We start from the raw sequence: 270,613 nt of genomic DNA, 5'->3' as shown, positions 1-270,613 counted from the left end.
TTTTCACTTGTCCCAGGTGCACAGATTAGTAAATTGTTTTCACCTGCAACTCTAAAAATGGTATGTGGAAATACGAATACATTATTTAAATTGTAAACAGTTTTTTTTTTTCCCATAGGGATCACCACAGCAGATTGCCAATTCATATTTAATTTGGCACAGGTTTTACATCAGATGCCCTCTCTGACACAACCCCCTCCTTCTTCTGCACCAAATTCATCCAGGCTTGTGCAACCCCCACAACTGGCTGGGCTTGGCTTGCCAAATATTAGCCACTAGTCCAAAAAGGAATGAGTTATAGTATAAATGTGTAATATGTTCTGAATACATACATATACTGTATACAGATACTAATAGGAGGCAGACAATTGCTGCTCAATTTCTTTTAGAATGCTTGGCTTGCCAAAAAGCTAAGGCATCTAGAAGTGTGAATCCAGAAAGTAGTCCCACAGGGAACAATTTTACGAGCATGAGGTTTTTAGTTTTATGTGGGCACGAGCAAGTTCGCAGATGTAAAGCTCAAAAAAAAAAAAGCGTAGGAACGACCTGGGCCAAGTTGCAGTGGTTTAAATTAGACTACTATTTTGTTTATATTTTTAGAAGAAAACCATCTAAATTCAAAAATATCATGGGCATGTAGACACAAAAATAATTACCCGGTCAGCTGGACTTTTCTTTTTCAATGTTTTCCAATGGTATATTCAAAAATTACAAAATTTGGCATTAGGTAATTAAGGAAAAACAGCAACACTCAGTTGTTATTTCAGGACATCAAGATCGGCGGTTCTGGAACAGTTCTTGCAAAAACAGTATTGTGCCAAGTGCATTTGCAAAACCCATCAAGCACCATGATGAAACTGGCTCTCATAAAGACCTTCTCAGGAAAACACTGCTGTTCATTTAGAGTTACCAGCCTCAGAAATCACCAATTAACAAACTGCACCTCAAGTTAGAGCCGTTATGAAGGCTTTACAAAGCATTAGCAAGCTTTAGCCGACACATCTTAAAGGAGATTACTGCGTATTTGCGAAACACCATGGAATTACAAGGTGTGTAAACTTGTAAAAGGTGTGTTTTGACTGGTAATATCCATCCATTTATCAACCTAAGAACCTCTGTAGTCCAACTAGGGACCGTGGAGACCAGTGGTGATTACCGTTGTATTTATTCCCATTTTACAACCATAATAGAATCTCCTATCAACATTCACACACACATTTACACACTATGGGCAATTTTTGGAACACCAATCAGTCTACGTTTTACACCCCTGGTGTTCCTCAAAGATCTCTCCACAATTGACCTCCAATCAACCTGATGGCCCACTAATAAACACTTGCAAAACACTGGCTTCAAAAACACACCAACCTTTTATTTTACATTCCCCTCACTCTGAAAATTATCTCCTCACATTGTTGAATATTTTGCACCAGACTCATGTCAGTACTGAATGTGTGTAAATAAACCGTGAACGTGTCCTCTTACACACACTGAAAAAGATAATAACACACTGGTGAAACATTATTGGAACCCTTTGAGAACTTCTTTTAAACATGTCTACTGGTTTAAAGGTCACGTTTGCCCTTTAATTCACTTCGCTGAGCGCGGTACAGTTTTCAGATGGCAGATCAGCATCTCAGAGAGCATTCCTTCTTTTGTGGTCATAGGGCAACGTACAAGCCAGGCCAGAATAGGAGAACTCAACATCCAAAACAAACAGTCACGGAAGGAGGCTTGCTATTTGTTCTTGGTTGTACTTAAAAGGCCTGGCCATGGCCTCAGGGAAAGTGTACTCTAGTGACTGAGGTTAGAGGCCAGATGATTGGATAACTGTCTGACCTCAAGGTTACAAAAATGGCTCAACTGTATTTCATATGGTACAGGGAGTGTACTTCTGTCCCCTTGAGGAACGTGGTCTGCGTCAGCTATTAGCACCAGGGTCATGACCTCTAACCTTGATAATATGGGACTTGGCTAGCTCCAATCTAAGTGGTTGGTTCCTCTTTTGGGGAAGAAGTGAAGCTTGGGAAGTAAGCCGTGGGAAAATGTTCCCATCTCCAGTGGCCAAATGGAATGCTTTATTTTGACCCTTAAGCTCTAAGGAGGAATGAGGAACGAGGAACATCCTTTTCCTGCTTTCATTCCACAAGGTTTTTAGATCAGAGCTGTTGTTTCTATTATGTATGTGTATGATATTATCAACACCACATAGTTAACATTACACATCACACAAAAATAAAATGACGTTCATCAAAAAACTCTTTAATACACTGCTTTTGGGTGCAATGTGGAGGCTTTCTAGTTTCGCAACCAAGTTACACGTTTCTGTACTGTAGGTTACTGAATTCATTCTGCTGCTACCATTATAAGTTACAACCTCAACAGACATTAGTGAGTTTGGTCTAGAAGCAGATGTTTTGGATCATAAGCAGATCCTTTACTTCTTCACAGTTTTTCATCACTTTGGTAAAGATTGATCTTGCTTCCAGAAGTTGTGCAGCCCATCTATGTACTGTATTTCTTTCTAAATTCCAATCTAGCCTAAGAGCAAGTCATATTGCTGTTGAGTAGTTAAAATTTTGTGGTAAGGCCTCTAAAATTTTTAAAACAATCAATCCAAACAGGGCACATCTGGGCAACAAGTAGAACCTGTTAGTCACATGCTCCAATATTAATAATTATAAGTAAATGTGTCAGTTAAAATACAGTGTAGCTTGTTCTAAGTTGTTGAACACAACTGCATGTTAATATCAGAAATTAAAGACAAAACATTCCGATCTGTCGTCTCATATTCATCTTTTGGTTTCAAACCCAAAAGGCTTCAGTGTTTGGTGAAAACAATAGATGTGGCCTTGCCGTTCCAATACGTTCGAAGGTAAGTGTACTGTACTGTATAAACCAGCTCTGATAATACTTTTCAGCAAGGATGCCAGTTTCATTTCACTCCCTTGTACTCTTGAATTTTACATTTCACAGTCACGCCGTTGAAATATTTCCCGATAAAGTTCAACATTCGCCCCTAGACTTTGATTATAAATGAATTATAAGGGACAGGTTCTGCGTACATGGAAATTAGGGAGAAATTTTGGATGAAAAATGTTAAAATGAGCCTCATATATTACAGTAATGTTCACTTCTGAGATAAAAGGAGTATTTTAAGACGACCCAATCTCCTTTGACCTTCCAACTACAGAGCAAACAAAGCTTCTTCCAATCTTCCCCAGAAACCCCATCATTGCCAAGGTGTAAGGTGTTATTGTTCAGATGAAAGGAACATGTGGAATGTTTTGATCCCTTAGAGACGGTTAGATGAGTGACTGGGAGAACAAGAAAGAGGTAGGGAGTAGAGGTATGTATGTGGCTGCCACACCTGTAGCTCAGGTATGGAAGGGGGACTCCTGAGGCTTTTAACCTGAAATGATGACACACCATGTGTGAGAGATTCTGTTTCGAGGGAGTGGTAGCAATCATCATGGCAAATCAGACAGGAATTATCACTGGTATTTAATCTCTCTCGCTCTCTGTTTTCCCATCTCTTTTTACATTATATACACGCACAAATATTCATTTGCATCTAGACAGTGTCCCCTCTTTAGATGCATTCCTATAGACCAGCTCTTGCATGCTTCTACCTGTTTATGTCACAGGCTCCTTCCTGTTTCACTCCTCTGATGTGTGGATGTTTTTCACACAGCTATACAATGTACAATCTATGCAAAAAATGCAGAGAAGTTGCCCTCATGAGCTTCCTGCATAAACAGTAATACACACTACATGTGTCCCGAGACACACACATATGGGGCAATATACAGTATCTGTAAAGAGTTTCTCAGTCATATACAGTAGGTGAGGTTATCTGGAATGTCATATGCAATTCTTTCTTGTTATGCATACGTTCCACTACTTATCCAAGTAGCTTTTTCAGTCTGAGGGAAGTTGGTAAGTTCCTCATATTTAAACCCTCCAAGGTCAAAGTATCCTAGCTAGGTGGTCCAGCTAATTTTCCCCAGTTACAGCAAGTCAAGTGTTGTGTTCCTTTTATATTGTATCACCCAGATTTCACAACAATGACACAACTCTAACATAACAATAAATGAGTCATCAATTAAACACCATTGGGGTGGACAATATAATACACATCGTACATTATATCGTAGTCCCATCTTAGACCCGTTCGGCACATCAGCAACGGATACTCCTCAACTTGGAGCTATGTTTGTTGTTTCTGTGGCAGTTACTTACACGGTCGGGTTGCCAGCTTGATGCCCGATTGTATCTGAGCACTTGGGGGTGAAGGACCTTGATCAAGAGTCCAACAATGGCAACCTGGTGGCATTGGGGCTCGAACCAGGGACCCAGATTAGTAGTCCAACACCTTAACCACTATCCCTATCCCTGTGCAATATTATAACTTATTTTGAATTTGCATGTTAATAATACCCATGGAGACAAATCTTTATGAAAAGAAAAATATGTCACAGCATTCCATAAATGCCATGTCCATTTTGGGAATTGTATGTGTATGTGTGTATGGAGGTGTGAGTGTGTTAGTGTGTTAGTTTGGAATTGCTGGCATAGCTGTAACCCACCTGTGGCATGTAACTCATACCTCTCCAGTTGAACATTACAACCTGAGAGGATTAGCTCTTACATGTCTACTTTGTATTAGGCTTAATGAAGTCTGGGTGTTTTGCATTGCTGAAATGCATGGCATAAGCTGTAAAAGCTCTCTGCAACCAAAACTGAAAATGTCACCAGGCCTCATTCTGATCATTCTGCATAAGGCCATCGTGGAATCTTTCCTGTAAACCCTGTGTGATTTTAGGAAATGGTCTGGAAATGTATTTTAAAATATATTTAAAACTGCACTGGTTTTACGTCAGATCATAAGTAACAACAGCATATTCAGTTTTCCTGAACATGCTGTTGTTATTCTTGGCTAAGGTAAGAGGCAAGTTTTACAGGTTTTTATTTTTCAGAGGTCTGCATGGTTTGTGGCAAAACAAATGAATTCTTTCCATCTTGATTTGGTGCTGCCACTACCATGCTTCACGCTGGGCATGATGTCCTTTATGTGTATTATATAATGTATCTTCTTGTACATAATTATTTCCAAAATGTTCTACCCTGGTATCCTCAGACCTTGGACAAATGTTTGCCACATGGTTCAGAGTAATTCAGGGGCTGAGATGTTTTGTTTGCGTTTGAGAGAGAAAGTGGTTTCAATGCTGGATGCTGCTACACTAATGCACTTGTGCTTGCATACTATCAAGGTAGAAATTTTTCTCACTATGCTGGAGCCATGATCTGACTGCCTGTTTCCTGTCTGAAACGCTGGCCTCCCAAGAACTCATTTAATGACTTAAACATGTGTAAATGGCTTAAAGCAAGGTCAGGACAGTACAGAGATGTGTCAATAACTCCCAGCAAGTTCGAGTTATGTGCAAATGGTGTTGGTGAATGATTGTGTATACAGTTCCTGCAGAAAGATACTCTTCTGCAAGTTGATAAGAAGTGATTACATTATGTACTGTAAGTACAATTATCGATTTTTTTCACTTCTTTTAATTCTATGTATCCATACACATTTCCTGTGTAAGCTGTTACAAAAATGTAATCCATTATTCAGACAATTTATGTAATCCGTGAGCCAGACAGCGGTCATCCCCAACCCGTTATTGCCTGTGTGTGAAAGTCGTCCTACAGGCCCCGCCCCCGATAATCTGCCCCCCCTCTGTTATACCCCTATCTCACCTATGCAGTTTGACTATGTGAGACCGACACACGGAACGATGAAAACCTAATCACAGCACCAAAACAGCGTAGGTGAAACAGGGGTATTAGTAGTTAACAGATTATGGGCCAAACTCCGCTGAGTGATGATGATAGAATAATTATAAAGGTCTTGACTAAAATCAACATGCATGAGGAATCACAAAGGATTCATAATTTTCTGCAATGGAAAAGTACTCAAACTAGTTACTTTCATCAGAAAGTAACGCTGTAATGTAACTGATTACTTTTTAAAGACAGTAATTTTGTAATGCAATTAGTTACCTCAAAAAGTAACGTTCCCCAACACTGGTGATGAGCACATTAAAATAAAAGTGTAATTTAAAAAACTACTTTCAAGGCACTTAATCATCACCTTTTGACCAATTAGAACAGAATATTCAACACTCAACATGTGCCATCATACCTATTAGGAAAATCTGGTAAGACGATAAACAACGTCTGACTCATTCTGACTAATTTCAAAGAACATGGGATCATTGCCAAATTCAATGATCCCATGTTTATTAATTCAATGTTTATTCCATATTGAAAAGAAAAAAAATCTTGATATTCAATTATTTATTAACTTGACGATAAAACGTTTTGTCCACAATGAATGTCCACATTGCATAAAAAGAAATAAGAAAAAGAAACCCATAAAGGTCATATTTTTGCAATGAACCACCTCCCACTGTGCCCTCACTCTGCCATGAGCTACATGAGAAAAGCAAGATTGGATCTGAAATAGAATTTGAAACAAGGCCCAATGTCTCATTTTAAGTCAGGCAAAAGGATCTTAAAGCTCCAATCTGGCACTGCTGAAGCAGGCAATATACTGAACAGGATACAGCAAAAACTGCGATAACTGCCTGAATTAGCGATCAGTTACCCAAAAGAAATCCCCACGCAGTTCAAATGTATTTTTTTATCCTTATTAAAACGGATACAGACAGCTCAGACAGCAGAAATCTTTTGGCACAGAATCCAAAACCTCATGAAAATCTAAACCCACTATGAGCGACCTCAAAGGCTTAGAGTCGCCCCTGAATGACAGCTGTAACTGAGACAGTGGAAAAAAAAAAACACTAGTGGAAAAAAACTAAAGGCCAGGCAGTTCAACGTGACCTCCCGAGATCTTCACAGTGATGTCTAAAGGATCTAATGAATCCTGTATCAAAATTATAATTAGAGATAGAAAGTAGTAGAGTACAGTGGGTTTTCTTAAGAATTTGTAGTTTTACTTTTGACCTTACAATTTATAAAAACCTCTTTACCTTTTACTCAATACATAATCATAAGAATTTCATAAAAGTGACTTTTTAGCATTAAGGAGCTGATCTAATTTTTCACAAACAGATATGACAATACGATTAGTCCCTACTATCTGTGTTGGGGAAACCTCCACTTCTGTAAGCTAGCTACAGCCAACCTACCCTTGCCATAAACTACCTATCTACGAGGGGGGTATCAAAAACTTTGAGATTCTAACACCACAAATCAACAATGGCAGCAAAGTTGTGGATTGGTCTCCGACATTTATCATGCACAAGTTGCCAAACAGTTTCAGATTTTTCAGGGGTTGAGCTTTCTCTTTGTAGCATTGGCGTGAACTTGCCGAATCATGACAAAAGTCTCTGTGGCAAATTTGCCTAGTTTCATGCAGTATTTTATGTTTGCTCTTTGTAATAACTTGCTTTCCATGATAAAATAGCAAACGTTAAACGCACGTGGTCAAAATAGTACCAGTTGCACAGCTCCTGACGTACACGGGACAATGTCTTTTGGCACACTGACTTTGTGCATGCAGCCATCTACAATATTGGCTTGTTACAAAACTATTTTCGAAACTTTATGATACCATCTTTTATGGTATAAGCTACTAAAAACATAGCTAACAACACTGGAGCTTCTTAATCAAACTAAGGAAGAAATATAACATATTTTCAGTTTTAAGAACAAGATACAGGCTAACTACAGCCAAACTACTCTTTGCAAAAAAAAGTAGCTAGCTACACCACAAGCTGGTAACACAATGCTAAAGCTAGCAATGCTGAAGCTACATTATCTGGGCGATGGGAAAAAAAACAACTTATGGTATTGTTGCTACTACAAAAAACAATCAAAAGCAGGTAAGACTGCAGGTAAAAGCAGGTAAGTTGTTGTCATTATTTAACTGTAAAATCTGTATTTTTTTGATAGACATCTGTAGCATCTGTAATTTAGTTTTTAACTTGCAAACTTATTTTTTTATAATAAAAATAGCTAGTAACCAGGTAGATAGTTATTAAGAGTCAAATTAACCATTTCAATTAAAAACTTTTCTACAATGTCTTTAAAAAGTCATATACATATACATATACACACCATTAAATGCTTATAATTTAACTAGCAATGTTGCTTGTAGCTAGCTTCTCTTCAGTTTTGTTTATTACTGTAAATTATATGTTGATACATAGCCTACATACTGTATATACAGTATGTTGATAAATAACATCTTATTTATCATATGGCTGGTCACATTGCTAAAGCTAGTTAATAGGATCCAGCATCAGAGCTGTTATCATGCTAGCTAACATTTGGGAGAAAACGCTATTTTTTTTTTTTTAGCCTCTGCTTAGGTGCATGGCTTTTTGGTGAACGAGGCATTACTTTTCCATACTTTTTTTGCCTTTAGATTTTGGATATATATTTTAGGCAACACCTAATTATTACTTTTACTACCCATACTTATTACATTCTGGACACATGGACTGAAGCCAACATCAGTATTTCACAGAGAGAGAAAAATCATCATATCTTTTAAGCTCATCATTTTCTTTGTGCTTCAGAAACAATCAAGGAATGTATTACAAAAAAACCCATGTTTTCTCTCTCTCTCTCTCTCTCTCTCTCTTTAAAAAAAAAAAGCTAGCTAAATATCAGCCTCCATCTGCTTGTCTTCAGTAAAGGCACATAGCGAACACTTTATATCAAGGACAGACGTGCCTTACAGCGCACGTCCCCAAAATGGGACAAATTCCTCACTAAAGAGCTCTGGGTTTCCGACCTCTCGGAACAGCTCTCCTCTTACTGCGCTGGGTCGCTAATCTATCTTTTTAAGTGTAATTGCATAATAATTCACTTTGCTGACCGCAGCCGTTTATCATATTAAGGGAGCAATTTGACCTAGTCATTCAGTAACATGGGTAATAGTTAGGGAATGCAAATAGGCATCTTTCACATTTAATAATGGGTAATAACAATAATAATAATATCAACTGATGGAAATTACCATTTGTTAATCTGTAGCAAACTGATGTCAAAGCTGATCTCAGAAGGAGAGAAAGATTCAGTTGAGAAAAGAAAATAAAGTAAGAGATCACTACTTGCTTTATGGGGTCATGGATTAGTCACACAGTTCAGGAGTTTCATGTAGCTGTCATGGTCTGGGTCTTTATTGTGGGGATTTACATTCTCTTTATGTGATATCATTTTTTATGACAGTGTTTAGTTCCAGATGGGCCATGGTGTAGCACAGTAGCTCGACAGTAGCTCCAGAGATTCTGGTTTGATCCTGAGCTTAGGTTACTGCTTGTGTGAAATTCTTTGATTGCTCTTTGTCCACATGGGTTTCCTATAGGGCCTCTGATTCGCATGTCAGTAGGTGAATTGGCTACCCTTTCTGTGAATGCCTTTGTGTGAATCACTGTATGGTGCTCTACAATTGACTGATTTATTATTATTTAATTTGTCTGATGGTCTTATGCTGAGAGACTTACATTTATCTCATTATTTAAGGGGTGTCCAAGTCCAACCGGAACTTGAGATAAAATTTCTTATAAATGAAGGCAGTAAAATCATGGATAGTAAAACATTCAAATAGTGCAAATATTTTAAAGAAGGATTATGCTTGTGAATAACTATACTGGCTGAGGTGTTCACAGCAGGTGTTTCTGTGAACATTCCGCAAGTGAAACGCCTAATCCATTGAAATTCAGTTGATAACTTGTTGATAACTTGCAGAAGAAACACATCTGTCTGGGACAACAGTACAGACAATCATTCACCAATTACAGGAACTCAGCGGAGAGTTACTGCCACATCCTATGCAGTCCTGACCTCACTCCAATCTATTTCCACATTTAAAGAGTTCCTGGGAGGCCAGTGTTTTAAACGTAAAGTTTGATCAATGCTCTAGTATACTGGAAAACCTTCTACCTTGATGGTATTCAAGCACTAGTGAAACACTGTGATGGATAAATAAAGGCATTTTTTACACTCATTACTCTGTTCTGTCATTTTGCACAGTCAAAAAATCCTGGTTCGACTTGAACCCACTGTGTACAACTACAGTAACAGTGTCAGCACGGTGGTGCTGCGGTATGCCTGTGTTCACAGTATAGGTTCTGGATTACCCATGATGCTGGTTAGAATAAATCACTTAATGAGAAATTTCTTTTTACAGTTTTTTTAAACAAAGGGCAAAGCAGTATAAACAATGACAATATTAGCCTGGTAAGGTGTGATTATAGGCCTGCATTTGCATATTTACAGTAGGTATTTGTGTTTATGATGCAATAACACTAACTGGCCACTAATTCAGATCGTTCAATGAGATTTACTGCTCCAGTTTTTTTAAATATGATATTGTCGTAAAAACATTGCAGTGACATATTTCATTATTTTAACTTATATTTAATATATGTGCTTCATTCTTATATCTTTGGTTAACTTAAGGGCAATAGGTTATATAAGATGTTTTCTTTTATTCTGCTTCTGCATCTTTGACTCTGTGACAATGTACGTGTGTGTGTTTCTCTTCATATGCCTGTTTACATGTGTTATGTGTATGTGTGTGTCTTTGTCTATACCACACCATCACATTTTAACATTTAACTGACACAAAATACCTAGACATTTCTCACTGTCTCACTGTCTGTTCTGGGACCAGGTTTAGTCTGTGTCTCACAGTGCTTGTAATATTGCTTTAGAGCAGAAGGCTGGTCTTAGATCTGTAGGAAGAACCTGCTTACATGCAAATACTCTTCAGGTCAGATGCTATTAGCAGCTTTTGTCAGAGGTTACATTCTTCTTGATGTCACCGCGTCTCTGTGTCAACTGCCGAATAATAAAAGACATTGTAGAAGGCTGTGCAGCTTAGAGGAGAAACAGAGATAGAGGGAGGGATGGAGAAAGAGAAAGTCATGTAATGTTAGAGGAAGGGGAAAAAAAACTTAATGGGTTGAACAGAGACAATAAGTAACAATTGTCTGAACATGACTGATTCTGAGCATGCACATTATTCAGTCGATCATTCTCGGAACCGTTTCAGAAAAGCTGAGTAAAATATGAATGTCTGCAGTATTGCGTGGGTGGGAAATTCTGAAAGCGTTTTTCTTTTTTTATTCTGTGAAGGGTAAAATAAAAACAGCTGAGTGTCCACACACATACGCACACAAGCAGACTATGCTGAGGCTGCAGGAAAGTGTGCTGCAAGGATGTGTAACCGTAATCATACTGTAGGTATGAGTCAAAAAAAAAAAAAATTCTAAGATTCATATCAAGTGACATTAATAATCTCAGTGGGAAAGTTTTACACAAAAGTTTGTGTTTGTGTAAGGGATAGAGAAACAAATGAAGCCCTCTTGGGACCTATTTAGGGCTGGAGGAATGTTCTGTCCAAAACTTCATGGGGATTTGAGACAAGACGTCATTCGTACTTATATACACAAAAGGCTGAGTGGGATTTTTTATGATTTTTTTTGGTTTGCTTTTCAAACATCTGTATTTCTATGAGAGGAAAAAAAAAACTAAGCTTGGCAATTTGCCAGTAAGCTTACTCGGATGCCGTCCTCAACCAACGCTGCGGTGTGGTTGCAGGCTATATAAACACATCAGAGCTTTTAACGAGGAAATAGTGTCTCATATAAGCTTCCAAGGCTCCAAATAATTAGCTAATTCAATCCAGAATGAAAAACAAATGAAATGTGATATAACATAGGTGAGAGCTGGCAGTATAAAGGAGACTCAGGAGAACACAGGATTTCCTGGAAATTCCTAACCGAAATACGGAAATCCGTCCGCTGTTCCATAGTGGGATCGTTTCTCTTTCGAATCGCCACGTTCCAACATAAATACACGGCAGAGTTGAACCAAGCCACCACCAAATGGAATTATGTCAGTTAGTATTTATGAAAAAAAAAAACATATTTGTGGTATTATCCCTAGCCAAATAATGATACACATCTAAATACTGCTTTCTCATGAAATGGGTCAGTGAACATGTAAGTCTTAGGGATTTGAATGCAACTTTGTGGTTTCTACAAGAGCCTGTGCTTCAGAAACTTGAATTTTTTCAGCATTTCGTCGCACATTTTCCATTCCAGTTTGCTTCTTTTTTTTTTTTTTTTGCAATTTCATCTTCAAACCACCAGCCTCTCCCATTCAAATGATGGCGTTCCCAGGCACACGCTCCTCTCTCCGACTGCTGGTCTTCCTGGAGCTGAGGTCTAACACTCAAAAATTACACTTAATTTTGCCATATTATGGGAAAGGAAATTTGTTATCTTTGTGTTTCTTTTTTTTGAGTTCACATGACCGACAAAAAGTTCACACATGCTTACACAGGTTTGTTTTACTTTTGGAAGAACCTTTTCTTGACATAACTCTATTACCGCAGCTAATTACACCAGACCTAACTCTAACCTTAACCTCAGTAATCAAACAATAAAAAAACGTATTCACACGCACACACACACACACACACACTGATAAGCCATACTTAAATGAATTCAACACATGTTCCTGTCTATCATGCTTATGCAATCATCACTATTATGAGCTTCAACGCACACCTGGAGACCGAAGGACAACGACCATGACTTCATACCTAGATGTCTCCATGGTAACCAAATAAACCAAACCTCTGACTAGAAACACACACTATCATTATGTTTGTTTGAATATTAATTATCTAGGTAAAAGTGAACGCTGCAAGGCAAAAAAGGAGCTATGTCGTTTTCATTTTTATAACAGCCTCCTTGCACAGAAGAACACACACAGCCGCACACACACACACACACACACACACACACATACACAAAATCAGACCCAATGTGCGTGTGTAAGTGGTTGACTGCCTTTGCAAATGAGCTCAGGATGCAGGATGTGGGCAAACCCAAGCTCACAGTGCTACCTGTAAGACGTTTTTCATCTTCTTGTTTTCTTTTTGCTCTCAACCGCTCTGTTCTCTTTTCTTCTACTGATGTTCTGTTCATCCTCCCACTCAGTGCACAAGCACAAACTGCTGAGACTTCAGAGGAAATTTAGCATCTTATATCAGTAAATGACTCAGATCTGATTAAATCACTTAACAAATATACGGGATTTTACATTTTGCATAATATAGAAACATTAATTGATCAATAGCATGTCATTAAGGTCTTATTGTGTTATTATAATATAACTGTGATGAAATATGTAACATATAGTATATTACATTCACATACATTTTAGTAGTGTTTTAAAGTCAAAGAAAGTCTGGTAGTCTAGTTAGTATGGTTAGTCTAAATGAGTAGACGTTCAGTGCAAAAATAAATGCACACCCCCAGAGGAGGCAAGAACAACTAGACATTAGGTTTTAACATGATCTTTCTTTACTATCACAAGTCCTATGTTAATTAAGTAGGAAGTAGAACATTATGTGCCATTATTTTTCAGTTTCATTCCATGCGTACACTTTTACAGCTTTACGCTGTTAGTTCCTGTTATTACTGTTATTACGATTATAAAGGAACAATAATTCCTCTCAGCCTTCTTTAAATAAGCATTTCATGTTAATGAGATATCACTTCCTTCCTTTCACACATGTTAAATATACTGATCATCTATGACATCAATACTACTGCCAGGTGAACTAAACAATAATGATCAGCAGTAAACTGGTGGCAGGATCTTGGGCACCCAAGGCTCACCCATGCCCATGAGGACCAAAGACCAGCCCATCTAATCCAATTCTACAGAATAGCCAATGCAGCATAAATCACCCGAAAAGTGAATGCTGGCCATGATAGAAAGGCATTTTTTTTAAATATTATATTAACCTTTATATTAACAATGTAAAAACAATAATTTAGGATTACCTCACCATTTCAATTATAAAGCTTTAAAAGGGTCCAGAACATGTGGTGTGCATTGGCATTGTTAAGTGATGATGTGAACTAGAGTGTGTGTTTGCGTTGACTCCCTTCAGTTTTCACCTCTGTGTAATTACTGAAGGGTTTAGGGTCTATTTCACAACCATGTGATTGTTTTGTGGGCATGTGTGTAGAAAAGTGTACATATTAAACATCACATAAGCCATCACATTAAAAAGCAGAACATGAAGCCCAATATTGTGTAGGTGCCCCCGGTGCAGCTTAGGCCATGACTCCACAATACCTCTGTGTTGTAGGCAGTGGAACGTTCGAGGCGGATCATCTGTGTGGGGATCCTAGCCATTGCTTCCCATAAGCATAGATGACCCTTGGGTGCCCATGATCCTGTTTACTGGCATGTACGTACAGTGCAGTAGTTAGTGTTGTGGCTGATCAGTGTAAGGAGCGCCTGAATACAATAGCCTTTCTTCAGAATGGAGATGCTGCCTGGAAAAACAGGAGCAGTCAGTAACAGCAAATCAGTAATAACAAACACACCGTTTCTCAAGAGGGAATCTCTAACGGGAAACTACTAAGTTTTTTTTACCTGGCTAGGGATGGGCACTTTCTAAATAAACACCATTCCCATTCCCAGAAAAAAAACAAATCTACGTGCCTATCCCTAGCCAGGTAAGTCTAAAAAGTTCAAATGCCATTTTTATCACATCTAATTCACATTGTTTGTGTTTAATTTGATTTGATTAAATTACTCATGAGTAATCCACTATGTGATTAATCTGTCACTCGATCCTGTGTCTTGTGCTAATGACTTCATTCTGTTCTAGTTCTCTGCTTCGGGTTTCTCCAGGCCTTTGTTTTGCCTGCTAAAAGGATTAAGAAGAACATGTGAGAATGTTTGGGAATAACTTACATGCCTTTAACAATGCAAAAATGTCGGGCTACGGTCCCATAACCCTCTCTCTCTCTCACGCACGGAAGCTGCTCGTGCAGCTCGGAGAGTGCAAATGTGTTTCGCTGTGTGGCCTTTACCCTTCACACAGTAACACAGACAAACACAAATACTTCTCAGGTTTCACAGCCTACAGGAGAACAGGTTCTTTTAGTAAAGAATGAGATGTAATTCCTAGAAGAAAAAAAAAAAAATTATGTTTGCTTTTTGTGATTTTTAAACACCACACACATACTGCACACGTACACACATAGCGTCAAACTGGTAGAGGGCATTAAAAAGGTGTGAAATGAGCACACCATTACATCAGTCTTCCACCAACACAGTAGAACCCACGCCACAAGTGTTACTAGATGACAGTGCGAAAAAAAATGTCTACCTGAATGTAGTGTACATACAACACACGGTGGGAAAGCCCTGATCGAGCTTGTGTAGTGGTTTGAGCCGAAACAAAGTATCGACCTATTTATGGTACTGCACTTTAAAGTTAAAAGCTCTGTGGTTTTCCTACACTAATATTTGTTACAGGAATATTTTTAAACATGATATTTTGTTTGTTTGTGTCAATAATATTGCTGCATATGTTTTTTCCCCTAATTGCATCATCTCCACCCCCCCCCCCCCCCATCCCAAAACAGTTCTCGTCCATCGATCAATAGCTATCAACCAGGGAGGACAAAGGTTAACACACATGTTCTCCAAGACACTTAAATCCAACTTCTGTGACACACTTGGGAAAAAGCGCTATCCGTCCTCTTCTGCATTAAATAAGCTCGCAGGTGCCTATGATTGGCTAATCTCACTGTGACTCACAGAAGACACCAGCCAAAGCAAGCATGACCAGTTTCCTTCTCGTGTCTCCTGACCATGGATGGTTGTGGTTTTGTCAAGATTGAACAATTCCTTCCTGTACCACCCAGACCATTGTTGTGCAATATGTTTTATTATTTAATATGTTTTATTTGGACTTAATTAATCAGACTCTGTGATCTATGATTTATGATCCAATTCATACCTGAGATTCTATAACTCAGACTTTGACTCAGACATCGTCAATTGGACAAAATGATCTATGAATTGGAATCCAATTCAATTAAAAAAAAAAATTCAAGTTATCCAATAACTCAGCTTTTAAGAGTCAGACTTTGACTCAGACATCTTCAGTTGGACTCAGTGGTCTGTGATAGAAGATCCGATTCTGAGTCCAAGTTAGATTCTAACATTCTAACTTGGACTCAAACACTGTCAATTGTAAATAATGATCTATGACTTTGGATCTGTTTCAGACTTGAGTCCTAAGTCCTGACTTTGGCTCAAACATCATCATTGAGAATTTAGTCCAACTTTGACTTGTATGTTGGACACAATGGTCTTTAACCTGGGACCCAATTCAGACTTTAGCATCTGAGATTCAATCAATTGATAAATCAATTGGACTCAATGATCCATCAATATCTTGGGATCCAATTCAGACTTAAGCAGGAAATGCAGGATCATTGGGTCCAAAATGATTGGCAAAGGACCAAAAAAAGTGCATGACATGAAAATGATGCTTTCCACCCAAACAAACATCTTAACTTCGTGCCTTTGCTCTACAACTCCACTTCTTTCAAACATATTATGCAATACAACTTGACGTCTTACCTTTTTCACTACACCATCATTACTTATCACTCCATAAACTATACTGCTACTGATAAGTATAGACTGGACTTGTATTCTACATGGACCAGTGATGATCAGTTTTGTCCTTTTCATAATAATAGCATAGCACAACACAAAATAACAGCATGCATAAGCCCCAGACATTATATGCTCAACGTTATGAAGCAGACACATAATCATGCTTTGCTTTAATTCTCCCTTTGAGTGTTGTCTAATATGTAGGTACACTTCCTCTTTTGCATAAACACCTGTGTGAATGAGAGGCTACACATCTAAAGCAGGATTCAGAACTCTGACTTGACCTAAACTCTGAGCTTAGGGAACATTATTTGCACATTCTACCCAAAACAGACAGACACAGTGATGCCAACCCCGGCATCACATGCTTTTGGGTTTAATCAGGGCCATCTGGAAAATGTGTTTTTAGATGCGCACGAAGACCACATGCAAAGTAATCAGAAATAAAAAAGGCATTTTTTGGGTTTATTTTATGTTTATTTGTCCCGAACTCTTGTTAAAGCTTGGGTAAAAATAGTTTGATATAGTTAGCTGTCAGAAATGAGCCTGGTATGATATGATACATTTGTTATGTGGTCATAACACACTTTGGTGCTTTCCTTACACCTTTTTAAAATTTAAATTAGAGATGACCTGGTGAATTTAATCAATGATCTTTGAGAACAGAAATTCTCAAACTGAGCTGAACTTAAACCCCCTAATAGGCCATTACTTAGAGTTCATATTGTCAAATGAGTGTTCATGAGGTGCTAAATGAGCAGTTGTGCTGTGCTTATGTTGTAAAGATGTTAACACAGTCATCACTTTTTTTCACATACATTCGTTTATTCCTATTGAAAAGTATAATTTTAGCAGATTAAATCTTTGGCTTTGCCATTTGGGTCCTCTCTTGTTCTTGCTCTGTCTCGTTTGCAGAGGCAGGTCATGACCCTTTCTGACTCCCGCCCCGGTTATATGTCTGTCAGCTGGCTACCATCAACTCGCAGACAGACACACACTCACACACACACATTCCTGGGCATCTGATGATGAGGTGAAAGATTTTTTTATGCTGAACAGTAGTTGGTGTGACTAGCTTCACCAGGCTGTAAATATTTTGTGTTTTACAAACACTCATCACCTATTCTCTGTGTTTTTCCTTGGCTCTTATACACACTTATAAACATGTAGATAAGTGGCTACAAGCATATCCTTGTTTTAGCACTTCCTTCTGCCTAACTACACTTACCTCCACTTCCTAAAATTTTGTATTGAACAAAATTTCCAACTAAAGAACTAAAGCTAGAAAGAGAAATGAGATATATATTAAGGTTTATGTACATTTTCAATGTCCAAGAATTTGTATTACAGTCTGTCTTAGAGGGTACAGCTATATTTCGGACACTGGATAAAACCCTGCAATTAGAAATGCCTCTGTATTATGTTCGTCTACCATGTACCTATTATCACCGGTGCACTTTGTACACAATCACAATAAGCTCACTTCTTGCTATGTTTGTCATCAACCATCTATACCTTATCCATCAGTGGAAGGGGCCACAGCTGAGCATATTTCATTTGTCTGGAGGATCATTCTTAGCAAAACTTACAATGACATGATAGTAGTGTTTTTGCAATGCTGGTACAAATGCATCATGTGCACAAACTGCATCGGTTCAATGGTAGACAAAGCTAATCATTTTCCAAATACAGTCCGAGTTAATTATTCTCTAACTTTTAACTGTGTTGGTTTCCAACCACAAGACCAGTGGTAGCTGTTTATTTTGGGCTGGAGGACAGTTTCTCAGTAAAGGTAGTGACATGCATAAAAATCCCACCACTCGGTGCACTCGTATCAATGGCATACATTCAAACATGTCAGTGCCACTGCTGTGCTCAAAATGATCATGTATGCCATACAGACGTATACACATAACATTGGGTCAGTGTAATGATATGGCTGTTCTTATGAATAGATGGATGGGATAGAAGTGAGCTGACAAATAGTGCATAGCAACAGCCTATATTAATCTCATTGTGGTATGAGTACAGGTTTAAAAAAGGGAACGCATATAGATACTAAAAATATTATTGAATAATCTGGACTTCTATTTTTTAGAAGTAGCAAGAGCAGCTCTTTCTGTGAAAAATGAATGTATCTCTAAGCGGGGTCTCTCCAGGGATGCATGAATTATAACTCAGTTTGCAATTTTCTAATTTTGCTATGGTGGTGGAAATGAAAGTTACTGTGAATATAAATAACATTGCCTGGATTGCATTGACAGCATTATAATGAAGATGTGTTTTTTGATAGATAGATAGATAGATAGATAGATAGATAGATAGATAGATAGATAGATAGATAGATAGATAGAAGGTGTGTTCAAGTCAAACTGGGATCAGTGATTAAATTTCTTATCTCTTATTCCTGATCTTCATTCGTAGACATACAGTACAGCATTTTTCAAACATTTTTAAGAAGGCTATATGTCCATGAGTGACGACCCCAGTTAAGGGAGCTTGGAGCCCAGTGCAGTCATTCTTGTGAACATTCACAGAGTGAAACACCTGATCCTTGAAAATTGATAGACATCTTGTCACAAATCTGCAGGAGAAACGCAGCTGTCTATGGGAACTGTACACACAACCACTCACAAATACCCTTTGCACATAAGGAAGTCACCTGCGAGTTATTGTCACATCCCTGTATAGTCCTGATCCTTACTCCAAGCCATTTCCACAGGTTTGGGCCATTAAAGGAGTTCCTGGGAGGCCAGCGTTTTAGATGTGAAATAAGCAGTCCGATTATGGCTCTGCTGTACTGAAAACTTTTTAACTTGATGGTATCCAAGCACTATTGTGCATTAGTGTAGCAGGGGATTATATAGAGAAATAAAGGTACAGAGGTTTTACTTTCATAACTGCGTTCTGTTATTCACAATCAAGTCTGACTTGAACTTCTAGATATATAAATTTAAAGCAAAAACAAATTTAAGATTAGGATTTAACATACATTTTTAACATATATTTGTTAAAGAATAATATTTATTTTATTTTATGCAGCACATTGCACTGCATTCTTGTCCTCTCAGTGTTGAAAACTAAGTTGAACGTGAACCTCAAGAACCACGCGGTTAGGAACTTAACCCCGCCCCCCTTACAGCGATTGGCTGGTGAGGTACGTTGCCGCGTAGGGGGCGGGGTTATTGAAGTATTGTTCAGAGTGTTTGTGCTCGTGCTTAGATCTCGAGACTCATTAAAGCACTCAGAGCGCAGCTGGAGGTTTTATACCGCTGAGTCTTTAATTCAAAACAACAACTCAAAGAAAAATAGGAGAAAGGACAGGATTTTGGTTTGTCTCTGCTGACTTGAGTGTGAGCTTTTATGTAAACGGGTTTGGACTCTTAATTAATCCGGAACAGCTGCAGTGTATTTGGTGCAGGACGGTCTGCTCCTGATGGACTAAAGTCGTTCCCGATTTCAGTGATTAAACCGTGTTTGATTGTTTTGGTTTAAGTTGCCATTCTCGACGCAGCGATGTTGGACTCCGCCACCGTGAATAAGAACGGAATGGTGACCAAGATCCACACGCGGATCCGCACAGAGCAGTTTAAGACCAACTACGACCTGGTCGGTAAAGAGCTCGGCAGGTAAACCCCTATACTGCACTCTCTCGCGCTCTCACGCGCTTAATGATAAGGTCACAGTAAAGAGCGCGCGTGCTCACTGGGTCTAAGGAGATCAACGGAAATCGCGCGAGCGCTTGATGATTTTCATTTTAAACTTCTACAGAGTCTGCATGCTTTTTAAATGAATAAAATCCATACAGGTGGGGTAACTTTTCCTTTTTGGGTTAGGTTCTGTTAAATTATTTCATGTTAGGTTTAAGACATTTGTTCTTGTAGGTTTAGTAGTAATCTTAGATACCAATTTTAAAAGGTTAGATACCAATTTTAAAATATCAGTGTCACCTGGGAAAAAGGTGACCTAGATCACCTATGCTGCAAAAAAAAAAAATGAATAAATATAAACCTTAACTAGCCGTTTTTCTACTGAATGTGGTGTCACTGAGCTTTCCAATGATCCCAATATCACCCAACTGAGACTAACACTGGCTAAGTTACAGGTTCAAGATCACCAGGAAGTGGTGTGACATTTTTGGTGTGAAAACATGTCTGTGTAAACCTTTCCTGAAAGTCTAGAGAAAAGTGGTGCTAATTTTAATAATTTTTGGTCATATTTATGGCTTAGCGTTTAGTTCTCAGGTCAAAAAAAAAGGAAAAGAAAAAAGATTTATGTTCCATGTTGTGGACACTATTCCCTGTGGTGCAGCAATAAAAAGAAGAAAAGAACCAAGACAGCGAAAGCGAGAGTTGTATGCACTGGATGTTAATAATATATCTGAGATCCCGCATTCGCTATGGTTTTAGCATTTTCAGATAAGCACTATGTTAGGAAAATTCCAACTCTGGGTGTTAACGTATCAAGCATTTAATCAGACAGTAGTGTTTAAACTCCAGCAGGGCATTTCTCTGATGGATATCTACCAACAGATGGGTTTCAATTTATGGTCTAAAAAAGATGGTGATAAAATCTGTTTGCTTTCATAAATTCTTGGAATGCTTTTTCCCCCCCCCCACCGAATAAAAAACATTCATGACCCCACATGCATGTGTCACGGGTGCATAGTTCCTTATGTAATGCGTGTTATCTGATCTTCAGTTGAAAGAGAAGTCCCGATCTAAAGGGGAGATCGAGCTTCGTGATTGCAGACAGTCAAAATATCATGCCTTCCTGCACCCAAACACCACCTGCTTACTTGCATGTGACAAACACACATGCACTCATAGACTAGCCGTAAGGCTTCAGGCTGAGAGGACACCTCAGGTTACTTGTGTTTTGCACATTCTAAGCAGTCATTACTTTGATGTCTGCAGGAGAGTTCAGCAGTATGCTCATTTGCAGTTCGCTTTGAATAAATGGAAAGAGCGCATGGTTTCTTTTTTCGTCTGACAAAGAAATCTCTCGCTCTCTTCCTTATGTATTCTGAACTGTCCAGGCAATCAGATATCACTGGACAAAAAGAGACGGATTCCTCTGCAAGGATGGGCAATTCTTGCTTCATTTTTTCTAAATGATGTTATATATAAGTCATTGCAAGTGTCCTACTTTTGAGCACCGCATAGGATGCTGACCTAATTTGAGCTCTGACTTTTTTTTTTTTTTGGTTGAGTGTCATTTTAGGAATTTCCCTGAAGGGTTCTATGAAGGAGCTGATCCTGGCCTTGTTTTAACTTACTGATCAGGTACGGGAGTACGTCCAGGTTTTTAGAGAGAGGGTGATTGTTAAGAAGACAAAGTGCATGCATTTGTAGGATTTTATTTGTTAAGTGAGTATTTGGATGACAAATAGGAATAAGTGATGACAGTCCAGTTAGAGATGTGAGTTAAGGTAGCTATAGTTGTAGTCATTGCTGTAGTCTTGAAGGGGTTATTTCCCAGCCTATTATAATGGACATTAAGTTGTCTGTTGGTGTATGCTTCGCCATGGCCATCTGACTGTCCATTGATTTATAATGACATGGCCATTCAACTGCTCTATCTGTTGTTTTGGCCGCTGAGCTGGCCATTGCTGTGGCTGTCGGTTTGTTCATTGCCATGGCCATTGCTTTACCCTTGTAGTGTCCAATGCCATGGCCTTTCCATTCTTGTATCCATTGCCATAGCTGTATATACTGCCATAGCCATTTTGTTGGCCATTGCTATATCTATTTCTGTGGCCATTGGCCTGGCCATCGCTGTGTCAACTGTGCTTTCAATTGCCAGAGGCATTGGGGTAGTCATTGGAGTGGTTATTACTACTGTATGCCATGTCCCCTGGGTTGTTCATTGCTGTAGGCATGTCTATTGTTTTTACCACTGCCGTTTGGGTTGCTACTCTCATTTCAATTATGAAGGTTTATTTTAAAGGTGGCAAGTTGTTTAGGTGATGAATTTAACAGTGTTTGCTAAGAGTAAGGAGAGGCATGCATGATTGCATTTATATTTTTTCAGTCTTCTGTTTCAGCACACACACACACACCCGCAGACAAGCATGTTAAAGAAGAAGAAAAAAAATAGAGGACAAGTGTCAGTGTCGGTTTAGTTTCGTGCAGGATTTATAACCACTGCTGCATCTGGGTCGTGAAACCACAAAGTGTGTTTCCTGTCTGCATAGTGAATGAAAACATCCTTTTAAACCTTTTAAGGTGGCAGATCAGTGATACTACAGGGCAAATGAGGACACTAAAAATATATACACAATTTTTCTATAACTGTAAAAAAAAAAAATGCACAACTACAACAGATGGTGAATTAGTAAAGAATGCACCCTGTGATGCTTTCGCATGGTGATTATGGTGACTTATGATGGTCAGGGTTGTTCCCTTCGACCTTTTTCGTCACAACACAGCATTCTTCTTTTGTGTTAAAGCCTACATGATGGGATGCACCAAGAAATGGGTGCACTATTAATCAGTAGCGTGTACTGGGTGGTCTGTTGTGTCACCTACCACCCACATGCACACACTGTGCACCATACACACTATAGTGCATCTTATTGTGAGGCTTCCTAAAAAGGTGGAGTTACAAGCAAATTGTCCTTTTTTTTTTTTCTTCTTTTTTTTTTGGCTGCTGGACAAACTAGTGGCCCGGACATTGTGTGTTTAGTGTATGTGTGTGGGGGAAGCCATGAGCTGACTCTCTTGAAAGTAATCGCTGAAGTGTGGGCTGGAGAGCTGATGTAGGGAATGACCCTGAGAGAGAGAGACCCAGAATGGCTCAAGTGCCTTAAATGATAAGAGGCTGGTAATGTCTGACTCTCTTCTGATTATCAACTTTCTGAAACCGTGAGAGCAATTTCAAGGTTAGTGATGGCACTGAGAATTTTTCTTTGTACACATCACAAGAAGGAAATGCCTGGTCAGCTTGTGACATCAGAGGCGTGCAGATTTTCTTTAGCGCTTATTCATGAAGACGACCTAAGCGACAGGCGTGAGTCATCGTGGTCAGCCGGAGCCGCTTATTGCCTGTCGTGTGGGGAAACGTCTTCTGCTGGGGCAGCTCTGATGAGACGCTTTCCCAAACACACAAAATGTCAACCTTTTATAGGCCAATACAAGAGAACTTTGAAACGTAAATCGCCAGGAAATTGCTCGGAAATTCAGAAATTCAGATTCCCACAGCATGTAGCAAAAATGTTTTAGGTACACTATTGTGTTATAGAAGATTACATCAATCCTGCATACAAGTGTGCCTTACCTCTAATAACCTGATTCAGTATTTGCATACTGACATGTGATTGGCTCGGATATTTTATGATGCAATAACTTAAGCTTCTTCTAATCTCAGTTCTTTCTTACAACAAAGAAACTCTTGCCATGTTTTCATTTTAATTATTATTCATATACTTTATCATATGAAAGATATTATGATTTTTTAAATACATATTTTAAAGTAATATACAAACAAAAGGTAACTAGAGGTTACTAGACTATGATCACTAATCCGCTTTCTCTCTTTCTTTCTCTCTCTCTTTTTTCCCAGAGGGAAGTTCGCTGTGGTAAAGAAGTGTGTGGAAAAGGCCACAGGGAACGAATACGCCGCCAAGTTCCTGCGCAAACGGCGGAAGGGTGAGGACTGCCGCGCTGACATCCTGAACGAGATCGCCGTGCTGGAGGCAGCCAAGGCCAACCCGTACATAGTGGGGCTGCACGAGGTGTACGAGACCAGCTCCGAGATCATCCTGGTGCTCGAGTGGTAAGTTCCTCATACACACATTTTGGTAAAATGATGCTTAGTGCACTGTATATCACAGTACGTTATAGGCCACAAACGTTTGATTGTAATTCGACCTGTAATTTAGCAACACCTACACCATCAGCTCTAAAGGAGGGCTAATGGAATGGTTTTCACCCTAGGAACCATTTCTGGTGGTTTATGAATTACATTTATTATACGTGTGTATTTGTGTGTGTTGAAACTCTGATGAGACGAGTTGTTGTTTCAACTAAACCAACATCAGGATTAAGTGAATTGCTAACCTTAAAATCACCTCTCGCTTATGAGAATGTTGTGTTCTTGCATTTTTTCCCCCCATCTTAAGTTTGTTCAGGTAACAACTACACACACACACACACACACAAAAAAAAGAATTGGGTCATAAGTGAGAGAAAGCAAGAGACACTGTGAAAGAAAGCGAGAAACACTGACCGAGCGTGAGAGAGAGAGAGAGACTAAGACTTGGGGAGAGAAACGGAGAGGCAGAGGGAGATGCGCGTAGACAGGAGTGAGAGAGATCGCCAGAGTCCTTTTCATTCGCCATTTCTTCTCTATTCCTCCTCTGTGAAGGGAGAACTTGCAGAACATAACCTCGAGTTCAGACTCTAAATGGCGTCAGACTGCAGATCTGATGCCTATCTATAAACGAGACTCTAATTAACCCTGAGAAACATTTCCCGAAATGCCTCCTCCTGCCCGTTTCTCTCTCTCCCGAGCATCTTCTTTGTTCGAATCCTCTTTATTGTAATTTTACATCAGGGTTTTTTTTCTTTGTGGCTTGTCGTGTCCCTGATTGTCAACGCTGCAACACTTTCACAAACTGACGCACGCAAGAACAACGGATGCTGGTCAGGGGTTTTAAGAAACGCTCGATTGCATCTGCGCCTGAGTCTCGGCAGCACTTCCTGTGCACAGTTCATGAGCTTCTGCTGCAAATCAGCTGTACTTCAGTTAACCAGCCTGACGTAGGCGTCACACACCATGACATGTCATTGCCTTATTAGGAAATTCTTCTGGTTAATCATTCATTTTGACTCAAGGTTTATCTGGGCTTCATCATCCTAACCGCTCTTACACGTCATCATTTGCTCTATTTTTCCTGTTCTGTATTATCTTGTCTTTCTCATTTCTTTTCTTTCTTTTTTTTTAAGCCCTAAGGCACATATACAACCTGCCAGTTCGGTGATATTTTAGTTTATAATGAAGCTTCCGTCTTTCTGTTTAGTCTTGCATGCTGGGACAAAGCCATTTTTCCTCTTCTTTAACACTTTTACTTATTTTTATTTTTTTTTTTGGCTCCATCTGCTTCTTTTCTATGACAAAGGAATGAGAAAGAAAAGAGCAGGAGATGCAAAGAAACTTTTTTTTTTTTTTTCCATTTCCTGTGGCTTTTCTAGCTAGTCTTTAACCAGGGCTCTAAAAACAGAGCAGAAAGCACATACACACATATCTACACACATATATATACACACACACACAAGCCTGCAGCCACAACCACATCCTCAGTACTGAGTACTAAGCGCAAACCCAAGTGATGTGACACCGTCAGTATTGCACACTTTTTACCGTTTAAACTGAGAGCAGAGGCGAAGATTTACAAGAAACGACCAAAATGTCATCAGTTATGTCATGAAAACCATAGCTGCTGCTTTAATTTTTCATTTCTTCTTTTCCATCTTAGATCACCCCTTTTTTTTTTTTTTTTAGCTAACTTTTAACAAACACAAATATAACAGTGCAGTATAGACAGTCGATTCTATTCGATTTTCATTGTGATTTTTAATAATGATCAGGTTAATAACATTAAATTTTTCTGATTTGCCATGGCACTCAAACAGTTATATTTCTTACATGTTTTAAAGTATTAAAAAAACTACTAAAAGTACTTTAATAAACATTAAAATGTTGTTTAACATGTGTTACTGATTGTATGAGACCTGACATTTAAACAAAGCAATTTTTTAAAAAACACTCCAGTCCACTAGGTGGCAATATTGCACCAATCACCCATAAACTCGAAAAGAAGAGGAATACTTTCTTAAAATTCGAGTATTTGCGAAAGATAAAAGCTATTTCATAAAGAATCGGTTGGGAATCTAAAACTGATTCAACGATTCAGTTAAATCTCGCTGCTCTAGTACATAAGTACGAACATATTTCACAGAGTAATGAGAGAAATATTCTCTTGTTAAAAATAAAGATGGCCTGGTGTAAACTTTGGACGTACACAAAGCATAAAAAACACATTGTAGAATTGTTTGCTTTTTGTTTATTTAATTACGAATAAAAGGGAACACGAGAACTGACAATATATTTAATAAACTGCAGTAGTAATGTTTAGTTTACACACGTACAAGATGTTGTGCTTTCAGGTTTTCCTTGGCTTAAAACCTAAAGTCTAGCCATTTTGGATTGATGAGAATATTAAACAGCTCTGTTACGACAATCCCTCTTTATTGTCCAAGCACAGGGTCCGCTCACAGCTCGTTTCACCTTCTGTTCTCCGGTGTGTTTGTCCACCTGAGAACCTGCGAGTCAAACGGCACCAGGTCAAAAATGCACCTTGAAAGAGTTGTGTTCGTGTGCCCGGTTTCCGCTTCTCCTGCTCACGCGCTCATTATGTTTGTTCGGAATCGAACACCAACATTGTCGCGCATTGTCTAGTTTCCCCATTTGTCAAGCTTTTCCCAGTGCACTGCCTGCGGGCTGTTGAAAGTGCGTGCAAGACTGAGACCGAGATCTAATTAACTCTGAGCTGATGGTCGCTCTGATAAGCCACACTCAGTTCCCCAATTATTTACACAGCTGGCTTTCAGAGTTGTGTAACAAATTAAGTGTACAATGTATACACACACGCGTGCGCACACACATACAAACCCAGGGAAACACACGAAAATCTGAAAATCCCACGCACTTCGCTGAGCTGTGAATAGTTGAGACTTGACAAGCAAGTTTAATAATGGTGCTTATTTTTCCCCTCTGTTTTTCTTCCCAATTTGGTTTTGGCATTTCCTGTGAACTGACAGACAGACAGGGTGAAGCTAAATACGTGCTCCCTCCAGGATACATTTTTACACCGTGGCTAATGCTACATCTTGTTTTATATACCCAAGGTAGTGGATGAGCCAGAGAGAGGAGGTACAACATCCCTCTTAACAACCTTGGTAACAGCTGATGGGGCTCGGACACGTTTCTGTGCTATGAAGCCGCTCTCTTTCTGTCCCGTCTTAAAGACGCAACTGCATTTATTCAGATTTAAAGCTACAGCCCTATCAGTAGTCAAGCCCAAGTGGTTTTACATGTCTCCTTGCCTGGGTTTGAGATTTACATCGGTTTGATCACAGTCTTGACTCGACTCAGTTGTCATGTGTGGTCCGAAATGCACTTCTGCGTATTAAAGTCCACAAATCCGCTATAAATCTGTCTTATTTGGAGCTGAGAGCTCGTGATTTATGGATGCGATGTCTGCAGGATTGGCCTTCGTGTCTGGTTCCGTATTATTTCCCTGCCAAGGGTATCCGGAGATGTTATGCAATTCGAAACGTGTGCAAGTGTGTTTGAGTGCGTATGGGGTGATGTTCTGCTGCCAGAAAAGCCACAGCGTTCTAATGTTCTTGACACTCAGTCCTGGTGGGTTTGCACATTTATTGAAAGAATTTGTGAATCTGTGAATGAAGTAAACGGTGAGTCAGTATGAATGATGAGTGCAGAGGATGTTAGTCATGCACTGACAGTATTTCTTAAATATTTCTCAAATGTATTTCCGAGTATTCTGTATGTTCCTTAAATTACAAACCACTACCTGAGACATCGTTCTTTAGTAGGGATTAAAGTATGGAAAAAAACTTGTGGAAACAGTTGGCTGATAAATTGTGATTAATTTAAACTAAAAAGATTTGTTTTAAGATCGATTCGGCTATAAATTCCAATAATGGCATTAATTCTCTATTGTCTCTTCCGTGTGTTTCAGTGCTGCCGGAGGAGAAATCTTCAATCAGTGCGTGGCCGATAAGGATGAGGCCTTCACGGAGAACGATGTCATCCGGCTGGCCCGGCAGATTCTAACAGGCGTAGCTTACCTTCATCGCAACAACGTCGTTCACTTGGACCTGAAGGTGGGTAAAATCACTTTGTGGTACAGACCAGTATTTTGTGTATAAAGATTTAAAGGTCCCATATGTTGCTGTTTTTTTGAAAAGTTAACACACGTCTCTCAAAGTGTGTGCGTTAATGCTCCAGCTGAAATATCCCTCGGATGATGCATTTTTCATATTTCGCTTCTCCCCCGAATGAGATGTTTTAGTGATGTTTAGCTCCTGTTCCACGCCCATACGGCGCTGATCAACAAGTCGGGGAAAGCGATCTTCTTATATGAGGTCACAATATGTGGGACGATCTAATTGGAGACACCTCTAAAAGTGGTCACCTCTGATTTTTGCATAATAAGTGCCCTTTAAGTTACATAACACACTGAGGCAGCAATTTAAGATGAAGCAGATCCAGGGTCTCGTAAAAATTTTTATTTTATTTTTATTTTTTTTTACTGCTGGCTTTTATGCAGCAAGTCCATTTATTTTTCTTTTAAAAGCTAAGAGGTTGTACTCCATGCCATTAAAGTCTGGTACAAAAAAGCAAAGCAATAAACCTGCCCGATTTGCGGCAGGTATTGATTTATTGTAAAAGATTGGGCTTATCAGATGTCCAAAAGTGTTCCATGACACGTTTTAGGCAGCAGAGTTTAAGAAAGGGTCACGTACCGAAAGGCTTATACAGAGGAAAAAGTTGCATCTCATCCTTAAGTAATTTATCAGCTGTATTTAGTCGGAGCGGCCAAAACCACAGGTCACTGGTAAATAGATGAGTAAAAGTAAAAGCGCACGCTAAAATAGGCCAGGGAATTTATAAAGCTAGGCTGATTTATTAGCTGGTGCAGATGTTTCGGAAAAATCCCTTTCACAAGACCCTTTGTTCTCAGGAAGTGTTTTAGTTCGTTGTACCAGTCGATCATTTTTGCTTAAAAGCATTTTTCTTTCCAAATAATTCCATAACAAACTGAGGAATTTAAAACCCTGTCTGTCTGAAGTACCAGAAATTGATTGCTTATTGTTCCATGTGGACATTAGTATTTACACCTCGTGTTTGTTTTTTTCTGTTCCAGCCTCAGAACATTCTGCTAACCAACTCTCAGCCCCTCGGTGACATCAGGATCGTTGATTTCGGTCTGTCTCGGCGTGTGGACAACACATCAGAAGTGCGTGAGATCTTGGGAACTCCAGAGTATGTAGGTGAGTCAGTCGGGTTTTATCAGCTTTGCGTTATCTGCAGCGCGAATGAAGGTCATGAGGAAGTACAGATCAGAAATAAAAGTCTGATTTCCCTTTTTCACCCGCAGCCCCTGAGATCCTGAGCTACGAACCGATCACGACAGCAACAGACATGTGGTAAGTAAGAACTGTGTGTGTGCGTGCGTGCGTGTTTGTGTGTACATTAAGTGCTTTATGATGTCAGTTCAACTGATAAGGCTTGTAGCGTGCAATGCATTTCAATAAATATTTCAAAATCTATTGCTGCTTATCATTAAACCAGGTTTGTGTAACACAGTTCCCACAGCTGCCAGGATACATGACGAAGTAAAATGTTCAGCACAGACACGTATGACTGAGCATAACGCACCTATTTTTTCCATGTCGTATAGGAGCATCGGTGTGCTGACGTACGTGATGTTGACTGGCGAGTCTCCTTTCCTGGGTGAGGACAAGCAGGAGACGTACCTGAACATCTCCCAGGTCAACGTCGACTACTCACAAGACGTCTTCCACGGGATCTCGAGCCTCGCCGTGAACTTCATCCAGACGCTGCTCCACAAAAACCCTAGGTATGCCGAGAAAAAGCACGTTTAAAGATCTCTGCTTATTTTCAGGACACGCATCAGTTAAATCAGCAAGTAGTAACGGGACTTGGTAGACTGTCTCTGTCCTCATTGCATAAATGTTGCCAAATGGGTAAATCTGGATTTAAGGGTAACAGCCAGCTAACTTACTGGCCCTGCCACGTTCCCATGTTTGTCTGGTGCCTGTCTGACGCACAGCACCGGCCATGCTGGCTCTGGCGCAAGTGACTGATGGCAGCCCAGATCTGTCACCATGCTGGCTCCATGAGGAATGATGCAGCCCATGCCTCAGCACTCACTAAAACTTTAGAGCCACAGATCATCAGTGATATGAGAGGAAAATGAGAGGCTAAATAAAAGCTGGGTGGAAAAATTCCTTCATGTGCAAGTAATCCCAAAGAGAAGGAAAATCCTCTGGAGAGGGAGGAAAGGAGGGCTAGGTTTTTGTCCAACTGCTGGAAAATGGCTTGTGAAAAATCTAAATTGACAATTTGACAAAAATAATCATCATGAAGAATGATTGTTCAAGTCAAACCAGGACTTGAGCTGGAATTTCTTAAGCACAGTACAGTTATGAGACTAGGCCACAGTAAAACATTTTAAAAACGTCCGAACGAATTACGATCTTGGCCGAGGTGCGTAACCCCCAATTCTTAAAAATTGACATGACTTGTCAGCGATTTGTCTGCAGCAACTGTACACACAATCATTCACAAACGCTACAGGAACTGGGAGCTCATGTCACATTCCAGTACATTACAGTACTTACCTCGTTCCAAGCCATTTCCACCAGTTTGGACACATGGAAAGGAGTTAATGGGAGGCTGGTGATTCAGACATGAAGCAGGCAGTCCCATCATGTCTCCTGTCTACCTTGATGGTATCCAAGCACTAGTGAAACGCAGGGATAAATGCATTAGTGTAGTAGGGGATTATATAGGGAGATAAAGGGTTTTCACTTTCATAACTGTGTTCTGTTATTCTGCACAATCAAAAATCCTGGTTTCACCCGAATGCCTCTTTTAATAAAAAAAATAAATAAATAATAAAGCACATTTCATAACGTACAGTAATGCATTGAAAATGGAGAAAATAATTTTTACAATTTGAAGATGAATACTTTCTAATGATTTCATATGAACCTTATTCCCTTTGTTTAGAGAGCGATCCACAGCAGACGAGTGCCTACATCACCCCTGGTTAAACACCGACCCTCACGCCACCACAACCTCCTCTTCCTCTCCCACCACCACCACAACCACAACAACACTGGACGAGCAGGAAACCAGCCAATCAGAATCCGAGCCTGAGAGTCCTGACTCATCTCCCGAGCTCCCTGACATCCCGTTGTATTCCACGTGTCCCGGACAAGGGGACCTGAAAACCGGCCGGGACACTTTTATTTTCACCGAGCCGTTCCCTACTCGCCCCGAAATGCAGCAGGAGTTGATCTGTTAAAGTGACAGCCATGTTGTCTAATCACAAAGGAGCTCAGTTTGGGGCGGCAGGTTAAGAAAAGACACTGGTGTGAGCTGGCCCATTCAGGTGTTTTTGGCTCTGGTGGTGTGTGTTTGTGTGTGATATTTAGATATGCACTTGAGAAGTGCCGTTTAACAAGACCTCACAGTAACTGCAAATTGATTATAATTTTATTATTATTATTATTGTAAAAGGTTAGTTTCTGGCTGCACGCACTCCACGCACACACACACGCGCATCAGTGTAAATAGATGCTTTTGTGGTTACTGAGTGTATCTTGGTCTGCTGGTCGGAATTGAATTGTGGGTCCTGGAAATCCATATCCAGAGAGCTGAACTCGCAACACCAATGAGATCAAAGACGACAGGTAGACATTTGATAAGACGGCCATCTACCTGCTTCAAGACGGATACTGAGGTGTAAGCTCGGACCCTTCACCGACAGAACGTTTGATTGAGTAATTCTCTTGGGACACTTCCAAGTTGGGAATTGTAGCTTCTTATTCTTTCTTACAGCACTTTTTAAAAAAAGAAATGGCAAATTTGCCAAAGACTTTGGTTCAGATGAGCACAGTTTAAAATTTAGTGTCCCCACATGTACGTGTCCACACTCCATCACTGTAACCTCTGCGTGTATCACCGTCTCACGTGCCACAAACACCCACTTCTTCTGTTCCAGATTTAAGGAGGTTTTGCTGTGGTTGCACAAGTTTAATTGTATAGTACTTATGTTTTACATGCCTTTTTTTTCCTTCTATTCTTTCTGTCTTTTTTTTTATGTAATATTTTCATGCTCTCTAGAGAGAAAATTGGCATTCTCACAAGATATGGTTACATTGTCTTGGTCTGTAAAATGTCTCTGTGTCTCTGAATGTCAGGGTTGGAAAGAATTTGAATTAGATTTTTAAGCGACTCAACGATCATCGCCAATTTTCTGAAAAATCCATATGGGGTTTGTGGGAGACGAATACATTTTGAGGAGTGTATATATGAAAAAGAATTTTGTTTTAAGATGGACTATTGTGTAAAATAAGTATTTTTCTATTTTTTTTCTGTTGTATTTGATAATATTGAATATGTAAGAAAATATAAAGATTATCTTAATTTAGAATTTTATGTTTCCTATTTGCTTGTGACAGGTTTGCACTTGTGTTCACTGGACCATCACTTGATGATGGGGTCCGATATTATTGGCATTGCTGGCAAAGTATTGAATAATAATAAATGTGCATTTTTGTATTAAAACTGTGTTTTTTGTTTCTTCCTTCTGATTTGTGTCCAGGTTCTGGAACTTTATCTCTGTTAAAGAGAACATGAATACATTATTCAGGTTAAAGATGTATCTTTGTAAAACATACATATACAGTAGGTCTCCTGCTAGAGATGTGCATTAGACTTGGAAATCCTTACATTTAAAAATAATAATAATAATAATAATAATTTTTTATTCATTAAGGCATAGGTTCTGCCAGTGTTTCTCAGCTTGTGATGCCCGGCCCTGTATATAGTGTTTTCTTTGCTCTATTACACCCACTTTAAGTCAGAAAAGACTGTTAATTGGCTAATTAGAATTAAAAGTGCTGTTAAAATGTGGAGGCCAGGGGGTCCTCCAGGACCAGAGTTAAGCCATACCCACTATAAATCCAAATTTGAATACAGATCAAGAGAATATATTGTTACAATAATGTATCCAATGTATTTTTAAAGATCCCTAAGGGGTGAGCTAGGGTTACGGTTTGTAGCAAGGAAAAACTCCCTGGGCCAACATGATGGATTCCCTCTAAAGAGGTCTTGCTTTGCTGGGTGACAACAGATAATTTTAAATAGTTATCATATAAATAAATCTACTGAACACACTATACAAATCAGTTATAAGGTTGCATAAATGGGGAATTTGGAGGCTGGGTTGGTGGTCTTGGGCTCTTTGATAGCTGGGCCCCGTGTGCAGCGAGCTGTGGTGCACTGGGTGTTCTGGTGCCTTTTTATCATGGCAAGCATTACATTTTTCTGGCATAAGCATTTCAGTGTAAATTACAGTATACTGTATATGGTTGTGTACGTGACAAATAAAATTAGAATTCGATTTTGAGATCACACCAAATGGGCTAGCATTTGGTCCCTGTGAGCATGGGTAAGTGTGGGGTGATCCTGTCAACAGTTGCTGGTGATAAATTAAGTTCTTTGTTCTATAAAACCTGCCGAGTCCGTCTGGGCATAGAGTCGAAATGATGCAAGCATGTCTTAATACTTTTGGCCACCACTGTATATATACAAAATGTACATCCCATTCCAGATGGTTGTTCCTCCACTTGTTTGGAAAGGCTGTTGGGTTTTGTGTTCATTCAGTTATTAGGACATTAGGGAAGCACAGGGATGCAGTTCATCCCAAAGTAATGGTCAGATGTCCTCTGATACTTTTGGTGATATAGTGTGTGTACTGTATTTTTGGTATGAAACTTGATATAAGGATAAGCCCATTTGCCCACAAGAGCCAGTTATGGGAATTGTCCTGTATACCTCTAGGGCAATGAGTTTTTAATCTTGCGAACAAATTACTGATTAATCTGGAAATCTATCTACAGCCTGATTAGCCAAAGTTAACCAGAAAGCTACAGGAAATTCCATCCTGTAAGAACACAAATAGTCACAGCACTGACATGATCTGTGCCTGTCTGTTTATTCGCACTCTCGTGGAGGCTTCACACACTCATACAGACAAAGTCAAACAATAGTAAAGCCTGCAATCAATTTCTGCTTTAATGCGCTTTTCCTGCAAACTTCGGCTCTTCTCCAATGTCTAAACACACGGGTCTCAGGAGTTTCCTTTTCCCAGAAGAAAAGAAGGAACGTCCTGCTGTTTTGCAGTCTGGAATGTGAACATTGTGATGCTTTCTCTCTCTCTCTCTCTCTCTCTCTCTCGCCATTTCCACTTTCATGCTCTATTTTAATATCCTTGTTTTAAAGGACTGAAAATAAACTGAAAATGGTTTAAGTCTTAAACGTAGTTTCTTTCATTTTCTTTTGTTGGTTAATTCTGCCTCATGTAGTCATGGAAAATTTTCCAATGACAGATCTTTAGAAAGCTGAAAGCTGTAACCAAAGTTGGTTTCTTTTACATAACAGGAAAAAAAAAAAGAAAGAAAAGATTTCAGCTTCAGAATGAAAGCCTATTTAGCTTAGCTAGCACCATTTCTCCACAGAAACATATTTTAGAATGCTCTGTAAATAAATATAAATGCATTTACAAGCAAATAAAATAAAATAAAAAAATAATTTTATAAAATAAAATATTATAATCTTATCAAACTATGGTTATATGAATAAAAAAATAATAAAAAAGCTGACAGTTGGAAAGCTAGTTAAATAGCTAGCAAACCCGAGTGATTAGCTAAGGCTAAGGCTAATCACTCAGGTTTGCTAGCTATCTAACTAGCTATCTCACTATGTAGTGTTAGCTTTTCTTTTTTTTTTTCAGCAGTGATGGTTATCTGTTCTATGTTAATATTGGGCAGATTTTGTTGTGTTTGCCTTGAAATATATTAAGTATACAATATTAATATATATTAAGTATACAATATTAATATATATTAAGTATACAATATTAATTAATACAGTCTTTAGTGGAGTCTATAAATAGTGTCTTATTAAGTACAGTATACAGTATGTATGGTAACTACAGTATATACAGTACCAGGGCGGGCATAGTGGCTTAATAACTTGCACTGTGGCATTGCGCCTCCAGGGTCCAGGTTCGATTCCCGCTACTGGGTCTGTGCACATGGAATTTGCATGTTCTCCCCATGCTTGTTCGGTTTCCTCTGGGTACTCTGGTTTCCCTCCACAGTCTAAAGACATGCAGATTAAGCTAATTCCCAAATATTCCCGAAAGGTTCCCAAATAGCCCGTATTGTGTCAATGACAACCGGTCGTCGAGCTGGCAACTCGAACTCCCTAAAGTAACTGCCACATAAACGAAAGATATATCTCTAGAGGTGTCAAGTAACGAAGTACAAATACTTTGTTACCTTACTTAAGTAGAAATTTTGGGTATCTATACTTTACTGGAGTAATTATTTTTCAGCCGACTTTTTACTTCTACTTCTTACATTTTTATGCAATTATCTGTACTTTCTCCTCGTTACATTTTAAAAATAGCCTCGTTACTCATATTTTATTTCAGCTTGTCATTCAAGAAAAAAAACAAAAAACAAAAAAAACATCCGGATAAACCGCGCCATCCGGATGGAGCAAATTTGATTGTGGTTTGATGAGAAGTATAAACATACCATTCCGACACCCTATTGGTTGGTACGCGATCCATCGCATCTGCACATGACGTCACGTCACTATTTTATTCAAGGGCGTTTAAATAAAATAGCATTTTCGGTTGATAAGGTTCAGGTGATACAGTAAGTAGACGAAGATGTCCGTAATAGAGACTCAAGATTCGAGTGAAATGTCACAACCAAGCACCAGTGAGGAAGGTAACAGCACCAGGAAAGTAACAGGAATGATAAATATATTTTTTTTTCTGGATTAATCATTCATTCTGACAGCACTAATGTTTATTGTAGAGAACCATACTAGGGTAATTGTAACTAAGCCTGCCCTGGGTACACTAATTTTCTTGTATGTTTCCCTCACAGATTCCTGCAGCTAAGCTTGGATATACATTTACATTCCAATAAAGGTTATCGATGACATGCCTCTGAAGTCTGACTTTTTGCACCATTAAAATATTTATAGGCAACTAGTTATCATATCTTCTTCTCCATAAAACATGTTAATGCTCAGTAGTACACATATATGGTTCTTTAATGTATTTGCATTGTACTAAAATGCATTCTTTTTAATTGCCATATACAGTATCCCAAATCACTATTAAAGCAGTATATTAAAAAATACAACAAAAAAACAACAACACATTTTTCTTTTTTTTAATGAGGTGTTAGTGCAGTATATGGGCCCGTGGCACAGCCCAAGCTTTTATCCTTAATGCTTTTTCCCCCCTTACGTTACTTTTACTTTTATACTTTAAGTAGTTTTGAAATCAGTACTTTTACACTTTTACTTGAGTAAAAAGCTTGAGTTTATACTTCAACTTCTAAAAAAGTCTTTTTAAACCCTAGTATCTATACTTCTACTCAAGTAATGAATGTGAATACTTTTGACACCACTGTACTGTATATCTCCTGGGTGGGAAGTATCTGTCGCCCAATGTTTTGTTTTCTACATTCTAGAACATGTTTTTTTTTTTTTTTTACTGTGCAACTATAAAATAACACATATGGAATTATGTAATTGAGTGACAACAACACTGAGTATTTTAATACATGAAGGTCAGTATTTCCAGAATAGTTCTTGCAAGAACAGTATGGTCAAGTGCATTTGCAAAACCCATCAAGCACCATGATGAAACTGGCTCTCATGAAGACCATCGCAGGAAAGAAAGACCAAGTAGCAGACAACTGTTTAAAGGAGATTATTGCATGTTTTGGACTCCTTCAGCATTTTTTGACTTTGTAGAGAAAAATACAAATCAGAAAAAAACATGTAATTATAAGATGTGAAAAGTTTTGACTGGTAGTGTAAGTTAATGTAAGTTAACTATTAGTTTAAACTGTTTTTCATTAAGATGTTGGTCTTCTTTGGTTATCGACAATACCACTAAACACCTTACCAATAATTGCACCAAACTAATACTTATCTAAAACATATTAACTTCCAAACCTTTAAATGACACGCTGATATGGTCATTAATGTCATCAGGAATTGGTGGCTCAGAGCTATGCATCTCATCAGCCATTAAGAAGTCCCGGGACTTCTGGCATAAAACCTGGGCAAACATCAAAGCATGTGGATCAGATCTAATGGGCGTAGCCAAAAGAAGAACAACAGCAATCCTTAAATCATTCGCACTTGTAGATCACTAGCTGAGCTTTGACTTTACTGTAAACACATGATGTAGCTGCAGTGCATTATAGAACTATAAGTTTAAGGTGGAGTTTTCATGAAGAATATATACTACAAAGGGTGTTCAAGTCAAACTGAGACTTTTGACTGTGCAAGAACAACAGGACACAGTCCGGAAATACCTTTATTTCTTTATTTCTATATTTATAATCCCTTCCTACATTAATGCACTAAACCCAACATGTCACTAGTGCTTGAATACAACCAAGATAAAAAGTTTTTTCAGTACGCTGGCAACATTATACGATAGCCAGCTTCATGTCTGAAACACTGGCCTCCTTGGAACTCTTTGGCCCAAACGTTGAAAATCTCTTGGAGTGATGTCAGGACTGTAAATGGGATGTGGCAATTCCCAGCTGAAATCCTGTAATGTGCAAGTGGTGTTTGTAAATGAATTATCAACAATTTTCAGGAATCAGGCGCTATTCAAATGTCTTACTGTAGTTACTGTAAGAGTCTCATCATCATACTGTGCTTGAAGTCTTCTGTAAATGTCAGTCAGTTTCACGCCTTCAAATTTAATCAGTCCTGATTTGACACGAACACCCCTCACTGCACCCCCTCTGAAACTGAGCCCTAGCCTGTAAAGTATCTGTTACACATATTTTTGTTGTTATTCCTCAACCTCCATGAAGGTTATCCCAAAACTGACACGTCAAGTCTTGTGAATTAACCTTTGTACATATTAACCTTATGCAAGTGCACACTGCATGTGTTTTTAGCAAACCTCTGCGTTTGATCCGTCCTTTCCAAAGCCTTTCTTAACCCGGGTGTTTCATGTGGTCTGAATATTTGAGCACAGTGGAACCACATGGTGTTTAATGGTAAACTATAGGTGTTATTTTGCAGTGGTGATATATCACCACTGTGGTGTATCACCCCCCAAGAGCCACAATAATATGGACGCTTCCAAGAAAAAAGGATTCGGGATTTGGGAAAACATCCTGAAATAGAAAGGAATCCCAGGAGATCAGTGTGATCAAGAGAACGTTGCATAACCGAAAGACAACAACATGGAAAGAGGAGAATTCTGTAGTGTGGAAGTACGTTAAATAAAAGTGTTTTGGTTCAAGAAAATGTGTCTCTACAGACTAATAAAGTCAAATTAGAAGTAGATTTGTTTTTTCCATAATAAAATGCTATTGTTGAATTTGGTGAAATAACGCTTTACTCAGAAAGTGTAGGAGGTGAGTTTTCAGAAAAGATGCAAAGTCTAACCATTTTAGAAAGCTAGAACAGATAACCATCATGAGAATACTTTCTGTTTCTTATGTGTAGGAGTGACAGGATATAAACAACTGTATACGATCAAAAGTAAGTAAGGGATAAGACATGACATGGCATGTTGCAATAGAAAAATAATTAATTAATCAGAGTAGTGTTATACAGTTTGAGGTGAACACATTTACCACCCTGAAGCACATCCTGAAAATTTTTATTCCTCCTATACCACAAACATTCAAATAAAGATAAAAAAAATATATATTTATTGATATATTTCTAAATCAGTGTATAGCTACTATTACGTACTGTAGCTATGTTGTGGAACATGCGGCTTCACAAGTCCCATGATGAACCAATACAACTCCAGTGTCCCAGGATTTAAGTCAATGTTTCTCATTTTAATGTTTATCTCTTAATGTTTATCTCTATTTGCTTAGAAATGCTGATTAGTTAGATCAGTTGGTCCCATCAGGGAAAAAGCAAACTCTACAAACAGTTGTCCACCAGAAACAGTTTGAAAACAACCGCTTTGGGCAAATTGGACCACAATATGAATCTCCTTATTTACCAGTACGACCAGAAGCTTTTAATTAGAATGATTAAACGATCAAAAGTGGATACCTGACCATCACATCCACATGTGCCTATTCTAAAACCATAAGCATGGAATCTGTCCTCCGTTTGCTCTTATAACTTCCACTCTTCTAGGAAAGCTTTTGGAAATTTTGGAGCATGTCTGTAAGAATTTTTTTCTTCATTTACACAAAAGTGCATTAGTGGTTTTAGGCATAGTTGTCACATGGCAAGACCTAGTATGCAGTTAGAGTTCCAGTTCATCCCAAAAGGTCTTCAGGTCAGGACTCACTAAAGTTCTTCTACATCAACATGTCTTTATGGAGCTTGCTTCATCTCACAATCATGAGGAAACAGAATTGGGCCCCTGAGTTCCAGTTAAGGGTATTTTTAAAGCCACATCATATAAAGTTATCATATACGGATCAGCCGGTCCGCTGTGGCGAACCCTTGCTTGGAGAAGCCGAAAGTCCAACAACGCTGATCAATACGTTTGCCTTAAGAATGTTGGTCCACAATGTCCGTGTTCTGTCTTAAACTAATAAACCTGAGTTTGTTACCATTGGATGCCACCGAACTGGACGCCATATTTAAGGCATACAGAGAGAGTTTTGTCTTTTTTATTAAATGTGCTGACACAGAACGCACAACAAAACCTGAAATCAATTTTGTTATTATAATGATTAGCCAAGGACTACATGTAGAAGAGTCTGCATTGCAAAAATCTACAAAACAGCCAGAGCGTTCTTTATATAGCCATGTGTACGGAACCTAGTGTTACATTAACATTGAACTTCACCTTTATATTAGATGGTAAACCAAATACTGTATAAATATTGAATTGAATGCTGTTTTTGGGGCATTTAATTGCTCCAAAATGTATTTGGGATAAAATGAATTTCCAGAGCAGCAGTTTTTCATAGGCGTGTCACATCAATATCCTCCAAAGCATAAGTGATAAAGAGCATCCAATGTAAAGCCAAAAACAATATCCGATGATGTTTTCATATAGATCAAACACTCTTTGTCAAATCTTAGATAATATTGATTAGGTCAAAGTTCTCCAGACGAGATCCAAGTTTTTTCTGTGTGACCTAGGCTTGAGTGTAAACAGACAAAATCTTCAATACACCTCATTGTCCAGCGGTCATCCCTAAGCCACATGATCTCAGTTCTTCATGTTGTGCTTTTTTTCTCTCTCTCTTTCACTCTCCCACCTTAATAAGCCAATAATAAGGAGCAGAGCCGTGAAGGAATGTCTTGGTTATACAACACGTCAGATCAACTCCAGAGAAAAGTGACAGAATGACTAAAAGGTCAGGAAGGGAAGCACTGAGAAAAGTGGGAGTCAAGCTGAGAGACAGATGGAGAGGAAGTAAAGTGAAAAAAGAGAGAAAAACATGACAGGGAGGAATGAAAGCCAGAACAAAAGAGAGGCAGAACCGAAAAGAAGGGAACACTTAAGAAGCCAATGGCTAATCACTTGCCACCGGAGTTGGAACCATATGAAATATTCGTGGTTCGAGGATTCGAGGATTCTTTAAATAATTATTAAGGAATAAGACATGACATGGCCTGTTGCGATAGAAAAATAATTACCATCAGAGTAATGTTATACATGTTTGAGGTGAGCACATTTACTGTTATCACCCTGAAGCACATCCTGAAGGTTTTTATTCCTCCTATACAGTACCACAAACATTTCATTGAAGATCAGAAATTTTTATTTATTGATATATTTCTAAATCAGTGTATAGCTACCATTACGTAGTTATGTTGAGGAACATGCAGCTTCACAAGTTTTATGATGGACCAGTACAGCTCCAGTGTCCCAGGATTTAAGTCAATGTTTCTCATTTTAATGTTTATCTCCTAATGTTTATCTCTATTTGCTTAGAAATGCTGATTAGTTAGATCAGTTGGTCCGATCAGGAAAACAACAAACTCTGCAAACAGTTGTCCACCAGAACCAGTTTGAGAACAAATGCTTTGGGCAAATTGGACCACAATATGAATCTCCTCATTTACCAGTACGACCAGAAGCTTTTAATTAGAATGATGCTTTTCCGGTTCAATTCAAATTTATTTGTATAGCATTTTAACAATGTACAATGTCGCGAAGCAGCTTTGCAGAAATTAACATTCTAGATAAATTATAATAATAATAATTAAAAAAAAACCTAGCTCTGCTTATCTGTCCCTAATGAGCTGGGCAGAGGTGACAGTGTGAAGGAAAAACTTTAAGAGATTGCATAAGAAAGGAAATAGTACACAAGTTTTACCCATTATAAACATTACGTCAGTATAGCTTCTAATGAAAATAGGATAGCAGACTGAAAGGAAAACAAAACAAAGCTTTGTGAGTCATTTATTGGTTTTCAATGATTGTCTGATTTAACTCCACATCTTGTAGATGTCTGGATATAAGGTCTGGAACAAAATGCACAATATTATTAGCAATCACTGATGCATAGTTAAAACAATACAAAGATATAAAATAAAAACATTATTGTGGCACTGTGCAAAAGTTTGGGCACCAAACAGCGTAACGCTTCCTCTATAAAAGGCACTAGAATTCCATTGTTGAACCCAACTCTCCAATGCTCTTTGTAAATCCCCTTTGTCGCAGTTGAATGTACAGAATGTTTAGAATGTTCATGGAGATATCACTATGTTTTGAAGAGCAAACTGCTTAGAGGAATGAAGAAGTTTAAACAAGGGAAAACTAGCATTGAAGACAAACCACACAACTGATTTAGAGTTACTCTACAGTACGGTCATTTGCAATTTGAACCATCTGTGATAATTAATAAAAAGTTTTGCCTACTTTTGCATTCGTTATTGGTATAGCCCTTATATGATGTACAGTATAAACTGTCATTTTTGTCCACACTGCAATATACAGTCTTATGCAAAAGTTTAGGCACCCCTCGATAAATAAAAGATTTTGGTGATTTTTTTTTTATTGAACACAGTATCTCTTGGAAATGGAAAAAATGCACAATAATTTCAGCAAACATTGATGCAAAGTTACTTCTTATTCCATAAATTGAAATTTTTTAAAATAAAAAATAAACACATTATTATGGCACTGTGCAAAGGTTTGGCCACCCTAAGAGTTTCAGAGGCTCAGATTCTTTTTACAAGGTTTCAGACCTTAATTAGCTTGTTAGATGTGATGCATGGTAACATCTGTCATTAGTAGATGCCGATTTTAAAACTTTACAAATACTTTGACTCTTCAAACCTTGTGCACACACTTGTGGATGTTCGACAACCATAGGTTCCTCTAAGCAGCTGTGTAAGACTCTGAAATCTACAGGAGTAGGCTACAAGAAGATAGCAAAGCGTTGTCAGCTTGCAGTTTCCACAGTGAGAAATTTAATTAAGAGATGGAAGTTCAGGGGATGTTTTCATTATTTTCAGTAACGCCCCTTATATATTGCAGTTTGTAGATGTAGACATTATACAGTATATCACAGTGTGGACATCACACGTTAGTATGGACATCTTACACTTTAGTATGGACATGTTATACTATATTATTTTTACTATACTATAGCATCTACAAAACAGCAGGTCTTCTGCGGATGTCTTCTGAGATGCAGTCTTTAGAGCTAAGCAAAAATATTCCAAGGAAGGACAACCAGTGAACTAGTGACATGAGCATCCAAGGTTCATTAATTCATATGGGAAGCAAAAACCAATCTGTTTGGGCCAATCCCACAGAAGAGCTACTAGAGCACAATAAAGTTATTTCTGGCTATGATAGGAAGGTGTCAGAACCCACAATGCATCGCAGTTTTCTGTGTGTGGGGCTGCGTAACCACAGACCGGTCAGACCGAGTCCCCATGCTCACCCCTGTTCACTGCTGGAATCTCCTACTATGTGCATGTGATTTTCAGGACAGGATCATGGTGCAGTGGAAAAAGATGGCCTGGTTTGATGGTTCATGTTTTCTGCTTTACTTACCGGCGCTTTGGGATGCACAATGGGAAGAAGGCATGCTGGCTAAGACACAATGTGATGCTCTGAGCCATGTTCTGTTGGAGTCCAAACCCTGGGGCATGGCATTCATGTGGATATTACATTGACATGTAACATATACCAAAAATTGTTGGAGACCAAGTATACCTGGATGGCAGTTGCCTCTTTGAGCAGAATCATTTAGGAATGGTTTGAGGAACAGGACAAAGAGTGTACAGTGTTGACTTGGCCACTAAATTCCACAGATCTCAATCTGATTCAGCATCAGTTGGATGTGCTGGACAAACAATCCAGATGCGTAAAGGCTGACCTCAGGACTTATAGGACTTAAAGGATCTGCTGTTGCCAGATACCACTGCATACTTTCACAATACAGACCTACACAAGTTAGGCAGGTGATTTTATTGTTAAGCTTAGTAGTATATATATATATATATATATATATATATATATATATCTCCAGTACATTATTGGCTGACTAAAGACTTTATTTTTACTGTTTATACCATTGCGTTGTAGATTTGTGTTTATTAACTTTTTTTACAATCTGAAATACTGCACTCCACTACATTTAGTAAATACTGTAATAGTCAATAAATCAGTTGGACGTCCTCTGAGCTTCTGTACCAAGTCTCTCTCTCTCAGCCAAGTTCACTAGGAGGCAAACACTAAAAGCGAAAGAACAGAAAAGTTCACGAAAACAGGTCAATGAGTCTGTCAAGCCATAATGTGTTCCTGATGTGGCTAAAGTACATTCTTTACGTCTCCAAAACATACACATCTCCTTGCTGTGTGTGTGAGAGAGCTCTCCTTGGGGCATGACTGCATTCTTCCAAATAACACACAAATGCTTTTGGATTTTGCAAATGGCTATTTTCTTCTGTGGCAAGAAACAAAAGTTAAAGTGGGTAAAGCACACACACGCACACACACACACATGCACGCACACACAAGAAAAGGCTAAAAAAAAAGATTTTAATGTTGTTGTTTTTTTTACTTCTTTTTCTGAAAGAAGTTAAAAAAACTTCTTTGTTTGAAATTATAGCTGTTATTTATAAAAGAATATTGGGAAGTTGACAAAGCGCTGGACTTGTCGGAGTTTATTCTGTCAGAGAGAGAGAGAGAGAGAGAGAGAGAGAGTAAATGGAATTTTTACGCATATCTACTTGTTTGTGCCAGTGCCACTATCAGGGTGGGGTAAAGATACTAATGATCATGAAGGCACTCAGTCCTTTTCCTGTTAATGATTTGTCAGCATTCAGGAATGAAACATTGCCTCTTCTTCTTCTTCTTTATCATCCCTTTTTTAAAATGTTCCTTGTGTTAGTGTTAATGTTGTCAGCTTAGTGTTAATGTTATTTTCAGTTTCAGCTTTTTAAGTCTTCGTCTTAGTCCCAGGATAAATGTCCCTGTTGGTTTTTTTTATCACATTTAGTCAATCTTCTCCTATTTTTGTTTAGTCAAGTTTTAGTCGACTAAAAGTCTGGACATTTTACTCTAGTTTAAGTCAATGAAATAAGCAATAAGCTTATTATTAATTAACACTACAGTCAATCTAGTCTAGCCAAATCCATATTTTTTTTTACGTTTTTTTCACAAAATAATTATCTTAACATTTAAAATCTTTTTATCTGATGTTTTCAGCTGATTATATTTATTTTTAACCAACACAGCAACTGCGGCACGTCTATATTTTTTACACTATAAAACTACAGGAGCAGTACGAACAATACAGTGTTTTAAAGATTTTTTTTTATTTTTATGAATTTACACACTTAGATTGTTGTAGGGACACTGTAGCTCCTATGGGTCACAATCATTTGCTAGCCTATTAGCTTAATGTGTTAGGCAACGGTTTACCTTTAAAATAAAATAAAATACATTACAACAAAATGATGTTATTATTTGGTAACATAATTACCACAAAGAGACTGTAAAATTGGGTGATTATTATGGTATGCATTTATGAGTCACTTCAGGTTTGTGGTATTTTGCCCCCAGCGATTGTGTGCCCCCACTGTTTCCCCTCCAATATTACTACACATCGTCTTTTTTTTCTCTGTTCAATATGAAGAAAATGGGCCCAAATATCGGCTCTTCTCACATTTTAGTCTTGTCTTTTTCATCAGCAATATCACATGCTAAATTTTGTCACTGTTTACTGAAAAAAAATCGAAAAAGTTGATCAGATAAAAATTTAGTTTTTTATAAGTTCATATTTTCAGCGCTGTTATTTCAGTGGTGAAAATATTAACTAACCCTGGTAAAAAATATTATTTTTGTATTTATTTCTTTTCTGATTAATATCTATTAGTGTAGGTGTTTGTTTTAAGTGAGCAAGTAGCTATTACCAGTGGATTATTAAATCAGGCACATACAGTATTTGTTCATGGCATTGCTTTTACTCAACATTTTGATTGCACTTACTGTATGGTGCTGGTATTTAACTGCAGGCAAATACCTGAGTACTGCCAAAGTTTCGTTAAATTCTGTCAAGCCAGTTTTGCGTGATACTGTGACCAATTCTGGCTGGACAGACATACAGACATACAGACAATTTTTTGTAGACTGGTTTGGGGTCCTCCAGTGTATGAAACGTGAAAATATCATTAAAAGAGCGATTTTTGACCAATGTACAGACAAAGGCTTTCTTTTATTTATATGGATTTTAAAAAAATGTATATGGTAAATGTTATATAATGTTAATTTTATATTGTTCAATTATCTTAAATCCTGTAGATTCAGCTACTGTAAACCACAACAAAAGATACAAGAAACAGTGAAAGCATGACAAGAGAGTAACCTCTCCATCTCCTAGAGTCATGTGATACAGATTCGCCTAGAGCTTCCCGGAATACATCTCGTGCCAAGCTCATTGATGAGTCTTATGGTGTGGTATGGTTATCAGTCAAGACACGTTTTAATTTGCACGCTTGGGATTGGCATGTTTACACATCCTCAGCACTGTCTAGTCTACACTTGCCATCAACAGACGTAGGCGCACACTCACAAAAAGCGAAATAAAGGAGAAAAAAAAAAGGTGCGGTAATTGTGTACAGAACATATAAGCCCCAAATGATGGCTCATTTACATCCAGCTTTCTTCTTCACATGCATATTTACACACCCGTATCCAAATCACAGTGTGTTCCAGACAGAACAACCCCTCATCAGGGTCACACTCCAACACTGCTAGGCTGAAGGAAACGATTAAAAAGTCCAACTCACACTCGAAGGTTTCATCAGGAAGCCAAGAATATCACGGGTCAAGAGTTTAAGCAAGTTTTAGCATAATAAAACATCAAGGCAATCACTCATGTTTCTCTTTCTTTTCCACCGAACAAGCCAGTTATCGTTGCAGTCAGTCATTCTTCTGGTTTTGTGTATGCGTGTATGTGCTTTAGTGAAAAATATGTTCTCCGCTTTCTAGAATGGTTTGTAATTTTCCATATTCTTGTCACAATTGGCCTGACATGAGTAAGGTTGCAAGCCCAGACTAAACTTCTCCTTCACTGGTATTAAATCACTACCAGGTTAGGATCAGTGGAATTCCAAGCCTCCGAGTCAGGAATGTGTAGAAGGAAACAACACATTATCTCAGGCCATTTCTCTCTCTTTCTTTCCTTGTCTGCCTGCTCCTCGGAGATGAGGAAGTAAAAGCAATGCCTTTCAGCCAAACTAAATGAGTTTAGTACTGCTGGAATGCAATAAGCCTGAAAAAAATAAATAAATTGGAACTCCGTGTACTGAAACGTTCATTCCAGTGGGACACAGAGGGCACCAGTGCACTGACACATGAGGAAAAACAACTGTAATCTAACAGTGACTCACTGAGAATACAGGATATGGGGAGTTATGACAAGAGGGTAATTATTATTTAAAAGTCGATATACAGGGGGCAGTCAAGTCAAACCGGACTAACTTTTGATAGTCGGAATACCATAACACAGTTATGAGAGTAAAAACTCTACCTTTATTTCTCTATATAAAGACTTACGGTAGCACTTAGCCCAGCGTTTTTATTAGTGCTTGGGGTAGAACGTTTTCTCAGTATGCCAGAGCCATGATACTTACCTGGCATGGGAGATACCATGATCAAGATGGTGGTTCGCCCAAGGCGAGGCTCAGCCATTGCACTCCCATGCGAATTTCCCAAATGTGACTGCATTTTGTAGTTTCTGATAGTCGGGAACTGCGTTCACTTAAGTTCTTTGAATTTTGAATCTTGACAGCATGCTTCACGTCTGTAACACTGGCCTCCCAGGAACTCCTTTAAAGCCCCCAAACTTGTAGAAATGGCTTGACGTGAGGTCAGGACTGTACAAGGGCATGTGGCAATACTTCCCAGCTGAGTTCCTTTAATGTGCAAGTGTTGTTGGTGAATGATTGTGTGTACAGTTCTTACAGACAGATGCCTTTCTCCTTCATTCTGTGAGGATTCCAAAGTGTTCCACTCACTGAATTTTAAAGGAAAGCCTGCAGTGGGCTCTAAGCGACCTCAGCTCACCTTAATTGTCATTCATGGATGCACGGCCTTCTTTAAAAAAGAGTCTCATCACTGTACCATGCTTGAAGTTTTCTGTAAATGTTAATCAGTTTTATGGCTTTTCCAAACATTTCCGAATTCAAATAATATATGGGTTGACAACTGCTGGGTTATATCTCTATATAGTTCCAAAAATGCAAGGTAGGTGCTCGATATGAAATGCTCTTATGGTTTAAAAGTCAGGAATGCACAAGGCCCAAAGGTGTGGTTGCAGTGTTTATCCTTATAGGCCATATTCTAGGAAACCCAATTATGTTTCTAGTTTCTAACGAGTATAATATTTATTAACAGTAAAGGATTTAGTTTTAGTTTCTGTATGCGACTTGGCTTATGATTCACGCTCGGAAAAGGCTAATCAAAGTGCATGCCAATCTATTGTTGATTATTATAATGGCCAATAACAATGGACTTCCTTCTCTTTGGTTCTATCGCTGATTCAGGAAACACAAAGTGTAAAAGCCTTGCTGTCAAAATGACCAAAACGTTTACTGTCCTGGTGTCTTAAACGAGAAAGAAAATGCAGAGGAATTCAGAGGCGGCAGCACAGGGTGTTGTTTTGGTGTACTGTATCATTTATCTCGAAAATGACGTCTGTTTTGTTTACGGTAGAAGAGCTGTTGGACTACTTTTATAAATAGCTTAAAAACGTTGCAAGATTCTTTGTAAGGATATAGTCTAATAATGGATAATTCATAGGATGGTGCATGAACAAATACTTGAGAAGGGCTTGGATTTAGTGGACCTAGTTTGGATTTTAATCGCATTTCCAAGTAAAGTCAGCGAAATGGTGTTATAGGTCTTTTTTTGTTTCAGTTTCGAATTACAGTAACTCAAGTTTTGGATACGGCTAATCGTCAGCTCCGCAATGGCAATGCACAACTGTACTGACCATTCCTCCTGTATAGTAGGAACGCCTACTGTATATCGCTGGTTATTTATGTAATTATTGAATCAGCCTTTTATAGCACAATGCCAAACTTATGCGAATGTAGGTCTGATCTTTTTCCAGTCTTCAGCAGCCCAGTTTCAGTAATCCTGCTCCTCAAGTTCTTACCTAACAGGGGTGGGAACCCAATGGGATTTTCTGCTCTTATAGCCCAAGTTATTAAAGTTTAATGGGTTGTGAGTTCTGGGATGCTTTTCTGCTCACCATGGTTGTGAAGAAAACGTATACAGTATGAATTACCATGAGTTCCTCCATAATTTATTTCTTATTGATAATCTTGGTTTTTAGGGTCACGGGCGGTCGTATTAGCACACACTGTTTGACTGTGTAAAAGACAAATAAAATTTTAATTTTAATTTAAATTCGAGTTGCCTTTTTGCATGCTCAAACCAGGCTGGTTTCTGCTTCTCTTTCTCTTTCTCCTTCTCGTCTGAGCTTTCTCAGATTTTGCCCAGAAAAATTGCTGTCCATAAGATTTTTCTTTTCTTTTCACATTATTCTGTGTAAACGTCTCAGACTTTTGTGTATAAAATTCAGCATCTGGTTTCTAAAAATACTGGAATCATCTCAACTTCAGTCAAAGTCAAAATCACAGCTTACATAATGGTTTTTATCATTTTGATGTTTGATGTGAACATTAGCTGAATCTCTTGATCTGTTGCTCCATGGTTTTAAACACTGCACTGCTGGGATGTGAACATCCTGAGACATCTTGCTTTGATGCTTTAATGCTTTGATCTGGCAATTCAAACAATATAACTCCATTTTTCTCAGAGATGCTGTAAATGCAATCCAAATCAGTGGTGAAGGAATCAGTGGTGATGATGATTATTTTAGTTAACAGCATTCCAACCCTGACTCTGGAGCAACACATTTCTTGTACATATTAGTGTTTCACTGCTCTACAACATGATTCAACTAATCAGCTGAGGACCAACCCTTCCTTAGTTGAACTAGGCGTGTTAGAGAGATATGCACAGAACAGGGGTTACTTCAGGACCAGGACTGTAAACCTTTTTTGGTTTGGTGTTTATGGTTAACACTAATAAAAGTTCCTGTCCTCGCAATAAACGTTTCCTAATTTACCGGACACCCTGACGCGCTCATTCTCTATTGTAGCCGAGAAATGTTAACGGCCTTATACTAGACCCCAGAAGTGGCCTCCTGACAGGTCTGAACTTCCAACCTTCCAGTCACTAGCACAGATCCTTAACCGCTGCCCACTGAACCAAAACAAATTTTTCGAAGTGCCTCTGAGGGCCCATGTGGTCGTAATGTGTAAGCATGAATGATGTGTTCTGTTCTCACCACCGTGAGTCACCAGAATAACAAGAGTGCATGAGTGATATGTATCCGATCAACAGTCATTTTGTTGCATTATGGTCATTAGTTTCATCTGCAGCTCTGGACTGGGTTGCATATGCTGTCCAGTTTCTATTGGGTATGATTATAAACATTATCTGCAGGATTGTACACGGTGTAAGAAATAAAACACATCCTGTTGTATACATCAACAATTTCCCCCTTTTTTTTGTTGTGGTGCGTCATATATAAATATTCGCTAATACAAACCTCATTCAACCATGGCATACTGTACATTCCTTTAATCCTTCCTTTAATTATCCTCTTAATGTTGTTTTTTGTGTTATGTGTGAGTGCTTGACGTACTTCCACGAAAGGCCTTTCCAAGAAATCCATCACTCAAGTTTCCTGAGACTGGCCTAAAAAAAAGGTCCAGGTGTGAAACTAGGTTTGTTCTCATCAAGAACATGATCACATCAACACCTCCACTCTCACACACACACACACACATGAGCACATGACCACAGTAATTGTTTTGGCTTATAGAGTACATACATTCCAACAGGCTTCAAGGAGCTTTTTTCGAGAAAACTCCTGTTTGATCACAGAGTTCATCTTGTGACAGCGCTTATGTAAATTCTGTAATGTTATAGATTATTTACCAGCTAACGCAATGTTAACAAGTCGCTACCATTTGTGTTTCTTTAAATCAAATTTATAAGATGAATGAATGCAGCGTGTCAATATTTACCCCCAGAGACCCAAGGTACATCTGTTTATTCATTTATTGGGGGTCCAAGCATTAAAGGTGATTATTATTATTACACATGCAATGTAATGACAGGACAAATGTTTATACTTTTCATGATATTTGGAATGGTTATTCCTAACAATCTAAAGAAAAACTTGATGATTGGGTATGGTGTATAAACCATCTAAAGCCACTTACAGGCCAAATCGTTACAGACATTTCTGTTCATAACTTAAAATAATTGTGGCCCATCGTATCAAGTCAAGTGGCATAGGTTAGTTTCGCGGTACAGCCAGTAAGGTGCAGCTGATGAAATGGATCAAATATTTAATTATTTAAAAAATTGGTTGATAAATACCTTTTTTTTTTACTGCAGTTGAAATGGTTTTTATCCTAATAATTGTTTTAAAGCACTTTAATGAACACTATTTAAGCTGGTCATATATAACATGCATTTTTGCTATAAAACCACACAGCTGGTAAAGATAACTGGGAAAATAATAAATAAAAACTAATATTTAAAAAATTAAATAATACCTAAAGGTACCTGGGAAATCCTGGTGTCGAGATGAGGCTAAGGACTTTCTTACGATGTCACAAAATCCTCATTTTATTAATTCTAAAAATAGGATTTCAATGTTTTTTTTGAAAAAAAAAAACGTTGCAACCGGATACAACACAGTTATAAATATGGTATCAAAATGGAGCTTAATGAACCAGGCATCTGAAAATATGAATAACTCAAATCACCTAAAATCCAACTTAATACCTGATTTGATATGACAGATCACAGTTACAGTAAAACATCTCAGATTATTTAGATAACATGTTCCTTCGAGAGTGTTCAGCTGAGGATAAACTGCTGAATAAACTATGAACTGCTAGCGGTTGAGAATTAGCGAAGGACTATATTGTTTTTTTTTATTGGGTCACTGGATATGATTTTTTTTAAGGTCTGCCATCTTGTAACAAAAACTAAAGAAATTTGTCCAATCACAGTCCAACTTGAACCAAAAAGTTGCTAATGTATTTTCAATATTTACACTTGTTTACCAGTAATGCATTAACAAATCTGGCAAAGATAACAATGTTTTAGTATGTTGGCCCCAGATTTGGTTGGTTGATGTATATTTAGGTTCTAAGAGTCCCGTGTGTCACTGCACAACTATGTGGTGTTATATTTAAAATATGAACTGTTATGTGCATTGTGGTTCATATACTGTAAGTCCACTATAACCAAGTAATCTGATTGGACAATATGCACTCCAGAAGTGCCAATAATAGAGTGTAACAGCACTCAGATGTTTAACTACACGTATCACTCTGCATCACTGGAGTTCTAAGAATTATTAATTAAACTAACTGTTGGTCCCAGCGTGGGTGAACCAGTAGGACAGTACGGGCTGCAGTACTGGAAAGAGTGACTGCTTGCCAAAACCCACAAAACCAGATAAGCACTTTCTGCAAGAAACCACATCTGATAATGTCTTCCTAGTAACTGCTTCTAAGTCATTAAAAATTTCAATAGTTGTTTTGTCTTTTTGTCTGTGTTGTTTTATGACCTTATCATACTGTAGCTTTGCTGATATTTAGTACAACAGCACTTCATCCCATGTGATAATGTTTAAATAAGAGCTCTAATGACTTAATATTGTCTTTATGTTGTTAAGTCTTGTTCCATGTTGTTTTGTTCAAGCCCTAATGTGAGATACAAAGCTAACTAGCTTGTAACACAAGGCTGAATCCCACACAACAGTGAAAAGCACAACAGCACTAACTCTCGAGTGATATGGCTTAAGTGCAATATATCTGACTTAAGTCAGTTGATCCTAAGGTTGAGCCTCTTACCAAAGTACTTTTAATTATCATAAGCATTTGCCAAGGATACCTTAAGGAATTTTAGAAATTTCTCTTATAATAACATAAAACTTGCTGGATGTCAAGCCACAACTAGTGAGTGCTTGGACCCATAAATTCCAATTAACGTACATTGTAGCTTTACTTGTGTTATATTAGTGCAAAAAAATGTCTGGTTTATTAAGTGGTAGCTCAGAGGGCTAAGGTACTGAGTTGCTGATCGGAAGATCGGCGGTTTGATCCCCAGCTCCACCAAGTTGCCACTGTTGGGCCCTTGAGCAAGGCCCTTAACCCTAACTACTCCAGGGGCGTCGTATCATGGCTGACCCTGCGCTCTGACCCCAGTTACGCTGGGATATGCAAAGAAGGAATTTCACTGTGCTGTAATGTACAGTATATGGGACAAATAAAAGGCTTAAATTACTTGTCCCCATGCTGTTTTTACCAATAGAGGTGAATATTTTTAATGAGAGAAAACAACACCAAACAACACAGGAAGATATTTAGGGTGATTGAAATGAAATACCTCGCCAGGATTCATTATTCACTTACAAATTGACCATTATGATAACACAATGAGGGACGGAGTTCAGGCTCAAGTAGATTTATTTAACCCCAAATACTCACCACTTCAATTGTTTCGATTCATTTTTTTTGTTGCCACCCACATTCCCCTCTCATGTTTCCCTTTCTCTTTACAAAAGCCTGCTAATCGAGATCATTGTTTGGCAGCATATTTATGAAGAATGAAGTCACACCAGCAGAGTTAGGTTGGGGAAAAAAACACGTGAAGGTACATAGCCGTTATGCAAACTTGTTATGAGATGTCTAGCAGATGACAGAAGAATGTTCCTAAAGCATGTGTACCTGGGAGAGCCCTTGGTCTTTTTGTGTGTGTTTGTCAGTGTGGCGTGTGTGTGATATGACAATGTTCATAGGTGATGTTATCAAAAATGTTACTTTTTTTTCCAAAGTGCACTTACGAAAATATTACGTCACTCTAACCTTTGATTTCCAGTTGCTGATTAATATCAGTCCTCAAGGGAAATTCTGCATGAAGAATGGAACATAACTGTCCCAGTAAGGTTATGAATAGCTCTTTTGGTTGGACTCTATTCAAATCCACTCCACAGAATAAAAGGAAGTGTTATCCAACCATATTTCACACGCAAGACCAACCCAAGTATCGGTTTAAAGTAAATTAGATTGAGTTTCAGCGATTACTAGATCAGTCACAAGTAAAACACTAAGTGCAGAGAAATGAAAAAAAAATGCAAATATTAGGTATGAGGTATTTAAATAATAAATAAGTTAAACACTGCTAAATAAAACAAAATAGCAATGAATAATAACTAATTATTGGGGGGTGGGGACTCTAACCCTAACTTTAAAGGGACCAAAAGCCTTTGATGTACACATTGTATAGCCTACATCAAAGTGCAAAAAAAAAAGTAAACGTAATGAGCAGTGAATGAGGATGAGGAGTCATGCAGATATGTAGACCAACTTTACAATTTAACTCATGCTTATTTTAAAGATCCGCTTAATTTGTTTAAATATAAAATCATTCTTAGTCATTAATTAATCTTCCTGACGTCACTGGTTCTAACAAGTGTTAATTAATCTCCCTGGACAACAATCAGATCACTCCTTTAGTCCCTGCCCACAATCTTGGAGTAACTCTGGACAGTCAACTGTCATTTTCCCCCACACATTGCCAACCTTATTTACTCTAGCCGTTTTTTTCAAAGCAACTTCAACTTCAAAGCACTTTTGTAAGTCATTCTGGCTAAGAGCGTCTGCCAAATCCCTAAATGTAAATGAAACTTGGTAAACTGTCAATTGCAGCATGGCAGACGGGAGAGTAGCTGCCTGCCCAAAACCCACATTCAAAACCAGTCACGGAAGCACTTTCAGCGAGAAAACTGGTGTGTGGAACACGGGATTATATAGACTAGTGCACCAGCTTTTATTTAACTCTATTTGGGATTCAACTCCAGAACCTGGAAGTTAACTGATATTCCAAAGTAAAATATGTGGAAATATAAAATAAATCTTTAGGACTGTTCACGACCTCTATGATTTATTCTCCTCATCTATTGAAAGGATATTTGTTGGTTGACCAAAATAACTGTTTAAATACAGAAACAAATTTATACTCTGGTGATAAGTGTTGTATGTGATATTAAGCACAACAGCACTCTCTCTCTCGAGTGATACAGTATGGCTTAAATATTGTCTTCATGTTTATTTTGTTAAGTGTTAATAAAGGCATGAAAAAAGTGGTCATTTTGTTGTTTAAAGAGAAGCTATTGTGACTAAATGGACATCAGGAAAAGAAACCCGCACAAAACCTAAAACAGAAAATATTGATTTTTTAATTGACCTGGGGAAGAAGAGTATATACTGTAGTGATATCATTATGTATGAAATCACAATACTACAATGGCTTTACTGTAGTATCTAAGGGCAACTATGGATACCCTTTAGTATGTTATAATAAGTAATATAATAAGTAATAGTTTATAATAAGTAATATAATAAGTAATAGCTTTATATGGAATTCATTTGATATCAAGATAGAAAGACCCCCAGATAGACGGGTCAAGGGTAACTCATTTTTGTGAAACTGCCATCAAGGACAATAACGGGAAACTTATTTCATCATAATGGAACGGTTTTAGACTGTGTGATGAGCTGGGGCAGCATCTAACATCTAATAGAAATTCTTATCAAAGTCTTTTTTAAGACAGTATATTACAAAGGAAGGAAGGCAAAGGAGTTTTTTTGCACATTTCTACAGTTCTATACTCTGACTTGGAAGAAGTAAACATGTGACTGATCAGCCATGTCCCTTTTTTTTTTTTATAAGCCAGAGTGGGTTGGTATAATCATTGGGAGGGTGGTTGCTGTCCCAGGTTCAAATTCCAGCACTACCAAGTGGCCACTGTTGAGCCCTTGAGCAAAGTCCTCAACTGCTCTGATGTATAATGAGATAAAATTAAATGTAGTTTGCTCTGGATAAGGGAAAACGCTGCTAAAGACTGTAAATGAAAGAACTCACTTATTGTGCTATTTAAAAAATGGAAAAAAACATTTAATCACTTATTCATCTTAAGTAAGGAATTCATTCTGGGTAAGGTTGAGATGGATCCAGAGACTATCTCAGGAACACTGTAGAAGACCAGCAAACCCATCAGACATTCATTGGAGACAGAAATGGGAACCCGCGTTGTGCCCAGAACAGGATGCTGTAAAACTGGCAAAGCAAGGAGCAAAGAAAAGAGGATCTAAACAAGATCTAGAGCAGTGTTGATTACAAAATAATAATAATAATAATACATAAATAATAATAACTAAATAAAAAACGGCAAAGTAATGATAACACATTAGAACAATATCATTAAGGCATATTCAATCACACCAGTACTTACAAGATCAAAACCTTACCCAATCAATATTTCTCATACCAAACATTCTGCAACTCCTGTTTTCAGTTGTGTTTATTTAAGGGATAGCATAGCAACCATTGTACTAATCAAAAACAGCAACCACCCTCCCAACGATTATACCAACCCACTCTGGCTCAAACTATATGGCATAGCTGATTAGTCACGTGTTTAATTCTTTCAAGTCAGAGTATAGGAAATAGAAATGTGCAACAACAAAAAAAAGGTTCCTTTGCATGATCCTTCCGTCTTTTGTAATACCCTGTATTAAAATGAATTTGATAAGAATTTCTAATAGATGTTAATAATTATGAAGACGTTCAGGAAGGCTGCCCCAAGTCTAAAAGCGTTCCGTTATGATGAAATAAATTTCCCATTATTATCCTCGATGGCAGTTTCACAAAAATGATAGCGAAACACCCTTTGCACTATCCTTTGTTTTCTTGTTGTGTGTATATGATTCTCTAGGTGTGTCCCCTACAGCGCTGTTGTCACCATGTGATTGATAGACTCTCACTGGCTACACGTACTGTACTGTATGCTTCAGGTTAGTCTTCTTTCGCCTCATAATTTATATTATTCATGTGATTGATTCATGATTAGTGTTTGCTCGTGTTTACTCCACCCTGTGTTTATTAGCAACCTGGTTCTCAATACTTCCCATCTCGTGCTTGTTTCTGATCGATCACAATCAATTCAATAACACTGCACAACAAATTTTTTTTTAACAATACAATTTTTTTAACATCGACTTAACACTGATGAATCGATAAAGTGATGTCACCCTTCGGGGTCATGGTCACAACCTTCGATGTTAAGTTAGTTATATCATCTTGGCAGCTTCATCGCAAATACCATTCCTGCAATCTCGAATTCAGCAATTCAGCTTTTGCTTTTGATAAACCGAAATCTCTTGGCGCCCATTCCTTGTCTTGATCGCCAATCAGCCAAAGTACAGTTGATATGCTTTCTTTATAAGAGCAGTCATTGAGCCTCTCTGAACCGTAAGTGTATACTCTCTGCAAATGTAGCAGAATGTATCGCTGCTGTTGCCATAACGACGAAACATACCGACCAAAGTTCTGTAAAAAGTCTACAGCCTCCAGCTTACTTGCTGCATAACTACTGAGACAGTGCTATATTTTAAAACGATATGTGCACACTATTACGCCCACATTATCACAAGGCCAGACATGACCAGACTGCAAGCTACCAGTGAACTACAAGACAACCTGCCCTCATTCTGCACCTGAGCATGCCTAGGGTACAAATAACATTGTTGATAGGGTTATTACAGAAACAACATTGATTAACATAAATAGAAGGAAAAATATGACAATACAGATCAATTCATTAAAGCAAAAAAAAAGGTACGATAGGAAATTTGGATGTGATTTTCAAGGACTATATGGGAACACCAAAAAGTGTTCTAGATGCAAAATCTTTGTTGTGCAGTGTTATCTACAATTTTTTTTGTCCTTTTAACAACACTTTATAATAATTATAAAAAAATATATAACTTTAAAATTATATAGGTTATAGCAATTTTTAATAAATGAAAGAATCTTAAAGAACATTAAAGAACATTAACCCTTTCTAAATGAGCACCCCTTCCTGACTGGGCCTGAGACTTAGGCTAATCTAGTGAAGCCTGCGTCTTGGTTCTTCTACTGTATGTGTAATGCATTTGCTTAGCCACACTGTAGTGCAAATGAGCCGTGTGCTGGCAGATTTGATGTTGTTCTTGACTCCGCTCTGGCACAAAACAGGTCATGTGCGCCACAGTGTGGTAAAAAGGGCACAGCGCACTAGGAAGGGTTGAGATTTCAACCAGCAATACAAACATGAATGTGCTGAATGCCAAACATCTGGACGTATTCATTTAGTGAAAAGTTAATGCATAGTAAATTATTAAATAATTTTTGTTAATATATGATTATTAGTCCTTTATTAATTCAAAATTAATTGTAAGTAATCTTACAATTAAGTATCTTTAGTATATATCCTAAAAGTTTAAATAAAAGATAATGGGTTTAAGAAGCAGAGAAGCACTACTTTTTTATAAATGGTAAAAAGGTGGGAAAAGTCATCATGGTTTATAACATTTATATTATAAGAAGTCCTCGAAAACACGCACTCACTGATTGTCTATAACGCTTTATCCTGTATACAGGGTTATGGAGCCCATCCCAGGAGACTTTGGCACAAAGAGGGGTGCCAATCCATCACAGGGCACACACACACATACACTAACACTGTCTTTTACACACCACTGGCAATTTGGGAATGCCAATCAATCTAATCTGCGGTGCAGGAAAACCAGAGAACCCAGAGGAAACGCACCAAGCACAGGAGTCCATGCAAACTGAGATGGCTGAGGTTCGCTGTCTCTCCAAATCTTTTAAGACTTCCAAATTTTATGGGGGGGATTCCATCAAAACTACAGTATACTGAAGGAGAAGTCAACCTTCTTAAAAACGGTTACCACAACTAGGCCTGTCAGTACAAACTGCAAGCCATCAGAGGTAAATCCAGAGCCATTTCCAGTCGTTGCTTGGAATAGAGTTAAATATGGTGGTTCAACTCATTATCAGTCTGGCTGAATCTTCTGGATACAGAAGTACACATAGCATGCTTTCATTCCTCAAGGAATGGGAAGGATGACTGGTCATAGGACTATAAGAAGGCCTCTGTTGAAGGATATAAAGATAGTACAGTACATGGTATGACCAGGGCAAACCACAGAAACACATATAGTGGAATGGAGAGAAACCCAACTCCTGCACAAGTCCTGACTCGACATAATGTTGCAGGATCGTTAGTATACACTGCTTGTTATAGCTAGGAGAACACTCAACTGTGCAGCATTCAGTAAAAGTCTCACTGGTCAGCTAGACACTACCAAGGAATACCAATAGAACCACCACAGTGAAATTCCTTCTTCGCATATCCCAGCATAACTGGGATCAGAGCACAGGGTCAGCCATGATACAGCGCCCCTTGAGACCCAGTGGATAGGGTTAAGGGACCACCCACTATCCACTATCCCTTGCTTAAGGGCCCAACAGTTGCAACCTGGTGGAGCTGGGGGTTGAACCGCCGATCATCTGGTTGGTAACATAGTGCCTTAGCCCTCTGTGCCACCACTGCCCCTACATAACTACAGTAGCATGGTGATGGGTGCTAATATGGCAATGCTAAACTGCCATCGCGAAACTAGAGGTCGCTACAGAGAGCCATACTGCATCACATTTGATGTATAAATAATACATTTAACAGAGTTGCTTCACAAGATACTGTGCTCCCAGCTCGCTATCGCAAATATGTGGTCTGACCAGTGTGTACGAATTGAGGAGAGGAAAGGGAAAGATGGCTGTTTAACAGCAGCAAACATAGCATCATTTATCACTTAGAAGTGAGTGGTCTTGGCATGTGCAGAGAAAGGTACCGGGTGATTCTTACCAACCCTGGAGGTTATATGGGGTAAAATAGAGCTGTACCATCACAATCTATTTCTGCACAATGACCTATTACCCAGTGTCCTTCAGGATGCCAACAGATGGCTGTGTCACTAACCTTGCTTGCCTCACCCACGCATCTGCTCAGATTACATGTTGGACAGCACCATGGTTACAGTCTACTGTAATCATATACAGTTTGAAATACTGAGTGTCTGAGTTACGGTAAGACGATGACCTAAGTAATCGTTCCATGGGGCTGCTTTTATATAAACCACAGTTGATTGATAACATTAAGCACCGACTTAGCTTTATAACAGATGTGATTGGTTTTAGATTCAGAGTCCGTAAACTGAAGGGGGAAAGATAAGACATCGGGGAGATTTCTTTACCGTTACACATTATTTTAACAGGGAAACAAAAGACACACACACAAAAAAAACGAACTTTTGAACTTTAAACATGCTCCCGTCGTCTCCCTTTGCCTGTGACCTGCTGACCATCTTTCTTATTAAACGCACAGTGACAGATTCTTCACTCTGTGAACTTCTAGCCTTCACACACTGGTAACAAATTGATTTGTAAACTCGGTCCTATTAGAGCTGGAGCTCTGTTTCTTCGTCACATTTTCATTCACTATTGGTTTTGGTTGTAAATTCAGTAGTATAACAAGCCGAAAGGGCCTTAGTTCAGTATGAGTTTTTATTTATAGCAATACTGTATATACCATTACTACGATAGGTCTGTATATAACAATACTGTGAATTTAAGGATATTAACGCATATGTTTTTTTTTTATTTATTTTAAAAAATTTTATCTACTATTCATTTATTTACTTATTTATAAGTAAGTAGGTAAGTAAGTAAAGTAAGTGGCTTTATGGAATAAGTGAAATACAGTATTTTTTAATAAATATTTAAAAGTATTATTTAAGTAAGTGGCTTCATGGAATATGTGGGAAAAATTTTTTTTTTTTTACCTGGAAATCAAATTTTCTGCAACTATTTATTTGGTAGAAAATATACATTTATTTATTTATTAAATTATCAAGTATTTATTTATTTATAAGTCAGTAAGTACGTGGCTTCATGAAATAAGTGAAATACAGTATTTTTAAAAAATTGTTACAAAAAAACTATAGAAACAATATTCAGATTAATTATATATATATATATATATATATATATATATATATATATATATATATATATATTTATATATTATTTTTTTTTTTAGCATAATATATAACTCTATAGTGCAATACATATATAACCCTATAAGTCGAATGTACAATGTGTGCAATACAGTCTCTAAAAATGTGCAATACACTATGCATAGTGTATGTCTAAAATCCTCCATAATATATCTCTGACTACTCTTATTTATATTCACGTATATACATATATACAGCCTCATATTTATATTACTATGCTATCTTTGTGGCTTAAACGGGACCTGGGTCCTAATTTCGTACCAGAACTTGGAATTGTGCTGGTATGACAATAAAGCATCCTTGAATCCTTGAAAATATTTTGTAATATTATATATTTGTACCCTCCATTTAAATTGGTTTCAATTATACATAACATATGCATTACTTACAAAGCACTTTTTGTTTAAAGAATTTATAAGAAACAACACCTTATCTCTTATTCATACATATTCAAGCGAAAAATGTATAATAATAATAATTAAAATAAAGAATTTAAACCATCAATAATAATAATGTATTAAACACAACAAAATAGACTGTTAAATATGACAACTGCATGCACGGTTTAATACTTATAATATAGTATTTAATTATTAGAGGAAATTTTTGGTCATAATTAAAAATATAATTCTGCCATTTATGTTTATTTAATATTCATAATATTTATGTTATTTTTCAGCTTGTCTAAAATTTTGTGGACTCAAAAACAGTGTGTGTGTGTGTGTGTGTGTGTGGGTGGGTGTGTGCGCGCGCATGTGTTTTATTTCACTGACCTGGAAAAAGTAGTTTGATGTGGGTAGCTAAGGAAGCAGTGAGGCCAAATCAAACCCAAACACTAACCACTGCACTGTCAGTGGGGACAGAGGGGAATGAGACAATGGGGAATGAGGTCTCTGCAATATGACGTTATACAGTACATATCATATATCTTAGAAATGTATTTAAGTATCATGAGATGATATTTTACCGTTAGTGCTGTTTAATTCTAGAATGCGATTAGTCCACATATGTGGACAACTTTTTCCATCAGTTCTGACAGCTGTAATTCAAATGTCAGGTTTATATTAATATCCTCTTTCTAATATATTTTATTTGTACACTGGCCAAAAATAAAACACGACTTCAGAGTCAAACTGCTGGCTTTTATCAAGCAAAGAAAACAACTAGGGTGATTTGAAATTAGTATTACATTAGCAAAGCCTTTGTTCAAGCAGCCTTTACACACACACAATAGGACGGGAGCTCACAGGCTTGGGACGAAACAGCTGTGTGGCCATGAGAAAACCACTTGTAAGTGAGACTAATCAGGAAAAAAAGGCTTCTGTTAGGTAGGAAGTATAAAGATTGGATTTTGGAGCCTCCGAAGGCATTAGATGTACATTTGATATTTGTGAAAGACATTTCCAGTTAGAACTGTCCTTGAAGTGTTCGAAAATGTGCGCTTAAGACCAGCTACAACTACTGTAGCATAACTGGCTAGAATAAGACTTAACAACTGGAATCAGCCTAATCAAATGTGCTAGTGAATCAGACCATCTAGAATCAGCCTGTAGGTGTCATTCCATCCAGTGTAAACATCTAAAAGCAGTGTGACCAGCTAGAACCAGCTTGTGAGTCTCAATCTGACAAGCATGACAAGAATCAGCCTGCATAATCAGCCATGTCGCTCTGACTCACTAGATCCAGCATGACGATCTAGAACTATCAATCCTGACCAGCTACAGTAGAATCAGCCTGATCAAACCTGATCATTTTCGTCAGCTGAGGCTCACGACCAGCCAATTCCAACTGGCTACCCAAGCAGGGGCTTCGTGCTTTCTAAATTCTTAGTGATAACATGACAAGTTATGTTCTTTGTCTTATTAACTGTAAGAGAGAGAGAGAGAGAGAGAGAGAGAGAGAGAGAGATACCTACTTTGTAGACTTACAGTATGCTGTAGTTTGACTACATAATTTCTCTGTGTTTAATCACTGTATAATTTTATCGGCTTAGGTTTTGGAAGTTAAACAGAAAAACATTTATGTTCAAATGTTTAATCACAACTTATTACCATTGTTATGACAAGTATAATTTGTTCCTTCATTTCAGATTGGAATATTCATAACTTTATTCATGCAAAAAAATGAAAATGTTAAAGAAATGTTTAGTTTTCAAAGAGGCTGAGGGTGGACTGACCTAAAAAATAGGTAGGAATTATGAAATGTGTCTTTCTAGTGATATCAAAAATATAGATTAATTTACAAAAAGGGTACAACATCAGCAGCGTCTAGACTTAGTCGACTTGGGCTTTCTAAAAGATGTCTTTGTGCTGCTTGGACCTGTTGACATTAATCCTCTCATTTAATGAATAGCGAGCCGTTTTATTAACTTACTCACTCATTGTTTATACCACTTTATCCTGTGTACACAGTCGCGGCGGGCCTGGAGCCTATCCCAGGAGACTTAGGGCACGAGGTGGGGTATACCCTGGATGGGGTGCCGGTCCATCACAGGGCACATCAACATGCACACACTCACATACACACATGCTTAGTTACACACTACGTGTATAAATCGGGCATGCATATTAGCCTAATCTGCCATCACAATTTGGCCTTTGCCAAAGTTATTCAAATCTTTATGCTTGCCTAATTTTTTTCTGCTTCCAACAACATCGACTTCAGGAAAAAAGGTCTTATAATTACAGCTGCCATTGTAACAAGATAGTGATATTTGATAATGTAGCTACTGTGAGAAGGGACAAATTGTGATGGCTAAACAACTGGGTCAGAGCAACTCCAAAACGGCAGCTCTTATGGGATGTTCCCGGTCTGCAGTGGTCAAGTCCTACCAAAAGTAATCCAAGGAAGAAAAACAATGAACTGGCGATTGGATCATGGTTGGTCAGGGATCACTGATGCACATGGGGAGCAAAGGCTGGCCCGTGTTGTCTGATTCAATAGAAGTGCTTACTATAGTTTAAATTGAAGAAAAGGTTAATGCTGGTTGAGATAGAAAGGTGTCGGAACACACAGCATCACTGGTTTGGTGGCAAAAAATGAGGGACCTACTCAATATTAAACATAAACAGGTGGTCATAATATAGTTTATTTGTATATAAAGTGAATTGGAGTGAATATTTCAGCTGTGAAGTAATTCCCAGGCCACTAAATCATATTCAGGCTCTCCTAAAAACGCACACCCATGGGTTTGAATCCTTTTATTACTATTTTTTAAAGAAGCAGGTTAACCTGTTCTTCAGGAATCTGAATCAGCAATTTGTTCAGGAATGGCGGCGCTCACTTTGGTCACGTGCTCTGCGCGTCATTCCGTGACGTCACGCGTGTTGATCAGCTGATCACACGGAGGAGAGCAGCCACGGGATAGACGCTCACAGGGACGCTTTAAAACGCCTTAAATTACTATATTGTGAGTAAAACAAACTATTTCTTTTAATATGTGTTTATTTTTTGGAATTAGTAGTTGTGGTTATAAAATTTTAAAAGTGACGTTTGATATGTTTAACTCGTCGCTCGCGCATTCTCGCAGCAGCAGCAACAACCTGCCCGGGGCGGGACGGGAGAGGTGTTAGCATTGTTAGCTAACCGAGTGATGTTTATGACGCGAGCAGGTTTATTCACAGCTTTAATTAACTTTAAAGTACTTTGTATTGTGTAAATATAAATTATTTAGCTTTAAAACCACTAAATAATACAAATACCGGTCTGACAGCAACCTGTTGCCATGACAGCTGAGAGAAGCTAATTGAATTTGCTAGCTTGTTAGCCAGCTAATTAAATTTCACCCTGTGTAATAGTGTAGAGTTCATTTCTCTCATTTTTCTTCTCCATGCCTGGTTTAATGCATCTCTGTGAAAGTTAAACAGAAGATGAGGTGACACAGAGGGGAAGCAAAGCAATAAATTATGCAACAAGTCTTTTAGACACTGAGTGTAATAAAATATGCATTAGTTGGATATTTTAATCCTAAGAGACAGGTTTTTTCCGTAGATCATGTGACTCAGATTAATCTGTGACTGTAATTCTGCTCTTTGCACTCTCCAAGCTGAATAGCAGCTTAATAAAACGAAACAACAGAGCTGTACATCATGGGTTTTCAAACCAGAGCCTCCTTTAGCTGTAGCATAAATTTAACACACACACAGACATTTAACATATTCAGACATTTAAGCTTGTTATTCAAAAGTGTACGGCGATATTCGGGATGTTTGGACTAGAGATTGTGGGGCGAAAAATTAAAACGAGTTTTAAACGGGGTTTAAACGAGTTTGTGCACGCATCACGAATTTAAATGGGGTTTTACCAATATATGTATTTGGCCGAGCTTGTCGCAGTTGGCCCACAGGAAGAGAAGATATGCTAATTTGACATTAAGATGGAAAACACTCTTATCGTAAAAATAAATAAATAAATAAATCAACCTTAAAAAAGTTATAACCTTTCTTTGTGCTTTTGTCTCTATTGCTGCTGGATATCTGGAATTTTTTTCGGGATCAGTTAAATATCTATCTACCTATTTAATCTATCACAATAAAAAAAATACTATGAAGTCCTTTAATTTTTAAGTCATCCTAATTATTAATAACCCTTTAGCCAGATAGATGAAAATTAATTAGTGACATCACCTGTTTTGTGCACATCGACACCTTTAATGCATAGTGTACAGTATGGTGTGTTAATACTTTCCGCCACTACTGTAGGTCTAAATTTTACACTGATATTTTTGTTTGTTTGTTTGTATGTTTTGTTTAGTTTTGTTTTTTGGCTGCATGGTCTCTTTATACCTGTTCAGATCAACCAACCAGTCAAACTCCAGAAATGGCCATATTGTTATCCAGCCCAGGCTGTTTTTTTTTTTATTTTTATTTTTTTTATGTGGCACATTTAAGAGAGTCAAAAAAGCCATGGTGCTCATCTTGTATCATGTACACAAAAGAAATAAAAGACAGATCAATTGGAAAAATGAAGGACAAATCAAAATGTTAGAAGACTGTTAGAAGAAATCTTTTTTTTTTAAGTTAAAAATATCTATGTAGCGAGGTGTGTTCATGAAAAATCGGCAAGACGACGCCTGCTCATCTTGAAGTTAAAATTAGCAACAGTAATAAGATGAACTCCATAATGTCTTAAACATCTATTACACAGTTAGGTGCCAAGACTTTTGCACAGTACACATAGATCTTTAACCTATATCTCGTAATATTTCAAGACAGCTTCATAATGGGCAAAATATAACATCGAGCAAGACAGCAGTCTGGGCATATTAGAAAACAAGTGTCATTTTTATTTTCACTTTTTAAAAGCTTGTAAATTATTAATGAGGATTTCCTGTATTTTCACTGTGAGTTATTGTGAAGCCCAGCTTCCTTTTCTGAGCTGTTTGTTCAGGATGTGTAGTTGTGACCGATTCTGTCTGAATAGGAGCTGTTTCTCTCGCAGCCATGCGTCCTGTCACATGCTACAAGATTAGTGCTAGCTTAGTTGTAGTGTGTGGGTGTGTATGTGTGTATACATACAATTCTTTTTTTATTATTTTTTTTAGATTTAACTAAAACCTGACTACTTGTCCTCTATTGAAAGTGAAGCAAAGAATATTTATAACAGTTAGTCATTAGTGCATAACAGGAAGTTCAAATGGATAAAACATTTATGTAACTTAACTATTGGCAAATTGCAGCGGTGCTAGAGGAATAACCACTTCATGATCATATGGTACAAGGAAATATTCAACCCAGGAGGAAACCTTACTGCTATGTAGTTAATAATAGCATGCCCTGCCATGTCTTAATGTCCTTGTGAGTTTATGTACGTATATATAAACATAAACCCAAAACATGATCCCATCCATTATAATAACATTCAAAAATGATGTAAGGATTTGCCCAAGAATTATCATTGCTTTTGCTACCTAATCTCATAAGAAAAAAAAGTATATAGGGAACTAATAATTCTGCCACTGCATCAGCTAACAACCAGGGAGGGCACAGGTTAACACATTTTTATCCGTACATCTTTATATGAGCGTCGAAAAAAGCGCCCCTTTTAATTTGTGTGAGCATTGTCACGAGTCACTACGACTGGTGCCGGGGTGTAAGCATGCCGCTTCTCTCTCTAAGAGGAGATACCCTTGCCTACGTATGACGGTAGCATCACCTGGGAATCAACCTCGCCGTCTCCGCTCATGAGCACACTAACATTAAACTAACATATAAAAAGTATTCTTCACTTCTGTTCTTAGACTTCTAACATAAACTGCTACATATTTACAAATATCTTATTTCATGATTTTAGTATTTGTCATGTCCGTAAACCATAAATCATCATCTGTGTTTTTATTTTTAGCACCCTTGTTCTGTCTCTGAAAGGTCACATGACCTAATGTGCGCGCTCTGTCACCGATGCTAAGCTTGTGCATGCACCGAGCCACTTTACAAGTCAATACGAGCTCGGATGTCGCATCCCTGTTGCAGGATTTCTTCTGCGTCATGCTCTTATGGGACTCATGTTGTTGCTCATAGATAACAAAGCCATCAGGAGTTTTTTTTTTTCTCTGAGGAGCACTGAAAATAAGCGCAGCCACACCTTTTGCTCGGCTAAATGCTTTGTCTGAGATGAGATCTTGCAATTACCAGAGGTAGCAATTAAGTTTAATGGAAGCACAATGTACCAGAAAGAAAAATGCTGGTGTGTGTGTGTGTGTTTATGTGTGGGAAAAATGTCTAAAAGGCACAATGAGGGTTGAGAACAAGTGCATATAAAGTGAATGTTGTATTTTATGTTTGTACAGAAGCTGTAAGTGGTGAAAGTGTTATTGTGGTTTTTTTTTCTTCACTTTGTTCTGTGGTGTCAGGCCTTCACTCACTCACTTGCTCGCTCCCTCCCTTCCTGTCTTCCTTCCCTTCTGTGAAGCCACACAGCTCGGCGTCGATAATGCACACTTCACTCTGTTCATTTATACACAGTTTAGATCTCTGCCTTTTTAGGTGTGCCGTTGGTCGCTGTTCTGTTGCCACTTTTCGTCACTTTCGGACTTGTTTGACTTTAACTGTTACCTTCCCCTCCCCCTCCCCTCAGGTGATCTCCGGTCGTGGTGTTGGTGTGAGCGCTAGAAAAGGATCATGGGGGAGCTGTTCCGCAGCGAGGAGATGACTCTGGCCCAGCTCTTCCTGCAGTCCGAGTCGGCCTACTGCTGCGTCAGCGAGCTGGGGGAGATCGGCATGGTGCAGTTCAGAGACGTGAGTACACGCACTAAAACTATGATGCAGATGTCTGCACGGGATGTGTACAGGAAATGTAAACACTTTTTGAGGGGGCTTTGTTTCAGACTGTTTTTGTGTCTTCAATGTTTAAGCGTTTATGTAAAAACTGTTCGAAGTATTAATAAACTCTTTGCGATACTAAAGATCCGCGGTCCTTTAATGACAACTGTTATAGGTTTATAGGCTAGTAAACAAGAATCGTGTCATCTGCTCACCACCACGAGCAACCAGAGTACTAAAAACTCGAATGAAGTGTGACAGCAGTGCATAATTCCATGCATCAAGCAGGCAAAAAATGTGTAAAGAATAAAAATGGTATTATAATGAGTTTATATTTTACTATAACTGTGCATTCTGAAGTGTTTTATTTCCTTTATACTACACCATTCTGACTGCAGTCTCATTTTTATTAGCTTTTTATTTTATTAGATCATACTTTTTAGCAATGTATGCTTATAGTTAATGTTGTAGAACGTCATAAAGACAGGTTAGTTCTTGTTGTCGCTCATGTTACAGCAGCTGTAAACAGTCAATCTTTCACTAGAGCTTGCATTTTTTTTACTTCCATAAATAATAAATATACCTAAACTATCAAGGATTACTCATTCATCTGAATTAGCAACAGTGCAGTTTTAACGAACGTACACACTAATATAACCTGCTGTGGTGCCGTACAGTGGATTGTTTGTTTTCAAGTCAGAACTATTACCTGATCTTTATTTAAACCCCCTCTGACTAGTCATTGCTCTGGAATTAGGCACAAAGTTACTTTTTTCTATGCTGCTTTTTGCATGCAGTTGTTTTTCTTTTGCTTTACTGTAAAATCTTATATTATGGTGACAACCTGGTGCAAAAACCCTCTTGTACCTCGTACTGCACCACAGCAGGTCCAGGCTAAATAATTAACCACAGACCTGCATTCTGCTGCTAAACATAATACTGCACTAAAGTTAAATGTTATACTAGATATGCTGAATGCCAAGATCAGTAAATAGTTGTATCACATGTTGTGTTGTTGAGATGAAGTAAAGGAAAGGTAAGAGATTTCAGAGGGACAGAACAGAAGCTTATGTAATATACCTCAGAGTTCTTCGTCACAGTAGTTCACCACAGTGATGTGATACACTTTAAAGGTAAAACCGTACCAGCCCTTCTTATGCCAATTTGGATGTCTGTTGATTTGCCTCATATGTTACAAATGGTTTAGAATGCACAGTGGGTATCACAAGGTGCTTTGCAGATTGATGCATTTTATTCTTTATTTTAATTTTTTTTCTTTTCCTTTTACATCTGTGTGTGTGAACCACAGCTGAACCCTGACGTGAACGTCTTCCAGAGGAAGTTTGTGAATGAAGTGCGCCGTTGTGAAGAAATGGACCGCAAATTGCGTGAGTTACAGCCATGTATTAATATGAGTCTAGAATTAACTAATTTATTATCTTTAAAAGCAGTGTTTCTGTTTAGAGAGAGTGTGTGTGTGTCTGTGAAGACGAAAGTAGGAGGAGTCTATGGGTGTGGCACAGTGTCCGATAATGTGCGGGCACACAGACACAAAAAGCAGGCTGAGTCTTGAGCAGAGAGAGAAAATGGATCTTTAACCTCTCTTATGAGACTTGCTTTTGCTTTACACGCGCGCTGTACACACACGCTACAAACACAAAATAAATGTATTTTTATGAAATAAAAAATTTTGTTAAAAAATATTTGTAGATATTATAATTATTATATTATAATTTTTAAATTATAATAAAAAAAATTAAAGCTATTTATTTATTTCTTGCTTCTTTTTCCATTTCTCTCTTATTTCTTGTCAATTGTTTTTAAAAATTTTAAGGTCTCAGGCGGTTGTATGTATAAGCATTTCACTACATATCGTACTGTGTATGACTGTGTATGTGACAAATAAAATTTGAATTTAAAATATGTTTTACGCGCACACACGTGGTCACAGTGTTATTGTAAACAGTACACACGTGCACGAATGTTGATTATACCAGTAAGAGCTGAGCACTAAGACCCAGCAAGGAAGACGATTTAACCACAATTCCGCGGCGCAAGAGAGAGAAAAACCGGGGCCTCCGAGTGGCGCAGTGGTAAAGTGCTCTCCCTATCATCTGGAGATTGCTGGTACGATTCCCTGGGTGATGCTGTCTTCGGCCCTCCTGGCTAAATAGTAGTAGTAGTAGCCTTAATGTGAGAGCCCTCTAGTGACGGGGAGGAATTGGCCACGACTAAATTAGGGAGAAAATTGGGGGAAAAAAATCCCCCAAAAAATTAAAAAGAGAGAGAAAAACCGTTGGCTCACATGACGCTCGGTGTCAAAACAAGAAGTGCATGCGTGATACATGATACTCGGTACTCATAAACCAAGACTTGTTAGTTTTCCAAGTAAAAATTTATAAAAAAAAAAAAATCTTTGCTCGTCTTGCGGAACACTCGCAAACCGCGTTACTTGCAGTCTGAGGTTTTACAGTATTTCTAATGCTATATACTGTATATACAAACATACATAGATACATACTGTACATAATACGTACATAAATCTAAATGCCGGCTACCACCGCAAGTATATTTCAGACCTTTAAGAAACACACACATAGTCAGCTAAATAAATTTATACACACTACAGGAAAAAAAACTAAGTGTATAAATATATAAGTATTTGTATAGTTTATTATAGTTATAGTCAGAATTATAGTTTAAATATTTTCTTAGTATCGTTGTTCATCCTTACTCTCTTTCCCCCCTACAGGGTTTGTTGAGAAGGAGATAAAGAAGGCAAATATACCCATTGTCGACACAGGAGAGAACCCTGATGTCCCTTTCCCACGAGATATGATTGACTTAGAGGTAATGAATGGATTAGAAGTATTGTATTTTAAGTTTTTGTTTTTTTTAGTGGGAATACTCAAACATTTCTCAAGCATCATCACTGTTGGAGGGTAAAATGCATAGGGCATTCTGTGAACTCTACTATTAGCTTTTTAAAGGAAACATCACACAACATTGGTAAATACCTCAACAAGCTCAGAAGAGAATTGCATGACTCAACATTTTAGTGCAAATAAAAGAGTCACATTTTAGCAGTTTTGCCCTTATTTATTCTTTTTTTTATTTTAATTAAACCAAATAACAGCCTACCAAAAAAAGCATCATTCTGACAGCCACATTCAATAGAAAAGAATTTAACTGTCTTGAACCTGTTCATGCACTTTTTGTTTTGTTCTGATCTCCTTTTCATGACATAATGATAAAGGATTTATTTACAACAACCCATGGTTTAGGAATTTCTCTAGGGCTGTCACCGTTTTAATATTCATTAATAACTAAAAGGTATAGACTAATTGCTGAACTATATTATGCTTAAGAAAATTCGATGCCATTTATCCTGGTGCCAACTTGACCATGGAGTCTAATCAACTTTCAAAGCTAGAAGTAGGGTTTGTGCTCATCCATGTTTAAGATGTAAAACAATCTTTCTGCAGGCCACGTTTGAGAAGCTGGAGATCGAGTTGAAGGAGATCAACACTAACCAGGAAGCCCTGAAGAAGAACTTTCTGGAACTGACCGAGCTCAAACACATCCTCAGACGCACACAGCAGTTCTTTGATGAGGTATTCAAAATGCTTTACAAACAGCTTGTCCTATTTTGTTGTAATATTATTTAACTTATTATTCCAAAGAAAGTGTGATTTATGCAAAATAACATTTTCATGATCTTGTGGTGCAATAATCAAGTGAAGTCATGTGTTAAAATGCTTTATACTATTCAGTGGTATTAAATTCTCAAATCTGATTGTACACTTGTTACAAAATTTTAACAATAGTTTTTTCAGTGTTCTAAGTTGTAGTTTCTATAGTAAGAGTTACACAAAGGGATTCGTATAAACGGATTCAAACTCGGTTCAGTACAATTATTCACACAGTGAGATTTTTTAGTGGCACGATCAGAGGTAAAGCCGTGAATATGTTTGCAGGAGTCTTCAGCAGGGCTTTGTCGTTTCTGGCATCATCTCGGCCACTTTGTCATATGTAACCTTTTCTGTCATGTTAATGTCAACAAGAGAATAAATAAATAAGGGAGCCTGATGAGGGAACTACGGTTTACATCTGTTCCACATCTTCACATCTATTTCGTTGACATTCTATAGCATCGTATGTACAAAATTAGATTTGCCTCAAAAAATATAATATATAAAATCCACACAGTTTTTGTATTTAAATTTTTTTTTTTTTTTTTTTTTTTTTTAAAAGCTGTGTCCTTATGATCAGCTGCTTTTGGGACAGTGTTATAAGGCTGTTATAAGGCGCTGATGTTACAAGGCTGTGTCATCATTGGCCAGCTGCTTTTCCGCTGGTGTTACAGGTCTATGTCCTCACTGGCCATCTGCTTTTGACCCCGTGTTACAGGACTATGTCCTCATTGGCCAGATGCTTTTGTCCCCGTGTTACAGGACTATGTCCTCATTGGCCAGATGCTTTTGGGGTGGTGTAACTGTGATGCATTGTCATTGGCCAGTTTACTTTAAGATGGTTCTAGATATGTTTTTCTTTTATAAAATGTGCTATAACATTTGTTTATTTATTTATTTTTCAACGTATTAATTTTGTGCAAAAATGTTCAATAATTTTTGAGCCAAATCCGATTCTATATAAACTAGTGTCGCGGGGATGGCATAAAATGCTGTAGGTTATGCTGTTATTGGAAAATAATAAGGTAACAGTAATCAGGCAGTAAGAGTAACTTCACTTTGCCTAAGGCTGCTTGATTATCTTCCTGTAATACCACAGCTGTAAAAGCATAAGAGTTTTATTTCTTACTTGTGTAAATAACTAGCATTATGAACTATAGTAAGAAAACATATAGAAGCAAAAGAGTTGATAGCAGTGTGTACTGCCAAATACAAGTTTTTCAGTTCATTTAATTGAGTTTTGATTTGTTAAGTTTAAGTTTCACTTCCATGCAGATCTTTGACCCAGAAGCACTTTTTGTTTCTTTCTGTTCTGGTGAACTTTGATGTTATTGTTTTCGACAAGTCTGTTAATTAAACACCTTGTAATAGTTCACTTCTATAAACACTAAAACTTATGGCCAGGGTTTTATACGTTTTGCAGTGAAAAAATTACATGAGGAATGCCAGTGCTGAAACTGTTGAAATAGTGAAATTATTAATAGTGTAAGCCTGCCATCATTTAAGACATCAGAGTGCCTGCTTGTCTTTCAGTCTGTCTAACTGTGCATCCCTGTCTCTGTAGCTGGAGGACCCTGCCCTGCTGGAGGAATCGTCCATTCTGCTGGACCCGACCGAGGTCGTCCGAGCTCCCCTCAGGCTTGGGTGAGTTATCTGATTTTCTGGTATATATGGAATGATCTGGTCTGGACCCTTTTTTTAAAAATCTCTTAAGCATTACATCATAGTTATGAAAATCAATTTGATAGATTAATGAAGGAAAAAATAATGTATAGAGTGTTGCAGTGTAATTAGTCTTACTTTTAAAGTATGCGTATGACCCTATAAATGTGCAGTAATAGTTTACAAGCTGTGCGCTACAGGTATAAAAATAGTTTATGAACATATTTGAAACTCTTCATGTGTAATGTTAGCCTGTGTGAAATGGTAATGAAGTGGCAGCACTTTTTTTTTGTCGAGTGCACTGTCAGATATCATGTCTTTTAAATCTAAAGTGTTTCCAGTATTAACAGAAAACTGATAACAAGACCAGTTCATTTTACCTACACTAAGAGAAAAATACCGTAAATAGTCAGGGATGAGGATGTATGTACAGGCAGTTCTTTATTTACAGTCATATTAGGAAATCCAAAATGAGAAGAGATATAAAATGTAGTCTAACTTCTGTAGACAATGGAAGATGAATAAAAAATCGATTCCCTCCACACTGACTCCAAAATCCAATTTTTAAAAATATATTTTATATATGCCCTAATGTGAAAAAGTTGTCATTCCTCTATACAGCTGCAAGTCATGCACTCTAAACTATTTACACAACCCAACATCGTGTGAATCCTATGAGTAAATTATTTGTCGAAATTTGTTTAGAACTGTGACAAAATCTGGAAAAAAATATTTTTATTTTTATTATTATTATTATTATTATTATTATTTTTATATATATATATATATATATATATATATATATATATATATATATATATACGGATTGGGAAGTTTATAAAATTGTGATGCTTAAATTGTAAGGCTAAGCCACAAAACTAAAACCCCACAGAGCTTAAATAGAAAACTAATCAAGAACTCAACAAAATCCCCTGAATGTGATAGGATTCAGAAAACAAGCTGAAAAACAGAAGATATGAGTTGAAACATCAGATATATAGTAGGAGTCAGGAGAGTGCAGATCATCCAGGGAGACCAATCACGTTCCACCATTTCATACCCAAGTGTCATTTTATAATCATACCTTTACCGAAGTGGGCTTATGCAGTAACTGTTACGTTCCTCACAACTCGAAGCACAACTCTAATCCCCGCTCTCAGCTTCGTGGCGGGCGTGATTGGTCGAGAGAGGATTCCCACCTTTGAGAGGATGCTGTGGAGAGTCTGTCGAGGCAACGTGTTCCTGCGCCAAGCAGACATCGAGGACCCCCTAGAGGACCCCACTACAGTCAGTGCCATCCCCGTGCACAAATATAGACACCTTCATTAACACTTATTCTGAATGACAAGCACACAGTTTGGTATTTGGGCAATAAAAATAGCACTGACTGCTGCCTCTGTTTGTTTTGTGTGTGTGTGCTGTGCGTTCACAGGGTGACCAGGTGCACAAGTCGGTGTTTATTATCTTTTTCCAGGGAGATCAGCTGAAGAATAGGGTGAAGAAGATCTGTGAAGGGTAACAGCTCTCTCTCTCTCTCTCTCTCTCTCTGTCCTTTTTACAATAAGTGATGGACTGTTGGATGAAATCATAAAACAATCTATTATTTTTGTTCTATATAAGCCAGACCTAGCTTAATCATAATCTGGTAAATAATGTTTTTTTTTTTTGTTTTTTTTTGTCAGCTTTTCTGTTTGCGCAGGAATCCTCTCGAATCCTTGTGTGATTCCATGGCCATGATTTTGTTTTCTTCATTTAAACATTTCTTTCATAAAAATTAACATTGTTTTTCTTAAATGATGCGTACATTATTTAAAAAGTGACCTATTATGCAAAGGTCACTTTTTAGTACTTTTGACAGACATACTTTTGTGCACAAACACAGAACATGACGGGGAAAACATTTCTTGCTTTTTTTTTTTTTTTTTCCTATTTCCACTTTTGTATTTGCCCAGGCTTTGATTTCCCTCCAGCATGACCACATAAAAAACAAACCCCTCCCCCATTTCTTTGCTCAGCTTTGTGGGACATGGCTCAGCAGTAGCGCATTTACATAGACATTGGAGCACCACGTTTTATGTCGAGGAGCATCTGTACTCACTTGCAGTTTTTGAACTTGAGGTCTTACGATTGCATAAATTATAATTAAAATAGCTCTCCTAGTGTGTTTGTTACTCATGGATACTGTTCTGTCTTGAACAGAATAAAAGTTTTCCTAATCCAAAAACCCTATAAGATAATAGCAACAAGATTAAATTATAAATATAAATTTCCTATGTAATTCAGCTTTCAGTAGTTCACTGAACACACAATTTTTATAAACAGTAAGCGGTGTTTACTGCTTTCTGTCCAGTTTCTGTCCACACAATATAATCATTCTAACTAAAAAATAAAATCTCTGAAAACATAGTGATGTCTTATACAGTTACAGTCGACCCCAAAAATTTGCATGGGTTACGTTTCTAGAGCACCCACGAATTCTATAAAAAAAAATACTTTAAATATAATTTTATTGTTTAAACTCTAAATGTGCTTCCAAAACACTTTAGCCTCATTACAAACTCAGCTTAATACATTACCCGTAAAAAAAAAAGATTTCAAAGTTAAACCTGTATACTGTATACTGTATACAGTACTGTACTGCTGTGTCTCCCGCAGTGTTAGAATGTAAAATACCAATGTCACCCCTACTGTTTATGTACTGTAATTCATGCAATCGCATTTTCTTTGGTATGCACCGTTGTTTTCTTTGGTATCAGTACTGTAGGGTAAATATGGTAATAACAATTCACCTTCCCAAGCTCTACAGCTGCTTTTCTGTTCTTCTGTTTGTGTAAATTTAGCTGTTTTTTCATTATTTTTAATATTTTGGCATTAAAAACGCATTAAAAATTATATATATATATATATATATATATATATAAAACATAAAAAAGATTGTGGAGGATATTTGTCTTTTCCACGAACAATTACAAAACGACTGAGGGAGTGAACTCTCAACCTGCAATTTCGACTAGTACTTCAGCTTAACTTCTATCTTGAGTCATGAAGTACTCTAATGTGCCTTCATTCCAGTAGACAATGACTGTTGTCAGTTGCCTGTACAGTAACTGATAAGTGTTGATGTTGTTATCTACAGATTTCGGGCTACACTATACCCCTGTCCCGAGACTCCACAAGAGAGAAAAGAAATGGCAGCAGGAGTCAATACTCGTATAGAAGATCTCCAAATGGTGAGAGAGAAATACATGCATACACATGCTGAAAAAAAGGAAAAAGAAGAGTCCTTTGCCAGAGTTTAAGAGTTTTTAAAGAGTACCTACATAACGTGGCCTAACCGGTAAACATAGTACTGAAGAGCCAAAAAGCAAAATGATGCAATTTCCTGCCCAATAAAAAAGGGTTTTTACTGTTAATTATAATGATCTGATACTGTGTTTAACATGATATGGCTTTTTCAGTCAGCACAATATTGTGTGTTCTCGAGCAGTCACAATCCCTAAAATCTGATATTCAGGATCAGGTCCCTCTAGTCCAGGGTCCGGCAACCCGTGGCTCTGGAACCGCATGTGGCTCTTTCATCACTGTGGAAATTAATTTACATTTATTTTATTTTAGTTCATTAGTTTTTTAAATGTTGAAAATTTTGGTTGCTTAAAATATGCGTAGACAACCGGCACACACGATGGCAGAGGTGATATTGAACAAAAAAGCTCCAGTTCTGCACGTGATAAAAGGATGACTGGACACACAGAAGCAGACAGTGTTTTTGATTTGCTATAGGTCCATAATTTAAGTTTGGGTTTTTTATTTTTAATGTTCATGCAGAAATAAAATTTTGTTTTCTTTGTAGCAGCTCATTGATTTCATAAATGCAACACACTGTAGTTTTTTTTTTTTAATACATAGCATTAAGTTAAAATTACCTTCATTTCAGATGTCAAAATGGTTTTATGACTCCCGGTGTTTTCTTTTTTTTTTTATGTGGGATACAGGTCCAAATGGCTCTTTGAGAGTTTATGGTTCCCCTGTTCTAGTCTGTGGTTCAAGGTTAATGAAAATAATGAATGCGCATGCTTGGCATGGTTGTCCGAAAAAAACAGAAGCTAGTTGGAGTCACATAATGCAGCCAGAAAGGACTTTCAGCTTTCACAGCTCTCATAGTTGGGACGTCAATCTGCCTAGTGGTTGTTTAAAGAATACTTATTTTTCTCTGTATGAGCGATGTCATTTGTACCTGTGTGTGTACAGTATATGTGTGTGTGTGCTTGTGCAAACTCGGCTCCCTTTCTCCGCTTGTTGTCTCAACGTGTGGGTGCAGAGCGTTGATGTACACAGCTGCCTGCCCTTTTTATGTCAGTTTACATTAGCCTTACTGAATGAAAGAGCTTCCCCGTACATGGTCATAAACCGATGCGCATCAGCTTGCAGTACATTTAATCCAAACCACAAAGTGTCCCGACTAATAAGGTGCAAACGGCGGGACCGGTTACTGAGACAAAAAAAAAAACGTGGGACGAAATCAATATGATCGATCAGACACGTCAGAGCTCATGAGGGGTTGATGCATCCATCCAGTCGCTGCGATCCTATAATTAGCCAGATTTAATTTTGCGAGTGAAATCATGGGCCTAGAATGTTAACGAGACCAGATTAAATTGCATAAAACACGCATGCACATGCTACAATAAACATCCCCCAGCGTGACAGCTGCAGTGAGCCCTTTATACAAACCTTTCCGTGTTTGCTCAGGCATTAGGTGACTGACAAGTATCAAAAACAGCACAACAACTGAAGGAGGAATGTGTATATTAATATGAACCTGGTATTTTAATTACCACTTTTCAGCTTAATCGATTACTTCTGACCAATCAGAATTGAGAATTTTGCAGATCTGTGAGTTATTTCATTGCACCTAGAAACCTTGTTTATTGGTGCAATATGAACAGTTGTCTTTAAAAGTTGTCTTTAAATGTGTTTTTTTAAATAAATAAATAGAGACATTACGAATTAGGCCTCTGCAGTAAAATAATCAAACAAAAATAGACATCATCATGATGAAACTATCATGTTAGTCTGTCTGAGATTCTGCGCCTGACCCATATTGGGAAATCGAGGGCTTAATGTCACTGGGTGTGTGCAGTCTGCTGCCATCCACACACATAGCGACCATTGCTCCAGACACCCACTCACTCTCGCACTGTCCTGCATAAACACACTCGCTCAGAGGGTGTCGCCCTCACACCTGCTCGAATTCATATACGCCCACAGAGAGAGGGAGTCATTCGCCAGACGGCATGTTGGATCAGAACCAGCAGCGAGACTGCCACCAACACACACACATGCACACATATCTCCAAATGACTAAGTACTCTGGAGCGTCGATGGTCCTCTGGTGTCAGATTTAAGATTTATAAAATAGTTGTAAGTCTGAAGAGTCAAATTATCGATCGAGAAAACAACCGAGGAGATTTGAAATGACCAGGACTGGGTGAAGAATTATTCAACACATTTTCAAAACCTGGAAGGAGAGTTCTGAAATGTTAACTTTGTGAAATAAATGTGGTTGGGGGGTAAAAAAATATATGAATGGAATCACTTAAACACTCTGTGAAGTTGCATGGTTTAAAAAAAAAAAAATCAACAGTTTAAAAGCTAGGTTTAATAGTAAAAGTAAGAGCATTTCCATGCAGTGATGAGAACTCACAGCTGTGTAGCCATAAGGAAACCACTTGTTGGTGAGACTAATCAGAGAAAAGGCTTCAGTTTGTTAGTGGCCGTAAAGATTTGACTTGGGAACAATGGAAAACGGTCATGTGATCTGATAAATCTAGAGTGACCCTATTCCAGAGTGATGGGCGTGTGATGAAGCGATGCACTCATCATGCATAGTGCCCACTGTACAAGTCTCTGGAGGCAGGGTTATGATCTGGGGTTGCTTCGGTTGCTCAATAAAATGAAGTCAGCTGACGATTTGAATGTACTGAATGACCTGGTTATCACATTTGTGAAGTTTTTCTTCCACATTAGGCACCATGGTTAAAGAACCATGGCTCTCACGAAGACCCTCCCAGGAAAGTTCATTTAGAGTAACCAGCACCTCAGATTAGAGCCCTTGTGTGAAGGCTTTACAGAGCATAAGTAGCAGACTCATCTCAATATTAACTGTCCAAAGGAGATTATTGCATATTATGGACAAATAAAAATCAGGAAAAGACAATGGATTTGAAAGGTGCGTCCAAATTTTTTATTGGTACCGAAGATTCTCTGGGAGACTCCTGGTATCTCATCAGTAGGTGTGTTTGAACCTAATCATTTAAATAAAAGTGCATCATGGTACACAATTCAGGCAAAATAAGTACAGTATATGGAATAAATATATGATTTCCCCCACGTAGGGGTAACATTATTCGACTTAATGTTTTCAGGAAGGAATTTTGTTTCCATGAGAACAGCTCTCTCCCAGTATTTAGAGAAAACTTCACCCCTTGAAGCACTACACGCATTTTGAACAAAAGTTTAGTCATGGCTAACTGTAGCTAAACACACACACACACACACACACCTCTACTGATTGCGGAGTGACTCACACCAGACTCCTAACAGCATTGTTAACTCGTATATGAATCATGGATTTGGGAGTGAAATTAAATGAACCTAGAAACGAATGAGGATCCTCCCTGTCGCTGTGTGTGCGTGTGTATGATAGCAGGGCACCACTGAAGGCATGCACACCATTCAGTAGAGAGCTGAGTGTATTGGGTGTGTGTGTCTGTCTAGCAAGGTACAGAGGAATTAAGAGCTGTCTGGTATGTGCTGCACAATCTCTCCCTAACTTTCTCACATTCTCCTCCTCGCTCCCATATACACCAGCCCAGGTCTATAGGTAGAACATGTTTTCCTGAAATAGACTCTGCATGCACAGTGCTGTTTATTGAGATGCCTGATGAGAAAACCAGAGGGGCACTTATAACCGTACATGGCCCCTGAGCAGCTGGAGGCAAGTGTGCCTTGTTCCAGAGGATCATGGGAAAGAAGGATAGCGTAGCACCTGTTGAAATGTTGGTTAACATAAATTAGAGGTGGAATCTTTTTTTGTCATTACGCTGATGATTAGGCATAATTTCTTCGCCCGGTCATTTATTCATTCACGGTTCTATGTGGATTTAAGACGTGTTCGTCTAATATGACATTTTATAATCTCTCGTCTCATTTAACAGTTTTGTATAAGATGATGCAGTGTTCTGCAAGCGAATTCCCTCATACTTTACTTGCTCGTATTTTACCAGGTGCTGAATCAGACAGAGGATCACAGACAGCGCGTCCTGCAAGCCGCTGCCAAGACGCTACGAGTGTGGTTCATCAAAGTGAGAAAGATGAAGGCTATCTACCACACCCTCAATCTCTGCAACATTGACGTGACCCAGAAGTGTCTGATCGCTGAAATCTGGTGTCCCTTGTCTGATTTGGACTCCATTCAGCTCGCTCTGAGGAGAGGCACGGTAAGAAAATGTCTTGCGCGCGCACAAACACACACACGCACACACACACAAACACACACACAAGCGTGCGCAAATTTTTATTGTCTTGTTTGTAAACCTAGTTTTGCAGCAGTAATAGAGAATTTGTAAGAAATGCAGTTATTTTTTTTTCATGTTGAAAATAATGCAAAGGGGTGTTCAAGTCAAACCGGGACTCGTGATTAAATTTCACGAGAATGAAGGTCGATAAAACCGATTGATGTTCACAGAAGACTTCTGACACGGTACAAACACTTTGAACGTCTGATCAAAGGACAACTTGTCACAAACTTTTAGAAGAGACGCATCTCTCCGATCCTGGCTCTTGTATACTTAAAGAACTTTTTTTTTTTTTTTTTTTACCTAAATCGTATCCAAAGCACCGGTGAATGCTGGAATGAGTGCATTAGTGTAGAAGGGGTTTATATAGTAATATAGAAATAAAGTCAGTTTTTAGTGTTCTGTTATTCTGCACAGTAGTAAGTCCAGGTTTGACTTCGAACGCCACTTATGTCTTTTAAAAAAAATATATGTGTGTGTATGTGTGTGCATGAACACACATATTTAGCACATTATCACATACAGTGACTCATGCCCAGTGGGGTAGGAAGGAATGCCCACATGCTCGGAGTGTGACTCATGAGTGCACCAAGATCAATCTTTATTCCCCATTTCCCAGTGGGAAGAGTGTCTGGAACATAATCGCTCTATATATGTGTGTGTGTGTCACGGTGTTAAACAAATGATTGTGCACAACTGGCGCACAGATCTGGTCAGGAGCGAGGAATTCAAAAGGACAACTGCAAGGCTTTCAGCCTTAAGGCCGAACAAGATGGGTAGCGGAAAGTACTTAAAGCTTAGGAATGATAAATATCCATTTAAACTTGGGTTTACATGACTAGTTTTGCCAGGCTTTACGAGAGGAGCTTTAAATCTGTTTCATTCTCCAAAAATGCTGTAACTAAGGAAATCACACTTCCCCTTTTTTTTGTATGCAAGCATTTCTCTTTGTGACTTTTACTTTCAGTATGTAAGCTCTAGTGTTTGAGTATAATTAGGCTGATGCTAAAAGCAGGCCGGTGTGTTGAATGGGATGGTTGCAGGATTGAGGCACTATTAGATCTGGAGCCGGGCTTAAGCTTGTAGATATTTAAATAGGTTAACATTTAGAAATAGCATTTGGCTTGAAATGATCTGCCTTTCTGGTCGTCCTCTCACTTTATGCCTGTGTGTGTATATTAGAGTGCCTGTGTGTGCCTGAATTGAGATTCTCACACTTTCCTGTCAGCACGATAGGGAAAATACTACGCCCTGGAATTCCCTCCCACACACGGATTAGCAGATCACACGCTAGGCTGCTCTGTCGTTCTGCTTCTTTCACGCACACACCCTCTTCAGCTGAACAACCTGAAGAATCTTGCACATGGCTAATTTATGTCATCACTTTACAGTCATTTTTTATTTTTTTTTAACCCAGTAATTTCTTGTTTTTCAAGCCTACGCGGTCCAAAATTTTCTCACTTGCCTCTTTATTTTTTTCCCTTTAGGAGAAAAGTGGTTCCACCGTTCCCTCCATCCTGAACAGGATGCAGACCAAACAGACCCCGCCCACCTATAACAAAACCAACAAGTTTACGTCAGGCTTCCAGAACATCGTGGACGCATATGGTATCGGCAACTACCGAGAAATGAACCCAGGTAACGCACCACCCACATGGCGGTATACATTTTGTTTGCTCTGCAAATCTCACGTGAGCCTATTTGTGTTCAGCACCCTACACTATCATCACCTTCCCCTTCCTGTTCGCCGTCATGTTCGGGGATCTGGGCCACGGCATACTCATGACCTGCGCCGCCCTTTATCTGGTCCTGCGAGAGAGGCGGCTCAGCGCCCAGAAAAATGACAACGAGGTAACGCACACCCACACCCGTCTATCCAACCGTCCTCGTCCTCGTCAGTGTTATTTTGTTGTACCACGAGAAATTATTAGACAGCTGAAAAAGTCAGTGTTGATACTTTTCCCGTGATAAACCGTCCCAGAGTGCAACTTAAAAATGTTTTTCTGGTCTTTTTGGTTTTTTGGATTTTTGGTAAATGGTCTTAGATTAGATGTGTATCCAATATGAAGTTATAAGACTTGAATAAGAACAGGCAGATCGAAATTCATGTGACTTGTTGACAATCACTGATGTCATCTTTCAGCACCAGATTTCAGTGCTTAAAGCTTTACAGCTGTTTAAGCTTTTAGCTTTCTTTCTTTCTTCTAGCCCGCAACAAATACAGCCGAGTAACTGCTTGTTGTCCTCCAGACAAAATCCCAAACATATTTTTTGCCAAAATTACATCCACTGTTTTTTAAAATGAGCAAAAATGTAACAAGTTCACATGCTTGCCATTTCAGAGGACAGACTTGTGCACATTAGAGTCAGATAAAAGTCACTTGAAATTACAAATGCAAACCATAATGACATGTACAGTAAATCCGATCCGACCAAAATAATCAGGATTGAACAATTTAGCTTGTTCTCACCAATTCATCTCAGGTAGGTTTAAATAAACATTAAAGCCGTGCTTTCTCTGTCTTTTCTCCCTGCCAGATGTTCAGCATGGTGTTTTCAGGACGTTACATTATTCTACTGATGGGACTATTCTCCATGTACACCGGGATCATCTATAATGACTGCTTCTCCAAATCGCTCAACGTGTTTGGCTCCGGCTGGAGCGTGCGGCACATGTTCAAGGACGGCAACTGGACGTAAGTCCTTCACACAGACTCAGAAATGCATTACTGAAAAAAAAAAAGCTTAATACAGTTCAAACAACACAGAGAGTAAATGCTTGATAATGATTGGTCAGGAGCTTACAAGGCAAATCCCAGGATTTAATACATTTTTTTGTTTCTTTAGCAACAGTTCATTTACTGGTACCCGAGTAGTGGATAGGAAAGAAAACTGTTGTAGAAAGGAGTCTCAGTTTCACAGCTCTTGAAACAGAGTTTTTCATTCTTCTATATGTTTGGGTTTCTCAGGAATATGATAGTTGTTTTTGGTAGGTCTTATTACATTCAAGAGATAAAAACAGAAAGGCAGGTGAAAAAAAATATGATCGTTGACTTTAATTGCTTAAAAGGTTTGATGCGTCCTTTAGTAATAAAATATTGGATTATCAAATTATTCCCTAAATTATGTAATGATGTCATGTAAGACAAATAGCACACTTTGTGATGTTTTTTTTTTTTTTGCCTTTAACTCATTGTTTATTTTCTTGCGTATAAATCTCCACACATATTTTTGGATTTTAAAGTGTTTGCCAAAGGGATACAAAGGATCAAGTGGCTCTATTAGAGGAAATCATAAGTATGATGAATGCAGGATGATCACATGTAGTCACCAGTACTTAATCCAGTACTATCTCCTTCTTACTCTGCAGGATGGAGGATCTGAATGAGCACAGACTGTTGCAGATGGACCCCGCCGTGCCAGGAGTGTTTGGGGGACCCTACCCCATCGGCATCGACCCGGTATCCATCATCGTCATTATCATCACCACCAGATATTTCTTTTTGTTTTGTTTTTTCAGTTGAACGCTGAAGGCTTCTCTTTCATTCTTTTTATAGATCTGGAACATAGCCGCGAACAAGCTGACGTTCCTGAACTCCTATAAGATGAAGATGTCTATAATCTTAGGAGTTACTCACATGCTCTTCGGAGTCACTCTCAGCCTCTTTAACCACATGTATGTTCACGTTTTTTTTCTTTTTACCATGTTCTAGATGGGAATCAAACACATTCACATCACTTATCCACATTTTACCCAAAATGTAGTCTTTAGGCTTTAAAAGCTGTGTCTTAGCAGCCAAGATCTGCTTGATGTACAGGGTTTCACTGAGATTAGGTAGCTCTAACGGTGGTTATAAGGGCATATAGTCAAGTTTTTCCACACCAAACTTGCTCATCCATGACTTTATGGACCTTGCTTTGTGCACTGGTGCGAAGTCAGGTTGGAACAGGAAGTGGGCTTGAATTTCAGACATTGGTCTCGGCCCCTTACTTCAAGTGAAAGGAACTGTTAATGCTTCAGCATACCAAGACTTTTGGACATGTGACTGCACACCAGTGCACAAAGTAAGGTCCATAAAGACATGGATGGGCGCAGTGGTAAAGTGCTCGCCCTATCATCTGGAGATCGCGAATTAGATTCCCGGGTGATGGTGTAACTTCTCGCAGCCGGATGTCGGATGTCACTCAAGTTCATAAGCATGCGAAGGCAGACGAGCGAATACTTTTGGCAATATAATGTATATTTAAAAAAAGGTACTTCGGTTTTGGAGTCAGTGTATCGCCACAACAAAAAAAAAATCATTACACCTAACCGAAATTTTTCTTTTTTTTTTCTTTTCTTTTTTTTTGTTGTTCCCACCCACCCCTCACCCGGTTGAACCTAAACGTGTGTAGCTACTTTAAGAAACCTCTAAACATCTCGCTGGGCTTCATCCCTGAGATCATCTTCATGAGCAGCCTGTTCGGTTACCTGGTGCTGCTGGTGTTCTACAAGTGGACCGCCTACGACGCTAAAACCTCTAAGGAAGCTCCCAGCCTCCTCATCACCTTCATCAACATGTGCCTCTTCAATTATAACGACCCTACGATCAAACCGCTCTATAGAGGACAGGTAACACACTGCATGCACACTTTTTTCTTTTATTTGCATTCAATATTATTCTCTCTAGCTCTCTCATATTGTCTCTGACAGACAGAAACAAACATGCCCCTTTCTCTCTCTCTCTCTCTCTCTCTCTCTCTCTCTTTCTTTCTAGATGGTGATCCAGTGCCTGTTGGTGGTGATCGCTCTTTTGTGCGTGCCCTGTATGCTCATAGTGAAGACGCTGGTTCTGCGCAGACAGTACCTCTGGAGGAAGCACCTGGTAAGACCTTATTCCCAAGAACACACATGAATAGCTGTTGATCCTGCAGCTCCATGTGCACACACACACACACACACACACATATACACACACACACACACACAGCACCGAGTAGCCCCTGCTGTCCTCTGTCCTCAGGGCACGCAGAACTTCGGGGGAATCCGGGTGGGCAACGGCCCTACAGACGACGAGGCCGAGATCATCCAGCATGATCAGCTCTCACAGAACCTGGAGGAAGAGCCAGAGGTGAGAGACTTCACACACACACACACACACACACACACACACACACACACACACACGCATGTGGGCGTGCACACACACACAAACACACACAAGTCTTGATATCTGTTTATCTTTCTCTCTAGGTCTCACGATTTCTCTCTTTCTGTCCCTTAGTCTCATTTAATCTGTTTCATTCTCTCTCTCTCTCTCTCTCTCTCTTTTCTTCCTCTATCTCTTTTTCTTATCTTTGTCTCTCCGTTTCTTATTTTATTTCTCGGCATCTCACCGTTCCTCTCTCTCTTTCTCTCTCGGGTCTGTCTTATTCTTCTGATCTCTGTCTCCTGTTTCTCTTTCTATCTCCCTGTTACCTTCTCAAATGCTCTCTTTCTCTCTCTAACCGTCTGTCTCATCCCTATCTCTCTCCTTGTTTCTTTCTCTCTTTCTTTCTCTCTTATTCCATCGGTCTCTTTCTAAATCTATCCCTCTCTCTATCTTTTTCCCTGTTCATTTAAGTCCCTCAATTTCTGTCTTTTACATGCTTTCTTTTTTCTTTCATGAAACAAAGTAAGATTTCGTTTATAATACAGAGTTCACTTATTATTTTCTAACCATAAGCTTCAGGTCCATGTGTAAATCTGCACAATGAAATAAAGGATGTTTTATTAAAAGCATTTTTCCTGTGTGTGTGTGTGTGTGAGAGAGAGAGAGAGAGTGATTGGTAATAACACTCAGTGCCATTTGTTACATTGCAGCAGTATTCAGTGTCAGTGCTTTTTCTGTCTTCATTACACTTTATAAGTATTTTTGTACTTTGTTAAGCAACTGCTTGTTTACTAGGCAGCGAACCCGCCACTCCGCCTTTTCTGTCACGTCCGATATCAGATATATCAGATCTAAACGCTCATTTCCAGTAAAGGTTGCCGCTATCGGAATGCTGAGTTAATGCCGCTGTAGTCAGCAGTGTGTCGGCAGGCGTGCGTCCCCGTCACTGAGACGGTCTCGTCCCGCATTCCAGCGCTGCGCTTAAAGCGGGCTAGCCCACTAGCTCCTGCATCTCCAGGCAACCAGGCTCGCAAACAAAACAGCCTCCCAGCCAGCAGGGTTACACAAGCAGATATTTACGATTGCGATTACTCACTCATCTAAAAACAGCTGCCTTTTAATAAGTTTCTGATTATTTTTTTTTTATTTCTTCTTCTGAGGTTCACTTCCACCATACACCATCTTGTCACATTCTCCTGCGTTTACTTTCGTCCTTTTTGTTTTAACTCACTCGCATGCATCGAGTTAGAGTGTTCCTCATTTCTCCTTATTACTTTCCTGGCACTGTTAATACAAACCTTATTCTAATCCTGTGTGTGTATATGTGTGTGTGTCCGATCTCCTTCAAGCAGACAGAAGAGGAAGTGGTAAGAGCCGAATTTTGCGTACACCATCAATTTTCTCAAACCCATTCCCAGTGTGTGTGTGTTGGTGTTGGGTGGTGCCTCTCCGGTGGCCTTGTTTATCTTAGTAGATATGAAATCTCTGTAGAAGTCTCTGTGATTTTTTTTTTATTAATTAATTTAATTGCATAATTTTTTTATTCATCTGGGTTGAAATGAAACCAATCAGTGAGCTGCTCCACACCCCGGTGATTGGCCGTGTCCCGTATGATGATGTGGTGAATGAATTCGAACCAATCAGAATACTGCTGTACATGTCACAGCTCACCTCCTGATTCAATAAACTGCTCTGATCTTTCTGTGTAACTCGCTGTCTTTTTGCTCTCTGCTGTCTTTACTTTTTGTCTTTCTCTATATACGTTCTTCTTTCTACTTTCCTTCCTTCCTTTCTTCATCCTCTTCTTCCTATGCTTTTTTCTTTACTACCTTCTTTCCTCCTTCTCTCCAACGTTTTCCTTTCTTCCATATTTCCCTTGTCCCTTCCTTCTTTTCCTGCTTTTCCGTTTCCTGCCCTTCCTTCATCCGTACACTTTTTCCTCGTTACGTTCTTCCTTTTCACGTTTGTCCTTTTTCGCTATTATTTCCTTCCTTTTCCCTTCTTTCTTCTTTATATTTGTTACCTTCCTTCATCTCTACACTTTTCCTTTCCTTTATTATTTTTTCCCTGAACTTCCCATTCTTTTCTTCCTTTCTCTGCACTATTTCTTCCTACCTTCCTTTTTTCCCCTCGCATGCTCCACACACTTTTCCTTTTCCTTTCTTTTTCTTTCTCTTATTTTTTCCTTGCCTGCTCTTCCTTCCTTTCTTTCTTTGCACTTTCTATCCTTCTTCTCTTCCCTTCTATCTTTTCCCTTTCCTTTCCATGTCCTTCCCCACTGCTTATTGCTTACCACCTTCCTCCCTTTTTTCCTCCCTACACTTTTTTTCAACCCTTTCTCCCCTTTTTGATTTTTCGTTCTTCGTCAATCATATTCCTTCCTTCTTGCTTCGGCTTCTTTTCTTAACTTCTTCATTCATTTATTCTTTCTCTCTCTCTCTCTCTCTAGTTCAATTTTTCAGATGTAGCAGTGAATCAGGCCATTCACACCATAGAGTACTGCCTAGGCTGCATCTCTAACACAGCCTCCTACTTGCGCCTGTGGGCCCTGAGCCTAGCCCATGCACGTGAGTACCCCACTCACACACATTTTCTCTCCCTTTCGTACGATTTATAAGTGTATACACTCTGAAATTGTTCTCGCATTCACTTTTTGAATTTTACACACTGATTAGCATTTCTAGAACCCTTTCAAACATATAAACACTCTGCTGTAAATTTTGTTTCCTAGAGCTGTCAGAGGTCTTGTGGTCCATGGTGATGCACATCGGATTCTCAGTTGGAAATTTCGCCGGCTTCTTTGTCCTGGTTTTTATATTTGCCGTCTTCGCCACACTGACGGTGTTCATCTTACTTATAATGGAAGGTCTGTCTGCTTTCCTGCACGCCCTCCGACTGCACTGGTAAGTCAAATCATTGTTTTTAAAGGTAATTTTTATTTCCCAAATGATCTCTGGCAAAATGAGACAGAGACAGTGTGTTTTTAGCAAAACTGTAATGAAAGAAAAAAAATAAATAAATTTAGCAGTCTACAGTTTATACAAGAGAATGACTCACTGTCTCCTCCTGTTGGTGAAAACAAGAATGAGTTTTCTCTAGTTTTCTCACAGACAGAAAAGAACATCACTATCTCTCTCTCTTTGTCTAGGGTGGAGTTTCAAAATAAGTTCTACTCAGGTCAGGGCTTCAAGTTCATGCCCTTTACCTTCGACTGCATCCTGGAAGGAAAGTTTGATGAGTGAACATCCTCCGCTTTCTCAGCCTTCCTCCACCATGACACACAGAACCCCATCACTAAAAGCGCCAGCCAGAGTTACAGTGATAAGTCAAAGAGATATGAGCTCCATCAGTCATGCATAGCTCAGGCGAAAAACAATTACGAGCGCTACAAATCCGTGCATTATGCTAATTCCGCTTTCTAATTTAAATTCCATAATTTATGTTATTGTGTTTTTTTTTTTTTGTTAAGATGTGAAATGCCTTCATGAATAAGCTAGAACGCTTGTTGAGGAATATTTAAATAATGTCGTTGTGTTTGTCTTATAATCAGTACGTCGTGCCGACTGTTCCGTGTGGATTTCTGGCCTCAGTCTGATTTCACTACCATGTTTCTCTCTGTTATCATCGTTGTGCTTATTTGTGTACTTCCCTATCTGTTTGGGTTGCAACAGACATTTCTCAACCTCTCACGCCTCCTCCTTTTCCTCTTCCTGTCTTTTTGTGACAGGGACTGGATGCTAAATTTCATGACCTTTAAAATGACCTTTTATTATTATAATTTTTTTTTCAAATGTTTACATCTATTTATGTTTTACATGGTGAACTTGTACTTTTCTTTATTATTTGTAAATATATACAACATATCTGAAATTATAAATCCATGTATATTTCATGAAGTTGGTTCCACGGGCTATTAGTGATTTGGTTGTATATTAGGAAACTTTATTAAAAAAAATAAATTAGGTTATAATTCTGACCCATGTTTTTTCTTTCTAGTTGTATACTGTACTTTGTTTCTGAACATCCGCAGTAATCTACAGAAGTCAGTTTTAATAAGTTAAAAAGATAAATCAGTCTCATTGTGTGTCATTTTGTTGTCGACCGAATCTCGTAGCTCTTGCAGGCAGAGCGAAACTCAGCAGGAATTTGCAATGTCATATTTGGCAAAGGTAATTGATTTAGATGTTGTGTATGTTTGTCAATAAAAGGCGAGGCTGGGAAATTCTGTTCTAGTTTGTGTGAACTTTTTTTTTTTCCCATTGTTCATTCATGTGATTTCCTGTAACAGCAAAATAATCAGCAACAGCTTGGTGTGAAACTGATTGTTTTCCTTAAAAATAAATTATATATATATATAATAAGCTATATATATATATAGTTTTAACATTTCCAATTACAAAAGAATATATATATATTTTTTTATCTGTTTATAGTTAGTTATTGCACTGTGCAAAAGTTAATCCACGCTCATTTCTTCATATTACATTAAATAATGTTGATTAAATTACAGAGATAAAAAAATATATTTTACTGTGTCAGGCTGCAAACATAGTGATAAAGATAGAATTTAGAAATTTGTTGTTTATGTAACAACTTCAACAGTGACCTAATTTCCCCTCTCGTCTGATCACTCAGCATTCAGCATCACCGGTATACTAATCACCAGACTAATCATCTGCACCTGTTTCTCGCTGGTTTATGCCTTATGTTGGATGTTTTTAATGTTTAAATGATTCATAAGTCACTGTGTGGCTTAACAAATAAAAAACATTACTTGTAACTTGTCAGCTACTGGGACTGGACTAAAAACTGGAGTCAAAAAAGTTCTACATGAAGCTTGAAGAACTATTAATCAATACTACCTACCATAAACCAATGCACAAAACGCTGTTTTTTTTTTTGTTTGTTTTTGTTTTTTTTTTGGAAGAAAAATGTAAAGAAATTATGGATGACTTGTATAAGTTTTTGTAAAGGTCATGCAATGTATAAAGGAATGTTTTTATTTGTTAAGTCATGAATCATTTAATCATAAAAAAACAGTAAGTAAAAAAACAGGTGCATTAGTATACATATTTTATAACCGCCATCTTTTCATAAGTATAAGTAGAAACAGTAGTTCAATACCTTACCCACTGTGCTACCACTGCCCTTTTTTGAAAATACAAAAAATGTAGATTGGTGCTTAAAAAATTGTCTTCCCTGTGTTAGAAAAACTCTGGGACTGGAGACTCCTTCCAAAAAAAAAAAAACAGTACATCAACAACTAAATGTTTTTTTCCTAGGCTTTGTATTGTCCACACAGGTCTCTGTGTTAATTTCCTGTTACTATAGGAACACTACTCTATTTTGAGCAGTGCTTTAAAGGCCACATGTTAGGCATGTACAAATAAGAAACGTACGAGTGGGGGGTGGAAATCATTCCCTGCTCTTTAGCCCTTTTTTCCTTTATAGTATTGGCCAGGGTATAAACAACCAATTAGATTTTCCCCCTAATTTGATCTCATACTTGAAGCTTGTTGCTCAGCTTTCCTGTTATCTGGAGGGGTTCGGCTTGGTAGCTCATTTACATAGACACTAAAATGGTGTGTTAGGCGGAGTGAAACAGCTGGAGTTTGGGAGGATAAAAATGTGTATCCAATGGGGATTTCAGCTGCAGCTGGGTTAAAACCTTTAGTGAAATAATATGGTAAAATATGGGACTTTAAATTTTATAAAGCTGTGATTTTTCCAGTCCAGTAGAGTGGGTCTACTGTCAGATCTGCTGTTATAGTAAAATGAATGAATGAACACTTTCTGACCAATCAGATTGGAGAATTCAACAGTGCTGTGGTGTAAGAGTGTTTTTTTTTTTGCTTGTTTGTTTGTTTGTTTTTACAATCTGATACAATGTATTAATACGTGTCCAACAGGCTTTCTGAAATCTATGTTAGAAGTGTATGTTAAGTATTTGAGTATGTGTGTTTGGTTCTCTCTCAGTGCCTCTCTGAGGCTCCGGAAGTTCAGGGTCTATCTGGAGATGGTCAGTGTGGGTGTGGCCTTACAGTAAATGACAGTGTAGGAGGAGGGGTCGTAGGAGACAAGGGGAGTGCTTGACAGGAGCGCTCCACAACAACCCGTGGCATTTGAGCTCGGTGCTGAAGCAGTCTGCACCCACTGGCTGGCCAACGTCCTGGCACAGACTCGCCTAGAAAGAGTAGGGGGGAGGAAATAAGTGAGGGATTGTCTGAAAGGTAGAACGTTCTATATTAATGTGTAGAAGAAAGACAGGGCTTGTTGGGGGAAAAGCCAGGAGTCGTCTGTAGTAAAGTGCAAGTTGCAAGGATTCACTCTGCTTCCTAAGTATCTGCTGTCATCCGGCTTTTTTTAGGGCTTTATTTTTACCACCAGGTCTAAGTTCCTACAGCTCGGCCCAGAGCCTCGAGTCTGATAGTACGCTGGTGTGTTAAGTCTTTTTTTTTTCTTTTTTTTTTGAGGTTTATTTGGTGGTGCCATGGCCGAGACAAACCTCAAACTGGATCGCGTGGCCCTTAGCGAGATCTCCGATGACGACGACGACGAGGTGGTTTTGGTCACAGCGGCGGCCAAACCCTCGGTAACTACACCGGCCTCCAACCGTAAACATGCGGAGGACGAAGATGAGGACGAAGATGACGAACCAGCCAAAGAAGTGGATCTGAAGCTGGGACTGGAAAATAGCGACTCCCAGAAAGCAGAAGCTCAAGCTACGGGCATGATGGTCCTGGCTCTCTTGGACAAGATCATCGGGGTTGTGGATCAGATCCAGCAGACGCAGAATGGCCTGGAATCCCGACAGGAGAGCATGGAGAAGAACATGGCGAGCATCCAGAGCGAGATGACCAAGCTTGCCAATAGCCAGGGTGGCACAGCCGGCACGGTCACCAAGCTTCTGGAGAAGGTGCGCAAAGTCAACGTCAATGTGAAGAGCGTACGGGCCGACCTGGAGAAGCAGGCGGGTCAGATTAAGAAGCTGGAAAACAACGAGCATGAGCTGCTCAAGAGGAAGAATTTCAAAGTGCTCATCTTCCAGGTAAGCAGATAAAAAGGTTGAGATTGACTTGTAATGTTTGGTGTTGTGACCATTGGTGCATCTTTAATTGTAGGAGAAGATCCTCGTCCCGTTAGACAGAAAGTTTTTTTTTTTTTAAAGGTCGTCATAAGCAGGATGCCAAGTGTCTGCTGAGTATGTTTGGTAATTAGGACATGACATAATATATGTGAGGGAGTGTGTGTGATCTTTCCAAACTCCCTTTAAAAAGCACACAGGGATTCCTGTGCAGGGTTTGGCCTTGCATTCCACATTCGGCATCAGAAAGTCTCAGCACTCTGCCAAAATTGAGAACAACCGTTTGAACTGGCTCGTGTGTATGACCACTCTGCAGGTTTCCCTGAAAATTATTCGCATTTAGCCGTGAACAGAAGCATAGTGTAGATTCCACATGCATACTCAATTCATTCTTTTGCAAGTCTCATGCACTCAGTTCCTGCTGACTGATGTTTGAACTTGGAGAAGAAACACTTCATACAGGACTAAACACATGTTTCTTAATATTCTCATCAGCTTTTTGGAATGGTTATGATTTTATCCAGTGGACCATAAAACACCAAATCTCCGCTTTGGTTCAGGGAGGTTCTTCGCCAATCAGTGTATCTGCAATCAATTTTTTAGGATCGCATTTTTAGATTTCTCAAGATTTAATTAAAACCTTTTTTATAAACGCACTGCAAGGAAAACCCTAGCAAAGCTTGCTTTTTTAAAAGGGTATACTTCATAAGGATCTTTACCTGCAGCTCTATGCTTAGAATAGATTTTGCTCTTTTTTTTTTTTTTTGGTTTCAAACTAACCATTTTTTCCCTTTATAGATTCTTTTTCTGAATGTTTAAGAATAACACTTGTTAATGAACTGAAGAGAAAAACTGCCATGTGTCTTAATATAACTTGTAACATACAGGGTGGCTCACATGTCTGGATCTATAGACAAAGGCGTATTTAAAAATATACATTAAAGCAAATGCTCAGCATGACAGCCTCTGGCTTTGTGGCACTTGTGCATAAACGAAATACAAACACGCTGAACAATTTTTAATGTATCAGAACTGATGGTGTTACATGCCGTGGTGGTGATCTCTGCCTTCAGTGCAGCGATTGTTCTCTGCCGAAATCTGGTTCTCGGTCTTCTGACTTCAGTCAAGTGTCATTAGGTCTGGTTCGGTTCAATCTTCTATTGTTAGTTTTGCGTCTGGAAAAAAAAAAAAAAGGAATCAAATCAAATTGAATCAAATGTGAATCGAATCAAAGTCAAATTTTGTCACATACGCAAGCGTACCAACCATACACAATACGACATGCAGTGAAATGCTGACACACAAGCAGTGACCAGAAAAATTTAAATAGAGTGTAGTAGTTTAATCAAATCCACACTCAAATTAGATTGAAGATGCAAAAAAAAAGCATAAAATGTACATAAAATAAGAATAAAATGTGCATGAAATAAAATGTGCGAATTTTGCATTTAAGTAACTAATTTAAAGTTTAAATCTAATTTAAAATGAACTATTAGTCACCACCCAAGAAACGAAAACTAAATATTATACTAATAATAAATGACACCTCATACAGATTATATATATATATATATATATAGATTATTATATAGAGATTTTTTTTCACAAACTGTTTTTGGAATCAGTGGATAACTTCACAAATTTTCCACATCTCTAATTATTACTATTAATACTACTAAATATTAAATATTTCCACATAGTGGTCTTTTAAGTAATTTAGTATTAAAGAGTTTTTTATAGTTTTTGATAGTCTTAGTATTCCAAACTATTTTTGTAAGAATATTTTAACACATGTAAATATTTTTCTATATTATAATACTTCAGGGTTTTTAAAATATTTTAACAAAATTGTTTACTCCAGTTCATTATTATATTATTTGCATAAGAAAATACAGTGCAGATGCTTCTTAAATAATAAGCTGTATATCGTCATACATATTTTGATATACAGACGCACACACACACACACACATTATATATATATATATATATATATATAAATAACAAAATATGTAAAATATACATATAAATATACATATATATATATATATATATATATATATATATATATATATATATATATTATTTATCATGAAAAATGTTTTGTTATTAAGACTTCTAGTGTTTTTTAAAACCCATCCAGAGAGCAAGTTCATTCATTAAAAAAAAAAAAACAAAGACCTTAGACTTTTGTTTCTGTGATGTTTGAATTACGTACACAACAAAGTCGTCAAGCCTTTCCACACTTGTCCATAGTAATGTCAGTTTTCTTTCAATCGTTGCTTGCTACAGCTTTAGCACGCGGCGGTACGCAGACGTGTCCGAGTGCTCTGTCTGGCAGATAGTTGGCTCGGGTAGGATGGTGTAGGATGAAGACGGTTCTATTTTATCCGCCATATATCGTGTTGGAAAGACATAATCCTGAAGCCTTAAGAATTTAGATTTGCTGATTATAGCATGCGAGTGTAACCATAACCACAGCGTGTATAAATCACCACTGGAAACCTTTTCACATCATATGGGTTATAAATGTGGTGTGTTTTGATGCGAGCTTGGAATGTCCTAATATATTTATTTTCCCTGGATACGTCTTCACCAGCATTTTAACGTTGAACAAATCACTTATCAAGACTTTTTAGACTTTTATACACACAAATTCAGTGTACTTCACTTGTCTTTAGGGATGTGTCCAGAAGCCTGGTGGGGGAAAATGTCTTTTTCATTTGGAGCAGAGGTTTGCATGATTCACAGATTTAAAACGTACTGAGAGCACATGGTTATACAGTATGAACACATTCTTGACTTGAAAAAAAACCCTGTGAAATCTTGTCCTTGTCCTATGAAGACCGAAAGTCCGACAGCTTCAACGGCAAACCTGAATTGTACATTATACAGTCACACGACCAGGTTATAATGTTTTATAACACCCGAGGCAATAGAAAATGATCAGTTTACCTTAACTTTGGAGCCATGTCTACCATCTGGTTTCACTATGCACCTCATACCTCAAGTACATTTAAATTCTTGTTCAGACAGATTATTTATTCAAACTTAATTTTTGGGGAGAATTTAAAACTTTATATATTTTATTGATTTAATTTATTTTTAGAATATGTAGTTTTGTCCATAAGTTTGTTTGTTTTTTTTAGTTTTATTCAGGCAAAACTGCACAGTTGTTTTTTTACATTGTTTATGGATAAGTAAAAAGGAGACATTATGATTAAAATTTTCAAATTTAAAATATTTGAAAAAAAAATTAAAGCTAGTATTCTGACTATTTTTGTTACAGCCCTATAATTTCCTTAATTTAACACCCACAGTTATTATGGCTGCATTTTATTTTAGTTAAATACGTTATCATTTCTGTTGCAACAACTTCATGATAAACATGTTGCATTAGCAGCATAAAAAAAAAAAAAAAAAAAGTAAAATTGTTGATATGAAGATATTTTCTATAAGGAGTCCCCAGTGGATTTAAGTGCTTGTGTACAGACTTAAAAAGAAATTTTTCGGCATGAAAACAGGACATGGCTTGATAGCATGACAGTCTGCATTTTTGTCTTTTTAACTTTAAAAAAAAAAAAAAAGAAGAAGAAAAAGCCGGTGGGGAAATGACAGTTTGAGGCCATTACCCGAAGGTGTTCGAGTCAAACTGGGACTGTAACGTTTCTCATGAGTGAAAGCATAACACCATTTGCAGTTTACATGAACTCGACTGGGAGTTGTTGCGACACCTCCCCTTATACGGTCCTGACTTCACTCCAAAACCATTTCCACATTTCCTGGAGTTCCTGGGAGGCCAGCATTATATTCCTGGGAGGCCAGCATCTGTTATTCTGCACAAGTAAAAGTCCCGGTTTGCCTCCCGTCCTTAATTATTTTCCCATAGCTGCACACTTTGTCATGTTTTCCTCACTACTTATTGCTTCTCAAAGAACCAAAAATCTTTAAAAGTTATTCATTCTGAATCATTACCTCTAACTGTTGCTCTTCCCACGTCTTCACAGAGAAGCGCACTGTTTTTTTTTCTTTTTTTTATTCTTTTTTTTTAGCATGAACGGCCCAGCATTTGGGTGAATAGTTGTCTCTTCAATACAGGAGCCAGTGGACATCGGTTCTTTTGGAGTGAGATGAATTAATCTGCGTTTCTCTGACGTGTACTAGTACCGAGTGTTATACGAGCGTGTCGGATTGCAGGTGTTTGGAAAGCGAACTGAAATGGTGTAGAATAAAGTGGCGGGTGGCGTCCGGACTCAAAGTGTCACCCAGAAACGCCCCTCCCTCCACTTTTCTCCACTCATGGACAGGTTAAATATAGCTCAGAATGCGGTAATGTCTGCTGGTACCAGAGAGAGAGAGAGAGTGAAAGAGACTTAGTCCTAGTAAGGCCTAAGTAGGGCGTCTTTAAACAGAGATCTGAACATTCCTACTGTATAAACTTTTTAATAATTTTTACTTTTTTAAAGCTTTAGAGATGGAAAAAAATGGTTGCAATAACCAGGTTTAAATACATACACACTGTGCACGAAGCAGAAAGAGTTGACTCACATGGGTGTTTTTTTTTTTTTTTTGGTAGACAGTAAAATATTTTGTTCAGAGCAGCATGTTCTATTACGCAGCTGCTGTTTACTCAGGACTTGCAAAGCTCTTTTTTTTTTTCTCCCTAAATTAGTCCTGTTCAATTCCTCCCCATCACTAGGGGGCTCCACATTAAGGCCACTCCTCCCACTCAGTCCGGAGGGCCGAAGACTATCACATGTTTCCTCCGAACCACGTGACGCCAGCCGAGCGCATCTTTTTGAACTGCTCGCTCGCACAACGTTGGGGCGGCGTACCACACTCGGAGGACAGCGCTATCCGCTCCTTCCGCTTGCGTGAGCTCACAGACGCCCTTGATTGGCTGCAAAACCGTGATTAATGTGGGAGCACTAAGTACCTCTAATCCCTCCCCTCTGAGGGAGATCGGCCAATCAGCTCTCTCTAGACCTCCGGCTGCGAGAGGTTACAGCATCACCCGGGAATCGAACTCGCAAAGCTCCTTTTTAGTCCCATTACAAACTGTGGAAAAAGTGCAGAGCTAACAGAGCATTATACCTGAACGATAGATAGATCTCTGTAACAAGTGGAAGTCTCAGACAAATAAAGATACTTAAATGAAATTTAAAATGTTGCTTGTCTTAATTTGGTAAAAAGAAATTACACAAACTACAATGTTTCTGCCTTAAAGGTCCTATATTGTACAATTCCTTTAGCAAGTTAATAAAGGTCTCAGAGCACCCTCAGAGTAGTGTGTATGTGTGTGTGTCTTAATGCTTGAGGCGGAAATATCTCTCAGACGTTGCATTTTACTTCACTTTATTTCACTCCTCTTTCAAATGCACTGTTTCTGTGTCTATGTAAATGGGCTACTGCTAAGCCACGCCCATCCAGAGAGCAACAAGCTGGGAGGGGTTGGGGGTCTTCTTATATCAGGTGACATTAGGGGGAAAATCTAACTGGCTTGTTCAAACCTCAGGAAGTTAAAAGTGACTGCAATGTCTAAAACTGATTAAAAGTGATTTCTGCCCAATAGGTCACCTTAGGATATCACTCGATCTCATCATGTTTGTCGTCTAGCATGATATAATTGGCTAACAAATGAATCAGAATCGAAATATTTTCTAAATGTAGTCAATATTGAACACTACTGTAGATGTGCCCACGACTTCATTTGTGTGGAATTTAATTGCACACTCATAAGTGCGTTTAAAAAAATGTACAATGCCATCTCAAGCTCGGCCAAATACATCAATGAAAACCCAATTAAAATTAATTAAGTGGTTTTTACAAACAAACACCCGGACAGACAAAAATTCCAAAAAACATCTTCTATTACTCATCTTACTGTACGTCTCCGCAAATTTTTTTTTTTTTGCAAATATCTTCAATGTACAGACACGCCACAGACACGTTTTATTATATTTCTAGCTAAGGTAAAATTTGACTTGCTGCTGAACAAGATGCTAGGCTAACCTGCAATTAGCAAAACGGAAAAAATCAAGCCAATTTAAATAGTTAAAATATTCATTTTCCCCTTCTTTTCCTTGCCTTGAGTTTGTGGTGTGTTTTGTGTTTTATTACTCCAGTATATTATTCTAGGAAGAGGTAGGAACAGGGCTGGACGGGACACTAGAGATTTATTTGGTCCCTCTGGAAAGTCTAATATACTGAACTTTAATGAAGCCAATCCTCCTTAATAGCCATAGTATTTTTAAATCCCCCGTCACTCAGAAACCCTTGGAATCCACCCTACCTAATCCCATTTTTACGGCCCCTATCACATGGGGGATCATTCTCAAGTTCAACAATGTAGGGTTTCGCCTTATCTGTATTGAATCAAATATATATATATAGGGATAGCCATGACAAATTGTGCTGTTAGGTTTTTATCACCTGTTAGGTTTTTCGTCTTTCTACATTTCCTCTAGATAGTGTCAAATTTCCCAGGTTTCTCTTTTCATGGTCCCTCCCTTATTCCTTACTGTACATGGTCATGCCTTATATAACTTCCCTGCATTTATATACATGTGAATGGCTTTGATGTAGTTGACCTGAGACCCACTATTACTGTTTATATACCTATTTTAATATCTGTGAGTAAACCAGACAGAACCAGACACTGCCATCATGCGTGCTGTGAGTCTATGTATGTATAAGTGTGTGTGTGTGTGAATTATTTATTGTTTTTTTTCTACCCTGATTAACGGGCTTTTTTTGTTTCAACCTGAAATTAGGAAGAAGAAAAAAAAAGTTGGCGACTTAAAGCTGAATCCAAAATAGTTCTAATCTCGGCTCCCTATAAAGAGCATTATATGCGACTTAAATAGTCTTTTACAGCCTATATATCAGGCACGAAGCTGTTTTAGATTAACCTTCGCTTTGATGCGGTTCAGTCCGTATCCAGCAGCTGTGCGAACATCATCAGTTGCTATGTAACAAATGTAATAATAATAATAATAATAATAATAATAGTTATTTAGTATTTTAGAATTTCCTAACTTGCTAAAATAATGTGCTGTAAGTTAAGATGAATTAGTATTAAGACACTTCAATGTTGACATTATTTGTAAGCATTTTTTTTTTGAGGGGGGATTTTTTTCCAATTTTCTCCCTAATTTAGTCGTGTCCAATTCCTCCCCGTCACTAGGGGGCTCCCACATTAAGGCTACTACTACCACTCAGTTGGGAGGGCCGAAGACTATCACGTGTTTCCTCCGAACCACGTGACGCGAGCCGACCGCATCTTTTCAAACTGCTCGCTCACGCACCGTTAGGGGCGGAGTAACACACTCGGAGGACAGCGCTATCCGCTCCTTCCGCGTGCGCGAGCTCACAGACGCCCCTGATCGGCCAATCAGCTCTCTCTAGACCTTCTCAGCGAGAAGTTACAGCATCACCCGGGAACCGAACTCGCGATCTCTGGATAATAGAAAGAACACGCAAGAAAGTGAACACTTAACATGCTGTACAGTATTTACAGCTCAGTTTACAAATAATTATATTTAATAATTGACTTCAGTGTTAACATTTAATCACCCTATTACATTTCCTACCGACTACATGCCTACCTGCATACAGTATGTTCTGCCAATACTCCAATCATGCAGACACAGGTCAAGAGCTTTTAAGCCGATGTTCACTCCTGTCAGCCAGGAACTAGGAATTAAGGCTACTGTGTGCACAGGCTGACTGAAACTGCATAGTTAAAGATTTTTAATAAGATCAGACGACTGAAATCATGCCACAGCCAACGTCACTAAGATCACATCCTCTCTGCTGCTCTTGACCTGGATCTGCATGATTGGCTGTTCATATGATCAGGGTGAAGATTCTCTGTTTGAGATATGTATGTGTACAGTAAGCGATATTTCTCTGAGAGAGGTGAACCCAGGTGAACATAAAAAAAAAAAACCACGTATCGTGACTTATTTTCGATTTCCTGCATTGGTTACACGGTATCGGATTTACTCAGATATGTGTTTGTATGTGGGTGTGAGGTTTGTTACATGTGTCTGTCTGACTACAGGATGTAATTATCATGTGCTGGAGGTTGAGAGACGTTGGCGTGTGTAGTTTTGACCGTACGCTGCAAGCGATCTTCTTTCAGGGCCTGGAATAGCTGCATTCTTTCAGATCGCTTGCAGAAGGGGCGCTGCTCCGATACGGATGCTTTAGAATTAAACTCGGAACAGCAGGAGCCTAACCTGATACTATCAACACAGAATAAGACGCGTTTAGGGCTAAACTTTCCATACGAATGATAAACAGAGTTAGAAGTTGTTCAGAATCGGCTCTCCTGGTTGTGCTTTTTTTTTTAAGGTTATCACAAAGAGGCGTTCAAGTCAAACTAGGACTTTTTATTGGGCAGAATAACAGACTCCCAGGAACTCCTTCAAGGACACATAAATGTGGAAATGGCTTGGAGTTGTATTAGGGATGAGGCAATAACTACCCAGCCAAGTTCTTTTTACTAATATACAAGTGGCATTGGTGAATGATTGTGTATACCGTTTCCACAGACAGGTGCATGGCGTGGATTTTCAAGAACCAGATGTTTCACTTGCTTAATGCACATGGAAAAGACTACAGTGGGCTCCGAACCACCTTGGCCAACATTTACAGACGTATGGCCTTCTTTAAAACATTCACATCATTCAAACGTTTTACTACGGCTAAGTAAATCAATATATTCTATAAAATACTTAAGTACTGGCACTTATGTCTTTCCTTCTTGGCATTGTGTTGATCCACACGGACCAGCCAACTGCCAAAACTTCTGCTCTTACCAATTTAGCCTCTTGGATTCTGTGGAAGCCAAAGCTTTTTCATGTTTTCACACCTGTTTGAAATGTGAATCTTTGTTTTTCATCCACACATTTATAGATAAAAAATATATAGGTAGGCTTTTTGTTTTGAAATGTTTTTCTGCTCGTCATGGTTGTAAAGAGTGGCTGCTGCATGCATGGGCTTCACCATCAGGTCTTTGGCTATAATTATTTAGGTAGAAAGTAACTTTTCTGGGAACATTCTTCCCATGTCTCGGTTGTAATTTGCTCCACTCTATAACCAGTTGCTTAAAAATAAAAAAAATCAATAAATGATTCTCAGTCTTCATTCATTCATCGTCTTTTTCCATCTCCTCCTCCTGTCACTAGTGTCCCATTCACTCAGCTCTCTCTTCTCTATCTGCTTCATTAGCACCAGCCTCTGTGTTGCTAATACTGTCATACAATACGACAGGATGATGTGACGGCTTGTTGGAACGTTCACCGTGAATGAGCCGACGCTCTGTAACGCTGGCGTACGAGCACACAGCCGTGTCCGGCTTCCAATTTCTCATACACACGGAAACGAGCGCACTCCAGATAAATTTAATTCATCTAATGGTTCTGTGTTCGTTGATAGCGAATTGAAGGCTGTTTTGGAACCTGAATAGAAGAAATAATAAAATGAGTCTTGAAAGCAACCAGACAGTTGGAAACAAAGGTGTTAGAAATAATAAATCATAAGATAAAATAATGTGACTGTGAAGTGTGAGAAAAAGAAATCAAACAACTAGGTTTAGGTTGGAATACTATCAGGCAGGGACAGAGTATGTAAAGATCCCGGTATAGTGTATAGATCTATCAGATAGTGAGGTAAGACTCGTACCCCAAGTGTGAAGGGCCCAACAACAGGAGCTAGTCAACCCTGGAGCTTAAACGCAGAACCTTCTGATCAGCAATCCAGCATGTTTCACATACCAGAAGCATTGACTGAGATTCAGAACAAGGTCAACTCTTTATACTGTAAAATATTCCTTTATTATTATGGTCCTTGATTGCATCCTGTACTTGCTGCAGATTTGACAGAAGAACATTCAACGCATTCATCCTTCTACTCAATTCCTAAGTTGCTCTATTGGTTTGGTTGACTGGAATGGTTGTCGGCATTGTTATAGTCATGTCCACTGAACCAGTTTGTCACGACTTGTGCTTTGGGACATGACACATTCTCATGCTACTGTATATGTAGCCATCTTTAAGATGGATGTGTTGGCACTATAAGGAGATTCAGCAATTCTCTGCATATTTAAACGACAATTGATTGGTCCACCCAAATGAGAATGGGTTCCCTGTTGAGTCTGGTTCCTTTCAAGGTTTCTTCCTATTGCCAGTTTTCCTTGTTGGGACACCTTCATCTCATTTCTATCATTTTGATCGGATTCAATAAAGCTGCTTTGCGACAACGACCATTGTGAAAGTGATGGCAAGGGATCGCCAATGACCATTGTTAAAGGAACTGCAAGGGATCATTCCTCACACTATTACACCACCACCACCACCACCAGAATCAGAATCAGAATCGTTGACTCAAGGCAAATTTTAGGGCATAGATTCATCGTCTTTGACAAATTTCACCCACCTCGCGGCACCCATATTGCCATTTTGCATGGTGAGACCCATCTGACAATTTTTTCACAGCCCAGTTTCGTCCAATGTTCCTGTTCATGACTTCTGATGTTGTCTTCTGCTGTTGCTGTTGAACTCCTCCAGGTTCAGTACAGTATGTTTTATATTCCGAGGTGCTTTTCAGCTCATCACAGTTGTTAAGAGTGCTTATTAGAATTATGATGTCTTTTATGTCAGCTCAAATCAAACAAATCTGACCAGGGTCTTATCAAGAGATATATTTTAAGAGCTAATTCAATTGTACAGCATTTTGGTAGACTCTGTTTAACACTGCTGTGGGTAAAAGTTTCTAAAATAGTTACCCCATCTGGTACCAACGCTCAGTCAACCAGCAATCACCATTTCTTAAAAGGACAGAAAGGCACTCTGAATTTCCGCTCATGTGTTTTTTCTGTGCTTGCGTGTGAACTGTGTGTGCGCCTGTTCCCACTAGTTCAAAGCTGCCACCTTTTTTGACACAAAGTAATGCACTCTGGGACATGCCTTTTCCAACAATAGATTAGCAGTCCTCATACCACCGGGTCAGCCTTCAGGGAACTCTCTGCACCCTGCAACCTGTGGACATGAACTCACCTCACTTATAATGCTTTATTCTCTGAAATTGAAAAGAAAAACCCCACATAATATTGTCTGTACTGCTTATAATATGGCGACTGGTTAATCGTCTAGTAAACATGTGAAAAGCCTATGTTGGGATGGCATTATGAAAGCGTTTGCAGTGGTAGAGATAAAATGGCAGCCAGCTCCGATTACAATACCAGAGGCTTAATATAGGACTCAGAGAGCGGTGCGCCCAGTGACGGACTTGGCACAAGAGTTCATGTTGCCGTCTGCAATAGATCTGTTTCAAAGCACTTTGATTTCTGTGCAGGCAAAAATCCTGAGTTGTTCAAGGATTTCCATCCCTGACTAAGATATGGTATATATGTGCTACTTAATATGTATACAACCCTCTTACTGGCCACTTTATTAGGTAGAGCTCCATACCTGCTAATGCGTGTAATTATCCAGGCATGTAGCATGTAATTATACAGGCATGCAACTTTAAAATGGAGGGAAACTTGTGATCAGCTGGGATTTGAATGCACAATGGGTTGCAGAGTTTATATACACAGGGGATTTAAATTATTTCTCGTTATAAGTGTGATGAGTAGAAAAGCATCTCAGAAACTACAACATGAATGGAATACACCAGCAGAAATCCACAGCAACAGAAATCGGAGGCTACGCTGGTTATTTTTAGACAATTCGTAGATTGAATTCACTTAGTTAAGAGTACAGTATATACGATTATACAATACATAGATAGTTCTCAATCTGATTGGACGAGAGGCATTCCACAAGTGGTGATATAGAGTATAACGGCACTACAACATTTTATTATACAGTATGTATCACTTCGAACCACAGGTGTTTTATACCCCTATCTCACCTACGCGGTTTCACGCGGTGGTCGTAAGTACGGTTTATCATGATTCACCGCGAGTTTTGTCGCTGTGAGTACGTTTCCATCTTTTTCCGCGAAAAATTAAACATGTTTAATTATTTTGCTGGTCCTCGCGGAAGATGGCGGACCTTGCAGAACTTCGCGGAAAGTCAAAGTGTACTAGTTTTCCATTTAACACTATTTGTGATTCAACCGTAGAAGCTCGGAAGTTACCTGAACTTCTAATGCGGAATAAGTGAAAATATATAGAGCAGCTTACGAAACTTACAGGACTGCCGAACACCTGATTTCTTCTACTCACCATTTGGCTAACTCCTTCTAGTAGGAATGTAAAACTATAGTACTTTCACCCCTGGTAGTTACACAGACTGTTGGTCACCAGCTCAGCATAACTTCAGCTATTCACCGTGCTGATATTCAGTACAACAGCACTCCTTCATGTGTGATATTGCTTAATTAATTATAATAATTTCTAAAAATTTTAACGTAAAAGTCTTAACACAATACATCAAAATGCCTTTTTTTTTATCTCAAAAACTAATATACAAATGAATTCATTTGAAGTTTATTGGCCAGTTTATTGAAGTTTATAGCAACATTAAACCTGTAGCTATAAGCTTCTGTTATATCTTAGCAACGTTAAGCAGCTCATACCTTTAAAAAAAAAAAAAAGCACATTTAGTGTAAAGGGAAACAATGTGCAAATGCAACAATGGCTGCTGCTTGATTCAGTGGATTAAAGGATTAACGTGACTGAAGTAGCTGCTGTTCTAGAAGAGTTTGCTGTTGTGCGACGCCACAGAGCAGCTGTTCTCTCACTCATCATCAGTATTCCTTTCATCTTTCCCCCCAGGAGACATAAAGATCTCTCTCTCTCTCTCTCTCTTTCCCTCTCTTTCACACACTCTCACACACACACACATATATTCATAAGCCGTAATTAATTCAATTAAATCAATTGGCTTGTTGCTGCTTCATATACACAGTTATGTTCAGTATACTTGTGCACTGCTTGTGTTCTTCTATTTGCTCTAGGTTGTCATGGCAACCAGTCACATGGGGCAGCTATAAATCCATTATTGCAGAGCCGATGCTTTTAATGTCTGTTTCTGATGCAATAGATAGAGTGAGGTATTTCGCCTTTTAATAGCCACCCATGCATTTGTTTAGGTTTAATATGCCATCAGATCATTATGGGCTGTCTGTCAGTGCTGCAATTAAAGTGTTGAGCCGAAAGCAGATAATGTCGTTCGTTGTGCTGTCAGAGTCGTGTGCGGTGCTTTTAAAGCACTATATAAAGACTTTTACCACAGTCTGTTGAATACTTGTATCTGGTTGGTCAGAAGCTGATCGTATCTTCGGTAACAGCTTACAGTATGGTTGTGTACAGACACTCCACATGCAGCAAATGGATTTTTAGTTTTAAGTTTTTAGAAAAAAGATTTATCACTTATCATAATGCATCCAAAGACAGTTAGATTCCATGTTTCTGATTCAGTATTTGAAAGTTTTCTGTCAAATTCAGATTTTGTCCACTGGATGGATCAGTACAGCATGAACAAAATTAACCAACTAAATATTATTAATTTTTCCGTCATGATGCTGGCTAGAATTTGATTGAGTTTGATAAGAAATTGAAAAAAATTTAAACAAGTAGCTTACAGTGCTTAAAGGACTGACGGTGACAGATCATAAGATCCCCTGTCAGTCCAGACCAATTTTATAATCCCATATCATATTTTTTCAAACGTTTATAATTTATATATTAAATATGCATTTCGTTCACTCTTATCGCTTGAAGCTTGCAATAAAAGCTTGTTTAAGCTCTAAACTCTTGAAACTTGTTATAAGATGGGGAAAGTGTATTAAAAAGCTGGGAGATTACTGTTTGTCGAAAAAAACGATGCATTTGTAAGAGTGCGGATAATTTTTGACTCACCCTTGTAGTTGTATACCGTATACTAATAAATACATGTGGTGACCAAAATCCCCAATTCTATTCTATAAAGCTAAATAATAATAATAATAATAATTATTATTATTATTATTATTATTATTTATCGATAAATTTAATGTAAAAAGACACTTAATCAGATGTTTTAAAATGAAAGCTTGAAGTTACGTACTAATTTTCCCAAAATGTCTTAAAGCATCAGTTTGTGTTTTTTTTGTCTGCACCGCATAAAAAGTGTATAGCAACATCCTGTCCCAGTCCACATATAAAGTACATGATATGCTTTTAAACCTTTTTTTTTATTATTCAAAAAAATCTACCAGCAACCAAATGTCAAACCCAAAGGCGGTGATAAGAACCCTAACTGTGAAGCCACATCAGAAGACATTTTTCCCCTTTACACAAAAAAGCAGAGTCTTAATCTAGAAGGTTTTTACCCAGTTTCCAGTAACATCTGGACAAAAGCTCAAAACGCATAAAAAAAAATTCCCCAATTTTGAAAAATGCACATGTTCAGGTGGACTAGCCTGAGAAAAAACCCCAACCCTCAGAAAATGGTAAGACTTCTCATTATAGTGATGGAACTCATTTCTAGGCCGAGGATTTTTTTTTTCCAATCCACAAATAAATTAGTAATCTCAGACTGATTAACCCTATTATGTTGTATCTTGTGTAAAAGCAACAGTCACTATTGTATTATAACAAATCGAATTGTAAATGCTAGTCCAGGCCGGTGATCATTTAATGTAAAATGTAAAATAAGCTTACTAAAAGGGGTCCGTCACTGCATCCTCCATATAGTCCTGATCTCGCTCCGTCCGACTTCCACCTGTCCGGTCCACTATAAGCAGCCTTATAGGAAGAAAGATTCAGTTCTGATGACGAAGTGAAGATAGACGTGCATTTATTCTCTCAACATTTTTTAATGAGAGAATATGAAAGCTTGTTTGAAGATTGGGGAACTGTATTAAAAAGGCTTGGAGAATATTGTTTGTAGAAAAAAAAAGATGTATTTGTCTCTTCTAAAAGTTAATTAAAATACATTCTACAGCCAGAGTGCGGATAATTTTTCACTCACCCTTGTAGTTGTATACCGTATACTATTTAAAACATGTGGTGCCCAAAATCCCCAATTCTATTCTATGAAGCATAATAATAATAATAATTATTATTATTATTATTATTATTATTATTATCATTATTATTATTATTATTATTATTATTATTATTATTATTTTCTCATAATCAAGCTTTTAGCTCACTAGCCTTGGCCTCAGCCTCACCACCAAGAGTGTACAGAACATTTAATATGCTTCATAACCTTTTCTGGCCACAGGCTTCAGAATCATAAATGCTTTATTTTGAACGCTGTGATTGTGCCACAGTGAAGCAGCAAACTCTCCAACTAAATCATCTTTGTGTTCCGCCCCAAAGTTGACCTCACTTTACAAAGAACTATTTGTAAGACAGTAAAAGAGCACTATAAACAAAGCTGTTCCTTGTTCCGACTTCATCATCATCATCATCATCATCATCCTCGCCTTTCTGCTACGCCGTGAGAAGCTTTGTCTCTTAGGCACGTGCTTAAAGCCGGAGCCGTCAGTCTTCAGTCCACCAGCCCCAGCTGTTCCTGTGCTGAGAGTATCAGTGCTCAGTAGGGTGCAATAGAAGATAGTGATCAAGGGCTGGTCCGGAGGGAATGAGAGGTGCTGAGGTGATGGATCCCATCCATGGAATGAGGGAATGGGACAGATGGAATAGCGTGAGTGGGAAAGGCGCACCTAAAATAAACACTCATACACACCTTGGACTCGGGCGCAACTCCACATAAGGCAACCGAGGCTGTTTTATTGGACCTTTATAGGACCAGAGACAGAGATCCTCATCCATAAGAATCTTTCTGTATCATCAGTAAGGTGACAGGCTGGTTCCAACTCTCACCACCAGGTGGAGCATTCTGAGTTTTATTGAGAATGAATGGAAGTCCAGTACAAGACTTTCCTCAGACTGAATATTTATTAAACATTAAAGTTAGATCAGAAGTTCCTGATTGCATTCAGAAACATTAAAATAAGCTGCTGTGGTACTACATAGTAATACATATAATAATATAATATGAAAATCAATTATCAAAAATCATTCCTATAGAATTTTTTTTACACAGGCTCTGTAAGGTTTTATGTGTTTCTAAGAATTCTTTCATCTTTCAAATGTTATATATTTTAGTCTTTCAACATGGGAAAGTCTTTGATTCATTTTTTAAATAGCTTTTATCTTAGAAGCATTAACAGGAACTAATTTGTTACATGGACGTTTTACAGCATTAAACATCATTATATGTAGTTAACTATTTTATTTTATTATTATTATTATTATTATTATTATTATTATTATTATTTTAAATAAACAACTTCCCAGCATCATCAAAGTGCATGATATAGGAATAATAAAACTGTTAATTAATATACATTTATGTAATTCATAATTAATTATTTAAACACTTTGTGTTTGCATTTGTGTGTGTGTGTGTGTGTGTGTGTGTGTGTGTGTGTGTGTGCGTGTGTGTGTGCGCTTTAGCTCTATATTGGTTGCTTCAACTATAAAGTATTTTCATTCTCATAGACACTTTCAGTTCTCCTCATTTCCTCCTCCTCATGTCTACATATAGATTTCCAAAAAAACAAAAACAAAAAAAAAAACCTGCATATATCTATTTGACCAGATATCAGTAGTTCTTTTCTTATTTGCTCCTTATCATACAAAAATGCTTGTGCATCGTCCTTTCAGGTGCGTGATTTTAATCCTGAGAGCTGATCGTTTTAGTCCGAGCTGCTTATTATTACCAACTGCAGATGCATTGCTTTAACACACACAAGGAAGTCTATAGATAGTTCTGTGCTGAGTAGTCATGGTGTGTATGCATGTGTGTGTGTGTGTGTGCACGCATATGTGGTGGGGAACCTGTTTCTCACCTGTTAGATGATTTTTCAGTATGAATCATATTGCATTAGTTTCATTATATATACCCAGTGGTTGATGTGAAAGCTCTTTTATTAGGATGCGACCTTTATATAGCAAAAACATGCGAAGGTTTAAATTTGTAAAAAAAAAAAAAAAAAAAGAATAAATAAGGGTTTCTGTAGGGGATGAGAGGTCAAAAACAGCACTGTTGCATCACAGTAGATGTTAAAACAGTGTGATAAGCTGCAGTCACTGTATTAATATCCACTAGGTGGAGCACTTTAGCTCTTTCACCTAAATGAATAGAAAAGAAATAAATTCATGTTCTCGCCCCAAGCCTTCACTTACCTACCTATTGTAGTTCACCAGGTGAAATTCAAAGAAATTCTAAGCCTTTAAAGTGGATTGTTAAAAAAAATAATAATAATCATACAAAACTTGCACAAGATATTTGCCACATCTTCCCTACAGTCTAAGACATTTCCACATGCTTGGGCTATTAAAGGAGTTCCTGGGAGGCAAGGAGCTTCTGGGAGGCCAGCGTAAAGCAGGCAGTCAGATCATAGCTCTGGCGTACTGAGAAAACTTCCTAGATGGTATCCAAGTACGAGTAAAACTCCTTCCTTTTGGCGCAACGCGGCCACTAAGATTCAAGAAATAAAACAAGCAGGCGTGGTTATGTTCTGTCATCATATTGCACGTCAAATGAGAATGTTCTCGTGCAGGAATTTGTGAGCCTGTGTTTTGGGGTGTGGTTTTGAAAGAAAAAAACAACAACATTAGTTTCCATCAAAAAGTTATATAATTATACTGCCTTTTAAAGGAGCCATTGTCTTTTATTTTGAATTATTCTGATCCTTTTTTTGTTCATCTGTCCCTCAGGATAAAGAAAAGCCAGTGAAGCCCGTTAAAAAGCCTGAGGCAGCAGTAGGAGAGGAGGGTGAACACGTGCTGAGTGAGGGAGAGGAAACACACATCACGGATGAAGTTGTCGAGATCGAGGAAACCGTAGAGGAATCGCGTGTGGCGCGCATCAAGCGCAGCGGGCTGCAACGCGTGGACGAAATTAAGAAGGCCTTCAGCAAGGAGCAGATGGAGAAGACCAAGCAGAGAACCAAAGAAAACCTAGAGAAAACCCGTCAGAAAACCAAGGAGAACCTGGAGAAGACACGTGTGAGGACTCGCGAGAACTTCCAGAAGACCAGGCAGAGCCTTGGGAAGAAGATGGGCAAGATCGGGACGAAGATCAGACCCAACAAGGAGCGCAAAGAGAAGATCCGTGTGTCTCGTGACAAGATGAAAAAGTCGCTCAAATCTGACAGAAAGGTCTACGCTCGCTCAAAGATCACCACTTACCGAGTGCCACCGTTCACCTTCTACGTGAAGAAGATCCGTGAAGGTGTGGAGGAGCCCGAGCCTGAGGATGAGCCTGAGGAAGAAGCTGAAGAACTGCAAGAGGAGGACAAGGAGGAAGTCGAGGTGAAGGAAGCCGAGCTGGTGAATCTGAGCAGTCCTGAGGAGGTCCTGCTCGAGGCGGCTGAACGTTCGCAACTCGTAATCCAGGATTCGGTGCAGCCACGAGAGAAAGGAAGTCAATGAAGCTGAACACCCAGGAGCACCTTGTCTGGAAAAAAAAAATGAACAAATAACCATGTTTGGAAGTCTGGAGCTGGGAATGAAGGCTACATGGATGTAGACGCAGACGTAACTGAGAAGAGTGAAATTGATGAACGGAGTCAAGGCACTAAAGCATGTTGGATTTGAGGAACAAAATCATTTACATTAAGCTGTTTATATCCAGGCAGATGTTTTTCTAATTGCAGTCTCGAGTTTTGACTTGAAACGCATGACACCTGAGAACGAGCTGGTGATTAGTATCAGGTTTACCAGGATGCTTTTACGCCTTTAATCAGAACAAGAGAGAAATAGGCACACTTGCATTCATTAGTTTGGTTTGGTTTAATTTTAATCTGCACGTAACTAAAAAAACTTAAATGGAAATATTAAGCAACGTAACATTTCTGCATTTCTACAGCATTGGCTCACTTTGTGTCTTATGACTCGAAAAAAACAAGCCACAACTTTAAATACACAGCATTCAAAGCTAAATCAGAATCCGAAGATATGTTTTTAGTACCAAAACGCCCAGGACGCCCAAAACGCACTAATGGTTCAATGCAACCTGGCTTAACATTGCAAATGTGAAAACACCCTGAGAGTCTTGGGTCCTTAGAGACTGCAATTAGAAACCAACACTCAGGACAGTTGTAATTCGAACCGGGTGATCCCTAAAGATGTTACAGGCGTTCACGAAAGGTCGACATGGATGTCAGGCTTGGACATCGATTTGGACACGGATACGTCATCTGTATTGACGCACGTCAGGGTTAATATTTGCTCCAAACATTATATGCGTTATTGTTCATTTGTTTGGAAATGATTTTTCGCCAGGTTTTTCACGTAATGATTCTGCTTTTATTCGGAAAATTAACTGTGATTTTTAGTTAACATGAATAAGCTAAGATCCAGGTTAACCAGAACCACCCTTCATTTGTTTAGGAAATGTAACATTTTTTATTTTATTGTTGTTGTTGTTGTGCACATTCACTCTCTTGAGTTTCATCCAGCCTGGAAAATACAGGAGAAAGATAAAAGAGTGTAGATGATCTATTACTAAGTCTATTACTTCTTGAATGTATTATTGTTGAGGGTTAGTTTCACAGCCAATGGGCCTCATTCATCAAAGTTCGCTTCTTGCTTCTTTGCTTTTTTTTTTTTACTTCCCTCATCCCAAAATACAATCTGACAAAATTCTGGAAGAACATTCCAAGTCCGAATGGTGATCTGATGGTTTTGAGCCATTTGGAAATCTTCATGAATCAAAACAAACCGTTTATTACATAAGTCCCAGGTATAATCGGTCTCGCATAATAGTGCTAAAATTAACACAATACAACATGATCCTTCCAAATTCCTACTAAAACTCAATGCCAAGGTTCGGATTTCCATTTAGGCAACTACCCTCATAAATACCATCCAAAATGGCTAATAATAAAGAACCAAGCTTCGGACACCAAACACGTCTTGGCTGGAACATGCCGGCTACATTTAGGACACATGCAGGGTTTGGATGTTAATGATATCTTTAGTGTGATCTGAAATTATTTAATACTCACCAACATAAACAAAGTCAATTAAATGAGAAATTTAATGAATGAAGCATGAAGCAAGTTTTATGCAAGGAGTTGAACCCAAGTTGGAGTTAGATTGGATTCTTAGGCATGGATTAAATATCATTTAATAAAACAAATCAATCAATTTATATTGTACTGTATACGCGGTACAGTCAAAAGTATGTGGACACCTGACTATCATACTCGTATGCGATTCTTTCCCCCTTAGCCTATTACCACAGTGTTGACAACTCAAAATTGTAGTGAGTGTCTTGTTTTTGTTTGTTTTCCGTTACAATTTCTCTTCCCTGGAACTAACAGGTCCGAACAAGTTTCAGCATGACAACGCCCCGAGCTCCGTAAAAGGCACGGTTTGTCAAGATTAAAGAGAAAAGACTTAAGCATCCTGCACATCAAACCCAATGAAAAACTTGAGATGAGCTGGAACTGGAGCCTCTTCTACATCCCAACATCAGTACCTGATATCAGTACTGCTACAGGTTTAGGGTCCATGTTAAACAAACCCTTACCATATGGGTGAGATGGTTGGGTGTCCACATACTTTTGACCATACAGTGTATGTTAACTTCCTGTCACAATGTTAATATGAATTACGCGGAAGTGGCAACATTTACGGTCTAGCGGTACCGTTTACGATCCTGACTTGTTGCTGTAGCAATGAGGAAACCACCTGAAAGCTGTGTGGTGTTTTTTTTTTTTTTTTTTTTTTTACTTTTACAGTTAAAATAAGTCAACAAAAATAAAAATGAAAAAATTACCCTTTAGGGAAATAACTATTCACTTAACGGGAAAGACGTGAAGGAGTCAACATCGCTGTATTTGTTTACAACAGGACGACACTGTCATGGCTTTGGTTTGAGGGTAGAACGTGCTGGTGATCATTTACATCAGATATTCCCAAACTGAATGAGACCAAGGCTTAATCTGAAATCTGAAAATCTTCTGCGGCCCGCCTGAACTTTTAATCACGACTCCGATCAACACGCAAGATTAAGATAAATAAAGAAAATCACACTTTACCTGATTTTAAATCTCATGGGTTTGTTTCATCAGTTCTGGTTGCTTTTTAAATGAAAGTACTCAATCAGAAAAATTTTATGGAAATTTTAAACCTAATTACAAAATTTTTAAATATTTATTTATTTATTATTATTATCAGTTGTAAATGACCTGTGCATGCAGTACCCTTACAGTCCACTAGGGATTAGAGATTATGGGAACCTTGGCTTATACTGTTAAATTGAAACCACCAAAATGTCATGTTTTGGGGTTTTTATGCTAACTTTTGTTGTTGTTTTTTTGTTTTTAATCACGCTGCTAACTCAGTAAGCGAAACTTGATGTAAAGTGTATCCCAAGTGTAGCAAATCCAGGTGCATGTTTGATAAACGAGGCCTACTGACCTGTAAACGACACCTTCAACCTTAACCAGATGAGGGGTGTCTAGGGATTTAGGGATTTTGCTTGCTTTCCAGTAATTTTCGAGAGCTTTCTTTATTGAAACATCTGAAGCATGTCTGGTGCTGTAGCATTTCTCCTGTACATAACAATCTGAATAATCACTTACATTTTACATTTTTTCACTTCTTCTGTACATATGACACATCTGCACATCAGAACGGATTCAGTATTACTTTAGCTATAACTTTTCTTACCATGATATAGAAATTCAAGTGAAGGATTTCCTCTGCCAGAAACGTCTCTGTCCTGCTTCAGATCAGAAAGAAGTCACAAACTGTATATGTGAAAGAGCATGTACACACTATAAAGAATTTTTATATGCATGACAGCAAATACAGTACACACCATTAGATTAATAGAACATGAACATGTGTTATGCCAGCTTGATATTTTGCAGGTCTTTTTTTTTTTTCTTGTTCAGGCTTTCCGGAGCACCAGAGAGAAACCGGGACACAAGTGTTTAAAGTCTGGCCTCGAACCATTAGTCAGGTTTCTGTGTATTTCCTGTCTGTCTGCAGTGAGGATTGTTTCAGTAAACCCCAGCTCTAATCAGCTCCAAGGCTTGCTCTGTTTTTATCTATGGCTTCTAGATGCTTGTTTGTGGGTTGTTGTTGTTTTTTTTTTTTTTTGGATTGAAAGACATATAAGATGCTTTGCATAAGGAAACAGTCCCTCTTTTTGCTGAGGTCCGTTATTGCAGGAATGAAAATAAAGAAATGAACACTGGACAGAAATCTCTGGTGGACTTGGTTTCTCTTTCGATATTTCTTGTTCTGCTGTTAGTCTCCCTCCCCCTTTTTCCTTTTCCCTTCTAATGAACTTGGTCCTGAAGCTACACACCCACCCACCCACCCACACACACACACATAGAGAGAGAGAGAGAAGGTTTTTTATGGAAAAAGTCAGCAAATGAATAGTAGGTAAAAACAGGGCCATTTCATGATCTTGTATACAAAGCAGAATTCACAAAGAGGACATACCATCTCTCTCTGTCTCTCTCTTTTCTCTCTTTTTCTCTCTCTCTCTCTCTTTCTCTCTCTCTCTCTCTCTTTGTCCTCGATGTCTCAGTGGACTTCCATTAGTGAAATCAATGCAGCAGAAATCTGATTAAGGAAAGTGCTTTCTGCAAAGGTCTACAATGAGAGGTTGCTCGGACACTTTTGGTATGTGTGTGTGTGTGTGTGTGTGTGTGCGTGCGCGCACACATGCACATTTTGTCAGCTGCCAGACACAAACCAGAATGTGGATGATGGTTGATGCAGCGTTAAATCTCCTCAGAGCCATGTTTTCCAAAAGCTCTACAACAATACAATTCAATACTAAAGTGAAGATCAACTGGGAGAGAGACCCCGTTCAAATGCTCAGCCCTTCATCATGGCAATATTATTATTATTGTTTTTTTTTTTTATTATTATTATTTTTTTTATTTAATCTGAATGGAATTAAAAATTCATTCTCACTGCAGTGCTTTGGTGATGTTTTAGTTATTAATATACATTGTGTCCGTTATTTATTACTTACAGAAGGAGTCTCCAGTGCCATTGCTTAGTATTTTTAACTTTTTAATAATGCGTTTAAAAAAAGGCCCACTTGAGGCCCACCGCATTCGTTCCGGTGAACCTTCATCGAATGGAACGCTTGATCCTTGAACTTGCGAAACAAGATGCATCATTTACGAACACCGGTTGCCCCTTCTAGATATGTGGGGAACAATTGTGTTACACGATTAGTGTTACACCCTTAAATTGCATGCATTTACCAGGTCAGCAGGGGATAAACCTCAAAACAGGAAATATACTGTATCATGTTCATGCATGCATACATATATATATATATATATATATATATATATATACATACACTATATTCACACACTCACAAGTCTGGTCTCTCTCTCTCTATAAGATACTATCAAAAGCTTCGCAAAGCAGATTCACAGAAGAGGGAAGGAAGAAGCACACAGATTAAAACATCATCATTTTAGATTCTCTGTAAGAATTCGAACACTTTTTACACTCAAATCAACATCTGTACACACTCGAATTCTGATTAAATGATAAAGATGTTTAGGTATTGAAGTGGGAATGTGTTTAGATGGATGGTTAGTTCTGCTTTTGTCTACAGAAAAGACTAATTTGACCTTGCCCCACAGAAGTTCTTTGTTTTTAGCATTTATATCTAGCTGCACATCAATGACTGTTAACCACATGCAACATAACTTGAACACGGATTTGCATTTTCTAACGTCAGGGTCCACTTCTGACACCGAAACAGCTCTCCAGTGTCTATTCTGTGTGCTTCGAAAGGCCAAATGGCACTTCGGTGTGTGTAGGTGTAGGTGGACGATCTGTTTCAAGATTTCAGAACATATTATACTAAATGATCTCTTAAAATGTTCATGTATTACTATATTAAAAACAAGATATGTGTTTTTAAAAATAAAATTTAGCAGGATTATTTATTTTATTGTATCATCATCTACGGCTCCATCCCGTATACAGGGTCACAGCGGCCTTCACAAAGCTTCTTAAGTCTAAAAGAAGATTCTTAGAAATATGGCATTTGCTAAGAATTTCCCCCTTAAATTCAGGACTAAATCCTAGTAAAGATCAAAATGATTTACGGAACATCTTAGCCCTAAAAACAGCTCCTAAGGTTAAAATTATTAAGAGTAGAGAGGAGGACTTTTAAAAGGCTTGAGGGTTTCTATAGCAGAGGACAAAATGGCGGAAAGAAGAAATATTCTCCAAACACTAAACGTAAAGTTAAAAGTAAACGCTGCTTTTCTGTCCAATTTGGTTTTCTTGTTCTTTTACTTCCTTCCATCCAAAAGTGCAACTTAAATAGACCGTCCTGCCATCATGTAAATTGGTAAAAGGTGAGACATTCAATCTAAAATAGATTAAAGTAATAAAATCAGTATAGTAAATACAGTAAATGTAAGAGCGTAAATATAGCAACTACTGTGGTTGCTTTAAAAGTAGACACATTTTCAATATTTAGCTGTTTAAATTAACTTTAGGTTATTTGGCCTTTACTTTGCATAAAGTAGCCTGTAGTCATGATTACACAATTTCTTTATATACAAACATTATGACTTTACTCTCTATTCTATCATTATATATTCTATTTTTACTATTTGTACTTTCCTTACGCAGAGTTGCTCTGAGAAGTTTCCTAAATCACTTTTAGTCTAGGACTCCCAGCTAGGACTTTTTAAGCTAAGATGAGAGATCTCTGAGAGAATTCTAAGAGGCTTTATGAATATGGGCCCTGGAGTCTATCCCAGGACAGGGTGCACACACATAAACACACACTACAGTAAATTTACGAACACCAACTAGCCTAATCTGCATATCTTTGGACTGTGGATGGAAACCCTTCAAGCACGAAGAGAACATGAAATCTCCATGGACACAGACCCAAGGCGGGACTCGAACCCTGACCTTGAAGGTGCAAGGCGACTATGCTACCCACTAAGCGACCGTGCCGCCTTCTTTAGTTTATTCATCACTAATATATTGTGTCTGCTGGCACCTAGGCTAATCTAACATCTCCAGCTGTCATCCTCATACCTACTAATATCTAATCTACATATCAATCTATGAAGTTCCATCTAGGGACTGTAATATCTTGTTATTTTTCCATAATCCTTTTCTTTCCTTAATTATCTCTATTGATGTCCGCTTTCATACTCCTAGCCATTCTTTAATGCCATCTCTTTGCTGGTCTTCCTACTTGTTGTTTCCAATTTCTTTCTATCATCAATCGTGATTAACCTTCCCTCTACCATTAGATTTGCTAGGTGTGTGTGTGGGTCTAAGGCAATTTGAAACATGCTTGATCAATATCTTTTTCAGTTGAACATGTTTCAGGTATTTAATACAACAGAGGATTAGAAAAAGAAAATCGAAATGGTTCATATCCAATCTGAAACAATCTGGTGTTCAAGCCAGAACGGGCTATGGGTATATTTTTATGTATCATTTCACACTTTTGGATGAACCACTGAACACACTCACATGACTCTGTCACATGTGCTACTGAGGCAAACCAACATTTTGGAAATTATGTCATGAGTATTCAAACTCACACATGACCAAAATAGGATGATCATTAGTAGTTGCTTAGGGACTCCTTATAAGTTAAAGTCAAGGATAAAGCTGTATAAGGGGATTTCATACACAACCATCTTTAGGGTTTACTGAGAATGTTCTAAAAAAATGCTGCGGTTCAAATATCTCATCGAAGCCAGAGATCAGAGGAGAATGACTGGACTGGTTTGAGCTGATAAAAAAGGAAACAGTAACTGAAATAACATCTCGTTACAACTAAGCTATGCCGAAGAGCATCTCTCAATGCCCAACATATCGAACCTTGAAGCAGATGGGCTTTATCAGCAGAACACCACACCTGGTGCCACCATTGTTAGCTTAAAACAGGAAACTGAGGCTACAATTTACATGGGCTCACCAAACTTGCAGAAGATTAGAAAAATGTTGCCTGGTCTGATGAGTCTCAAAATCTGCTGTGACATTCAGATGGTAGGGACTGAATTTGGCACAAACAATATGAAAGTATGGATCCAACCTGCCTTTTATCAACAGTTCAGGCTGCTGCTGGATTTTCTTGGCACACTTTGACTTTTGGCAACAAAGTACCAACTGAGCATCATTTAAATGCCACAGCCTACTGTACTTACATAACTGTTACTAATTATTGTTAATGACTCCTTTCAAAAATGCTTTTCGTTACTTCACCATATAAACAATTTTGCTTTTTTCTAACTATGTATGTAAAGCCTCTGCCATCAAATGATGTTTATAATTGTAAGTCTAGAACGAGAAGACAAATAAAGCACAATGGTGTGATTTTCCTCGCAAACTATCTTCAGTGATCCTATTATGAATAGAACATGAATCAACATGTTCCTACCATGAATGAGCATTCTTATTTAATGGTTTATTATAGTGAAATTCAAGACTTTCCCACAGAATTTAGGTTTGCATTTCTTAGTATGAGAGACCAACAGACTGATTTTGTGCTATAATGTTGTAGTTTTTGCATTAGCAAAATGCCTTATGATATTCACATCTGTACACTATATTGATATCTGGTTAACACTTTTGCTTCGCACCTCCTGGGTTGGGGGATCAAATCTAACCTCTGTTCTGTTGCATAATCTATCTTTGTTTGGTGGGTTTCCACTAATGACATACACTGTAGGCTGAATGGCATTTTCAAAATGTGTGTAGTGTATGAATGGGTGTGAGTGTATGTGGGTTTGTGCGATGCAATGGATTGCCATCCCTTTTAGGGTCTTATGTTAGGGCCTAGGTTCCATGGGACAGGCTCCAGTCCTGTGTGATCCTACACAAGACAAATGTTTAATGTGACAAAACCCTAAGTACCAAATAGAGTATACTTAATTATGCAACCCTTATCGGCTTGATTAGATTCAACAAGTAGAAATTTGGGAGGTTTTTATTGAACACCCCCCAATTAGCATTTGGATTCAACTGACTCCTAAAAAATGCTAGTACTTTACAGTCTCATAAATATAGGTTGCCTGTGTGGTAAGATCAGGGTACATCTTTAATTATTTTTGTATGCATCATTCATCTTTTGGTGTATACTGCCTGGCTAAAAAAAGTTGCCATTTCAGAAGGGTCGGATTATTGGGCAGCATCAAGCAAAGAAAACAACTTAGGAAATTTTAAATGGGTTAAAAACCCCTTCCACAAATTATCAAAACCTGGAAGGATAGTGCTAAACCGTCATCTTTGTAAAAATTGGCTTAACACTTAAACACTCTGTGAAGTTGCATGGTAAAAAAAAAAAATTAACTGTAAAAACTATAATCTTGTTAAATAGAGTAAAGTAACAGATCTCACAGGATTGGGACTAAACAACTATGTGGCCATATGGGAACCAATTGTTAGTGAGGCTAATCAGAAAAAGGATTCAGTTTGCTAGGACGCATAAAGATTAGACTTTTAATTAATAAGATGAGTTCCCTTTTAAGCCACTGTACAAGCCTCCATGGAGGTTATGATCTGGGTTTGCTTCAGTTGGTCAGCAACATTATGTGGCAATAAATTGAAGTACTCCTTGATGTAAGAATTGACCAGGTTATCACATCTATGGAGCTTTTCCTCCCTAATGGTACAGGTATATTTCAGGACTCAAATATAGAAAAAGTGCTTCAGGGAGCATGAGGAATCATGTTCACACATGAGCTGGACACCACATTGTGCGCTGCATTTAAAGATAAAGATGACTGAATCAATTCAGTCTGCGGCATGTTTTTTTTTTTTTTTTGCCAGGCAGTGTACATGTCCCTTACATTTAAACATCCATTTGTAGTCTTTAAAATCTAATTATTATTTGGGTTTTAATCATTTTTGATGGTGAATAACATACTTACAGTATGTCTTTACATGTACACAGTAAAGATGGAGGATTGCTGGAGCTCTGCCCTAAATATACATTGACCTTAAACATGATGTTACTCCTAGCATACCTATGTTTCTTTCTCTCTCTCTCTCTCTCTCTCTCTCTCTTCCTCCCATTCTGCCGAACTACATGACACTCCTGAGTTAACATTGTTCCCGACAGCTTTGGCTCTCTGGATAAGACTGGTTCGAGATCTCCTCGCATTGAGGCCTGCTTGGGATGCATGTGGTGACTGAGGACGAGTCCACTTGATAACCATGAGGCTGGTCTTGGACTTTATAGCAACTTAAACACATTGCATGTTATATTGAACTTTCAACCTCATAGTACACAGATATAACAGGGACTGATTTATGATCATACTATCTGATATTGCACAAATTAGGATGGATTCCCTGTTGAGTCTAGTTCCTCTCAAGGTTTCTCCCTATTGTCATCTCAGGGATTTTTTTCCTTGCTATCATCGTCCTCGGCTTGTTCATCCAAGACAAACTGATAGTGCCTTTTTTTCCCATACATGGTCTAATTTATTTCCTTTTTTTTATTCTGTAAAGCTGCTTTGTGACATTGACCATTGTTAAAAGCACAAAAAGCCACTCCTGCAGACAGTGAAGGTACAATTGGCTACCTTCATACTTCAGAGAATGTACCAGAACATCTTCTGTAAACTCATTACCAGCCGTGGTTACACAGATCATGTCCCTGTCACATCCTGTTCCTTCAATTCATGGAAACTAACAAGGAACTGCCTGTTGATTTAAACCTTTATCGGGTTCAGGATCTTCAACATCACAGGTATTTATCCTGGAGAGTGGACGTTGGAGTCTGCCCACAATTACAGGAATATATGACTGTGTATTAAAAGGGTTTTTATATTTTATAAAATATTTACGAGCTACATTAATAATTATTTTAATAGGAGGTCTTTGTGAAGATAGTCAAACGTGTTTCTGTGTGTGTAGGCGTTTAATCACAGTTTATGATTAAGGAAAAGTGTTTTCACACACGGTGACATTCCACATTAAATGTATTTTTTGTTTGTTTGTTTGGACAAACCCTAAAATATTTCTTAATGTGGCAGTAAATCGTGACCTTGATACGAATAAATCAGACTTTCTAATCCTTAACCTGCCAATATCCCTCATATTCACTGAGGTAAAGTTGTAATGACGCAAACACTGCCAGTAATTCAGATGACTTCCCGCTGAGCTGTTCCGGGAACTAAGACGCGCACCCTCCGCACTACGCCTTCAAACAGATCGCTTACGGCGGGAGGGACGGTTATCCAGAGCGGTCAACCGACCCAGAGCCAAAAACACAGGCGCATACAACGCTGCTAGGTTTAAATCCCGCCTCCTAAGACCTCTCTGACGTTTTGATTGGATAGTACTACTTTCTCGCGCGACAATTCCTCTAAGACCTGTCAATCATCGTGGAGTTAGCACAGCCCCTTGGAGACAGAGCGCTAGAGACTACATTACTGCTGCTGCTGTTTCAGTAAAGTTAAGGAAACTCAGGAGTTGTTTGGTTTTAGTGTCCGTTTTTAGTTTACTTACAGATATCGGGGTTGAAAACGGTTTGTTGAGAAGTCGTATCGTTTAAACAAGTTTTTTCCCTTCATATTTTTTTCAAGCCACATCCACCATAGAGGGTAAGTACTGTATCCGAAAACCCACCGCATTTCAGTCAGCTTGTCTTTTTTTTTTTAATTATTATTATTATTTTTTACCAGAGATTATTCACATTTTCACTATGAACTTTATAGAAACAAAAATGTTTACGTTTGCTCACCCGGGAAAATGTTAAATAGTGTTTAAAATGGATTTACGCTTGATTTAAGACGTCAAACTTGGACTAATGTCAGTGCAAATGTAATGTTTATCAATGTAGCCTAAGTGTTATTCATCAAATATCCAAAATACTTTAATATTAAATGCTATTATATGGGTTTAAAAACTCTTAACCGCTTCATATACACACATACATGTCTTAAAGCGTGCTTGTTTTGGGCTTTTTCTTTTTTATTAGCTTTAGTATGCAGTGCATAGTAAAAAGGGTCAAATATCGTATATGTAAATAATAGTATTAAAAATAAAAACATAGCGATGAATATAAAATTTAACACTGCTGTGAGGAAAGATGTCTTAACCGTTATAAACGTTAATTTAAAAATAAAGCACTTTTTGCACGCGTAAAACAGGCACGTGCCCTGCCTTAGCGCTGCATACGTTATGCACATCTTTATAAATATTTTATAACGCGTTACAGGCAAGCAGACGTGCGCGTTTTTAGTCTGCTCTCAGATTATTATTGCGGTCACAAGAAGGGGTAGTCCCTCATTAAATACCCTCCCATGACGTCACCTTCCAGTATTTGGACCGAGGGAATCCTCTCTGTCTCTCTCGCGCACGCGCGCGTTCTTGGTTGTCACCGGGTCCTCGTGCTGCACTTTCTGGTACCGTGACCTTTTGGTTTTGGTCACTCCAGGCCCTTTAGGGGACTTTTATTGTACTTTAGCGTTAACGAGCAGAGTACAGATAAAGGGGATTTTTTAAAATCAAAGTCATGCTGTACTCACGTGCTGCTGATTTTCCCCAACTGTGAAGGTGAAGGTATCTGTGTATATGTGTGTTTGTGTTTAAGTGCACGAGTAATCATGTAGAAAAAGCCCTTTCTTGCGCAATAATACAAAACCAAGGCAACTCATATAAATAACTTTCAGGTCATTCATCAGTTGCTAGATAAGCATTCTACACTACTCTGCCAAAAAAAAGTCACTGTTTTAGAAATTATTTAAGTGACATCAAGCAAAGAAAAAAATTAAAGAGTTTTGAAATGACTGGAACACATACAACACATTTTCAATACTTGGCAGGATAGTGCTGAATAGTCGACTGTGTGGAAGAAATATGATCGAAAAGACTTGAAGTTGCATCGTTAATAAAATAAATTAACAGTAAAAACTATTGCTATGTATAATATTGAAAACAAGAGCATTTCCATACACGTGATGTGATGTGATGTGATGTGATGCGAACTCTCAGGATTGGGACTAAACAGCTGTGTGTTCATAAGAAAACAACTAATTAGTGAGACTAATCAAGAAAAAAAAAGTTAAAAAAATTAGGGAGCGTAAAGTATTGGAACAAAGGAAAAAGGTCATATGGTGTTGTTCAGATTGACCCTGTTCAATAGCAAGGTTAGAAAGAAGGTTTATGGAGCAATGCTTTCATCATGCCACTGTACAAGCCTTTGGAGGCAGAGGTTATGATCTAGGGTTGTTCAGCTGGTCAGGTTGAGTCAACGTTATGTGCCAATTAAATAAGGTCGGCTGACAACTTGAATGTACTGAATGACCAGGTTATTACAGCTATGGAGTTTTCTTCCCTAATGGCACAGGCATATTCCAGGACTCAAATTGTGAATTATTATATAAGGTCACATTAAGGGCCAAATTTGATTGGCTTGTAAATGGAAAAAAAGGAAATGTTTTTGCAGTATTAGTATCAAGCTCAAGCTCCTGCTTGTAATTACGACCTGAAAATGTTTTTTTAGGTTGCATAATGTTTTCATCATACATCCAGATGTTTCTTAAAAACATCTGAGAAGTGGGCCTCAAAGGATGGATGGTGTTTTGTGTTTGACTATGGTGGCAACAAACATGAACTTGAAACTTCAGTCCAGAGGTTAGTTTACATAATAAATGGGAGTGTAAAGATGAGGAATGTTACAAAATTAAACACAAAGAGAAAAGATCATTATCAGTTGCTTCTTTCTCTCTCTCTCTCTCTCTCTCTCACACACACACACACACACACACACACACAGAAGTAATATTTAAAACCTTTATATCCGTAAAGCTATCTCTGCCTATATCTCCATTTCTTTATTCTAATTTTGGCCCTGCAACAATGACGATATACTCACATTTCTTGATTGTTTCTGTACCTTGTGCTTGATCCTTGCAGTATGAGGAAACACTTACTGGAATAGGCGACACCGGTATGCTATCTTTGCCAAAGCTGTAATTATAGTCGTGCCACTGAATGAGCCAATAAATAAATATGCTTTGAAATGTCACACACAAACAGGTAACAGATGAAATGGAAGAAACGAACAGAGACTTTTTATGCTGCATTTTTTTTCTCAGTACATTTCCTAACATTTCTGGGTGACTTTGTCCACATTTACATGGCACGAGGGGTTATGCATAAGGGGTTCGATGAGGATGACAGTCATTTGCTATGACCCATAGTCTCCTGCTCTTGATCCAAGTAAAGACTACTTACATATTATACACATCTTTCTATAGAGTGCATAGAGAACTACACTCACCGACCACTTCATTAGGTACACTTTGCTATTACTGGGTTGGACCTGCTTTTGTTTTTAAAAATGTAAGCAAACTTTTTCAAAAGTAGAGTAAACTCATTGTCATGTTCAAGAAACGAGTTTGAGATGATTTTAGCTATGTGCCATGGTGTGGTATTCTGTGCTCATAAAGGTAAGGACATGGTCAGCAAAAATACTCAGGCACCCTGTGGCATTTAAACATTAATTGAACTGGTAATAATAGACAGAAAGCATGGAAAGGCAAGTGGTCTCTGCCTATTTGCTTCAAGGTTGGACATGCTGTGTGCTCAGAGATGCTCTAGTGCATACATTATGTCAGTTGTAATGAGATGTTCTTTGAGTTACTATTGCCTTCTATCTGGCATCAACAAGGCATTTTTGCCCAGAGAACTGATCTCACTGAGTATTTTTCCAATTTAGACCATTCTCTGGAAACCCTAGAGATGGTTGTGTGTGAAATTCCCAGTAGATCATCAGTTTCAGAAATACTCAGACTAGTCCACCTGGCACAAACAACCATACAGCATTCAAAGTCACATAAATAAATGTTTTTTCCCGTTCTAATGCTCGGTTTTGAACTTCAGAAGGTTGTCTTGCTTGTGTCTACATGCCTTAATGCCTTAAGTTGCTAAAATTTGATTGTCAAATTAGATATTTGCCTTAACATGCTGCTAAACAGATATACCTAATAAAGTGGCCAGTGAGTGTAAGAGAACATTTAGGTCTCAAGTGGATAAGCACATTTGTCTTGTGCAGATAATAAGCTGGCTTGATGTATTAAATCAAACGCATATTTTATATTCGCTGCCAAATTATAAGTGAGTATGGAAGCCAAACTGTTAAACCAAATTTCAAGTGATTAATGTAAGAATTACAACTAGGTCTACTGTTTTGTTAATAAATTGACAATCTTAAACCACATGTTAGCCTTTTCTGCCACTATTATGTCTTTCTTTTTAATAAAACATTGTCTTAGAAACCTCATACTTAGACTGACACCCAGTCATCTGGTCTTGTATCAAGTTACACTGTTGTACATGTATGTGCAGAGCCATGGCTGGTTTAAAAATATAAATGCCTGGCCAGTGTTTTTTAAAAATTTTTTATTCATCTATTCTTTACCTTAGTCTGTGAGTCAAAAAGACCCTGATTGAATAAGAAGATGAAAGTCTCAGCAGTCATTTCACCGTGTTTTACACAAGTGCACGTGTTTGGAAAATCTAGAACGAAAAAAAGAACATCATGTACCTAGCACATCAGTTTGCTGATGCAAGGCAGAATCAGCAGATGTCACGTCTGTCACATACTTATAAACCCATCCCGTCAGCGACCAGTGATAATTCCCTCGTGTACACTGTGTGGTCAAAAGTTTTTGGACACATTACAGTTACACTGGCCCTTTTGGAAAGGCTTTACTCTGGATTTTTAGAGCATATTTATAAGGATTTTTATTCATTCAGGGACAAAAGCGTTACAAGAATCAGGTACTGATGTCTGATGGAGCCTGTTCATCTCAAAGGTGTTTAGTGGGGGTTGAGGTCAGGGGTCTTTGCAGGAGTTCTTTATTTAGGCATTTCCCACTCTGTATGGAGCAAATCAGAACAAGGATTTTTGTAAATGATTAAATATGTTGGTCATGGTCTTTTCCATGAGGTTTGTGATTTAAATGTCACATATAAAAAAAATATTAACCACAATGGTTACAACATTATCAAAATATTTTACTAGTGAAATAGCACTATTTGTCTGTCACTGAAGCTGCTGTGGCACACGACGGTGCCTTACTGAAGCGCTGTGATTGATGAATCAGCACAACCCTCTCGATATAAGAGGAACACCATGAAATATTTACTCCATTCTTCCTTCAAGTTCTTTTTTTTTTTCAGCTAACTGAAAATGTAGAACTGTTTTACTCCCTGTGGTCTGATCTTACATAACCTCAATCTTACCCTCAATCAAGGTGCCCCGCCTCTTTCATGAACCATGCCGTGCCTTCTGACTAATGAGACAATAAAAAAGCCCTGGATCTCATTTGTGAGTTATGTTACACCTCTTACGGTTACAAATTCACCCCCCAAAAAAAAAAAAACCTGTAACAAAATTTTGTGTTATGGTTTTTGTGGTCGGAATTTTTCAATATTCCTTTCTTATAATGTCTAACAAAAACCTTTTTTGCTTAATGGGAATTATATAAAAACAGCACTTATGCGGGAGGATAAGGTGTTTATCTGGGTGGTTAGGGTTGAGATGCAGTGATTCAATCAAGATTGAGCAATGGAAATAAGAATGAGATTAGAGTATGGAACTGTTATTGTATTTGCTTAGGAATATTTAGTTAGTTATTTTAGCATTTGGTGTAAACTGCTATTTACATGAACTAATTTGTAATTACCTTTAAATTACATTTATTACATAAATTTGGTTAGTCAGAATGTGTCCCAAGCGATAACCTGTCCTAGAGGCATTCCATTAATTATTAAAAATTGTGATTATTTAATTTACAGCATCTCCTTAATTGTGATTTCATTCTTTATAAAAACAATTGCTGTAATAATTTAACTTCATAAACCTCCAGATTGGTATTTACTCACAAGCTGTGTACCTGCTAGAGCAGTCCGATTAAATCTGTTATGCAGTTCAATCATCAGGGACTACCTGATACGATATTATTACAATACCTAGGTGCAGATTAAATTTGTATTGCGATTCTGTAATTATCAACATTTTTATTAACATACCCAATTAATATAACTTTTGGCCCAATTTTGTTCTAACTTTGTTCCTACTCAACTGAATGCTATGCTGCTTGCCAATTTATGAATAGTTTAGAGCACACCACCTGCAGGATTATAGAGGAATTGCAACATTTTACCAACCCAAACACAAACATTTATAGATAGAAAAAATAAAATCATACGAAACATGAATTGCCATGCTAAGAATCGCAATGCATAACTGAATAGACCCCCCCACCCCCATTTATACAGTTTGATCAAACTTTTGTTGTTTAATTTGATTTATTAAATTACTGGGTCTGATTTGATTCAGAATTAATTCAAATTAAAATTATTTAAGTAAACTTACAAACATTAGATGGTCTAAAATTGCTGAATTGTTTGAAAATACTGCAGCTTTAGTAGAAAATGCTTGCAAAAAAGATTTGTAAAATACTTTCAATTTCTAAGCTTAATGCTTTTACCGATGGTTGAAAAGTTTGAAACAGCAAGAGGTGTGAATCCTGGGCAGACATTTGATTCAGTTTGGTTAGATTTTTGGGAAATAACAGATTTATTTCAGTCTGTCACTAATGTTTGCTTGATTTGTCTCAAGCCATTATATTTCTTGTAGGTAGGTGTATATAGGTGTATATATATATATATATATATATATATATATATATATATATATATATATTAATTACTACCCATTTTTATTCAGGTGAGCGCCTGTTGCTGGTTATGCAAACAGGTTATATGATGGATAGAGGTGGAAAAACTGGTTCACCTTCAGTCCATTTTAGTGAGAATGACGAATTCGAGTTATTAATTACTCCATTGCACAACTATGTGGTTTCAACTGCACATAGATTCCTTTGTACACAGACAATGAAAACATTTCTTAAGGACTTATTTAAATTCAACTGCATAAGACCCCTGGCCTTTCTGAGTTTTTAAAGCTGTAATCTTGTGCATGATGTAGAAATAAAAAGTTGTTCTGTTCTGCTGCTGCATTTGTACAGATGAGCAAATCATACACTGCAGTGGAGGTTCCCTGCATTTCCTCCTAACCTTGTATTTTTCATAGTAATTAAGATGGAATGCTGGAGAACATAGAGGAAGTGCGTAACTTCTCAGACTTTTAGGCAAACTGACAGTCCTAGCTGACATCAGCTGTTACTCTCATTTTTCTTGTGGTACTTCATTTTTGCCTTTTGCTGAAACGAAATCCATCGCATGCACTCTGATGTGCAGGGTTTCTGTTTTGTTTCTGTCAGTTCCTCATTTAATGATTTAACTCAAAAGGGTATAGCGGGTAAACTGTACTTAAACTTGAAAAACAGAATTTTGCCTATTTTTTTTAGCTGGCAGATACGATGTATTGCTTAAAGTTTAGTGCCACCTTTATGGTTTTCACAAATAATAATATCTAATAAACATTTCACTTAGTTCACATCAATATATGAGTCACCCAGCAATTATTATTTTTCAGTAACATGGTTTTATTCCACTTCTGCATTCCATAGCAAAGAATGAGATAATTAAAAAAGAAATCTATTTAAAAACGAAATCTACAGGGACATTAAATGTCATAGAACATTTATAAAACAAAATAGTTCCTGTTATTACTGTTGGTATAGCGGCTATAAACCATTATTTCTCACCAGCTTCAAATTTTTTCTCCACTGTTAAAGTAGAAGACTTTGCAACTGCGAGTGGTGTTCACAGTGATTGTTTTTCATATGCATCTTGCTCATTTCAAGGATAAACTTGTGAAAAAACTATTGTTTTTCTTTATGTTCGTCCTCTGCGCCTCATTCCCACAAGACCTGAAGCAAAGCTGGCAGTAACACAACATGATCAGCTCTCTTATCTTTCTTTCTATTAAAGTCTTTGTTGACATAAAACCACAATGATGCAGCAAGACTTGCTGCTGTTTTTTTTTTTTTACTTTTTAGCCCATGGAAAAACAAAGCCAGTTCTTAGGAGATTTGCTATAGAATCAGCACTAGTACCAGACCTGAATTAGGTTTATTTTGGTGCAACAGGGGTTAGTGTGGTTTTAGGTTGACAAAATGTAACAGTGTTTGTATTTGTGATATCACAGTCTCCAGCCAGTGAAATAACTATATACAAAGGATTTGTTTTTGTTTACTTCCTCAGTTACCATCATGCAACCAAAAAGAAATTGAAACCTGAAAATCACTCCAAGTTTTAGGACAAAGTAATTGTAAATAATAATCATTCATGGAATAAAACTCAGTAAGAGAAACAGAAAGATTTTAGTCAAATGACTGAGTGAATACTCCTGGATTACTTTCGTCTACGAGAAATTGTTCATGTACCTTACGTTATTTACAGATGCTGGAAAGACTAATGTCATTGTAAAACAATGTACAAATCTAAATTATTAGCATTCGACGTTAACTAGACCGTCTGAATTGCCAGAAGAATGAAGATAAAGCATTACTGTACCTATCAAATGAGTTAAGTGGATATGTGACCAATTAAAATAGTAAACATTTACTGTGGGAGCCATTGTTTTAAGAAAAAAAAAACTTTGTTCAAATTATTCAAATCTAAATCATTGGCCTCACAGGAACTCCTTTAATGGCCCAAAAATGCAGAAATAGCTTGGAGCGAGGTCAGGATTGTTCAGGGAATATAACTCCCGCCAAATTTCCTGTAATGTGCAAGTGGCGTAGGTGAACGATTGTGTGTACAGTTCCCACAGACAGGAGCGTCTCTTCAGTAGGTTGGCGTCAAGCTGCAGTGGGCTCCGACTCGCTTTAGCCAGAATCGTCATTGACAGATTTACAGCCTTCTTTAAAACACTTGCACCGTTCAAATGTTTTACTGCCGCTCAGTCTCATCAACGAACTGTGCTATGTATGTCAATTGCCTTCAGTTTAATCACAAGTCCTGGTTTGACCTAAACGCCAGAGGTTCCTTCTGTAAAACACTGCACAAACACATATACTCAGAGCATTATTACAAGCCTAGGATTTTCCACTTAATTGAATATTGTTCAGCAATCCGACCAATCAAATCTGTAACACGATGATGCAAATATGTACAGAATGTGTAGAAGGACGCAGAGTTAGAGTAATTAACAGGCTTTTGTTGCTATAGTAGACTTTCAGTGGCTTCATGGGCTCTACAGAAAGGAAAAAGTGTGTTTGTGTGTGTGGGAGAAAAAGAGGGGGGATAAAGATGTAATTGCATCAACAGAGTGGGAGGTGAGAGACAAAGTAAGGAGATGAAAGACGTGCGTCTGTGACAAATAAAATTGAGCCAGAGGTCAGAAAAGTTTGCGGTCAGTGCAGCAAAGATGTGGAGTATGGTAGCGAATAGAATGATTGTGGTTATGTGTCTGTGTTTTGTTTTAATGCAGTGTTTTTTTTTTTAATGCAGTGTCTTGAGTTCATTGGTCTAGATGAGGCATTTAATAAAATACTTATGAGTTATTAATTATTATTTTTATTAGAATGAAAGTAGCGAGGGACAGTTCACTCATCTGTTCAATCATCTGTTCTCTACACCTTTGTGTTTTGGTCGCTTTCCAATTACAAGAGTAGCATCTGAATCTAATGAGCTCCTCCCAGTCCAAAGTGGCACATTCAGTACATTTGTTTCAGGAGCATTTAATCTGTCCATTTATCCAATCTATCGCGTTGGTCTAATCTGCTAACCAGCTCTTTTACATTCCAGCCAATTGATTTTTATCTCCATCTCGAATGCGTAACAGACTTGTGCTAGGAAGGACCAAGCTGGTTGGCACTGAATCAGGAACATGTTTATTAGATCTAATGTAGGGCTGCAACAACTAATCGATAAAATCGATAATTATCGATAATGAAATTTGTGTAAAAGAATGCGCAACCACAAGATACACAAATACACACAGATACACAGCCGCTCGCGCAATGGAGGTTACAGAAGCGTCTGCAGGAAAAAGCGCGCGCCCCGAGTCCTCCAAGGTTTGATAGCAATTTACATTAAACGCCTCTAAGAAGACGGTAACCTGCACACTATGCAAGGCCGAGAATTTATGGCATGTCATGCACGAACACTTAAAAAGAAAACGTGTTGGTGTTACGGATGGTGAAACGTCAGCAGGGTCAGTAAAAACTGTATCTCTTCATCGTGTAAAAGTTGTATAGTTTAAGTGCTTTTGTTTAAACTATTTGCTAACTTCGAGACAGTCGCGCTAGATCTGTTCACGTGCTACTCGCTAGCATCACATTGCACAATCACCTCATGAGCAATTAGTTAAATGGCGCTACTTTAGATTAGCTTAAATTGCACAGTGCGAATAACAGTAGAATATTACATTTAGTGATTGTTGTGGTTTTCAGCGAATGCAAATAACAGTACATTTGTGACTATTAGCTTTTTGCATTTCTACAGTTTTTTTATACAAAATGACATTATTTTAGCTGTTTATATCTTAACAACTGAATATATCAGTGTATTTTTTAAACTATCTATATATATATATATATATATACTGTATATATTATATACTACATTTCATTTAAGGTTTAAAATGTCAAAATTAAAGATTATTAAACTCTATATGTGGCTTTTGCATTTTCAAAAGTTTATTTTTATACATAAATAATACCCTAATTTATGTTTTTTTTTAATAGTTATAAGCAAAATATCAAATTAAAGAAGCGGTTAGGGTTTATCCGATTAATCGATTAATCGAAAACATAATCGTCCAACTAATCGATTATCAAAATAATCGTTAGTTGCAGCCCTAATCTAATGTCCCACCTCCATCTGGTTTTGCTTATACATAACCGACTTCCAAACACATGGCTTCCTGACTTCCTGAATTCAAGGCCGATTTCCAGGAAGGAAAAGAAAGAAGGAAATAAAAGAAAGCCCTGTTTATTACGAAAGGACGAGCGCCTCAGCACCCAGACGATTGACCGGGCTTAAAAAGGGCTTAAAGCCACAAAAAGCTTACTGTGCTAGCGTGTACTGATTTGTGAGAGGGTTTGTGTGTGTGTGGGGGTGTGGATGAGCAAACCTGCGAGTGTTGAACAGGATGTGTTTGTGTCGATGGGTGGCAGGATGAGGCAGCCTCTCTGAGTCTTGGTTTCGAGGTTTTCCTCTGAGAGCGGATGCTCTCGCTGCTGTCTGATCGGTTGCTGTAGATTGGAGGTCTGACAGCACTCGGGCGCTTGTGGATGTAGGGCTCCTTTCTCAGTAGGCCGTCATTGTTTCCTCTCAGCGCCGCTGGTGAGGGTTCAGAAAGATGCCACAAGCGCTAGAGCGCAAAAGTGAGCTGACTAATCGGTTTCTCTTAACGAGCATTAGAACCGCACTGTAAGCTGACACTGAGCTTGTTGTTGACTAAATGAGTTTGCTCTTTTTTTATGTATATAAAGATTTTACACAATCATCATGAGAGTTGAAATATAATTAGATTTTCCTGTTTTACATCACGGTGCAATTTCAGATCTCTTATGCTTATTGATCACTTTGGATATGTGTACAGTTACATACTCGTGCATAAATATTTTTAGTTTTTGATTTGTTTTGTTACTTTTATTGGACACAAAAAATCAGTTTAATTAAATACAATATTCTAAGATTGTTGCTGTAGCTGTAATGATGAATTATCAGCACGAGTATTTTCTGCTTTTCATTCAAGCAGATATTCAGTTTTAGATTTTTCAGCCAATTCAAAGTTCGGTTTAATTTAGTACACTGTATTTAAATTAGACACAGTTCAGTTCACATTAGCTTGATTTAGTTTCGTTCTTTTGAGTTCATTTGATGTAATTGAGCTTTATAAAAAGTAAGATCAATGGTGTTAAAGCCTTATTCAGTTTAATTACATTTAATTATATTCAGTTCAATGTGTTTATTAATTCTGTTTCAGATTAATTGATTTGGATCATTTTAGTTCAATTCAGTTTGGTTAGAATTCAGTTAAGATTAGTTAGTTCAGTTTTGGTTTAATAAATTTAAGTTAAATTTTTCATTCAGATTAATTGATTGATTATTTATTTATTTATTTATTTTTGGTTTATGTTTAGCCAAAATAAAATGTTTTTATTCAGCATGAATAAAAATGAGCACTGCACTTCAGGGTAGATCCAGTGTGGATCCCAAAAATCATTTAATACAAATACAGTACAAGCTTTATATAGAATTATAATGCAGGAATTTTTAGTTTTTAAAACATTGTGGTGACGCTAATCTGGTAACGTTGGGACAATGTTGGTATTAGGTTCTTTTCAAAAGTTTTTAAACAAGACAACAGCAATTGTTGGTGCAGTAAAATTTCTCAAAGAAAATGAAAGAGGTGTAACATTTCAACACTTAAAGATATGTGACATAAGACGTGAGCTGTAGTGTCCGTCCCGATCTCTGATCAGAATTCTAAACTTAAGAGAGAATAGAAACTTAAGGGAGCATGGATGTTGTTGGATGTTGTGGGAATGGAAGCCAACTTTCAACAGTGTCCCAATGTCATCTCAATGTCTTTACACTTTTTTACAGAAATCATACAGCCTGTGAGTTTAAGTACACAATTAAAAGCAATGCAGCTTTCTAATTGCAAAAAGCTGTGTTTTTTTTTTTTTTTTTTACAGTTAATATACACACAGTCCAGAATTTATAGTGTTTCTCAATAATTTTGTACGGTTTTGGTTCTCTTTTTTTTAATTAATTTTTGGGGCGCTTTATATTGGTAAACATTTCCTTATCATTTATGTCATGCCTAAATAAACGTTTGAATATTAAACAGTAAATACATTATAGTTACATCACAACATATGTGAAAAATAACCTCAATGTAATATTTCTTTATAAAATCTTGCAGCCCTGATTTAATCCAGTTAACACGGTTCACTTTATTTCATAATTTTTCAATGAAATTACAATCAGTTCACTTCATTAATAAGATAGTGTACTTCAATCTTACACCTCTTTTCTCCCCTCTCTCTTTCTTTCTCTCTCTCTCTCTCTCTCTCTCTCTCTCTCTCTGCTTTAGGTCACCATGGCCCAGTGGAACCAGTTGCAGCAGTTGGAGACGCGCTACCTGGAGCAGCTGTACCATCTGTACAGTGACAGTTTCCCTATGGAGCTTCGTCAGTTCCTTGCTCCCTGGATCGAGAGTCAAGACTGGTGCGTAGCTGATGAGTTATACCGTCCTTCAATTGATTACGATTAATTTTAATATAAATATACGTTTATTTGATTGTTAAAAGAGTGAACCAGTCCCTGTACCTGATCAGTTTCAGAGGAATGTTTTTTGTTTGTGAAGCGACTATGAGTCATTATGTCCTATGAGTCATTCAAGCATTTAAAAAAAAATCTAATTTAAGGTATGAACCAGTGAGAAACAGGTGCAGATGATGACAAATGATCAGGCTGGTGATTAGTATACTGGTGATGCTAAATTCTTAGTGGTCAGAACAGACAAGAGGGGAAATGAAGTTGCTGTAGAAGTTGTTACATTATCAACCAATTTTTAAATTGTATCTTTAGGCACTTTGCGGCATGACACAGTAAAACATCTGTCCCCATTTTTTTAATTTACAAAAAAGGAATGTGGGTTGGTTTGAAACTTTTGCTGTACTGTTGCTACAAGCCAGTGTGTCATGTAGTAGGTTATACTTCCCTTTAAATGTCAATTAACAGCTGAATGCGTGTCACCGGTGTGCTAATGTGGTAGAGCATACTATAAGCAGCACATGGTTAGAGGAAGAAGCAGTGTTTATTAAACAGTGGTCAGAAGTAAAAAAAAAAAAAAACACAACAACACACACACACACACATACCTGGTGAGTTTTTTCCCCCTCTGATGTACAGGGTATGTATGTTTCTGTTATTGCTAACAGATTTAGTATGAACATAAATAACTGAGCACATGATGCACAATAGTGCAGTGATCCCCAGGAAAAGAGGTTACAGTTCACACTGACGTGTAGCGTGAATTTCTGTTAACCTTCACACATCTGTGTGGTGGATGATGTGTTCGTGACTTGGGTGTAAGGCTGTTTTTAGTGACTAACTGACGTTTTAGAGGTATTTGGGAAATGATAATGCTTTCTGTTAAAGGAGGCCACAGAAATCACAATCAGAAACCTTGCTTATGCTGTAAATATGAGGAAAAAATTATTAAATAATGCGTTTTAGCTCTGACCAAAACTGCGTAGATAAATAACGTTTGTCACAAAAACACAATTTAATCGCACATGCTGTATCATTATATTAATATGACTGTTATGATGCTTTCTGAAAAGGAGTCTGGTAATGGATCCTGCATTCCCTTAAATTTTGACATGTTTGTGGGCAGAGATGTCCATCCTTGGTGGGTGGTCACAGTGCTCCTTGCTTTGACACACCAATATACAGTTAATGAGGAAGCAAAAATGGAGATGTCCTGTCTTTTACTCTAGCTGTCGTTTTCTTCCACAGGGCGTATGCAGCCAATAAGGAGTCTCACGCCACGCTGGTGTTTCATAACCTGCTGGGAGAGATCGACCAGCAGTACAGCCGCTTCCTGCAGGAGAACAACGTCCTTTACCAGCACAACCTGAGGCGCATCAAACAGCACCTGCAGAGCAAGTACCTGGAGAAGCCCATGGAGATCGCACGCATCGTCGCACGATGTCTGTGGGAGGAGCAGAGACTGCTGCAGACCGCCACCACGGCTCAGCAAGTATGTACACACACCCTAGATTTGACACACGCTTTAGTATTAATACTCTTAAGGATTTAGGAGTAAAGGTGAGTGATGAGGCTTAAGGCATATTCAGGGAAGAAAAAAAGCTGATCGGGGGAAAAAAGATGAACGTTTGACGTGTTATGGGAATATGGACATGATGCGATTTAGACACCATATTATAGTAGAGTAATCAGGGACATTTTGTTAGCTGCACCTCATGGAAATATTACTGCATGCACTGTGTGAGGAAAGCTGTTGTATGTGTCCTAACCTCCAGTCGGAATTTTAAACCCTGTTAGAAACTTAAGAGAGCATATATGGGGTCCAACGTTGTGCAAATGGATGTTATTCAGCGTACACCCTACAAATAAAAGTTCTAGTTTCATTGTTTTGAGGTCGTAGTTTGAGTTTACTTTTAACTTGTATCTCCATGTCATTTTATCAAGTTATTTCAACATTCAAAATTAACATAATTGCAGCTGGATTATGATGGTAATGAAATTAGAGTTCCTGCCTGGTTTGAGAGCACAATTAAGAGGCTAAATCTGTGAAAAATGTTGTAACCAGTTTAGTAAGCTGTTTTTTTCTTATCTGGTGTAGGACCTGAATTGGAAAATGTTTCTGATCTGACAATTAAGGCAGTAACAAGCGTTTCAACCTGATTTCAGCTTCCTGACCGGAATTGAGAAATGCTCAAAACCTTTTAAAGATCTTTCATGATGTTAAGGGAGATGTAAAATTATTTTCGGTTCATTATGAAACCATGGCAGGATGAATTAGACCTTTACCACCACCAACGTCTAGGTGAAACACTGCGCCTTGAATTAGAGTGAAACAGCAGTAGCAGTAGTTTTGCTTTCTTTTCTCCACAGGATGGTCAGGCCGCCCAGCACAGCGGGACAGTGGTGACAGAGAAGCAGCAGCTTCTCGAGCACAGACTGCAGGACATCAGGAAGAAAGTGCAGGTGTGTCAACGTTAAACGTCACCGATTAGACTGGTTCATGCAAACAAAAAGAATGAATTAGCTTGAACAAGAATGAGTAATGTGCAAGGCATCTTAGTAAATTGCTCCAGATGTTAATAAGGCCACTTATTCGGCTAAATAATTCACCACATGCCGCATTTGCATGCTTCTTGGAATCGAATGATTGTGGGGTGTACTTTAGTTCTTAAATCAGGTTCTAAGACCTGCAGCTTAACTTTGTATTTACTTTGTAATTACCACCCTTCAGGTAAAGGGCAAAAATAATTGTATGAACTGATGACAAACATTACAGTGCAGAATGTTCACTCTGACACCTGCATTCCTAACAAAAATCATTCTCATAAGAGCTTTATTGTCTTTTCTATTTAAAATGAATGTAAAAAAGGGTAACCAAATTGTCATTTTTACTCTGCACTGCAAACTTGGACAGATGTAGAACATATAAGGAGTTAAAATGCCATTAATTAATGAATCAAGTGCCTTTTTAAAATAAGCATAACAACAACGCAACATGCAAAGTGGTTCTTCAGGATCAAACTGGATCTCTTAATGTCGGTGGATAAGATTTTAGGATCTCACTGGATTGTATTTCAGGATATGGAGCAAAAAATGAAAATGCTCGAGAATCTACAGGATGACTTTGATTTCAACTATAAGACTCTAAAGAGTGCAGGAGGTAAGAATCATTCACGTTTTTACGTCTGTAGCGTAAATCGGACTCTCTAACGCTGCTGATCTGGTTGAGCACTGTCAATGTCGCTTTGGTTTTAGAGCTGTCCCAGGACCTGAATGGGAATAGCCAGGCTGCAGCTACCAGACAGAAGATGGCCCAGCTGGAGCAGATGCTTAGTGCCTTGGATCAGCTCAGGAGGGTGAGTCAGAGACAGATATACACACACATTTAATGTTGTGCATTTGTGTTGTGTTTAATAGGTAGCTCCTGTTTTTTTCTTTCTTTTTTTAATGCATCTACATTGAGTTGATAATAAACAGAATGTTGTGTTTTTGTTTGTTTTTTTTCCTTCTGGCAGCAAATCGTGACTGATATGGCAGGGCTGCTGCAGGCCATGGACTTTGTGCAGAAGAATCTGACTGATGAGGAGCTCGCTGATTGGAAGAGAAGACAGCAGATCGCCTGCATCGGAGGACCTCCTAACATTTGCCTGGACCGGCTAGAGACATGGTACACATACTGCACATTTTCATTAAAATCCCTTTATATGATGTAAATTGCATACAGTGAGAGACAGTTCACCAGCTCTACACATTAACGGCGTTTGGCTGATGCGCTTATCAAGAGCGACTTGCATTTTATCTCATTTTACATCTGAGCAATCGAGTGGTTAAGGGCCCAGCAGTTGCAACAACAAGGTGGCGCAGGGGTTTGACCCTGCAACCTTCCGATCAGTAGTCCAACACCTTAACCACTGAGCTACCACGCCCTACACAATTCATTTCTATCCACACAAGCAACGGAAGTTCTGTCATCATTCTGCTTCATATTTGGCTTCCTCCTACTTGCTCACAATCATTAAATAAAATTTTCTTAAATGTTACAAGATCATCGTGGAAGGTCGCTTGCTTCAGCTCGCCTTTATGCAAAAGTCAGTCTCTCTCTTTTGCCATATCAGGTTACACAATCATTGTTTAGCCAAAACGTTTTGGTAAAAGTTTGTTTTGATTAGTTACATTAACTAAAAGAACATCACAGGATTCAAATGATAATCTGTTACGGGAACTTGATTACACAGTAGTATTTAAACAGTGAAGTTTGTTCTGGCGGCCTTGCAATACACACACACACACACAACACACACAAACGTACACGTCAGGCCTGTTTTGATGTTAAAAAAATCTGTAAATAGGTAAATCCTTAACATTATGCTAACTCATGTGAGAGATCAAGGAAAAATTAGGAGTAAAATATAATGAGGGTGTGCTGCTGGAGAAAAATAATCAACAGTCAAGTGAAAGAAATGTTAAAGACTTGCATTTCCAGTTACATTAGATGATGTGGAAGATCCTTAAAACATTTTAAAAATAATAACAGAGGGAAAAAAATGATATTGGTACCAAGAAACTGAGAAACATAAGTTTCTGTGTCCTGAATATGGTTTGTTAGAGGTTTGTCTTTAACTTGTTACAAAGCATTGACACTGAAGACTCCTTACATGAATATTAAATAAGATTAACGATCAGCTGTAACATTGTATCCACATGCTAGTGAAGAGCAGAGTCTAGTCCATCCTGTTCGATCCCACAGAAAAGTTTGTGTATCAATTTGCTAAAAAAATAAATGCTGGCTAAGATAGAAAAGGTTACACTAGCTTGCCATGTTCAAGATTGTTAATCCAGCTTCCAAGTTCCCTACATCTCGAACTACTACTGCATGCATGGGATTCACCAGACAGTCAAGTCTGATGCCTAGAGACCCCACTTTCTGGTGCCATACACCACAGCACACCTTCAGAGGTCTTGTGGAGTCAATGGCTTAAGGGGTCAGAGCTGTTTGCATGGCACCAGAATGATCGTGTGTATATACTGTAGATACAGTAATAAATTCTATCTATCTATCTATCTATCTATCTATCTATCTATTAGAACTAAACTGATGTTTTTGTGTTTGGATTCAAGCTTTATATCGAGATAAACTTGCACAGGCCTGTCGATGTCTCTTGTGGTTGTAGTGTTTTCACCCTATTCACATTTCGTCTCCTTCAACATCACTCTCTTCCAGGATCACATCACTGGCCGAGTCTCAGCTACAAATCAGGCAGCAAATAAAGAAACTGGAGGAGCTTCAGCAGAAAGTTTCCTATAAAGGAGACCCCATAGTTCAGCACCGCCCTGCCCTGGAGGAGAAGATCGTAGACCTCTTCCGCAATCTTATGAAGAGGTGCCCCACACACACACACACACACACACACACACATATTTAAAATCAGGAAGTCAGTCAGGGATAATTCATCACACGTCATACAACATGGAGTTAAATCTGTCAGCTTTAGAGAGCCCCCTTGTGTTGTGTTTGTGTAATTGCAGTGCGTTTGTGGTTGAGAGACAGCCCTGTATGCCAATGCACCCAGACAGACCTCTGGTCATAAAGACAGGAGTTCAGTTCACCAACAAAGTTCGGTAAGATTTCTTTTAACTCCCAAACAGCCACATATATACACACACACACAAATGAACAGACTACAGATTAGAATTATTTTTTTCTGTACCTCTTTTTAAGATTACTGGTGAAATTTCCAGAACTGAATTACCAGCTGAAAATCAAAGTTTGCATTGACAAGTGAGTATATGCTTCCTGTCAAACTGAGACTGAATAAAATTTAATTTAACTATTACCTAATAATATATTAATTGCTGTTAATTCTGTTATATTTCAGGGAGTCCGGAGACGTCGCAGCCATCCGAGGGTGAGTCAGTTGTGTTAAGCTTTTGTTTTATTTGATACTGAAATAATTTCAGCTGGAGGTTTGACAGTGTTTAGCACTAAATAGAATAAATATATAAATCAAGCACATAGCCATAAGCTTTCTAGTCTTAGGTAACTGTTAAAATTTAGCATCTGACATGACATACAGTTTTCTATATTTTTTTTTCCTACCTTGACAGTATTTCATACTGATAGCAAAAATGTAAAGTTATATCAGTCTGTATTACTTTCTCAATATTTATATAATCTATACTTTTTAATGGTGGTAGCACTGCAAAAAAATATAATACTGTTTTTTCAGGGGTAGAATTTTCTAACACGTTGACTTTATCATCACATGAATAGAACTCCTGTTGTTCTTACACTAGTATCACCGTCTGACTGCACAAGAATTCTTTTTTTAATACTAAGTCAGAACCCAAAAGTCAATGGTGCAGGTTTTTTTTTTAATAGGTTTTCTAAAATGTTGACTTTGTTGTGAGAATATAATCCTTATAGTTTTAACACCAGTTGGACTTTCTGACAGTTTGCTTTAACAAATCAAATCAAATGTACAATACACACAAAAAAAAACTTTGCATGTGAAACCACAAGTTGATGGCAAATTTATTTATAGAACAACCCGATTGATATCGATATGAATTTATAGAACATGATCGATATCCATATGAATTTATAGAACAACATGATCGATATTGATATGGTGGCTAACAAATCATTTGCAGCTAGACTAGGTAAAGTGCCAAGACAATAGATTCTGTAGAGATTATGTCACTTATTTATGTTTGTGCTAAGTCCTAAACGCTTCTGTTTTTCTTTTTTTTCTTCATCCAGATCACGCAAGTTCAACATCCTGGGCACAAACACCAAGGTGATGAACATGGAAGAGTCCAACAATGGCAGCCTTTCAGCTGAGTTCAAACACTTGGTGAGCACCTCAGACGCGCCATAGGGATTTCATAAGCATGCATACTGAAGACTGTTTGGATGATAGACTTGGGTTTGTTCACTGTAATTATCTTATGTTGTGTGAAATGTTGTTCTCACTGTTCATCCTTGTTCCTTAGACTCTGCGAGAACAGAGGTGTGGCAACGGCGGCCGGACCAACAGTGACGTAAGTAAACTGCTCTAAGTAGACTCTGTATTAGTGAGATCATAAGTTACCAGTTTGTATAAGGGATTAACCTGAGAGAATGTCTCCTCTGGACTGCAGGCCTCTCTGATCGTCACTGAGGAACTTCATCTCATCACCTTCGAGACAGAGGTGTACCACCAGGGCCTTAAAATCGACCTTGAGGTAACACACGTACAAACTAGAAATTTTTATCAAGTCCATTGTTATCAAGTCCATTTCATGCCTCCTGGTAACTGGTGCAGTTCGCTGAATGCTGGTGAGCTTGTGCTAATGGTTGTAGCTATGGTGCCGCTTCACTTATTTAAGCTCTGTAACAGAAGTGATGTGTGATGAATGTGATGAACCAGATCAAGAACATGAACATATGACACAAACGCTCTGAAAGCTTGTTACTGTCAGACATACGGATTCTGTGTTACTTGGCAGCAGAAGTTTTACCCCGCACTCTTGACTGTACTCTGAGCGTTCCCACTGGACTCACTCTACATCGCCACTAATTTCCATTTCATGACTCCTGGTGACTGGTGCCATTTGCTCAGTGCTGATGAGCTTGTGCTAATGTCTGTCGCTATGGTGCCCACTGTTAGCTCTTCACCTATTAAAACTCTGTAAAAGGACCGGATTTGTTCTGTCAAATGAAACGTGTTTGATGTGATGATGTAAACCAAGCACATTAACGTAGGACACAAATCTCTGAAAGCTTGTTACTATTAGACATATAAGCTTTATGTACCTTGCCTCGCAGGGCTCGTGCTAGTCAGGTGTCCTGTTTTAATACTCACATATTGTACACAACTTTTAATCAAGGTAGCTGGTTAGTATACAAAATGAGAAACCTTAGTTTTATCTCATTATGTTTTTTTCTACAGACACACTCTCTTCCAGTTGTAGTCATTTCTAACATCTGCCAGATGCCCAATGCATGGGCGTCCATTTTGTGGTACAACATGCTGACCAACCATCCCAAGGTGACTGAAAAACAGTATTGCCTTCTCATTATTTAGCTTTCCTTGAACAAATGATTTAATCTGTTTGTTTTTTTGTCTAAAATTCGTTCTCTTTTCCTTTTAGAATGTAAATTTCTTCACAAAGCCTCCTGTGGGTACGTGGGATCAAGTGGCTGAAGTTCTAAGCTGGCAGTTTTCCTCTACAACCAAGAGAGGCCTGACTATTGAGCAGCTCACCACACTGGCTGAGAAACTGCTTGGTACGTGTGTGTATGTGTGTGTGTTTGTGTTTCAGAATCAAACATGTTAAAATTTACCAACCTACAAGCAAATAAAAGACTTGTTTAATGAAAAATATTAGTTTAAATTAATATCAATGTCTCATGTACTTTTTTTTCACTTTTTATTAAATTACTTAAAGTTCCAGTAAAATTTTAAATAAGTTTGACAGCCCTAGTCTGGCACATAAAAAGCTGTTTGTGTCAGCAAAAAAGCATGATTAATTTTATCCTAACTAGTGCACACACTGATCTTTCCTTCTTCCCTTAGGTCCTTGTGTGAACTACTCCGGTTGCCAGATCACTTGGGCCAAGTTTTGCAAGGTATGCTTCTGTTGCACAGATCTTTTTAAGTCATAACCCATTGCAAACTAAACCAAGCCAAGTTTAACTTTGATTTGTGTGTTTATATGTGTTTGCAGGAAAACATGGCAGGAAAAGGTTTCTCATTCTGGGTTTGGTTGGATAACATCATTGACCTGGTGAAGAAGTACATTCTGGCTCTGTGGAATGAAGGGTGAGTGCTCAGACGGCACACTCGCACTGCACTCTCACCGTTCCCACTGGACTTCGCTCTGCATCGTCATTGTACTCTCACTGTACTCAGTAAACATAAATACTTCCTCTGCGGCAACCTCACATTCCTCTCAACAATAAGCAAAGGCACACTTAGTTCCTACTTTGCTCCAGTGTTTGTGCACTAAAGAAGTCCAATCAAATCGATTATTCAGTTTAAGTTAGTTTTCAATTGATGGGTCAGTTTTTGATTCACTTTCGATTTTCACTTTATAATATTATTTTCACTTTAAATAAACATTGATTGATTTAAAGTTAATTTCGTGGAAATTTACCAAATCTATTGTATAAAATACAAGCTGCTTGTACTTAACAAATACTCTCGTTTTACTCGTTTTCTTCTTCTTCTCCTACTACAATACACATCTTCATCTTCTATACCACTTATCCTGATACAGGGCTTATACGGGGGGGAGGGTGGTGCGGTCTGGACCCTATCCCAAGAGACTTTGGGCATGAGACAGAATACAGCCTGGACAGGGTGCCATTCCAATCCAATCCTCCAAGCACAGGGAGAACATGTGCCTCCACAAGTTACACTGCATTTCAATAGTTAAATAGTTTTAATACTTTAAAAAGCTTTAAAAAAAAAATACAGTACAGTTGCTTCAGACAAATCAAGCAATACATTGAACGGTGGTGCTATTGAATCAAATCTAAATCATTAAAAATGAATCGAATCAACCAGTCTGCCTACAGTATGATTCACAGCTTTAGTGAGCACTTGTGTGTATATATTTTGTGTGTGTGTGTAACAGGTATATCATGGGCTTCATCAGTAAGGAAAGAGAGAGGGCCATCTTAAGCCCAAAGCCTCCTGGGACATTTCTGCTGAGATTCAGTGAGAGCAGTAAGGAAGGTGGGATCACATTCACCTGGGTAGAGAAGGACATCAGTGGTGAGTCTGTGTGTTGAGCCCAGGTTTAAACCCATGCCTCTGATTTGTCTTCTCAGTAGTCGTCTATTTTTCCCAACACCCGATTTCAGAACTCTTTAACTGTTCGCTTTTGTTTTTTTTTCACCTTCTAGGTAAGACCCAGATCCAGTCAGTGGAGCCGTACACCAAGCAGCAGCTGAACAGCATGTCCTTCGCCGAAATCATTATGGGATACAAGATCATGGACGCCACAAACATCCTGGTGTCTCCACTCGTCTACCTTTTCCCCGACATTCCCAAAGAGGAGGCTTTCGGGAAGTATTGCAGGCCAGAAGCCCAGCCTGATGCAGACATCCAGGACGTATCTGGATGTGGCGGTATAGGTGTCTTTTTATTACATACATCTACACACACACACACACACACACACACACACACACACACATACAGACACTACACTGTCGATGCTGGTGTTTTTTTTTCTTTACAGTAGAAGGTGTTCAAAAAGACACCTGCGCAGCTAAATATATTGTTGAATGCGAAAGTTTGCACACCCTTTATATATAATGAGATAATCAGTTGGGTTATTATTATTTTGGATTTATTTATCATTACATATAACTGTTTTATATGTCCTCTGACCAATTATTAATTGGCCATTTCTTTCTCTGATGAATAATGTAACTCAATCATTCTTAATATATATATATATATATATATATATATATATATATATATATATATATATATATATATTTTTTTTTTTTTAATCTTAGCTTTGCTGCTTTTCGAGTGTTTTTTTGGCGCACTTCCATAGTACAATAGTACAATTGAACTTTTTTCCTTGACTTGTCGCTTCACGTTCCTAGGAAAAGGTCTGAAGAAGAAAAAAAATTTTACAGAAATTTTTCTAAAAATTTACAGAACAACTAAAATGGTCCTGACCATACGGGCTGTTTCTTTCTCAGGAGAAAATAAATGGAAAAGTGAAATTACTTATTGAGAAAGACTTGATTTTATATGCACACAATATCCAATTTAAATAGTAACTGTAAACAGTATTAAAAAATAAAGCTCAGCTGTGTATTTCATGGATACTCTGTGTTGTACATGTCTCTGAATATACACAATAAAAATATTTGATCAAAAAAAATAAATAAATAAAGCTCAGGAATTGTGACACAATAAACTTTTTTTATTTAATGTTAATTAAAAAGGTTTTATTGTTACAAAACCCTTGTTGTAGTAAATGCCAGGAAAATCAGCATGTACACAGGATTGCTTTCTATTGTTTTACGCAAAAAGTGTAAAAAAAAAAAAGAAGAAAGCCTTCTTAGTTCATCCGTGTCTGCCTAAGTAAGGGTTTCTAAAAATAACATTTATGTTTTCTTTTTTCTTTTCAGTCACTCAGCCATACCTGAAGACTAAGTTCATCTGCGTCACCCCGTAAGTGTCCGTTACTCTTCCCTCTCCTTCTGTGTGTGTGTGTGTGATTGTGTGTGTGTGTGTGTGTGGTAGAGAGTGAGTGTGTCAGAAATCTGTGTGTCTGAAATGTGCCTGTTTGCTCTGTCCTGAGAAACAAAACAGAAAGGGCAGGTTTTCTCTATAAATTTCTCAGACAAAAACACAAAGCTTTCCTCTCGCCTCCTCTTCTGAGCAGAGGGGAACTCGGGACAAATGATGTTATAATCTGTTACATGACAGTGGGTGGAAGTGTATGATAGGATGTGACAAAACAAACCAGAACCAAACATGACCAAACTGTAAGCACCTGCCAAGGCATGTTGTTGTATTCATACTCTGATAAAGAAATGGCAATTAGAAGCAATTTCAGGTACACACAGCACAGGAGTGACGGGTAGTCTGATGTCATTAGGGTCGGACTGCATGGATAAAACACACACAAAAAAAAAACAGGTTTAAAGTACGCTTGTGTTTGAGTATACATGGTGTGTGTGTGTGTGTGTGTGTGTGTGTGTGTGTGTGTGCGCGCACCTATGTTTATGTGGCTGTCCATGTTGTGTGAGTGTGCGCACAGGCTGTAAACTGACCTCTTTCCATAGGTGTCCTTCCATCTTCATGGACCTTCCGGACAGCGAACTGCTGGCTAACGGCTTCCCTGGGTAGGCACTAGGGAGCTGCTGGTGTGTGTGTGTGTGTGTGTGTGAGAGAGAGAGAGAGAGAGAGAGGGAGAAAGAAAGAAAGTGAGAGAGAAAGAGAGTTAGTCTTTATGAATTTTTGTTTTGCATAACAGTGACAACTGCCTGTTAACACTGGAATGTTTGTTTTTAGCGTTTACATGGACAATATTTCTTTAATCCTATAGAAATCATTGGAGAGATTTTCCTTTAAAAGCTTACAGTAAATGGATGCTGATCTGATAAGATGTGCGGTTCCATGCTAACCAAAATGACCTAAATTAAACTTTTAAGTTTACTGATTAGGAATGGAGGCAAACATCTTTTCTGGAAACTTGTCTTCATTCATATTCCGGTTTATGTTCCGGTTGTGGAAGAAGTTTTATTCCGATTGGGCTAATATTCTGATAATTAGTGGATTATAAGCGTCCATGTAAACGCTCCTACTATGTAAAGTCAGTTTTTTTTCAGCATGTGTGTAATGGAAGGTTCTCTCCTTTTCAACACTTCATCCTGATCAGTGCTCTAACACTGCAAAGCTGAAATCATCATGAGTCAATATACTGTATAACCGAGAGTCATGTGAATAATACTGTCACTGATACCTCATGCTTTTCACCCGCGGTTCCTTTTCCTCACCTGTTCCATGTATGTAGTACCTATGGCTTCATTACAACAGGCTTTTGTCTGTGCTGTGCTCCAAATGTTTTAAAGCAATAGCTGCATTAACGACACCACTTCGCTGTCCGATTTCACATTTGAGGCAGTAGCAAAGCAAACTTTTGTTTGTCATATGGCCTGTATGTTTAACCTGTAATGCATGCGTAGTGATGCAATGTGCTTCATTTTCTAAATCATGAACACGCAAGGGTGTGTATTGGTCATGATAGAAAAAAATAAAAACACAGGTAGTACAAAGAGAAGCTGTCTTGTAGCTCCCTCACTAGCACTACGCACTATTTTTAGTCAACTGACAAAGTGATTGATAGCCGTACAGGTGTTTTGAACATGAATGATACACGGATGATAATGATAAAAAAAAAAATTTAAGCTCTAAACTCATCAGACATTATTTTATTTATTTGTTTATTTATTTATTTGGCACTGTGGGAGAATTTTTTTATCTTCCACTTGTTAATGTTACCTTAATTAAAAATATTAAACAAACAATATGTTTTACCAAAAGATGCTTACATTACTCAATGTTAGACATTGTAGTGTTAGCAGGCTCATTTCTAAATGAAGACAGAAACGAAGATTTTTTTTTAATTGTCTTTATTTTTTTATTTGTTTTGTTCAAGCTATTTGGGCATTAATTTGTCCACTATAAATGTTAAAAATTTAAACAGAAGGGAAAAAATGAGCATCTGTTTACCATTAATGTTTAACATTTGCAACTGTTCTCTGATATGAATTGCCCTATTGGACGCTCCTCCTGCTTTCTTTTTATTTTACACTCATTTAGTTTTTGTTTAGAAACGTGTGCAATTTGGAGCACAGTATATATTTTTTTATTTTGTGCAACATTTTAACAAATGCATTTTTATGGGAGTTTATTACAGCCATGTACATTCTTTTTATTCCCTATCCTTTTTGTGTGTGATATTACGAAGGGTGTTCAAGTAAAACCGGGACTTGTGATGAAAAACACAGAAGATTTCAGAAGAGTTTACAGAAAAAACACAGAAGACTTCAAACACACTACTTAGTCTCAGTAAAGCATTTAAATGGTGCACACATTTTAAAGAGGGTGTCCCATCTGGGAATGACGATCCTGGTCAAGGTGGCTCGGAGCCTACTGCAGTCTTATTCGTGAACATTTAGTGAGCAGAATGTCTGATCCTTGAAAATCTACGGATAATTTGTAGAAAAAGTAATATTTTCATTAGAGGCCAGCGTTTGGGATGTAAAGTAGGCAGACCAATCACGGCTCTGGTGCACTGAGAAAACTTTCTACCTTGTTGGTGTCTAAGCACTAGTGAAACACTGGGATAAGTGCATTAGTGTGAAAGGGGATTATATAGAGAAATAAAGGGAGTTTTTACTCTCATAACTGTGTTTTGTTATTCTATACAAACAAAAGTCCCGGTTTGACTTCAACGCGCCCCTCATAGTTTTCATTATTTAACAGTCTCACTAACATTCACCCTTACAGGAAAAGAGGCCTGACTGTTTCTTGTGTATAGTTTTTTTCTCTTACTAATTTCTTCCGTTTATGACCATTGAGGACCATTGAGGTTCCTTTCACACATTATGTACTCTGTGAATGTGTGTGTGTGAGAGAGAGTGTGACTCGGGTGAAGGAGGCTCATTCAGTAAAATGGCTCTTCAGAGGGACGCCTACAGTCTCTCTCTTGTCTCAGTGTTTAAAAATTTATCTTATTATTTCTGTGCAGTTGTGGAAATTGTCTGCCACAGAGAGTAATGCTATTTTTGCCAGACACTAAGCCACACTTCAGCAGCTCATTCTCTCATTCCGCAAGCTTTATGGCACAGTAAACGTACACCACTAGCGTTTTATACGTTTCCTCTTTTTTTCACCGGAATTACGCCAGTGCTACAGCAGGACAAATTGTTTCCACCACTTTTTGGGTCGTTTCTTGCACAAACAATAACAAGTGTGTGCACACATTTGTCACATCCGTTTAAAGTTTGCATTAATTTGAGATAACGTCATGTCATATTTTAACTGAGTAACACAGATCCTATAGAGTGAAATTATTGAAGCTGGTACGTCCTCAGTGCTGTGATTCACATTGTAATAAAAAGGTTTGACATTTTTTCACACAGTTCTCACGAACATGTGTGCTGCTCAAACGTGATTTAATAACAGTCATGAAAATAACTTGTTGTCATGACGACAAAGCACTTGACGTCTAGAACAGAGTTTTTTTTTTTTTTGGTGCTGTATCTAAATCCATTTTTTTTCCTTTACGGTGACAAAAGAATGGGGTGTAGAATGGACCGAAAAAAATCCACTGGTCTTAAAAGTTGATCTGTACATATTATTAACCAATTAGCCCTAATTTGTTAATGTAATGTCACTGGCATTACATCTGCTGAAGAAAATAAAAATACAAAATAAAAATACAAAATGGATTTTCATTTGGTCCTTTACTGACTCAGCCTCCTGTAACAAACCTCTGACTAACATTCCTTTACCTTTTTTTCCTGATTTAGAGTGTTTAACTGGAAATGCATTTAATCCATTTTTGAACATGAACATGACACATTGTGGGTGGGTTTTAGGAAAAGAGCATTATCATAAGGCATGTGTGTGCGTGTGTGTGTACCTGTGTGTGTAGCTTTTCTCATCAGTGTGTGTATGTGTTTGCCTTTTATTTCAGGACTAACTCGGGTAACACTGCTGACCTGTTCCCCATGTCTCCTCGCACTCTTGACTCTCTGATGCACAATGAGGCTGAGGCCAACCCTGGACCTCTCGGTAACACTTGCACTTGCACATTCCTCTGCTGTTTTATTATTTCTTTAACAATTTACCAGAGGTCTCAGGTCTAAAATACTCAAATTCTTTCCTCTCGTTCCATTTCAGTGTTTATGTAAATGAGTGCCCGCTGAGACACTCCCCTCCAGAAAACATCAGAGCTGAGAATAATGTATAATAAGTGTCTTCTTACATATTATACTGTATAATATGTAAACAGGCACTCATTACATCCTCATACACTACCAGTCAAAATTTTGGACACCTTCATATTCATTTTTTTTAATTATTATTATTATTTATTTTTCACATTCTAGAACAATCCTGGATATTTCAAATTAGGTAATTAAATTACTCACAACAAAAAAAGTCAGTTGTTATTTTAAGACATAAAGGTCAGCTGTTCTGGAACAGTTCTTTGTAAGAACAGTATTGTCAAGTGCATTTACAAAACCCGTCAAGTGCATTTACAAAACCCATCAAGCACCTTAATGAAACCGGCTCTCATGAAGACCATTTCAGGAAAGCAAGACCGAAAAGATCTAAATTTCACCTGTTTAGAAGAGATTATTTAATATTTTGGACGCCTTCGGCTTTGCTTTTACAACAGAGAAAGAAATAAAAATACAGGAAGATCACAGAATTAGGAGTGGTGTCCAAACCTTTGACTGGTAGTGTACTGTACTAGTAAACAACAGGGGTAAACTCTAACTTGCTTTTTTTAACTCTGGACAATACAAAAATAGAAGAGAAAAAAAGGACAAAACGTAGGATTTTTTTTTTCTTATTTATTCCTCAAAATGACTGAAAAGGAAAGGCAAAAGAAATTGGTCTCTTTTGAAATTAATTAAACAAGCTCCTTGTTTTATTTACATTATAGTGGTTGTTTTGTAATCATCCCTCGTTTTTCTTTTTAACCCTTCGCAGTTAGAAAGGGAAAAACAAATGCTTCAAACGTTCAAGACTTCTTTAAGAAGTTACATCTTTAGTTTTGACTGTTACAAGGCACTGACACTGGAGACTCTTTCCAAAAAAAAAAAGAAAGAAAAAAGACAAATGTTTCTTAGCAGAAACTTTAAAAGCCTTACACACCTACTAACATGGACTGTCCACTGTATAAGCACCTATTCATGAACTGTTACTATTTAAAAGTATTAGGACGAGCATGTTACTAATAACCTTTGATTATATATCATTTAATTAGAGCTGGCATTACTGTCAGAGCAAATGAGAAAAGAGAATAAATATTGTGCTGCAATTACTCCAAAGCTGTTCTGATTTCCCATAAGACAGATGATCGAGCCTGTTTAATTTTGCCAGTCACATTTTTATATTTTTGTCTGGGTTGTTCGTCACGCTCTGACTGAACCAGTGTACCATATGCTGTCCGTTAAGAACCTCACACACTACCTGTGATATTTTAACAAAAAACACATGCTGTTGATTCTATCTGAGTATCACAACAGGTTCTCATTTATTTTCACAGATTCCCTCACTCTGGACATGGAAATGAACACGGATGTGGCCTCGCCCATGTGAGACGCGCTCGGACGGAGAAGACGAGTTGCATTTAGCCATTTACTTCTAGCTGTTTCTGCCATGCGAAGAGAAAAAGAGAGCGAGAGCGATGTCCTGTTTTGTTCTTTATGTATGGCTCTCAGACAGGTGCTACTCTTTGCACTGTTAAACCTTTTCACTAGACCCCTATATTCATCATGCGTTCCTCTGCACTCTGAACGATTTTAATCTTGGGTTAGTGGAGTGTTAAAGCAAATTCTTATCTATAAAACCCATAAACAATGTAAGGTTTTTTTTTTCTTGCTTTCTTTGGAGTGGTACCATCCAAAAATAAAGCAAGCTTGTGAGTTAATTACAGCTTTGTACTGATAACAAGTGCCATTTTGTTCATATTATCGCACAAATAGGTCTTTTTTTTTTTTTGTTCCAGGGAGAAAAACTCACCCAGTATGTCATTATGTAATCCTTGTTTTATTGTACTCTTTTTAGAATAATCTAAGAAAGTGTATCATGTGTCTCACTGGCTTTGTGCAATGATTTATTTTCCATGTAAGCTAACGCTGTATATGTGTCATGGGGAAAAAAGATGCTTTTTGAGCTAACTGTATTATATCCTCTGTATGTCTTGCCACCGGTTTTTGTCCGTTCTTTATAAATGCTGTATTCACCTTGCCTTAAGAGGTTTCATGCCTGTTCTCTATATGTTTGTGTGTGAGAGACAAGTGGCTAGTGGGTTCTAGCAGCAGCAGCAGCAGCTTTCGTGATCAGTCGTTGAGTCCAGCATACAGTGAGGGAGATCAGACTCAGACATTAGACTCAGTCTCATTCGATTAGATCCAGTTGCTACTCAGGGTGTTATTATGTTTAGTCATCAGTATTTACAGTACAATAATGACGTGTTATAGTGGTCCCTTCATATTTGGGAGGAGAGAAACCTCGACTGCATCACTTAACTAGCTGTCAAACGTCAGTCGTTGATGCCGTCAGCATTTACACCAGTAAATTAATTGGGGGGGGGGGCCCGAAAGACAAACAATAGGGTATAATAAATCCCTTGTGGTAATAAATACCTTAGCTTGAGTCTGATAAAAGGTGAAGATGTTCTCTGTCTTTACATTTGCAGTAATAATGTTTAGTGAAATATTTCAAGCTTCTAATTGTGTAAACAGCTTCCATATCAATGTCAGGATGAGGTCTGTATAATCGTGTCTTTTATTCTTCCTATTATGACCTTTTTCATTTACGGTTGTTTAACGCTATGCTTTCTTTAGCAATTTAGACTTGACTGCTGAATGCATGACCATGATCAGTACGGTTTCTGTGTTGTAAATTTCCTTCCCTGTAAGCTCTCTGTACAGTGGCTACATAACTTTTAATAAAAAAAATCAACTGCATACATCGGTTATTGACTTCCTTTCAGTCAGAAACACACACAGCGCTGGGGATTTATGCACTGAACAGACAGAGTGGGAGAGAGAAAGAGATCTCTTTTTTTATACCTATTTAACAATGTTTTATGCACACAGAATGCAAGCTTTTGGGGTCAAGGGTCAAGACGTTATGGTTCATATAATAAACATATCTTTAATTTAACACAGTGCTGTTTTCATTCCCTTGCCTATACACATGGTGTAAATGTTATACTGTATATTGCTAATAAAATGCATTAAACAGTGATGAAGATAGAAAGATAAGTTAGGATTTGGTTTGAGCAATTTGTGCCATAAAACCTGCCTCAGTTTTCTTGACTTCGTTGTAAAGTTTTAAAAGAAGCATTTTTTTCCCCAAGTGGAAAAATTGCCCCATTTTGCTGACTTTGGCTCTCACTTGCTTTTATCTCTTGAGCATAAAAAAATCCTGAAACAGCCTCCAGAATGCTGTTAAAAAAAGTGCTCTATTACAAAATGTTACTGATTTAATTCAATGTTCAAGGTTTGTCCAGAAGTGTCTAAAAGTTTGGCCCAGTAATGTACATCCATTGTCATTTTAACGTGGGACTACTTTGCCCTCTTTTTGAAAAGAACAGTTGAGAAACCATAAGATGTTCCTTAATTTAATGTCTAATACACCAATCAGCCATAACACTGAAAACCACTGAAGTAAAGAACATTATCTCATTACAATAGCAGCTGTCAGGGGGTGAAAAACATTAGGCAGCAAGTAAGCTGTCTGTCCTTAAAGTTGATGTGTTGAAAGTGGGACAAAAAAAAGAGCAATGTAAAGATCTGATCCACTTGACAATGGCCAAGTTGTGATAGGTAAACGACTGGGTCAGAGTGTCTCCACACTGACAGGTTAGTTCTTACCAAAAGAGATTGAAGAACGGACTAATAAAGGGGAAATTTTTTCGCAATATACTGTAAGGTCCTACACAAAATTAGGACTACTACTCTCTCCCTTTTTCCAACTTCAAGTCTTTGCAGTAAATTTAACATGGTTTATAGACACACTACCGGTGCCTGCCTTTGTTTGCAGATCTGGACTTAAATTATTAAATGCCGAAGATCTGAGACAACATTTTGGCATTTTTATACAAGTGCAATCTTGTATAAACAACAACAACAACAATAATAATAATAATAATAATAATAATAATATGAGGAACAATCTCAACCATTTTCAAGGAGACTGTGTGTCCATTAATGATAATCCCAGGAGAGTTGGCAGTCGTTCCTGTGAACATTCAGTAAGTTTCTTGGGCCAATAAAGAAGTTCCTGGGAGGCCAGCGTTTTAAGACGTGAAGCAGGCAGTCCAAACATGGCTCTGGGGTACTGAAAAAAAACGTAATGGTATCCAAACACTAGTGAAACTCTGGGATAAGTCAAAATAAGGATCAAAAGTCCCGATTGTACTTGAACGCCCCTGAAATTGCACTTTGACTCGATAACATCTAGAAAGATGTCACGTTATGTACTTTTTTTCCCACTCAAAACAGCTGGTTTGGATTTCAGTGGTATTTAAAATGTGATGTTTTGACTGAGGACTTTAATATGACTGAGGAGATTAATATTTGTTGAAGATTCCTGTGGATGAGCCGCCGAGTGTAAGCACAAGGAAAGAATACAAGCAGGATAGTTTTAAAATCCTGTATATGTGGTCATATTGTGCAGATACACGTTCTCTGTAGAAATGCTTAGTTCAGAAGTTTTGTCTTTCGTGGTTGTAGTTACATTGGGTTAACCAGTAGGGGTCAGTACTGGCTAGTGGCTTGTTTTCGCACGATCTTAATTAGAAAACGTGAACTGAAACCTTGCAAAGACAGGGTTATAGTGAAGACAGTAAAGACTTTGATGTGAACAGATGATTTGATTGGATATCTGACATTTCTGCTTGCCTTTGAAATGTTGCGTGAAGTAGACACACTCATACATGCTCTGTTTACAGCACGGTGGTGGTTTCACCCTGCACTATGTATGTGTGTGTGTGAGAGAGAGTTATACACTGACCAAGACTATTGACTGAGAGAGACAGAGAGCTCTGTGAAGGTGTCTGAAAACTCAGTCTGCAGTTCGGAGATGAACATTTGATTAGCGCTTGATTTAGTCTTGCGATGCCACTATCAATCCCAGACATCTGCGCTAAGTCAGCATTTTATAAAGCAGTGAAGCATGTATGTGGGTGTGTGAACGAGTGTACACTTTCAACACCTTCCAAGATGCAAGTCTGATGACACGCACAGGAAAAAAAAGAGCTTTGTTTTGCTTTTTCCATCCTTTACTGCTCAAGCTGCAGTTTGTCATATTAAGCTTCTTCTTCATATAAGCATATAATAATAACAATAATAATAACAAACAAAAACAACAACAAAAAAACACTGGAGGATTTATAATTTTAAAAAGCCAAGAAAACCAGGGGTTTTCATCTAGAGTGAAAGTTAACAACTGCAATATTTCATGGCTTGAAAAAAAATTAAGATTTTAAATGTCCTCTATTTCTCTAGTAGCTTTTATGGATCCACTATGAAGTTTTGATGCTGCAGGGAAAACCTGATTTCAGATCAGCACACTAAACTTTATACGAAGCCTTAAATCTCTTTCTCTCTCTTTTGCTCAAACACACCAACACTCACCTCCTGTGCCGCCATCAGTGAAGCTTCAGTTTTGTGTTAAAACTTTTCATTTCACATCCATTTCACGAGTACTATGTGTGACTATTACATAGTAAATTCACAAGTTAAAAAATTAAGTCATTTTGCAAATAAAGTCAGATTGCCAGGAGCAAAACTGACTTAATAAGATATACGGTTTGATATTATATTTGTTTACAGATTTTTTTTGCTATAATATTTGTTTACAAAATTTTTAATGTGCTAAATATTGCATGAACAGTTATGAGAAGTTGGGTGTGTTACAGCATATGACTGTTTTGAATTTGTCGGCAGCTGCTCCATCTCTTGGAAAGAAGCTGTTTGGTGTTCCAGGGGTTTTGTTTTTATTGCCCAGAAGCGCTTATGGATAGAAATTAAAAGCTGTATGAAAATGAGTGTATATCTTACTGATTCTCTTTCCTGCTTCACTCTCAGCGATCCCAAGATGCTCAGACCACAACGCTGATCAGGATAAAAGTGAGTAAGAAAAAAGTCAAGTTTTTTTTTACATCTCTCACTGTCAGCCATCTTGGATTGGAGGAATGAGAATAATTTATAGACAAAGTTTCAGGTGATTTGTATCTATGAGTGTGAACACCATACATAAATAGCTACGTGGCACAACTGCTCTCTCATTCAATCTCTATACAACTTATCCAGTATACAGGGTTGCTGGAAGCCTGGGGCCTATCCCAGGGATTCGGGGCACTAGGCGGGATACACCCTAGATAGGTGGCCAGTCCATCAAGGGGTACACACAAGATAACACAGACACTTTAACTACAGGTAGTCCCTGTCGTACAAAAAAGTTCTTAAGCACGATATATATATATATATATATATATATATATATATATATATATATATACAGTATATATGTAAATATTGGTTCACTGTCTGTATTTTGGACAATACACGTGAGCTACTTATGCAATTGAACCAGAAGTAGAACTGTTTGTGTCTGCACAAATTTAAATGTTTATAAGTCAGTGACTACCTGTACAGTGCTAACCACATATAATATATAACTGTAGAAAATTCATGTTCCTACAAAGTATTTTTGTAAAAAAAAAAAAAAAAAAGGCCCTGCAGTTACTCATGTTAGTCTGGATGACACAAACCTGCCATGCATGGCTCCTCCCCTCCTCCCCTCCTCATGGCGAGGGGCAGCTGTAGGAATTCAGGGCCCCCCGAGAGGTTAAAGCACTTCCCCACCTCCTTTCACTTTCACGGTTCGCTGTCTACTCAGTGTCCTTGGATCAATCCATATAACATACCTAGAAGAGACCAAACAGTGTTACTGTCTTATTTTTCTAACAATAAAATGCTGACTGCATGCATGACATGTTTCTGTGTTTATTTTACTTTCCTTACGAGACACTTTAATCTGGAAAAAAAAAAGCAGTGCAAAATTTTGCATAGATCTGACCGATTAGGATTACAGTAAAAGAATTAGGATTAGGATTAAGCAAATAACAAATAAAACACTTACAGTAGTCGAATAATTTTTTTTTTAAATATTTTTTTTAAAAATTACACAGGATGTATTACGTTGCCACAACATGCATGAAGCTCCTTTCATAAGGCTCCGGGGGAAAAAAATGGATAATTATATTTTCGTTGTGGTTGTTTTTTTCCCACCATTTTAAAGCAAATAATGTCGAACGCTTAACCCCAAAGGGCACTTTAGTGTACATTTTGTCAGCACACATCCAGACTAATGGCATTCCTTTTAAGTTTAGAAGGTTGATGTCAGAAAATTTATCTTAAGGCAGATTGAATGACTACACAAATCAAACGTCTGCAGTCTATTTAACACACTAGGCAAGATGAGCCTGTAGACGATTGTAACTTGAACAACAACAAAAAAAAACAGCCACTAGGTGTAGTTAATTGACTTTATTAAGCCAGTGGTTCTCAAATCAGTCCTCAGCCCACCACTTTTTTTTTCTTCTTTTTTTTTTGCCTTACAGCTCTGTTGTTTGAGGTGGGATAGAGCAAAAGAATGTGGATTGACTAGAAGCATGGGCTGGTAAAAAAGCTTTAAAAAAAAAAAACAATTAAAAATCTACACAAGTTACACAAATAAGAAAACATAAATAATAAGAAATATTGTGTTAAAATACAATTCTTAAAAAAAAAAAGATTTTGGTCTTTGAAGATTGCTTCAAAGATATCTCTTGTCGAGTAATTTAACTATTGTAGTCAACCAATACATTAAGAATAATAAAAGCATCCTGGACAAGGTTTAACGCTCCCACACTATATTTGTTTTATTGTAAACTCTATGCAAATGACATAAAACGACAAAATCGGGATAATTTCCTTAAACGAATCCTGAAATAACTCTTGTGTCAGTGTGGTCTGATGTTTTTTTCCAGTTCTCTCTCTCACAGCTGCCATGGTTTCATCTTTATTCTGTTATTATATGACCACATGTTAAATGTATGCAAGAAAAACAAGAGAGGATGAAAGTGGCACAGACGATACAGTACAACGTTAGGTGAACTGCTTTGCTAATCTGCCTCAGGCCACAACAGTAAAGGTTGTGACATACTCACAAGAGTCGAACTACAAGTGAGGTGAGTGGTTTGACACCTACAGTACTAGCATAAGCATGGAGATGACGACTTTGTCCTGATTTACTTAAGTCTTTATTCATTTCCTTAGGTTAGGCTCCAGACCTTCTCCAGCTTACTGAAGATAAATAAATTAAGTGAGGATCTGAGAACCCTACAATATGTTGCATCCCCCCATTTACGTCGTTGGAATGTTTGTTCTTGGTCTTTTACGCCTTGTTAAATAGTAACCACCACGTCACCTCGGAGGCTCTGGAGATTAATTATGAAGATTAATCTGTCTCAGTCCTGTGTAAGGGCACCTGAGGTATGTCTACCCTGAGTGCAAATGAAAGGACAGAGAGCTCAGACAAGCACAGTATGCAGGTCTACATCGCAATTAAGTGATAAAGTGTGTGTGTGTATACAGGGTGCGCTACTAGAGATTGTGGGCCCCTCCACAAACTTGACAAAACCAATCCTCTACAATTTTCATAGTATTTTTAAGCTTCCTTGTCACTCATTTACCCGCCCCTAACGAGACCTCTGTCTGTGTGCGTATATGTGTATCTTTGCTCGTACCCTATATGTGTCTCTGTGTCTATGTGTGTTTCTCTATGTGCATGTATTTTTTCTATTGTTTTATACATGGACATATGATCAATGTATCCTGATTAATTTTGAGTAGGTCCCAACTTTTGCCACCAAAACAGCGATGCACTGTGTTTCCTGACACCCTTCCTATGAAACCAGCATTCACCTTTTCAGCAATTCGTGCTATAGCAGCTCTTGTATTGAATCAGACTACACAGGTTAGGCTTCAGGATGTGCATCAGTGAACCTTGGCTGCCCATGACCATGTCGCCAGTTTAATGGTTTTCCTTTCTTGGACCACTTTTGGTTTGTCGTGACAATTGCGGACCATCACAATTTTGCCTTTTTCACAGTAGCTAGATTATCAATATCTCGTTACAATGGCGGCTGAAAGTGGTTGGGGTATATTAGGCAGGAAAAACAGGCAAAATTTGATTTGAGTGACTTTGACAAGGGATAGATTGTGACGGCTAGAGAACTCGGTCAGAGCAAGTCCAAAACTGCAGGTCTTGTTGGTTGTTGTTGGTCTGCAGTGGTCGGGACATACCGAAAGTGATCCAAGGAAGGAAAACCGGTGAACTGGGGACAGGGTCATGAGCAGCCAAAGATCACTGGGATCACTTCACATGGGGAGTAAAGGCTGCCTAGTGTAGTCCAATCCAATAGAAGCGCTAGTGTAGATCGAATTGAGCAGGATGTTAATGCTGGTTGTGATAGAAAGGAGTCAGAACACATTGTGCATTACTGCTATTGTGGTAAAAGGTGTGACCTACTCAATATTAGGCAAGTGGTAACATGTGTTTGCACACTCAACAGATAATTATGATGTTGATTAGCGTTTAAATATTGATAATATGTCAATCCTATATTAAAAATATATTAAGTTTGGAAATGTACTTCATTCAATTTAGTTTAACATAAACATACAATTAAGAATTTTATATATATATATATATATTGCTCAACTTTCAGTGGAAATTCATTTGCACTTTAATTTAAATACGTATTTACATCAATCGCTCGCGCGCGTATGTGCGCTCGTGTCCATGACAGCGCGTGCCGCCGGGAATAATTGCTATTAAATGGGAAGCGGGCGCGCGCGGCTCGGGTAGTCTCGCGTGCGCTCTCACGCCTCCTCGCGACCCATTAGGACACTAAGCCTATCTATGTGTGTGTGCTTCACAGCATATGAGCACGAGCAACAACAAAAACAAAACAAAACAAAACAAACAAAAACAAAAAAAAATGTAGTTTACATGTGGCTGTAAATAAGAAGTGCTTAGCGGATATAACACATAAATAGGAAAAACAGTCAAGAAAACAGCGCGAGGAAACAACACCGGAAGTGGGCGGTGAGTGAGAGAGAGAGAGAGAGAGAGGAGAGACGGATGAAAGAGTGCACAGCCCGCTGGTGGAGGAGGAGGACACACGGGCAGCTCAGGTTGTCTCCTCGTCTTTCTTTCTCTCTGTATATTTACCCCGGAGTTTTCTGCTGCACTTTTATGCTCCAGCACATTTCAGGTAGGTTCTTCAATGCTGCCCTTATCGCATCGCATCCTGACTTCTTCTTCTTTGCTCTTTTTTAATTTTCGTAAACAAACTAACTGTCCGTATTGTGCGTGCGCGCGTGCGTGTGCGCGCGTGTCAGGTTCAAGCCAGTTTTCTGACATGTCTGTTTGACGCAACTTTACAGCTGAGTTGTCATGAAAATTAAGATTAGATAATGTTTTCAATCGCCTGTTTGTTTGTTTGGTCAGTTGTTTGTCTTAAAGCTTTTTGGCTCTATTTATTTATTAGCTCAACAGGCGGACAGACTTACTCCAGCTCCGCTCCGCTGCAGGGCTGGCGGTCACTGTGCAGCTGTCAACGCTAGAGGGCGCGCGCTTCAATCCGCACTAGCGCACTACTGCACTAAACAGTCTGATGAGCGAGTGCAGTTCTACTGTAGTAGAGATGCTGCGGCGCAGTTCTAGTAGCGATTGATAGTGCGTACTCTTTAGTATATGAGTATGCGGTTTGGAACGGAGCCTCACGAACTGCATTCCTTTCCCACATTTAGACCAGAATAGCAGCGTAAAATTTTACCAAAGTGTGTGTGTGTGTGTGTATGTGTTCTGTCTTTTTATGTGTTATGTGTCCACAAAAAACTACATCGTAAAATTTAACAAGGCGACTCATAGAAATGAACTTTGTCACGGTCTGAGTTACACCATGATGAAGTGACGATAACTGGAATTACGACACTTGTCACTCGTTTAGAAAAAAAACAGGGCTAAAGTTTAGCACGGAAATTAGCCACCACGCGCGCATAAAAAATTTTAAAAAAAACAATGAACAAAATGATGTATTTCTCTTTGTTAGTGCGTATAGGTGTCGTGAAATATATATATATATATATATATATATATATATATATATATATATAAATTTATTGTACCTTACTGAGAGGAAACGCCGTGCTTGCTGTGAGACTGTAACGCTGCTGCTTCAGCACTAATTTGTTTTTAGCCGTTTGAACCGTTATTCGGCGGATCAGATCGCGCGAGCGGCGCTGTGGGGGTCGCGCGAGCGGCGCTTCAGGCTGGGAAGGGTTGTGACAGGATTTCAGACCTGATAATTTAACACCTCTCTCTCTCTCTTTCTCACACACACACACACATACACACTGTTTTTCAGGATGAACCTGCCGATTTCGTTTACTTTCAGTTTCATTGAAGTTTACAGTTTTAGAATAAAAATGCTGACATTTTTATGCTTGCCATGCAAACAAACACAAACAACACCCCCATGAAATCCCCCAAAAAACATCTTTGGCAGTTATTGCAACATTTAATTATGATGAGCAAACATCATTCACTTACTTACTCACTCACTCAGTCACTTGAACATGTCATTCCTGCTCAGTTTTATCTGTATAGCGCCTTTGACAAAAATAACAAAACTTGAAGATTCTTAATAGGAATACATTTTTTATTTTTAATTATACATTTTGAGAGGATCTGGCCTCCCACCTCATGGGTCGAAGGTTTCATTCCCGTCTCTGTGTGTGCGGAGTTTGCATGTTCTTGCCTGTGCTTGGTGGGTTTCCTCCGGGTACTCAGGTTTCCTCCCACAGTCTAAAAACATGCAGTGTTCCCAAATTGCACATAGTGTGTGTGTGTGTGTGTGTGTGTGTGTTTGCGGGTCATGCGATGGATTGGCACTCTGTCTCATGCCCTGAATCGATAGCCTCCAGGCCTCGCGACCCAGTATACAGGATTAATATAGGTATAGAGGATAAGTAAGAAAGTATATTTTGAGAGCTGGAACTGTGGTGAAGTGGTTAGTCTGTTATGCTGTTGTGTGTGGCATGTTCTCCCTGTGCTTGGTGGGTTTCTTCCGGGTACTCTGGTTTCCTCCTACAGTCAAAAGACATGCAGATTAGGTAAATTGCCATTTCCAAATTGCCCATAGTGTGTGTGTGTGTGTGTGTGTGTGTGTGTGCGCGCCCTGCAATGGATTGGCACCCTGCGTGCCCAAAGTCTCATAGGATAGGCTCCAGGCCCCTCGCAATCCTGTATACAGGATAAGCGGTATATAAATAATTATTAAATAAAAAAAAAATATATAAAAAAAAAAAAAAAAAAAAAAATATATATATATATATATATATATATATATATATATATATATATATACATTTTATTAGATTTATTACTTTGTCCATAGTGAGCAAGCCGGAGGAGACATGAGTAAGAAAAAAAAAAAACCCTGAGAGGACAGAAGGGAACTCATAATTTAAGTGATAACATGACCATAAATATACCCCTACTATAGGACTTAATGTATGCTGAGGTCAAAATTATGAGTAGTTGACATTGAGGTCCATTTTGTTGAGGTTATTAACTGTGCACTAAGTGGAAATGTGGGTAAAAACTGTTTGTGGCAATTTCTGTCTAAAACTATTCAAATAATGCGGTCACAAGCCATCACACAAAAGCTGTTTATCAATGTAGTCCATGTTTCATGAATAGTTTCATGAAAGTGAAACAGTTTTTAGTTATGACATGGAGCTTGAGAAGTCCAGACAGGGCCATCTAGACGTTAACACTTGGACTGTGTCTCAGTCCCAAACATTAATTGCAAGGCAGGTCTGTGGGAAAAGGTACAGTAAGAAAAGGTTTTGACCCCTGTTGTAGTTTTTCATTGTATGAGGTACCGACAAACAGCCTGCACTTTTTGATTAAAATAGGCACAGCACATCATAAAATACTAGCAGTTGTTTCAGGTACTGTGGCATGAGATCATTTAGTGCTTTATAGGTCAATAGTAGTATTTAAAAATTAATGCACTTGGAGCCAGATAAGCTAGCTAAGATATGGGTGATATATACTTTTCTGGTTCTGGAAAATTTTTCCCACAGAAAAGAAAACACGCAAAGCCACAAAACCCTTTTAACATCCAAAATAAAGGTAACACTGCATATATCCTTTTTTTTTTTTACCTTTATGGTGTATAAAAATGTATGAAAACACTATAGTGTGTTGCATTTATGAAATCAATGAACTGCTACAGAGAAAATTAAATCTTTCTGCATGCAACAAAAACAGTTTGAACTTTGGAAAAAAGACGCTGGGTTGAAGGTCACTTTCAAATAAAATACTCCATGTCTATTTGAGTCCTCCTCGTATTTATGAAATAAAAAAAGCCGAACTTAAATTATCCACCTGCAGAAAACGAAAAAATGCCATCTGCTTCTGAGTGCCGTCATTCTTTTAACGCGTGTACTGGAGCTGGCTGTAAGCTGTCAACCTGAAAAAAAACGGAATGAAAGCAGGTGTGACGCATATTCTGAGTGACAAAAAAATTAAACACATTTTATTTTAATGTCACAAGATCACCATAATCTTCACATTTCGAATTACATAAAAAAAAAATAATGAACTAAAATATAATACTTTTAAATTATATACTCATTATTTATTTTCCAAAGCCAGACGGAGCTGCAGCAGAGAGATGAAAGAGCCACATGCGGCTCCAGAGCCGCGGGTTGCCGACCCCTGATCTAGACAGTAAAGTATTATAGTAATCCAAGTTAAAAGGAAACAAAAACAGAAAGTATTTTTTTGCATCATGTAGTGACATTATATTTTTAGCTAAGCAATATTTATATGATTAAAGAATACTATCCTAGTAATATTATTGACATGAACTACAAATTAAAAACTGAAATCAATAACAATTTCAATAACATCTTTTACCCCTTCACATGATAAAACTCAATGCCCATTTAGAGTTACTGTGTGATCAGAAAACGTTCCAGCTGCATGTGGACCTAGTACCAGTCTTCTCAGAGTTAAGTAGAAGTCTGCTACAAGAAGATGTCACTTACAAAATGTCTCGTTATTTCAAGAAAGCATTATGAAACTATTATGAGAAAACGTTTTTTTTTTTTAAAATAAATTACCATCTGATTACTACAAGAAACATCTTGCTGCTAGAAAAAAACAGCTCATTACTGCAAGGAAGCATTTTGTTACTGCCAAACACCATGATTTTACAAGAAAACAGTTAGATATTACAAGAAAACATTTTGTTATTACCGGAATAAAAAGATAATTGCTAGGGTTAAAAAAAAAAAGGAAAAAATCCTACATCCGATTAATAAAAGTAAAAGATTTTGTTCTTATGAGGAAATACTTTATAAGAATTTTTTTTTTGCTACAAGAAAGTAAGTAACCATCTTGTTATTACAAGGTAACTTCCCATATTACAACAAAGTGGTTAGTTACTTGAATTTATTATGAGAAAACGGCTTGTTACTACATGGAAACATTTTGTTTTTATGAGGAAACGTCTAGTTACTTTGGGAAAAAAACATTTGTTTATTATTAGAAAATCTTATTGTTATCGAATGCAAGAAAACACTTAATTATGTGAAAATTTAGTTTAAAATCATTTTGAAAAAAAAATACATAATAAAAAATGATGTATAAAAGCATAATTGATCTTGCAGTAGGACTCACATGCATACTGTAACAACCAGTCAAAGATCATCTGGATATGAATCTTAGACCTCACTTTAAAACCCACCGATCCAGGAGATCGTGCACAGGGTTGGATTAACATGTTGGGTAATTTTCTGACATATCTGTGTTCTCGAGCATGACCTGCAGACACATGAGAGGGGAACTGGAGAGGTTATCAGTTTTAATCAGTTTTGGTCAGTTTACTGACTGCAGTGCTGAGTGTTTTTTTTTTCTTTTCTCCCCAACAGCTATAGGGGCTCTTAACAGAGAGAGATTCATAATCCAGACACTGATATATTAGTTGTCATACTTGTCTGATGACCCGCTTGTTTGTGTTCCACAAGTGCAGAAGTGCCTTGGCTGCACAGCAGATATGGACAAAATATCATAATCATATTGAAGTTGTGTTGCTAGGTCATATGGTTGTAAAGTGTTTAAGCATATAGAGAACCTAATGTCTGACATGATTAAAGATTGGTCTCCATTATGTGTGGACATGTGATACACACCTGGAACATCTGGAGGGCTCTCTGATGACATATTTAGGCTGCAGGTAACAGAAAATGAATCGGCACATTCAAATTCAAGGACTCGGCAGTACAGCCTAGGGTTGCAAAGTTCACATATTTTTCTCAAGGGATGGTTCACCACCGTAACAATCTATTACTAATAATTAATGAATAAATAAATAATGATGATTTTGTTGGGCTTGTGCTGCTAGAAGTTTAAATACTGACCAAAATGGTCTTTTTATGAAAGACAAATTATAGCAGCCAAGAAGGTTTAAACAATTAAAGCGAAAGAAAATTACAGTCCTAATAAAAAATAAAATGTCCTATATTGTGCACCGCATTGTGCCGTCTTGTGGTGTGTAATATATGTGAACTACAGAGAAATATGATTCAAAACAAACATCGGTTGATACATTTGTAATTGGTTACATTTGTAACAGCAATTAATTGATTAGTGATGAATCGATTGTAGTGCTGCACAATTAATCACATAGAAATTCAAATCACAAAATTCTAATTTGCAATGTACAGTATTTCATGCGGAGTTCTGCCTAAAGTATACGGAAGCTGGCAATTTGGTGCTTTTTGATTATTAATATATACGGATAATATGATGTACTTTGGAGGCATCATGCCGAATGAGGAAACGTCAAAGAGGCAAGAAAATAGATGCCGTCACATGTTACACGGCGACGGTCACGTTGGACAGGAGCGATTTCAGAAATGAAAAAACACATGAGACTGGAAATACGAGTTCCTTTCATGCAACTAGTCCTGGTGCCATTATGTGCTTTTTGTCTATATAATTAGGTTCGAATACTAAGTGGTACTTTTAAAAGTTCAAAAGACTAGAATGCACTCAAGATATCTGGTGCAGATTAATTCTTGGTTTTCATTTCTAATTAAGTCTTTTCATTCAGGGTCAATTTCTGATTTAATGCAAAAAAACGAACCGGTTCGTTAATGTGAAATCTGACGTGATGTAAAATCGACAGCTCAGAAATGCATTTTGAATATTTCTGTGTGTGTGTGTGTGTGTGTGTGTTGAGTCAGCATTCATCAAAACAACCCAAAATAACCCTGAACCTAAAATAATTAGGCATGCACCCAAGACATGTGTTTATTGCTTTTAGGCTGCTTTATTTAGCTCTCATTTGGTGTGGGTGGTTGTATGTGTGTGTGTGTGTGTGTGTGTGTGTGTAAGAGAGAGAGAAAGAGAGAGAGAGAGAAGACATAATGTATTAGCGGTGTCGCGGTGGGATTGTCAGAGGTGTCAAACTGTAGACCACACATGATGACACTGAGACAGCCGTCCTGTCGAAGCAACAGGATAAACAAACACTAAGCAAACTCGTTTCAGGGCAGCCCAGTGATGGTGTGGCACACGTGCGCCTATGTATTTACCAGTTCTCACTCTACACATTTCACACGGGACGAGTCGCTCGGCAGGTTCTTTTCTTTATAACCTGCGGGTACTGCAAGAGCGTCTTTGTGGTCAGTATTTCTTGTCTCTGTTTGCCATTTAAACTCTGCCACTGAAACATGAGCTTTGTGTTTACTTTCAAGGCTAAAGTCAAAGTAAAATAGCAAAAAAAAAAAAATTTTTTTTTTTGAAACACTACAAGGCCAAGTACATGCCATGGATTTTTTCCTGTCATCTCGGTTGAGACACCAGAGGCCCTGGAACAGCCGGCTACGCCTCGGGTTTTGCACCTTGCCTCTAGGGATTAGTAGGCTTAAACGTTACGATGGTGTTAAGAAGAAAGTCTGTGTCTTTGTTTAACACCTGCACATTTTTTTTGCAGAACTCCTGAAGGTTCTTTTTTTTTTTTTTGTGGTTGGAAAACGGAGAGATTTGTCTCAAAACCTGACCAACACGTGTGACTGTTGTGTCTGAGCGCACAGCTGCGCGACCCTGGCTCGTGATCTCTCATATCGCTCTGTGTTCGTCCTCGGAGCGTGCACTGATCGGTCCTCTAGCTTGTCGTATGAGAAATGAGAACTCGGTACCGTGTGAGATTTGTCTGGGGATCTGTCCACGAAGAGGTCAAGGTTGACACCTCGCTGAAAACCTGTTCTCTGAAATGTTCTCAATCATATCTGGGTTACAGTCACACCGAAACTGAGTGTGTGTGTGTGTGTACAGACTCCTGCTCTACACTCTTATTCCTCAGACACATCGAGCCGCTAAGCTTAGGAGTTTGTTTTTTCCAGGTTGAGAATCGCCACATGTGATCGCCGTCAATTAATCCCCTCTGATCCGAGTCCGGAAAATAACACGGCGAGTTTAATCGACGACTCGCGCTGCACAAGCTGCCGAGCGCAGCCGAGTTAACGATGAGGTTTTCACATCACGATATTAAAAGACGCTTCTGTGAGGCACTGAATGCATTAGCAGATTTTAGATAAATCATTTATTTTTTTGGGTCATGCTGGATTTAAAATAGCATGCAAAAAAAATTATATAACATCTAAATACTTTATTATTAACACTTAATTACTTATTACTGAATAGATTTTACAAACTAAAAAAAATTATGATCCCTAAAAAAATGAACGCTAGATCCTCTTCTATAAGTTTGTTTATAGATAGATAGATGGACAGACTTTTAATTATTTAAAACAGTACGAGATTGTAACATTCTACTCAGACACATCCAAATACTGTAGATAAATAAATGATTAAAGGAAATGAAAAATGAACAAATTAATAATAGTAATATTTACGATGCTTGGAAAACATTTACATGATTTTTTTTTTACAAATTTATAAAACTGACAAATAAATTTATTTGAAACATTTTAAAACCATACAGTTTGTACACAGTTAAAGAATCAGATCATCAGCTTTCAATCTGTTTGCAAGCAAAAAATCAAACAAACAAATAATCAATCAATCCCAATGTCCAACCTGTATTCCATAAATAATCAATCAATCAATCAATCAGTAATAAAATATATTAACATTTAACCTTTTACAATATTGCAAACAAAATTATGATGTCCAATTTGTATTCACTAAATATAAATAATCCGCAAAATAAATGGATAGATAGGTAGAAATATAGACTTTTTTTATAAAAATTTATATATTGACAATTTAGCTGCTTCCCATCATGTTGTATGTGAAGTTTGCATGTTCTCCCTGTGCTTGTGGGTTTCCTCCTGGTTCCTCAGTTTCCTCCCACAGTCGAAAGACATACAGATTACACTACCTGGCATTTCCGAATTGATCGCGGTGCGTGATTGAGTGTCTGAGTGTGTGCATGCCTAATGCCCAGAGTGTCCTGGTGTAGGCTCCAGGTCTCCTGCGTCCCTGTACAGGATATGTGGTATAAAACGATATCTCTAAGGAAAATATTATGGCATGATATTGGTCACAATATCAATAATGTATGGTCTATAGCTTTGGCTTAACCTCTACACACTGTCCTTAAAGAGGCGATGGGGGCGGGGGGGGGGACTGCATGTGTGGCAGTGTAGGGCCAGTTTCTGTTTACACAACCTGAAGGCAAATTTGTGTTCTAAATGGGTTGTGTGTGTGTGTGTGTGTGAGCATCTGTTTCCCAAAAGGAAGTCCTGTTGCTTAGAGAGAGAGAGAGAGACAGAGAGAGAGGGACAGAGAGCACTAAAATGGAAGTCCTTAGAGAGATTGATGGGCTGGGCGACATGATGACATACGCCACGCTTTTTATCCGAAGGCCAGCGCAGACTTTTTTAGTCAGATGTCTGACAGATCAGATATGCTTTGCTTCCATTTGAACTGTTGTGGCTCAGAATGACATGACATCTGTTCTGCTTTAATACACCATGTCTCCATAGAGATCCATTCACATTCGCACCTCTTCTACACACTGCCTGCTTTATTTAAAATGATAAGCGACAATGGCGTGATGATTGTGCAGAATGTTGCTCGGTACAATAATAACACTCACAGTAACCCCTAGTGTGACCTTTATTCGCTGTCCTGCTAGCTCACGCCAGCTTCAATACGCTTGTGTCGTTCATGTGGCTTGCCGTGTGTCTCTTGAGGGCATGTTGCAACCGCTACTGGTGTTGGTTCTTTTGGGCGTTCCAATGAAAATGAATGCAGCCACAGTGTAAACGTTTCTACATCTAGCCACATCGCCTGACCAATAGGGCACTGTTTGTAATTTAAATAAGCAAATACTTAAAAACTTTTGATTAGACCATTAGGGATCATCATGTCAGGGTTGGAAGAGAACCACATGAAGCGATGCACCCATCATGCAAAGTGCCCACTGTACAGGATTTTGGTGGCAGTGTTGGTCCGAGTTGGTCAGCTCCAGGCACAGCAATGTTATGTGGCAATAAAATGAAGTCAGCTGATGACCTGAATCTACAGTATGACCAGCATCCTGACATTCCCCCTTAATAGAAAGTCTTTGGGATGTGCTGGAGTGGATTGTACGGACTGGTTTAATTCTTTGATTGATGTCATCAATAAAAGATCTCAGCTTAAAAATGAACACAAGTCCGGAAAAAAAATCATAACGTTGTGATGTGATGAAACAATGCCATAGTGAATCCGCTCTGTAATTAAGGCTAAAAGTGATATGGTAAAAGATGAGTGTGTGCAAAACATCTTTTGTGGTCACCCTGTATACAGTAATTAAACACACAACTTGAATCCAGCTTTTATTAGCCAAGCAAGCTAACTGTCCTAGCTACTTTGTGTTCACTCACCAGAGGTACCAAGAATCTCGGTTACTTCCGTCCACGCTGTAGTGGTGGGTGGGATAAGAGGCACTTGGCACTCTCAGGTCAATCTCGGCTCCGCAGCCAATTATACGACGGAGTATTAGGGCCAAAGTGGGGGGGGGGGGGCGGGGGAAAGGGTTTCAAGGGGTGGGGCAGAAAATTTCAGAGTTAAAAACTCATAATTTTTAAGTTGTAAGTCGAAATTGTAGAGAAAAAAAAAGAGAAACTTTTGAGAGAAAAAAAATCTAAATTTTCTAGTAAAAAACTTTAAAATTGTTAAGAACAAAACTCTAACATAAACCTCAAATGATTATGAGAATAAAATCTAGTCAACTTCTTGTGTTCAATTTCCTTGTTACTTAATCCAAGGTAAAAGTAAAGTCTTCCACTCCAGGCATAATGCGAAACAAGTGATGTTTGCCCATCCTTGCAAAGTATATATGCGGATACCTTTGTTACAACACCGATATTTGAGTTAAACTCAAACACAGATAAACTCAAACACATATATTTGAGTTTAAAACATTTAAGTTTTAATGGTGTGGTCGGCTAACGTCACGTCACAAATTCGATACTCGGAATTTGAGGTGGGTCTTGGTCCCGAACCTGGGTAAAAATAAGATGGTTGAACCAGGAAGGTCCAGGTTGAAACCATGTATGTTGGCTAATAAGCTACGAGACCTGAATAATAAACGACAATATAGAAGTACAGTGTCAGTCTTTTCTCTGTATATTTGAGCTGTTAGTAATCCGAGGTTAGAGCGCGGGGTCAGCCGTGATGCCCTGGAGCCGGCAGGATTAAGGTCCCCACTCCAAGGCCTGACAGATGGCAGCTTGGTCATATCAGGACTCAAACTTATGACCTTGTGATCAGGCTTAATTACTGAGAAACTGCTGCAATGATTTTGTGAGGTTGTGTGCTCACAAACGCCCTGACCCTAAACGAGTCCAGATTCAGTCCTGGGTGTGGACGTGTGTAATCAGGCTAAGTTTGGAAGAAAAAGAAAATAGTTTATACGGGGAAACAGCATGTGATTCTGGACACGAAGTCCAATTCATGTACAGCTTTAAAGTCTTTTGGGTTTTTCGGTTTTTGGTCATTATTGAATCATTGGTTTCTTCGTCCACTCTGTATCATGAGGTTTTAGGTAAATAAAGTCCAGAGCATTGAACTCGGTTTACTTCATACCCTTCACGCTTACAGTAACAACACTACCGTGAAAAGTTGCACAGCATGCATGAAGATTCGCCAGGAAAGTCCTGTTACATCGGTTGTAGTGCTTAAATAATCTGGGGATCTGGTGGAAATCGTTTCTGATCTGAGTTTATCACCCGCTTCTTATTACACCTCTACTTAGCCCATGTTTTTCGGAGTCCGCTACAGATTCTCTTATGTATTACCCCATTACCCCATACTGGCATGACCGCTTGCTTTCATTTTTAGCACAATAAAAAGTTGAGTTTCATTTGTGTGATTTCAATGGATTTCTCTAAAGCTTATTTTTCATGGAAGTGTTTGCTACGTCAGTAGATTATTTTATACTTTGTTCCTTCTCAGAATCCATCATGCAGTCATTGAGAGCATTCTTGGGAACGTGTTTCCCGTCCCCGGGGGCGGGTCTTGCTCTGTCGAATCAGCTTGTTATCAGTAAACTCGGGTTTGTAGAGATATGAATCGGAAGTCGACTGTTGATTGACAGTTTTTGATTCGGGTTCATTAGCAATAAAGTTTTTTTGTCTGAATTAGCAGTAATATTTCTTACTGAATTTCTACTAAAATATTAAAATGACTGAATATGTAATAAAGCAAGAAGAATCGATACTCTCATAAGACAGGAGTATTTGCAGAAGATCGAAGCGGCTTGTACTCTTTAGTAGAGCTGTGGTACAGAGTACAGCGGTGCTTCAGCATATCAGTGTCCAGCCTTGCATTGAATTTTACCCTTAATTACAAACAGTTTGCAAGAAATTTGCATCGGCATGAGCGACTGAGGCAGTCACACGAACTTCCAGTAGCTGAAAAATAGTTTAAAAAAAAAAGCCAAGCGACGCAAATTTTTTTTATGAATTACATTTTTTGTGCAAGATTTTATGAAGACATAGGGACATGGGTCCCAAGAATGTTTGTATCATTCGTATTAATTAATTAATCAGCCAAGAACACATCAAAACAGGAATTTTATCTCATCTGTGTTATGAAAATCTATTGTGAACATGAAAGAAACACAAACAAATACCATATGCAAATGTGTATTATACCGAATGCAAATGTGTATTATACAAAACAGACTATTTACAACGCTATACAAAATATTTTGATGTGTATGTGAATGGATTGTGTTGTATATAAATCCTGTATACTGTGTGAGTGTGCGCGTGTGGGGGGTTGCGGGGGTGTTGTATCGGCCTCACCGGCTTTATGAGCCAATCTGGGAGCATGTTGATGATGCACAACGACGATGATGATGATGATGGTAAAAAAACGCTCTCCTGTGTCGCTCTCACAGTCTTGTTCATTGCTGGGGGGGGAATCAATGGCGACCGGTCGTATGGGTATAAACAACAATTGACCATTGGCCTTTCAGCGTATTCACAGCTTCTCCTTATACTGTACCTGGTCAGCTGACCTCCTTGCGTCACCTGGATTCCCCTTGAGATTTGGAGAGGAAGACTTGCAGGAGTGAAAATGCGGAACCAAAACATGACTAATGGGGCAAAACATCATACGGGAACAGATTATAAAGTATGCAACGCCATATAAAAAATGATCAGCATCTTCATTATGTGGCAGCGCCACATGTTTTTAAGGAGGGCAGCAAGAGGAAAACTGAGCCACTTTCAGTTTGCTTTTAAAGCCAGTGCCAAGAGGAATCGTAAATCAAGGTCAAGTAAAGTTTAATGTCTATTTATACATTGCTCACCATTGGGCTTCACGGTCCCACGGGTTGGACTATAAGGTTCCTGGATGGATGGATAAATGGAATGTCTATTTATTACATATTTTACTTAATTTACATATCTTTCTTCAATGTTTCTTGAGTGGATGGAACATATTATCTGCTTTTACATTATTTACTATGGGAAAATGTGTTTTGCAATATGAAATATCGCCTGAAGAACTCAATAAATTAAATTTGTAAGCTGAGAGACCACTGTATTTAAAGAAATACGTAAACGTTTGACATTTGACGAATGGTGGATTGATTTGGAATCAAACAACAAAAGATGGAAGCCACCTCTTGTTTAAGGCAAGCTCATTCTTTTGGAAGAAGGTGGAAGTTTTATTTTCAGAGGAGCTTCATCTTACGGACTTGGGGGCTGTTCAGTTCTGGAGCATTGCTCCCAAAGCTTCTCCATGAGTAAGTGATATCAATTTACTTACCTCTCAGATGTGTCACTGCCTCCCAGCCTGAGGCTGCTGCCACTGGGCAATTGTTCCCAACACTGTATCCAGGGAACCCCAGGGAGTCTGTCAAGCACAGCCAGGAGGAAGGTGTGTTTTGAAAAATGTTGTTATGGTGGTGAAAAACACAACATTATTAAAGTTATTATATTTAGGAGCAGCAAGTTACGCTCAGCCATTGAAAGCTATATGGCTGATTAAAGCAATTTAACGAATATTATTTAATAGATAACTTCATTAATAGAATCTGTATTGAGGACGGGTGCGAAATCTTTGAGAATCCATGTTTTCATCGATTCCATAAAACCGTGATTCGGTGGTTGTGTAGAGTTTCTCGAGCGTCGTTCTGGCTTCCTGTTTCAATAGGAATTAAATCACGTCTGTCGCGAACGCTTTACGTCCAGGAAAGTAAGAGCAGAGATCAGAGTTAAGGTTTAGGGTTAGGGTTGTGAAACGTTCCCCAGAGGAAATGACACGCTTGTACTTTATCTATCATGCTTTTCCCCTCTCTAACTCGTTACTGACTGCTCTCTTTTCACCCTCTGATCCTCCTTCGTTGTTTTGTGCAAGTGTCTGTGTGTGCATGTGTCTGTGTGGGTGTGAGAAAGAGTGAGATTCAGGGTTTGCTGGGTTTACACTTTATCAGATGAGCCATGTTTGTTTTGTGTCAAACTCTTTTGCAAGGGACCTTGACTAAAATCCACTCACTCATACAGTGTGCACTCATTTTCTCCACCTCATTCTTTCACTCCTTCTGTCCCACGCTACGTGTCTCACTCTTTATTCGATACTTCTCTCTCTCTCTCTCTTTCCTTCTCTCCTACTCACTTTTTTACTTAACTAAAAGCTGGATCTGAAGGCAACGTGTCTTGTCTGATTTGGAGTCGTTGTAGGAAAGAGGAAGTGTTGATCAGACATCATAGTGGTGAAGTGCTCTAACGTCACACACACACACACATTAGCATGCACGTACTGTACATACCAGGGTTTCTGTTAGCCGGTAAATAATGGTTGGCTAAAAACTGCTTGAACGGCAAATTCAGATTGTGCTGGACGCAGGGTCTGGTAAAAATATTAACTTAGAGAACATGTGCATTTTCGCACATAATTTACAATATTTATATTTAGTTTAATGTGAGTTTATGCCTCGTTTTATTTAATATTAAATAAGCTTTTGGTGACTGTCACAGGTGTCATTATCATATACCTAAAGGCATATATCCTCTGCTGTGGAACCACTGTATTTCAGCAAAACATCTGTACAGTGGTCACGAAACAGGATTCAAAACGGGCATCATGTAGTTTGCTAAATGTGATAATTACACTTTAATATCCACTTGTATCTAATTAAAATCAGCTTATCAGTAAACTGGGTTTGGAGAGATGTGAATCGGAAATAGACTGTTGATTTCGTTCTGATAAAACTTTTGAGCATTGCGCTTTTTTATGAAATTCATTAGCAATAAAGTTTATTATCTGAATTATTTCAAGCAGTTATATGGTAGCACCACTGTCAGTGTACTAAAATGTTAAAATGGCTAAAATATGTAATAAACACTGAAATAACACAATAATTTCTTTTTTTATCGCTTTGCAGCTTGGGCTTGGGTGGTATAGTGATTAGCACTGTCACCTTGCACCTCCAGAGTCCGGGTTCGATTCCCAGCCAGGCTCGATTACCGTCTTTGTGTGCATGGAGTTTGCATGTTCTCCCCATGCTTGGTGGGTTTCCTCCGGGTACTCTGGTTTCCTCCTACAATCCAAAGACATGTAGATTAGGCTAATTGGTGTCCCCAAATTGCCTGTAGTGTGTGAATGGGTGTGTGGGTGTTGGCATCCTGCCCAGGGTGTACCCCACCTTGTGGGATAGGCTCCAGGTCCCCGTGACACTGAATACAGGATTAAGCGGTATAGAAGATGAGTGAGAAGCAGCCTGTACTTTCTGCTAGAGCTGCGGTATACAGTACGGACTTTCGTCTTAAGAACTAAAATTTTTGCAAGAAATTTTTACTATCCACTTGTATCCTGTAAAATGAGACGGCTAGCAAAGTCCACATCTTGGCTACGTAATGCTAATGCCAAAAGGGCACAGTGGTTTGTCTAAGGCAGATAAGCATCTGGTTGTTCATATTCTCCTGGGGTTGAATCGACCTTTTTGTTGACCAGTTTGTGGCACAGAATTGATACAGAAAATACAACACTGTTTCTGCTTCTGCAAAGGATTACTCTCATTTATACTCTCATTTTGTGACGCCAACCGCTTTTCTTATTTATGGGAGGTTGATGCAGTACTGCCACCTACAGGACTGGGGTGTGGCGCGGGAGTTTAACAGGAAAATATGATTATTGCCTTGTGCTAGACATGACGTATAAACAATAAACGACACGAGTTGCACAGGTTATTCGTTCATTTTGGTAGTTTTTAATACAGATGCTTGAGACAAATCAGACAGTAATCATTAGGACTGTTGAATCTCAGTCTAGTTAAAGAAGATGTTAGCCTCCATGGTCCTATTGACATTATAAGTTAATCATTTAGTTAAATAATTAACCTCTAATCAGATATGCTTGATGGTTTCATTTTTGTAATAGCTCAAATTTTTTTTCTTTTGACCATAATTCTACTTATTTGTCTAGTAATGTTGAATTGTTCCTCAATTTGAATCTGTATTGCTAATATACTTTGTAAAAAAAATATATATATATATGCAAGTAGGAGTTTTTGGTTGTCATGATGTTAAGGGTATGGTGGTTGTGGTAACGCAGGACTCGAACCATAGTCACTGTGGCGAGAGCACAGCACGCTTACCAAGTGATAACATTACGTCACTACTCGAGATACATGTGCTGTGTGCCGGTATCCGTCCAAATATCTGTGCTCAAATAAGAGGTTAAAGGTTTGTTGTTTTAAGTTTGTTTTTGCATTAGTTTGCATTGTGTTTGGGCCTTAGTTGTAGGTATCTCACCTGCCATGTGGAGAGCCTGGGTTCAGTTCCCAACTGCTGGATGCAGTGTTGGTCCCAAGCCCGGATAAAATGGGAGGGTTGCGTCAGGAAGGGCGCAATAAAACAACAACAAACAGCGTTCACCGTTCCGCTGATTGGCGGAGACACAGTAGATCCGAGCTCTAGCAGTTCAGGACCTGTCTTGAATGTGCAAGGCTCTTTTTTTTTCACAAATAAACTATGAAAATATGCAAAACATGTCAAAGCTGTTTAACCCATGACCCCAGCACAACTGTCTCTGCATGGGCTTGAGAAAACCTGTTTGGAAAAGTGTCCAGATTGCTTCTTTATGTTTACTTGCAGACACTTCCCAACACCCCCTTACTCATCACCTGCCATCTCAGTAACGCGCCATACTTCACGACAAGAGATTCACCGCAGCACTGGTCATTCAAATCGAATTCAACTCCACCTATTTAAATGTGCCAGTCCTGACACACCTTGCCTTAATGCACATTAAAGTTCAGCTTCCTGAATCATCTGCTTCCAGCACCCCTGTCATAGAAAGCCTGGTTTTTGTCAATCGATCGGGTGCATAAAACCAGGGTAACAACTTTAGGTAACTAACTAGAGATTAGCGTCCTAATAGACTTTCATAACACGATAAAGATGTGAAATTTGCTTGTACTGATTTCCAAGATTAAAAGCCTTTTACCGTCCTCTTGTTCTTGTTAATGGAAAAGACATTTACAATATTTGTTTCTTAAATTTATATGGATTCATGTTGCTAATTCCGTGTCCAGCTTTATCCCCTTTCCCAGTAAGAAATAATTCCACTGTGGAAAAGCACAGCTGTGTTTATTTTGGTTTGACTGCCTTTCTTGTGGCGGCCTGTGGCTTAGTGGTTAGTGCTGTCGACTTGCACCTCCAGGGGCCGAGTTTTATTACCGGCCAGGGTCGATTCCCGCCTCTGTGTGCATGGAGTTTGCATGTTCTCCCCGTGCTTGGTGGGTTTTCTCCTGGTACTCTGGTTTCCTCCCACAGTCCAAAGACATGCAGACTAAGCGTTCCCAAATTGTCCATAGTGGGTGAATGTGTGTCCGCACTAAGTAGGATTGGCACCCTGTCCAGTCTGTACCCCGTCTGGTGTCCCACGTTTCCTTGGATAAGCTCCAGGCCGCCCGCGACCCTGTATGCAGGATTAAGCGGGAATAGACAGTGAGTGAGTGTTTCTTGTCTTTAAGTATCTGCCGAACTTGATGTCTCTTGACTGACTTTTCCGAACAAATTGACGAGGTAGTGGAGTGAAGCATCAGTGGGAGTGTGGATAAAAAGAGGACAGCCTAAACACAAGCAAGCGGCAATAGTACACACAACGTTTTTCCATGTTGAATATAAGATCTTATAATTTATCATTTTTTACAATTGACTTTACAAGTGTTACACGGAACTGTCAGCATTTTCTATATTAATAGCATCTTGAATGAAAACCTCTTCCAGGAGCTTTTACACCATAATGTTGTTAAATCATCAATTTCCATCAGTTTTGCTGACAAGAACACAGTTTGTAAGTGAAAATGCAATAGGCACAGTTAGTCTCAATTTTCAGGACAGTTCAGATGCTTCAAATAAAGCGTTTTCTAAACCTTAACCCATATTCTGACATTATTCTTGTATACTTGTATTCAAACCTTAACCCTTTTCTTACCCTAACCCCTAACACCCATATTCTATGCAACTGCTTTTTAAAAAATAAATTTATATATATATATATATATATATATATATATATATTTTTTTTTTTTTTTTTTTTTTAAATACTCCCCACCCTGGAGATATATCCGTAATTTCAAAGGTAGTTACTTAAGCGGTCATGTTGACACGAGCTTGTCAATCACACACACCACAGGCAATTTGGGAACGCCAATTAGCCTAACCTGCATGTCTTTGGATTTTGGGAGGAGTACCCAGAGGGACCCTACCAAGTACGGGGAGAGCTTGCGAACTCTATGCACACAGACCCCAGGCGCAAATCGAACCCGGACCCTGGAGGTGCAAAGCGACAGAGTTAACCCCTAAACAACCATGCCACTCTTAACCCTTAAACCTAACCTGTATTCTAACCCTAAACATTTTTTAACACTAACCCCCTTAACATTTAGGTCATTCGGCAGACGACCTTCTCCAGGGTGACTTTTATCTCATCATGCATCTGAACAGTTAAGGCTTTAAGGGTACTTGCTCAAGGGCCCAATCGTGGCAACTTGGTGGTATTGGAGTTTGAGACCTAAGACCCTCTGATCAGTACTCAAATGCCTAAACTATTGAGTCACCCCTAAATTACCCCTTGCCCCCATTAACCCTAAGCCTCACCATAACCTTAACCCATATCCTAACCCCAACCTCTAAACCTAACCCATATTGTAACTGCTAGTCCAACACCTAATACTCTAATTTTAACCACCCAACCCATATGTAACCCCTAACCCTAATCCCTGTATAAATTTTCTGACTAGTGGGTCTCCTGATGATGATATCGCAGACCCTCATGCCAACCAGTATGTAGTAAAGTTCTCTTTGTTTATTTCATATTTTCACTCTCCATGCATTGTTATACCCCCGCTCATACACCTATATACCCACTCACTTCCTCCTCTGCCATTTATCTATTAATCCAGTTGCTTCAACATACGCTTGCGTAAAACCATTTTTCGATATTAATCTCCGGCCGCCTACATATTGATCAGCACCAGAACCTACAGTAAGAGACGTGTAATGTGGCCGTCAACAAATTTTGGCTGCCAGTTGCGCACTTCTGTCTGTCAGCAGCGCACCGTGCTCTGGACATGTAAATAATGGCGCTGCTCCGAACAGCACATCTCGTTCCACAGCTTGATTCGTGCTGATGAATTTGATCTTTTTCTGCTTGTATGTGTTTTTTTTCAGACGAATCAAAAAAAAAAAAAAATCATCTTCGCCTCTTCTTGGTGCCTTCTGTACTTTAATGGATGTTCTTTGCCCAGTAAGCCACTAATAAGCTTGAGCGGGACAGAGGCACTTCTCTTCCTTGTGCTTTACAGCCTGATGATTTATACTGCAGGAGAGGAGAGAGAGAGAGAGAGAGAGAAATAAACTGCGTAGCAGACAGAGAGATTTACAAATTCATCTCAAGACAGAAGTGAAAAGCAGATCTGCAATAGTAGCAACACACGCACACACACACACACACACACACAGACGCATGCTTGTCGCTATAATTTCATTCAGCTAAAGCGGCTGAAGTCAGCAGGAACGCTTGCACTGTTTACTCCAGCGTCCTAACGCCGACCCCCTCTTATCACCGACCAGGACCCTGAACTCTGACCTCTTTCCCAATCAGATAAAATATCAGCGGACTAAAATAGTATTCGTCATGAGATGCAGGATTTTGAGTTTTCTTGGTAACAGGATGTTGTGAGAACGAGGTCTTTTAGCTGTTACAGCATACAGGATTAAATTAAATAAAAACTACAGTGTGTTGTGCTTGTTGAATCGTTGAATCTGTAGTAGAAGACGAATGAGACATTCTTTTTTTTTTTTTTTTTTAAGTTATGCAAAAACTGTGAGAACAAGGGAACGAGGTCGTATCACACCTTTCTGTTGTTGATTATTTGCCAATAACGGCACAGCTCTAAAATCTATTATTTCTCACATAGCAAAATCAACAATTAAAAAGACAACATATCGAGATACGACACAGCTTGACCCTTGAGTACGGGTCTGGTTTGGAGAAAGTGCTCAGGATGATGGCTTGGAATTATATATATATATATATATATATATATATATATATATATATATATATATATATGTTAAATGTACGTTTTTTTAGGGACTTTTTTTTCTTCTAAAGGCCGTCACAAGAACAACTGCTGTAATCATTTATTTAAAGACACAGACCGCAGATGCCAACCGATTGTGTCACCTCCTGTTATTTTTACTAGGTACTTTCTAGTCAACGTAACAGTAACGCAATAGTCTGTGACATTAAAGCTGCGGTAACTGTTTCACACAACAGTGGGTAAAGTGTGCGGTGTGTGTTTAAATTTACCCTGTGGAATCCCTGGACAGAATCAAACGGTTCTAGACACAAATCTCTCTCTTTCTCTATCTCTCTCTCACACACACACACACACACACACACACACATACCAGCCGATTGTTTATCACCAGCTCTATAGTCGTGTCTAGCCTGTAATCCTGTAATCTCTGCTAGGACTTTTCGGGGTCATTTCCGGGGATTTTTTTTTGTGTGTTCGCTCTGTTAGGGCTTTTCCAATCAATGCGACCACTACCAACCAGTGAGATGTGGTGCCGAACAACTTTTATAAACTGTTAGAGAGCGGCGTTACACATTTAGAGGAAAGTGCAGTCTCTACCTCCTTTATGCTTGCGCGAGCTTATAGACACCCTGATGCCGTATAATTGATGTGACAGTATGGCGGATACGCCGTAACTGCCTCCAGTCTGCTATCAGGGTTATGGATTAGCGCAAATTAGAAAGAAATCTGTTTTTGATGTGAGACTGTGCCATAATCTAAAGCTAATCTTGAGTTCAACATACTTATATACATACATACATACATACATACATACATATATACATATATACTGTATACAGTGTAATAATCTAAAGCTAATCCTGAGGGACGTGATAAAAGCATGCACAAGTCGAAAGGCGAATGTTGTCTAGGAAATACTCTTTAGGAAAGGGATACTAAGGTGTGAATTCTCTTCCCCTTTACTCTTAACATGGTCCATAAGAAACAAGCAATGGAAACATTTCTCGTTGCAATTCTCATTTCCTTGGGGCAGTATTAACAACAATCCATGTTTATTATTGTATGTTTTTGCCTTATGGACTCCAGTGTGGACCTTTTCATGGTAAAAATATCAATAATTTACAAAGAAAGAAAGAAAAAAATAATAAAGAACAAAAATAGTACAAAAATTAGGCTTTGTTGGTAAGTCCCCGGGTCCTGATGGCTTCCCTGTAGAGTTTTTTAAATCTTTCTCCTCATACCTTGCACCACAACTAGCTTTGGTTCTTTCTGAATCTTTTAAGCAAGGTAAGATGCCTGCGTCATTTAATGAGGCTCGCATCACTCTTATAGCAAAGAGAGATAAAGACCCAACAGAGTGCTCTTCATATAGACCAATCTCTCTTCTCAACGTGGATGTTAAAATCCTTGCTAAAGTCTTGGCTCGAAGATTAGAGATTGTTTTACCCTCTATTATATCTGAGGACCAGACCGGTTTCGTCAAAAATCGCTTTTCTTACTCTAACATTCGACGTCTTATGGATGTCCTGTACACACCATCAGAGGGGATCCCTGAGTGTGTCCTTTCTTTAGATGCTGAAAAGGCTTTTGATCGTGTGGAATGGGAGTATTTATTTAGGGCTTTAGGAAAATTTAATTTTGGTCCAAGTTTTATTACTTGGGTTAAATTATTATATTCAAACCCTACTGCCTCAGTTCTGACAAATGCTCAGCAGTCCCAACCATTCAGCCTTCAGCGGGGAACTCGTCAGGGGTGTCCTCTTAGCCCATTGCTCTTTAACCTTGCCATTGAGCCACTAGCAATTGCATTCCGCAGTTGTAGGGATATATCTGGGATTTGGAGGCAGGGAGAAGAACATAAAGTTTCCCTTTATGCAGATGATCTTCTACTTTTTATATCAAATCCAATCTCCTCCCTTCCACCTGTGCTGTCATTGCTTAGTGAATTTAGCTACTTTTCAGGGTATAAATTGAATTTGCGCAAAAGTGAACTTTTTCTGCTTAATAATACAGCAGTAACAACTGGTATGTACAATTTTCCATTCAAGATAGTGAAAAATCAGTTTACCTATCTCGGTATTACAATCACAAGGAAACATAAACACCTTTTTAAAGAAAATTTTACTAGGTTGTTAACCCAAACTAAAAAGGACTTGGAAAAATGGTCACCACTGTCCATGTCCCTGGTGGGCCGCATTAATGCCATTAAAATGAGTATTCTTCCTAAATTTTTATATCTCTTTCAGTCTGTACCTGTTTTCATTCCCAAATCTTACTTTGGTGCTTTAGACTCAATTATATCCTCTTACCTTTGGAAAGGTAAACATCCACGATTAAATAAGTCCCTACTTCAAAGATCTAAAAGAGATGGTGGCATGGCTCTGCCTAATTTTCGCTTTTACTACTGGGCAGCAAACATTCGATCTGTCATCTTTTGGGCATATTTTCATAACCAACCTAATCGGCCTGCCTGGGTGGAAATGGAGATAAAGTCTGTCAAAAATCTCTCTGTCTCTGCACTCCTTGGATCTGCACTCCCCATCCCCTCAATAAAATTAATCAATAACTCAGTTGTTAGGCACACCTTGAGAGTATGGGCTCAGTTCAGAAAGCACTGTGGTCTTCTGGGCTTCTCTCTGTCCAGTCCTATTGTCTCTAACCATCTCTTCCAACCCTCCTTACATGACTCAGTGTTTCAGGAATGGTACAACAAGGGTATCAAGCTTTGCAAAGATCTGTTTGTTGACCATAAGTTTGCATCGTTTGAGCAGCTTTCTGAAAGGTTTAACCTACCCAATTCAAACTTTTTCAGATACCTGCAAGTAAGACACTTCATTCGCTCTTTAATACCGAACTTCCCTGAAGCTCCTGCTGCAAATATTATAGATAATCTCCTATGTTTGTCCCCGCTGCGTAAAGGCCTAATATCCACTATTTATGGTGGATTGATGGGTTTGAGTTACACCCCTTTAAGTAAAATTAAAACTGCTTGGGAGAAAGATTTAAATCTCTCGCTGTCAGATGATACTTGGAATTCAATTCTTAAACTTGTCAATTCAACTTCCTTATGTGCTCGCCACTCTTTATTACAGTTTAAGGTTGTACACAGGGCTCATTTCTCCAAACTTAAACTTTCCCGTTTTTACCCAGACATTGATCCTTGTTGTGAGAAATGTAAAAGTGGAGAGGCGTCTCTTATTCATATGTACTGGACATGCCCGAATTTGGAAAAATTCTGGAGGGATGTTTTTAAAACCTTGTCGTACATATTGAAATGTAACCTTGAACCAGATCCTCTGATCGCTCTCTTTGGTGTCACTGGAGAGGAAGACAAGCGTTTAACTCCAGCTAAACAGCGTTTGTTATCTTTTGCGACACTCCTGGCCAGGCGTTCTCTTTTATTCAAATGGAAGGATGCCACTTCACCCACTCACGCCCAGTGGCTCAGAGATATTATGTCTTGTCTGTCCCTGGAGAAGATCCACTACTCAATCCATTATCCAGACTTAAAATTCCAACAGGTGTGGGGGCCCTTCCTTCGCTTTTTTCATATACATCTATAGTTTGATTCCTTTTCTATTTAATCGTTTGTTTGTTTGTTCTCTTTTCTCTTTTTGTTGTTGTACACAAAACTAAAAGACTTCCAGCTCCAGGTTCTTTTTTCTTTTTTTAGTTTCTCTCCTTTGTTGTGCCTGGCGTCTAGCCTTTCCTTGTACTTGTAAAGCTGGCTTGGAGCTAGGGAGGGGTGGGGTGGGTGTTATAGGGATTTATAAGGAGGTTTTTAACATTACATGTCTACCCTGTAATATCCCTGTTATAAAATCAATAAAAATATTGTTGAAAAAAAAAAAAAAAAAAAAAAAATTAGGCTTTGTGTGTCGGTACAACAGCACGGATAGTTTTAGGCATTAGCTCCACTTTATTATCTAACGCACACCTCAACCGAATGGTAGAGATGGCTGAAACAGGTTAAGTTCAACACTTTTCTAAATATAATAAAGTGGTACCTTGGCATACAAATTTTTTTGTGGAGGCGAGTTCTTAAAGCGAAATTTTATATTGTGAAACAGGTTTTCCCATAGGAAATAATGTAAATGCAGACAATCCGTTCCAGCCTCTCAAAAATATTATCAATATATTATCATTTTCTAACACAATGAATATAAAAACAATCAAAACATGTTTTTACATGTTTAGACATGTTGATAAAATAAATAGACATTAAACCTTATTTAACCTTAATTTATGGTTTCTCTTGGCACCGGCTGGTTTAAAAGTGAAACTCAAAGTGGTTCCGTTTTCTTCCTGATGACGTGCCTCATAACATTCTTAGGACCCATAGTGTTATGCATGTCTTCACTAAATTTTGCACAAAATGCAAAAAAGGGAAAACCCACAAAAAAATGTGAACCTGCTTCACTTAGCTTTCCACTGAAACAAATAAGTTTTGAACGCGACAGGATGTACGTGCACTCGGAAGTATGTCCGACCAGCTCGGGCACTCGTATCTCGAAAATGCTTCGCATGTTGAGACAAATTAATAAAGATTAAAAATAGGCCATGTATGTACAAATGCATTTATATTAAAGATGCAAAAGGTAAAAGGTACCATCCCAAATGACGAGTTCAGAATGATGCAAATGTAAACAAACATTTTGTTATGCATGCAGAAATTAATCAAACATTAGTAAACAATAAATATATGAGAAATCAATTTATAATAATGTTAAATTATGTTGATTCATCTGTACATTTTTGCTGGTCAGGGGTGCCCTGGATCTGAAGGCAATTCCAGGACTGTTTACCGGAAGATGGAAATGAAATAGATTTTATCCGAACAGAAACATTCACCCCTAGTAGTAATTCAGTGTGCACAATCCATCTACTTGCTTGTTTTAGGAGTAACAGGAGAACCTGGATGAGCCGCGGAAAAAATGTAAAGCTCAGACACAGCTCAGATCTAAGACTGTACCGTATATATATATATATGCATCTTCATCATGGTATCACCACCAATAATTGAGTTCATTAAAAACGGTATCAAATCTGTTCTGTGTCAGTTTTTGCAGATCACGTGTCAAAAATGCCTTACACGCAGCCGGTTTAGTTCACTTCCTGCAGAAAAAGCCAAAATCTGACTTAAACCATGTTCATAACTCCGTCACAGTGCAGTAGGTGGTTTTATTCTGCTCGAATGCGACAAACCGAAGAGTGAATTAAGAGCCGGAAGTGCCTTTACTCTACTTTGTTCGGAGCTCTCTTGGCAGTTTTTGTCTCAGCAGTGTGTGTGTGTGTGTGTGTGTGTGTGAGTTTTAAACCGACATCTGGGAACAGAGTGTTAAATTAGCACTGAAGTCAGGGGAATCTTGAGCGGCGACCGAAAACGTCAGACTGATATATGAGTAATAGCACATCCAGCCAAGCAACCATATACGCACCATCTCGTGGCCAATTAAGCAGGAATTTTGATTAGGGAACGGGTAAGGTTGTTTCCGAGAGCTTTCTGAAGAACTGGGAACAGGCTAGAAATGATATTGCATATGCCATCTCTCCCTCTCTCTCTCTTTTCCTCTTTCTCTCTCTCTCTCTCTCTCTCTCTGTCTGTCTCTCTGTCGCGTTTTTGCTCTCTCTCCCTCTCCGGTTGCTGTAAACAACTCACCAGTGCAAGTGCTGCGTCATGCACCAGCTGCCAAAGTACTCTATAAAAAAAAAAAACTGGCAGGTTGATCCATCCTCCGAGCTTCGAATTTTTTAACACGTTAGAAATCCTCACGGTTTCAGAATGAGAGTTTTAATCGAAGCTGTAAGTCTGATCCTGAAGATATGTAGGAAATCGCTTTCCTTTCACTTCTGTTTACTGAGATTGGAAAAATCCTTTAAATTGTTTCTTTCATTCCGTCACCAATGCGCCCCCCCTCCCCCTCCCCCTCCGGGATAGATTTCTTTTTTTTTTTTTAATCCTTTTTTTTTTTTATAAGCAATTTGCAAGCAGAGCATCCGACCCAATCTCTCATGTCGGTTAGAGGTACATTCATCGATTTTTTTTTTAAAATACAAAATTTCCCCAAACAAATGCGGCTGTATGGTTTAGTGTTGACTTCACTCCACCAGCACAATATGGTGGATCCTAAATCAGACCACGCTTCAGTCATGTACCCTGCCATACACACACAAAAAAAAAACGTGTAAATCCCCCAAGTGCCCTGCCACACGGTGCAACACAACACGTGCAGAACAGACCACTACAATACTACATTACACATCCTTTAAATAGTGTCTGAGTCATCTCTAAGGTATACAGAAGGCAGACGCGTTTCAGGCAACCGGCTTTTTTTAGTGTTGCTTTTTTTTTTTTTTTTTTTACACCCCGCTAACTTGTGCACCAAATCATCAAAGCGTTGCAGTTTGACAAGGTAACAGCACATCGAGTCCCCTTTTGCTTTGTTATATTGGAATCTGATTAGTTTGGAACACATTTTTTTTATTTAATTTTTTCATTAATTATCATCATTATTGGGGGTTTCCCCCCCCCCATCCATATACCTAGTAGGGACTGGAATTACCAGGGATCACATGATACGATATTATCATCGTCGATACCGCAGTTTGTATTAGTTCGATTTTCGATTGGGGCATGAAGCAAATAATTTGCTCCTGTCCCACTGTGGACGCTGTGTCCCCTGCTAGTGTGTGAAAGGAAAGTCTACCTAAACCTCCAACAACATACTGGACTCCATTTTAACTTCAACTGTCATACTGAACTTCCAGCCTTCTAACACACAGTATGACTGCAGATCAATCCCCCTGTTATCCGTTATCACCCACATGAGGATGGGTTCCATGTTGAGTCCGGTTCCTCTCATACACATTCACATTTCATACAAAATGTCTTTTGATTGTATTACTGTTTTGTGACAATGACGATTGTTAAAAGCGCTATACAAATAGAATTGAATTGAATGGAATTGAGTAGTTTGTGGCGCACCACCCTGTAGGATTTTACCACCTCCGATGCAAACAATTATAAATTACGAAAACAATTTTAGAAAATCGATTTTGGAATCATTGTTTGCAATTCAGACCCATATACCAGCAAAATCTCTGAATAATATAACGGTATAAGTATTTGTTTTATTGTTCACAAAAAGCATCATTTTACACACAACTCACCACCTATACTGCTTTATCCTGTATTTAGGGTCGCGTGGGGCATGGTGCCTTAGGGCACAAGGCAGGGTACACCCTGGACAGGGTGCCAGTACATCACACACACATACACTACAGGCAATTTGGGGACGTCAGTTAACCTAACCTACATGTGGAGAAAAACCAGTCAAGAACATGCAAACTCCATGCACACAGAGACGGAGAATTGAGCCTGGCCGGGAATCAAACCCGGACCCTGGAGGTGCAAGGCGACAGTGTTAACCCCTATACCATCCTTTACACACAACCCCTTCAGCTATATTGTGATGAGATTAGTGAGAGAAATGCAGCAGAAAGTATGAATGTTTTAAAAAGTAAGGGGTCTCGTGCAAGTGTCAGACTTTTGGAATGATCAAAGTGTTCCGTCTCATTCACACTCAACAATCATTATGTCATCATCGCTCAGAATAACCCAGGACGACGGCGATTTGCAAATGGCTACTCTTTGCATGTTCACGTGCATTTGGGAGTGCAGACGTGTGTGCATAAGATATGTTCCTATTAAACATTTATACAGCCCTGTCTGGAACCTTAAACTGTATCGGTCAGAGGGTCAGAGGGTTGGTGTGAAGGTGTGAAGTTTAGCGGCTTGGAAGTGGAGCGATCAGATCAAAGGGTCAGTAAACTTTACTCTGTGAGAGAGAAATAGAGAATAAGGCAGAAGTCTGAACTGCTTGGCAGTCCTGTGCTTGCTTTTATATTCCCATTACACCGTGACCTCCAAAATCATTGCCACCCTTATAAAAATATATAGTCTTATTATATTTAGATATATCTGTCACCGTATCCTGCAGTTAGTGAACAAACATTTTGCATTTGCATACATTTCTGTATTATAACAATTAGACTGTAAGGTACATGTGATAAATTATTATATTATATTATATGTCTGTCACTCAAAATTATTACTTTATCTTCTAAATAAACAAGCGATGAACCAATTAACCAAATAACCAATATCAAGCCGCGCATGGAAGCTCTGCCTTCTGCCTTTCCACCATCCCACACCAGCGATCTGCCCTCTTCTCCATATGCCCATGATTTTCTACTGTTGCCATATATTGATAAAGGAATGCGAGAAACAGGCAGAGAGAGAATGCAGACTTGTTCGGTTGCTGCGTCTGTGTGGTTCAAACCTGCAACCCCCTAACAACAAGGCTTTCTTGTTGTACCATTTTGGATCTTTGAGATTTTTTTTTAAGTTATCATTTTTCTCAATTTTGATTTTCATGTAATCACTTATGCTTGTTATGTTTCTAATCATTATGGAGGTTTGAGTAAATGGACTTTGGATTTTTGTGCTTATTAGAAAAAAAAAACCCCTTTATTTTTTATTAATTTAGGTAGCAAATGAACTCAATGCACAGGACTCGTTTAATACAATTATAATGATCTTCCCATTCATTTTTCTATTGGTTTTTAAAATATTACAGTATTTTCCTTCTATTAATGTAATGGACTGCAAAATAGCAGCTTATAAAAATAGCACTCCATTAAATAGCAGCTTTTTGTTTAGCTTAGCCTTTTTAACTATAGCTTGATGGAGCCACTGCGGGGAGGCTTTTAGTCCTTTAGCTTCTAAGTGCCTCTTTCTTATCATGAGAGCATCTCTCTCTCTCTCTCTCTCTCTCTCTCTCTTGTTCGCTTTCTCTCTCTTTGCAATTACTATGTCATAGTATTTTACTCTTTCTCTCAGCCTCCTTTTAGCATGCATTAGTGCTCTCCTAGGAGTAGCTACGAGTGTACGAGCCCACCAGTATGTATTTTAAAGGGCTTTTAATATATTAGGTCAGTAAGTGAAGGACTGGTAATGGAGGAAATAGTCCACTTGTCTGCACAAACTTACAGGCCAAGGACCTTTGTTTTGTTTTTTTCTCACAGAAAACTGTTAAGAAGAGTGAATGATGGGGGGCTCCATCGCATTGTGTGAGTGATTTGATGCCCAACGCCTGCTAACTTTAATAATATTGGTAAAAAAGATATTGGTGGGTTTCCTCCAGGTACTCCGGTTTCCTCCCACAGTCCAAAGACATGCAGAGAACTGGTGTTCTCGAATTGCTTCTAGTGTGCGAATAAGTGTGTGTGTGTGTGCCCTGCGATGGATTGGCGCCCTGTATAGGGTGTACCTCACCTTGTGCCCAAAGTCTCCAGGGGTAGGCCCCCGGCCCCCGTGACCCTGTATACAGGATAAAGCGGTATAGATGAGGAGTGAGTGAGAGTGCATATTCAGTAGCAGTGAAAATTTTGGACACAATTCATTTCTTTTCTATATTCTACTGTATGTTATTAAGAAGCAACAACAACAATCAGTTATTATTGTACCACTGGAACGGTTCTTGCAAGAACAGTATTGCATTGTGTTTGCGTTTGCAAAAACCCATCAAGCACCATGATGAGGCTGGTTCTCATGAAGCAGGAAAGCAAAACCGATACTAACCTAAGTTCATTTAGAGTTACCAGCCTCAAAAACCACCAATTAACAAACAGCACCTCAGATTAAAGACGTTATGAAGGCTTTACAGAGCATAAGTAGGAGACGTGTCTCAATATTGACTGTGCAAAGGAGATTATCATATATTTTGGATGCTTTCAGCGTTGTTTTATAATGTAGAAAGTAATAAAAAAATCAGGAAAGACCACGGAATTAGAAGATGTGCCTTAACTTTCGATTGGTAGAATCAAGCATGAACTGAATGTCAATACAGCATTGGTTTGAATTGCATTTTCAGTCTCGCGGGTTTCAGTCTCATGCTAAATCTATGCAACACGGTCTAAAGAATCGATGTATTTGAGCTCGCAGTATGATAACCCGGCTCATAGCAAAGTGCTTAGCACAGCATGTTCGATGGCAAAAAGATCAGATCAGAGATCAGCCCGTGGGTGAGAGTTTTTATTTGTGACCTATTTATAGAAAGTTCATTTCCCTGCATCAGGCATTATGGCATATTACACATTCAAATGTCTACTGTTTGCCTTTGAATATGTTAATAGAGTATGAAAATGTTCACATAAAGATCGTAATATCATGATATGGACCTATGCAAGTATTTAATTTAAATTTATTACAGGTACACAGTCAGAAATTTATATAAAGTTTGTCCAGTTATTTATGTTATGACAACAAGAAGCTCTGCATTGTGTGATGCTTCCACCACCATGTTTCACACTATAGATGGTTCAAGTCAAGTGTGAAACGATGTGGTTTACACCTGGATAAAACCAAAGGGTTGTACAGTGCGTTTGCCAATCATAGTGCAAGTTGCAGGCGTACCCTTTTTGTTTCAGTTAACCAGATTGTTTTTTTTTTTTTTTCCCCATCATGCACTCAGGCATACACACCTTAAGTGCCAAACCACATGCTTTTGACTCAGGAGTAGCTTCTTTCCCTTTTTCTTGTCACATTGTTGGCGCTCCCTACACTTGAGGACAGTTACAGTTTTAGAAAATGTTTTTTTCTTGCTCAGATCTGTCTCAACACAATTTGATCTTGAATATCTGTGTGTTATATATGATGTACACCTTTTTCATCGTAGCCAACAGATTGAGATTGCCCCAGGTGGAGTCCAGTTTAGGTGTAGATATATTTCAGGAGATAAACAGGATATGCACCTGTGCGCAAGGTTTTGAACATGTATTATTGTGTGTAGTTTAATGGGCAGGGATGTCACTTCAATCCATTTAAAATTCAAAATCTATGCAGTAAATATTGCAAAAGAAATTACTTCCTTGACCCACTACCGAATTTAACATCCAGACACCAACCTGAGCAAACCGGAGACATGAATCCTGTGAGGTGGCAACACTGCCTGCTGTACCACCACGCTGCCCAGTATTACATTGTATATAACCCTAAAAGGTTACAACTGGTAATGGGGGGAAAAAAAATCCACATAATGGATGTCTCTCCTGCTGTTTCATCTGGTCACCGCTGCACCACTGAACTGCAGCCTGCAGGTTTTTTTAAAAAAAAAACGTTTTAAAACATTTTTAATAATTACGGGGTTGTTACAAGAGATGTATCAGTTACCATGGAGAAGCTTTGCTTTTCTGACAGGTTGTACTTTTTCATGTGTCTGGGTTTGTGTGTCGCATGCAGGGCTCTTTCTGTGCAAGTGATATGGGGGTATGATATACGAGCTAATGGTGTTGGGCTGAAGGAGGAATGGTAATGTAGAATCAGCAGCTACATAACCCCTGGCACATCCTGACGCGCCAAAGGCCAAAGTTCATAGCAGTGGAAAGCTGAGAGAGAGAGAGATTAGAAAAACTTCACTTGCTCTGTTTTCATTAAAGACTCAAAAAAAACACCACAGTCTATATATATATATATATATATATATATATATATATATATAAATATATATACATACATATATACTAATACGGTGTTTGACCCCCTTTCGCCTTCAGAACTGCCTTAATTCTACGTGGCATTGATATAACAAGGTGCTGAAAGCATTCTTTAGAAATGTTGGCCCATATTGATAGGATAGCATTTTGCAGTTGATGGAGATTTGTGAGATGCACATCCAGGGCATGAAGCTCCCGTTCCACCACATCCCAAAGATGCTCTATTGGGTTGAGATCCGGTGACTGTGGGGGCCATTTTAGTACAGTAAACTCATTGTCATGTTCAAGAAACCAATTTGAAATGATTCGAGCTTTGTGACATGGTGCATTATCCTGCTGGAAGTAGCCATCAGAGGATGGGTACATGGTGGTCATAAAGGGATGGACTTGGTCAGAAACAATGCTCAGGTAGCCCGTGGCATTTAAACGATGCCCAATTGGCACTAAGGAGCCTAAAGTGTGCCAAGAAAACATCCTCCACACCATTACACCACCACCACCAGCCTGCACAATGGTAACAAGGCATGATGGATCCATGTTCTCATTCTGTTTACGCCAAATTCTGACTCTACCATTTGAATGTCTCGAAAGAAATCGAGACTCATCAGACCAGGAAACATTTTTCCAGTCTTCAACTGTCCAATTTTGGTGAGCTCGTGCAAATTGTAGTCTCATTTTCCTATTTGTAGTGGAGATGAGTGATACCCGGTGGGGTCTTCTGCTGTTGTAGCCCATCCGCCTCAAGGTTGTGCTGTGGTTGTCTTGTGGCTTCACAAATGCTTTGCTGCATACCTCGGTTGTAACGAGTGGTTATTTCAGTCAAAGTTGCTCTTCTATCAGCTTGAATCAGTCGGCCCATTCTCCTCTGACCTCTAGCATCAACAAGGCATTTTCGCCCACAGGACTGCCGCATACTGGATGTTTTTCCCTTTTCACACCATTCTTTGTAAACCCTAGAAATGGTCGTGCGTGAAAATCCCAGTAACTGAAAAGATTGTGAAATACTCAGACCGGCCCGTCTGGCACCAACAACCATGCCACGCTCAAAATTGCTTAAATCATCTTTCTTTCCCATTCTGACATTCAGTTTGGAGTTCAGGAGATTGTCTTGACCAGGACCACACCCCTAAATGCATTGAAGCAACTGCCATGTGATTGGTTGATTAGATAATTGCATTAATGAGAAATTGAACAGGTGTTCCTAATAATCCTTTAGGATTTTCTAATACAATCATCGTCTATACCACTTAGGGCCTGAGATAGGGTGCCAATCCATCGCAGGGCGCACACACTTTATAGGAATTCCTATTAGCGTAATGTGCATGTCTTTGGACTGTGGGAGGAAACCGGATACCCGGAGGAAACCCACTAAGCACAGGGAGAACATGCAAACTCCATGCACTCAGACCCCAAGGTGGGAATCGAACCCTGAACCTGGAATTGAAGGCGACAGTACTAACCACTAAACCAATCTTGCTAAGCCTTATTTAAAGCAAAATGTATACATTTTTTTAAGTTGTGCATGATTGTGTTGTGCTTGCTGTCGTGCAAAGTTTTGCTCTTTTTGGCTGTTGTTTGGTTTTTCACTCTCGTCTCACGATGCAATCTGTTTGAATTACATGTTCATTTCATGAGTTTAAAAAATAAGCCTTAAAATGGTTTAGTGTTCACTGAAGTTTTTTATTTTATTTTATTTTGTTTGTATTTTATTAGATGTCCTGTTATTATGAGCTTGTGTTCACTTCAGCGCTCGAGGCCTTGAAGCCTACACTGCATTACAAGATACAAGATGTCATTGTAGCGGCGCAAATCATGTCACATTTCCAACACCGCCCGAATCTACAGTATACAAGGCTTTCGAGCAGCCGCGCTCAAGGCTACTGTAGATCTGATCAGATCGGATGGATTGTGTGCAGCTGAGAGTCACAGATTCAGAATGAGGATTTGAAACGACTTATTGATTGGTGGTGATTTTTGTGCCGTTTGGTTTGCTTTAGATTGAGATGATTGATTTGTAGTGGTTTAGTTAGGAAGTGAATCTGGCTGAAGTGGCTTACGGAACAAGATTGTTATACGTTAACGTGTTCTGGTGTTAGTAAGCACTTTCTCGTTGTATTGTTACTTATGCATATGTAGCGAGAAATTAAACTCGGCAGAAGGCTGTACGCCTTTTATAACCGTTATGTGGAATAACTGTGGAAGCTGAGCTGATTCAGAGACTGTGTAGTGCGGTCATGGTTCGGTTTGTTTTCAGGGCAGTGAAGCGAAAAAAAAAGTACATGGAATTTCTTTTTATTTATTATGTCCAGAAAACCCTTCTTTCTTTAAAAAAAATAAAAAAAGGGCATTTGCTACGTACAGTAGGTGCACTTACTTATGCGAGGACAATAATTTATAGCAAATAGCTAGTTTTTTAAAAAATAATAGGTGTTTAAAAGATTAATTGCACTATTTAATATATATGGTGCTGATACTAATTCCCTTCTTTCCCGACAGAGTAAACATGGAACATGTCTTTAATAAAGACATGCAGATTGTGTGGGAGTGTCACTGCACCCGTCCAGATGTGTACCTCGCCTTGTTTCCCCAAGCCTCCTGTGATTTTGTAGACTCCAGGCCTCCCTCAACCCTGTAAAGGATGAGCACTATAGAGAATGAGCTAAAGATAAGAGTATAAGTATAAGCATTAGATTAAGGTGAAATAAGGTTTTGCACAACAAACTGGTTAAAGGAAACAGTTAATACAGTTTATAACATTAGCATTTAACAAATGTTTAATTAAAATCTCTCTGCATGGAGTGGCTGGGTAGTATAGGAACCCACCGACGCCAGGCCTCGAACCCGGATCCTCAGATCTGAAAATCAACAACCTAGAGCCTTAGCCGCCTGAGCCACCCATCTCACAGCTTACATTTAACGTAGTCTTGTAAAAATAGTTCCTCTTGAACTATAGCAACAGCACACAACTTTGGTTTTATCCACACAACCGTCTATAAGCTTTTTTTTATTTTACTTCAGCCATCTTAGTATTTGAGTTAAACATGGCATTATCTCACACAGTTCCGCTGTGTTTATGGGAAGCCACTAGGGTCAAATTTGGTCATATGATTAACTTGCGTATAAAAAATAGTAATGTGGGCGCAAGTGGTAAAGCGCTCGCCCTATCATCCGGAGATCGCTGGTTCGAACCCCGGGTGATGCTGTTACCTCTCACAGCCGAAGGCACAGAGAGAGCTGATTGGCCGAGCTCTCTCAGGGGGGAGGGATGAGGGGTACTTGCGCTCCCACATTAATCACGGCTCTACAGCCAATCAGGGGCGTCTGTGAGCTCGCGGAAGGAGCGGCTAGCGCTTTTCTCCGAGTGTGTTACTCCGCCCCTAACAGTGCGTGAGCAAGCGGTTTGAAAAGATGCGGTCGGCTGATGCGGTTCGGAGGAAACACGCGATAGTCGTCGGCCCTCCCGGCTGAGTGGTAGTGGTAGCCTTAATGTGGGAGCCCCCTAGTGACGGGGAGAAATTAGCCATGACTAAATTAGGGGAGAAAATTGGAAAAACACCAAAAAATACTAAATAAATAAATAAATAAATAAAACAGTAATGCGTAAAAAAATTCCAGATTAACCACATGCTTTAACATTAACAGCAGTAGGTTAGATTAATCAACATACAGACATATTTGTTTGTTATACAGTCCACTGTTTGAGAAAGAAAACATACATCACTCACCCGAGTTAGCGGCCTAGCGTGTTGCCGAGAAGACCGTCACCAACACGGACGTGAAGTTTCACACTGTTTTAGTTGAACATGTGGAAGTTGGAGCTAGGCTGTAGAAGCTGTTTATTAGGTTTATGTTGGTTTCAACTTTTATAGCAGTCGTGGATGTTTTAATTAAAAATTAAATATTCATAAGGGTGAACATTTTACAATCTTGAATCTTAAGCATTTTAATGGAAAGGTTTCCAAAATAAATAATTCTTAGTCGACTTAGTATGTTTCAAAGGAAGGCCTGCACCTTTAAATTCTCTAGCCATAGCTAATAAAAGTCTGTATTATTGTTTAATGAATATCACTCGCATTTGCTTTAAACGATTATAGATACATTTTAGCTCGGTTTTCTTTCCCCTGCCGTGTGTTATTAGTAAAATCAATAAATCATCAACGTTGTGTTCACTCATTAACTCTGTCTCGGAATTAGCTTTCGCAGAAACATCTGCACGCTACTTGATTACATTTCTTTTCTAATTCTCCCTGTGCGTATGCTCACAAAGCTACAATATAATAATAATAATCTACCCAAGTTAGGTGTGAGTGAGATGGCAAAGTCACTCCATTTGTGTCTTTGTGAATGACCTGTAGGGACCATGATGCCTCCACCACCACCGTGCTTCAGCATAGTAATAGATCATATTTTTGCAGCTGGATGATTGGCAACGAATTTGATTTCTGATTCATGCTTGGTAAAAGAGTTCCGTCGTGATTGTAAATCACGGTCTAGCTGCTGCTGCTTTCGGGTCATCCTGCAACTGTTTCTCCGATGGCATCTTTCATTCATTCTCTTGTGATTAGTTTGAGAACGGTAAAACCTCACTACCCATCAGCCCCAGCACGTCATAATGTCAGGATCAGCCCACCTATGTCTTGTTTCAGCTTGATTAGCAGTTTAATTTCTGCGTATCATGTTTTCAGCGTCTCATGGTCTAGCTTTTGTTGTATTTGTGGTAAGTTGCTTGTCATGTGTGCCAGTTTTTACGGTTGACTTGCTTTTGTTTGTACTCGGGTGACCAAAAATAAGCAGCACTTCATCCGTCTCCATATAGTATGAGACACCGTGGAGTTTTTTCCATTTGAGTCTTGCTTATTAATGTTGTCTTTTAAAAAGCCTCTATACTTTTCATAACTGTTCCGCTAGTCCTGGTTTGACTCGAACACAATATATATACATAATGTTGAAATGATTGGGCTGCACCAAGGAAAGAAAGCTGCTGAGGAGATTAAACCCTGGAAGGATGGAGCTGAACCGTAAACTTTGTGGGCGGAAATGTGTTCGGAAAAAAAATCATGATCACTTAAACACTCGGGGAAATTGCATAATAAAACAAAGTCGAGAGTAAAAACAAAAGTGATGTTTAATACTGAAAGTAAGAGCATTTCCATATGAATACAATATGTTAAGAACTCTCAGGATTGGGCCTAAACATCTGTATGGCCATAAGAAAACCACTCGCAAGTGAGACTAATCAGGTTAAAAACAAAGTCTTTAGTTTGCTAGTGAACATAAAGGTTGGACTTTTATGATCTGGGGTTGCTTCAATCTAGGCTCAGCAACGTTATGTGGCAAAATTAAGTCAGCTGAACGTACTGAATGATCACATCTAAGGAGTTTTCCCTCGCTGATGGTGCAGGTACGGTACATCCCCGGGCTGAAATTGTTCTTTCACACATGAAATCAAAATCTGAAATCAAAGTTCAGATTTTATTTGTCACATACACAGTCATACACAGTACAATATGATATGCAGTGAAATGCAACAGTGACCACCAACATACGACCACCCATGACCTTAAAAAAAAAAAAAGATTTACAAATTTACATTATGTACAAGTAATAAAATAGAATTGAAATAGCCACGACATTGTTGTTTTTCAGGACTTGTGCTTGGCCCCTTATTTCCAATGAAAGGGACTGTTAATGCTTCAGCATACCAAGACATTAGGAACATTTTATGCTCCCAACAGGTCAACAGTTTGGGGACGGCCCCTTCCAGTTCCAACGTGCACAAAGCAAAGTCCATAAAGACATGGAGTGGAAGAACTTGACTGGTCCTGACCTCAACCTGGTAGAATTACTGTAGAGCCGAGACTCTGAGCCAATATCAGTGTCTGACCTCACAAATCCAATCCTGGAAAAGTGGTCAAACATTCCCATAAACACACTCCTAAACCTCGTGGAAGGCCTTCACGGAAAAGTTAAAGCTGTTATAGGTGTAAATGGCGTCATATTAAACCCTCTGGATTACCAACTGGATGTGACTCAAGTTCATATGAATGTGAAAGCAGGCGAGCGGATGTTGTACGTTTGCCAATGTGTAGTGTGTATAGATATAATTTGAGTGTCTCATTATTTCACATGGACATGGGCACCGAAACAAGACATGTTTTTCTCCTGTAGGTGTGTGTGACAGTAAGTGTGCCTTGTCTGCTTCACTGCATATATCTACAAGGTTAAGGACAGACGTTAGGTTTGTATCCCTCATTAGTGTTAATCAGGTTTTTTCTCCATCGGGCTCGCTTTCCCTCTGTGCCGCTGCCTCCGAGGCCCTCGTTATCACACCGGTGTGTGTGTTGGTGAGCCAAACAGCCTTGTTATTCTCATTAAACTATGCATGAGTAGTACCTTGTGTGTGTGTGTGTGTGTGTGTGTGTGTGTGTGTGTGTGTGTGTTTGTGAGTCCCTCTTCGTGCCCTTCCAACCCCCAAAATTTTGCCAAAGGTCATGTGTGTGTCTTGTGTGATGTGTGTAAGGGGTAGCCTGGTGTTTCCAGGTAAAGCCCGCAGTTTACTGTTGATATGTAAACACCGCCACACAGCAATAATAGCGCGAGGTCGCAAGCGGATTCACACCATTTATTTTCGGTGCGCCTGCCTCCCCTCCCGCGTGGGCTTAAAACACTTTCTTTTTCTCTCAGGTGGGAGCACGAAAGCTTGCGGTATGAGTCATTTTAATTAAACGCAGTGATACTAATCATTTGGCTTTCGCACCGTGTTTTCTCACACAGCTGTATAATCTCATTTTTACCCAGTGTATGGAAAAATCGACATAATGATCAGCCACAATATGTTAACTGCCTGTAAAAATCCGATGCTTGATGAGAAGGGCTCGAGTGAGTCATTTGTCATTATGACGTACATGTCAGACTTTGATTTTTAATCATTTTCATAAAAGAGAATTCATATGTCTTATCGCTCTCTTTTTTTTATTTCCCGATTAAAGAAACAGGACAGGTGCAAGTCGACAGAAACATTAAAGGACTAAGATTACAAAGCATTATTTGCATGTAGATTTATAGATCATATGATGATGATGATGATGATGATTGTCGAATACGGATACATAATTTAAAATGAATTGATATTATGTTTTAAATAGATACAAGTACAGAAACGAATAGTAATAGGCACACGATTAACTTTATTAGGAACACCTATACCCAACATTTTGCATATGTGATGGACAGAGTACACAAATGCTGTAGTTCAGTAAAAGTATTAAAATTAAAATTATTAAATGATATTAAAATAGAAAATTTACTTGCGTATCTAACGTACTGAATGTATATTAGCTCACTCTAGCTAACTTTCGTAGTCATACGAAACCTTTAAATGTTACAATAGGGATGTAGTGGAGAAGACGTATAAAAATATCCACTAATGAAGCTTTTTTTTTTTTTTTTTTAAAGTAAAGTACAGACATTTTTTGTAAGATTTAGTGAAATAAAAGTAAAACATATCCACTAATAAAGCTTATTAAAATAAAGTAGATATTTGTTGTAGGATTTTGTAAATTAAAAGTAAAAAGCATCCATTAATAAAGCTTATTCAGATAAAGTACAGATATTTGTTATAGGATGTAGTAAAAGTATGAAGTATCCATCAATAAAGCTTTTTGAAAGTAAAGTAGAGATATTTGTTGTAGGATGTAGTGGAGTAATAGTAAAACGTATCCACTAATAAAGCTTATTAAAGAAAAGTACAGACGCCTGAAAACTCTTCTTGATCACAACAATGAGCTAAGTCTACTTCCACATCTTTAGTTAGTTAATCAAACATTACAGTGGTTCGAAAGTGATCTCGATGACTCAAAAAAAAGGCGAGCAAAGTCAGATAAGAGAGGTCAGACACTGATTCACGCTGATAGGGAGATTATTGGACCTCGAATCACTCTTGTTACAGCCATAGTTCATGGAAACGCACCAAAGATCGCAGAACCTTGTAGTGAACAGGCTACAAGAGTGGAAGGGTGTGAGACAAGAACTGGACAGTTAAAGGAGGTAAAAACATATATTTTTTTTTTGTGTCCAACCGTGCAGTGCCGGAGCCGGTGTTTTGGTGTTCCTGTGAACGTCTACAGTTAGTGCGTTATTCAGAGTCCAGCTGTCTGAGTGATTCACACCGCCGGTGTTGTTCAAAGGGCCAATCATACCTCATAAATAATTTATTCTTTTTGTGTTTGGCCAACATACCTATATTTTTCATCTCCGTCAACTGCTAAATGAAGGCAGTTACTCCAATGTTCCTTTGTTCAGATATAGGCGATTTTTTTTTTTGTGCACTCATTTGTGAAAATATGAACACATCTAAGGCAGTTGCTTTATAAGATATAAACGACAATTTATTACTATTTGCTCCCTTTTTTGGGTGGGTGGGTGGAGGGGTGACCTGTCCAGAGATCAGATCGGACATGCTTCTCCTAATAAGCTGATATCTGGGATCATTTTAACTAAACTATAACAAACCACAGCTTACAGTAGGTGTGGAAGATATCCTCGCTCAAGGTTGTGTCCTGGGTAACGTGGGTCGGTTGTTAGGTTTCCGTCAGTGTATGAATGGTTGTAATTGTAGGCAATGATATGAAGCTTTCATTGTACAACACTGTCAACTCAAGTCGAAGCAGAACGTTTGATTGTGCAGGATAACCGAAGACAGTTACAAGCGTAAAAACTCCCTTTATTTCTCTATATAACACTAATGCTACACTAATGCACTTATTCCAGCGTTTGAATGGTGCTTGGACACCATCAAGGTAGAACGTTTCTCAGTATGTCAGAGCCGTGATCGAACTCCCTGCTTCGCATCTAAAAAACGCCGGCCTCCCAGGAACTCCTTTAATAGCCCAAACCCCAAACATGTGGAAATGGCATGGAGCGAAGTCAGGACTGTGCTATACAGGAAATGTGGCAGTGACTACCAGCCAAGCTCCTGTAATGTGCAAGTGGTTTTCGTGAGTGATTTTCATCCTACATATTTGTAGAACCCTTGTAGAGTCTAGATGTATTGATGAAGGCAAAAGTTTCCGCTCTTCTGTGCTGTTTTTTTGAAGTTGTATGACTTTTTTGTGGAGTATTGCGAAAAAAAAAACGAAAAAAAAAAAAAAAACATGTTTCCGGGGGCTTTCACAATTATTTAAACCTGACTCATTCTGTCATGTAGCGAGGACACATGAGAAGGAAATCTGTTAGCGTCGCATTTTCGAAAACACCCACTATGCTTTTGTTTGATTTTCTGTTACTGCTGCTGTTGTTGTTCTCAGGTTACCCCTCCAGAGCCTACATTAATTTATCTCATGCTGTCTCTTTTGAACCTTGTACGGGTTGATCGAGTTGCCCATTGTAACATTTTTTTAGTCATTAATCAGGTGGAACCCTGACTAACGGTCTGAGTGTGTTATTCTGTGTCTTCTGTAATGGCTGGAAAGGAAAAAGAATTGTGTGATCACACTTGTCCTTCCACGGACAGGAGGACGCTGTAGTGGTTAGCTCACTCACTCTTGCCTCATTCAGTTAAATGTCACCCTGGGTGGGCTGGAACTGATCACTCACCCATATGCTTCATTCTGCCAGGAAACATTCATACAAGAGTAAGCTGATTGAAATTACACGGTGACTGAAATATCATGTAACAACCGCTAAGACCTTTAGATCTCATTTTTGCTACAGTGCCTGCTGTGACATTTTGGAAATCCACAGTATAATGATATACATGCTGTATACTGTACATACACATGTTTATGTACTGTACGCATACACCGATCAGCCGTAGCATTAAACCCACCCTCCTGATATTGACACCTTTCTATCACAACCAGCAATAAACTTATCTTATCTGTTAGACTTTTCTCTCTCCGGTTCAAAGGTTTTCCATCCCTGGACCACTTTTGGTCGGTCCAGACCACTGCAGACTGGGAACATCCCACAGTAGACGTCGTCTAGCCATCACGACTGGAAGCTGTCACAAATCGATTGTTTATGAGCGGCGTACAGTAACACACTCGGAGGACAGCGCTAACCGCTCATTCCGCTTGTGTGAGCTCATAGACGCCCCTGATTGCCTGTAGAGCCGTGATTAACGTGAGTGCACTAAATACCTCTCAAACCCTCCCCCCTGAGAGAGAGCTCGACCAATCAGCTCTCATTAGACCTCCGGCTGCGAGAGGTTACAGCATCACCCGGGAATCGAACTCGCGATCTCCAGATAATAGGGTGAGCACTTTACCTTTCTCTTTAGTCCCACTCGGAGACTGATATTTGCATTTTTGACCCAGTTGCTGGAAAAAAAAAAAACACTAATACCTCCAGTAACAGCGATGAAGTGTGTGTGCTGGATTATTTCACCATCTCGGAAATTGATCAGCCAAATAAGATTTGGTCGGTAAGATATGCTCCAGTGACATGTAAAGAAGGGGTGCTACAAGCCAGAGTCCGCTATATTTTTATTATTTTTTTAAATAGCTTTTACATTTAATTTTGTTTTACCTAAATTGTTTCTCTGGCACAACAGGAGTAATAATTGGCATCGGCTGTGGGCCAAATAAGTATTTTAAACGTTGTTATTGGTATTGACCAGAATTTCACAACTGGTACATTCCCATGTTTTTTTCCCCCCAGCATTCAGACTTTAATACATAGAGGTTTTCAATTAGTAATTGCTTGGTAGTATCTGGGTTTTTTCTGTCTGTCTTTCTTCCCCTCTCTCTCTCTCTCTCTCTTAAACCAACTGGCCGTTATCATCAATTGTGATTGCTTTGAGTCATAACGAACCTCGGGTACGATTGTGGCTCACCACCTGTAGCACGGCACCAGTTATCGCATCTTGTTTTAAAGACGTGGAGACGCTTGCAGCACACCACATACAATATTTTAAAATACTCATTATATTCATGGTACACTTGGGAGTGCTTAAAAATTCTTCTTCTTTGTTCATCAGCACCACCTATTGTTCTTGAGGGAAGATTATCAGAAAATGATCAGATTATCGGGTTGTATAAGTCATTACACTTAAACAGTTCGGCCTAGCTGCTTGAGACAATGTCAACTCAACGTCTATACCGCTTTATTCTGTTTTTAGGGTCGCTTGGGGCCTGGAGCCTATCCCAGGAGGCTTAGGGCACGAGGCGGGGTACATCCTGGACAGGGTGCCAATCCATTACAGGACACACACACACACGCGCTCATTCACACACTACTGTTTTTTGGATTGTAGGAGGAAACCCACCAAGGGGAGAACATGCAAACTCCATGCATACAAACCTGGAGGTGGGAATCGAACCCAGACCCTGGAGGTGCTAACCACTAAACCACCTGCTGAAAATCCACATCGCTGATAGAAACAGTTCTTCTTCTCATGCCTGTTTTGTAACACCTGACCATTTCGTTGATCAACCCAGATGTGCTAAATTCCTTAGCAATTAACAATAAAGTCTCTCTCTTTCTCTTTCTTTCTTTTTTTCTCTCTCGCACGTGTTATTGCTCTTTTTTTTTTGTCAGGTTCGCGTTCCTCATCTATCCATATACCCATTTACAATCAGTTAAACCTAGACACACAGACGTATGATGCTTCAACAGCAGACAGCTGTGTTGAAATTGAGTTACCGTCACAAAACACAGACACATGAGGAGATCTTACGTTACGAGACCGGACACACAGCTGCAGCACGAACGCTTCATCCTTAATCATGTCCGACAGAGAACGGCAATGAGAAGAAAAAAAAGCATATTTTATTTTCATTTTATTAGGTCTGTCACACACTAAAATGCTTTATGTAAAATTCAGGATTTTGTAATTGACAGGTTTACAAACGTCCTGCATTGTGGACAGACACATCACTCAAGCGGCCAGACACACAGCAGACATTAGTGATGGGTCGTTCATGAACGATTCGTTCTTTAACGTGACTTAGAAGAACGAGTCGTCTCGGAGAGCGATTCGTTCATTTTGATGAACAAGATTAAAAGAACCGAGTTACTGAAATGATTCAAACTTCACATCACTAGCAGACATCTAGAGTAAAAAGTAGGATGTAGGGTAATGCGAAAGGGTGAATAAGGTCTGAGATCTTTATCAGAACCCACCATGAAACTCTCACAACACACAACACACACACACAACCCACACACACACACACACATGCATCCATCTTCTCACTCTTTGATCCTGTCGCTTTCCTGAATCATGGTTTTATATAGAATCATATTTCACCCATCATAAGTCTGCAGAGACAAACTCGTTTTGTGGAGTTTGTGTAAAAAAAATATATATATTTTTTAAAAGTCTGCGTTTTTTAAAAACATTTTTTGGATCAGTTTTTGGAAATGGTGTTTGTTAGAGAACGGCCTTCTGTGTCAAAGCTCTCAGCGCTCTCCAGGCATTGGAGTGTGTACTTTAGAGAAGTGCGTGTTTGTGTGCTCTGGCAACCTCGCCAGATGGTGCTGGGAGTGTGAGGTCACCCACTCCCAGAGGAGAGGTGTGTGTATGTGTGTGTGTGTGTGTGTGAAAGGAGAGGAGGGGTTTTAGAAAGGCATGTAGGCTCAATTAGGTCAGAGTACGGCATGTTGTCAAATCCAGCATAGGCAAGCTGATCGGCAGGAGTGTGTGTGTGTGTTCATATTATTTTTATTAGGTTTCATATACAGAACGGATAGGAAGCCCGGCTTATGAAAGTGCTTTGACTTTGTGTCGCATAAATATGAATTAAACCCACATTTGTATCCAACACAGTCTAAGTGTATTAAAGAAAACTCGAGTCGGCGTAGAAAAAGCATGGATTGACAGTCCACAGCTTGGGCCTGCGCTAGCGGGTTCACATTTATGACTCATTTCAAGTAAATTAGATGATCCATGAATCAATTTATTGGACATTTTTATTGCCATCCATCTCAATAATGGAGATGATCAAATGTACTGTAATGTGTGCTGAGATAAGATGAGCTCCAAGTAAACATTTGGGTTCGCTTTCCCGGTAATTGTGGTGTTTTTTTTGTTTTTTTTTTGCATTTTAGGTAGAGTGTACAAATGGCACCAGCATATCATGGATGCATCTATCCAAGACTGCACTGTTATCAAACACTAATGGATTTCCTAGAACTGTGGAAACCAGGGATGTTTGTCCATAAGCACAGCCCATAGACACCGATTTCAGTGCCGATTTCATTACCACCAGTCCATGATTGCACGAAACGGATGGTGTAAGGGTTTGGAAGCTCACGCTATTACTATTAGCTGTACACCAGATAAGATTATAGGAAGCTGTCGAGAGCTGCGGTCTCGTACAGTATAAGAGCGTTAATGGGAAGGGCGACGGTCTGGGCTTAATCGGGGCGACCAGTTTCGAAAGTTGTCTTAATGCATTGTTGGAAATGCATGATTAGAGAATTCCTGGAAATAACGATATATGCAGAAGACCCATCTTTATTCTAATGCTTTAAAAAAAACGATACATGATTTATTTATTTATTTGTTTACTTTTGGTCTCGGATGAACGGACGATTCCTGATTTCTGGTCCAGTTTTTAAACAGATTCCAAAAGATAGAGATCAGAGATGAAGTCGCATTGTAAAAACTTTGTAATGGAAACTATAGCTACAGTATGTTAAATAGTGACAGTAAGAACATTTCCCCGAGGACTGGGACTAAACAGCTGCGTCAGCATACGAAAACACAATTATTATTTAGGACGCTAACGGAGTGCGAAGAATGGAATGGAAAAAAGCCATGTAGTCTGATGAGCCCAGATATAATCCTATTGGGCAGAGTGTGTGACTCTTTTTTTTTTTTTTTTTTTTTTGTCCAGGAAGTGTAAATTTTGCATCTAAATGGAGTCCAACTGCTCGCTGACGAAGGAAGTGAAAGCAAATAAATTGACGCACAAGAACACACACACACACAATGTTAGGGGCTTTGAAAGGGAAGCTGGGCTCTGGTCTTAAAGAGATGGCATGTGATACCAAAATCAGTGCCACTGCTCCCATTAGCCGAGGTGCAGGATGGCTGTTTGTGGTTTCTTCTTTCAGAATCAGGAACATTGAGGTTGGTCTGCAGGAACACTTGAAATGAAGCTAGCTGTTAGCATGACACGCACAATACATCACCCAAAATGGCGGATCAAAAAAAAATATGATAAATATGATATCCAAAAAGAATTCATGACATGTATTGCAATATTGTTAAATAATAATAAGCCTGAAATGGAGATTAATAAACTTAGATACTATTAATAACGGTTGATACTGTAGGTGCGGCCCACTTGGAAAGCAAATGCAGCAGTTTTTCTACAATAATTATTCCCGTCCTTGTAGGAACATTTCCTCTGTACCTTGCTATAAAAGCATGGCCCCATGTGCATGTCTCTCTCGTGTGTGTGTGCTCCTGTTGTGAAAGACCTTTGTTCCTCTTGCACACTTTTCTCTGAGTTCTCCGAGAAAAAAAAAAAATGTTGAAATTGATCTCGGTGCTGCTGCATTGCCCCGACGCTGTGCAACAGTTTTAGCCTGTTTGAGTGTATTGACAGATTATTATTATTATTATTATTATTATTATTTATATATATAGAGAGAGAGATTTTTATACCGTTTGCACATCAGGAAATATTGCATCAACATGTAATCTTTACTATGTAAAAAGAAACCCCCTTGGTGTAGCTGCATATAAAGCAAGAGACTTTTATAAATAGCATTCAGAATGATTTCTTAATCCAGTGTCGTCTTGAGGAAATAGCTTTACTGTTAGTGGTGGTGTAAGATGAACTATGCATGGTTTAAACTCGTGAAAACAGCACAACCTGAAAGTCTCTTGAGAGTGAATAAACCTTGATGGACGTAAGGAACACAGATACACATATGCAATTTTTACTCAAATATTGTTCATTATTAATCATTCTCATTTTGATTTAATTCTCGATCTTAGACTTTTAGCTGTAACGCAACATCACATAAACCAGGTTGTGGCTTGACCCCCTGTACAAGTTACGTGTTACTTAAAATGCCGTACAACAAAAAAAACCCTAATCCCAATAGAAACCATGGACGAATGCGTGTTTGCGGATGTCCCACAGAGGCAGGACGACATCTCCTTGCACACGTCCCAATGAATTCCGATGCAAACTCTGCACGTATATGTATATGAAGTGAGATACGTAAAATGCATGTTGGTACAAAATAAATAAGTATGATGCAGATATTACAGTGCAAAAGTATTAATGAGGTCATTTCTTCATATTAAATTTAATTAAAGTGCTTTAAAGGACTTAAAATGCGAGGCGGAATAATGGAGCACTAAACCTAAACACTACAATAAAACACAAGAACGTCTGTGTGTCTCTTTATTTATTGATCGATCTCTTTATTATGTGTTTGGGTGGGTGATCAGTTGGATGGTTGAGATGATGGTTAGTAAGTTATTGATTGTGTGTTTGTGTTAGAAAGAGAGAAGGAGACAAGGTAGTTATATTCACGCTTTGATTACTAATCACTGATCAATACAAACCATGGATACAGTTCAGATAAACATCTGTATAATACAGTATACGAGCGTTGTGTGCTCACTTAACAAATCCACCTGAACAATCATGTAAAGATGATGACAACAACATGATTCCACCCTGACATTTCAGCTGTTGTGTTTTCTTCATGCGCCACAGGTCTAGACTTCTGCAGACTGAATTCTGGCTTCTGATTGGCTGAAACGTCCAGTTTTCCACCAAGCTCAGCTGTTGCTTTCCTTCTCTCTCTCTCTTCTCTTTTTTTCTCTCACACACACAAACAGGGTTTTGATTCGCTTGTTGATGACAGGTACCAAAGGTATAGGTCATAATTATTAGACTAAATAACAAAAGTGTTCAACTTATAATGAAGAAATGAAGAAATAATAAATATAATTTATAGCTATGTTTTAAACCAATCTGATGTTTAAACTAATCTGGCGTGTGAGACAGAAATGCGAGAGTGTGTGTTAAAATTTGTGTGATATACATGATTACGAGTGTGTTTGTGTATACGTGCGAGAGGCGTTAACATTGTGATATGTGTGTTTGTGAGTGTTAACATTTGTAATGTGTGTGCATGTGTGCGCGTTTGGGTGTGTGAGTGTTAACATTTGTGATGCGTACGTGGGTACAATAGGCCGCAGATGCTGGGAGAAAAGCATCACACTGATGTCACTCAATATGATGTCACCGAACGTGATGTCACTGGATATAATGTCACACAGAAAGTTATTAATCATTTTTCGGGGTAAGTTTAAGGCATTATCACGGGTTGTAATCCCTCCGCAATTTTGCATCCTCAATGTCTTCGGATCACATCGGCCCGGTTTGGTGACGATCGTATAAATTCCCGAGGAGGAGTATATCAGAATGATATGGATCAAAAATAACAGGTTAAATTGAGCCCACCCTATAGTGCTTGGGCCTTAATAATAATACCTTTTATTTATAGGTGTCTACAAATAGGTGTAAATGGCAATAATAGGAGCAAATAATAAATAACAATATGAACAGTATTAGATAAAACAGTTATAAGATAGAATAAGATATGAAGATTTAAGTCACATTTAAAAAGACATTTTAATATATTTTAATTATTGTTATTTATTACTAAGCACCGGTACTTTGCAGCAAAATGATAATTCAATTTTAATTCTAATTATTATCAAATTTATCAATTAATTTAATATTTTTGACATTTTTTGATTCACTTCTTCATTTTTTTCCCACGAGTTCTTTTGCCCTCCATATATCATAACCCCGTCTGATTAGAGTATTACACCTGTTTTAGCCTTTTGCTATCGTCATGGAGATTTAAACAGAAATGACAGTTTCTATGGTAACATTATTTCTTTTCTTTCCTTTTCTTTTTTCTTTTTTTTACAATGAAGCCCATTCCGTATTTTCAGAGGTATTTATTTGATCCAATATTACACCTTTAGAGACATTCAGACCATCGTAGCCTTTGGCTTAATTCAATTCCGAATACAATCAGTGGTGGGCAATTGAATTCAAAAACAATAACGGTCTGTTGGGAATCATTGAGTTTGATTCAATTTAACAGGCCAGGATGTGATTGGGTTAGCGCATTAATCATAGCGAGCAGATACTGTATGTCTGGGATTTCAGGTGTAAAATGTTTCTCTTCCTGGATTTGCTTTGAACTGCTTTTGTAGAAACAATGAAAACCCGGGGGGGGGGGGAGCTTTGATCTTTTACTGGAGAAATTCTAATTCCTGAAATGATTACATAATGAACTACCTTTGATCGTACATGCAGCGTGCCACGCTTTCACTTCAGATAAACATCATTTACATGAAATGTGGCCAAGTTTTTCCAGGTCTTATGAGTTGATAAAAAAGAAAACATGAGTGTAGTATTTCAAGATCCAAGTAAAAATAAATAAATAAATAAAACTGTATATATATATTTCTTATTAGGTTAGAGATGCTTGTGTCTGAGGTTGTTAGAATTAAGATATTCTTTTTAAAAGACTCAAAAATGAGAAAAAAATCATGCACATAATAAAACATTTATTTATTTATTTATGTATGTATGTATTTAGTAATTTTTCACTGGAGCCCACCTTAGCCAGGATAGATAGATAGATAGATAGATAGACAGAAGCAAGCACCATTAAAATACTGCCGTATTATATAAAAAAAAAATACTGTTTTACTGCCATTAAGTCGTTTTTTTTTTTTTTTTTTTTTTTTAATATTTTTTATTTACACCTTTATTCACAATAAGTCAAAACAAAAGCAAAAATAGGAAGAAACACGGCAAAACCGTGACACGTCAGCCCAAAAGCAAGATGAGTTAGCAATTTATTTAGTGAAATAACAAAACCAAAAGTGTGAACACACCCTTTAGGAAAAAAAAATAAAAAAACATTGCTGTGATGATTTTTTTCCCTTGAGATGTGAAGTAAAGTCATTTCGGCCAAAGTCACACTGAAACTAAAAAATCACACTGAAACCAAACGTCATCCACGGACAAACTGCTTGTACCGTTTGAGTGTTTTACTGCGGCTAAGAGTCTCATCACTGTACCGTGCTTGGAAGGTTTTACACCTCCGGTCACCAGAAATTTCATCACAAGCTCCGGTTTGTAACATTATTACCAATATTGTTTTTTTTTGGTTTGATTTATTGTTATCGCCTTTACTTGTTTAGTTTCTGTACTTGCTCTAACATAATAGTATTGTTTTTTTTTATGTAACTAACAAAAATAGTATCTTTAAAAAGGTATCTTCAACTTTCAAACACATGGTTTGGGGAGGCTTGAACTTGACCACATGTACGACCCAAAATCCGGACTGTTCATGTAGCTATTTTAATAATATCGACAATTTTTTGTCAAAATACATTTTCATACCAGTAATACATATATATATATATATATATATATTTTCTGCTTACACTGTTGCAGTCGGTGCATCCTGTTCCTGTGCATGCTGTTTGTATACAAATAGGCTTGTGTATGCAGGCAGGTGTGTATAGAAATAATAGCAATCTGGGAATGGTGGTCACACCATAGTGGAACAAATACATTAGTGTGTGTGTGTGTGTGTGTGTGTGTGTGTGTGTGTGCGCAACAACAACTTATTTCTTTTCTCGCTCGTGATGTCAATTTTGTACGAGATGCCGTGATGGGCTTATGACGCATCTCATGTCCTTATATTTATGACAAAAAAAACCCATACAGGTCAATATCTACAGAAATATTTTCGCACCACAATTATTCTCCAAAAAGACATCTGAAGTACTCCGGCGCCCCTCGCCTGCTTGACTGCTTCCGGAAGACCATGTATAAAAGACGGTTTCTTGATTGCTCATGCCTTCCTCACCATTCTCCACTAGTTTTTATGAGGTTTAGGTCTTTAGATGACTCAGGCCATGGCTTCAGAAGTTAGTGACATCACTTGTTTGCTGAACAGGGAGAATTATAATACATGGCATACAGTATGTTGTCTGAATACTTTCGGCCACTGCTGTACAGTAAGTTGACCTTCTGTTGCCTTGAGGTTGTATTTGCAACCTTGTGTAAGTGCCATTCATTCACAGTGCATCATGTTATCCCACCAGCATTTTATTAAACAACACTGCCACAACTGGGGTGTTTTTTTTTTGTGGACAATGTCGTTTGCAAGATACTCCGACCGAGTAATCTGACTGAATGAGAGGTGTTCCGAAAGGGCTGATATGAATCGTGACAGCACTGGGTGTTCTACCACCGTGGGTCACATGGGGGAAAGTACAGAAGATCACCACGGCCTTGGACACTTCTGAAGAACGTTAGATCATCTTGAATCACCTCTGAAACGCCCGTGTTGTAACATGAGCTACGAAGCTAACTAGCCTTAAACACAAGGCTGAATCCCAAATCCCTCTCTACGAAACTCCCGATTAAAGGGCGCTACATGGTGTGTAGGTCAAGGTATCAACTTTCTATCCTAATCGCTTGTTGGGATTCAACCACAGATATTCTAAAGGGAAAATATTGTAGAAATCCAACGTACATCTCTCAGGACTTTCCATCACCTCACCTCATGGGTACATACAGCAGTACTGATGAACATTTAAAACCATCTTCATATATGAGGTCACAGTAGGGGGGGGGAATCTAATTGGCTTGTTATCCCACATGTTTTTGTTTGTAGTGTGAATTTGGTGTAATAGCTCGCCTTTAATGTTTCTGTACACCAACCATTTTGCATGAGGAATGAAGTGCCTTAGCAAATCTAACACTTGGCCTGGCTGAGGTTTCGACAGATCTATAGACATATTGCTGGCTCAGATTGCTTGGCTACGTGGTTGCGGTCCGGTCTCATGAACATCCGTCACCAGACTCTCAAAGTGGCAAACTTTTAACACAGCAGTAAACCAAATCTGCGAGCTCGAGCTTGTGTAGATCTGCTGACTCGGCCGTCTGCCGAGAGTGATGTTGCAGAAAAAGGAATTTTTTTTTCTTCTTAAAAAAAAAAAAAAATCAATATGCAACAAACAATTTGACATTTTTCATCTCTGCTTAGTGAAGGTGATTATTATCTTTGCACCTCAATACCAACGATTCAAGCTCGGAGCTAAACCCAGAGACGTTTAGATAATATGCATGTTTCTGTGTTGTGTATTAATATGCTTTAAGCACTCAGTGCTGACATTTAGGTTAGTGCTGATTGCTTGTTTTTTTTCCTGTCCATGTCTGTTTTTCCGGTCTTACTGCCTCTCACCATTTCATTAGCTTTCATTTCGAACTAAATGCCCGCCATTCATTAAAAAAAAAGAAAAGAAAGAAAAAACAATAACAACAGTGACATAGATGTTTTTTTCGAGATCTCGGGATCTTTTCCGATCCTGCCAGCTCCCCGTGTAGTCAAAGTACATTCTGTCCTGACATTCTGTGGAAGTGCATGCAATCATATTATCTAAACATAGAAACACACAGTGAGACAGAGAAACGGAGACAGAGAGAGAGAGAGAGGGACACACAGTCGTGAACAAGCGACTCATATCAAGCAGATTAGCAGAACAAGTCCCTGGGGTTTGATTGATTTATTTATTTTCCCCACCAAGTTCTGACACTGAACTGAGATCTCCTTGGTTGTCTGTTCAATCAGGACATTGTTACTCGTCTTATTTCGTTTTTGAAGGGGGGTATTTTCTATCTTGCACAAACTGTACCACACTTCCTCCAAGACACCTAAGGTTATCAAGCCCAAATCCGAGCTCAGAGACAACATGATTGCTTACGGCGTGAGGTACTCTATAATCGACATGAGAGAAGGTGCCGTCTCGCTGCCCGCGGCTATGACATTGTAACGATTTAAAGTCCGGATTTCCTGACATAATAGTGAAAAAGGTTTTATGTCGCGCCACTTGGATTGACACCTAACGGTGATTTACGGCTCGGGAGGAAGCTGTAGTACTCCTCGGCTTTCGTTAATTTGTTCACCTCTCGTGCACGAACAGTATGATAGCAAGCGCTTCTGCAACGTACACAAGGACACCAATCCTGTACCTGAGTAAAAGTAGAGATACCTTAGGTAAAAAATAAGTTAAGTACAAGTAGAAGTTCGACATTTACATTTATGCTTGAGTAAAGGTACAAAAGTCCTCAACTTTCAATTTACTTAAGTATCAAAAACGCTGTATATATGTATGTACTATATATAATGTTTCCGCTTCCTGCTTGGGTTCTAGGCATGGAAATCCAGGGAACCACCCGACACGATATTATCACGATACTTGAACAACAATTCTGCAGACATGCTGTTTTCATCACTGTCTGCAACCAGCTCTGCTTCTGATTTCTAACACTTGCTTCATGATTAAACATTTCTTGGAGGGAAGGCAAATCACAGAATTAAGCATAATAGCCAGCGATATTCGATTCTCTTCAAATACCAGGGGTAGCTCAGTGGTTAGGGCATTTGATTACGGTTCGGAAGGTTACAGGTTCAAACCCCACAACCACCAAGTTGCCACTGTTGGGCCCTTGAGGAAGGGCCTTAACCCTCAACTGCTCGAATGTGTAACGAGATAAAAATGTAAGTCACTCTGGATAAGAGTGTCTGCCAAATGCCTAAATGTAAATGTAAATACTACGCGTTACTATTCTTATATAACGCAAAGCCATGCACAAATGTAGTGAAGTAGAAATTACAGATATTTGTTGTACTGTATGATGTACAAGTGAAGTAAGAGTTAAACAGATTCTTTTATAAAACTACTCAAGTATAGTACATATAGGTGAGATATGTAACCAAGTACAGTCCCTCTGGTGATTATTCAGGCCACGCTGGTGTTGGAATAAAATGATCTGCCCATTTATAAAAGCTGTGATTGAGAATTTTTTTGTGAAAATTGTGAAAAAAAGAGAAAATTGTGATTTTTCTCTTGTATTATAATGAAATAATTTAAGGAAGTGACGTCTGCACAGGTGATGCCGCGGGGTGTTTTGAATGGCGGAAATTTTGTCGAGGGAATTTCCCCTTGCAGGGAGCAGGGAGGAGGGAACAGACTTTAAAGTAGACTGTGGAACGGAATGGAGCCGGATGGTGTTAGTGGTACTGTGTCTAGGATAAAGGCAGACTACTTGGCTTGTTCAGGACATTTACACACTCATTTACACACTCGAGCTGTGGTGTTTGGTTGCCATGTCACACACACACAATTAAAGCCAGTGGTTTTGTTCACTTCAGTGCCCTCCCTGGAAAAACCCTCCAAGTATATTCCCTGCATTCATTGTCTACAGTACAGTAGGTATGAGGGACACCGACTGGGACTTGAACCCGGGGCTTCTGAAAGCGGACGAGAAGCCTTTCACTGAGCCATCACTGCACAATATAAACCAATACTGTGTCTCCGTTTGTTTAAATGACCACAAATATACACCAGAGAGATTGACACTGGATTAGCAGTTACGTGTCAGTTGTGTGTGTGTGTGTGTGTGTGTGTGTTGTGTGGTGTCCACAGACATCCTTCTTTTGGTCATGTCATGCAACATGCGGGGTTGAAATATCTCCTGTAGCAGCCTATTAAACACACTGATTGACAGGGATGCACACACACGCACACGCACACGCGCACGCGCAGGCCTTTATGATCCGATGTCTCTGGTTCAGCGTATTTATAGACATGCTGACTTTAGCCGGGGTGCTGTGTCCATGCCAAGCAGAGCTGAGGGCTTTCTTCACAAATACGCCTTTATTCCCTCCACACACACACACACACACACACACACACACACACACACACACACACACACACAAAGATACAAACTTGTCTGTTTTGCCATGTGTACTATCATTAACGTTTGTAATCCATTTAAAGTTGTCAGTAACTCTCTTTTTCACATACACGCAACACACACGCACACACACACACACACACACACACGTCTACAATGAGAAAGTGCGAAGCTCAGGCTATTTTTCTGGATTTAAGCCACGATGTACCTTTGTGGACTTCACTTCTGTGAGTCCAGCTGTTTGGCCTTTGGACTTCTAAATTCCTGTCTGGCACGCCTCGCTGCTCTGTGTGTGTGTGTGTGTGTGTGTGTGTGAGAGAGAGAGAGAGAGAGAGAGAAAGAGTGTGTGTGTTAATTTTACACTCAGCTGTTTAAGTGTTATTTATAAAGCTTGAAAAGGAAGGCAATAAGCGTGCACACGCATACACACACACACACGCGCACACACACACACACACACACTCTTGGTGAGCCGCGGTTTTATTCAATTATTGTTAAATGCTCTGGGCAATGCTAAATGTTGACCTTGGAATAGAATCAGGAGGTGTGTGTGTGTGTGTGTGTGTGTGTGTGTGTGTGTGTGTGTGTCTTTGCCTCATGCTGGACATTCATTCTCGAGGCTAACGCACCTTCTTCAGCATGCTCCTGGTCTCCATGGTAATCCAGATTAGAGGTACCCATGGCGATTTTTGCTAAGAAGCGTGCTGGTCGCCATGGTTACCCCAGACAGGAAGTTTGTCATCGTACCAGTAATTAGTTTGTTTAGAGAGAGTGTAGAGACGGACCGGTGGGGTTTATTCGCTTGATTTGGGTTCAGTTCGTACTCCAGTGGTTTTCTGTGCCAGACTGGCGTCTTTTTCCTAGAAAGCTCCAACTAAACATCCATGGCGTGTTTAAATGATTCAGTTATACTGTGTATTTATTAAATTAATTAACTTACCTTTTAAGGAAGGTGAGGGTTTCTTAAAGAGAATCATAACAATTACTGGTGACGAGATTCATCACGACAAGTCTGAGAGTAAACGGCAAGGTGAAGACAGCAATGCATTTGTGAATCGCGGCTCAGCCTAAAATGTTTTTATTTAATGAGGGAACGTGAACAGCTTGATGACAGATGGAAACCGTGTATTGAAAAGCGAAGGGGGTCCTGTCGAAAAATTTATTAAAATACTCTACAGCCAGTGGAGTGCGGATAATTTTTTACTCACCCCCTATATACATTCCTTAAAAAAAATTTAAAGTAAGAATTAGTCTCGGGTTTGTCTCGAAAGCAAAGCACGCCTTGTCCATGTATGTTTATGTTCGAGTCAAACTGGGACTAAGCGTTCCCTTCTTTTTTTTTTTTTTTTTTGTGCAGTCCAAAAAATTAGTTGTCTGATGCCGCGTTTAAACAACGCAGAAAGTTAGGATCAAGATTAGACCGTTCGGAGGAAACTGCCCGGTTTGATTTTTTTTGTTTTGAGGAAAACTCTACGTCCGTATTTGTATTTTGATTTCAACATGAAGTGGGTGTGAGATAAACAAGAAGGGTTATTTTTAATATTTATGATTATTATTAAACATGAACTCTACCACTATGCCGCCATGAAAACTACAAAACACTGGGAAATCCCCAGAGGTCCTGTTAATACAGAGGGAGTGTTCTCGCAATGTGTGTGTATTTTGCCTCTGACAGTTTCTCAACCTCAGCTACATCATTCCAGTTCATGACTAGTTATATTAGTAAGACTTGTGCTGACGTTATTCGTCCTGGAAATACGATACAAATTGGATTCGCATTGCGATTCTACACGTACCACAATTTAATACATAAATAACAGATTTTTTTCAGTACAATTCTAAATAAACGTAACAAATAAGTTGCCCCTACCACTCACCCTAGGACACCCATGCTTCCTTCCAGTGTGTGAGTTTACAGAACACCACCTATAGGATTAGGGCGGAACTGCAACATTTTACCGCCTCACCTGCTCACTCATTGGATATATTTATACCGCTTAATCCTGGATTCAGGGTCGCGGGTGGCCTGAAGTCTATTCCAGGAAATGTAGGGCATGAGGCGGGGTACACCCTGAACAAGGTGCCAATTCATGGCAGTGGCACACACTCGTTCACACACACTACGGGCAATTTGGGAACGCCAATTCTACGCCCTGTGTGCATGTCTTTGAACTGTGGGAGGAAACCTGAGAACCCAGACGGAACCCACAAAGCATGGAGAGAACATGGAGCAAACTCGAACCCAGACTGGAGGCACAAGGCGGCAGGGATAACCAATAAGCCACCGTGCTGCCCCGCGTCAAATGCATACGAGGCAGAATGCAGGCACGTATACTCAGTGTTTTGTTTGTATTGTTATGGACAATCTGATAACTAGAGTCATAGTCCATCTCTGGGGTCATAACCCAAGCAGCAAAAACAAACACGGATAATCCATACTCAACAAAAAACAAAAACGAAATGAGGATAAACACACGGAGCTAGAATTAATGTCGGTTAAGGGCACATCCCTCGATGCACCCTGCAACATCACCAGCGCAGACGCCACTGCTTACGTGCGTTACCGTGGTAACATAGGCACCTCGGATACCTGTTGCTGCTCCCGTGGAAAATATTACACCACCGATGCTAAATATTGAATCTTTATAGAGACTAAAACTGATACCATTATGAAATGGTAACATGGCTGTTGAGGGTACTTCAGGTCAATCGGAACGCAGAACGCACCTCCTCTTCTTCTTCGCTGGAAAATGTGTGGTCTTTCGATGCAGTACTGCCTCCTACTGGCCTGGAGTGTGGAACAGAAGATGGAAGGATGGCAGGATAGAAGATTATTGCATAAACAGAATTCCTGCGTGGATTGGGGGAGCACTCGTACCCGGGAAGCAATCATGGCTAGTGTGAAAGTAGCCTTAAGAAATTAGGGATAAAAGGGAAAAGATGCAACGAAAAGCTTCTGTATCTGCTGATATACTGTAGCACCAGCTTCGTCCATTAGCATAAGGGTGGCGGACTCTACAGTTCATCTTACAATGATGTCAGTGTGTCTAAGTGGTTAAAGGTTGGCCACTTGGAGGCGCATTTTCATTCAAATACAGCCATCGGCCACTTTATTAGGTACACCTTGCTAATTCTGCTGATGGTTGCACATAGATTCATCAAGGGTGCTGGAAACATTTCTTAGATATTCTGGTCCATATTGACATGACGGCATCACGCGTCTGCTGTTAAACCCCGCATCAACTCAAAGGTCAGTTTGAGGTCATGTGTAAGAAAATACAGTACTCAGACAACAACCATGCTACGTGGTCGAAGTCACTTAAATCACCGTTTCCTTCCTCGTTCTGATGCTCGGTTTGATCTTTAGTAGATTTCCTTTGACCGTGTCTGCGCGGCCAAAACCATCGAGTAGCCGTCATGTGATTGGCTGATTGGAGATTTGTGTTAACAAGCGGGTGAACAGGTGTACCTAATGAAGTGGCCGGTGAGTGTATTATGCGGTAATGTGTGCGTCCCCCTGGTTTGACGGATCAGATCCATCTGAGTTTTGTTTTAGATGTAGCTTCTAACCGATCATCGGTGAGACAGAATGGTTTTATGACTCTGCTCATGTTAGAAAAAAAAAACTACGCATGGACACGTGACCAAAACAAAAGAAAGCCGCTTTCGCCATAGCGGAGATCACGCCATGTGCGGAGAGGAGGGATTCGTTACAGGAAACGGGTGTGTGTGTGTGTGTGTGTAAATGCCGTGATCAAGACTTTACTGTGTTATGTGTTTCCCCTTTCTGACCTGGGTGCGTGTGTGTGTGTGTGTGTGTGTGTGTCGTGTCTCCTTTTGCTGCGTGTCATTTTGCAGACGCAGGGCTAAAGGGAAAAGTTTTTTTTTTTTTTCCATGAAGGAGAAAAACACATTGATTTATCAGCCAGAGAAAACAAGTGTCCCAGCATCGATTGTCCTGTTCTTCTGCCTTCTCCATGTTTCCCCGTGTGCCAGAGAAGCGAGAGAGGAAGAACGAAGACGAGGATCTATCTGTCTCTCAGTTTCTCTTCTCACTGCACCTCTCTCAGTTCAGTTAATTGCAGTTTGGTTTAATCAGGTTTATTGACGTGACGGTCTGTCTCTCTTTCTGTCCGTCCTTGTCTCTCTCGCTCCCTGTTCTGTTATGTCTTTGTCTTTTTGTCTCTCTCATTCCTCTAATTTGTCTCTAATTCCCTCTCTCCCTTGTTTTGATCTGTCTCTGTCCCTCTCAGCTATCCATCTCTCACACTTTCACGTTCTCTGTCTCTCCTTCTCTCTCCTTCTCCATTTCTCTCCTTTCCTGCATTTTGTCTCTTTCTCTGTTTCTCTGTCATCTTTCTCTCTGTCTCTGCCTTTATCTTTCTCTCTCCTTCTGCTGTTCTTTCTCTCCATGTGTCCCTTTTCTCTTATTCTTCTGTCTCATGCTGTCACATTCTCTTTCCCTCCCTCTCTTTTATTGTTTTCTTTTTGTACAGGTTTTCTGTCTCTCTCCATCTATATTTCTATCTATCTTTGTGTTGCCTCCTCCCACCATCTTTCACTTTGTCTCGTCTCTCTCCGATAATTCACTATCTGGTGTTTTCTCTCTCTGTGTCTTCCTCTCATATTCCACTCCTCTCTCTCTTTCTCTTTTTTGTTTTTTCTGTCTGTGTCCCTCTCGGCTTTTCATCTCTCACACTCTCACACACGCACTCTCTCTCTCTCTCTCTCTCTCTCTCTCTCTCTCTCCTTTAATGCTCTTTGTCTTTTTCTCTGTTTCTCTGTCTTTCTCCATGTTTCTTTTTTTTTTTTTTTGGTCTCCTTATATCCCAAACTCTCTGTCACTCTCTCCCTCCAGCTTTTTCTCTGTCTTGTCTCTTTTCTCTCTTTCTCTCTGCTGTATCTGTCTTTTTCTACTGTTCTCTCTCTTTCTCTTTCTCTCTTTTTCTTCTCTCATGCTGTCACAATCTCTTTCCCTTCTTCCCTTCCTCTCTTTTATTGTTTTGTCTCTTTTACATGTTTTCTGTCTCTCTCTGATAATTGTCTCTCTCTCTCTCTCTCTCTCTCTCTCTCTCTCTCAGGGTCACTAAATATTAAGCCTAAAACTTTGTTCATCTATAATTAATTGTGTGTTCGTGTGTGTGTGTGTGTGTGTGTGCGCGCGCGTGCGTGTGTGTGCGTGTGTGTGTGTGATTAGTTGGCTGCAGGGACCTTCATATATTTACTGCTCATAAATATTGTTTGATTTGTGTGCTGTGTATGAGCGAGAGAGACAGAGAGAAAGAGCGAGAACAACGTCTGTGTGTCTGTCTGTCTGTCTGTGTGTCTGTCTGTCTGTTTGTCTGTGTGTCTGTCTGTGTCTGTCTGTGTCTGTCTGTGTGTCTGTCTGTCTTTCTGTCTGTGTGTCTGTCTGTCTTTCTGTCTGTGTGTCTGTCTGTCTTTCTGTCTGTGTGTCTGTCTGTCTGTCTGTCTGTGTGTCTGTCTGTCTGTTTGTCTGTGTTCTGTCTGTGTGTCTGTCTGTCTGTGTGTCTGTCTGTCTGTGTGTCTGTCTGTCTGTTTGTCTGTCTGTCTGTCTGTCTGTCTCTGTGTCTGTCTGTCTGTCTGTCTGTGTTCTGTCTGTGTTTCTGTCTGTGTTTCTGTCTGTGTGTGTGTGTCTGTATTAGTTCAGAGAGCCAGTGGTTGAGGACGGGGATACTGTGCATGTGTGTTAAAAAATGGTTTGTGGTTTAAAGTCTGTGTGTGTGTGTGTGTGTGTGTGTGTGTGTGTATGTTTTTTTTTTTCTCCTCAGGTTTGTCCTCAGACATACAGTACATCGCTCTCACTTCCGCTCGCATCTTACACTTCTGTTCCGGTTGTCACATGAGCTCTTGTCTTTGTACAACTTAACACACACACACACACGCACAGATGCACGGATCACTCTCTCTCTCTCTCACATACACACTCACACATACACACAGTCTCATTCTCGATTACATAAGTCTGGCCTTCAGTCCTAATCCTAGCATCAGTGAGGTCATGATCGAAGTGTGTAAGTGTGTTCTCACTCCGCTTTGTCAACTGTCACCATCGACCACAAAAGCACAAACAGAAGCATCAGTTACCACAGCGAGTTCTCTTTAACGGTTGTGTATGCAAATCGCCGTAAGCCTGTTATTCACAAAAATCCCGAATCCAGATGTTTCTGAAGGCAAAACAAAGGAACGGTCTAAAAGACTTCACTCAGGTTTATTTCCACTAACAGACTTTTTTGTTTGTTTGTTTTGTTTTGAGCGTTATACAGTGTGATTTATGTTATAATTAATCTCAACGCAAAATCTATCCGCTGTAACTCCGGCTGTATTTTTAATTAACATTCAGAAAAGAGACAAATGCATCATTTTTCGATCCTTGCTTTTTCGATACACCTCGTCCATATCGTTAAGAAGGCTTCGTATTCCCTCGTTAGGGCGGAGCTGCGAGAGCCACGAAGGGAGTCCTCGTCCTCGTAGGGCTGCTTTCAGGGGACCAAGCAGGTCAAAGTTCATACCGTATAGTGATATAGAGATCAGGACATACAGCGAGGGACACCTCAAAGTAAACCTTCCTGATTGGCACGACCTACCTTAACCTTCTCTGTCCATTTATACACACTTCTTCGCGACAGTGAGGGATTCGTGTCTTGTCACCAGTAATTCTCTTTAAGAAACTTTCCTTAATTTTTTATCTGTTTACGAAGTTGTTTCAGCACCAGGTACACCCTCAGAAAAAAAATAGTCAGTGCACGCTGCTCTTCTTTCGCTGCTCTTCTTTTCACGAGCAGGATACACATTTTTGCTCGCATCGCTGTTGCAAATAAACTGATGTTTTTTTTTTTTTGGTGGGGAATTTTTCCCCGATTTTCTCCCTAATTAAGTCCAATTCCCTCCCCGTCACTAGGGGGCTCCCACAGTAAGGCTACTACTACCACTCAGTCGGGAGGGCCGAACCACGTGACGCCAACCGACCGCATCTTTCCAAACTACTCTCTCACGCACCATTGTGCGTAACACACTCGGAGGACTATCTGCTCCTTCCGCTCACGTGAGCTCAGAAACACCCCTGATTGGCTGTAGAGCCGTGATTAATGTAGGAGCACTAAGTACATCTCATCCCTCCCCTCTGAGAGAGATCGGCCAATCAGCTCTCTCTAGACCTCCGGCTGCGAGAGGTTACAGCATCACCCGGGAATCAAACCTCGCGCACCACTGCGCAACTCGGAGGACCATATTTTTATTTTAAATGTTAAACATAAGTAAATACGGTGTTTGATTCCCTTTCGCCTTCAGAACTGCCCTAATTCTACGTGACATTGATTCAACAAGGTGCTGAAAGCATTCTTTAGAAATGTTGGCCCATATTGATAGGATAGCATCTTGCAGTTGATGGAGATTTGTGGGATGTACATCCAGGGCACGAAGTTCCCGTTCCACCACATCCCAAAGATGCTCTATTGGGTTGAGATCTGGTGACTGTGGGGGCCATTTTAGTACAGTAAACTCATTGTCATGTTCAAAAAACCAATTTGAAATGATTCGAGCTTTGTAACATGGTGCATTATCCTGCTGAAAGTAGCCATCAGAGGATGGGTACATGGTGGTCATAAAGGGATGGACATGGTCAGAAACAATGCTCAGGTAGCCCGTGGCATTTAAACGATGCCCAATTGGCACTAAGGGGCCTAAAGTGTGCCAAGAAAACATCCTCCACACCATTACACCACCACCACCAGCCTGCACTGGGGTAACAAGGCATGATGGATCCATGTTCTCATTCTGTTTACGCCAAATTCTGACTCTACCATTTGAATGTCTCAACAGAAATCGAGACTCATCAGACCAGGAAACATTTTTCCAGTCTTCAACTGTCCAATTTTGGTGAGCTCGTGCAAATTGTATCCTCTTTTTCCTATTTGTAGTGGAGATGAGTGGTACCTGGTGGGGTCTTCTGCTGTTGTAGACCATTTGCCTCAAGGTTGTGCTGTGGTTGTCTTGTGGCTTCACAACTGCTTTGCTGCATACCTCGGTTGTAACGAGTGGTTATTTCAGTCAAAGTTTCTATCAGCTTGAATCAGTCGGCCCATTCTCCTCTGACCTCTAGCATCAACAAGGCATTTTCGCCCACAGGACTGCCGCATACTGGATGTTTTTCCCTTTTCACACCATTCTTTGTAAACTCTGGCACCAACAACCATGCCACGCTCAAAATTGCTTAAATCACCTTTCTTCCCCATTCCCACCGCAATACATATATGGGGTGAGTGTGTAAGAGTAACCCAAGGTCAGGAATGAACCGCACACACTAGCGCTGTGATAAAACGGCGGTACCCATGTAATTGTGTTCAAACCTGATTTTCTGATTTGTCAATTAAATCTTAAGTATATATTTTTTTTATATTTTTTCCACTAAAGATAAAAGGCTACGTTTTAAACAAACACCTTGTTCCAACGAGGCCAGGCTTTACAAGTGTGCTCGGTTCATATTTGATTAACCTTTTACACAGAATTAGCTACACTGCAGGTTTAGCCGGCGCGAGCCAGCCGCGGCTTTATTACACAGCGACTCGTTAAAGCTTTTACACAAGGTACTGAATATGAACTTCTTTATTTTTTATTTATCTTTCTCGCTGTACGCATCTTTGTGTCAGCGTTGCGCAACTTTTATATTGGATTCACTATAGCAAGGATGCGTAAACGACTGACAGAAAATAAGAGAGAGAGAGAGAGAGAGAGAGAGGAAGACAAGAGACAGGAAGTAAAAGTGTCTCTGTCTGGTGTGACCCTGATGTGAGCACAGATTCTCATTCTTAAATCTGCGGGTCTGTGTTGTGTATTGTGCATACATGTGTGTGTTTTGTGTATGTGCCTGTCTAGACATTAGAGGATCTGCGGTTAAGTCTGACCCAACTGATGACTTGTTTCTCTCTCTCTCTCTGTCTGTCTGTCTCTCTCTTTTTTCTCTTTCTTTCTTTCTTTCTTTCTTTCAGGTTTCACTGAGCTTCTCTTCAGTCGCTCCCCGTACATGGTAACACAGGACTGAGGACGAGTGGTAAGTCAGCAGTTGTGTGCGAGAGTGTGTGTGTGTGTGTGTGTGTGTGTGTGTATGCGGCGCTTAGGCGTATATACTGTATGGAACAGCCGAAAAAAAGGATATAAGAAGAAACACAGAAGCATTTGAGTCAAACAGAAAGTGATAGTTAGATTAAGTTAAATAGCCGGGCAGTCCTGAACCCTTGGGTTTTTTTCTGCGCGGAGAGCGCGGGTTCGGCTAGCAGACCACCGCAGCCCACAACAAAGCAGCGTCGACTGGAAACGGCTGCTCTTCTGTGTGGTTAGTTAACTGGAAATTTACGGTTCACATGTCTGTGTTGTCATACAAATAACACGCACATACCTGCGAGCGTACGTGTGTGTGTGTGTGCGTAGCGTACGTGTGTGTGTGTGCGCGGGTGTCTGTGTGGTTACTGGAAATCGGTGGTGTGTGTTTTATGTGTAGGAGTGGTAGTATTGCTAGGAAATCGTCTATATGTATTTATATGTGTGTGTGTGTGTGTGTGTGTGTGTGTGTGTATTGTGTATCGTGGTGATACAGGTCAGGAAGAGGCGGAGCTATGCATGCGGTTACGTTCCTGTTTTAGGCGGCCATATTTGCTAGTTTCCTTTTTGAATGAAAAACCGCATGTCTGAGTCGAGTGGAGTTATTTATTTCTGTGGACCGACGCGTTGACATCGAGGATAAAAGCACTCGCGGCGAGAAAAAATAATAATGATATGAATCAATTGTTATCAAACAGAACCGTCATGAAGCTGAAGCGTTCCACTTCCAGTTCCAAGTTCACATCAGTGGTTTCGGTGTGACGCGTCATGTACGTCAGGAACCGACTTTCCGTCACATCTCAAGTGAAACATCACTTTTTTGTCCTGGAGTGTGTGTGTGTGTGTGTGTGTGTGTGTGTGTTCACTTTTTTTTTTTTTTTTACCAAATAATTTGCTAACTCGTCTGTTTTTGGGGCTGACTTGTCACGGTTTTACCGCATTTGTTCCTCATCTTTTTTTTCTTTTGACTTTTTGTAAACGAAGGCTGTTGACGTGTAATTTTTGTCAATTACATCAATCAAAACCGATACTATTAATATTATAGCGAGTATACTAACTATATAAGTAGAAGAAACAACAATAAATATTAAAATTATATCGATAATAATGTTACTACTGACAATAAAAAAAAAACAATTTTAAAAAGGGGACGTTCAAGTCAAACTGGGACTCAATTTCTGGTGGAATGGAAATGTTGGCGGAAAGTCAGTTGACATTTACTGAAAACTTCAAAACACCGCTTGAACGTTACAGAAACTCGGCTGGGAGTCATTGCCGCATCCCTGTGCAGTCCTGACCTCGCATTATGCCATTTGCACATGTTTGGGCCATTGAAGGAGTTCCTGGGAGGCCAGGGTTTCAGACGTGAAGCTGTGAAGTCAGGCGATCATGGCTTCGGCGTAATGAGAAAAACCTTTTTCCTCGTTGGTGTCCAGGCCACTGTGAAACAGTTGGATAAGTGCATTAGTGTAACTGGGATTATTCAGAGAATTAAGTGTAGATTTTACACAATCAAAACTGACTTTAACTCTCCCAACTACCTATCTAATGGACTTTATGCCATTAGCTTCCAACACAAACTGACGTCGTGTGGAAATTATAGAGAGAAACGTCAGATTGGATGCATGTTTTGCCGGTAGGAAAAAATAACCTCCTATTCCACAAAAACAATAAATTCACTGTATAAAACGTCAGCGTGCACGCTAAAACCCTCGTTGTTTTATTTTATTTTTTGCTTAGTTTAATGGATTTGATGAATGAACGTATTTCAAAGCCTCTTTGTTAGACCAGCAGCAATCATTTCCTACTCACTCCAAGCATAATTAGCTTTTTTTTTTTTTTTTGCTAACTGTCAGGAAAACGGTGATTAGCGCTCACTTAATATTGGACAGGGGCATCACGGACTAATGATTTTCATTTAGTAAAAGGAATCCAAAGTCCACCCTTCAATCATTAAGTGCGATTCAGGCAGCGGTACGTCACCAAGATGCGTTTAAACGCGTAAGCTGCTTCCGCCGTACCTGGGCCAGAATGATGTTGTTTTTGACCTTCATGTTGCTCTTTTGTAAGCATTAATCTAGCCTGGTTACTGGGGCGACTGATGTATAAATAGTTCCTAGAAACAGTGAACTGTTACTCTTAATCCTATGAACATCCATGTTGATGTGATGTCATGTGATGAACTCAGATTTGAAGAGACAATTGAAAAAGAATTCTGAGCTAAAAGGGCATTTTCTTTTTTTTTTTTATGGACATGTTTGAAAATGTAGCGTTATGAACTTTATTATAATTTGCATACTTTACGCATCTGTATCTCTCTAAAACACACACCTTTGTCTGAAAGAGCTTGTTTCTATGAAAAGGTTAAGTTGAATCTGGGTCAAGATTAAGCCCGAGCGAGCTTTGAGCGCAGCGCCAAGGTGACAAATCCAAGCGGTGCACTTCACAGGGAGATCGTGTCTTCCCCAGAGCAAAGGGAATTGGCTGCTGATTATCTGGAGCTAGTCCTAGATTCCTCGAGAGAAATCTCCCTGAAGTGAAATGAGTAAGAAATCTTGAGAAGAATTACACTCATTACACCTCCACAATAGTGCACAGTTCAGTCAGAGAGTACTACGTGTGAACCAACTTGCCTTTAGGTTGGTTATCTATGTGGAACCATCCCAATGATCTTGAGGATATCTGATTGGAACTCATGTTTAGGGTGTCTGTATGGAACCATCGCACTGATCTTTAGGGTATCCATGTGGAATCATCCACAAAAGATCTAAATGGTATCCATGTAGAACCGTTTAAATGATTTTTAGGTTATTCATGTGGAACCGTTCAACTTGTCTCTAGTGTATCTATGTAGAATCATCCAACAGATCCTTAGTGTAGCTACTGTATGTGGAACCATCCAGCTGATCTTTAGGTTATCTGCGTGGATCATGCAACTGATCTTTAGTGTATCCATGTAGAACCATCTGACTGGTTTTTAGCGACTCTATGTCCACATCCACAACAAAATTTAGGGTATCCATGTGGAACTATCCAAATGATTTTTCAGTTATACATGTGGAACCATCCAGCTGATCTTTAGTGTAGCTACGTGAAACCATCCAGCTGATCTTTAGTGTAGCTACGTGAAACCATCCAGCTGATCTTAAGTGTAGCTACGTGGAACCATCCAGCTGATCTTTAGGGTACATATGTGAAACCATCCAACTGATCTTTAGTGTACAGTACATATGCAAAACCATCCACAACAAACTTTAGTGTATCGATGTGGAATCATCCAACTATTCCTTAGTGTATCCATGTAGAACCATTTAACTGATATTTAGGTTACCCATGTGGAGTAAAAAAAAAAAAAAAAGTATTAAGTGTATCTATTTGAAACCACCCAACTTCAGGGCATCTATGTGGAACCATCCACAACAAACTTTAGGGTATCCATGTGGAATCATCCAAATAATCTTCAGGTTGTCCATGTGGAACCATCTAACTTATCTTTAGTGTATCTACAGTATGTGGAACCATCCAACTGATTTTTACGGTATCTGTATGGAAACATCCACAGCACCGAAGAGTGAGTTGCAAGGCTCCATTAAATCCAGAGGGCTAGACGAGTCCCAGCAGTAAAAGTGCCACTGACATTAAACCCAGCATTTAGCCTTTAGTTTGACAGAGAATGACAGACAGAACCTATAATCAGGTATGCTCTTATCTACACCGGTTTACGATGTTCTACATAATGACCGAGCAGGGACTTCGGCCGGTTTAGCTATTACATCATAACACAAACATGAAAGGTAACAGAGACAGTTCACAGACTCAGGGTTTGTCAGGGTCCTGTGACTGAGTACAGGTGTAGACTGTTAAGATGAAAATGTGGTCATTTTGGTCACAAGTAAGTCCAGTACCCAGACAAGACCTTTTGGATACTTATCAAACTTTCTATATTGTAGGACTATATATTTCTTTGGGAAAAGTACAAATTAAAGAAATCCAACCGAGTTAAACTTTCTAAAATGCTTTGGTCATTATACATTCTGAGAAAAGTCAATTATGCACAGTTGGCATGAATATGGAGCGATTAATGGGGTAGAATTTGTGGAAGGTTGTGGGAGGCAAAAGATACGGAGGATGTGAAGGGGCAGAGAAAATCGCTAGCACAGGAGTCCAGGTCTAGTGGACATACTGTACCATATGTGGACCTCTGGACAGTTATTGAGCTAGCGGTCACCAGTTTTCTTCCTTCTCTTTTTGAGCAGCCAGACAAACAAAAACCTAGATCATACAAGACCCTGATTTCCACAAAATTCTTTGCAATAAATGCTCAATACATAATTCCATGTGAAAGACCAGCGCAAAACTTACAGGTAGATAGTGCTCAAATACTGTATGTTCTCTTTATGGTAACCAAATATAGTATAAATTTAAATATGAATAATTTGTTTTTAACACGGCAGCACAGTGGCTTTGTGGTCCCGGGTCGAGGGTTCGATTTCCGCCTAGGATCTTTATGTGTGGAGTTTGCATGTTCTCACCCTAATGCACGCACAGAGGCAAAGGCTCTCATTCTAGTAATGTGTCTTTTAAATACTTTAATTTATATATATATATATATATATATATATATATATATATATATATTTATTTATTTATATATGGCTCTCTATATGCACTCTTATATTTTTAAAATCAGATGGGATGCACATTCATATATACAGTATATATATGTGTGTGTGTGTGTGTGTGTGTGTGTGTGTATATATATATATATATATATATATAGCCTATCTGATCTAGGCGAAAAAAATCTAGAAAAAAGAAATCAGATTTGAGTTACATCAGACTTGTAATGTGAACATAGCCAAGAGGTTTTCTACAAAATCACAATTTCTTTTTTTTTTTTTCGTAATTCCTATTACCCATTCCTTGTTTTAAAGTCCAAGCTTACCCGTGAGGCCCATCTTCTCACCGAGCACCGGTGTGATCTTTTCCCTAGTGTCCCACCCTGTATATTTTCCCAGACAAACAGCTGGCAAAACAATAGCGTTTCGTTTAGATGAGCGTCAACTTTATCCAGTTATTGCTTTTAAAAAGAGCAATCCTCTGATTCTCTGTGCATTCGGAGTGTGTGGCGGCTGATGCCGGACTCCAGGACGGTCACGGAGAGAGAGACGGGCTGATAGCTATCAGCATGCAAACAAATATGATTACCAGAAGGTCTCCCTCCTACAGACACACTCTCTCAGACCTCAGACACACGCACGCTTAAATGCAGCATAAGCTGATATCACCACAAGAAGATACACCGGACACGCTGAAGATTCTGGCACCACAACATCTTTTTTTTTCTCTTTCTTTCCTTTTTTTTATCTACACTACCCATCTGTTGTTTTTATCCAGATTGTGTGTTTCAGCTGGTTGATACAGAAGCCTGTGTGCACAAATTTGTGTGTGTGCTGGACTTGCATGAAGATTTAGAAAGATGGAATGAATTACTTTCAATTTATCTCATCTCTCTACGTCTTTTCTTCTTTATTAATTCGACACCACTCTGGATCGTGTCCTCACCGGGCCCGCCACGTGCGCGCTCGCTCTTTCAGCTATTGCTGCTCGAGGCTTTAAGGATTACTAATTCGCTTTCGACAGAATTCGAATGGACATTATGTTCATGCTCCAGACTTCCTGTTCTTTGAGTAACCATTTTAGCAGCAACCTTAAAAATAGTTGTAAAAGAATATCCCCTTCGCATGTTGCAGGCCAGCTCTTTGTTTGACACAGGAAAGCGTGTTTCCATGTCAGTGTAAAGAAAAAAAGGAAAAAAAAAAAAAAAAAAAAGCAGAAGTTCAGCATTAATATGCGGAAAGTGGATGAGTGGCAGAGGGCGAAGGTGCATGAGCTGAATTTCTCACTAGCGGTTCTCCTTTACTGCCTTAAAGGACACATGCTGGTGTGGGACGTTAGGAACGGAACAGGTATGTCGATGCATTAAAGCTGCTCAGTAATGCATGATAAAGTATGATGGACGCGTCCAAAATATTCAATATCCTTCTTTAAACAGCTGATATTGAGACACGTCTTCTACTTCTGCTCTGTAGAGGTACGTTTTGGTCTTGCTCTCCTGGGAAAATCTTCAAGAGAGATAAAAGAAGTTCTATCATGGTGGTTTGATGGGTTTTGCAAAAGCACTTGACAATAATGTCCCCGCAAGAACTGTCTCAAAATAACTGAGCTTCATGTCTTAATATAACAACTGAGTGTTACAGTATGGTTGTTGTTGTTGTTGTTGTTGTTGTTGTTACTTAATTACCTTATTTTACATTTATACATTTTCAAAGTTTTGGGGCAAAAAAAACAATCCAGTATTGTTTCTAAATGTGGAAAATAGATCCAAACTTGTGTCCAAACTTTTGACTGGTATATATGTCTAGTTTAAGACCAGAATACATGTAGACGACTCAGATGATTGATACGTCGTTGTTAAAAAAACAAAACAAAAAAAAAACAAGTACATGTGGGCAAGAGAGGACACCAGGATGTCTTCGGACCCGTAGAAACTAGAGACCTAGTGGGGACCCAGCGAAGCCCTAAAAATGTCAACAACACAAAGTAATTCCTAAAGTCTCCATATAAAGTTATCTTTAGGGCATCTTCATAGAGAAATTATTAATATCCTAAAGAACCTCTTAAAGAGTCTCGAGGTTTCAAGTCTTTCCGCAGACGATTTCATGGATCCAGCATGCTCAGTAAAACCTAACAGCAGTTTTACCTACAAGAATGTCAGCATAACCAAAAAAAAAATTCCAGATAAAAGAAACTTCTTTTTTTCCTTCTTTTTTTTTTTGGCTTCCATCTGAAAACTGGTCTGTCATGTGATATGTTTTTTTTTTTGTTTTTTTTTTAAGGCATGCAAATATTCTTCTTTATTGTCATATTTATTCATTAATGTTTAGTTAAGTAATGTTTGGGTTTATTTTTTTTTAATGCATGATAATAAACATATATAATATAAGTTGTACATCTATAGTTGTACTTCTGTTTATCTAAATTTAGACACACACAAGCACTGTTTGTTGTGTTTGAAGTTACACTGTTTTACGATGGTCGCCATGGTGGCGCAACTTCTGGGAAGCCCATGCAAAAAAAAAGAAAAGAAGAAAAAAAAAGCAATCTGGCTGTTTTACTTTCTCCCTCAGGCACGGGGTCATAAAACGCCACGACACACATTTGTATTAGCCAAAACCTTGAATTGGACCGTGCGAGGATAGTGAGAACATTAACACGAATAACTTCTGCTCTTTCAGATGGCAGTGTGGATCCAGGCCCAGCAGCTGCAGGGTGACGCCCTGCACCAGATGCAGTCTCTCTACGGCCAGCATTTCCCCATAGAGGTGCGACACTACCTGTCCCAGTGGATAGAGGGCCAACTCTGGTACGTGTTGATGACGGAATAAGGGCTCTGTTGAAATCCGATTGATCGGGAAGGTGTGCTGGAATCGTCGGCGCTAAACTAAAATCCTGAACGTCTTTCTTGGTTATCCGTCAGGGACGCCATCGATCTGGAGAATCCGCAGGAGGAATTTAAAGCCAAGCGCTTGCTGGACAGTCTAATTCAGGAACTACAGAAGAAGGCGGAACATCAAATGGGAGAGGATGGCTTTCTTCTCAAGATAAAATTAGGCCACTATGCTTCACAGTTGAAGGTAAATGCACACACACACACGAGCGCGCGCACACACACACACACACACACGCAACCCTTATTTGTTGTATGTATGCCTCAGAGCGAAAGCACACAAAGCATAAACACACACAAGCAGTATGTAGGCAAGGCGTCTTCTTGCACCCGGACTAGACGGAGGTGCAGCGTACAGTAGGAGCGGAGCGGAGCGGTCAGGATGATGGTGATGATGACGAGGATGATGGTGATGATCATGATGATGATGATCTTTAACGGATACGTGAGAAGGCATGCGTTATGACGACAGACATGATGAAACATGGTGTATTTCAGAGCACATACGACCGATGTCCGCTGGAGCTGGTGAGATGCATCAAGCACATTCTCTACACGGAGCAGAGACTCGTCAGGGAAGCCACTAACGTGAGTAAAGCCCACACACACACACACACACACACACGGACAATCGCACACAAAAATACTCTTTATGAAATTCTGATTGTGAAAGAGGAAGCCTCTGGGGTTTCACAATTGCGTAACATGTAGAGCAGTGTAAATTGGGGCGTTAAGTTTATTGTTTGTTTTGTTTTTGTTTTTGTTTTTGTTTTCAACTTGTTTGAGTTCTGTAAGTGGAATCGACGTAGAATTAGAACGGAAACGTCAGTTTTTCCGTTCGCTGCGTCTACACATAACACCGTGGTTGAAACAGTTCTGCGCATGTGTGTGTGTGTGTGTGTGTGTGTGTGTGTGTGTGTGTGCGTGCACGGTGGTTAACAGTCGAGCTCTCCGTTGAGCGGGATGATGGACAGCATGTCGCAGAAGTACCAGCAGATAAACCAGGCGTTCGAGGAGCTCAGGATCCTGACGCAGGACACAGAGAACGACTTGCGCAAGCTTCAGCACAACCAGGAGTACTTCATTATACAGTATCAGGAGAGTCTACGAATACAGGGTACACACACACACACACACACACACACACACATGGATAGATAGATAGATAGATAGATGTTAGAGAGATGTGTTTTATTTTCAGTATAATTTTTAAAAGAGAAAAAAAAAAGCCAGGAGCAATGTACAGAAAGTGTGTGTGTTTGACCTTATAGTTGTGTGCATATGTCTCTCGTAGCTCAGCTGTCGAGTCTGGCCGCGCTGCCCCCCGCCGACAGACAGGTCCGAGAGCCGAGCCTTCTCAGCAAGAGAGCCACAGTGGAAGCCTGGCTCACCAGAGAAGCCAACACCCTGCAGAAATACAGACTGGTAAATACAAGCGCGTGCTCTCACAACAGGCAAATGTTCTCCTTTAGTGACTCACAGAGTTTATTTTAAGGTCAAGACTGTTTTATGAGATGAGACATAGCGATAATTTCTACAGATGAGGAACTGCAGTGAGAACAACGGCTAAAGGACGGTGTTTTATGACCAGTCAACAGGTTTGTTTTAGCTGATAACACTTCGCTACTGCTTGGCATTAAAGCCTGTGTCATGTTGTGCCTATACACACACCCACATTCGTGTACGCGCACACACACACACACACACACACACACACATACATAGACGGTGGATAGACTTGACCCAACTGGTGTCCAGATCCAATATCCAGATTATTAAACTAATCTGGACTGAGTATACAGATGCAGTAATCCAGAACAAGTGTCCAGATCCTGCGTACAGGTCCAGGGTCCAAATACAGGAACCATTATTACAGATTGTGTAATACACAATTACAGAACGAATCCAGTATATAGATTGTGTGTCCAGATTTAGCATTCAGGTAGTGATCTGGATAACTAGATATGTACCGGTTTACTGCAGGTATTCTGTATTAGATATGTACCGGTTTAGATATGTACCGGTTTACTGCAGGTATTCTGTATCTAGGAGCTAAATGTAGATCCAGGACTCTATGCAAGTAAAGTGTCCAGGTCAAGGATAAAAATCCAGTCTCTCTTGAAGTATTTCAGTAATCTAGATTTACTATACAGATTCAGTATTGAAGTTCAGATTCACTGTTAAAGTACAGTATGGCCCCCAAATACAAATCCAGGATTCAGATTGAGCGGTTCCAGTGTCCAGGTCATGTCCAGTGTTGTAGATCTAATGTCCAGGTTATGTCCAGGATTGCAGAGCCGATGTCAGGATCATGTCTGGTATTCCAAATCCAGTGTCCAGGTCATGTCCAGTATTTTAAATTCAGTGTCCAGGTCATGTTCAGTTTTCCAAATTCAGTGTCCAGGTCATGTCCAATATTTCAAATCCAGTGTCTAGGTCATGTTCAGTGTTGCATGTCCATTGTCAAGATCATGTCCAATATTCTAAACCCAGTGTTCAGGTATGTCAAGTATTCTAAATTCAGTGTCCAGGTCATGTCCATTGTTCTAGTGCCCAGGTCATGTCCAGTATTCTAAATTTAGTGTTCAGGTCATGTCCAGTTTTCCAAATCCAGTGCCCAGGTCATGTCCAGTATTTTAAATTCAGTGTCCAGGTCATGTCCAGTATTTTAAATTCAGTGTCCAGGTCATGTCCAGTATTCTAAATTCAGTGTCCAGGTCATGTCCAGTATTTAAAATTCAGTGTCCAGGTCATGTCCAGTATTCTAAATTCAGTATTTAGGTCATGACCAATATTTCAAATCCCTTGTCCAGGTCATGTCCATTATTCTAAATCCAGTGTCCAGGTCATGTCCGATATTCCAAATCCAGTGTCCAGGTCATGTCCGATATTTCAAATCCAGTGTCCAGGTCATGTCCGATATTTTAAATCCAGTGTCCAGGTCATGTCCGATATTTCAAATCCAGTGTCCAGGTCATGTCCAGTATTCTAAATTCAGTATTTAGGTCATGACCATTATTTTAAATCCCTTGTCCAGGTCATGTCCAGTATTCTAAATCCAATGTCCAGATCATGTCCAATATTCCAAACCCAGTGCCCAGGTCATGTCCAGTATTCTAAATCCAGTGTCCAGGTCATGTCCAGTATTGCAGATCCAATGTCCAGAACATGTCCAGTATTCCAAATCCAGTGTCAAGGTTATGCCCAATATTTTAAATTAAGTTTTCAGGTCATGTCCAATATTCCAAATGTCTTGTCCAGGTCTTGTCCAATATTCCACATCCAGTGTCTAGGCCACGTCCAGTACTCTAAATTCAGTGTCCAGGTCATGTCCAGTATTGCAGATCCAATGTCCAGGTCATGTCCAGTATTCTAAATCCAGTACCTCAGAGATCCAGTGTACAGATTCAGTGTCCAGACCCAGCATTCAGAAACCAAAGCCATTATCGGTTCAGGTTGCATTCCGGTTTCTCATACAGTGTTCCTGGGATGGACCCTAGAACCACAGCAACCAGGATAAAGCATTTACAGGAAATAACAAGTGACCGACAGTTTTGTGGTATTAATGGGTCAAGTGTGTGTTTTTTTTTTTTTTTTTTTTTCCTGTGTGTATGCGTTCAGGGTCTGGCAGAAAAGCACCAGAAAACACTGGCACTGTTACGGAAACAACAAACAGTGATACTCGACGACGAGCTGATCCAGTGGAAGAGACGCCAGCAGCTCGCCGGCAACGGAGGACCGCACGAGGGAGGACTGGATATCCTGCAGTCATGGTGCACACCCTCAAACACACACACTCACACACTTGTATCTTAATCTCAAGACTATGTGAGGATTCGACTTGTGTAGACATATAAAACACTAACCAGCAAAAAGGAGGACAGACCACATGGAATTAGGGTAAAGAAATATTTGTGCGCGTGTTTTGGAAAATAAGGTATTTCCATGGTAAATAAGCTTGGACATGAATTGTGGAAAATGCACCACGGAGCTATTCAATACCATGTTTAGTTCAGCAGTAGCGCTTTACTAGAATAACAAGAAAAACATGTAATTATGTGAACACGGCAGGGAAGAACACCGGGACATTGCTCATTGTTTTCATATCTGAAACAGCTTTTTCCACCTTATTTCATAAGGACATCCTGCAGTCATGGTACACACACACACACACACACACACATATACACATAGTGTACACACTAAAACAACAAGGCGCTGCCTGAGGGATCACATTTTATGTCATTGTGCGTGCATACACACATACACATCAACAGTGAGAAAACACACTGCCAGTGTAAAGTGCCTGAAATCAAGTCACATATGCTTTTGGAAACACACCCACTCTGACACCATCAAAGAGAGGCAAGCGAAGTCATTCAAAGGGATTTTAAATGTCTAAAAGTATGGACTTGTGTACACACAGGTGCGAGAAGCTCGCCGAGACCATTTGGCAAAATCGGCAGCAGATCAGGAGGGCGGAGCATTTAAGGCAGCAGCTGCCGATCCCCGGGCCCATCGAGGAACTTCTCAATGATCTCAACAGCACCATCACGGATATCATCTCGGCGCTCGTCACCAGGTACGTACGTGCATGTATGTGTGTGTTTATATCCTTCTGCTGTACAAATCCCTATAACAGGACTGAACATATACAGTGCTGGGGAAGTTACTCAAAAAAAGTAAGCTACTACAAATGACTAATCAGTACTTTAAAATTGTAATTTAATTACATTACTAATTATTCCATGTCAAAAGTAGTCAGATTACTAATTACGTTAAGTTACTTTGAAAACATCTGTCACGGCGTGTATCTTCGCTTACTCCGTAGGGTCCCTACAGTATGTAGGCGGCTCTAAAAAAATCCCCAGCTTTTTTTCCCTTCCTCCCTCCTTTAACTCTTCTCCTTCCCTGTTTTTTATAAAAAACATTACCCCTTTTTCCCCTAAGACCTCACCTCGTGTCCATGCGTCTGTGTTATCACCCATACAAAAAGAGTGAACTCGTTACAACATCAAATGTAAGTACTGTACAAAGGTCTTCGACGATTGATTAAAGCGATTGCTCGTTTACTGATGCTGCGCAAAAACGTGATTTTTTTAAAATGCATTTTGATACATTTTTAAACACTACATTGGTAACGCTAGTAACGTAATGTTAACTGCAATTAAATTGCATGCATCAAAAATTCAATGCGTTACATTACTGCGTTATCAGGAAAAGTAATTCGATTATAGTAATGGGTTACTGTCTATACCCAACTCTGAACATATACACGATCATTATAACCTCAAAATTTTAGCATTTCGGCATGACGTCGGGGACTGGGTTCACGTAAAAGTTAAAATTTCCAAAAAAAAAAAAAACCTTCTCAAATCCTGGTCCGAATTTCAGGAACGTCTTCCTTACCTATAGGAATATATTCCGAATAAATGCTTGGCTCATGTAAACTGCTTATCAGATGAGCATCCATGTAAACAGTTAAATTGGAATCTCGAATTGGAAATTCATTTGAATTAGAGAAATATTTTCCATATTAAACGTAGCTACTCAATCGACCCATAAAACTGTAAGAGTGTCACGTCCTGCTTCATCCAGTTCAACGATGTGTATTTGGGGTCGCGTGTGTGTTCACAGCACCTTCATCATAGAGAAGCAGCCGCCTCAGGTGCTGAAGACGCAGACGAAGTTTGCGGCCACGGTGCGTTTGCTGGTGGGAGGAAAACTCAACGTCCACATGAACCCTCCTCAGGTGAAAGCCACCATCATCAGCGAGCAGCAGGCCAAGGCGCTGCTCAAGAACGAAAACACCCGGAAGTAAGTTCTCAGACAGGCAATTTATACACACGTAAACATCTCCTTAAAATCCCTCATTTTAAACCTTAACAGTTGGAAGAATTTTCGATTTTCGTCTCATTTTGAATCTGTCTATCAAGACTAATCGTGTCCGCCTGTTGTCCGCTCTTTAAAGTCCAGGGACAGTCCACGAAGTGAGACAGAATTTAGATCATCACTTAACAAAGCAGCAACAGATCCCGCTTTTCTCCAAGATGCCACTTCTCACTCGTTTATTGAAATGAACGATGGTCGTTTAAGTCAAACCGGGACTTCTGATTCTCCAGAACAACAGAACACAGTTATGAGAGTAAAAACTCCCTTTATTTCTCTATATAATCTCCTTCTACACTGCGTTTCACCAGTGCTTGGACACCATCAAGGTAGAAAGTTTTTTACCTAGGACTTGGCCTGCATCATTCTAAAACGCTGGCCTCCCAGGAACTCCTTTAATCTCTGGAACCTGTGCAAATTGATTTAAATTAGCATGAGGTCAGGACCGTGTAAGGATGTAGAAGTGTCCCTTCTGCAGGTTTGTAACAAATTATCCATCATTATAAAAGAACTTGGACATGCCACTTGTTGAATGTTCATGTGAACATCCTCAATGGGCTCCGAGCAACCATCATTCATGGATGTACAGACTTCTGTAAAATGTCTCATCACGAAAATGTGCTTTACAAATGTTGTACATATTCATTCACGACACCTTTCATGACAGACCCCGCTTTAACTTGCACGCCCACATACATTTCGTGCTAACGAAACTTTAAAAGAGGCATCGTGGAAAAAAGAGGGATCTGAGTCATCCTCTAGGGTCATCCTCTAGGTTCTATTTCACTTTAGTTATAGACTTTCTTGAAAATCTTGCAAGACTCCTGATGAAAATGTCTTTGTGGCAATCGGATGCGGGACATCAATATCCTTAGAAGAAATAAATTACTAACCATTCGGAGGTGCATTATTATTGATCAGTGTCTGTAAAAAACGCATTTTGCAAAAGAATATAATATTCTCACTAAGCACATATTAACCCTTCCACTTTGTTCACAGACCCAGTTTCACTTAGTGAATGCGATCCGCCCACAGAGCCATGTTGAGTAACCCGATTAGTTAAACTTCCTGTTTCAGGTTGAACAATGGCAATGGTCCAAAGTGGAAACAAAACGTCTTCTAGATTTATTGCGCAACGGCTCGGTATGCAAATGCCGACTTATTTTTCTATGGGAACACCGAGCTTTGCATGAAAGACCTCACCTGATTCGTTCCCCGTTACAGAGCAATAGTGGCTTCCAAGAGGCGCAACAGAAAATCGTTTGCTCTTTCCCAGGGACAGGAGCCAAGGCACAAAAACAGTCAGCGCTCTTTGGGTGCATCCTTCTTCTCATATGTCAATCATAGTCATTTGAGCTAATCATGTGCATCTCCACGCAAGTCCTACATTCATCCCAAGGTGTTGTAGTGAGCCTCCAGGGCTAAAAGTTAAAATCTCAGTATGCAGTATAAGACTGTCTCTGTCTTTTTGCCCCATAGTGAGAGCAGCGGCGAGATCCTGAATAATAACTGTGTGATGGAGTATCACCAGACCACAGGCACTCTGATTGCACACTTCAGGAACATGGTGAGTGAAGGCAACTGGGTTCACCTTTGAACACAAATGCAAATATTTTAAAGTGGCCCATGTTTATGATCTCCTTTATCTCTGTTTTAAATATAGTCACCTCTTATGACAAAAAAAAGAATGTAAATGATTTATGACTATTTTCCCGTAATCCTTCTCTTTTCTTTACTCAGTCTTTGAAGAGGATCAAGCGCTCAGATCGCCGCGGGGCGGAGTCGGTGACCGAGGAGAAGTTCACCATCTTGTTCGAGTCGCAGTTTAGCGTCGGGGGCAACGAGCTGGTTTTTCAGGTCAAGGTAAGGATTGGGCATGCAAATAATGTGGTTAATACAAACACTAGAAAATAGGAGCCCCCATACAGTACATATACACACACAAACACACACACACACACACACACACACACAAACGCAAAAACATTTTCTATTGACTTCAGAACAAACAAATCTAAACAATGTTCCCACAGACCTACTAACCTGGCCTTCTCTCTAGGCCTGTAGTTACTGACGGTTAATTAGGTTGCCATGGCAACAGCCATCAGTTCTTTTTTGGTTATTACTATCGTTTTTAACCGTCATGTTGACTTATTTCATGCAAATTATATACCACGCCACTAGCACTGAGTCATTTTCTCGTAGTTAATGTAGAATGCGATAGGACCTGCAATCGCCTTTATGTTATTTAATGTTCCAGCGTAACTTGAAATGAAAAAAGTGCGATTGAAGGTGTGTTTTTCCTGTTCAGTTACTCAAATCATATGACTATTTTAGCAGGACAGGTTCACTCCGTCAGCTTTGTCAATGCGTCCATTCAGCAGTCGATCGATTACCCAGTACGATGTGAGCAACTGAGCTGCATTTATCTTTGTTCGTCCTCAGACGCTGTCTTTGCCCGTCGTGGTGATTGTCCATGGAAGTCAGGACAACAATGCCACCGCCACGGTTCTATGGGACAACGCTTTTGCTGAACCGGTGAGATCCACATGAACATCAATACCCTCCTGCTCAGTCACTCTCGAAATTATTACCTTTACGAGCACAAGAGCACTTAAGCCTTATTATGCTCGACTCCGAGAAATTGCAGAAATGTTCTGGGTCAAAATGACTGTACATGGTGAGTCATAGTTAAGTGGTTACAAATAAACATGAACCCAGTACCATGGAATAACAGGAGCTCAGTCATAGTTTTAGCAACATGTTCATTTTCTGATGAACAACCTCACACAAAAACTGTAATAAGGATTTATGTACAGAAAAAAAAAATATTGAAACTAAAAAAAAAAAATTGAAACTAGCGCCTTGCTGTTGTTTAAGATATAGTGGAACCTTGAATTACGAGTAGCGCGGTTTGCGAGCGTTCCTTAAGACGAGCAAAGACTTTTAATAAATTTTGACTTGGAAAACGAACAAGTCTTGGTTTACGAGTACCAACGGAAACACTTATCTGTCGGGATTTGTTTTTATTTTTTTTAAAGGTAAAGTGCAGGTTAATTTGTTTTATCTTTACTTTATATTTTGTATTAATTCTTTTTATGTATTTATTTTTTTGGGCTGTGGAACTAATAATTCGAGTTTCCATTATTCCATATGGAAAAATTCGATTTGGTTTATGTTTTGAGTGTTTTGAAATATGAGCTCGCTTCCAGAATGAATTCTGCTCGTAATCCAAGGTTCCAAGGTCTTTAATGTCAGTTTAAGGGTTTCATCAGGTAGCTACATCTTCAGCAGAAATTGATTTGTTTTTAATATTTGTATTCTATTTAATGTAATATTTAAGGCCTTGCTTAAAGCTCAATGATTGTTCAAGACTGTGTGGTAATAATAATAATAATAATAATAAAAATATGTGGCAACTGATTGTGTTGTGATCGTTAGCTTTTCTGATACTTTCATCTATAACATGTATCTTAGTAAATTAAAAGATAACCTTTTTTCTTTTGATCATTTAGGGCCGAGTTCCTTTCCTTGTTCCTGATAAAGTGATGTGGCCACAGCTGTGTGAGGCTCTCAATATGAAGTACAAGGCAGAGGTGCAGTCGAACCGGGGTCTGTCCGAGGAGAACCTGGTCTTCCTCGCTCAGAAGGCCTTCAGCAGCTCCAGCTGCAACCCTGAGGATTACCGAGGCATGACCATGACCTGGTCTCAGTTCAACAGAGTACGAGCCTGCCTCACTGCCTCACTGCCTCACTACACTGCATACACTCCAACAAGGGGGAAAAAAATTCAACATCTGCATACTGTATTTAATTCACCATACGGTATAAGAGGGGTGTTCAAGTCAAACCGGGACTTTTGATTGCACAGAATAACAGAACAGGGTTATGAGAGTTGACGCGACCTTTATGTCTCTATATAATCCCTGCTACACTAATGCACTCATACTGTACCAGCGTTTCACTGGTGTATCAAGGTAGAAAGATTTCTCGGTACACCAGACTCATGTTTCAACCTGCTTCACTTTGTCTGAAACACTGGCCTCCCAGGAATTCCTTGATGTGGAATTCCAAATATGTGGAAATGGCTTGGAGTGGGGTCAGGACTGTACATTGGATGTGGCAGTAACTCCCAGCCGAGTTCCTGTAATGTGCAAGTGGTGGTGTTGGTGAATGATTGTGTATACAGTCCCCATGTTCACGGGAAGAACAGCAGTGGGCCCCGAGCCACCTCGTTATTCGTGAGAAATTTCATCACATGTCCGGGTTTGACTCGAACGCCCCCTTTTTTATAAATGACCTTAGCCAAGGTTAAAAATAATTCCTACGTAGGTTTCAAAGTGCGAAAAGGCTCCTTGTGTTCAACCCAACCGCAGCGGCATTTCCAAGTAGCGGTTTCGGATCCTAAACTGCGCTCACCCGTTTAAAACACTCTTTATAATCCCATTCGCATATCAGTCGTTATTTTTCCACCTCGGTAAGCACGCGGGGCATGTTTCTCCAGTCGTGCTGCCGTCTGCTTTCCATTAAAGTGGTTTATGATTACCAAGCGAGGGAGCCTGGATGCTGCTGGTTTTAGATATGCAGACCTTAGGCGGTGCTTGCCTTTGAAACGGCCTCGTCCTGCTTTGGTACACCGGACGCTCACAGAAACTGTCTCTCTCTCTCTCTGTCTTTTTCTGTCTCTGTCTTTCTCTCTCTGTCTGTCTCTCTCTCTCGCTCTCTGTGTCTCTCTGTCTCTCTCTCTCTCTCTGTCTGTCTGTCTCTCTCTGTCTCTCTCTGTCTCTCTCTCTCTCTGTGTCTCTCTCTGTCTCTCTCTCTGTCTTTCTCTCTCTTTGTCTTTCTCTTTCTCTTTGTGTCTCTCTGTCTCTTTCTCTTTCCCTCTCTCTCTATATCTGTCTCTCTCTCTCTGTGTCTCTGTCTCTCTGTCTCTTTCTCTTTCCCTCTCTCTCTATATCTGTCTCTCTCTCTCTCTGTGTCTCTGTCTCTCTCTCTCTCTCTGTGTCTCTGTGTCTCTCTCTCTCACTCTATTGACACATACGGAAGTCAGGGTTCATATTAATGCTTGATGGAAGAACTGCTTTATATTTTAATATCACACTCACATTTACTATTTCTCACAAGGGCCGCGATGAAATATTTACAACCTATAATATCAGTTGTTGTTTAAACAAAAACACCTGACACACACACACATACACACACCTCACAGTTTTATATATAACTCAGCGGAGGGCTGTTTTTTTGTTGTTGTTGTTTTTGCAGGGATTAAATGTCCCTACAAGGATAGGACTCTCTAACAAGGCTTTTTTTATTTTTATTTTTACTTTTCTGTCATTTTCTTCTTTTCTTTTTGTAATACTATATTATATAAAAAAAATGTAAAAGGCGAACTTTTTCATCTTGGGTCAGTGTAGGTGCATTGATTAGGTGTAAATGCATTGATTATTGTATAATTATGCTGTTTTAAAGTGGGCCAGACAAACCTGTGTGCGTCTGCGCGAGTCTTGAATTGCACACTGTCTTCTCAGAAACGCGAGTCAGAAAACTTAATGTCCGTACTCGTGCTCCATGACTTTTCACCTAGATTACTGATTATAAGTGAGTGAAAAATCAGTAAAACGAACATGTTTCATGAGCTTCAAGCTTCACTTTCTCGTCCAAATACGGACACGTGCAAGAACACACACACACACACACAGATTTGACACATGCAAACCCGATTCAGGTTCATTTCCACAGTAAATCTCAAGGTTGTTAACATTGAATAAATATGTTTCGTATATTGTGTCTGCGTGTGCATTCAGGAAAGCCTTCCAGGGAGAAACTTCACATTCTGGCAGTGGTTTGACGGTGTCATGGAGCTCACGAAAAAACACCTGAAGCCTCACTGGAATGATGGGTAAGTCTCGACATCTGCACTTTGGTACGACAAAAAGGCAAAAGAGCTGGGTTGCATAATCCGACAGGGTGAACTCCACCTGTAGCAGCAGCGTCACCGTCTATAAATAAAGCCCGGATGAGGTTTCTGCGTACTGACCCGGGGTTAGTGCTGATTTCTTTACAGTTAGCGGATACGTACCAAAAATACGCACTGTAAGGATGTACACGGTGATACACACTGCGACCGAATGTGTTGTCATTTCCCGTTCACTTCAGCTGACGGCGTTTTAGCGAGAATCCGAATTACTGAGAATTCTGTTTATCCAGCAGAAAATGATTGGCTTGAGGCTTACACAAGAGATGGCACACTGTCAGTGTACATTAACTCCTCGTTGAGCAACTTGCTCTCTAACCTAGCCTTCACGGCCTGCGCCGTTGTTCCAGCCAGACTGAACTCCACGTGGAATGAGTTTACACTGCTAATACCACACGATTACTGACTGATGCAGTCAAGATGAGCTGCTTTTAAGCCAGGGATTTGCAAACGTTGTTTTTTTTTTTTCCGTAGCCAGGGAAACACGTTCCAGAGGGGAAAAGAAAAAAAAAAAGAAGGTCCAAAATCCCAGCACCTTTCATTTTAGGAACAATAGGCCGACTCTGTACCTTATTTACGTGAGGAGTAACACACTCCAGACCGCCGGGTTATGCGAGAAAAACTTTCTCCACACTTATTCTTCATGTCAGGTTATATATCTCATTTTGTGTAATGAGAGTGTTATTCTGATCATATCGTAGCGCTTGTAGCAATGATTAATGGCTTGGAGTTAGATTGACTGGAAATATATTCGTCTTACACCAATTAGCCTTAATTACACATTACAACGCGAAACATGAAGCCCAACACCTAATATATACACTTAAATACTGTATATATGCGTGTTTTTATTCTATCAACAAGTTCTACAAACTCTTTTCCCGTCAACGACAGGTACTTCATAAATATGACATCATCGCTATTGGGCAAACAAACATCAATCCTATTGGTCACCCTTTACAGTACATCTCTCATTACTGTATGTGTTGCAAATATACTTACAAATCTAAGTTTGAAATGATTTAAAGGTATTTTAATTAAAAGTTAATTGAAATATTTTTACGCAAGATTACATTTGGAAATAGTTTTCAGGTTGCATTTTCATTGTGTCTCATCCCTGTAAGAAACATTATGATAACCAGCATTAATTAGGCGTTTTTAAGTTTGTTGCCTTGTACAGAATGAGGGACGTTCAGTTCAAGTGAAACCGGGACTTGTTGACTCATGAGCAGAAGAATGGCATGGAAACGATTTTTCAAAAAGCAAAAGTCCCGGTTTGACTTGAACACCCCCCGTATAATAATTGAGTGATATAAAGTTCTTTACATGTATTGTATGTCTGTAACAAATCACCCAATGTTTAGTTCTTCTCTCGCACTCATTTTTTGCGACTGTAGCAACTGGACACAAAAAAGCAAAAGAATCTGTTTCCAAAGCAAACCAAATCGCCAATACGTGGCTGTAAATCACTAAATAGGTTATGGATTAAAGATTTCTCCACTTGTTATTTAATAATGTTCTGTTTACCGTATATGTGTGTGTTTCAGGGCGATCTTGGGCTTCGTCAATAAGCAGCAGGCTCAGGACATGCTGATGTCCAAACCGAATGGGACGTTCCTGTTGCGTTTCAGTGACTCTGAGATAGGAGGCATCACCATCGCGTGGGTGGCCGAGAATCCCAACAAAGCAGGTCCTCCTCGTTCCGTTGTGTGATTAATATGATAATAGGAATAAGTCACATCGGTTTCGTGCTTCACAAATAAGTGTCAGGCGATTCACAGATGTATTTTGGGTTTACATTTATTTACAGACTAGCAGACATGCATACTGTATGCAGGAACTCTCAGCGTTCATGAACGTGTGTGTGGATTTTTGAAACTTCCTAAATGTGGTTAAATTCTCAAATGCAGAGTGTTCTCTAATAATGTATCTCCTACACGTTCAGTCTGTCACATGAATGTAAATCCGACGGTGCGACTGAACGTGACTACATCGCGCTGTACTGTATCTGAGCAGTGTGCATGTGTACGTGCCACATCACCGACTGTGCACAGCTGTAATGGGCTTATCAGATTTTCACCTGTGAAATGCAACAACCTGAGGCCTTATTAATGTTATCATCACAGTAGACGCCAATTCGATTCTGATTTGTATAGCGAATCTATTATAATCACGGTTTTATAAATTATGCTCATTTTAGAGATGCTGCCGGCCAGTGTGAACAGTTTAGAAGAAACAACCTTATATATATATATATATATATATATATATATATACTGTATATCACTTACTCACTCATCGTCTGTACCGCTTTATCCTCTACACAGGGTCGTGAAGGGCCTGGAGCCTATCTCACTATTCCAGGAGACTTAGGGCATGAGGTGTTGTACACCCTGGACAGGGTCTAAACAATTGCAGGGCACACACACACAGAAACACTGACACATTTATTCACGCACTACGGGCAGTTTGGGAACCCCAATTGGACTGTGGGAGGAAACCGGAGCACCCAGAGAAAACCCAACAAGCACGGGGAGACCACGCAAACACCATGCACACAGAGTCGGGAATTAAACCCAGACCCTATATATAGGGCACTGGTGCCTCAGTGGTAGGTGTTTCGCCTGCCATGCAGAAGGCCTAGGTTCAATTCCCAGCCACTGGACGAAGTGCCGGTCCCAACCCTGTACAGAATAAGCGGTATAGAGAATAAATGATTGGCTGAAATTATAGAATATACAATAGTATATATGTCCTATATTAGAAATATGATGTATCTGATATACAGTATAGCAGGGAATGGCCTTTAGAAAAAAAGTGGTTTTTGAATGAAACTGAGTTAGGGAAGTTTAAAAAAGAAATCAGTGTCATCATGGTGTGATATTTATTTGTGAATTATGTATAGAATACTTACCGTACACTCACACGAGCTGAATCTCACCGGTTCAAGGCTTAGGGTCTGTCGCGATGATTTCGACTCTTAATCTTCCGTAATCACTTCACTGTACATCTAAAACCCGCTGGATATCCCCGCACCAATCTGGTATTATTGAAGAATAGAAACATACAGTACAGATGGGTGAATTAAATTAATGGAAAAGGGGGCTTTTATTGTTCTCAGGGGGATTTATTTATTAACTCTTTCTCCAGTCATGCTTGTATTTTTGGATGAAATTCTATTGAAAAAAAAAATCAATAGAGACTTCATCTGATTCTGATCTTTTTTATCTTATGATGAACCTTGAAATTTCTATCATGATAGCATTTATCAAAAGGCTCAGAATTAGTCGGTAATTATAGTTCATAATTAAGAAGTTTTCAGTGACACCCTACACTTGCCGTGACAGTAATACAGACTAAAAGGAATTGTGTGGCTTTCTAAATAGGTCTCTCTTTTATTTAAACCACATAAAAGCTTCCCCGGTGTGTGCTCACAAGTGTGTGTGTGTGTGTGTGTTTCAGCAGGTGAAAGAATGGTGTGGAACCTCATGCCCTACACGACTAAAGACTTCTCGATTCGCTCTCTGGCCGATCGTATAAGTGACCTGAACCACCTGCTGTTCCTGTACCCCGACCGGCCCAAGGATGAGGTCTTCTCCAAGTACTACACCCCTCCACTGTGTACGCCCTTCTTCTCCTATAGAACTCTGTGTGTGTGAGTGTGTGTGAGAGAGAGAGATGCCATAAAGACTGACAGAGAAATGTAACTGGAAGTGAATATTATTAGCTGTGTCAAAACACTGATTTTTTTTTTTATTCTTCTCATTTGAAGGCCTGTGACTCAGACATACACTCACTTACAGTTAGGAGAATAGATTGTACTGTACAGTATGTGTAGACGCATGTAGTGTGAATGACCACTCTTTTTTTCACTGTAAATTAAAGGTCCCGTATTTCTTAAACAAGGTGACGTATGCTTAGAGCTTCACTAAAATGTGTGTGTGTGTTAATTCTCCACAGATAGTGTAGTGTTTTAGTGTTTTTATGAGCCGAGCTTCTTATATGAGGTCACAATAGGGTGAAAATCTAATTGGCTCGTTTAAGCTCCAGCCAATACTAAGATGAAAAAGGACAAAAAGCAGGAAATGTTAGTTTTTTTCCCCTTATGTCTTTTTGCACACTGAATGTCTAAAAGTGACTTTTAATCAACTTTTTTTTTGGCCATAGGTTCTCAAAGTGGTGTTTAAAGACTCTCTGAAGCTTAGCCATGGCGTCATTATAAAATATAACATCTCTGTTGTGCATAAACCTTGTATATGTGAAATAGTCACTTTACAGGAAAACTTTTTGAAAACAGTTTGAGTTACAAGATTTAATCGCAAGCCGTTAGTGCTTTCCATTAGTTAAATATTAAATATATTACACGTACGCAGAGATATAAAGGGTGACCAACAGGATTGATTTTTTTTCTGGCAGTCACTCTGGCTGCAGGTGATATCATTTGTTTACAGTATGTTTTCCAAATGACAAAAAGTTGGTGTCAGTTCGACATTTTGAGATTTGATTATATATGAGGTTATATTTATTATTGAGTTAATAGTCTGATCGACTTGTCCTGTACGCTAAAACAAAGGACGAATAAAAAGTCAAAAAAGTGGCCTATAAATAATGTCATCTTGGACCGTGTTGAGTCAAGACCGTCACTGCTACAACATCTGCTACACCTGGCATTATACGTTTTAGAAAAGAGTTGAGAGGCAAGTGGACAGACAGAGGTGAAATGTTTGTCGTAATGGTCAAAAATCTGACTTGGACCTGCTCACGCTGCAAGACAACCAATTTCAAAAATGCAAGAAATCCATCTGATCATCCGGGGGCCAGATTGTTGGTCATTCTGGTAATTAACCAGATCACACTTCACGTCATAATCAGGCTGACGTACAGTATGGGCCGATTGTAAAATTAGACAAGAATGTGTGATTCAAGAAGACGGATCGTCAGATTTTGTCCAGAAAAAAATGTTGTAAAAAATTCTTCCGCTAATTTTATCATGTACAAGTTCGATAAGTCTATTAAAGCAGTCCTTCCCAACAGCGTTCCTAGAGGACCACCTACGTCCACGTAGTGTTGTCCCTGCTCTATCAAACCCGAGTCTGTTCATTATATTCTGTTAATTAGCTAATCAGTTAAATCAGGTGTGCTGGAAGCTGAGAAAACAGACAAGTGTATGCTCTAGAGGACTTGTTGGGAACCAGTGTATCAGGTCCTTCAACCGCCATCGACTACAGCCCCCAACTGGAGACGAAGACTCGAGACTAAGACCTGCTTCTTTTGAGGAATCGTCAGGCCACAGACTGGTCCTTTTTTTACCTACTGGTTGTAACAGCATCAAAGCAAAGTGCTACGCTCTTGACTGTCTAGTATCACTATGATTGGTGAACGTCGGAGTCTGGTAAGAGAGCGCACAACCTCGAGCTCTCTACACTCCCATCCCCAGGACCATCTTTATGCCTCTTAAAGGACTTCAACGTCCCCAGAGTTTTTCCACTTACAGCGCATTCTAAATTTTCTAGAAATGAAAAAGGATATAAGTGCTCAGACTGGCCTTTGAGTGGTCTTAATGGTATTAAAAAGCATTGCATTAAAAGAGTTCTCCTGCTGAGAGAATTATCGATGTCATTATAGATAAAGTCCATCGAAAGGTTGGTGGCTCAATTGTTCCTTCGAAAAAAGTGTGTAAAGTGTGCTCTTTAAAATGAGGATTTTTTTTTTTTTAGGTGAACTTGATGACAATCGACTCAAATACTTTCCTAATAATCCGCTTAACTTTTCGTTCTCTTTCTTCCACCTGTACAGCGAAAGCAGTGGACGGCTACGTCAAACCGCAGATCAAACAAGTAGTACCAGAGTAAGTATCACTCTCTCTCTCTCTCTCTCTCTCTCGCCTGCTCATGAAGCCGACTCATGAATGCTGATTGTTCGGTAAAAGTCACCGTGCCTTCATTAGCGCTAATCTATCAGATAGGCTAATTCCGCGTCGACGTATTCGCTCCGGGTGTCCACTCCAACCGAGAGGGAGGTTAGCGGTTACCGTGGAGACGTCATACTCCATAATTGTATGGTAACCACGAGAATACGCCGAGCCCCGTTAGCGGCATTAGTCCGTTTAGCAGGCTAGTGCTCCAGCAGGTTGTCCCCGCGTTAAAAGCACGTCCGGTGGCGTTGGAGCTCAGCGGGAGACGGACATTCTCGGGAGCATACATGAAAGCTGTTAGCGCGCTGTTAGCTTCATTAGCTGCTCGTGATCGAGGATGGATAAGGGGCAAGCTGCTAGGATGAACGTTAATCACAGGTCAAGTACAGAAACAGGATGGCCTTTGATGTTGATGTCTGTGTGTGTTTTCAGGTTTATGACGCCTAATCCGGATCCAGCCGCGAATCCAACCTACATGGATCACGCGGCCTCGCCAGCTGTCAGTCACCCGCAAAACTACGGCATCTACCAACCAATGTGAGCCACAACAAGAACTAGGCTAGTCAGTTGTGTGGAATATTATAAAAAGAAACGAGGTTTACTTTAAAATGTTGCTATATGTTAAACCAACCACGCATCATAAGTAACGTTAGCTAAGTTGATCTTGGCGTGGTAAGCGGTAATATCTCTCCCTCTCTCTCTCTCTCTCGCAGGAATGACAGCATGCTAGACGGTGAGGGCGACTTCGATCTGGACGACACCATGGATGTAGCAAGGCACGTCGAGTTGCTGCTCCGCCGACCTTTAGAGGACCAGTGGAGCGGCCAGCAGTCGTGACCTCGCGACCGTCTGTCCTCTCTCCTTTCCCTCAAGCGTAGATTATTCCATTCATCCCGCCTTCCCTTGCCTACTTTTCCCTTTCCTTCATTTCTTTTCCTAATGTGAAAACAAAGCTCAGTGATAGCTGTGGTTGCTTTTAATGTTACTTTATTTTGGTCTCGTTTTGTTTAGTTTTGTTTAGTTTTTTTTGTTCTTTTCTTTCTTGTACTGTCATTTTTTTTTTCTTCTCCGCATGTGAGCTGAATGCACATGTGTGAAAGAGAAATAGAAGAAAAATACTACTAGCGCTCTCTTCAGCTCAATACTACCAGACAGTATTGTGGGAAAAAATAAAAATCTTGTTACACACATGGGTTATTTTTTGTTTTTGTTTTTGTTTGTTTAGGTTCTTTTTATTTTATCTTTTTTTTTTATTTGTGAAAAATCCCAAAATAGACCTGTACTACTGTAAAAACGTCTCTTATTATTTTCTATCTTCAGTTTTATCTTTAATTTTATACCGAGTCAAAATTTTTATTTTAGTTTTTACCTGTTTCTTTTCTTTCTTCTTCTTTTTCTTTTCGCTCCCCAAAATGATCACGTCTACAACCCATTGCACTGTGGAACAAACGCATCTGTCAGATTAGTTCTTTTTTTTTGTTTTGTTTTGTTTTTAACATGGGGAGAGGAAGAAAAAAAAAAAAAAGAGCTCACTGTTACCGTGGCAACGTGAGGTCACTGCTGTAATGTATATTCGATACACTAAAAGCGTAATTCAGTTGTGGTAGAGCCATTTATAGTAAGCGTGTGTACAAAAACGCTCCTGAGCAGACTGGACATGCATTCTCGATGCCTGAATATATCAAACACACACACATACACACACATACACATACACATCATTCATGCCATACACAGATGAGAAAGATGCATCAGACACATCAGGGTATTTCATGACCCTGAGAAACTCAAACACACACACACACACACACACACACTGTTCGTGTCTCTCCTTCTCACTTACTTTCTCCAGCTGAATAAGGGTGTGGTGATGTATTTGTGCGCCGGACAAACGCTTTTAAACGCATGCTACTCAGAACCTCCGCGCTTGTTGTCATGGTGACGTACGCTGCTCCGATCCTGCGTCCGGTTCTCTGACCTATACGTGCGAGACGTGAACCTGCCCACCCGTTCTCTCTCTCTCTCTCTCTCTCTCTCTCTCACTTTTCCACCTGTTTGTTTCCACTCACATACATACATACACTCAGGACAAAGAAGTGCAGTAGATGTATTGTACGAAGTGCTTGTATTGTAAGAAGATTCTAGATTCTATATGAATTTATTTTTCTTTAACACAATTCTATTTTATTACTGTGGAAGCTCCTTTCGATGCTCTGTGTACTGTGAATGCAGCGTGAACCCCCTCGCTAGTACGAGCCTCTCTGCGCTGACCGATCAAAGCAGCCGTTTAAAGGGGCGAGTCGCGTTTTCCGGCGCCCTCTACTGACTGAGTGCGGACCGCAGCGACGACATGAACATAAACATTAACGTCTTTCTCTTTCCAAAGGAGAAAAAGTACAGACTGTATACTCACACGATCTCTGTTGGAACTACGCATGCGGCGCTTTTTCGTCCGGGCTGGAAAAACATAAAAACAGCCTGAAATAAAAATCATTTAAAAAAAAATGTAAAAAGACAAAACAGGCTCGATCGAGACTCGCGTGCATGCTGATTTATCTTTGCATTAATGACTTGCCTAACAGCAAAAAGGTCTGTTTTCAAAACCAGAAAGCGCACCTTTAAGTGCAACGAAAAAAAAAAGATCGAGGTCAGCAAAACCCGGGGGATTTAAAAAACTTTTTTTTTTTTATTATTATTATTATTATTATTTTCTACCAAACACTGCGATATCGCTTTTACTTCTCATTTCTGTGCTGCACCATTGGACAAGTGAATAAAGCCATATATCGGCCGCGCGTCCGGCCACCGCGCTTCATGTGTTTTCCCGCAGATGCTCCTAATTAACACAATTTGATTCATCTCAGTGTACATTTCGAACTTTTTCCTGCTTATTAGGGAAGTTGTGTGATTGAATTTTTTTTTTTTTTCATCCTTTTGTTTTTACTTTGTAATTATTCTTTCTAGTGAGACGGATCCGTCTCATCACTCGGGAGTCAGTCTTTCTCACTCTAGGTGGCAATGGACATGGGTGTGGGTGCGTCTCTGTGTGCGAGTGTGTGTGCGCGTGCGTACAGTAGGTGTGTGTGTGTTGTGTGTGTGGATGTGCGGTTATGTTTAGCTTCACATCGTGTTGAGTGTTCCCATGTTTTTTTGTTTTGTTTTTCGGTTGCTTGGATATGTGTTTTAAAGGAAGAACAATTGAAAATAAAGTTTTATAAATAATTTAAACTGTTGTATGTTGAATCTTTTTGAGAAAAGTTTGGGAAAAGTTGATGTGTGCAGTAAAATAAAGCTCCAGAAATCTACAAAAAATTTCTCACTACAATATCGTGTTTAAATATTAATAAACTCTTTCCAGGAATTTTTTTAATATATATATATATTTTAAGGTCTTATTACAAAGGCATGGATATTTATGCTTTTTTAACTTAAACATAAGTAAGAAAGGAAGAAATATATGACTAGGAAAGGTAAGGATGTGCTTCTTTCTGTCACATGATCAGTAAAGTGGAAGCACTGGCTGTGAAATTATCACCTGCTGCGAGTGAACTAAATGCATTCGGTGAATTTTTGGAGAATGTTTAGGCCAAGAGAGAAAAAGGAAATTTACACTTCACTGCAGCTGCCTCGGCATTCAACACCCATGATATGTTTTGTGACGTGGGACATTATACAATTTGGATTTTCTGCGAACACCATATTAAAAAGGCCGTTCAAGTCAAACCGGGACTTTCGGTGAACGTTAAAATCTGCCTTTATTTCTCTATATAATCCCCTGCTACACTAATGCACTCATCACAGTGTTTCACTAGTGCTTGAACACCATCAAGGTTAAACGTTTTCTCAGCACGCCAGAGCTGCTGAAACGCTGGCCTCCCAGGAACTCCGTAATGATCCAAAAATCTGGAAATAACATTGAGCGAGGTCTGGACTGTACAGTGGATGTGGTGGTGACTCTCAGCCTGAGTTCCTGTAACGTCCAGGTGGTGTTTGATTGGTGTGAATGATTGTGCTTACTGTTCCCTCTTCCCTCCAAGTTGGCGACAAGATATCCGCCGATATTTAAGGATCAAACATTGCGCTTGCTGAATGTTAACAGGAACGACTGCAGTCGGCTCTGATCCACCTCGGCAGGGATCGTCATTTATATGCCGCCGCCTTAAAAATGTTTGCACTATTCGAATGTCTTCCTGCTGCTGAGAGTCTCATCACCCTACTGTGCTTCCGTAAACGTCTATCAGTTTAACGCCTTCATTTACAAGAAATCGCATCAAAAGTCCCGTGTTGACTCGAACGCCCCTTGTATCTGTGTGGGACACTGTGGTGTAACTCGTGTCTCGATTTCATTTTGATATGTCTCTGTTTATTCCTTTTGCTCCTGCATTGTGTACGTACATGAGACGAGGCGGACACGCACTGCGCGCAACAATACTCATTGTTCCAGAAAAAATCACAACCAAAGCATGAGCTTGCTGTGTTCCGTATAAAAACTCACCCAACACATCATTCATACTAAATTACAGTACATACATAAGGAAAGACAAACACAAGTGCAGGCTGATTCTTCATCGTCATTGTGCTGAGACAGTGTGGGAGGTGGAGGTACAGTGTTTCGCAAAATCACACTGATGTAACCAAATCACTTTAGTAAAGTTGTAAAGAGATGTGTGTGAGCAGTGCCACATGCACGGCTGCTACTTCTGCACGAGCATGCCAAGTCCGGCGCTAAATATAAACCCGACTCCTCCTGCTGTGGTGTATGTTCCTATAACAATACAAGAATTCCCACTGGACAAGGAAGGCAGTGCCTGGAATATTGCTTCAGGATTTCGTCACTTCATGCAGTGACAACAAAGCGTTACAGGAACGATATAAACTTTAGGGTTGCACAAAATGAATATTGTCCACTGAGCTACAAATAAACTATTTGATCATTTCATTTGATATTATTATTATTATGTATAACATCTGATATGGACTGGACTGAAAAGCAATAATTTTTTAATCTGAATAAAATGTTTAAAGTAAGCACCATGCAGAAGTATTGAGCCCCGAATTTCTTCATATCTTGCTCTCAAAGAGCCAGATGTTTTTGTTTTAACTTACCTTTAATAAATCCTTTTTTTTTTTTTTTTTTTTTATAAATTCCTGAAGAACTTTGGCTCTTAGTTTTTTTTTTTTTTTTTTTTGGGAGAAACCGGTGCAGATGATGACATGTGATCCGGCCGGGGATTATTTTAATACTGATGCTGCATGCTTGGAACAGACGAGAGGGGAAACGAGGTCGCTGCTGAGGTTGTTACTGTACATGAACGACCAAATCTTTTTTTATTATTTAATCTGAAAGCATTTGCAGCGTGTCACAGTAAAACGCGTTCTCATTTCTCTAATTTAACCTACATCATTAAATTTAATATACTAAAATGAAATGAGGGATGGCTCAAGACTTTTGCACAGTGCTGTGTGCTTATTGCTTGGAAATCCAATAAATGCTGCAAATACAGTACATACTGAATAGTTCTTATGGTTGGCAGATTTTCCACTCTGCATTACGCACGATGCTAAAGGACGAGTTAGTGCATGCTGTAATAACGTCACGGTGAATCAGCTCGGCTGATAATGTCAGTGCAATTACATGCAAATCTGCAGCACACTGATCTCATTGATGATCCATCTGACGTCATCCAGCAGTCCCTAAGCATATCAGTCACACTGACACCAACCTACAATTATGTCTGACATTTCAATAATATAGCAAAGATAGCTGTTATTAACAATTAATATTATATTTATTTGTGCCAGCCTTGTTACAGAGAGTCATCACTCTATGCCAGTGAGCTTGTGCCCTCTGCTGAACAGTGTGTGTAACTACAGGAACCACCATGGCCATGCAAACTGCACAAACAATTAAGGACAGCATGCAATTTAAAGTGCATATGATTTTTTTTTTGTTTGTTTGTTTGTTTGTTTAATATGTCCTTTTATGAATCTGGTGATTCAGGGTCTAGTCAAACATTTTATAACATGAAAGATCGTGTTAGAAAAAAAAGGTTATTAAATGTTATAATTAAGGATCCTGTGTCTAAAACTGTTAACCATATGAGAATATTTCCCATAACAGTCGAAAATATATTCCTCTTGTGAAACAGGACATTTTTTAAAAATATTTGTCTATTACAATGTCAGTTTAAAAAGAAAAAATTCTTACCCACAAAAATTCCTCTTAACCAAGAATTCCCTGTTTTTCACTATCATTATATTGTAAAATAAAACAAAACATTCAGCTTGTCATATTAACAAGAAATCAAGTCTTTTACCCTGAACATTGTCCGCAGGTTAGAAAACACTGTATTGTTACAAAATTGATTGTTACAAAACACTAACACTGGAGGCTCCTTCCATACTGGACATTTTAAATGCTTTGTAGAACATTTTATGAATGAAGCAATTATCCAATGATATGTTTAAAATTTTTCTTAGTTACTTAATAGCATATTACTATACTTTGAACAGTTTATTGTTAGGCTTAGATTATTTAGACCGTCTGATATATCATAAAACCATAAAAAAAAAAACATCAACACCTTCTGACAAGACGTCAAGAAATCAACCACACTGTAGATTATAACAATATGAAAGTTTTGCATGTTTACGGTGTGAATTTCTCTCTTTAGATTTTTTTAAATCAAGAACATTAGTATTTAAACAAGATAAGTATATATACTGTAGCATAGATACTGTAGCATCACTTTAATTACTGTTAAATATTTAAATGTAATGATTGGGGATTGGAGGCTCAAAATATGTTTCTCAAGAGGGTTCGATTCCCAGCCACTGCCTAAACCAAAGCCAATAATATAGTTCAATTTCCAGTTACAGGATGCAGTACAAGTCCCAAGCCCAAATAAAATGGGAGAATTGCGTCAAGAAGGGCATCTGGAGTAAAAACCTGTGCCAAGTTGTTCACGAAGCAGACAGCAACTCTTTGACGGAAACAGCTTGAAGATTGGTCATTTGGAACAATGAAAGAATGGTTGTTGGAAATAGTGGAACTGGTCTTCAGGAAGTACCGTGATTAGTGATTAGTCTTCAGGATTTGCTGTAATCACTGTGTCTTTAAAAACAATAATGTTCAGTGGTTGGTTTTAATTTGGTTCTAGTTAAGTTTTTTTTTTGAAAATGTAACAATCAAAAAAATCTTACAAAAAACATCTATATATATATATATTAGATGTTTTTTGTAAGATTTTTTTTTATTATTATTATATATATATATGAACAGAACCTGGTCTTTGGGAACTACTGTGTTCAGTGATAAGTCATTAGGTTTAGATGAGTTTTTAATAAATGACCTTAAACATGCAGTTCATATTTCCTATTGGGTAAAACATCAGTGTGAGTGATTTGCATAACTCGTGTTCTGGCTTGATACATGCATGTCACAGCTTAGAACTAAGAACACGAAATTCTTTGTTATTGGTTGTACAAAAAAAGCAGAAAACTGCGACATTTTTTTTCCTGGTATGGGCGTTGTGTTTATGGTGAACAATTACTAACTGCTCTTACAAAATGACATCCTATTCAAATACATACACTTTAATATGAACTTGATCCCCTTTTGCAGCTGTAACAGTTTTTCTACTCTTTTTGGAAGGCTGTCCACAAGATTTTGGAGAGTTTCTTTGAGAATTTGTGAATATTCATTCTGTAGAGCATTTATGAGGTCAGGCACTGATGTTGGACGAGAAGGCCTGGCTCACAATCTCCGTTCCAGTTCATTCCAAAGGTGCTCGATGAGGTTGAGGTCAGGGCTCAGGGCTCTGTGTTAGGACCGCTCAAGTTCTTTCACAACAAACTCATCAACCAAACTGTTGCCACAGAGTTGGAAGCATAGCATTGTTCAAGATGTCTTGGTACAGTATGCTGAAGAATGAAGATTGTCCTTCACTGGGGATGAGAGGGCTGATTGTAGGACCTGAATTCAATAATTAACAGGTTTGGCCAAATACTTTTGTCTTTACAGTGTACCTAAAGAATAAACGACAATTTTACATCAGATTACTTCATCAATAAGGGACTGTTGAATAGTGGATTCACTTCAGGACTGTAGGGTTCCGTGACTCAGCTTTATATCCGGTAAGTGTTGCGGTTTTACTTTTTTTTTTTACTGTTTGTTTGTTGAAATTGGCAACACAAACTTGAACTTGGTCACAGTTGTAGTTTGTATCATTGCATGACACAGCAGAATAAATCTTCTTGCTAGGTTGACTAATAGGAATTTACCAGTGTGCTACATGCTAATGTACACGGCTAGTAGTCTGATTGTGAGACTGTTGATCTTTAGGTGTGTAAGACACAGTTCAAATATGAGTCCGGTTTAAAGACATGTTCACTATGTTACAACAAAATTAGCATTCTGGCTAATTATCTTGCTAATACAGTACTGCTAACCTACAGTATAGTTCTAATGCTTATACTATGAAACAGACAGTCCAGGAGATTTAACTCTATATTAAATTCTTTTTCAGTTTAATCAGTTTAAACATGAGGATGACATCATGAATCGACATTCCATGTACACAGACCCTGAAGGTGCAAGGCAACGGCGCCAATCACTTATCCACTGTGCCACCAACATCTATGTTAACTACAGGGTGGGCCATTTATATGGATACACCTTAATAAAATGGGAATGGTTGGTGATATTAACTTCCTGTTTGTGGCACATTAGTATATGTGAGGGGGAAAACTTTTCAAGATGGGTGGTGACCATGGTGGCTATTTTGAAGTCGCTATTTTGGATCCAACTTTTGTTTTTTTCAATAGGAAGAGGGTCATGTGACACATCAAACTTATTGGGAATTTCACAAGAAAAACAATGGTGTGCTTGGTTTTAACGTATTTTTATTCTTACATAAAATGTGTTCAATGTGCTGCCCATTGTGTTGGATTGTCAATGTCAAAACACACTGATAGCAACACCGCAGGAGAAATGCTAGCACATTGAACACATTTTATAACACATTTATAACACATTTTATAAGTGGTCAGAAACTTGTAAATAACTCATGAAAGAATAATGTTACATTAAAACCAAGCACACCATTGTTTTTCTTGTGAAATTCCCAATAAGTTTGATGTGTCACATGACCCTCTTCCTAATGTGATCACATGACCCTCTTCCTATTGAAAAAAAACAAAAGTTGAATCCAAAATGGCCGACCTTAAAATAGCCACCATGGTCACCACCCATCTTGAAAAGTTTTCGCCCTCACATATACTAATGTGCCACAAACAGGAGGTTAATATCACCAACCATTCCCATTTTATTAAGGTGTATCCATATAAATGGTTCACCCTGTATATAAATATGGCACCTATGAATATGTTAAATACACAAACTTTCGCAGCATGTTGCTGTAGCACATGGAAAGATTGTACATTGAAATAAAAAGGCTATTTATTAATTATTATTATTATTATTATTATTTAATTGTATGAATTTCATCATCCCATTGCCTATACCACTAAATCATGTCTTCTAGGAGACTTAGGGCACTAGGTAGGGTACACCCTGGACAGGGAGCCAGTCCATCTCAGGCACACATACACACACTCACACACTCATTAACACAGTATGGGCAATTTAGGAACACCGTACAGTGTAATCTGCATGTCTTTGGACTGTGGGAACCAGAGTACCCAGAGGAAACCCCATAAACACAGACCCGAAGCGGATCCGGACCCTGGAGGTGCAAGGCGACTGTGCCACTGACCTCTGTGTTAACTTGTTAAAAATATGGGACCTTTAAAATATTATTATTTTATTGTAAAATATATGCAGCATATTGCTGTGGTATTTAGAAAGGTTATACATTTAAAATATATATAATTTAAGTTTTTTTTTACAATGTGTGTACCAGGATTTCAACAATATATGGTACTTTACCTGACACCATACAGGTGCTGAATCAATCACTGATGACCCTCCATCCTCCGTCTTTTTTTCCACACCTTCATCAAATGTTCACTCGTGTAAGACAGCAGGCCAAATCTGTCCATACATAATTCATTGCATGATCTCATCCGAGCTGAAATGAGAGCATGAACGCAGGGCGTGTCCCCTGAAAGACTGGAGTAAAGACTGGACGAAAAAAGCCTTAAATTACCTTGTAAGATAAAAGACATACCTTAACCGGAACGAGTCTCATACAGTATCAGTGAAAAGAAAGAACGAAACCAGACAAAATATTACTGGACTAGGATAATAAAATGTGTCTGTAACACAATTAAAATAGAGGATCAGTGAAATACTGTAGGTTTGGCAACACTGGCCACCTGCATACCTTTCCTGAATCTGAAACAAACCAATAAAAAAAATAAATTACTCCTTGTGTGGAAATGATTGAAGTATTATTAAAAGGATCAAAGCACCCCATATGCTTAAGTTTTATTGACAATTTAGTTTTCACCAGCAGAGGTCACTGAAACACTTACTCACTCAGGGCAGGAGGTGGGGTACACCCTGGACACTGCACACACACTCACACACACAGGGAATTTGGGATGCCAATCAATCTAACCTGCATGTTTTTGGATTGTGGGAGGAAACCCACCAAGCATGAGGAGAACATTCAAACTCAACACACACTGACCCCGAGGCGGGAATCGAACCTGGACCCTGACGGTGCGAGGCAACAGTACTGATCCACTTCATCACTATGCCATCTTTTAAAACACTGTTTTTTTACCTAAATAGCTTGGATACAGATACTACTGCTAGCATATCTACTGCTATCGTCAACACCACATACACACATTTTTAGTTTACACCCCTTCCTAAGGACCTTCCATTACCATATTGAGTACCGTAGCTGATTCATTCAATTCCATTCTGGTTTTTTTTGGTTGTTTTTACTGTCAGTTGTTACAATAAAAGTTGTAAAGCTCTGAAGTTTATGAGGACCAGATGATTTTTAGGGACATTTGGTCCTCACAAATGGCTAAGTATATGTGCATGTGACACACTTACACACTCACACACAAAGCCTAAATGTCTATTTCAGCAGTTAAATTGCTTTGAACTTGCTTTGCTTTCGATTCCTCATTTCTTTATCATCATATGACAGTTACAGGAAATCACACCCTTTCCCACTAGTGCTCTCTAAGACCTTATGTTATTTGGTGCTATCACTTTATAACTTTTTTGTCAGTATTTAATAATGAAAATGTCCCATAATTAAGGGTTGGTGTTACATTACAACCTATCCTTGCTGTTGTTGTTGTTGTTGTTGTTGTTATTTTTTCTTCAGAAATGATCAATCAATAATTCACTGAAAATTAAAAGGAAAAAGAAATCTGTGCTCTGAATGACTAAATTCCCAGCGAGTTATCAAGCATATATATAATTTGCATATCAAGTGGACAGCAATTTAGTAAGACGTACTGCAAACTATAGAGAGACATGAAACAGATAATACCACGAGGCAGGATGAAAAAAAAAAAAAAACCAAGGGTTTCAGATTTGCATAATGCTTGTTAACTGCAACTGTTAAAATGATATGATGATGTGGATGTTACAATAAGGTCATAATCAGAAGAACCTGTCATCATACATCATACATTTTGCAGGAGTGTCACACCTCCGTATACAGGATATCAACTGAAATGTGAACATGTGACTTGCAGTAAGAAAATACACAGGCACACTCATTTGTGTGTGTGTGTGTGTGTGTGTATAGAGTGTGATGACTTTTTGCTTAACATATAGTCTCACGTACACTTTGAGCGACTTTATAAAAAAAAGATTTGCTTAGCTATACTGCACATCCTTTAGAACCAGCCACAGCTGTCAAACCTGCTTCTTTTTTATGCATGAGTGTCTGAAAAGTGATCTTTTTTTCATAAGATGCTGCTTTCTTTTCTGGCCGACAGAAATTTCTTGTAAGAAATCTTTTGCTGGACTACCAAAGTTTGGTAATCAAAAATCTTTGTTTATTTATTTATTAATTTTGTTCTGGCTGGGCGGCATGGTGGTATCGTGGTTAGCGCTGTCACCTTGCACCTCCAGGGGCCGGGTTCGATCCTTGGCTGGGTTCGATTCCCGTCTCTATATGTATAGAGTTTGCATGTTCTCCCTGTCTAAAGACATGCAGATTAGGCTAATTGGTGTTCCCAAATTGCCCATAGTGTGTGTGTGTGCCTTGTGATAGATTGGCACCCTGTCCGGGGTGTATGCTACCTCATGCCCTAAGTCTCCTGGGATAGGCTCCAAGCTATACTTTTGTATAACAAAGTTTGTACGAAAAAGTTTTTTTTATTATTGTTTTATTGTTGATGATTATGGCTTACAGCTCATGAAAATCAAAATCAAAAATACAAATAGAAATGTCTCAAAATAAAAATGTCCAACTGCTAAAAAAAATGTTAATTTATTCACTGAATACTTCTTTGCAGCACAAATTACTAAATCATTAGGGCCTGACTGGCACTGCTGAGGACTTATTGAGGACAAGATTGCTTTAATAGCAGCCTTAAGCTCATCTGCATTGTCGGGTTTAGTGTTTTTCATCGTCCTCTTGACAGAAGCCCACAGATTCTCTATGATATTTAGGTCGGCAGAGTTGGTTGGCCAATGGAGCACAGTAATATGACGAACAGCAAACCAGTTAGTGGTAGTTTTGTGCTGCTGGCGAAGGAAATCTCCATAAAGCAGGCCAGTCTACAGAATCATGAAGTACTCTAAAAGCTCCTGGTAGATGGCTGTAATGATTTTACATTTTGGACTGTGGAAACATCACACTACACTTCTAACAACTTAGGTTCTGTGGCTTTTTACTCTTTCTTTAGACTCTTTTACCTTTCATCTAAAAAGAGGACTTTGAAACGGACCAGTTCTTGTTCCCAGGTAAGACGATTTTGATGTTGTCTCAGGTTCAAATTTCCTTGTGTGCATGGTGGCTCTTGACGCACAGACTCCAGCCTCACTTCATTTCTTTTGAAGCTCTGCTAAGGACTTGAATCAGCTTTGCTATACTTTGCGGATATCGCTGTCGGGAAGGATATATTAACTCATTTAATCACTCTTTATAACCATGGTGAGCAGAAAAGCATCTCACTTTATCTGAGGTGAATAGGTAACAGCAGGTTACACCGTTTCTTCTTCTCAATGAGTCTTCTAGCCTGAGGCATTCGTTCTTTTGTCACGTGACTCCCATAGACTCTAAACAGTGCAATAGATTCATAAGAACGAACGACTTGGACCAGAAGATTTGATGGTGAGCTGCTCGTTGTGTTTATTATAATATGTCCTTAGCTGCATTGTAATTTTTTCATTACTGGAACTACAGCCAAAATCTGTGTATGTAGACGTGTTGGAGGCCTGTTTATTGAAAATGTAACATTTTATTTTATTTCTGATAAAAAAAAAAAATGAAATGAACTAAATGACTTAAAAAGATTCATTTATGTTGATAAACAAGATTCAAAGAACCGAGTCACTAAAATGATTCAAACGTCACATCACTATCATGAAGTCCCTAAATGACATTTAATGAACATGGTGCAGTCATGTGACAATAATCTGTGAACTTGTGTACCCATGACATCATTTCCAAAATAGTGCTGTGCCTGGAAGCACATGTGATAGAACTAGATTTATAATTTGTTTTTGAAAAAAGCTTAAATTTAATCCTATTGAACAATTCTAATAATTTCATCTCATATTTTATAGTTAATTTGCATTTCTTGACCGAATTGTTATTCATCATCTCATCTAATATCTTAAGCTTAAACCATACAGTAAATACAAGGAGTTCATTGCTGGATAGCAAGTGACATAAATAGAGCTTCATGATCGGAAGTCGGTTACTTTCATATTATCAGCATCAGTACAAGAAGATATCTACTTAGAAAAGATAGAGCTGATTCATCCTAATAATACCAGGTTTGAAACATGACTCTATAATGTATGTGCAAAACTTAAACACAGACCTGAAACGCTATACGATCAAAGTTAATATCTCTATCTCTCTCTCTCTCTCTCTCTCTCTCTCTCTCTACAGGTATATATATATATATATATATACAGTATATCACACACACACACACACACACACACACACACATATATATGTATATATATATATATATATATATATATATATATATATATATATATATATATATATATGTGTGTATATATATATATATGTGTATATATATATATATATGTGTGTGTGTGTGTGTGTGAAATCTGAAGTGTGGAGGCGGTTCTGTTTAAATTATATATCAAGAGTATGTGCTATTGGCATCACAATAACTGATGTAATTACTGGAAATCCACCCACCGCTGCGGTTTCAGTAGCAGCAGACACAGTTTGCAGCTTTCATTAGTTGCTGCAAGGAGGCACATTGTTCTTTTACACTCTCAACATCTGTGTCGAGCATGCACCTGCAGTAAATCTGTGCCAGTACTCGCTACGACCTTTAAAACTTAAAAAAAAAAAGTTGTAAAAGAAGAAATGATATGCATATTCTTAAATATTTAGTCACATCTAGTTAAGATCTTAATGTTTTTAACCATTCTTTTATTCTAAGGGCTAATCTACTATCTTCCATCTTCTTCTTTGTCTTTCGGCTGTTCCCTTTCAGGGGTCGCCACAGCGAATCATCTGCCTCCATCTAACCCTATCCTCTGCATCCTCTTTTCTCACACCAACTAACTTCATGTCCTCTCTCACTGCATCCATAAATCTCCTCTTTGGTCTTCCTCTAGACCTCCTGCCTGGCAGTTCCAACCTCAGCATCCTTCTACCAATATATTCACAATCTCTCCTCTGAACATGCCCAAACCACCTCAATCTGGCCTCTCTGACTTTATCTCCAAAACATCTAACGTGGGTTGTCCCTCTGATAAACTCATTCTTAATCCTATCCATCCTTGTCACTCCCAAAGAGAACCTCAACATCTTTAGCTCTGCTACCTCCAACTCTGCCTCCTGTCTTTTCTTCAGCGCCACTGTCTCTAAGCCGTAGAGCATCGCTGGTCTCACCACTGTCCTGTACACCTTTCCTTTCATTCTCGCTGATACTCTTTTATCGCACAACACACCTGACATTTTTCTCCACCCATTCCAACCTGCCTGTACCCGCCTCTTCACCTCCTTTCCACACTCCCCGTTGCTCTGGACCGTTGACCCCAAGTACTTAAAATCCTGCACCTTCTTTACCTCTGCTCCCTGTAGCCTCACCGAGCCTCCTGGGTCACTCTCATTTACACACATGTATTCCGTCTTGCTGCGGCTAACCTTCATTCCTCTGCTTTCCAGAGCATACCTCCACCTCTTCAAATTTTCCTCCACCTGTTCCCTGCTCTCGCTACAGAGCACAATGTCATCTGCAAACATCATAGTCCATGGGGACTCCTGTCTTACCTCATCTGTCATCCTGTCCATCACCAGAGCAAACAAAAAGGGGCTTAGAGCTGATCCTTGATGCAGACCCACCTTCACCTTAAACTCTTCTGTCACACCTACAGCACATCTTACCACTGTCTTACAGCTCTCATACATGTCCTGCACCACTCTAACATACTTCTCTGCCACTCCAGACTTCCTCATACAATACCACAGCTCCTCTCTTGGCACCCTGTCATACGCTTTCTCTAAATCTAAAAAGACACAATGCAACTCCCTGTTACCTTCTCTGTACTTCTCCGCCAGCATCCTCAAAGCAAATACTGCATCTGATGTACTCTTTCTAGGCATAAAACCATATTGCTGCTCACAAATGCTCACCTCTGCCCTTAACCTAGCTTCCACTACTCTTTCCCACAGCTTCATTGTCTGGCTCATTAGCTTTATACCTCTATAATTGCCACAGCTTTGCACATCTCCCTTGTTCTTAAAAATTGGCACCAATACACTTCTCCTCCATTCCTCTGGAATCCTCTCACTCTCCAAGATCTTGTTAAACAAACTTGTCAAAAACTCTACTGCCACCTCTCCCAAGCACTTCCATACCTCCACAGGTATGTCATCAGGACCAACAGCCTTTCCACTCTTCATCCTCTTCAACGCCCTTCTCACCTCACTTCTACCAATATTTGCTACTTCCTGTTCCCCAACAGTCACCTCTTCTACTCTTTGTTCTCTTTCGTTTTCCTCATTCATCAACTCCTTAAAGTACTCCTTCCATCTTCCCATCACCCTCCTGGCATCTGTCAGTACATTTCCATCTCTATCTTTAATCACTCTAACCTGCTGCACATCCTTCCCATCTCTATCTCTCTGCCTTGCCAACCTGTACAGATCCCCCTCTCCCGCCTTACTGTCTAGCCTAGCATACAAGTCCTCATATGCTCTTTGTTTGGCCTTTGCCACCTCTACCTTCACCTTACTCTGCCTCTCCCTGTACTCCTGTCTACTCTCTTCAGTCCTCTCAGTGTCCCACTTCTTCTTAGCTAGCCTCTTTCCCTGTATACACGCCTGGACTTCCTCATTCCACCACCAAGTCTCCTTGTCCACTTTCCCCTTACCTGATGATACACCAAGTACCCTCCTACCTGTCTCCCTGATCACATTGGCTGTAGTTGTCCAGTCAACTGAAAGCACCTCCTGACCACCCATAGCCTGTCTCAACTCCTCCCTAAAGACTTCACAACATTCTTCCTTTTTCAGCTTCCACCACTTTGTCCTCTGCTCTGCCTTTGTCCTCTTCGCCTTCCTCACCACCAGGGTTATTTTGCACACCACCATTCTGTGTTGTCTGGCTACACTCTCCCCTACCAACACTTTGCAGTCACTGATCTCTTTCAGGTTACAACGTCGACACAAGATGTAGTCGACCTGAGTGCTTCTGCCTCCACTCTTATATGTCACCCTATGTTCCTGCCTCTTCTGGAAGAAAGTATTTACCACTGCCATTTCCATCCTCTTTGCAAAGTCCACCACCATCTGTCCTTCTACATTCCTGTCCTGAAGACCAAACCTGCCCATCACATTTTCATCACCTCTGTTCCCTTCCCCAACATGTCCATTGAAGTCTGCACCAATCACCACTCTCTCACCTCTGGGGATGCTCTGCATCACTTCATCTAACTCACTCCAGAATTTCTCCTTCTCTTTTAACTCACATCCTACCTGTGGGGCATAACCACTAACAACATTGAACATTATCCCTTCAATTTCCAGCTTCAGACTCATCACCCTATCTGATACTCTCTTCACCTCTAGAACATTCCTTACAAACTCCTCTTTTAGAATAACTCCTACTCCATTTCTTTTCCTATCCACACCATGGTAAAACAATTTGAACCCTGATCCTAAGCTTCTAGCCTTGCTCCCTTTCCACCTGGTCTCCTGTACACACAGTATATCCACCCCCCCGTGGTTGCATTTACTATCTTCCATGTACACCACTTTTTAATATTATGATGCAGAAGAAGAAAAAGGCTCAATAATATATATATATATATATATAAATATACAAATATTGTGGAACAAATTCGTTCTGGAAGTTCGGAAGGTTGAGGATGTTTTTTGCTTTTCTGGTATGTAATGGAATGTAATTGAATGTAGGTCATTCAAATCAAACAGGGACTTTTTTAATCGTGCAGAATACACAGAACACAGTCATGAAAGTGAAATCTCCTTTATTTATTTATATAATCCTCTGCTACACTAATGCACTTATTCCAGAGTTTCACTAGTGCTCGGATACTATTGAGGTATAAAGGAGCCATGATCAGACACCTCTAAATCACATCTGGATGGCTGGCCTCCCAGGAACTCCTTAGATGGCCCAAACATGTAAAAACGGCTTGGAGAGAGGTCAGGACTGTACAAGTGATGTGGCAATAACTGCCAGCTGAGTTCCTGTAAGGTGCGAGTGGTGTTGGTGAATGATCGTGTGTACAGCTCCTACAGACAGATTTGTCTCTTCCGCAACTTGGTGATACTGCACAGTATATTATCTGTCGATTTTTTAAGGATCTCTCTCTGAGTGTTCACAGGAACGACTGCAGGGCTGCTCCAAGCCATTTATTGTGGTGGAAAATCTGAAAAAAACTAATTAGATCCTGTTATCACTTATGTTATGGCAGCTGTAAATGTAAAGCATCTGAGGTACAAGTCCCTGTGTAGGATGTTACTGTAGAGACAGTAACATAATAGAAGGAGTGCTTTAAAATCAAGCTGTGATTGGAACAATGATCATCATCTTCTGGCTGTACTACTTGACTTGACATAAAGAAAAACTTGTTCATTTTATTCTGATAAACCCTTGATTAAACGTGTACCAGAGATAGGGTGTTATTTTCTTGTGGTTAACTAGCAAGCAAAAGATTCAAAGATTTATACAAGAGTTAGATCTGACTGTGATTGGACAGATGTTCCACGAGTGCTGATATACAGCATAACAACACTGGAAAATTCAACTATGCATCTAACAGCATGGCTGAAAGTAGGTCGGTACAGTCCGCAGTACCGGAAAGAGGAGAGAGAGCGACTGTCTGCTAAAACCCACATTCAAAACCAGTCACGGACTGATAACATCTGATAACGTCATGTCAGCTTAAACAACACTTTGCCTCATCACTTTTTGTAATAACTGCTTCCAATTCTTTCTGAATTGCCTCTGAACCTTCCGTGTTGTTCTATTCACGGCTAACACAAGCTACAAAGCTACCGACTGTACTTAGCTAGATAACACAAGGCTGAATCCCAATTCCGTCTCTAACCCCTGATTAAGAGCACTACTTAGTGTGTGTGGAACAAAGGATCGCATCCTACATACAGCCCATGGGAAAATAAATAATGTATGTATCTATTTGTTGCTGTTAATCTGCTAGCAAGGCTTATAAGAACCCTGGTGTGTAACACGCTTGAAAAAAAAAAACAATAATTTTTTCTGCAGTTTGGCCTTTTTCTCATTCGAACTATAGAAACATCATAGATGCTACCCGCTCCCAAGTAAAAAGTAATATCTGTATCTTTCAGAAATGTCCCCTTGCCCAAGTACATCTACAGTACTGTGCAAAAGTATTGAGACCCTTTCATTTTTTTACTTAGTCTTGAGGAATATATCCTGGCTTCCTGAAGGACTTTTTGTCTCTCATTTCCGGCACGTTTTTTTTTTTTTTGGTTCTCATTTTTAATCCAGTCCCAGTATCCGACCCAGTTTTAAGATGAATGTCTTTTGTTTGTTAAGCCACACAGTCACCCATGAATCATTAAAAGGTCGAAGATCTAATTTAAACATATATACTTAACAGAAAACCATCTAACCTAAGCCATGAACCAGTGAGAAACAGGTGCAGGTGAAGACAGATGATCAGCAGGTGATTAGTATACTGCTGATGCTGAATGCTGAGTGGTTGGAACAGACGAGAGGGGAAATGAGGCTGCTGCTCAGGTTGTTTTTAAGGTTTTCCTGTAGACACTTTGTGGCCTGTTGCAATAAAAACATTTGTTACTATTTCTTTAATCTGATCACCACACCCACCATGCAGGCACATTTCGGTGACGTTATGCTGTTCATTTTTTAAACCCCGGGGCGTCGAGACAGCTCCTTGCCGACTAATACGTGTCCTAATTCACCTTTACACGCACGATCTGCTCGGATTTGATCTCATTCAGCCCATAATGACTCTACTCAGGGTTTCATTTCCCTGTGCTGAAATTGCATTGGGAGATTGATTAGTCTTGTCTGCTGTTACACTCTGTATGATTGCTCTATGTGTGTGCGTGCGTGTGTGTGTGTGTGTGTGTGTGTGTGTGTGTGTGTGTTCTGGTGTTAATGAGCTTAGGCCCGAGTTCTGTTGGTCTTGTCTGATTATTCTGACTTTGATTCAGTGCAGTCTGGCCCTGATGATTCAGGCTGTACTGGTTACTTATGCATGAGGACACATGACTCCTCTCATACCAACACTGCCTAATGTGATTTGGCTGCTTTGCAGGCTAGAAATGGACTGTATAAGGTTTCACGGCTTCTGTCTTTCTCCTTTAACTGGCTCTGTGTCTGTCTGCATGTAGACTTTACTGAGAAGGTACAGTAAGTGTCTAACTCTTGTATATGTGTATAATACAGAATAGGAATTTCAGATAATCCATATTTCCTTTTCATTCCTTATCTGATTCTTGCTTTTTCCCGCTTCTTATTCGGTTCTTTTAATAATCACCTTTTAATCTAAAAACATTTGGCTGACCTTAAAAGTGATGTTTAAATGAATAAAATCACATACAGTAGATTCAGCAATTTCTTTGATGCAGAGATTTTGATTTTGGCCACTAGATGGCGCTTATTTCTTCTCTTTTCAAAGAGCATCTGATAAGATGTTTTCTTTCAGTCTTGTCACAAATCTAACACTTCCTTATGATTAAAGTGAACAAAAGTATTCTTATTATGGGATATAAAACAAATGTTATTAATCGATCCATTTGTCCAGATACAGGGCCCCTGAACGGCCTTGTTCAAGGGCCCAACAGTGGCATCTTGGCAGTTTTGCTAGAGTTTGATCCCGTGGCGTTGATTAATAACCCAAAGCAGAATACCTCTCACTTACACTCACTCATCATCTATTCCGCTTTATTCTGTGTACATGGTTGCAGGTGGTCTGGAACCAATCCCAAGAGACTTTGAGCACGACCGGGGTACACCCTGAATGGGGTGCCAATCCATCACAGGACACACACACACACACACACATACACATTCATGTGGAGAGCAAGCACTGGGAGAACATGCAAACTCCATGCAC

General features: G+C 38.9%; 5 protein-coding genes and 1 long non-coding RNA gene across 19 annotated transcripts; 5 read left to right on the top strand and 1 right to left on the bottom strand.

Annotated features, from left to right (window-relative positions):
• Positions 1-19,774: 19,774 nt before the first annotated feature.
• On the top strand, positions 19,775-32,818 carry stk17al (serine/threonine kinase 17a like). Its single transcript, XM_053514797.1, has 7 exons — positions 19,775-20,171; positions 24,106-24,318; positions 28,310-28,454; positions 29,498-29,624; positions 29,732-29,780; positions 30,035-30,214; positions 31,390-32,818. Exons 1-7 carry the CDS (start codon positions 20,059-20,061, stop codon positions 31,685-31,687), a joined length of 1,125 nt encoding a protein of 374 aa, XP_053370772.1. The 5' UTR covers positions 19,775-20,058; the 3' UTR covers positions 31,688-32,818.
• Positions 32,819-64,307: 31,489 nt separating this feature from the next.
• On the top strand, positions 64,308-90,534 carry atp6v0a1a (ATPase H+ transporting V0 subunit a1a). Of its 6 annotated transcripts, none has more exons than XM_053514367.1 (22): positions 64,308-64,396; positions 68,062-68,222; positions 69,556-69,634; positions 70,999-71,096; positions 71,732-71,860; positions 73,503-73,582; positions 74,761-74,887; positions 75,033-75,115; positions 76,737-76,830; positions 80,887-81,099; positions 82,665-82,815; positions 82,889-83,028; positions 83,716-83,873; positions 84,548-84,638; positions 84,735-84,853; positions 85,573-85,789; positions 85,935-86,042; positions 86,181-86,288; positions 87,662-87,676; positions 88,759-88,876; positions 89,041-89,212; positions 89,458-90,534. In XM_053514367.1, the coding sequence occupies exons 2-22, from the start codon at positions 68,106-68,108 to the stop codon at positions 89,549-89,551; spliced, it is 2,511 nt and encodes an 836-aa protein (XP_053370342.1). In that variant the 5' UTR covers positions 64,308-64,396; positions 68,062-68,105; the 3' UTR covers positions 89,552-90,534. The 6 variants fall into 6 exon arrangements, with proteins under 6 accessions (XP_053370342.1, XP_053370340.1, XP_053370338.1 ...); XM_053514365.1 differs by having other exon boundaries at positions 87,659-87,676; XM_053514363.1 differs by having other exon boundaries at positions 74,737-74,887.
• A 1,903-nt stretch (positions 90,535-92,437) lies between these two features.
• On the top strand, positions 92,438-115,633 carry cavin1a (caveolae associated protein 1a). The gene is made up of 2 exons (XM_053514195.1): positions 92,438-93,357; positions 111,128-115,633. The coding sequence occupies exons 1-2, from the start codon at positions 92,800-92,802 to the stop codon at positions 111,842-111,844; spliced, it is 1,275 nt and encodes a 424-aa protein (XP_053370170.1). The 5' UTR covers positions 92,438-92,799; the 3' UTR covers positions 111,845-115,633.
• A 7,161-nt stretch (positions 115,634-122,794) lies between these two features.
• Positions 122,795-153,857, top strand: stat3 (signal transducer and activator of transcription 3 (acute-phase response factor)). Of its 4 annotated transcripts, none has more exons than XM_053514493.1 (24): positions 122,795-123,006; positions 135,441-135,574; positions 136,871-137,114; positions 137,993-138,085; positions 138,701-138,782; positions 138,878-138,978; positions 139,138-139,289; positions 140,844-141,002; positions 141,149-141,241; positions 141,342-141,401; positions 141,499-141,528; positions 142,383-142,476; positions 142,616-142,663; positions 142,763-142,846; positions 143,554-143,652; positions 143,756-143,891; positions 144,181-144,233; positions 144,332-144,426; positions 145,244-145,383; positions 145,515-145,739; positions 146,766-146,808; positions 147,426-147,485; positions 150,848-150,945; positions 152,432-153,857. In XM_053514493.1, exons 2-24 carry the CDS (start codon positions 135,447-135,449, stop codon positions 152,482-152,484), a joined length of 2,370 nt encoding a protein of 789 aa, XP_053370468.1. In that variant the 5' UTR covers positions 122,795-123,006; positions 135,441-135,446; the 3' UTR covers positions 152,485-153,857. The 4 variants fall into 4 exon arrangements, with proteins under 4 accessions (XP_053370468.1, XP_053370467.1, XP_053370470.1 ...); XM_053514492.1 differs by having other exon boundaries at positions 145,515-145,745; XM_053514495.1 differs by lacking the exon at positions 147,426-147,485.
• LOC128544418 (uncharacterized) lies at positions 147,431-163,139 on the bottom strand. Its single transcript, XR_008365788.1, has 3 exons — positions 162,141-163,139; positions 157,673-157,828; positions 147,431-147,503 (listed from the first exon to the last, which is right to left on the bottom strand). It is a non-coding gene; the product is annotated as an uncharacterized LOC128544418 (long non-coding RNA).
• stat5a (signal transducer and activator of transcription 5a) lies at positions 161,094-253,083 on the top strand. 6 transcript variants are annotated; one of them, XM_053514501.1, is made up of 20 exons: positions 161,094-161,224; positions 224,457-224,518; positions 231,864-231,991; positions 232,106-232,262; positions 232,574-232,663; positions 233,018-233,192; positions 233,370-233,500; positions 235,697-235,848; positions 236,502-236,657; positions 237,713-237,892; positions 239,444-239,531; positions 239,705-239,827; positions 240,410-240,502; positions 241,480-241,686; positions 243,772-243,866; positions 245,489-245,631; positions 247,407-247,562; positions 249,738-249,789; positions 250,288-250,392; positions 250,569-253,083. In XM_053514501.1, the coding sequence occupies exons 3-20, from the start codon at positions 231,864-231,866 to the stop codon at positions 250,690-250,692; spliced, it is 2,355 nt and encodes a 784-aa protein (XP_053370476.1). In that variant the 5' UTR covers positions 161,094-161,224; positions 224,457-224,518; the 3' UTR covers positions 250,693-253,083. The 6 variants fall into 6 exon arrangements, with proteins under 6 accessions (XP_053370476.1, XP_053370471.1, XP_053370475.1 ...); XM_053514496.1 differs by having other exon boundaries at positions 247,404-247,562; XM_053514497.1 differs by lacking the exon at positions 161,094-161,224 and adding an exon at positions 210,672-210,806 and having other exon boundaries at positions 247,404-247,562.
• The last annotated feature ends 17,530 nt before the right edge of the window (positions 253,084-270,613 follow it).

The sequence above is a fragment of the Clarias gariepinus genome, chromosome 16, assembly GCF_024256425.1.
Source record: "Clarias gariepinus isolate MV-2021 ecotype Netherlands chromosome 16, CGAR_prim_01v2, whole genome shotgun sequence".
Taxonomy (NCBI): Eukaryota; Metazoa; Chordata; class Actinopteri; order Siluriformes; family Clariidae; genus Clarias; species Clarias gariepinus.
This window is presented reverse-complemented; position numbering and strand designations above follow the sequence as displayed.

Bases quoted from the DNA above. Each gene is read 5' to 3' on its own strand.
- stat3 (XM_053514492.1), top strand. From the start codon at position 135,447: ATGGCCCAGTGGAACCAGTTGCAGCAGTTGGAGACGCGCTACCTGGAG. The intron at 141,003-141,148 runs GTGCCCCACACA...GTGTAATTGCAG, and splicing joins TTCCGCAATCTTATGAAGAG to TGCGTTTGTGGTTGAGAGAC. The intron at 141,242-141,341 runs GTAAGATTTCTT...CCTCTTTTTAAG, and splicing joins CAGTTCACCAACAAAGTTCG to ATTACTGGTGAAATTTCCAG.
- atp6v0a1a (XM_053514362.1), top strand. From the start codon at position 68,106: ATGGGGGAGCTGTTCCGCAGCGAGGAGATGACTCTGGCCCAGCTCTTC. The intron at 76,831-80,886 runs GTGAGAGAGAAA...GTATTTTACCAG, and splicing joins GTATAGAAGATCTCCAAATG to GTGCTGAATCAGACAGAGGA. The intron at 84,854-85,572 runs GTATGTTCACGT...AAACGTGTGTAG, and splicing joins CTCAGCCTCTTTAACCACAT to CTACTTTAAGAAACCTCTAA.
- cavin1a (XM_053514195.1), top strand. From the start codon at position 92,800: ATGGCCGAGACAAACCTCAAACTGGATCGCGTGGCCCTTAGCGAGATC. The intron at 93,358-111,127 runs GTAAGCAGATAA...TCTGTCCCTCAG, and splicing joins TCAAAGTGCTCATCTTCCAG to GATAAAGAAAAGCCAGTGAA.
- stk17al (XM_053514797.1), top strand. From the start codon at position 20,059: ATGTTGGACTCCGCCACCGTGAATAAGAACGGAATGGTGACCAAGATC. The intron at 28,455-29,497 runs GTGGGTAAAATC...TTTCTGTTCCAG, and splicing joins TCGTTCACTTGGACCTGAAG to CCTCAGAACATTCTGCTAAC. The intron at 29,781-30,034 runs GTAAGTAAGAAC...CATGTCGTATAG, and splicing joins ACGACAGCAACAGACATGTG to GAGCATCGGTGTGCTGACGT.
- stat5a (XM_053514496.1), top strand. From the start codon at position 231,864: ATGGCAGTGTGGATCCAGGCCCAGCAGCTGCAGGGTGACGCCCTGCAC. The intron at 240,503-241,479 runs GTGAGATCCACA...TTGATCATTTAG, and splicing joins ACAACGCTTTTGCTGAACCG to GGCCGAGTTCCTTTCCTTGT. The intron at 249,790-250,287 runs GTAAGTATCACT...GTGTGTTTTCAG, and splicing joins ATCAAACAAGTAGTACCAGA to GTTTATGACGCCTAATCCGG.